General features: G+C 44.4%; 4 protein-coding genes and 3 long non-coding RNA genes across 26 annotated transcripts; 4 read left to right on the forward strand and 3 right to left on the reverse strand.

The window, feature by feature from the left end:
- Positions 1–47420: 47420 nt before the first annotated feature.
- MSH6 (mutS homolog 6) lies at positions 47421–70628 on the forward strand. The gene is made up of 10 exons (XM_081188411.1): positions 47421–47689; positions 56927–57126; positions 57860–58035; positions 60016–62545; positions 64961–65232; positions 66632–66749; positions 68089–68178; positions 69624–69778; positions 70023–70222; positions 70467–70628. The coding sequence occupies exons 1-10, from the start codon at positions 47523–47525 to the stop codon at positions 70540–70542; spliced, it is 3984 nt and encodes a 1327-aa protein (XP_081044537.1). The 5' UTR covers positions 47421–47522; the 3' UTR covers positions 70543–70628.
- FBXO11 (F-box protein 11) lies at positions 70596–146004 on the reverse strand. 2 transcript variants are annotated; one of them, XM_081188490.1, is made up of 23 exons: positions 145468–146004; positions 103630–103757; positions 103337–103418; positions 97956–98097; positions 95899–96028; positions 94589–94672; positions 94369–94501; positions 90151–90257; positions 89938–90049; positions 88850–88956; positions 88614–88751; positions 82188–82405; positions 81424–81509; positions 81241–81335; positions 80119–80241; positions 78228–78313; positions 76359–76435; positions 76122–76265; positions 75496–75606; positions 73034–73141; positions 72196–72304; positions 72003–72101; positions 70596–71924 (listed from the first exon to the last, which is right to left on the reverse strand). In XM_081188490.1, exons 1-23 carry the CDS (start codon positions 145691–145693, stop codon positions 71795–71797), a joined length of 2775 nt encoding a protein of 924 aa, XP_081044616.1. In that variant the 5' UTR covers positions 145694–146004; the 3' UTR covers positions 70596–71794. The 2 variants fall into 2 exon arrangements, with proteins under 2 accessions (XP_081044616.1, XP_081044615.1); XM_081188489.1 differs by having other exon boundaries at positions 97956–98100; positions 145468–146003.
- On the forward strand, positions 126963–129511 carry LOC308584276. Its single transcript, XR_014006732.1, has 3 exons — positions 126963–127386; positions 128833–129364; positions 129398–129511. It is a non-coding gene; the product is annotated as an uncharacterized lncRNA (long non-coding RNA).
- Positions 146005–146375: 371 nt separating the features above from the next.
- LOC308584134 (uncharacterized protein) lies at positions 146376–168735 on the forward strand. Of its 19 annotated transcripts, none has more exons than XR_014006519.1 (6): positions 146376–146505; positions 147798–147892; positions 148118–148214; positions 148412–149295; positions 151980–152620; positions 158774–159992. XR_014006519.1 is itself a non-coding variant. In XM_081188879.1 (4 exons), exons 1-4 carry the CDS (start codon positions 147301–147303, stop codon positions 163965–163967), a joined length of 507 nt encoding a protein of 168 aa, XP_081045005.1. In that variant the 5' UTR covers positions 147044–147300; the 3' UTR covers positions 163968–164287. The 19 variants fall into 19 exon arrangements, 1 of the variants encoding a protein (XP_081045005.1); XR_014006520.1 differs by lacking the exons at positions 146376–146505; positions 148118–148214; positions 148412–149295; positions 151980–152620 and adding exons at positions 147044–147422; positions 163793–164141; positions 165904–166003; positions 167343–168735 and having other exon boundaries at positions 158774–158888; XR_014006522.1 differs by lacking the exon at positions 146376–146505 and adding an exon at positions 147044–147426.
- A 9379-nt stretch (positions 168736–178114) lies between these two features.
- LOC308584270 lies at positions 178115–178836 on the reverse strand. Its single transcript, XR_014006725.1, has 2 exons — positions 178752–178836; positions 178115–178508 (listed from the first exon to the last, which is right to left on the reverse strand). It is a non-coding gene; the product is annotated as an uncharacterized lncRNA (long non-coding RNA).
- Positions 178837–190444: 11608 nt separating this feature from the next.
- Positions 190445–240892, reverse strand: LOC308584199. The gene is made up of 4 exons (XR_014006625.1): positions 240200–240892; positions 207688–207752; positions 191946–192072; positions 190445–190711 (listed from the first exon to the last, which is right to left on the reverse strand). It is a non-coding gene; the product is annotated as an uncharacterized lncRNA (long non-coding RNA).
- FOXN2 (forkhead box N2) lies at positions 200624–244437 on the forward strand. Its single transcript, XM_081188715.1, has 6 exons — positions 200624–200807; positions 221671–222221; positions 231955–232076; positions 236603–236667; positions 239531–239599; positions 241407–244437. Exons 2-6 carry the CDS (start codon positions 221685–221687, stop codon positions 241952–241954), a joined length of 1341 nt encoding a protein of 446 aa, XP_081044841.1. The 5' UTR covers positions 200624–200807; positions 221671–221684; the 3' UTR covers positions 241955–244437.
- The last annotated feature ends 15180 nt before the right edge of the window (positions 244438–259617 follow it).

Here is a 259617-nt window from a genome sequence, read left to right on the forward strand (position 1 = left end):
CTTTCTGTGCAAGGATCACATGAGTCTGCATTTTACAACCCTATGCTCTTTAGGCCATAAATAAGAAATCTGATCTAGCCCTGAGAACAGCACAGACAAATGGCCCTCCAGGATGTTATTCTAAGTCTATCATGAATTAGCTCCGGGGTGTTAATGAGAAATCCTTGAAGCTATCTGAGGCCCAGCAAGAGGAGATGGGAGAGGAATTTATGGTGCTCTCCCTTCTCCACTGAAGCCTTGGTTACCAGGGCAACGTGTGACATGCGAAACCTAAAATGGCCAAATGACTTCTGGTCACCACAAGGTGATTGCAGAGATGAAGATAGTGATATGGATCCATGCGTGTTTTACTTCTCATGACTTGTAACCTTTCCTGACATATGTTTAAGAATGTTTAGATGTTTTATGACCCTTTGTTTGCTGTGTTTCAACTACTATATAAGCTTTTGTTCTGAAGTGCCTTTGAGCAGACCTTCTTAACTGGCACTTTGAGATGAGCACTCTCCTATTACAATAGAAATAAATGCTGGGTCCCTTGTGGATGAGGGGCTTGAATTAGTTTCCTTGATTTCATGGTTTGTTTAAAAGGTGGTCCCTCACCTGGGTGACGAACAAGGTGGTGTAATGAATAATAATTTTATTATTTATACCCTGCCCATCTGGGTGGGTTTCCGGAGTGAGAAAACCAGCAAAAGACCTTCGGAGGTGGACCTCAGTGTCCAGGCTGAGCGATGGGGGTGGAGGTGCTCCTTCAGGTATATGGGGCCAAGGCTATTTAGGGCTTTAAAGGTCAGCACCAACACTTTGAATTGTGCTCGGAAACATACTGGGAGCCTGTGAAGATCCTTTAGGACCAGTGTTATATGAATCATAGAATCATAGAATCATAGAATCATAGAGTTGGAAGAGACCACAAGGGCCATCGAGTCCAACCCCCTGCCAAGCAGGAAACACCATCAGAGCACTCCTGACATATGGTTGTCAAGCCTCTGCTTAAAGACCTCCAAAGTAGGAGACTCCACCACACTCCTTGGCAGCAAATTCCACTGGCGAACAGCTCTTACTGTCAGGAAGTTCTTCCTAATGTTTAGGTGAAATCTTCTTTCTTGTAGTTTGGATCCATTGCTCCGTGTCCGCTTCTCTGGAGCAGCAGAAAACAACCTTTCTCCCTCCTCTATGTGACATCCTTTTATATATTTGAACATGGCTATCATATCACCCCTTAACCTCCTCTTCTCCAGGCTAAACATGCCCAGCTCCCTTAGCCGTTCCTCATAAGGCATCGTTTCCAGACCTTTGACCATTTTGGTTGCCCTCCTCTGGACACGTTCCAGTTTGTCAGTGTCCTTCTTGAATTGTGGTGCCCAGAACTGGACACAGTACTCCAGGTGTGGTCTGACCAGAGCAGAATACAGTGGCACTATTACTTCCCTTGATCTAGATGCTATACTCCTATTGATGCAGCCCAGAATTGCATTGGCTTTTTTAGCTGCCGCGTCACACTGTTGGCTCATGTCAAGTTTGTGGTCAACCAAGACTCCTAGATCCTTTTCACATGTACTGCTCTCAAGCCAGGTTCCAGCGGTTACTTCCAGTCACCAGTCTAGCTGCCATATTCTGGATTAGTTGTAGTTTCCAAGTCACCTTCAAGAGTAGTGTCATGTAAAGCATACTGCAGTAGTCCAAGCAGGAGATAACCAGAACATGTACCACTCTGGCGAGACAGTCTGTGGGCAGATGGAGCTGGTAGACAGCTGCTCTGGACACACAACTGACCTGTGCCTCCATGGACAACTGTGAGTCGAAAATGACTCCCAGGCTTGGCATTAATCAAGAGGTGCTCCTGGACCGACATATGCCACTGGGCTGCAATCAGTCAGCTGCTGAAAGGACTGGGCTTGGCTCTTTGAAGGTATCTGAATGTTTTACAGTCATACCTCAGTTTTCGAACAGGACTTTATTTAAAATTATTCCTGGACTGGACTGGGAGTGCTTCTGGAGTAATTCAGTGGAGGGAGGGGAAGAATGAAGTGATGCCAAACAGATGTGGTAAAAAGGCTGAATTTGAGAAAATATCTTGCTTTCAATTGTGTGCTGAGGAAGAACTCCAGAGTGGAATTTTAAAGGCCAAGTTTGGATATGCACCCTGTGAGTTAATTATGGCTGCAGCTTGTATGCTAGTTTGTAAACAGCAGAAGGAATGTTACAGATAGGTAGCCGTGTTGGTCTGCCATAGTCAAAATAAAAAAATTCCTTCCAGTAGCACCTTAAAGACCAACTAAGTTAGTTCTTGGTATGAGCTTTCGTGTGCATGCACACTTCTTCAGATACACTGAAACAGAAGTTGCCAGATCCTTCTATATAGTGAGAAGGTGGGGAGGGGTATTACTCAGAAGGGTGGTGGGAATGGGAGATTGGCAGATAGCTGAGATGAGCCTGTTGACGACTCTTAACGACTGCAATAGGTCTTACAGGAAAAGGCAAGGGGTGAGAAGGTGAAAAATGGCTTAGTCATGTATACTGAGATAAGAATCCAATGTCTTTGTTCAGACCAGGTCTCTCCATGGTTTTAAGTTTGGTAATGAGTTGCAATTCAGCAGCTTCTCTTCCCAGTCTATTTCTGAAATTCCTTTGTAGTAAAACAGCTACTTTGAGATCTTGTATAGAATGTCCTGGGACATTGAAGTGTTCTCCTACTGGTTTCTCTGTTTTGTGATTCTTGATGTCAGATTTATGTCCGTTTATTCTTTGGCGTAAGGTTTGGCCTGTTTGTCCAATATAGAGAGCTGAAGGACACTGTTGACATTTGATGGCATACACAATGTTAGACGATGAGCAATTAAATAGTCCCGAGATGGTATGTTTGATGTTGTTGGGGCCAGTAATGGTGTTGTCCGGATGTATGTGGCAGCAAAGTTGGCATCTGGGTTTATTGCAGGCTCTGGTGCCGTGTTAAGTCTGGTTGTAGTATTATTGTGGGTTAGGAGTTGTTTAAGATTGGGTGGCTGTCTAGGCAATGAAAGGTCTTCCTCCCTGTCTGTAGGCCAGTGTTTCCCAACCGGTGTTCCGTGGAGGCGGGCGAGTCGGGCGGTGAGAGGCGGGGCGGCGGCGGCAAGCACACACGGGGCGGCGAGCGAGCGAGCTTCCACATCCCATCGCCGCTCGCTACTGGGCCTGCGTATCTGCTCGCTACTGGGCCTGCCCCAGGAGGTGGGGTTGCGGGCATCACGCCCTTCCCCACGTGAGCGGGGAATCCCATCCGCCCCCACGTGAGCGGGGAATCCCATCTCAGCCCCCGCGAGAGCAGGGGAATCCCATCCGGCCACGCCTCCTGGCCAGCCAATCGGCTGGCTGGAGGGGGCGTGGCTTGCCCTTTTTAGGGCCGGAGCGGAGGGGGCTCGCCCTCTCTTCTCCAGCTAGCCCCATCGCCGCTCGCTACATCCTATCGCCGCTCGCTACTGGGCCTGCGCATGCTCGGCGAGCACACGCGGGGCGGCGAGCGAGCGAGCTCCCACATCCGACGGCACCAAGCAGGGGCCCTTGGCCGTGCCGGTGCCCACCGTGCCCGCCTCCGCCCAGGAGGGTGGCAAGCAGCCACCGCCACCACCACCCCCGCCGCTGCCCGGCAACCGCACCGCCGCCCCCGGCTCCCCGCGGCGGGTGATCGTGCAGGCTTCGACGGGCGAGCTGCGAGCTCGGCGGGCAGCGCCTCCGTCCGCAGCGCCCGCCTCGCGGCTCTCATTCCCTGCCCCTGCCAAAGCTCACTCAGCCAAGCCGTGCTCTCCTTCCTGCCTCGCTTTGCTGCCTCCTCCCCCCCCACCCCCAAAGCTTGGAGGTTCCCCGGCAAGGGGGAGGGAAAAAAATTGAAAACTTTCACTTTCGTGCGTCCCTCCCGGCGTGACGCTGCGCGCTGACGTCACGGGGCTGTAATGGTGGTGTGCCGCGAGATTTTTTTCATCAAACAAGTGTGCCTTTGCCCAAAAAAGGTTGGGAAACACTGCTGTAGGCAATGAAAGGTCTTCCTCCCAGAGCTTGAGAAAGAGAACTGTCATTGTCCAGGAGAGGTTGTAGATCTCTGATGATGCGTTGTACTGTTTTAACTTGGGAGCTGTATGTGATGACTAGAGGTGTTCTGTTATTTTCTTTTTTGGGTCTGTCTTGCAGCAAGTTCTGTATTCTGGGTGTGTATCTGAAGAAGTGTGCATGCACACGAAAGCTCATACCAAGAACTAACTTAGTTGGTCTTTAAGGTGCTACTGAAAGGAATTTTTTTATTTTGTCTTTGCCCACATAGTTCAATGTAAAGCGTTTAATGTCTCAAGACACCAGACAAGTTAAACACACTATAGACATAAACTTAAGAGATGTGGTGTATCCAAACTATTCTACTAAGTACATTTCTCTAGTCTTAGAGGTTAAACTGTAGAGATCCAAATATGCAGAGAGATTAATCCAAGACTATACACAATATCTGCAAGTTACAAGTAATGCAAGCTATGCAGCAATAAGTAAGCTGGCTAGATGCTGATGAATGCAGGCTTGGTTTTATATCCACCAATACATGTACACACTCTTGGTGGACGGCCAACTTCACCTTGAACAGGTCGTTTAATTCAGTGATAGCAGAGGATGGTTTGACAGACCAAAGAACTGAGACTCTCGGAAGTGATGCAGAGTCTCTCCGCCCCACAGTAGGCAGAACGCACACTCTGAGCTGTTTAACCCTGTAAGCTCAGGTTCTCCTCACACACACATTGCTTGGAGAAAGGTAGGGTGGGTGAGCAATACCAGAGCTAACAACCTACTGCAGCTGGTGTCCTAGCCTCCCAAGCCTTGCGGGCAGCAGCCTGCAGCCCGAAGCACGGGATGCGCTGTGGAGCACGCCCTATGCTTCGGGCAGATGTCCACAAGATGACAGACAATTTAAGTCTAATTGATAACAGGAGAGAAAAACACCCACTGGACAGACAATTCACATTTTATTTGAATGTGAATAACTGCAAGCAAAACTGACTCTGTATAGCTTTCTAGAGATTTATATATTAAGGTAAAGAAGATAGAAATTCTACCCCAGACATTATCAGATCACAACTCTATCATTGTGGATGTAAGAACAGGGCAAAATTTCCCGAGATGGAGATTAAATTAGAATTTATTAAATGATCAAGAAATATTAGAAAAGGAGGGGGATATTAAAGAATTATTTTCAAATTAATTTAAATCCGGAGACAAATTTAAAGGTAGTATGGGATGCGAGTAAGGCAGCTATGCTGGGGGGAGGGCGGTATTCAGCAAAGCGCATAAAAAAAGAGTTGAAAGGGCAAGAAATTTTAAAAGAAAGAAAAAGAAAAGAAAAAGAATCAATAAATTCCCCTTGAAAAGAGATAGCGAAACAGGATATTAAAATATTGCAAACACAGTTTTCAATTATAATAAATCAAGAAATAGAGTGGAAAATTAAATATTTAAAACAGAAACAATTCAAACTGGCTAAGAAACCAGGGAAATTATTAAGATGACATACAAAGACAAGACAAGTAAAACCCTGTATAAATGAAATGAATAAAGGAAGTAGAGTTGTGGAAAACCCTAAAGAAGTAAGAGGTCAATTTGTGAGTTTCTATACAGCAGGCACATCCAACTTCCAAGTGACTGCGATCTACTCCCAGTATAAAAAAACAGGCAGTGATCTACCCATTTTTGGGGGGAGGGATCGACCCGTGATCGACCAGCGGCACCCCGTGATCAACTGGTAGATCGTGATCGACCTGTTGGACATTCCTGCTATACAGAATTATATCAAGCTAAATGGAAAAATATAGATGAAATGCAAAAATATCTAGAGGATAGTGGATTATCTAAAATATCAAAAGATAAAATGTTAACCCTGACTGGACCAGTGACAATGATTGAATTACAGCAAGCAATCTCACAGGCAAAACTTGCGAAGGCTCCTGAACCTGACGGACTCTCAGCGATATATTATAATAAGATGCGAGATTACTAAATACAACCATTATGAATATGACTTTAAGCACAGGCGAGCTGCCAGAATCTTGGAAGAATGCTTATATAACTTTGATTCCTAAACAAGATAGAGATCCTGAGCTGCTAAAAAATTATCACTCTCTATCTGTTGAATAATAATTATAAGCTTTTTTGCAGATATATTAGCAAATAGGCTGAAAATGGTATTAAAAGAGGTCATCCATTATGGCCGGATTTTTGCCAAGAAGACAAATTAAGGACAATATTAGAAATATAATTGATATATTAGAATTTTTACAAGTGGGTAATGAAAAACAAACAGCTTTAATGATTTCAGATGCAGAGAAAGCATTTGATAATGTCTCCTGGGATTTTATGTTTAATGTTTTAGAATATATGAGTTGTGGAGACACTTTTATAAAAGGAGTCAGGGCAATATATACTGATTGTTTACTATCAATTTGTAAATCAATATATACTATGTCCTGACTGAGAATTATAAAGTAACTAAAGGAATGAGACAAGGCTGCCCGTTGTCACCCTTGTTGTTTATATTTGTTTTAGAAATATTGGCGCAAAGAATAAGATGTAACCAAGAAATTAAAGGTATAAGAGTGGAACAGAGACAATATTTGATTTGAATTAATTTTATAATGAATGATTTTAGAGTGTTGTTTGTGCTGTACTTTTGTACTGTTTTATTGTTGTTAGCCGCCCTGAGCCCGGCTTCGATTATCGAGCACTGCGAGCCGCTCTTCTAGACAGAGCTCATAGAAGCAGCCCATAATAAGATACGGCGGGAGAAATAACATCCCCCCTCCCACCCAACAGCATAGTAATTCAGTAGCAACTGACCATGCAGAATATACACTGTGGTTTTTGCCACTGGAGGGCACAATTTCTTTTATATTTAGGGTCAATCAAAACATCAGGAAGATGCTGTAAGATCTAGCTATTTATTTGCAAAAGCAAAACATAGAATAGAATCATAGAATCATAGAGTTGGAATAGACCACAAGGGCCATCGAGTCCAACCCCCTGCCAAGCAGGAAACATTTTATAGTGCTTTTCAGCCCTAATAAGGGCCTCCCCCCTACATAAAGGTAAAAGTAAAGGACCCCGACAGTTAAGTCCAGTCGCAGATGACTCTGGGGTTGCGGCACTCATCTCGCTTTATGGGCTGAGGGAGCCGGCGTTTGCCTGCAGACAGTTTTTCCGGGTCATGTGGCCAGCATGACTAAGCCGCTTCTGGCGCAACGGAACACCGACACCAAAGCAGCGCACGGAAACACCGTTTACCTTCCCGCCGGAGTGGTACCTATTTATCTGCTTGCACTTTTGGCATGCTTTCGAACTGCTAGGTTGGCAGGAGCTGGGACTGAGCAACGGGACCTCACTCCGTCGTGGGGATTCGAACCCACCAATCTTCTGATCGGCAAGCCCAAGAGGCTCAGTGGTTTAGACCACAGCGCCACCCGCGTCCCTTCCCCTCTACATACACACAACTAAATTAATAAAATGAACCAGCAAATTAATTTTTAAAAATCAGCAGAGTTAAAAGTGAGAGGAAGATGAACTGGATAGTGTAGGATAAAACTTGCTTTGACACATGGAAGCTGTGCACAAACCAATCAGCACGAATGCTCATTAAACACCTAACCTCATCTAACCTCTTCGGAAAGCAAATAAGAATGAATGCTAATTAAATAGCCAACCTTATCTAATCTCCCTGCAGACATATAAGCTCAATAAACAGGCTGTCTTGAAGCACCCTATAGGTAACAATTTTAAAATGGAATAAAGGAGATCTACAGATCCATTGTGCGCATGTTTATGCAGACATATGGACTACTAAATTCAGCGGCACTTACTTCCAGGGAAGTATGCATAGAGTTGCAACCTTAGTTTAAATATCCTGTTTGGAGGGAAAGCTTTTTGGTTGGAAGTATTTACAGTTGTTGGAAATGCTTTCAACTCAAAGTCATTTATCTCCCTCTGCTGGATGAGAGTCAAATCGCATCCAGCTCACAATCTGTTCCAAATTTGAGCCCCGTCTGCACTTACATTTAAAGCTGTATCATACCACTTTAAAGAGTCATAGCAGGCATAGGCAAACTCGGCCCTCCAGATGTTTTGGGAATCCAACTCCCATCATCCCTAGCTAACAGGACCAGTGGTCAGGGATAATGGAAATTGTAGTCTTAAAACATCTGGAGGGCCAAGTTAGCCTATGCCTGAGTCATAGCTTAGGGAAGAGGGACTGCTTGTTAAACCACACTGGGAACTGTATATCTGCTGAATAGGGGTCTCCTAACAATTATTAGCACTCTTAAACTGGAACAAACTGCAATTCCCATGATTCTTTGGGAAAAGCCATATAGTGATGGGACCACAGGTTTTAGAGCTGAACATAGCAGCCACTGCTTATATTTAGGACATAGCTGTCAACCTTCCCTTTTTTGCGGGAAATTCCCTTATTCCAGCGCAGTTTACCGCTGCTATCCCGGATTGTTAGATATCCCATAGACTGTCCCTGTCCCTGATCCCTTATTTTCGAGGCTGCTGATCCCTTATTTTCAAATCTGAAAGTTGACAGCTATGATTTAGGGGTGTGTTTGTGTGAACACATTACAGTACCAGTCTTAAAAGATCAGCATTTGTTCTCAGTACATTTCCAAGCACAAGTTAAAGTGTTGGTGCTGACATTTAAAGCTCGAAATGGCCTCAGCCCTGTATACCTGACAGAGCATCTTCACCCCCATCGTACAGCCCGGACACTGAGATCCAGCTCCAAAGGCCTTCTGGCAGTTCCCTCACTGTGAGAAGTAAGGTTACAGGGAACCAGGCAGAGGGCCTTCTCAGTGCTGGCACTCAACCTGAGGAATGTTGTCCCATCAGATGTTAAGGAGATAAATAACTATACAACTTTCCAAAGACATCTGAAGGTAGCCCTGTATTGAGAAGTTTTTAATGTTTGATGTTTTGTTGTGTTTTTGTTATGCTGAAAGTCACCCAGAGTGGCTAGAGAAACCCAGTCAGATAGGCTGGGTTCATGATAAGGAATGTATTATTATTATTATTATTATTATTATTATTATTATTATTATTATTATTGAATTCCTTTAAAGCATCCTATTGAAAGAAGAATTAGTGACCCAAGGTGTATATTTTTTATTTTAATAATGTTTCAATGTTTGCTTTTAATTGCATTTAACCACTTAGATAGAATAGATGGAGGGGAAAGTTTGCTTTCTGTGCAAGGATCACGTGAGTCTGCATTTTACAACCCTATGCTCTTTAGGCCATAAATAAGAAATCTGATCTAGCCCTGAGAACAGCACAGACAAATGGCCCTCCAGGATGTTATTCTAAGTCTATCATGAATTAGCTCCGGGGTGTTAATGAGAAATCCTTGAAGCTATCTGAGGCCCAGCAAGAGGAGATGGGAGAGGAATTTATGGTGCTCTCCCTTCTCCACTGAAGCCTTGGTTACCAGGGCAGCGTGTGACATGCGAAACCTAAAATGGCCAAATGACTTCTGGTCACCACAAGGTGATTGCAGAGGTGAAGATCGTGATATGGACCCATGCGTGTTTTACTTCTCATGACTTGTAACCTTTCCTGACATATGTTTAAGAATGTTTAGATGTTTTATGACCCTTTGTTTGCTGTGTTTCAACTACTATATAAGCTTTTGTTCTGAAGTGCCTTTGAGCAGACCTTCTTAACTGGCACTTTGAGATGAGCACTCTCCTATTACAATAGAAATAAATGCTGGGTCCCTTGTGGATGAGGGGCTTGAATTAGTTTCCTTGATTTCATGGTTTGTTTAAAAGGTGGTCCCTCACCTGGGTGACGAACAAGGTGATGTAATGAATAATAATTTTATTATTTATACCCTGCCCATCTGGGTGGGTTTCCGGAGTGAGAAAACCAGCAAAAGACCTTCGGAGGTGGACCTCAGTGTCCAGGCTGAGCGATGGGGGTGGAGGTGCTCCTTCAGGTATATGGGGCCAAGGCTATTTAGGGCTTTAAAGGTCAGCACCAACACTTTGAATTGTGCTCGGAAACATACTGGGAGCCTGTGAAGATCCTTTAGGACCAGTGTTATATGGTTCCAGCGGTTACTTCCAGTCACCAGTCTAGCTGCCATATTCTGGATTAGTTGTAGTTTCCAAGTCACCTTCAAGAGTAGTGTCATGTAAAGCATACTGCAGTAGTCCAAGCAGGAGATAACCAGAACATGTACCACTCTGGCGAGACAGTCTGTGGGCAGATGGAGCTGGTAGACAGCTGCTCTGGACACACAACTGACCTGTGCCTCCATGGACAACTGTGAGTCGAAAATGACTCCCAGGCTTGGCATTAATCAAGAGGTGCTCCTGGACCGACATATGCCACTGGGCTGCAATCAGTCAGCTGCTGAAAGGACTGGGCTTGGCTCTTTGAAGGTATCTGAATGTTTTACAGTCATACCTCAGTTTTCGAACAGGACTTTATTTAAAATTATTCCTGGACTGGACTGGGAGTGCTTCTGGAGTAATTCAGTGGAGGGAGGGGAAGAATGAAGTGATGCCAAACAGATGTGGTAAAAAGGCTGAATTTGAGAAAATATCTTGCTTTCAATTGTGTGCTTAGGAAGAACTCCAGAGTGGAATTTTAAAGGCCAAGTTTGGATATGCACCCTGTGAGTTAATTATGGCTGCAGCTTGTATGCTAGTTTGTAAACAGCAGAAGGAATGTTACAGATAGGTAGCCGTGTTGGTCTGCCATAGTCAAAATAAAAAAATTCCTTCCAGTAGCACCTTAAAGACCAACTAAGTTAGTTCTTGGTATGAGCTTTCGTGTGCATGCACACTTCTTCAGATACACTGAAACAGAAGTTGCCAGATCCTTCTATATAGTGAGAAGGTGGGGAGGGGTATTACTCAGAAGGGTGGTGGGAATGGGAGATTGGCAGATAGCTGAGATGAGCCTGTTGACGACTCTTAACGACTGCAATAGGTCTTACAGGAAAAGGCAAGGGGTGAGAAGGTGAAAAATGGCTTAGTCATGTATACTGAGATAAGAATCCAATGTCTTTGTTCAGACCAGGTCTCTCCATGGTTTTAAGTTTGGTAATGAGTTGCAATTCAGCAGCTTCTCTTCCCAGTCTATTTCTGAAATTCCTTTGTAGTAAAACAGCTACTTTGAGATCTTGTATAGAATGTCCTGGGACATTGAAGTGTTCTCCTACTGGTTTCTCTGTTTTGTGATTCTTGATGTCAGATTTATGTCCGTTTATTCTTTGGCGTAAGGTTTGGCCTGTTTGTCCAATATAGAGAGCTGAAGGACACTGTTGGCATTTGATGGCATACACAATGTTAGACGATGAGCAATTAAATAGTCCCGAGATGGTATGTTTGATGTTGTTGGGGCCAGTAATGGTGTTGTCCGGATGTATGTGGCAGCAAAGTTGGCATCTGGGTTTATTGCAGGCTCTGGTGCCGTGTTAAGTCTGGTTGTAGTATTATTGTGGGTTAGGAGTTGTTTAAGATTGGGTGGCTGTCTGTAGGCCAGTGTTTCCCAACCGGTGTTCCGTGGAGGCGGGCGAGTCGGGCGGTGAGAGGCGGGGCGGCGGCGGCAAGCACACACGGGGCGGCGAGCGAGCGAGCTTCCACATCCCATCGCCGCTCGCTACTGGGCCTGCGTATCTGCTCGCTACTGGGCCTGCCCCAGGAGGTGGGGTTGCGGGCATCACGCCCTTCCCCACGTGAGCGGGGAATCCCATCCGCCCCCACGTGAGCGGGGAATCCCATCTCAGCCCCCGCGAGAGCAGGGGAATCCCATCCGGCCACGCCTCCTGGCCAGCCAATCGGCTGGCTGGAGGGGGCGTGGCTTGCCCTTTTTAGGGCCGGAGCGGAGGGGGCTCGCCCTCTCTTCTCCAGCTAGCCCCATCGCCGCTCGCTACATCCTATCGCCGCTCGCTACTGGGCCTGCGCATGCTCGGCGAGCACACGCGGGGCGGCGAGCGAGCGAGCTCCCACATCCGACGGCACCAAGCAGGGGCCCTTGGCCGTGCCGGTGCCCACCGTGCCCGCCTCCGCCCAGGAGGGTGGCAAGCAGCCACCGCCACCACCACCCCCGCCGCTGCCCGGCAACCGCACCGCCGCCCCCGGCTCCCCGCGGCGGGTGATCGTGCAGGCTTCGACGGGCGAGCTGCGAGCTCGGCGGGCAGCGCCTCCGTCCGCAGCGCCCGCCTCGCGGCTCTCATTCCCTGCCCCTGCCAAAGCTCACTCAGCCAAGCCGTGCTCTCCTTCCTGCCTCGCTTTGCTGCCTCCTCCCCCCCCACCCCCAAAGCTTGGAGGTTCCCCGGCAAGGGGGAGGGAAAAAAATTGAAAACTTTCACTTTCGTGCGTCCCTCCCGGCGTGACGCTGCGCGCTGACGTCACGGGGCTGTAATGGTGGTGTGCCGCGAGATTTTTTTCATCAAACAAGTGTGCCTTTGCCCAAAAAAGGTTGGGAAACACTGCTGTAGGCAATGAAAGGTCTTCCTCCCAGAGCTTGAGAAAGAGAACTGTCATTGTCCAGGAGAGGTTGTAGATCTCTGATGATGCGTTGTACTGTTTTAACTTGGGAGCTGTATGTGATGACTAGAGGTGTTCTGTTATTTTCTTTTTTGGGTCTGTCTTGCAGCAAGTTCTGTATTCTGGGTGTGTATCTGAAGAAGTGTGCATGCACACGAAAGCTCATACCAAGAACTAACTTAGTTGGTCTTTAAGGTGCTACTGAAAGGAATTTTTTTATTTTGTCTTTGCCCACATAGTTCAATGTAAAGCGTTTAATGTCTCAAGACACCAGACAAGTTAAACACACTATAGACATAAACTTAAGAGATGTGGTGTATCCAAACTATTCTACTAAGTACATTTCTCTAGTCTTAGAGGTTAAACTGTAGAGATCCAAATATGCAGAGAGATTAATCCAAGACTATACACAATATCTGCAAGTTACAAGTAATGCAAGCTATGCAGCAATAAGTAAGCTGGCTAGATGCTGATGAATGCAGGCTTGGTTTTATATCCACCAATACATGTACACACTCTTGGTGGACGGCCAACTTCACCTTGAACAGGTCGTTTAATTCAGTGATAGCAGAGGATGGTTTGACAGACCAAAGAACTGAGACTCTCGGAAGTGATGCAGAGTCTCTCCGCCCCACAGTAGGCAGAACGCACACTCTGAGCTGTTTAACCCTGTAAGCTCAGGTTCTCCTCACACACACATTGCTTGGAGAAAGGTAGGGTGGGTGAGCAATACCAGAGCTAACAACCTACTGCAGCTGGTGTCCTAGCCTCCCAAGCCTTGCGGGCAGCAGCCTGCAGCCCGAAGCACGGGATGCGCTGTGGAGCACGCCCTATGCTTCGGGCAGATGTCCACAAGATGACAGACAATTTAAGTCTAATTGATAACAGGAGAGAAAAACACCCACTGGACAGACAATTCACATTTTATTTGAATGTGAATAACTGCAAGCAAAACTGACTCTGTATAGCTTTCTAGAGATTTATATATTAAGGTAAAGAAGATAGAAATTCTACCCCAGACATTATCAGATCACAACTCTATCATTGTGGATGTAAGAACAGGGCAAAATTTCCCGAGATGGAGATTAAATTAGAATTTATTAAATGATCAAGAAATATTAGAAAAGGAGGGGGATATTAAAGAATTATTTTCAAATTAATTTAAATCCGGAGACAAATTTAAAGGTAGTATGGGATGCGAGTAAGGCAGCTATGCTGGGGGGAGGGCGGTATTCAGCAAAGCGCATAAAAAAAGAGTTGAAAGGGCAAGAAATTTTAAAAGAAAGAAAAAGAAAAGAAAAAGAATCAATAAATTCCCCTTGAAAAGAGATAGCGAAACAGGATATTAAAATATTGCAAACACAGTTTTCAATTATAATAAATCAAGAAATAGAGTGGAAAATTAAATATTTAAAACAGAAACAATTCAAACTGGCTAAGAAACCAGGGAAATTATTAAGATGACATACAAAGACAAGACAAGTAAAACCCTGTATAAATGAAATGAATAAAGGAAGTAGAGTTGTGGAAAACCCTAAAGAAGTAAGAGGTCAATTTGTGAGTTTCTATACAGCAGGCACATCCAACTTCCAAGTGACTGCGATCTACTCCCAGTATAAAAAAACAGGCAGTGATCTACCCATTTTTGGGGGGAGGGATCGACCCGTGATCGACCAGCGGCACCCCGTGATCAACTGGTAGATCGTGATCGACCTGTTGGACATTCCTGCTATACAGAATTATATCAAGCTAAATGGAAAAATATAGATGAAATGCAAAAATATCTAGAGGATAGTGGATTATCTAAAATATCAAAAGATAAAATGTTAACCCTGACTGGACCAGTGACAATGATTGAATTACAGCAAGCAATCTCACAGGCAAAACTTGCGAAGGCTCCTGAACCTGACGGACTCTCAGCGATATATTATAATAAGATGCGAGATTACTAAATACAACCATTATGAATATGACTTTAAGCACAGGCGAGCTGCCAGAATCTTGGAAGAATGCTTATATAACTTTGATTCCTAAACAAGATAGAGATCCTGAGCTGCTAAAAAATTATCACTCTCTATCTGTTGAATAATAATTATAAGCTTTTTTGCAGATATATTAGCAAATAGGCTGAAAATGGTATTAAAAGAGGTCATCCATTATGGCCGGATTTTTGCCAAGAAGACAAATTAAGGACAATATTAGAAATATAATTGATATATTAGAATTTTTACAAGTGGGTAATGAAAAACAAACAGCTTTAATGATTTCAGATGCAGAGAAAGCATTTGATAATGTCTCCTGGGATTTTATGTTTAATGTTTTAGAATATATGAGTTGTGGAGACACTTTTATAAAAGGAGTCAGGGCAATATATACTGATTGTTTACTATCAATTTGTAAATCAATATATACTATGTCCTGACTGAGAATTATAAAGTAACTAAAGGAATGAGACAAGGCTGCCCGTTGTCACCCTTGTTGTTTATATTTGTTTTAGAAATATTGGCGCAAAGAATAAGATGTAACCAAGAAATTAAAGGTATAAGAGTGGAACAGAGACAATATTTGATTTGAATTAATTTTATAATGAATGATTTTAGAGTGTTGTTTGTGCTGTACTTTTGTACTGTTTTATTGTTGTTAGCCGCCCTGAGCCCGGCTTCGATTATCGAGCACTGCGAGCCGCTCTTCTAGACAGAGCTCATAGAAGCAGCCCATAATAAGATACGGCGGGAGAAATAACATCCCCCCTCCCACCCAACAGCATAGTAATTCAGTAGCAACTGACCATGCAGAATATACACTGTGGTTTTTGCCACTGGAGGGCACAATTTCTTTTATATTTAGGGTCAATCAAAACATCAGGAAGATGCTGTAAGATCTAGCTATTTATTTGCAAAAGCAAAACATAGAATAGAATCATAGAATCATAGAGTTGGAATAGACCACAAGGGCCATCGAGTCCAACCCCCTGCCAAGCAGGAAACATTTTATAGTGCTTTTCAGCCCTAATAAGGGCCTCCCCCCTACATAAAGGTAAAAGTAAAGGACCCCGACAGTTAAGTCCAGTCGCAGATGACTCTGGGGTTGCGGCACTCATCTCGCTTTATGGGCTGAGGGAGCCGGCGTTTGCCTGCAGACAGTTTTTCCGGGTCATGTGGCCAGCATGACTAAGCCGCTTCTGGCGCAACGGAACACCGACACCAAAGCAGCGCACGGAAACACCGTTTACCTTCCCGCCGGAGTGGTACCTATTTATCTGCTTGCACTTTTGGCATGCTTTCGAACTGCTAGGTTGGCAGGAGCTGGGACTGAGCAACGGGACCTCACTCCGTCGTGGGGATTCGAACCCACCAATCTTCTGATCGGCAAGCCCAAGAGGCTCAGTGGTTTAGACCACAGCGCCACCCGCGTCCCTTCCCCTCTACATACACACAACTAAATTAATAAAATGAACCAGCAAATTAATTTTTAAAAATCAGCAGAGTTAAAAGTGAGAGGAAGATGAACTGGATAGTGTAGGATAAAACTTGCTTTGACACATGGAAGCTGTGCACAAACCAATCAGCACGAATGCTCATTAAACACCTAACCTCATCTAACCTCTTCGGAAAGCAAATAAGAATGAATGCTAATTAAATAGCCAACCTTATCTAATCTCCCTGCAGACATATAAGCTCAATAAACAGGCTGTCTTGAAGCACCCTATAGGTAACAATTTTAAAATGGAATAAAGGAGATCTACAGATCCATTGTGCGCATGTTTATGCAGACATATGGACTACTAAATTCAGCGGCACTTACTTCCAGGGAAGTATGCATAGAGTTGCAACCTTAGTTTAAATATCCTGTTTGGAGGGAAAGCTTTTTGGTTGGAAGTATTTACAGTTGTTGGAAATGCTTTCAACTCAAAGTCATTTATCTCCCTCTGCTGGATGAGAGTCAAATCGCATCCAGCTCACAATCTGTTCCAAATTTGAGCCCCGTCTGCACTTACATTTAAAGCTGTATCATACCACTTTAAAGAGTCATAGCAAGCATAGGCAAACTCGGCCCTCCAGATGTTTTGGGAATCCAACTCCCATCATCCCTAGCTAACAGGACCAGTGGTCAGGGATAATGGAAATTGTAGTCTTAAAACATCTGGAGGGCCAAGTTAGCCTATGCCTGAGTCATAGCTTAGGGAAGAGGGACTGCTTGTTAAACCACACTGGGAACTGTATATCTGCTGAATAGGGGTCTCCTAACAATTATTAGCACTCTTAAACTGGAACAAACTGCAATTCCCATGATTCTTTGGGAAAAGCCATATAGTGATGGGACCACAGGTTTTAGAGCTGAACATAGCAGCCACTGCTTATATTTAGGACATAGCTGTCAACCTTCCCTTTTTTGCGGGAAATTCCCTTATTCCAGCGCAGTTTACCGCTGCTATCCCGGATTGTTAGATATCCCATAGACTGTCCCTGTCCCTGATCCCTTATTTTCGAGGCTGCTGATCCCTTATTTTCAAATCTGAAAGTTGACAGCTATGATTTAGGGGTGTGTTTGTGTGAACACATTACAGTACCAGTCTTAAAAGATCAGCATTTGTTCTCAGTACATTTCCAAGCACAAGTTAAAGTGTTGGTGCTGACATTTAAAGCTCGAAATGGCCTCAGCCCTGTATACCTGACAGAGCATCTTCACCCCCATCGTACAGCCCGGACACTGAGATCCAGCTCCAAAGGCCTTCTGGCAGTTCCCTCACTGTGAGAAGTAAGGTTACAGGGAACCAGGCAGAGGGCCTTCTCAGTGCTGGCACTCAACCTGAGGAATGTTGTCCCATCAGATGTTAAGGAGATAAATAACTATTGTTGTAAATAAAAATATGCCCTTTTCCCTTATGGGGTATCCAAGAGCCCATATAGAGTCCTTACATAGGTTCCCTATTGGTAGGAGAAAATAACAGAGGCCAACCAGAGAATATTGAGAAGCAAAGCAGCTAGTAAGCTTGATCTTTATTGATCTGTTGCAACAGGGTACCCCCCTCACACGCAGGAGAGGAAGAGGACCCAGAACAATGGCCTGCAAGGCCTTATAAAGACTTTTGAAATTCCCCTTCTCTAGATCAGGACCACCCCCAGAAACATTATGCATACATCACAGAAGGGGTGTAACCTAAGACCACCCCTCAGATACATCCCACCTACATCACAGAAATTTAAATGTTGTTTTTCTCTTCTCCTTGTTTATCTCCTGTCTAGCAGGTTACTTGATTGGATTTTCTAGGGAGCCTGGCCATTCTTTTGTAATGCTAAAATACTTATTTCCTGGGCCAGGTCACAGGCTCACACCTTATTCAAACACAGATTAAAGGAAGAGACAATGGGGAGGCTTTTCCATTTTTAACCTTGCAGAGAAAGGATTTGGTCAGTTTAGGAATCAAAATGGTTCCAGGTCTGCCTTCCTGTACTGATCCATGTATGTGGAGTTATGAACATTACTATATATCTAAAACCATAAAATTCCTATCACAATATTCCCCCCTTTGGGGCTAGAATTTTTCTTAAAAATTTTTGCCCCACAAATAATAACATCGTATGTTGTAAATGGATGTGTTTGTATCAATATACCATAAAAATAACACATGTTGCGTTTTGCTTCTAACACTTTGGGAGAGACCATTTACTCAATAGTGTTCTATGCTTTACACCTAGCAGGAAGGTAAGGTCCACTAATGACTGAAAAGTGCAGTTTGCTTCCCCCCCGCCATTTTTGTGTTCTCAGGTGTCAAGGTAGCTCTTCTGTGGTCTCACACTGACATAGTGCTACAGCAACACATCTTGTCTGTTGAATCCCCTCAGGGCTTTCATTTAACCATGTTGCCTAGCATTCACCATAGCTGGCACAGGTTTTGGGCATCTCGTGAGGGAGAGGTCTTCGCCTTGGCCTTTAGCTATGGGATTTTATTATAGGCTGTGGTCTTGGGCTCATGAGAAGTTGCTCACTTGCACTTAAAGGACCAAAAAGCTAATTGCAGCCTGGATACACTTGCCCAATTCAAACTGAGTCCAATTTGAATTTATCTTGCCGCATGGTTCTCAACTCTTCAAACCAATCTGTTAAAAGAAAACCATTCTTAACAAGGGCAGTTGTCCAAATAAGTCAATTTAAGTCTATAAGGAATCATTCCTGCTAAACCAAAGCATATCCACCTTCATGTACCTGGTGTTTTATGGATCCAGAAGTTTGTCATTGGCAAAAAGAGGTTTAACACATATTAAAATGGATAGGGAAAGTTGGCAGAGTGCCAGGTGGAACAATGTGGTTATAAATTGATCTAAACATTGGACTACACAATAGTGTGAGCTATTAGAAAGTATAAAATGCATGAGAATCCTCCATTGGTGTGTAAGCAATAAGACATTAAATATAAAAACAGTTACGCACAATAAATTGCCCCCCTTTGTGGAAATCACACTGTCAGACACATTTCAACATTCTTACATAATAACACATAATACAAAAAAATAATAATTAAATATCTGTTACATATCTTGACACAATTGTGATCTTTTACGTATGTATCTTTTGAATCCTGGAGCACAGTCTTAAGGTTCAAGTGAAAAAATGTCCTTGCAATTCAACTCCTCCCCCCTTTGTCAGGTCCACTCCCCCCCCCCCGGCAGTCTATATCCTTTGAAAGAGATAGCTGTGGGCACTTTGAAAACTCTGGCGTTGCAGGTCTTGTGATGGCGAAGGGGTTGTTGCTGCTTTTCATCATTGTACATCTGTAGAAGTGATATCCTGTAAGGGGGCAGGGTTTTGGGGAGACTTAAAAACACAGTTAGACAAGAAAGAGGCAAAAGGCAAAAAGGATGTCCTCCAGTTTCCATGGGAAGCTGCAAATAATAACAAATCTTAGCATATTAAGCATTTTATTTATTTCAATATTATTATCACATTTCCACATAATTACTGTTATTATCTGGTAAGTTTGTTTGCTTTCCTTCACTTAATTTTTGTTGTTGTTGTTCTTTTCATATTAAAAAATAAAAAATTACTCCACATGTATAGAAAGAGAACTGTAAAAATACAAAGGTAAAAAAATAAAAAGAAAGCAAAAAATTAGATTACCAGTTAGATGAAAATGGACTTGACACAAAGACATCAGATTCAGAAAATAACTATTATTAAATAGTACAAAGATATTATCAAAAGCACACAGATTACTACTGGACTGGGGGGGAAAAGGGAAAACAATGGGGAAAACTTAAAATTCACCATGTGCTATCCAATAAAAGAACTTCATGAAACTGACTTTCAACATGTGATGAACATGTCCCCAAAGTAAAACACACACACACAAATGACCTATGAGGAACCAAAAATAAATAAATGCTAAGACACACAATTAATAAGCAACCTGAAGTAACCTGAAGTAATCTGTTTTGGCATTCTAACATCACAAATGAAAATAAAAGTGTTTCTTGATGTGACATCAGCTGTAATGTTAATAGCGGAATATTGGGAAATGAGTTAATACCAATAAAAATGAATGGCAATTTAAAGTTGTGCAGGTACCTTGCACTAGCCAAAATGACAGAATTAGTAAGAAATGCTCAAACAATGTTTGGTTGTGCTTCGATTAACTTCATAGACATCATGGAGAAACTGATTAAATAAATGAAAACAGATTATTTGTAACTTAAAGTGTCAAAGCCACAAAGAGATGGATGGAAATCAACTAATATAGCAGGGATTCAGACTTGTTTTGCTGAACAGAAAGAAAGTGACTGTTTGGCTTTAAGGGAAGAAAGACAAAAGAAAAACAAATGCAATTACTTTTTATAGAGTATTTAAATCACTGTTTGCATCCCCTCATTATCATTTGTGCTGTGGGAGAAAAGAAAGGACACTCTGTTGAAAGGGAAAATTATTTCATGTGAGAGGTCTGTCAGGAAATGCTGTTCCTAAAATGCATAGGCATATACACACCTGTTGAAAGGGAAAATTATTTTATGTGAGAGGTCTGTCAGGAAATGCTGTTCGTAAAATGCATAGGCATACACACACACACACACACACACACACACACACACAAAAAAAAAAAAAACTGTTATAAAATTTAAATCCCATGGGGGGGGGGGAACTACTCAAGAGAGGAACTCACAGTGGGAGTGCTTTGATATTTACCTGTGAAAAGAATTTGGCATGTCCAGTACTTCACTCTTTTGTATTAAGTAGCCCTTGGAGCAAAACACATTAAGGTTTCTCCCTGCAGCACACTGCTCTCCAAACCTTCTCTCTCCCCCCTTCCTTTCTCTCTCTCTCTCTCTCTCTCTCTCTCTCTCTCTCTCTCTCTTTAAGCTGATCTAGCCTCTGTGCATGTGCAGAGTTCATGTCTCAGCAAACCTTTTATACCATTGAAAATGTTGCATCTTTTGGCTCAATTAGAATAAGGAAGGGAAAGGTAAGGAGTAGATTTTAAAAATAGGGTTAGATTTTAAAACAAAAAAGAGAAACTCAAAGCTAGCAATTTCAGCCCAAGCAAACTGAGACTGCTTCCTTTATGTACAGGAAAGGGCTAATATCCCTCTGGCCATTCGCGGAACAATCAACCGCTCTCTTATTTATGAGTAAAAATGGCCAGGTAAGGAGTGGTTTTTTAAAATAGGGTTAGATTTTAAAACAAAAAAGAGAAACTCAGCAATTCAAGTATTCACCATTCAGCCCAAGCTTCCTTTATGTACAGGAAAGGGCTAATATCCCTCTGGCCATTCGCGGAACAATCAACCGCTCTCTTATTTATGAGTAAAAATGGCCAGAGCGTTAGAATTCATAGGATTTTTTAACATTCTCAGTCATTTCAGCCTTACCATTTGCAGACAAATTTTACTGCCCCTTTATTTACAGGATTGGTCAAGGCGCATTCTACTTGACTATATGAATTTTTATGTGCTTAAACTTTTAATAGACTTTTAAGTTTGATTTTTTTTTTAATAGTAGACAAAATGATAAATACTGTAATCACTCAACTGCCTGATATCACCAGTTCTGCTTCAAACATCATGGCTTCACCTCACACCTTTTAAAAAAACAAAGAGCAAATCTGGGCTGAATTTCAACTCATCAGCTATAAATTGGGAAAGTTGAAAGGGACCTGGGGTCATCTAGTCCAACCCTAAAATACAGGGTTCATAGCAAGATTTGTACTACCAGAAACACACACATTCACCTCTCACCTTTAAAAACAAAGAGCAAATCTGGGCTGGATTTCAACTCGTCAGCCACAAATTGGGAAAGTTGAAAGGGACCTGGGGTCATCTAGTCCAACCCTAAAATACAGGGTTCATAGCAAGATTTGTACTACCAGAGAGACACACATACTTATGTACACAGACACAACTGGGGAAGAGATCACAAGCCATGCGCCTATCACAAACCATGCGCCTATCATGTACTAAGGAAAAAGAAAATAAAAGTACCCAACCCTTTTAGCAGATCTTGAAGCTAGTTTGAGTGAGAGTTTACTTCCTTAGACTAAAGAGTGCAAATTCCTATAGAAATTATCTTTAAAAGAAGATTGAAGTTAACATTTTTCCTAAGATAGGGAGAGGATCTTTTATAAAGCAAAGTTTAAACAGCCATAGATTTGATTTAAAAGGAATACAAGAGTGAACAATTTTTCCTGAACTTGCAGAGGAATAGTAAGCCTAATCTATGCCCCCCCCCTTTGCAGTTTCCTTTAAAGGAAGCTTACTCGGGAGTAAATTTACCTGGCACAGAATAAGAAGGAGAAGGGGAAAAAACCCTGAAAGAGACAGAATGAAACAAGGGGGGGCATTTTCTAAGAAAAGAGGCCAGGACGTCTTATAGAGACTGATACCAGGAGCCTTACAATAACTCTTCTGTCCAACCAGATCAAAGTTAAAACTGGACTCAGATATTTTTCTTAGAAGGAACACCATACTTTCATAGGCATATGCTTAATGAAATACATACACTGCATTTTAGCTTGAGAGAGCAGTTGGCTCAACTAGGCTTTTGCAGCAGAAACATTAGGTTAACTTAGACTGGAACACAGGTGTACTCACAAACTCAAAAGTTACAACACAACTTCATTTACCATTAGACTTAAAATCACCCACCCCACCCCCCACTGAAACTAGAGAAAGGAGGTGGGGTAATCCTCCTTTCAGAACACAAGTAGCACGCATACAGGATTTTACCACTTGGGAGAAAAACTCTCTTTTAGAGCCTCTCTCAAATAACAAACATTTGCACACTTCATTCTCCATTTTGTCTTGTTTTTAAGACTGATAAGGTTCAACATGGCTTCCTTAGATTTAGAATTTGGAGCAAGCTTGCATTTTTATTTTAGATGGCACATTTAAGATAAGCAGCTGCTGGATGTTGCCTAAGCACAATTTAAACACTGGAAAAACGTTTCTTAAACACAAATTGAAGGGGACTGTCAGAGTCCAGGCGGGAAGTAAGCACCAACTGGGCTTCTTTCCCATCAGGAGTCTGTGGGTTCATTTCTTTTGATTGAGGTGCACCCATTTTAAGAATTTTAATAGCGCTAGCTTTTACTTTTATACTGCAGTCGGGGTTTTATCCCCACTTTTCAGGAAACACAATAAATAACCCACAGTACACTCAATTTGGACAACTCCGAGAATTAGTACTGTGACACACCGCCGTTCGTCTGGCCTGACTTACTAGGCTGGTACAGCTGTTGGCCTTTCCTGGCTACTAAGCTAACAGTGCGGTCAGCGATCTCAACCCCCCCCCCTTTGGTCATTACTCAGCCAGGGAGCCCACAGCAACCTCCTGCCTCTTACAATCTTACCTGAGAGTTCCCTACTGGACGCTTGCGTAGCGCAGTGCCAGATTGGGACTCAGAAATGACAAAGAAGGAAAGGAATCAGGTGCCCTTGCTTTCTCTGCTCACAGGTCATCTCTAACAAAGATCGCCATGGCAGAGGTGCGGCTACACCTGGGAGTTATAGTTTTGGGAATTATAGTTTTCAGTGCAGAAGAAATTGCACAACCTTTCTGGGCAAAACTCCGAAGGAATAGGTTGGCATACAGAGTTAAGTGGAAGAAATCACACACAACCTTTGCCTGGGCATACTCCGAAGGGCTAGGGCTGGTGTTGAGATTGAGGGGACAGAAAGGAGAAGGCAATTTTTAGATGAGGAAAAAAGTAGAAATTTTAGATTTGAAGGGAAAAGGAAGAATTAAAGAATTTTGGTTGCTGTGGTTTAGAGACCCCAACCCACTACCCGTGTTTCCTACTTAATACTCACTTCCGCATGCACTGTTCCTGGTGATCCCACGATGTCTTGACTGGTTGTTTAAGGCCGGCCTGATCAAGATTTGCTTCCTCTGGTTAGCCCCGCTGAACTCCAAGTTATTGCCAGACCCTGGGACCGATGGAAGACTGGTTATTCCTCCTGGCAAACTGCCTGGTGCGCGCTGGATAACCAGTCCTTCCTCGTTTCCAGAATCCGGGTAACCAAAAGTCCCTTCGTGCGTGGTCGCCATCTGTTGTAAATAAAAATATGCCCTTTTCCCTTATGGGGTATCCAAGAGCCCATATAGAGTCCTTACATAGGTTCCCTATTGGTAGGAGAAAATAACAGAGGCCAACCAGAGAATATTGAGAAGCAAAGCAGCTAGTAAGCTTGATCTTTATTGATCTGTTGCAACAGGGTACCCCCCTCACACGCAGGAGAGGAAGAGGACCCAGAACAATGGCCTGCAAGGCCTTATAAAGACTTTTGAAATTCCCCTTCTCTAGATCAGGACCACCCCCAGAAACATTATGCATACATCACAGAAGGGGTGTAACCTAAGACCACCCCTCAGATACATCCCACCTACATCACAGAAATTTAAATGTTGTTTTTCTCTTCTCCTTGTTTATCTCCTGTCTAGCAGGTTACTTGATTGGATTTTCTAGGGAGCCTGGCCATTCTTTTGTAATGCTAAAATACTTATTTCCTGGGCCAGGTCACAGGCTCACACCTTATTCAAACACAGATTAAAGGAAGAGACAATGGGGAGGCTTTTCCATTTTTAACCTTGCAGAGAAAGGATTTGGTCAGTTTAGGAATCAAAATGGTTCCAGGTCTGCCTTCCTGTACTGATCCATGTATGTGGAGTTATGAACATTACTATATATCTAAAACCATAAAATTCCTATCACACTATACAACTTTCCAAAGACATCTGAAGGTAGCCCTGTATTGAGAAGTTTTTAATGTTTGATGTTTTGTTGTGTTTTTGTTATGCTGAAAGTCACCCAGAGTGGCTAGAGAAACCCAGTCAGATAGGCTGGGTTCATGATAAGGAATGTATTATTATTATTATTATTATTATTATTATTATTATTATTATTATTGAATTCCTTTAAAGCATCCTATTGAAAGAAGAATTAGTGACCCAAGGTGTATATTTTTTATTTTAATAATGTTTCAATGTTTGCTTTTAATTGCATTTAACCACTTAGATAGAATAGATGGAGGGGAAAGTTTGCTTTCTGTGCAAGGATCACGTGAGTCTGCATTTTACAACCCTATGCTCTTTAGGCCATAAATAAGAAATCTGATCTAGCCCTGAGAACAGCACAGACAAATGGCCCTCCAGGATGTTATTCTAAGTCTATCATGAATTAGCTCCGGGGTGTTAATGAGAAATCCTTGAAGCTATCTGAGGCCCAGCAAGAGGAGATGGGAGAGGAATTTATGGTGCTCTCCCTTCTCCACTGAAGCCTTGGTTACCAGGGCAGCGTGTGACATGCGAAACCTAAAATGGCCAAATGACTTCTGGTCACCACAAGGTGATTGCAGAGGTGAAGATCGTGATATGGACCCATGCGTGTTTTACTTCTCATGACTTGTAACCTTTCCTGACATATGTTTAAGAATGTTTAGATGTTTTATGACCCTTTGTTTGCTGTGTTTCAACTACTATATAAGCTTTTGTTCTGAAGTGCCTTTGAGCAGACCTTCTTAACTGGCACTTTGAGATGAGCACTCTCCTATTACAATAGAAATAAATGCTGGGTCCCTTGTGGATGAGGGGCTTGAATTAGTTTCCTTGATTTCATGGTTTGTTTAAAAGGTGGTCCCTCACCTGGGTGACGAACAAGGTGGTGTAATGAATAATAATTTTATTATTTATACCCTGCCCATCTGGGTGGGTTTCCGGAGTGAGAAAACCAGCAAAAGACCTTCGGAGGTGGACCTCAGTGTCCAGGCTGAGCGATGGGGGTGGAGGTGCTCCTTCAGGTATATGGGGCCAAGGCTATTTAGGGCTTTAAAGGTCAGCACCAACACTTTGAATTGTGCTCGGAAACATACTGGGAGCCTGTGAAGATCCTTTAGGACCAGTGTTATATGGTTCCAGCGGTTACTTCCAGTCACCAGTCTAGCTGCCATATTCTGGATTAGTTGTAGTTTCCAAGTCACCTTCAAGAGTAGTGTCATGTAAAGCATACTGCAGTAGTCCAAGCAGGAGATAACCAGAACATGTACCACTCTGGCGAGACAGTCTGTGGGCAGATGGAGCTGGTAGACAGCTGCTCTGGACACACAACTGACCTGTGCCTCCATGGACAACTGTGAGTCGAAAATGACTCCCAGGCTTGGCATTAATCAAGAGGTGCTCCTGGACCGACATATGCCACTGGGCTGCAATCAGTCAGCTGCTGAAAGGACTGGGCTTGGCTCTTTGAAGGTATCTGAATGTTTTACAGTCATACCTCAGTTTTCGAACAGGACTTTATTTAAAATTATTCCTGGACTGGACTGGGAGTGCTTCTGGAGTAATTCAGTGGAGGGAGGGGAAGAATGAAGTGATGCCAAACAGATGTGGTAAAAAGGCTGAATTTGAGAAAATATCTTGCTTTCAATTGTGTGCTTAGGAAGAACTCCAGAGTGGAATTTTAAAGGCCAAGTTTGGATATGCACCCTGTGAGTTAATTATGGCTGCAGCTTGTATGCTAGTTTGTAAACAGCAGAAGGAATGTTACAGATAGGTAGCCGTGTTGGTCTGCCATAGTCAAAATAAAAAAATTCCTTCCAGTAGCACCTTAAAGACCAACTAAGTTAGTTCTTGGTATGAGCTTTCGTGTGCATGCACACTTCTTCAGATACACTGAAACAGAAGTTGCCAGATCCTTCTATATAGTGAGAAGGTGGGGAGGGGTATTACTCAGAAGGGTGGTGGGAATGGGAGATTGGCAGATAGCTGAGATGAGCCTGTTGACGACTCTTAACGACTGCAATAGGTCTTACAGGAAAAGGCAAGGGGTGAGAAGGTGAAAAATGGCTTAGTCATGTATACTGAGATAAGAATCCAATGTCTTTGTTCAGACCAGGTCTCTCCATGGTTTTAAGTTTGGTAATGAGTTGCAATTCAGCAGCTTCTCTTCCCAGTCTATTTCTGAAATTCCTTTGTAGTAAAACAGCTACTTTGAGATCTTGTATAGAATGTCCTGGGACATTGAAGTGTTCTCCTACTGGTTTCTCTGTTTTGTGATTCTTGATGTCAGATTTATGTCCGTTTATTCTTTGGCGTAAGGTTTGGCCTGTTTGTCCAATATAGAGAGCTGAAGGACACTGTTGGCATTTGATGGCATACACAATGTTAGACGATGAGCAATTAAATAGTCCCGAGATGGTATGTTTGATGTTGTTGGGGCCAGTAATGGTGTTGTCCGGATGTATGTGGCAGCAAAGTTGGCATCTGGGTTTATTGCAGGCTCTGGTGCCGTGTTAAGTCTGGTTGTAGTATTATTGTGGGTTAGGAGTTGTTTAAGATTGGGTGGCTGTCTGTAGGCCAGTGTTTCCCAACCGGTGTTCCGTGGAGGCGGGCGAGTCGGGCGGTGAGAGGCGGGGCGGCGGCGGCAAGCACACACGGGGCGGCGAGCGAGCGAGCTTCCACATCCCATCGCCGCTCGCTACTGGGCCTGCGTATCTGCTCGCTACTGGGCCTGCCCCAGGAGGTGGGGTTGCGGGCATCACGCCCTTCCCCACGTGAGCGGGGAATCCCATCCGCCCCCACGTGAGCGGGGAATCCCATCTCAGCCCCCGCGAGAGCAGGGGAATCCCATCCGGCCACGCCTCCTGGCCAGCCAATCGGCTGGCTGGAGGGGGCGTGGCTTGCCCTTTTTAGGGCCGGAGCGGAGGGGGCTCGCCCTCTCTTCTCCAGCTAGCCCCATCGCCGCTCGCTACATCCTATCGCCGCTCGCTACTGGGCCTGCGCATGCTCGGCGAGCACACGCGGGGCGGCGAGCGAGCGAGCTCCCACATCCGACGGCACCAAGCAGGGGCCCTTGGCCGTGCCGGTGCCCACCGTGCCCGCCTCCGCCCAGGAGGGTGGCAAGCAGCCACCGCCACCACCACCCCCGCCGCTGCCCGGCAACCGCACCGCCGCCCCCGGCTCCCCGCGGCGGGTGATCGTGCAGGCTTCGACGGGCGAGCTGCGAGCTCGGCGGGCAGCGCCTCCGTCCGCAGCGCCCGCCTCGCGGCTCTCATTCCCTGCCCCTGCCAAAGCTCACTCAGCCAAGCCGTGCTCTCCTTCCTGCCTCGCTTTGCTGCCTCCTCCCCCCCCACCCCCAAAGCTTGGAGGTTCCCCGGCAAGGGGGAGGGAAAAAAATTGAAAACTTTCACTTTCGTGCGTCCCTCCCGGCGTGACGCTGCGCGCTGACGTCACGGGGCTGTAATGGTGGTGTGCCGCGAGATTTTTTTCATCAAACAAGTGTGCCTTTGCCCAAAAAAGGTTGGGAAACACTGCTGTAGGCAATGAAAGGTCTTCCTCCCAGAGCTTGAGAAAGAGAACTGTCATTGTCCAGGAGAGGTTGTAGATCTCTGATGATGCGTTGTACTGTTTTAACTTGGGAGCTGTATGTGATGACTAGAGGTGTTCTGTTATTTTCTTTTTTGGGTCTGTCTTGCAGCAAGTTCTGTATTCTGGGTGTGTATCTGAAGAAGTGTGCATGCACACGAAAGCTCATACCAAGAACTAACTTAGTTGGTCTTTAAGGTGCTACTGAAAGGAATTTTTTTATTTTGTCTTTGCCCACATAGTTCAATGTAAAGCGTTTAATGTCTCAAGACACCAGACAAGTTAAACACACTATAGACATAAACTTAAGAGATGTGGTGTATCCAAACTATTCTACTAAGTACATTTCTCTAGTCTTAGAGGTTAAACTGTAGAGATCCAAATATGCAGAGAGATTAATCCAAGACTATACACAATATCTGCAAGTTACAAGTAATGCAAGCTATGCAGCAATAAGTAAGCTGGCTAGATGCTGATGAATGCAGGCTTGGTTTTATATCCACCAATACATGTACACACTCTTGGTGGACGGCCAACTTCACCTTGAACAGGTCGTTTAATTCAGTGATAGCAGAGGATGGTTTGACAGACCAAAGAACTGAGACTCTCGGAAGTGATACAGAGTCTCTCCGCCCCACAGTAGGCAGAACGCACACTCTGAGCTGTTTAACCCTGTAAGCTCAGGTTCTCCTCACACACACATTGCTTGGAGAAAGGTAGGGTGGGTGAGCAATACCAGAGCTAACAACCTACTGCAGCTGGTGTCCTAGCCTCCCAAGCCTTGCGGGCAGCAGCCTGCAGCCCGAAGCACGGGATGCGCTGTGGAGCACGCCCTATGCTTCGGGCAGATGTCCACAAGATGACAGACAATTTAAGTCTAATTGATAACAGGAGAGAAAAACACCCACTGGACAGACAATTCACATTTTATTTGAATGTGAATAACTGCAAGCAAAACTGACTCTGTATAGCTTTCTAGAGATTTATATATTAAGGTAAAGAAGATAGAAATTCTACCCCAGACATTATCAGATCACAACTCTATCATTGTGGATGTAAGAACAGGGCAAAATTTCCCGAGATGGAGATTAAATTAGAATTTATTAAATGATCAAGAAATATTAGAAAAGGAGGGGGATATTAAAGAATTATTTTCAAATTAATTTAAATCCGGAGACAAATTTAAAGGTAGTATGGGATGCGAGTAAGGCAGCTATGCTGGGGGGAGGGCGGTATTCAGCAAAGCGCATAAAAAAAGAGTTGAAAGGGCAAGAAATTTTAAAAGAAAGAAAAAGAAAAGAAAAAGAATCAATAAATTCCCCTTGAAAAGAGATAGCGAAACAGGATATTAAAATATTGCAAACACAGTTTTCAATTATAATAAATCAAGAAATAGAGTGGAAAATTAAATATTTAAAACAGAAACAATTCAAACTGGCTAAGAAACCAGGGAAATTATTAAGATGACATACAAAGACAAGACAAGTAAAACCCTGTATAAATGAAATGAATAAAGGAAGTAGAGTTGTGGAAAACCCTAAAGAAGTAAGAGGTCAATTTGTGAGTTTCTATACAGCAGGCACATCCAACTTCCAAGTGACTGCGATCTACTCCCAGTATAAAAAAACAGGCAGTGATCTACCCATTTTTGGGGGGAGGGATCGACCCGTGATCGACCAGCGGCACCCCGTGATCAACTGGTAGATCGTGATCGACCTGTTGGACATTCCTGCTATACAGAATTATATCAAGCTAAATGGAAAAATATAGATGAAATGCAAAAATATCTAGAGGATAGTGGATTATCTAAAATATCAAAAGATAAAATGTTAACCCTGACTGGACCAGTGACAATGATTGAATTACAGCAAGCAATCTCACAGGCAAAACTTGCGAAGGCTCCTGAACCTGACGGACTCTCAGCGATATATTATAATAAGATGCGAGATTACTAAATACAACCATTATGAATATGACTTTAAGCACAGGTGAGCTGCCAGAATCTTGGAAGAATGCTTATATAACTTTGATTCCTAAACAAGATAGAGATCCTGAGCTGCTAAAAAATTATCACTCTCTATCTGTTGAATAATAATTATAAGCTTTTTTGCAGATATATTAGCAAATAGGCTGAAAATGGTATTAAAAGAGGTCATCCATTATGGCCGGATTTTTGCCAAGAAGACAAATTAAGGACAATATTAGAAATATAATTGATATATTAGAATTTTTACAAGTGGGTAATGAAAAACAAACAGCTTTAATGATTTCAGATGCAGAGAAAGCATTTGATAATGTCTCCTGGGATTTTATGTTTAATGTTTTAGAATATATGAGTTGTGGAGACACTTTTATAAAAGGAGTCAGGGCAATATATACTGATTGTTTACTATCAATTTGTAAATCAATATATACTATGTCCTGACTGAGAATTATAAAGTAACTAAAGGAATGAGACAAGGCTGCCCGTTGTCACCCTTGTTGTTTATATTTGTTTTAGAAATATTGGCGCAAAGAATAAGATGTAACCAAGAAATTAAAGGTATAAGAGTGGAACAGAGACAATATTTGATTTGAATTAATTTTATAATGAATGATTTTAGAGTGTTGTTTGTGCTGTACTTTTGTACTGTTTTATTGTTGTTAGCCGCCCTGAGCCCGGCTTTGGCTGGGGAGGGCAGGATATAAATAAAATTTACTATTATTATTATTATTATTATTATTATTATTATTATAAATTAAAAGCATTTGCAGACAACCTGGTGAACTTCAGTTGAGCTTTGCACCAACCGTAGAGCAACCTCTGCTATAGTTTAGCCAGGCACTAACTGGGTGCCTGATATTTATCATGGAACTTTGAAGTGTCAGGCATAGCCCTATTGGCTTTAGCCCAAACGTAGCAGAGTTTTCCTGCACAGCGAGGAAGCTAGTTGCGGCGGTAATGACTAGTCAGCTAGACTCAGAATAACTATTTACAGGATTTATTAAAAGGAGAAAATAAAACCAGCAGAGTTTCTGCATACAAATAAAAGCAAATAAATCCTCTCTTTCTCTCTCAAAACCATACACAGCACTTCTAACTCCTAACACACCTCACATCAAACTGTGCTAGCAATCCCTAGATAACAGAGTTGAGTGCTGCTCGTTAACCAATCAGAGTGAGTAGTTTCTAGGTCAAGCAGACCTGGGCTTTCTGCCAAGAGTAAATTGACACCAGCTTGAGTTAATTGGTGAAGCTAGAATCTGCAAGTTTCCCACGAGAACCAATTAACAGAAACTGAACACCCCCTCACAGATTCTGCTGAACAATTAACTCCAAATACACCTATGTAGGAGATCATTTTTCCAGCAAACCTAAACCCTTGCACATTCGCTTGTTCTTTATCTTTGCCAATGGTTTAGTTAACACATCTGCTACATTTTCTTCACTTGACACATAAGTACAGGTGATTACATTGTCTTGTACACAGCAACGTACATTTTGGTATTTTACAGAGATATGTTTGGAACGCGATTTGAAGCCCTCTGTTTTACTTAAGGTTATACAAGCCTGATTATCAATGTAAACTTGTACTGGTTCTCCACAATTCACATTTAAATCTGCTAACAAATGCTTGAAATAAATCACCTCGTTGCACAATTCACTCAATGCGGCATACTCTGATTCCGTTGATGACACACTTACTACGTCTTGCTTGCGTGACCGCCAGCTGATTAAAGCTCCACCGACCATTATGACTAGTCCTGTGACAGATTTTCTATCTGGCAAATTTCCCCAGTCACTATCACAGTAGCAACTCAACATTTCGTCCTCTGAAGAATTTAATTGTAACATATAGCCAATTGTCTGTTTGAGATACCTCAGAACTTGTTTTACCCCTTTCCAGGCATTTAGTGTGGGTTTTGAGACCAATCTACTTAATATGCCTACTGCATAGCTAATATCAGGTCTGGACCACTGTGCTATATACAATAAACTTCCAATTACAGAGTGATATACATCAGGATGTTCAAATTCAGGACTCTCATCTATGTGAAGTGTTTTTATGAAACCTGGATCCATAGGCACCGCTGCCCCTTTGCAATCCTGCATCCTGTATGTAGTCAGTAGTTGTTTAACTTTGTTCTGCTGACTAATTAGGCAGCTGCCATCTTGGGCCCAGCACACTTCCAACCCTAGATATGTCCTAACCAGGCCTAAGTCTTTTGTACACCCACCTGCAGCCTACAATCTTTGCCCCCTCAGGCGCTGCTACTGGTGTAAAGACCTTGTGCTCATTCAGAGAGGACATCTCTTCCTCCATTGCCTGTTTCCAGCGCTCTGCCTCCTCTTTTGGTAACTTTAACACCTCCTGAAAACTCTTGGGTTCTGCAATTACACTAAACACATTTGCAGTATCTGGAGAAAAACGCACCGGAGGCACTCCTTTGTTTTGTCTTTTAGATCTTCTGGGAGAAAATTTTTCTTCTGACCCACTTTCCTCCTCAGAACTACGACCTCTCTTTTGTTGCTTAGCAACTGGTCTTTGGCTAACTCCACTTCCTTGAGAGCTCTTATCTGAACTTTCCTCCCCCTCAGACTCTGATTCTCTGTGTCTACCTTCAGAGTCATGGAGCTCCTGGGAAGGTTCAAACCAAACCTCAGTATTGGCATGTAGTCTCTCCCAGCCACTATGTTCACAAAAACTGGCATTCCTGGAGATCACAATGCCATTTGTTCCTTCAGCAAAGCGGAAACCTTTTCCCAGCTCCTGGTAACCCACAAACACTAACTGTTTGGTCTTAGGATCTCCCTTCTTTCTCATTTGTTTCGGAATTAATACCCAGGCTTTTGATCCAAACACATGCAAATGGTCAATTTTAGGTTTTTTCTGAAACAATTTAAAGTACGGAGTTGTACCTATTGTTTGATGAAAGAGCCTATTTTGGAGATAACACGCGGTGAGCATGCTCTCCCCCCAATAAGACATGGGTAAATCAGCATCATCAAGCATGGCAAACATCATATCTTGTAAAGATCTGTTTTTTCGCTCTGCAACACCATTCTCCTCTGGGGAAAAAACGTTCGTTTTTCTATGCCCAATGCCACGCTTTTGTAACCAATCTTTAAAGGCATTTGACATAAATTCGCCACCTCTGTCCGTCTGAATCCTTCTGAGTTTAACAGACAGAAATCTTTCCACAGATGCCACCCAGCCTTTAAACTTAGTGAACACGTCACCCTTATTCTTCATGGGAAAAACCCAAGAATAACGCGTGGCGTCATCCACAATTGTTAGTGAAAAAACGCGATCCACCCCTGCTTACAGCAAATGGACCAATTACGTCCATGTGAACCAGCTGTAGCGGTGACTCACTAACTCTGTCACTTCTGGGGTAAGAGACTCTGTGGGTTTTAACCTTTTTACAGACATTACAATCAAGGTACTTGTTACAACTCTTTAAATTACCCCCATCAGCCAATTCAGACATTTTTAGTACACTTTTCCAGCAAGCATGCCCCATTTTCCTATGCAATAAGTGCACACAGTTGTCATGTATAGCTTTGTTATTCACTGCAGGCTGAGATTTACTGACTACTGCTGCAACTTGAGATCCTGCTTTAAGCCAAAACAAGCCTCCCTCTGACTTAGCAGTGCCTAAAATCTCACCAGCCTTCTTAATAATGCAACTGTCTCCTTCAAAATACACTTTAAACCCAGCTTTTAGCAAACAATCTACAGACATCAGATTGCTCCTTAATGAAGGCACACAAAGTACATTTTGCAGGCATTCACGAAGACAAGGAACAAAAACTGCACCCCCCGAAATCACTTCGGAAGTACTTCCGTCTGCTAGAGCCACCTGGCTGCGCTGTGCTGAGTTCTTGGAAACAAACAATTCATCTGAATTCACGATGTGGCGAGACGCTCCCGAATCGACCACCCAGACCGCTTGTTTCTCATCAGCAATCTTGACCTCGCCGGTCACCAGCTGAGCCGACTGTTTTCGTTTGAAGAAGTTCTTTTTCCGCTGCTGCTGCTGCTGATCTTGTCTCTGCTCCTGCACCGGCAACTGAGACTTGACCAACTCCGGACATTGTCGTTTTAGATGCGCTGAAGACCCACATCGGAAACAACGCCTAACAGCAAACGCTGACTCCTCACCAGTACGCTGCTTTTGCTTCACCTCTGGCACGGCATGAGAACTCCTTCCAAACCGCCCACCTGTAGAAGCCTCTGCAGCCAACGACCTTTCTTGCCTCTTCTGCCATTCTTCAATCAAACGCCCAGTAACGTAACTGACTGATAAATCACGCTCGTGTATGCCTTCTAGAGACAAAACTAAATTATCCCAGCTTTCCGGGAGAGAACTCAAAATAATAGCCACCTTCTCCTGCTGGTCTAGTGCACAGTCTCTTTCCTGTAGCGCAACAAACTTTAACTGTAAACTGTGTAGGTGTTCCTGCATTGTAACCCCAGGCTGTAACATTGCCTTGTACAATGCCTTGCGAATGAACAGCTTGGAAACCGCTGTCTCACGCACATGGAGTTCTTTAAGTGCTTGCCACACACCTCTAGCTGTCTTGATTCCCCTCACATACGGCAACTGGGAATCTTCCAGCCCCAAGACAATTGTGGCCCTTGCTCTTTGGTCATTATCGAGGTCTTCATCATCAGGCTTTGCAGGAAACTTACTCACCACTTGCCAGAGACGATCCCTCTGCAGCACTGCCTGCATGCGTTCCGACCACAGCAAGTAATTGGAGTCATTCAGACGCTCAAAAGCCATCTGAACTGGTTGTGAGGCCATCTTGAGAGCGATGTCCCTGGAACCCGGAACCAGCTACTCACGACCACCGAGAGAGAAAACAGGAACCACAGCACCCAGCACTCACACGCTGCAGCTGTTGTCCTTGTGTCCGCTGCGTCACCAGCTCACCACGGTCAGGAACCAGCCAGAGAACAACAACTTCTGGAACTACTGGAACCAACACCGTTGATGCTGACACCACCGCAACTCAGGCTGGCAGCACAATGCCCATAACCTCATGGAACTTTGAAGTGTCAGGCATAGCCCTATTGGCTTTAGCCCAAACGTAGCAGAGTTTTCCTGCACAGCGAGGAAGCTAGTTGCGGCGGTAATGACTAGTCAGCTAGACTCAGAATAACTATTTACAGGATTTATTAAAAGGAGAAAATAAAACCAGCAGAGTTTCTGCATACAAATAAAAGCAAATAAATCCTCTCTTTCTCTCTCAAAACCATACACAACACTTCTAACTCCTAACACACCTCACATCAAACTGTGCTAGCAATCCCTAGATAACAGAGTTGAGTGCTGCTCGTTAACCAATCAGAGTGAGTAGTTTCTAGGTCAAGCAGACCTGGGCTTTCTGCCAAGAGTAAATTGACACCAGCTTGAGTTAATTGGTGAAGCTAGAATCTGCAAGTTTCCCACGAGAACCAATTAACAGAAACTGAACAATTTACTAGGTTACTCCTAATGGAACATATTGGGAATGTCATGTCTTAAAATTAGTCGCCGTTTCTTTAATACAAAAGGAACTGAGTCAGCGGCCTACAATGAATCGGCAAAGCCTGCATAACTCATGCAATCTTTCACCTACATATGCCTGTATATATAGAGTGGTCATTAATTGTGTGTGGTGTGGGTTGGTCAGATGGTAGAAAGCTGGTTGTGTTTGATATGTACAGTGGTGCCTCGCAAGACGAAAAGAATCCGTTCTGTGATTCTCTTCGTCTAGCAGTTTTTTCGTCTTGCGAAGCAAGCCCATTGAAGGATTAGCGGATTAGCGCTATTAGCGCTATTAGCGGCTTCTCTGCTGATTGGATCAGCTGATAAGCGGCTTAGCGGCTTAGAAAAAGGGGGGAGGGGGAAAAACCAGCAGGAACTCGCAAGACATTGTCGTCTTGCGAAGCAAGCCCATAGGAAATTCGTTTTGCGAAGCACCTCCAAAACGGAAAGTCATCTAGCGAGTTTTCCGTCTTGCGAGGCATTCGTCTTGCGGGGCACCACTGTATAAAGCCGTCGGTCGTGGTTGGAGAAGACTTTTTTTACGAATAAAAGCAGCATTCGACAAAGTACTCTTCCTCAAGGACTCTTTGTGCCGACTAGGGTCTGGGGACCAGGCAAAGGAGGTCAGAACCTTTTTCCTTTTCAAACGCTGACAGGAAATGTGGTACCTATTCATGGTCCTGGTTGTCCCTGGGGTTGTGGAGTTGCTTCTACATGGGATTCCCTTGGGTAGCATATAGAAAATGGCAGACCTGGAAGGGGAGGAGGCATGCTCACAGCTACAGGGATTATTGCTTGCACATAACCCTGCATAGTAGCCACAATGGAAAATGTCAATAAATTTTCTGAAGTAATGCAAGAGGTATTGAATGCAACTGGTAGAGGCTTGGATATGTTCAATGCTGCTCAGGGTAGGGTTTGTGCCTTCGTAAAGCAAGAGTGTTGCATATACATACTTTGTACTTTTGACGTTAACAGGAAAGTCCCAACCACAAAGCCTGCCACAGGATACAGAACCAGCTTTTTTCCTAAGAATCAACAGCTTCTAGCTAAGTAAGTCAAGTAGCTAACTGGGTGATGCTATTTGCTACTAAGAACTACCGTAAATAAGCAGAAGCCAAGTCATCATGGCTGAACTCAAGTGGGTCTGTGGACTAGGTCCAGGTCACACAAAGAGAACTGATGTGCACATGTGCCTTGTTTTGATTTGTTACTTAGCTATAGAGATGTAGAAAAGCTGTGGGGACCTTTGCTTGGGGCAGTGCTCTCACTGCTTGTTCTGTGGGTGCTGTCCTACTGCGCAGTAGTGAAGGGAGAGTGAAGGGTTAATCTCAATAGAAGGTTTCTAGCTAACCGTTAGCTGCTTCCTGCGCCCGTGGTCAGGCTCCTAGCAGCTGCTGTGGTCAAACCGTAATTGCTTCAACTATCTAGGCCAGAAGCTGCTTCCTGCCTCATGCTTCCTGTTGCAGAAATGCAGAAATGCAAGGTAGAGAAAAACACATAGAAGGGAGGGGGGGGGAAGCTTAGCTTAGCTAGCCATGCCAAATAAGGTAATAAGCTGTAACTTTGCCAGCTGATTGGGGAGGCAAAGGTATGGGGGGAGGCATGGGGAGGGGCGAATGTATGCTCTCAGGTATAAGAATGCTTGCTGGACTCAGTAGAGGGGCTGCCAGACTTTGGAAGTTATTCCTCTGGCTGCCTCTGCGCAGAACTCAATAAACTCTTTTCTCCAAAGAAGCAGATTCTCTGGTGCTTTTGTCATCCCCTCGGTCTCTGGGCAAGCGGGCAAATGGATCCCATGGCTGAATAAGAAGAAGAAGAAGAAGAAGAAGAAGAAGAAGAAGAAGAAGAAGAAGAGGAGGAGGAGTTTGGATTTGATATCCCGCCTTTCACTCCCCTTCAGGAGTCTCAAAGCGGCTAACAATCTCCTTTCCCTTCCTCCCCCACAACAAACACTCTGTGAGGTGAGTGGGGCTGAGAGACTTCAAAGAAGTGTGACTGGCCCAAGGTCACCCAGCAGCTGCATGTGGAGGAGTGGAGACGCGAACCCGGTTACCCAGATTACGTGACTACCGCTCTTAACCACTACACCATGCTGGCTTCAGTAGTAGATCAACTAGGGTGCCTACTGGGCGCTTTATATTTCTTGGTCTTGTCTTTTATTCAGTATCCCTACCTGGGAAACGAACTGCTTGAATTGATTATCATAACAGAATGGAAGAGAGTTCCCAAGGGTACCGTAGTTCCCACTGCACTAAAGGCCCAGTTGTATGAGTTGAACATATCATGAGACAATATTTTTATTATTTTAGGCATCAGGCAAAAATGTTCCTCTTCAACCAGGCCTTTGGCCGATTGACATCATATATCCTTTTAAACATGTTTGTGGGAGGAGGCGGGGTGGGGTAGGGTTATTGTTCTGTTCTGTTCTTGTTTGTATTTTTGTGTTTTTATCTTGCATTTTTATGCTGTGAACCACCCTGAGAACTTTGGGCAGTATAAAAATATAATAAACTCTATCTATCTATCTATCTATCTATCTATCTATCTATCTATCTATCTATCATCTATCTATCTATCTATCTATCTATCTATCTCCTGGTCCCAAACTGCACAGGGCTGTGCACACCAGCTCCAGCAACTTGAATTTTCCTAATTTGCAGCCAGTTATAATTTTGTGTTAGTGCACTATGCAAGAAATTTTAATGATGTTTACTGTACATTGAAATGGGAGATATGTCTGCACTGTATACTGTAAATCATGATTGGAAGTTTCCATGGAGTTGGAATAAAGCCTACTTGGTTAATCATTAATGGAACTGAGCTGGGGCTATACCTCTGTAGGCTTAGTCGCAAGATAATCAGCTCCTTGGTCACATGAAAGGAATTATATTTCAGGTGTATGCATATGTCAATTTGCAGGCATCTATGTTTGGTGCAGTGTTCTTTTTGTTCTATACTACTGAAGAGAATGGATGTGTTTATCTCCAGCTACATGGCCTGAGGCTAAAGAAGTTGCAAAGGGAAAGAGATGGAGCTCTGCTTTTCACTAAAAATGCTAGTTATTTCTTGTTTTTGTTGGGACCCGTGTAAGAAATATGCAACTAAATGAATGCAACTTCCTTTTTTAAAGTTGTTTGAAGTTAAGTGCTGCAAGTAAAGCTTTTGGGCCATATTTTTGAACTGGAGAATTTTTATTTCAAGAGTTTTGTTCATTTAGTGAGTTGCACATGTGTAAAATTAATAACCTCAAGAACAAAGACCAGGAAGCCTCTCTCCGGGGTCTTCCTCATGCTCTGAAAGATGTTTAGAGGACAGGCTTTGCCTGGAATATAAATATTTTAAAATCACAGAACTGCAGGCCAGGAGGGAACCCCATGGGTCATGCAGTACAATGCTCCAATACAGTGGATGCTCAGGTTGCGAACGTGATACGTGTGGGATGCAAATTCGCAACCCACAGTGTCCGCAAGCCACAGCAGCACACCTGCGCATGCGTGGGTTGCAATTCAGCGCTTCTGTGCATGCGCAAAGCGTGATTTAGCGCTTCTGCGCATGTGCGCCCACCGAAACCCGGAAGTAACCCATTCCGGCTCTTCCGGGTTTCGGCAATCCACAATCCAAAAAAATGCAACCTGAAGCGGCTGTAACCCAAGGTATTTGTCAGGAAACTGACATCAGAGCAACAGGCGAAGGAGAGGCTCTGATTCTGCAGGGGAAGGAACAAGCACTAGGGGGAGACGCAGCTTGATGGAGGGGGAAGGAAATCAGCGTAACACCAAGGAGCCAGGAGAGCAAATGGAAGAAGGGGTGGAAGGGCTCCGGGATTCTTCCTTGGAAGTCAGTGAGGAGAGCCCTGGTCCTCCACTACCCACGCCCTCCTTGCGCAGGAGACTCCCACGCAATGAGAGGCGGAGACGATTGGGAGTCAAACAACTCTTATGCTGGCAACAGTTTAAGAAACGCCCACAGACAGACTCTGCGAGCGACTGAGGCAGCCACGCTGAGATGGGCTGTGCAGTCAGGACGGTTTAACCCAGGCAGCCAAGCTCTAAAAGGGGACAGTTTACACACAAGTAACTCCAAACCACTACAGCAGTCTGTCTGTCACCGAAAGTTGCTCGTGCGCAACAAGTAGGCAGCATCATGAGTAAGACTGGAGAGGTCAGAGCCACGGAGGGGGCTGCTGGAGGACAATCGCTGGAGGAGAGAAACCGCAACTTGAAACAGCACATAGCCCTCTTGACAGCGAGGCTGGACGAACGACAGTCTCAGGATGCCCAGGGGAGGCCCACCCCCATAGCAAGGAAGGTACCGGGACTGGTGCATAAGTTTGGGGGGAGACCTCAGGATTATGGGGCGTTTAGAACAGAAATAGAATACGCCTTGAAACTGCAACAGAGTGATTTTGATGAAGCGCGGGTTGCCTATATTGTGGGGCACCTGCAGGATGGGGCTAGAGAGTGGATCAGGCCCCTTATGGCGACGCAAAATGCTGCCATGCAGGACCTGGGGAAATTTTTCCAGGCGATGGACGCAATGTTTTCCAGTGATGTGCAACAAAGTGTGACAAAACGGGAACTGATGAACTGTTAGCAGGGAGACCAGTCAGTTAGAGACTACTGGTCACGTTTTGCAATGATAGTTCACCGTCTCGGGTGGCAGCTGGACTCTGAACCCATACAAATGTTGTTTGAGGAGGGGTTGTCACCAACGGTCAAGGATGAGCTTTCGCGCGCACCCCGCCCACAGTCCATGGATCAGCTGACCAAAGCAGCACTTGCGATTGGTGTACGGCAGGAAGCGCGGGCGCAGGAGAGGCGGGAAAGGAGAGAGCAGCGTTGCCATGACTACCGCATTCCTGAAATACCAAGGCAGCTTTCCCCGCCGGAGGAGCCAATGGAAATAGGTGGCGTGCGCGCCCAGGAGGTTTCAAACTCCAGCGAAGGTCGCAAGAGGGAGGGAAAGGACGTTAAAACGACCAAGAAATGTTTCCTCTGCCAGCAGCCAGGACATTTTGCCAGAGTCTGCCCGCAGAGAAAGGCCTGGCAAGGAATGGTGGGGGCTGTGGGAGGTGAGGAGGAAGAGCAACAGACACAGGAACAGGGAAACGGGAACGCTTGGCTGCCAATCAGCGGGCACAGCAGCCAGGCCAGCAACCAGTAAAAGTACCCAAACCAGATTCCCCAAGGGCAGCGATAGCCATTGAGGTGGTGCTAGAACTCCCGAATGGGCACCCAGTCAAGGTTCAGGGGATGCTGGACTCAGGGAGCTCCTGCAATTTCTTCAGCAGGGACTTTGCATTAGAGCACCAGCATCACTTGCTACCTTTGGATTTTCCCTTGCAAGTAACCACCATTGATGGGAGGGAGCTTATTGGAGGGGAAGTGACCCACCAGACCCCACCAATGAGAATGAGGGTGTCTAGGCACTCAGAGACGATCGCCTTTCACGTTGCCTCACTAGCGGGGCCCCCAATAATATTAGGAATGAGCTGGCTAGCACAACGTGATCCCGTGGTGGCGTGGTATCAGCGGACAGTCAGCTTTGGGTCAGCCTACTGCCTGGAGCACTGCCTAGGAGGGGAAACACCCAGGATGAGTGTCACCCGAGTGGCAGGAATGGCAGTAGGACGTAAGGGGGAGGTGCCGCCACAATATGCTGATCTGAAGGAGGTCTTCAGTGAGAAGGAGGTAGATAGGCTACCACCCCACAGGCCCTTTGACTGCCAAATCAATTTGCTCCCGGGTGCGCAGCTGCCGGTGGGTAAGCTGTATGCCATGTCGGACAGGGAGATGAAGGAGTTACGGGAGTTTATTGACAAGAACCTAAAGAGAGGATTCATAAGAGAGTCGAAAGCAGTGGGGGGCAGTCCGGTGTTTTTTGTGGACAAAAAGGACACGGACAAACCCAGGCTTGTAGTGGACTTTAGGGCCGTAAATTCGGTGTCGGAACCAGTGACTTTCCCAATGCCCAGAATTGACGACATTTTGACGAGGGTGAGGAAGGGAAAGATTTTTACCAAACTAGACCTCAGGGGGGCTTACAACCTGATCAGGATGAGGGAGGGGGATGAATGGAAGACCACCATGTTCACCCCCCTAGGGGCCTTTGAATATTTAGTTATGCCTTTTGGATTACAATCAGGCTCCGCCTGTTTTCAAGGTTTCATGCACCATGTGTTGGGGTTACTGCTTTACAAGAACTGTGTGGCCTTCCTGGACGACGTCTTGATTTATTCGGAAAGCGAGGAGCAACATGTACGAGATGTCAGGGAAGTGCTACAACGATTGCAGAAACACCAGTTGTGGGTCAAGCTAGAGAAATGTCAGTTTCATGCCAGAGAAGTGGAGTTTCTGGGGTACAAGTTGTCTGACAAGGGCTAGCGATGGACCCAAGCAAGGTGCAGGCAGTGTTGGAATGGAAGCCCCCAAGGACACGGAAGGACGTACAAAGGTTCCTAGGTTTCAGCAACTTCTATAGGAAGTTCATAAAGAACCTTGCTCACTTGACCGCACCCATCACGGACTGTCTCAGTAGCAAAAAGAAGTTTGTGTGGACGGAGGAAGCTCAGCAGTCCTTTGAAAGATTGAAGAAGGCGTTCGCGTCGGAAGAGCAACTATTACACGTAGACTTGGAGAAACCCCTGAGGCTAGAGACCGACGCGTCTGACAGAGCCATAGGGGCAGTCCTTTTGCAGCCCGGACGGAGCAAACAGGAATGGAAACCGTGTGCCTTTTTCTCGAGGAAGCTGAGCAAGTCGGAGCAAAACTATACCGTGTATGACCGAGAACTGCTCGCGATCTACGCTGCCTTTCGTCGTTGGCGTCATCTACTGATAGGGGCGCAGCACAAGATCCAGGTTTGTACAGATCACAAGAACTTGGAATACTGGAGGACTGCACAAGTACTCAACCAGAGACAGATTCGCTGGGCGCAGGAATTCTCTAAGTTTTCTTTTGAAATCCAGTATGTGCCCGGAGAGGAAAACGTGAGAGCGGATGCTCTCTCGCGGAAGCCCGAGTACTTCGAAGGAGAGGGGCCACCGGAGACACGACACATCATACCTGAGGACCGATGGGTGTGGGGGGGAACTCTAGTGGGCAAAAGAGAACTGGCAGGGCTTACTAGGAACGATGAATTCGCACGAACTAAAATCAGGGAGCTCCGAGATGGGAGAGAGGCACCAGAAGGGTTTGAGGAAAAGGAAGGGGTGTTGTATTATAGAGGGGCCATGTATGTACCGGGGGGAGCTCTAAGAGAAAGGGTACTCAAACAACTCCACGACAACCCCACAGCGGGGCACTTTGGACAGCACAAAACGATGATGTTGGTCACCAGACAGTTCTGGTGGCCACGGGTGAGGGAGGATGTACGGGAATATGTACGAGGGTGCGACCGCTGCCAAAGGGCTAAAGGGGAGCGAACGGTACCAGCAGGTTTACTGGAACCCTTACCCACACCGAGCAAACCCTGGGAGGTGGTGTCCATTGATTTTATGACTGATTTGCCCAAATCACGGGGGGAAACCGCGGTCATGGTAGTAGTCGACTTACTGACCAAAATGTGCCATTTTATAGCCTGCTCACATGCGGTGACGGCCGAAGAGACGGCACGATTGTTCGTAGAGCACATTTTCAGGTTGCATGGCGCCCCCTTGAGGGGTATCTCCGACCGCGGAAAACAATTTACCTCCCGGTTCTGGAGGAAGCTCATGAGCTTGCTGCAAGTAGAGATGGGGTTCTCGACAGCAAGGCACCCAGAGACCAATGGGCAAGCGGAAAGGGCAAACAGTATACTTCAACAATACTTACACTGCTACGTCAGCGAGAGGCAGAATGATTGGGTAGAGAAACTAGCACTGGCGGAATTTGCGTACAATAACGCTGAACACGTGTCGACAGGAATGAGTCCGTTTATGGCCAATTATGGGTGCCATCCCAGAGCCTTCCCGGGGAGTGAGGAGCAAAGCTGGAGTGTACCCGCGGCGGAGCAGTTCGTGGAAGAAATGGAGGCCCTACACCAGCAACTTAAGATGAACTTAGAGAGGGCCAAGGCGATTTACAAGAAGCAAGCAGACAAGCACCGCAGGGAAGGGGAAACCATACGGGTGGGGGACCGGGTGTGGCTGTCCACTCAAGGGTTACCTTTTAAGGGGGGTGTAAGAAGTTGCAGCCCCGACGGCTGGGGCCATTTGAGGTAACACAACAGTTAAACCCCGTAGCATTCAAGCTCCAGTTGCCCGACAGTATGAAGATACACCCTGTGTTCCACAGGTCCTTGCTCTCACCACACAGGGAGGGGCGGGAATTCCCGGGGCGGGAGGTAGGAGTCATCCCACAACCGCAGGTAGAAGAAAGGGAACACCAGAGCTCGGCCACGGAAATAATTGATTCGAGGTGGCGAGGTCGTCAGGTGGAGTACTTGGTGGCTTGGGAAGGGGAGCCCAGGTCAGAAAACACGTGGGTTCCCGCGGAAGCCGTCAATGACAGGTATATGGTGGAAGTATTCCATCGCCGGTTCCCAGACAAGCCCAAACCCTTAGAGAGATTCTGGAAGGAACAATTTGGAACCACAGATGACGAAGAGAGTTTCGAGCGGTTTTCAGAATCCGAGGAAGAATCGGACTGGGAAGGTCACCCCGTGGGTGGGAACCAAAGCAGGTGGACAGAGGTTTTCGAATCCACTGAGGAGGGTGACGGTTCCTTCAGGGGTTTCCCCGTCTCGTCGGCCGAGGAAGAGAGAGAAATCGATTCCACAGGTCGAGCGGGGGTTGGGGGGGTCCTGGAGGGGAGGTGGATGTCAGGAAACTGACATCAGAGCAACAGGCGAAGGAGAGGCTCTCTGATTCTGCAGGGGAAGGAACAAGCACTAGGGGGAGACGCAGCTTGATGGAGGGGGAAGGAAATCAGCGTAACACCAAGGAGCCAGGAGAGCAAATGGGAGAAGGGGTGGAAGGGCTCCGGGATTCTTCCTTGGAAGTCAGTGAGGAGAGCCCTGGTCCTCCACTACCCACGCCCTCCTTGCGCAGGAGACTCCTGCGCAATGAGAGGCGGAGACGATTGGGAGTCAAACAACTCTTATGCTGGCAACGGTTTAAGAAACGCCCACAGACAGACTCTGCGAGCGACTGAGGCAGCCACGCTGAGATGGGCTGTGCAGTCAGGACGGTTTAACCCAGGCAGCCAAGCTCCAAAAGGGGACAGTTTACGCACGAGTAACTCCAAACCACTACAGTATTGAAGGAGGTGAGGACAGGTGACCCCACCTAGGCCCGAAGTCACACACCCCCCCCCCACTCAATAATCACACCAGGCCTCAAAACTGTCCAAAATTCCTTTTCTGTCTTCTAAAAATCCACAGCTACAGCTTTTCTGTGGATTCTCACAAGATGCTGGTACATAGGCAAAATGTTATTCTTTTATCAGTACGAGAAGGCTTCAAAAGATTAATGAATAGACTCTGTTCAAAGCAAGCCTGAGAACTGACTTTTATCTCATTGGTTGTAACACATCTTGAACAAATCTTGGAACGCAAGGCTTCTCTACCCCTTTCCTGGGAAGAGTCCCAAGACAGGAGCTTTCTGTTCATGCTCAGAGAAACTCATGCGGCAGGACTCCTGAGGGAGGAGAAAGGGGAGGGAACTGGAAGGGGAATATATGCTCTGTGCAAATGACTGTGATCCCGTGCTTGTTTTGTGAGTTATCACACTTGCTCCTTCTACCAGTTCATGGATGGTAGAAATAAAGCTTTTTCTCCGAAACTATTCCTTGAGTGTCTGTTGACTCCCATCTCCCTTTCCCGGGTGCAATATTTTTCCCACCCGAGGGCAAAGCCTCATAAGGCTACAGTATGACTGAACTATTACAGTATTATTTTTCACTGGCATGTGACACAGAATCCAGATGAACACCATTTTCATTCATTTTGCCTTTTGAGATGTCCTGGTTTCAGAACATGGTACAAAATCCAGAGCTGTAGCTACGGGGGGGGGGGGCCTAGCCAGTTTGTGGGTTTTTTGCACCATTGAAGCTTGCAGCCTGTGTGTGTACGCAAATATGTGTGTTTTAAGTGCCAAACTGGCTCGGGTGAAATAAAGCCTAATTTCACCCCTGCAAAATAAAGAGGACATAATAAATTGTACACCCATCCCACTGATGGGAAGTTTTGCTTCTGCACATGAGTCTGGCAAACTGCTCTGAGCTGAAAACATTCCTTCCTAGAATGTTTAGTTCACATTGAGTTTATGGAACATTGTACCCTGACCTGTTCTTAATGCATGGTTGACCACATCTACGGAATGTGATAGTTATGTTCTTTTAAGTCTTGCTATATCAATCATTAGTAATTGTTTAATAACAAGGTTTTTACGCTTGTCCAACTCTGTGTTCCCTTTCCCAACCTTTAATCTATTGATGATTAATGCCTATATGCAACCCTTGCATTGTATTTGTGTTAACCAATCAGCAACAAGCACATATGTGGCAATGCTGTAATATTCAATAAAAGGGACTCCCCGACACATGCTCGGGAGATGCCTCCCATATGACACTTGTCATTTGTCTGTCGCTTATTTCAACCCAACATCCCACCCTCCCAAAAACCCATGAACGGAGATCTGGAAACTGAAATTTTCTTAGGTCACAAAGGAATGTTGTTTTTTTTAAAAAAGACCTTTCCTCCCAATGCAGACATCTTTGTTAAGGTTGACAAAACCCCGACAATTAAAGGCCCGACTTTAATCAGGCCGTAAATCGCTTCCGAGTTGAAACAAATAGCAACATGTGTGAGCTGAGCACATCACGAGGATCGATTTTCAGTGTTTTAGGCGCCAGACAAAAAACGTTCCTCTTCAACCAGGCCTTGGGCTGATTTGACATCCTTTAAAACGTGTTCGTGGGAGGAGGGGGGCAGGGACGCGGACTTATAAAAAATATTGGGGGGGGGCCGCCGGGAAAGCTCATGAATAATAAATAAGCTCATGAATATGCCGCCTCCTCGTGAGCGAATAGGGGAGAGCGTGCTGCGCCTATTAATCAGCTCCGAAGGAAATTGGGTGGAGCTTTTGCTCGGGAGGGAGGGCAGGAGGCATGCAGCCCGACCCTGTGCATTTTGGGCTGGGCGAGGGGCGGCGATGGCGCTCTGCTGGAGGGGCGCCCGAGATTATTGGGGGGCGGAGCCCCCCAAACGAATTTTTGAGGGGGCTCGGGCCCCCTCAAGTCCCATGGAGTCGGCGCCTATGGGGGGTGTCATTGCTTTGTTACTGTTGGGGTGTCGTGTTTTTATCTTGTATTTTTATGTATATTTTATATACACACACCCTGGTCCCAGATAAAGACATAGCAACCAGGCGCCACCACGGGGCGAGCGCTCCAGTGGCCTGGTCCCAGAGGCCATTTTTTTCACCGCCTTCCCCACCTCAGGCAGCAGGAGGCGGGCAGGCTCGGCGCTCATAGGCCGCGGGACCCTCGCTGGGCGGGGACGGGCGTTTGGCGCGCTGCTTCGCCGGCCGGAGGGACGAGCGAGCGAGAGCCGAGAGAAAAGGGGCGTCCCTTTCGCGTCGCCGCGCTCCTCTCTTGCTCCTCCTCCTCCGGCGCCGCCGCCGCCATGTCCCGCCAAAGCTCCCTCCTCAGCTTCTTCCCCATGTCGGAGGCCAAGCGCGATGGCGACGGCGGCTGCAGCCCCCACAGCGATGCCGAGCCCGAGGGCGGGCGCATGCTGTCGCCCAGAGGGTCGGGCATCCGAGGGAGGACCAGGGCGCCCCCCACGGACTGGTAAGCCCCCGCGCTGAGGAAACGAAAAGGCGGCGGCGGCGGCGGCTGGCGGGCCAAGAGCGTGGTGGAGCGCGCAGGCGCCGCTTCCATGAGGTGGTGGCGGCGGGCCTCTCTCTCGCGTACTAGGCCCGAAAGCGGCGGCTTCCCAGGCCGGGTAGACCCTGAGGGAGAGAAAGGGATGGCGCGCGCGATAGCGGAGGGTGGGTCGGCGAGGCGCGCAGGTGAGGTGGAGGGACGGGCCTCAGGTGAGGCGGGGAGAGGCAGCGCGGGAAAAGGGCAGGTTCGCGGGGAGGCCGCGCAGGCTGGTGGGGCATCCTCCGCGTGGCGGGAGGCGTCCCTCTCTTCCGAGCAGAAGCGGCGGGATGCGCCGTGATGCTGGATCGGTAGCTGATGGCATCTGGCATCCTCCTCCTCCTCCGCGAATTTGCCTCTCAGATCTTTCCGAATCGGTGGCCCTCCAGGTGGAGGAGAAACTGCTTAAAGCTCCCCGATTTGCAGCTTGGTATAAGTGGGTTGGTGGCCTTTTGTGTTCTCTCTCTCCCCCCCCCCCCATTGTGTTTCCTTCCCCTTTTTCATATGGCAGCACATGGTACAGCCCAGTACTTTGGCACACTTAAAGGAATGCGGGGTTGGGAATCTGCCCTGTGCAACGGTTTCACGGAATCGTAAATCACTGAATCCAGAACGGAAGGAACCGTGGATGGCAGCTGTTGAATAAGATTTGGCAGGGACCCCTGAGGATTATCTAGTCCAGGCACCCCCAACCTTCGGCCCTCCAGATGTTTTGGGCTACATTTCCCATCATCCCTGACCACTGGTCCTGTTAGCTAGGGATCCTGGGAGTTGTAGGCCAAAACATCTGGAGGGCCTCAGGTTGAGGACGCCTGATCTAGTCCAACCCCCTGCAATGAAGGAACCTCAACATGTGATCCCCTATGCACACTGGATCCTGCTTCGCTTTGCAAATGAACTAGGGAGTTTGGTTGCCGCACTATTCCCAAGTTAATGTGAAGGAGTGCTGAAAAATATCTATACTTAAGCATACATTAAGTTTGGGCTATACAAGAGGAGTTTAAAGATTCCTGGTTGGCTAGATTTACCACTTGCTGCAACGGGTTGTGATTGAGATAGAATGTACAAGAAAACTGTCCACTTATACCACATTGCAGTCCTTCACTGATTTTTCATGAAGGTAGTTCTTGCATACACTTTTTAACAGTAAAGACCGAACTTCACTCAAAGCCCATATCTATTTGGCCTTCTTTTGGTGTCCGCAAACCCCTTTTAAAAATTCTCTATCACTAGTGAGTGTTAAAATAATGTATTAAAATGTAGCTGGTTGTGTCTCAGGAAAAGGCCTCACTTGCAGACATGACTTTCTGTTTTCCACATAACGTGAAGACATCACTTAAATTGCTTGGTGGCGGTAGGGTGTGTGTGTTTTGTGGCATCTTACCAAGTAAAATGGAGTGAATGTGCATAGGATCTAGGTGCAGGATCATTGTCTGAATGGATGAATGAATGCATGCTTGCTTGAGGGCAAGTGCCCTTGAATTCAGTGCAGTTTGTTTTTTCAGGCCCAGCTGCATAGATAAGCATGCAGAACTGCAATTTATGTATGTTTTGTTGTTGTTTAGTCGTGTCCGACTCTTCGTGACCCCATGGACCAGAGCACGCCAGGCACTCCTGTCTCCCACTGCCTCCTGCAGTTTGGTCAAACCCATGTTGGTAGCTTCGAGAACTCTGTCCAACCATCTGATCCTCTTTCATCCCCTTCTACTTGTGCCCTCAATTTTTCCCAACATCAGGGTCGTTTCCAGGGAGTCTTCCCTTCTCATGAGGTGGCCAAAGTACCGGAGCCTCAGCTTCAGGATCTGTCCTTCCAGTGAGCATTCAGGGCTGATTTCCTTAAGAATTGATAGGATTGATCTTCTTGCAGTCCATGAGACTTTCAAGAGTCTCCCCCAGCAGCATAATTCGAAAGCATCAATTCTTCGGCAATCAGCCTTCTTTATGGTCCAGCTCTCACTTCCATACATCACTACTGGGAAAACCATAGCTTTAACTATACGGACCTTTGTCGGCAAGGTGATGTCTCTGCTTTTTCAGATGCTGTCTAGGTTTGTCATTGCTTTTCTCCCAAGAAGCAGGTGTCTTTTAATTTCGTGACTGCTGTATGTTTGCTCAAATGTAAATTCTGTCTAAGAACATAAGAGAAACCTACTGAATCAGGGTGATGGCCAATCTAATCCAGTATCCTGTTCTTACAGTGCCTGATCAGATGCCTGTGGGAAGCCTTCAAGGTGGGCACGAGTTAAAAAAAACCCATGAGCCCTTGGTCCAGTTGATGGCATACCCTGCAACATTTCTCCAGTGAAAATAGGGATGTCCTATTTAATAATAGTAACAATAATACCATTATTTATACACCATACATCTGACTGGGTTGCCCCAGCCACTCTGGGCAGCTTCCAACATATATTAAAAACATATTAAAATATTAAACATTAAAAAAGTTCCCTATACAGAGCTGCCTTCAGATGTCTTCTAAAGGTTGGCTTGGCTCCGGGGGTCACGTAACTCCATACCCTCCAACATTTCTCTGATGAAAATAGGGCTATCCTAAGGAAAAGCAAGACATTTTGGGATCAAATCAGAAACCGGGATGGCTTCTGTAAATCCAGGACTGTCCCTGGAAAATAGGGACACTTGGAGGGGGCAAGCTGACTTTAAAGGAAATGAAACTAAAAGTTCCCCAAACCCTTCTCTCTGCCCTGCATAATAGGGGTAGGGTACCTGAGCAAAGGATCATGACTGCTTCTTGTCATCTTGGCGGCATGATTTTCACATTGCAATTTGGTGTAGTGTGTGAACTGTTTCCAACAAGTTAGAAATACAAAAGGGAAGGTGCTTCAATCTCCTAGTGACAGTGATAATCAAAACTAGCACCATGCTATGAAAATCACAGGTCTATAATAAACTGCACCAGCAGAAAATTTAGTAAACTGCACCAGCAATGTATTATGAAAACCATGGGCCCTAGAGTAGGACTTAGTCTATTTCAGGCACGTCCAACTCCCAAGACACTGCAATCTACTCCCAGTATAAAAAAACGAACAGTGATCTACCCAGAGTTGTTGACTTTAAAGCATCCTGAGGGCAGAACAGGCCCTGCCTGACATTTTTCCTGTGGTTAACCTGTGACGAAGACTACCTTTTATGTACCAGGCTGCTGCTTTAGTGGTTAAAGGCGCTTTAGATTCCTATGGAATCAGTTGCCACATGCAGGCATGAGGGTCTATACTCCCCCTCTGTATTAGCCGACAGAGTATTTATTGATGATTTTTAACATCAAGGAGAGTGAGGTATTTGCTCAGTGTAAGATATTAGCGGTGAAGCTGCAGGTTCAGGATAGCATGGTGAAGTGCTAGTGGATCTTTCTGTATACTTGTATTTTTACAAGGTTTACTTCTAAGGCCAGAAAAAAAAACCTGTATTACAGTAGATTAGTTCATGATGTAGCAGCATCTATTAAGGGCTAAAATAGCTAATGTGTTAATGCTTGTCTTGTGCGATGAGACATTAAACTTTCTATTCTAAACAGAACTGAGCGGGCAAGGAGTTTTCTTAATGGGAACTCTGGAAAAGGCTTACTACTGTGAAGCAGGAAAACTGAATGTTCTGCTGGAAGATTACTGGAGCTCTGCATACTCTGCTGACCACAATGGCCGAAATGGGTCATATCAACAGATAGTGAGCCCAAATCTGAACAGGTTATGGGCCAACTGACTTCTACAAGTCTCACATCAGCAACTTTTTCTTTTTTCTCACTCAGCAATTTTTTAAAAAATAGATTTTATTGATACATCAGAACAACAAAACAGAAAAAACAAAAACAATATACAGCAATAAAAAGAAATTAAAAATTAGATAACGGCAATAAGTATACCTGTATACCTGAAGGAGTATACCTGAAGTATACCTGAAGGAGCGTCTCCACCCCCATCATTCTGCCCGGACGCTGAGGTCCAGCGCCGAGGGCCTTCTGGCGGTTCCCTCATTGCAAGAAGCAAAGCTACAGGGAACCAGGCAGAGGGCCTTCTCGGTAGTGGCGCCCGCCCTGTGGAACGCCCTTCCAGCAGATGTCAAAGCGATAAACAACTACCTGACATTCAGGAGACATCTTAAGGCAGCCCTGTTCAGGGAAGTTTTTAACGTGTGATATCTTATTGTATTTTTGGTTTTTATGGAAGCCGCCCAGAGTGGCTGGGGAGGCCCAGCCAGATGGGCGGGGTATAAATAATAAATTATTATTATTATTATTATTATTATTATTATTATTATTATTATTATTATTATTATTATTATTATTATAATAAATTTACAACCAACGAAACTTAAACATTCACACCACATAAATATATATAACATAAAGTTTTGACTTCAAGTTGAACCTATTTTTAATGCATCCAAGTACACGTCTCAACTATTCTGGAGACCGCGTAAAGGCTGTGGCCAGATTGGGATTTAGGTTTGGGGCTGCCTGGCGGTCAAAAGGCAACATCACAAGCTTGCAAAAAATAAAATAATTGAAACAGGAGGCTACCGTCTTAGCTCTTCCCTGCTCCTTCCTTCAGTTTTTTACTTTGCCTTGCAGAAAGCAATCGTTTCTTCCTGAGACTCTTGGTGTTCTCCTTTCAGATTTCTTTGTCTCTTCTACCTCTAGTTGAATTTCTCTCTGTGTTTAGCCTCATCATTAGTTTTTCTCCTTCCCGGCTCTGGTGTTTCTCCACTCATTTTTCAAAGTCTCTTCAGTTGTTGGCTGCCTTCCTTATCTACAGCCTCTTTAGAGACTGCATTGTCCTTGACTCTGCTGATTTCAGCCATAGTAGCCTCCAGATTTCCCCTCCCCCTCCGACTTCTTCCTCAGTGAAGCTAAAGCCTTTCAAAACCAGTCTAGGGGTGGGTGGGTGGGTGTTAGAGAGCTGCCCTGCATTTTTTGTTAGTGATTAACGACCTGCTATAACTCAGAGAGCTGCATTGTCTACACCTAAGTAGAAAGGCACAGGAGAAATCTACACCCGCCTGCAGCGAGTTGCAGCAGCAAAATCACAGCCTGTAAAGACAATAGAAAATTTTACAGCAAACTGCTTCTATTCAAGATTTAGTTCCAGTCCTCTCAGGGGCAGCACTTGTCACTTTCAACTGATATGGTAGATCTTCCCAGCTTTCCAGACTCTCTTGCCTGGTTGCTATTCAGAACATCTCAGAGCCAGATTTTTTTATGGGGGTGGGGGGTGGACCCCCCTTCTTCTTGCATTCTTCTAACTATGGAGGATGGTTCAATGGAAGGTCAGCAGGGGTCTCTGCTTTGGCTAAGTAAGGAAGCGCAGAGAGGAGGACAATGGAATCTCTCCCTGGTGAAGCGGATGGCAAGATCTTCCTCAGCTGAACTCAAGAGGAATCTCTGCATCCCTTTGAAACCTGTCAGAGCCAAGATATTCATGCAGCTCACCCTAGCATGGATGAAATGTTTTGACCTCATTACTCAACAGCAGAACCAGTCTCTGCTTCAGAATACAGCATTAATCCTGAATTTCATCCATATACTGCACCTCCTAAAGGAAGCTCTACTAGTAGATCTGGCTGAGGAAGTCATTTGGCCCTCAACTACCTCTCAATCGCCAAATGTTCTTCATCAACAGTATCTGCTTTCCCTGCTTTTCCCTCCATCTCCAGGAGGTAATCTAGAGCAGTGTTCCCCAACCTTGGGCCTCCAGCTGTTTTTGGACTACAATTCCCATCATCCTTGACCACTGGTCTTGCTAGCGAGGGATGATGGGAGTTGTAGTCCAAAAACAGCTGGAGGCCCAAGGTTGGGGAACACTGATCTAGAGCACAAGCTTCATGCAGGGGTTCTCAGTCCTTACCCAGGCACTTCTGTTTCTTCTGAAGACCTTGACGCAGCCTTAAGTGCTAGCGATCAGAGCCTCTGTCACAGCCCAGTCATTTGCAAAAGTGGCCCTTTCATGGGCAGTACTCCTCAAGACCTGAACCGGTCTCACATGTCCTTGTCAAAGATTTCCAGCGCACCGGGAGGCTGGTGTGCTGTCTTGCAACAACTTGGCCTCTGAACCTTTTGTAGGGGGTAAGCTTTTTGGCGAAGAGGCTTTAAAGGACATCCTAGATGAGTCTATTGACAAGAAAAAACAGATGACACATCTTTCGCCACACTTATCAAAGCTCAAGGTCCTCCAGAGGCAGGGATTTTCAGTCCTCCCAGCCTCCTGGAACAGGCAGTGCGGAGGGTTGAAAGAAAATCAACAGTCCTATTCCTGCAACACTCAACAGAACAAACCCCATCTCTCTTGGTGTTGTTACTATTCCAGTGGGAGGAAAAGTTGCCGCGATACACCCATAGTTGGCAGCAGACCATATCCGACAGATGGGTGCTGGACACTATCCGCAAATACTTACCGCCGCCAGACTCATCAGACCCCTCCAAGAAAAATGTCTGTTATTCTTACCGTTTTTCCAATAGTCACTCCATCATATTTTTTCTACCAGAGAGTATCTTTGAATTTTTAAGGGGAACCTTTCCCATTGGAAGCCATCTCCCATGTGATACTTGTACTGAATCTTCCTTTTTGGCTTGTTATTTAAAAACTGAAGGAGTGGGGAGGAGCTAAGATGGCAGCTTCTTGTTTCAATTTTTTATTTTTATATTTCAAACTTGTAATGTTGCTTATTAACCACCAGGTGGCACCAAACTTAAATCCCAATCTGGCAGCAGCTTTTACGGGATCTAGAAATACCTTCCATAGTAGGTATGACAGACTTTTCTGTTACATTTCCTTAGACCACCTGAATGGAGCCTGTAGCTCACAGATAGCCTGGGTGTTCTCAAACATATAAAGGGCTCTTTACCACTGAATTATTTCATCTTTCCAGATAACGTCCCTGTAGAAAAGCACATACATGTATTAGTTTTAGTATTAGCGTTATTTATTAAATTTGTATACCACCTTTCATCTGAAGATCTCAGGCTGCTTCATAACTGAAAACATAAAATGAGAATACAAAATACATACAACCCCCCCCCCAATAATTCCCTCCCCCAACCGCATTTAAAAAGCTGAAGAATGTTAAATCAGTCTGGTTGAAGAGACGTTTTTGCCTGGCACATAAAGATTTGTAATGAAGGTGCCAGGCAAGCCTTCCTCAGCAGAGCCATGGGGTGGCAGTGAGAGAAGCGAGGCTTTGCTTCCCCACCCAGTCATGCTGCCCCAGTGTTGACAGAAATGGGTAAGGGGGGAGGGAGAACAGGAGGAGGGAAATGTGGCAGCAGCTGGAGTGCTCCTGCTGCCGCCTTGTGGGGCGAGATGGTTGTGGAGTTGTGCTAACACCGGGGTGCAGAACCCACAGGAGTTGTTTAAGAAACAGAACGAGTAGCTCTGCATTTGCAGTACAGTGGAACCTCAGTTTTCGAACATAACCCATTTCGGAAGACCATTCAACTTCCGAAACGTTCTAAAAGCGGAAGCCTCAGTTCAATGGGAAAACTCGAAACAGAAGTTGCGTCGGACATTCAGGTTCCGAAAAACGTTTGGAAACCAGAGCATTTACTTCTGGGTTTTCGGCGTTCAGGAGCCGAAATGTTTGAAAACGGAGCCATTCAAGAACCAAGGTTTCACTGTAATGGTGGGGCTCCTTGGCAGCATCCACAGCAGCAGAGGGTCGGGCATTTGCACACCACTGGCTATCCCTCTTGCCATGGCCATTGGTACTCCATTGTTGCCTTTGCTGCTTTTTCCCGCCGCTGCCACGAACAGCCCTCTGCTGCTGGGGCTTGAGAGTTGCTGCCTCGACCCCAACAAAGCTGGGCCCAAGTGGCCTCCGCTGAGAAAAAAAAGGAAAGAAGCTGCTGAAGCCCAATGAGCTGGAGCGGCCGGCCGGCTGCTGGGAATCGCCATTAAAGGGTTGGGAGGGAGCCATGGGCTGTCTTTGGAGAGTATGATAGTGGCTAAGGACGAAATATAGCAGAAGGCATTACTACTTCAGTGCCTCTGCAAGAAGTGTTTGGTCGGATAGGAAACAAGAGTAGACATAGAGTAGATCCATTTAAGTTAAGGTGATGTTCACAATGGGTCTAGTGTGAGTAGGACCCAACATTGGATACAACCCATTGTGTGCTGCTGTACAGAATATTGCCAAAGAATGTGAGAGTTGTGCTTTTTCACAGTTTTTGGATTACTTTGGAGGAGGACAGGCGCTTTGCAGAATGAACATTGCAATATCTATATGCCAATTGCCATTTACATATGTTTCTGGGCACTTCAACTGCCCACTGACTAACCTGTTGCTATTTAGAACTCTTGGCGAACTCAATATTTTTTTTATTGTCACTGTTTGAGAGCCATGCTGTTCGCTCTGGAATCCTCCCCTCAGTGATCAGAAACTGATCAGAAACGTTATCTCATATGCTGCATATGCTTCAAGATAAGATAAATGGGCCTGCTAACTGGGAACTTGTTTCATCTCGTTCTAACTATGAGAAAACCAAGAATGCACCATAGGCCCAGTTACTAGGACATTCTAGATTAGGAGCCTCCTGATTGGCTCTGGATGTGGAAGAAAATTGAGCCTTTGCACTGATTTAGGTTCAAGACTCTGTTTATTAAGGCAAAGCTATTGTGTTGGGGGAAACTCCCTCATCCTCTTCCTCCCAATCAGTAGGGCTTCTCCTTACATCCAGAGCCAACAAGCTTTACTGGGGGGGAAACACGGGCAAAACGTCAGACGTACAGTATCACACATCATTCTTTTACCATCCATTCCATCTTCATATCTTTTAAGATCATACCAGCTGTGCTGCGAACTGGATCTATCCTAACAGTGTTAGGATTAGTAGCTTTGTTATTCTTTATCCTCTTTTATAATTCCAAGCTATGTTTCTTAATTGTCCCAGGTTTGGGGAACAGGCCTTGACAGTCAGCGAAAAACATAATGCTTTACATTTGGAGGTGGGGATTCTACTTAAAAAAATTAAATGAAAGCTTGAGTATCCTTGGGTAAAGTATGAGCTAAATTCTAAGAGAATTGTGTCTGTAACCAATGTAGTCTTTTGACTTCATAGATTATCAGTAAAAAATCTGTTATAAAGGCTATCCTTTTCTTCTTTCTTTCTTTCTTTCTTTCTTTCTTTCTTTCTTTCTTTCTTTCTTTCTGGTCTTGCAGTGACTGTGAATTTTCACCCGGTGATCTGGTTTGGGCCAAACTCGAAGGCTACCCTTGGTGGCCATGCCTTGTGTACAAGCATCCAACAGAAGGATCACTTTTCAGAGGCAGAGGAAGATCCTCTCGCATCCATGTGCAGTTCTTTGACGACGACCCATCAAGGGGTTGGGTTAGCATTAGATATATCCGACCATATACAGGTAAGAGTTGATAACTGAATGTAATAGGTGATAACAGAATATACTATATATATATAAATAAATGGGGGGGGGATGAAATTAAATGCAGGTCACATAGATATTACAAGCAATGCTGCATCCCTCTGTAAATTGACCACATACTGAGAGGCTTGGAAGCGCTGTTCGGCTAAGATGCCCTTTCACCTTCATTTGAGTAGGATGCAGATCTTCACTTTGACTTGACTTGGCAGTACAAGGGATTAAGGCTGTTCTATTTCACCTAACACACACCTGTCCTGTTATTGTAGGCAACTTGCAGCCCTATGCCACTCTTGGCAAAAGCCCCACCCGTATTTGAGTGAGCAGCACTCGTTGCAGAGGGAACTATAGAGTGCCAAAGATGGTTCTGTATTCAGCACCAACATTTGATATGCTATTTTGCATGAAAATAATCATTCTGACTGTGCGACTTACACCAAAATTTCCCCTTCCTGCTGCCCCCTGTATTCTAACAGCAGATTAGTAGTAGTTTATGTGGAATGATTAAAAAAGTCATGCAATTTAATATACGTAGTAATCTGAGTAGTGGCAGTTCTAAATAATAGTTCTGAAGAGATATGGGAATAAATGCAGAATCTTTAATTTGGGATTGTTACTGTAAGGTTTCTGCATGTTAGATAATCAAAAACTAGAGAGAACATGAGCGTGTTTTTGCCAAAATCTATTCTCTGACTGATTCCTTTTTATATTACAGGTTCTTCTGGGAGAGATACCAGTAGGGGAGGCATGTTCTACAGTTCAAGACCTGAAATTAGAAGAGCAATGGAATTGGCAGATGCTGCTTTGAAAAAAGAGAAGAGTGAGAGACTTGAGCTGGCAGTGTGTGACAAACCTTCAGAAAGCGAGGAAGAAGACGATGAGGAGATGGAGGTCACTCTTTATAATTCTTGTTTCCAGAAGCAGTTAGAAAAACGGGAAGAGAGGATGCTCACAATTTGTAGGACAGTTCTGTATATGTAGATAGTTGCCTTTCTCTTTATTGTTTTGGAACTGTAACAAGTATGTGTCTGAACTCACATGCATGTCCACACTCACATGTACACACACTAACTAGAGGTTTGGGATCTTTTGGTAGAATTATAACATGTCCATTTTTGAATATGTGTTTGCTTCTGTTCCTGCCTAAATAAAACTCCTAACACCCAATACTTCTTGTTCTGGGCTGGCGATCATTGCTGCTACTGCTACTACTACTACTACTACTATTGTTAGTAGTGGTAGTAATCTGCCCTATACTCATAGATCTCAGGGTGCTTCACAGCATAACAATCTCTTAATTGCCAGACGGGCGGCCCAGTAATTTTTAGAGGCAAACAAATAGCTTTACATTCAGATTCTTGAGGAACACATTAAAAAAAAACAAAGCTTGGTTTATCATATGAAATGAAAATGACAGAATACATAAATGCTGTTTCAGACAGTAAAATTACAGTTCAGGCAGGTAGCAAATCCTACCATACACACACCTTGATCTAAAGTGTGTAAGAATCCCTGCCTGTTCTCAAAAGCCTGCGGAAGTGAGCGTGACCATTATGCTAGCAAGACTCACACTAATAGTAAGTTAAGAAACGGAGGAGGTGGGGAGAATACCTGTCCTTGGGCGCGTGTGTGTTCGTTCCTTGTGAGCGCAGAATGAAGGTCCTTGGAGCTAGGAGAGCCACTGCCTACAGATTTTGGGGTTCCTTTATACCCTTTTCTTTGTGGAGAAGGGAGGGGACTTTTCAGCTGGACAATTCCTATTGTTTCAGTTGCCTTTCATTGAGAGTTCCTACCCATCTCTCACTTCCCCCATGTTGCAGATTAAGAGTTTGAAAGACTCATCTTAGTGGGCTGTGACTGAACTAGTTATCTTGGTGCGTTCTCTGTGTTTAAGTTATAATAACATTATAGTAATTGTCTCCACCCAGGGCGTCAGTAGAGGCTGTACTTGGGAAATTTGCATGTGTTAACCTTCATGCAAAGTGTGAGGAGTTCAGGATGTTGTCTGAATGCCTTTCAGGGCATGCTTTTGATAGGGCTGGTACCTGGGTCAAGCAAGGCTCAATGTGGGAAATCTCATGTTAAATTTTAAGTTATGTCACCCTTCTTACTGATGCTATAATGTACAGTAATAAACCACAGAATAAGTTCAGAATGACGCACAGCTATTCACAGCAGCACTTTCTTCTGTGGTTATGAGCCAACTTTCCCGGGGTAGAGCATGGTACTCTGTAAGGAAAGCTTGGAGGAGAACACACCCCATCCTTTATGCTTGTCACTTAATTCAGGGCTATGCAAGTGCGTGTTTAATTTGCTGAAATGGATGGCTTTCAGGTTGCCTCAGAGCAGAACATAAATTGGGAGTTGCCTGTAGGGGCTTTCCTTCACAATTGAAAAAGAAACCTCTTGGTTGTCCTCCTCTTTCAGGGTCTTTAGAACTGATATCTGACTGCTGAAGAACTGTGTGTAGGCTTGAACAAAACGGAAGTATTGGAGACAACTTATTCCAGCTTTTGATGCAATTGAGCCTAGCTACTGCTCTGCCATAGAACTCCTAATTGCATACCCATCGTTGCACTAGTCCAAGAGGAGAGGTTGAAACCTCTCACTCACCTATCACAAATCCGATGAGCAGAGGGAGATCACATCCCCATTGTTCACTGGTCATGATGGAGAAGTTGAAATCTCATATCTGCACGATAACGTGGCCCGACAACCTCACCTGCTGCTTAATTTAAAACAACAACGAGAAGAAGACAGCAGCCAAATTGTTGGGTCCCCCATCAGAAAGCTTGCCTTGTCAAAGTTGTAGCATTAGCCTGTCTTTAAAGCATCCGATTTTTAATACTACTTCTTTTTTGTCTTTGGCAGGTGAGCGATGAGGGTGATGATTTTGGCACATCTGAGGAAGTGAAACGTAGAAAAAGGCAAATTGCAAGAAAGCAACATGCTGAGAAATCCAAAAAGAGAAAGATCATGGATTCCGACAGTGAACGCGAGTATTCGGACATGGAGTTTAAACCTGATGAAGCTAGCAGTGATGAAAATAGCGTTGGGGTTGGTGACAGTGATGCTTCTGAATCGGAGGCTGACCCAGGAAAGAAAGTAAAGCGTCCCATTAAAGTTGCCCCTAAACCAGTGCTGGAAAAGGCATCTAAACCTCCCCAGAATAATGTGTCTGTAACGCCCAGCAGAGAAACAAATCTTTCTGCTGAGATAAAGTATAAGTTATCATCTTTTGCAGCTCCTGAATGCTTTGATTTTCAGCCAAGCATTAACGGAGGAGGAGGAGGAGGAGGAGCAGATGGCAATCCGACTTCATGGGAACATGATAAAATTGACTGGCTCCAGGATGGTAAAAGGAAAGATGCTCGTAGGAGACGGCAAAATGATCCAGATTATGATCCAAATACTCTGTTTGTGCCAGAGGACTACCTTAGAAACTGCACTCCGTTAATGCGGAAGTGGTGGGAGATGAAGAGCCAGAATTTTGATAGCGTGCTTTTCTATAAAGTTGGGAAGTTCTATGAGCTCTTCCACATGGATGCTGTTATTGGTGTTAACAAGATGGGCCTGTCGTTCATGAAAGGCACTTTTGCGCACTCTGGTTTCCCAGAGATAGCATTTGACAGATACTGCACTATATTAGTCCAGAAAGGTTACAAAGTGGTTCGTGTCGAGCAGATTGAGACTCCTGAGATGATGGAAGCACGCTGTAGAGCCTTGGCCCACCCGACAAAATACGACAGAGTTGTGCGCCGAGAAATATGCAGGGTTATTTCCAAGGGGACACAGACCTATGGTATTCTAGATAGTGACGATTTGGACAGCCACAACAAATACCTCCTCTGCGTGAAAGAAAAAGTTGATGATTCTGCTGGCCTTCAGCGCACCTATGGAGTATGCTTTGTGGACACGACAGTGGGGAAGTTCTACCTGGGTCAGTTCTCGGATGACCGCCATTGCTCAAGGTTTAGAACTCTCTTGGCTCATCATATTCCTGTGCAGATACTTTTTGAGCGAGGGAACCCCTCTGCAGAAACACAGAAGATATTCAAAGGCTTACTCCCCTCTACTGCGCAAGAAGGTTTGATTGCTGGGTCGCAGTTCTGGGATGCATCCAAAACACTTAAAACATTGATTGAAAAAGGCTACTTCCAGGACAAAGAAAATCTAAGCAGTGAGCCCACCCTGCCGCCAGTAATCAAATCTATGACTGCGGAAACTGACTCACTGGGACTTACCCCTGGGGAAAACGCTGAGCTTGCGCTCTCTGCTCTTGGCTGCTGTGTCTTCTACCTTAAAAAATGCATTATTGACGAGGAACTCTTATCAATGGGGAAATTTGAAGAATACATTCCTGTGGATGTTGATATTGCCAAAGAACAAAACTCAAGCAGTCTGTTTGCGAAAACAAGCCAGAGGATGGTGTTGGATGAGGTCACCCTGACAAACCTAGAAATTCTGCAGAATGCAAGCACTGGGTCAGAAGAAGGCACATTGCTGGAAAATATTGACACTTGTTGTACGCCCTTTGGAAGGAGACTCCTGAAACAATGGCTCTGTGCACCGTTGTGTAATCCTTCCACCATCAATAACCGCCTGGATGCAGTTGAAGACCTTCTAGCTGAAGCTGCCAAAATGTCAGAAATCCGTGACCTTTTAAGGAAACTCCCAGACCTTGAAAGGCTTTTAAGCAAAATTCACAGTATTGGGTCATCCCTTAAGAATCAGGACCACCCTGGCAACAGGGCTGTTTTATATGAGGAGGCCAGATACAGCAAGAAAAAAATTGTAGACTTTTTGTCCGCACTGGAAGGTTTTAAAATAATTATGGAAATTATCTCAATTTTGGAAGATATTGCTGATGGTTTTACATCCAAAACACTAAGGCAGATAGCGATGGTCAAATCAAAGAATCCAGAAGGCCGCTTCCCAGACATTAAAGCAGAACTTGAAAGGTGGGATGCAGCTTTCGATCATAACGTTGCACGAAAGACTGGTGTGGTTAACCCAAAAACTGGGTTTGACGCTCAATATGATAAAGCGCTAGAGGATATAAGCAGCATTGAGGAAGGCCTTCGTCAGTATCTGGAAAAGCAGCGCAAACGGCTTGGCATTAAAGCTGTGATGTATTGGGGAGCAGGCAAGAACCGCTACCAGATGGAGATTGCGGAGGGTTCGGTGCCTGCGAACCTGCCTGACGATTATGTGTTGAAATCTACCAGAAAGGGCTTTAAGCGCTACTGGACTAAAGACCTGGAGAAAATGCTGAACGAGATCATCAACGCTGAAGAACGGAGGGATACGGCACAGAAAGACTGTATGAAGAGGTTATTCTACAACTTTGATAAAAGCAGTGAAGACTGGCACACGGCAGTGGAATGCATTGCAGTTCTAGGTACGAAGACTTCTACCATAGTATATTCAAGTTGAAAATGTACTATTAATTCGTTAGCGTGTGGGCAGCTTGAAAGAGCTGGGGTTCCGTAATACGGAATATTGCCAGCTAATCCCTTGCAAAGAAACCAGTGTGGAGTGCCACTGTGTATATTAGGAATATTAGCCGAGGGTGGGGGCTAAATGTTAGTATACAGAAAAGGATTGTTTCCCTGCTTCTTGCGCAAGGAGTGACTCTTAGCAAAGGCAGTTGATAGCGCCGTGCAGTGATGAGCATAATGATGCATAATCTTGTAACCTCTGTGATTATTATTACAGTTGCAACAGCCGTGGCTGCACTTGCTCGGGGAGAAACTCTATGCACCTCATATCTCTTCAGACTGATGAGAAGGGTGTGTGTCCTGTCCTGGCATCCAATGAAATGTGTGCATGTCTAAGGAGGCATTTTCAGTAAAGGAGAGACTGAGCCAGGGCAGACAGGAACAGAGCAGGAAAAGCAAATAGCCTCTTGTGCATTTGGGGGGGAATATATACTGAGAGCTTCAGTGAGTGCCAGAGGAGGAGATGCTAGTTGGGTACGCTGGTACCTGTGGGTGCCACACTGGCGTCCTCTGTCGTATCTTATGAGGAGGGCTGTGTCCCACAAAAGATGATGTGGTATAGTTTTTCAGAGCAAGCCTGCTTTAAGCAAGAGTACTCACAATCTAAATCTATAGGTAAGGAGTCAGCCTGAGTTCTAGAGAAGCTGAGAGCTCAGCAAAGAGATATATTCAAAACTGTGAAAGTACCATATTTTTCCTTGTACAAGATGACCCCTACTTTTTTTGAACCCAGAATTAAGAAAACAAAACCCTAAAATAGATGGGTGGCAATGGAAGCCAAGCCAAGAAAGGTGGCGGTTTGAGGAGGAGGGGGGAAGGAAAGGGTGCTCTTACTTCAGTGGTCGTGCTGGCGGGGCTTCAGGACGCAAGCCAGTCACCAGCGTGCAGCCTGCAGTGGGAGGAAAGGGACAACAGCAGGAGGGACTGCCACAATCCTGGAAAAAACCTTGTCTTAAACATGGAAAAATAGGGTATTCCCAGGCTTTCTGTTTAAGATTGCCATCACCTTCTGCTCTTTTTTGTATAGTTTCAGTCTAATCTAATTAATGGAAACTCTATCCCTCAATTATTTTAAAATTAAACAAATTTCAGACTTCCATATTATTTATACTTTCCTAATAATTGCGCGTTAATTGAAATTTCTGTGTTGGATGTTAGGAGAACGTAGTGCATAAAAGCTTCTTGTTTGGTGGAGAAGATAGTGAAAGTTTTGTGACTGAAGTACAGTGGTACCCCGCAAGACGAATGCCTCGCAAGACGGAAAACCTGCAAGACGAAAGGGTTTTCTGTTTTGGAGGCGCTTCGCAAGACGAATTTCCCTATGGGCTTGCTTCGCAAGAAGAAAGCCCATAGGGAAATCTCCGGGGACCTCTTTTAAATGCTGGTGGTGGGGAGCAAAGCCTTTCCCCCCCTCCGGCCTTCAGAAGAGGTCCAGGAAGGCCGGCGGGGGCCGAAAGGCTTTGCTCCCCACCGCCAGCATTTTAAAAGCAGTCCGGGATAGCAGGGAAGCGCTTCCCGCTGTCCCGGACGGCTTTGGAAGGCAGGCGGTGGGGAGCAAAGACTTTTGCTCCCCGCCCGCCTTCAGAAGAGGCGGGCGGGGAGCAAAAGTCTTTGTCCCCCCCTGCCTGCCTTCCCAGGGGCTTTTACATCGCCCCGGACAGCGGAGAAGTCCTCCGCTGTCCCGGGCGATTTTAAAATGCCGCCCGCCAGCATTTTAAGATCGCCCCGGACAGCGGAGAAGTCCTCCGCTGTTTCGGGGTTTTTTAAAATGCTGGGGGTGGGAAGAAAAGCCCTTGTCCCCCCCCCCCCAGCCTTCAGAAGAGGTCGGGGGACAGACTGTCCCCGGACCTGGTCTGAAGGCGGTTTCCATAGGAACGCATTAATTGATTTTCAATGCATTCCTATGGGAAACCGTGCATCGCAAGACGAAAAACTCGCAAGAAGAAAAAACTTGCGGAACGAATTAATTTCGTCTTGCGAGGCACCACTGTACTTGGAAGTAACTGATACAGTGGTACCTCGGGTTACAGACGCTTCAGGTTACAGAAATAGTACCTTGGGTTAAGAACTTTGCTTCAGGATGAGAACAGAAATCGCGCAGCGGCGGTGCAGCAGCAGCAGGAGGCCTCATTAGCTAAAGTGGTGCTTGAGGTTAAGAACAGTTTCAGGTTAAGAACGGACCTCCGGAACGAATTAAGTACATAACCAGAGGTACCACTGTACTTTAGTCACCTGTGATATAGCCCAGAGCTCTGAAGAAGGAATACAGGAAACGGGAAAACTGACTGGGATTTTCTCTTCCCCCACCCCAATAGATGTCCTAATGTGCTTTGCACACTATAGCCAGGGATGTGATGGACCGTTGTGCCGACCTGTAATTGTGCTTCCGGAGAGCAACACGCTGCCCTTTTTGGAGCTGAAGCATTCCCGCCACCCCTGCGTTACAAAAACCTCATCGGACGATGACTTCATCCCTAACGATATCCTCATAGGTGTACAGGATGAAAAGGAAAATCCGGAGAGCAGGACTTGCTGTGTTCTAGTGACTGGTCCAAACATGGGAGGAAAGTCCACACTCCTGAGACAGGTGATCATAGAACAAGACACTTGGAAGCTTGGTTTATCTGTGTAATTCCCCTCTTTTTTACAGGCTAACTACCCCATTGGGATTGGTTAAGGGGTTCCTTCCCCCAATCGGTGCATGTTCTGTTCTTTCATTTGCAACATGCAGGCTAGGTATAGGGCGGTTTACAAATACATAGAGAGAGAGAGAGAGAGAGTTCCCATTGCAATCTGGATTGTGTGAGAAGACTGGAGAGGGGCTGAAAGTTGGGTCAGGTAGGAAGTTGGGTTAGCTGGACTTTGGGACTCTGACATGTACTGTATAAATACATTGACATGTATAAATACATATGAATTCCTGTAGGAAAATAACATGCGCAGGACAAATCGTCCAAATGCTTTTAGCAAAGTAGCATTCATTTAAAACGAGGCTAAACCCAATGTTAGTAACATTCCTGCTTACCTAGATCCTACTATTCAAATAATTAGGCAATTGTACTTTGTTCAGTTTTCTTTCATCACCTGTTTGAGGTGGAAGTGGATAGTATGTAGAACAGCAGGGTTCTGTTGGGGAGGGGGGAAAGATGTGCACTTTCCATACGTTCAGTGTTTTTAATACTCTAGATTGCCCAGTCACAAGAGCTGTTGGCTGGAAGGCTACTCCTTGCCTAAATGTTTGCTCTTACAGAATGAGGATCGGATCATAACGGAGCATTGTGAGAGCACAAGTAGGAAGCATTTGTAACCAAGATGGCAAAACAGCACAAATGTTTCCTGTCTTTCTAAAACCAAGGGAACCAGTCGAACACACAGTGGTACCTCTGAAGTCGAACGGAATCCTTTCTGGGAGTCGGTTCGACTTCCAAATCGTTCGGAAACCAAAGCTTGGCTTCCGACTGGAGGCTGCGGAAGCTCCGTCAGACGTTTGGGTTCCAAAGAACGTTTGCAAACCGGAACACTCACTTCCGGGATTGCGGTGTTTGGGAGCCAAAACGTCCGAGTACCAAGGCACTTGGGATCCAAGGTACAATTGTATTTCCAAAATTTAGTTTTTCCAGAATTCCATTATCTGTTCAACTGATTTCCATTTCCACAGCAGCATTGGGGTGCTTAAGTATGTTTAAATCCCTGCTGACTGATATCCATTAGGGCTCTGTCGAGCTGTATAGAAACTCTAAAATAAGATGGAATAATTCAGCATTAAACATCGGGTTGGTGTGGCATTCTCTACTGCCAACTCTTATTTGTGGGAATAGATGGGGGTTTGAAGGTGTCAATTTGTACTGGGCAGTCCAAAGGTAGACAACTTTATTTTGGTGGAAATAGCATTGGAGGAGGTATTGAACTAAAGAATATCTTCCTTAGCATCAGGACAAGCAGGTGAAGCGAGTTGTCTAATGCCTATTGGTTTTATTGCTTTGCAGACTGGCCTCGTGGTGATCATGGCCCAGTTGGGATGCTTTGTACCTGCCGAGTCTTGCAGGCTTACTCCTGTCGACAGAATATTCACCAGACTAGGGGCTTCAGACAGAATTATGTCAGGTGAGTTCTGTCCGTTTTGGGGTTTCCTAGAAAAAATTGCTAAAGCAAAACAGGCGACACGGAACTTTTTGTAAAGGAGAAGGGTGTGCCCACATCAAAATACGTGTACAGTGGTACCTCGGGTTACAGATGCTTCAGGTTACAGACTCCACTAACCCAGAAATTGTACCTCGGGTCAAGAACTTTGCTTCAGGATGAGAACAGAAATTGTGTGGCGGCGGCACAGCGGCAGCGGGAGGCCCCATTAGCTAAAGTGGTACCTCAGGTTAAGAACAGTTTCAGATTAAGAATGAACCTCCAGGTTGAATTAAGTTCTTAACCTGAGGTATATGAAAATGGTTATACGGTGACAAGCGCTAGAAATACTTATGGGGAGGGTGGGAATGGTCTGGCCCCTAGACCCTCCTCTCTCCTGCCTATCCATACTTACTTAAGACAGATGTACCCTGAGGAAGTGAGGAAGCCCAGACCAAGGAGCCCATGACCGTCAGTAGTCTAAGAAACCTGGCAGCTCTGACCCCTCCCTCCCCTGTAGCCCCTTAAGACCCATGTGCCCTGAGGGAAAGCAGCAGAGAAGCCCGGGACAGGGGTTTGTGCCAGCAGGTCCTGAAGCTGGCCTGAGAAAGAACAGCTTGGTTCCTACCTGAAATGCTAGTTCTGGGTTACGGCAGCAGGGGCATCAGTGAGGGAAATGCCAAAGGTTCCTTAACTGAGGTGGGAAAGGAACTGCTCCTTACAGATGAAGGAACATTTGAAGGGCTCAACTACCAAAAGCGGCTTCCACTGAGGCAAAAGCATCGTTTTCATATTGCGGAGCTCAAGTGGGCCACTTCACAGACTTCCTCTCAGAGTTAAAGTTAGGTTTTTAAGGCTGCAATCCTGTGCAGTTATTTAGGAGTAAACCCAGATTAAATTCAGCGCGGCTTGCTCCTGAGTAGACATTGCACAAGATGGTGCAATGGCTTGAAAGCTTAGTTTAGATATGGGAAGCCCGGGTTCAAGTCTCCACCCTGTTGAAAGCTCCCCGAGTCATCTTGGGCCTGGTCTGAAGGCATGAGTCCACCACCTCACTGGAAGTTAAGCAGACCTGGTCAGTATCTGAAACGGATCCTTCCTGGGAATCACATGCATGCACCTCGGTTTCACGACGAAAAGGTGGGGTATAAATGCAAGAATATACAATTTGACAGACTGTGAGGCCGCACGTTTAGCTGCTGCCAAAATGCATGTAGTTCTTCCTGCCTCTGCTCTCATCACCACTCCTGCTCCACACTTCCGTGGCGGCCCCTTGCGTGATTTAGAAACCTGCAGTGACCAGGATGTTTTCTTCCTCCACCAGGGGAAAGTACATTCTTTGTTGAGCTGAGTGAGACTTCCAGCATACTACGACATGCAACAGAGCACTCTCTCGTTCTTATGGATGAACTAGGTATGTAATAACTTTTGCAATATCTGTCTCTTTTTTGAAAGACTTGTTTTTTGCCCACTTACAGGTATGTCAAGTTAACAGCCCGATTGGCAGGCTACAGCTGCCTGTACTCAGTCTGTGGCACTGCACAAATTCCCGACTTAAGTACTGTGTTGCAGAGCAAGAGCTTGGTTGCGTGACCTTGTATGTACCACTGCCATTTAAAGCAAGCTCTCAGCAACTATGCCTGCAGCTATCGTGCCAGCACAGCCCTCCTGGGCTATAGATGCTAGGTGTGCTAACAGGGCATATGAAACAGCCGAGAGCCCAATTTAAACAAGGCACTGGATGCTGGCAACACCATATGGGAAGTTCTTGCCCACACAAATCTTGTTTTTAATTGGACCCAAGATTCTCGTTCTGGTTTCCAAGACGGCTGGATGTGCCTGGGTTGGTCACAGTGGCTTTGCTTAAGCAAACTAAAGTGCGCAAATACAGACATCCTGCTTCCACCCCAGGATCTTGACAATCCCATTTAGCATCATGCGAGAGAGAGCGGTCAACTATTACTCAAACCAGTTTGCCCGATAATCTCATTTGATGTGTGGATGGCTGGGAACAGTGTGTGTTGTGCCACCCTTCATTTGGAATCGAAAGGATCTTTTTCAGTAGCAGGCAAAGACCATTTTATTCAAGGCCTTCTAGTTTGCTTGAGATTCTCTGGCTGTCATAGTGGTTTTATTTTGAAGAAACTTGCCTAGTTGTTGTTTTTTACCCATGCTACTCATGTGCACTAGAAAGGGTATTATTTGAATGTTGCCACTTCCTCCCATACACTTATCTTAAGCCATCTGTGACTGCAGCTGATGAGAGTCTTAACATACTTGTACAAATTTTCCTGGCCATTCCATTTTTTTAAAAACCTGATCAAAAGTTTTGGAGAACTCAAAAGCTTGCTTTTGTAACAATCTGGTTTGCCTAAGAAGGATACCGTCCTGATACAGATTTTGGAATAAATATTTTTATTAGACTAAATCATTGCTTGCTAAACAACGTATCTCACAGCAAGCTCGTTTGAATTTCCCGAATAACTTTGCCCAATTCTAGTTCAGAATGTTGAGCCAAGGCTGCAGTTTATATACATATAATGGAATGATCACACAAGAAACCTCCCATTATGGGAGAGGTCCTGATTATTCAAGTTTTGGAAGTTCTGTTCTTTTTATGAAAGGGGTCTTGTTTAGGGTCTCACCTGCATGTGATGGTGAAGACAGGATGGCTGAGCTACTTAGTCATCCTGCTTTAAAAGTGGTTCAAATTCTCAGTATGCTGTTGGTTGTTTCTTAGTTGTTTGGAGTTTTTTGGGAAAGAAGGGGAAAGATCCAGCCTAGTGCAAGGTTCAAAATGTATTTCAGCCGCTTTGGCAATGCCTTGGAGTTTTAAACTCAGCTTTCTTTACTTTCCAGGTCGAGGTACAGCTACCTTTGATGGAACTGCTATTGCTAGTGCAGTTGTCAAAGAACTTTCAGAGAACATCAAATGCCGCACCATGTTTTCAACGCATTACCATTCTTTAGTAGAGGATTATTCTCACACCCCTTCTGTGCGGTTGGGACACATGGTATGTAACACTTCCTTTCCCTTCAAAAGTGGTCTCGCCTGCAGAGGGCTTATGGGCTGGAACTCCCTTTCTTCAACACAGCCATTCTCCTAAATGAAATGAACCCCGCTGTTCCATTACTTTGAGAGTGGCCAGTTGAAACTTGCTAGTAAACAAAGTAGACCATTAAAGGCCTAGATGAGCTGGTAGGATTTGAACCAAGGGCCATTGATCCACTTTTCTTTCTGCTGTTTTTTCTTTTCAGGCATGTATGGTAGAAAATGAGACTGATGATCCTAGCCAAGAAACAATTACATTTCTCTACAAATTCATCAAAGGTGCTTGCCCTAAAAGCTATGGCTTTAATGCAGCAAGGCTTGCTAACATTCCCGAAGAAGTTATTCAGAAAGCTCAAGAAAAGGCAAAAGAGTTTGAGGCAACTACCCTCTCACTACGATTGTTCAGGTAAGATTTTTCACCATGTGCTTTCCTTGCAGGGCGGGGCAATGCTAGTGTCCTTAAACCTTGCTTGCTTGCTGCAGGAGATGGTTTAAACTAGCTTGCTGTGATTGCACAGCACTGTTATACATTGTATTGAGCCTAGCCGGAAGCGCAAGCAGTGTCTGAACAATACATTAAGCTTGGTATTATTGTAAAAAGTCTTTCCCCTAGTTTTAAACATGCATATGTTGATTGTGTGTTTTCCCAGGAAACAGTGCCAGATAGCTGAAGGAGCTCCACTAGCCAGAGATGAGCTTGACAAGCTAGCCGTGCTTCCTGTGTGAGACAACCTGTAATAAGTTTCTACAGCAGTTTTTGAAGGCATTATGCAAACAACAGTGATCTAATAAACTTTATTTTTTAAAAATGACCATTTTCCATTGTATTTCCTAGGAAATTAAACCCTTTTAATTCTTAGCTACCCCTCTACATAATGGTTATTGAATACTCCACAATATATTAAGTCTAGATGTTATGGTACATGCATACACTTTCAGGCTGTTGATTACCCACTGTCACCAATACACATAAATGAAAAAAAAAGCTATGAAACTGTATAGGGCTGTCTATATACTTTTGTCTCATCTTCATTAGAGGAGGAAATTGCAATTTTCAGCAGTTCATAAGAGTTAATGTCCAAGACTGTTCAATAAAACTGTGAACAGAGTAAATACAGGATTGTTTTGAGGAGATGTTCTTACAACAGTGTACTTTAAAACATAGTAAAACCTCTTAACTGCAAACTGTCGCCTGCATACTTTGTTTTAATAGTGCATTATCTCCCAGGAAGCCTCATTAAAACATTGTTTCTCAAAGTGATGTGAAGACCATGGGGGGGCGGGGAAGGGGGAAAGGAGGGATATTCTAACTGCAAAGGATACCAGAAAAATTGCTGGATATAATTTAAGATTAGTGTTCTCTTTCATAGAAAGAACGTACATACTGGGACATGAGTACAGTTACAGCAAGTCTAGATGTGCTAACAAAACAGGACACATTCAAGTACAATAAGATTTGCTTGAAATTAAAAACTACATGAGATTAAAGCATTAAAATCATCTCAATCTGAATAAATGTTTTTTTAAAAAATCAAAATAAATGCAGAAGTGCTAGCTCACATTTTTTACCATATTACAAAAAGCAATTGGTACCCATGTCCATAAAGGCAGCAACAAAGACTGCTGCTAGTCTACAGAATAGTACTACTGCAAATGGGACTGTGTTTCAATGCTACTTGTAGAAACACCAGCCTTTTGGAAGTTGGTATCTGTACAATGATGCAGCTTATTTTCTTCACATCTGTCCCTTAGTCTTTGTTTTACACAGTAATGCTGAAACGCCCAGTTCTGTTATCCTGAGTCAACATATTGCCACTTTCTTTTTGGTAGGTTGAGCTCCATAGTGTCACCACTTTTACACATCCTTTTTTAAGTCTCCCTCTGCAGAAATGGGCAAGTATAACTTCCTCAAAAAACAAAATTAACAGTTACGATAGAATGGCAGGACTTTTTTCTTCCTTTCTTTCTCAAAAGTAATTCAGTTGTGCTGCAGCGTATTAGATTCTATAGGAGGAGCAGAGTCATATAGTGTATCTGTATCATGGGTCGGTTCTCCGGCTAATGTACATGGATTGGAGAGTGTTCCAGCACCACAGTCGCAGAAAAACCTGGAAGAGAGAAGTCTTTGAAATACCGGCAGGGGGAAAAGTGGCACTACGTTTTCAATCGAGGGGTAGTCAACATACCTATCATGCCTAATAAATTCCACATCATGTCCTTGATGGCACTTCTTAATACAGTTTACGCATATGGCGTTGCGGTCTGTGGTGTTGCAAGTGTGACATCTAAAATGCAATGTTAACAATTTAAAACAGATCCATTTTTTAAACATGCAAACAACATTAAGCTGTGGGTAAAGTAGATCTCATACTTGCTTACCTATAGAAATCATGCATGGGGTAGCTGGTGTAACTTGATATTTTATATAAACATTGGCCTCTACTGACAGCTTTTTCTATGGCATCTTGATTGTTCATTATTTTGTTATCTGCAATAAAACAGTGATCAGATTTAACAGTTTACTGCGGCATAGTGAGCCATTCTATAGTGCATGAGCCATAGCTTGACTCTGAAAACCTCCGATCCAACAGCTGGATTTGATCTGAAATAAGATCCCTTTAGGATTTAAGCTTACGCACGATGAAGAGTTTTGCAGTACAGTCATACCGTACCTCAGAAGTCAAACGGAATCCCATTCGGGAAGTCCATTTGACTTCCAAAATGTTTGAAAACCAAATCGCGGCTTCTGATTGGCAGCAGGAAGCTCCTGTGGCCAATCAGAAGCTGCGGAAGCCCCATCGGATGTTCGGGTTCCAAAAGAACGTTTGCAAACTGGAACAATCACTTCTGGGTTTGCGACGTTTGGGAGCCAAAACATTCGAGTTCCAGGGTGTTCGGGATCCAGGGCACAACTGTACAAGTTTTAACACACTACTTACTCTTCACCAATATCGCTGCACCTGCTGTTCACACAAAACAAATACTAAGAAAACACATTGCCACTGCTAGGAAGTGTGTATGTCAGACACATTAATAGTTTTGCACGGAAGAGGCTTGTTTAAACTGAGCTACCAAAACGATCACAAATGGCTAATTTAGAAGCTGTCAAAGCAAGTTTCTAAACGTGAGGGTGCTTTGGGGGTTTCATTTTCACTGAGTATCCCTTATAAAGAGTTTCAGTAACTTACAAATTACAAATGAGCATAATTCAACATACCTTTCATTGTCACATTGACTCCAGAGGCTAGAAATAAACCTCCAAACCGGTTATTGAAAATCTGATTGCCTTCTAAAGTTGCAGTTGCATGATTTGTTATTTCAATACCTTAAATTAGAGGGGGAAAGGTTAGTTTAGCAGAAAATTTGACGTATTTAGCTGTCGCAACAATTTTTTGACTCTTCTGGTACTATCCAAAGAGAAATAGTATACTAGTTAATTAACAGAAACTGCACTCTTAAAAAAGTATTAAAATGCTATTTGCCTCAGTTACTTGCTTATAAAAACAATAATCCATAACAGCGCTTTAGAGTTTTCATCTAGAGCTGGCTGCATACTATTCAGCTAGACGGGAAAACCACCACCTAGGAACATCTAAGTCTTAGATGAAGCTTCAGTTTATTGGCCCTCAAGTCAATTACCACAGACCCTATATGACCCCACACTCTGCAGTTTCATGCAGATGTTTAATAGCATGGGAAACAGAATCAGTTCCCATACTGGAGAATCAGGGGGCTGAACAATCTCCTCCACATTCTGGAACTGGCTGTCCAAGTAGAATCAGAATCACTGCAATACTTTTCCCCAATCCGCAACTCATTTGGAATCCAGGAGGATTCCAAATCTGATGGTATTGAAAGATGCCAAGATCATTGCATTCTCTGTCTCTCCCAACACAAGTCATCATCCAGGGTGGCGACCAAGGCAGTTTCTGAGCCAAAAGCAGGCCTGAATCTTGATTTAACTGGACTTAGAAAAATGAGTCTCCTTTGAAAGTACCTGATCTGGTTGACAACCACCCTCTCAAGGAGGCATCTGCCGCTGGCCTAAAACGTAAGTCAGGTTTCTTCAAGAATGGTCTTACCGCCACTTCTCAAAGCAAAGCATGAATTATTAGCCTGGCCCTACCCACTGTCTCCTCCTTGCGTGATTTTATGGGCTAACAATAGCTGCACAAACTGACAAAGCACCCTGTACACGTTCTTGGGCCAAATCAACTGAAACCTACCCAACAACAGCCGACAAGAAAAGTGTTCCTTACACCTCTGTAGCACTTGCTCCAAAGGGGGAGTCCAGATCACAGCAGATCCAAGCAATTTTATGTTCGTAACACCTCGCTAGAGCTAGTAAGTATAGGCCTATAGCTATTTGGATCAACTCCACTGAATGACAAACAGAGGAAGCAATGGAGGTGAAGTACGCTTTCTTCACTCAGATCCGGGAATGTACCAGTGTTTAACTGCATTTGTTGGGAGTTTTTCTCCCCCTGTGCTCATCATCTCCCAAGCTTGCCTCATTGTTACAACTCCAGGATATATCATGGAGCTGTTTGTATCGTGGCATGTTACTCCATGTTGTCTCTGCCTAGCAAATACACTTTTTTCTTCAAGATTTGACATGAGTGGGGAAGCAAAGATGCATCGCCACCATGCTTGCTGTGGCCAGTTATTCCTTGAATGGTTAAAATAATAATAAAATTATTACATCTGAAGGCAGCCCTGTATCAGGAAGTTTTTAACGTTTGATGTTTTACTGTGTTTTTATATATGCTGTAAACTTCCCAGAGTGCCTGTGGAAACCCAGCCAGATTGGTGGGGTATAAAATTATTATTATTATTGTTGTTGTTGTTGTTGTTGTTGTTGTTGTTGTTGTTGTTGTATTATTATTATTATTATTATTATTATTATTATTATTATTATTATTATTATTATTATTATTATGCTGCCACAGAGGGCTGTGCAAAGTGATGACTGGAAATGCATCAAACAATAATTAATGAGAGTGCTTTGTAGAATAACACCTTGGGCAGATACTATAGTCCTATGAGAAATTACAGGCTGCATTGAAGTGATCACCAAAGTAAATCCTTCCTTAAAACTCTGCTTTTCTATGGCCCTTAACCACTGGTAAAAAACAAATGATAATGCACAGTGAAAAAATGAAATGTAACTAACAAGGCCTATGCATTATTTACAAATGCTTGACATCACCTATGGTTTAAGGTGGGAGGAGGAAGAAATACGCTGAATGTATGAAAAGTTATAACTTTAAAAGAAAAATAGGCACAAAGCTTTACATTTTTATGAAAGTTTTGAAATATAAAGGAGGTTTCAAAATGATTTAAATAAAGTCTAAATCTCCAACAGTGAAAGAAAGAGTTGCCTATTAAATTACTAATTCAGCAATTCACTTCTGGCAAAATGTGGTCTCTCTTCCTCCTGTCCAAAATGTTGGCCATTTAAAACATGGGTGGCCTGGCTAACCAGTAGTTTTTAAGGGAGAAAAAAGAAAACCACCACTGATATTTTGGACAATATTCACTGGTGAATATCTGGACAAAGTTCACTGGTGATTTTAAGACATTATGAAATATCAGAATATTTGCAAATGACTGAAACACTCCTAGATCTGATGTCTTAACGCTATTCTGAGATAAAGACAATATAAATCAAATACAAACCAGCAGCAAATCCATCAAATATTCTATTTTTTCTTAACACAGGATGACTATTTGTGCTGATAAGGACCCCAGCTTGTGCATTCCTAAAGATATCATTCTCTTCAAGGAGACCTAAGACAGAACAAAAATAATCAGTTTGAAATTTGTTTTGTTTACAAGCACAGAAAATAAATAAATACTGAGTACAGTAATTGTTCGGGGTGATGGTAGATATATTGCTTTTTAACACGTGGAATATAGACATATTCAAATATTAACATAAATGTTTTCTGCAGAAAGTGGGAATTAGCTGAACTCCAACAGCTATTTGAATTACAAAAATGTAGCTTGGTTATCTGAACAGGAAGAAAGGGTTTTACATATTCTTTCTTCAACCACCGTTTGGAACTCTCAGAAAAGACCACAGTTTAGCTAGTGAAATTTTGATCCTGCAATGCAGACATATTCTTGGTGGCTAAATAGAGAATCGCAGCTCCTTTTTATATTATATATGACTAAACAGCTTCCCAAAGGATCAAAATATGGTCACAGTGACAGTTGATTAAAGAGAACAGAGACTTCATTTTATTTTTAAAAGGCATCACTCTGGCTAAAAGTAAACATGATAAAAGTGAGTGGACTAGTACCTCTGCCCCCATTAAATATACAGATGCCTCCATCTCTTCCATCATGGATTTTGTTTCTTCTTAATGTGGGATTGCTGTCTGTCTTAATCCAAACTCCAGCCATTGCGTTATCAAAAATTTCATTGTCTTCTATAAAGCCGAGCCCTTTCAAACATAAAATAAAACATCAAGATTTTGCATTAGGGTGAAACAGCCTCATATTTTAAATTATAAGAATGAAGTAGAGGGGAAGCTTACCAGAATTATAAACAAGAATCCCACCATTCTGGCCTCCCCAAATTTTGTTGCGCCTAATTTTGGGGTTGCTTCCAGTTCTGTACATAAGCAAACAAAGAGGTTACTCAGAAATAGCTTATTATTTTGTACAAGTGACATGAACTACATTTGATGATTTAAAAAGCATTATCAGCCTTGTACTATCAAGAAAGATTTAAGTACAGTGGTGCCCCGCAAGATGGAAAACTCGCTAGACGCGTTTTCCATTTTGGAGGTGCTTCGCAAAACGAATTTCCTATGGGCTTGCTTCGCAAGACAACAGTGTCTTGCGAGTTCCTGCTGGTTCCCCCCCCCCTTTTTTCTAAGCCGCTAAGCCGCTTATCAGCTGATCCGATCAGCAGATAAGCCGCTAAAAGCCGCTAATAGCGCTAATCCGTCAATGGGCTTGCTTCGCAAGATGAAAAAACCGCTAGACGAAGAGAATCACAGAACGGATTCTTTTTGTCTTGCGAGGCACCACTGTACCTGCATGATAAGCCTAGAGTACGCCAGGCACTCATACATTTCTTCCTATACCTGACCCTCTCACCATGTATAGAAAACAATCCCTGAGACCACGAGATCCCTGTTTAGCTGAATGCAGAATCTCTCCTATGCTATGAACCAAATCCAGACTCACAAAGTAATGTTATAGCAGATAAAAGGTTCTGAAAGTATGTACATGGCTGCACCAGATGTTCTCTTCTTTTTATTTTATTTTATAAATACTGAAGGGGGAGCTTAAATTCTTAATTAAGGTGCAATTCTTTTGGCTAGCATTCCCACACCCTTATAATATTACCCACTCCTTTTCAATATTACTGGAAATAATTGTGAACACTCTCACCCCCACCCTTTTAGTCTCAGCCCTCGTGTACCTATCATCTGAAAACATCTAGTATATCTTTATACTGTAGTATAAAGAACAATGGATATAATGGGGCTTATATGTCTACAATTAATTTTTTATGGCACCTCTCGTGTTCTAAAGTGACTCTACACCACACCCTGAAAAGCTGAGAAACTGAAGAGTATTTTTAGCTATGGAAAAAAATCTTTCAAGTATGCTCTATGATGAAAGTTAAGAAACTGCTTGTGTGCATGGAAGGACTTTGCCATTCTTTTTCATCAGCCTGCAGCTCTTCACTGTGTTTAAAAGGGAAGGGAAAATAAAATTCATATGGCACACTTGGTGAACTAAGTGTGTTTTAATTTTTTGATGAAAACCAAGAACTCTGTAAAATGAACTCCTATTTTGCAGATAAAAAAATGAGGATAAAAGACAGGGACTTACTCTGAGGTCATCCAATAAAGCCTTGACAAATGTTAGATCAGAACAGGGTTTGCTAACCTCCTTGGCTTGGGGTTGCACTCACTCATGGCCAGCTCTCTAGGTGTGACCACCCAACATTCATTCTCTTATATGCCCACAGAGGTAGCTTAATTATCACACCATCCCTTCTCATCAAATGATTATTCTGATGATCAGGAACGGGGTGATTTGTATCCTTGCCAGGGCACTGGACTCTCTCCACTCCAGTGCTGGCATCTTAGGAGTTCAGAGGAAATTGCTTTTCCACTCCTGGAACAGAATCGGTCTCCCAGGCCAAGTACAAAACTAGTCATTGAAAGACATGGGTCTGACACTTCCAACAATTTCAAGCCCAAGATAAGAGATGCTACCACATAATAATCCTGCCAGTGGACAGAAAAGAAAAACAGCCAAATCTAAAGTAACATATGAAGTGCAATTGTTAAGATGGTGAGAAAAGTTGACAATTCACTGACTTAAGACAACTGGTTTATATATTAAAAACATTTTGAAGCAAAACAAATGAAGATATACTTTACCTGATTTGAACCCCTGAGTACATATGGTTATAGATATCATTGTCCTCCAGCACTCCATGTCCATTGTCATAGAAATAAACACCAACCTGGAGCATTAAAGAGACATTGGGAAATGGTAAATTAATTTTTTTATCATGGCAATTTAAAGCCATGATTTAAACCGGGAAGAAAAGAGGTTGATTAAATCAAGTATCTCACTAATACTACTTCGTGTATTTCCTGGACAATAGTGTAAATTTGACTACTAGTAAAACAGGTAAAATAGTTTTATTTACACTTTTATTTTTATAACCAGGCCTCACTCTGTATTATTACTCTGTATACATTTTGCATGCTTTCCCTTTTTTTAACCTGTAGAGAGATTGTACTTAAAATATTCTTATACAGGGTCTTTCATAATTATGACCAGCATCCCATACATGAGACTTGGTAAAGTTAAATATGGGAATATAGGAACCATCGCACTGGGATTTTTCTTTTCTTTTCTTGTTCCCAGCGTTGCTCCTTTCTGCTTATTGAGCAAACAAGAACAGTTTATTTTCATCAGGTAAAAATGAAATGCCTGTGTTTGGGAGGCATAGTGTAAATATTCATATCTGAGAAATGATCAAACTGGTTTTTCAATTAGAAAGAAAAGCCTCATTCAACATGAATCTAATACAGACACCAATTCAGTTTAGATTGTGAATAACTGCAGAGCTAACATGCTTACATCCACATTACTTAACAGTGGCTTAAGAGAATACTGGGTTGTATTGTTATAACTATTCATATACCGCTGGATGCCAAAATAGTTTCTAAACTGTTCACAAAACAAAAATAACCTACTGCACAACACTGTTAAAATACAGAATTGAAAATACACCACATTTAAAATACACAAACAATGCCATTAAGCAAAATAAATGTCCATGATTGAAATATGCAATGAAACAATCCCAAACAGCTGCATCTTCCGGAGCCAGAATGCCAACACAGATGGGGCCAGCCACATTTCAGCAGAGTGTGCACTCCATAACACTGCGGCCACCTATGAAATAGCTCCCTCTGCGTCACCACAAGCCAATCACCAGGGTGCGTCAAGAATAGGAGGATTCCACACCTGTTGAATTTAATGTCCTTTCTGGGCAATGGAGGGGAAGCCAGTCTTTCTGGGTGACCTGGTTCAGAGTCTTTAAAGGTTTTATATCTAAGTAACAAGAGCTTAAAAGTTGCTCAGTGGCTAATAGGCAGACAGGGCAAAGTCCCTTAGCACTGGCATGATATGTGCCTGGTAAGCAGCCCCACTCACCAGGTGGGCTGCAGCATCCTGCATCAGCTGCAGCCTCCACACCAGTTGTAAGAGAAGCTCCACACAGGGCATGACAGGAGTATAAATGTTAGGCTACCAGTTCATGAGTCACAGAGGCCAAGATATCTATGTCTAGGAAAGGGCACAGTTGACATACCAACCAAGGCTGGTGATAGGTGTTCTTCACAATGGAGGCTGATGCAGAAGGTTCCAAGAGGCCTTCTAAACAGTGTGCCTGTTCTTTCAGAGGGAGTGCAAATATATCTAGAGCAGGTTAAGTCCCAATACTTGGACCTGGGAATCACTCACTCACAGTGTCCTTGTCTAATATCCAATTAAGTAAAACTCAAGACAAAAGTCCACCGAAACGAATGGACTTGACTAACTCAAGAACATTTATTTCAATGGGTCTGCTCTAAGTAGGACTTAAGTGGATGCAACTAATAGTATTTTCCCCTTTTATGAAACCATGCAATTTGGAATGCAAAAAATCCAAATGTTATTTCTTTAAATTTCACATTTTTTTAAAAAAAATCCAGCCATCTGGTAAAGAGTTTGAAATCAGTATTACTGCCAACCACATAGTAAGGTGGGACGTACCTGTTTACCACTATGTATTCTATTTCTTCTCAGCACTGGCGTGCTTCCTGTTGTCACCCAGACTCCAGCCAAGGTATTACTGTAAACTTCGTTTTCTTCAATCACACCTTGGCCTTTTTCATGCTGAAAGCAAAACAAAAACTGGTAAACAATAGCAGGACCTGCAAAAAAGGTTTATTTTTAAATGTTCCTACCTCCTTTGTCAGCTGCAGCCCTGTTCCTTCAACTCTCTTTGTAGCCAGTTAATTTTTCTTTTCCAACTGTAACTCACCATTCGGTGGTTACTAAGCATGCTTACTTACTCCTCACTGGGGTGTTTGGGGATCACCCCTTAATTTTTTAAAAAAGTTTTGTTTGTTTTTTTTACTTTTGCAACCCTCAAAGTTATACCAAGCATGCAGATATTTCCCACTAGTTCCTTAACGACATGTTTTTGCCTACAATCTCTCCATCTTAGTTTACTATTAGAAGAGTGAATCTGCTTCAATGCTTTAATTTATCAAGATCACAGTTAGCCAATGTTGGGAAATATGAATGTAAGAGCAACCCTGCTGGATCAGACCGAAAGCCCATCTGGTTCAGGATCCTGTTCTCATAGAAGCCAGAGCCAGATGCTAGGTGAAGCCTGCAAGCAGGTCCCAAGTGCAACACTCTCTCCTCATCAGCACCTCCCAGCAACTGATACAGAGGCATATTGCCTCTGACAGTGGAGATAGAATATAGCCTTACCCTCCATGAATTTTTAAAACCCTCTTTTAAATGCTTTCATGTATAGCATAAGAAAGAAAAGTGTAATATCAGCAATCTAAATTATGCAGGTTGACAATCAGGCTCCAACATCAATTTGTGGCCTAATCATGACTTCTTCATTTTGGGGAGACTTAAAGTGTCCTAGTAACACAAGACAAGTTTTCAAACGTCTAGGAGTTATAGATGCCAAACTGCCAACACTTTCAAGCAAACATTTTTTTAAAAAACCCTTCCAGATTAATATGTTTAACAAGCTTTCCCTTCCAGGTTCTTTCCCCAACCACACGTTTACATTCCACATTTTGAATGCCTGAAAAGGGCTCCAGCGAAAATATTTCTGAGTTCACATCAAAACCACACAGAGATGCTCACCACATAAATACCGCCATGTTGGCCATCATGAATCTTGTTGTGTCGAACAATGGGACAGCTGTTAGTCCGAATCTGTATCCCTGCTAATGCATTTCCTGTTAAAAGAGGTTAAGTATGAAGAAAAATGCGGCCCAAGGACACAAGGAGTATCAAATGCAGCAAAGCAAATATTCATTTTTTTACCATATATGTCATTTCCTTCAATAAGGCCTCTTCCATCACCAAATATGTAGACTCCACCTTGATTCCCATTGAAAATTGCATTACCCCTAAGGTGCAAAAGCCAGAGAAAACAGAAGTTGTCAAGCACCACATAATCTAAATGTACATAGGCTGTACAGTATACACAGAACTGTGGCTTCTAAATGGAAGACTAATTCATTTTTATTACACATAACACTGTTCTTCACTCTAACAGCTTAGAATGGTTTCTATGACGTTCCCAGGTAGTCCCCATCTAGAAAGCTTACGGGGCTGGATTTGCATGATAGCTTAGAAATCAGATGATCCTCAAATATCAGTGGCAACACACACTACAATGCCATCCATGTTTCCTTTGATGAGCCTCTGATATTTCCTCTGACTGCAGGACTTGCGTTTGGTGCCTTCTAAATTTGATTCCAAATGCAGGACCTGCTGAATAGGGTCAGATCTCTCAAGTGGAGCCAATCCCTAGCAAAAAATAAGGCTTGAATTCTTCTTTTGGCTGGAATCTTTGGTAGCCACAGCTTGAATTCAAGCTGGGGCTACAGAAGAAGAATCCAGAGCGCACTTAAAGAGTGCACTGCTGATTCTTCAACTGAAGTTGAATTACCTGATGTCATATGATACCAGGTGACTGACAGGTGGTGACGCTACCCATTTGTCAAAAATGGCCCACAAAGGGTGGGCCAGTCCCCACTTCTGTCCAAGGGCTTGAGAATCTAGGCCAAAATAAAGACAGGTACCTTATTGTTGGGTCACTGTTTGAAGTAATCCATACACCTGCAAAATTGTTTGCATAGATCTTATTTTCTATAAATTGTCCTCTTCCTTTTTCATGAACATAGATTCCTCCAGTTTGACCATGGTGGATTTCACAACGAACTACTGTAGGGTTGGCATAAGCTTTCACTTCAAAACCTGCTATTCTATTTCTATGTATGTTGCAGCTTTCAAAATAACCCTGAAAACAAGGAAGAAAATGGGGAGTGGTAAGGAAATATAATCGGTTGGGTGTCTTTCCCCCCGCTCCCAGCTACCTGACATTATAATAAAGATGGTACTGCGCAAAAATACATTTAGACTGTTCTATTATTTCTTTAAAACTGCAAGTGCTCATGTTGGCTTACAGAGTAATTTTTAAGAGTCAGGACTACATGCTCCATCTGAACAACTGTAAAAGCACTTCAAGTATTGCACTAGAAAACAGACCTATTTCTTCGGATGCAGAGTTGGACATAATACTAGCACATTGTTTAAGTGTAACATAACCACAAACTATGATTTAGCACAGACTTTTCCAACCTCATGTCCCCAGTTGTTGTTTTTTGTACTACCCACCATGCCTGATCATTGGCCATGTTAGCTGCGAACAGTGTGAGTTATATGGCTCACATGCTACCCTGTCTGTAACAACTAGGGGATAAGAAGGTTTTAGACTGAAGTTGTGTGCTTTTCAAACCCTACACTGTGGTTAATCTTCCCTATAGTTAATAAAAGCGAGCCAGTTAAGAATAAGAATAAGAATAAGAATAAGAATAAGAATAAGAATATCTTTATTGTCATTGGCCCCTTCGGGGACAACGAAATTACTTGACTGCTCCATAAAAACACTAATTAAACAAAATGGCTGGGGTATGTTCCACAGAGGGGGATGCGCTGGGACAACCGATCTCAGTGATCACGGGTAGGAGGAGGAGTTACGCTAAGACCAGACCATGTCATTACAGAGGAGGCAGGTTTAGTCGTCTGAGGACTATCCCTGCCTCCGGGTCTGGTCCTGTCCGGACGGATACTAGAATCAGCAAGGGATACCCACATAGCCTGAAGGTGCTGCTGTGCAATGCCACGTCAATGATTCATAAGACCACTGCCATCCATGACTTGATCATGGATGGAGGATTTGACCTGGCTTGTGTAACAGAGACTTGGTTGGATGAAGCAGATGGGCCTGTTCTTGCCGCTGCTTGTCCACCAGGTTTCTCTTACGCACAGCAACCCAGGCCTTGTGGGCGGGGAGGGGGGGTTGCAGTGATTTTTAGGAAGTCATTAGTTTGCACCAGGCGTCCTATTGGGAAGACCCAGTTCTCTGAGTGCATGTTCTGGAAGTTGGGCAATAGGGGCAGTACAGGATTCCTTTTGGTGTACCGACCTCCCCGCTGCACCAAGGATTCCCTGCCCGAGCTGCTTCAGGTCGTGGCGGATGTTCTCCCGGAGACACCTAGCTTGGTTGTCCTAGGGGATTTTAATATCCATGCCGACACGACCTTACAAGGGGCCGCTCGGGACTTCGTGGAAAGCATGGCCTCCATGGGGCTGTCCCTGAATAAGTTTGGCCCAACCCATAGCCGCGGACATGCCTTGGACCTGGTGTTTACCTCCATGGATGTTGGTGTTCTGACACTAAGTAAAAGCGAAACAAAAGAAGTGCCATGGTCAGACCACTTCCTGGTGCAACTTGACTTCTCCGCGACCCTTCCCCTCTGCAGGGAGGTGGGACCGATTCGGATGGTCCGCCCCCGCCACTTAATGGATCCAAATGGTTTCCAGAGAGTGGTAGGGGATGCTTTATCCCATGTTGATGGCCTTTCAGCTGATTCCCTGGTGGCCCACTGGAATGTGGAGTTAACCAGGGCTATTGACTGTTTGGCTCCGAAGCGCCCTCTCCGATTGCATGGAGCCCGGACAGCCCCGTGGTTTTCCACGGATCTGAGGGCAATGAAACAATCGTTGAGACGGCTAAAGCGCCGGTGGCGGATGACCCATTCTGAAGCTGACCGGACACAGGTTAGAGCTCAGTGTCGAGCCTACCAAGTGGCGGTAGCGACGGCGAAGAAGGCTTTCTTCGCCGCCTCTATTGCATCTGCAGAAAACAGCAGCAGGAGACTTTTTCAGGTGGTCCGCAATTTAGCGGAACCACCTGCTACATCGGGGCCCAGTACGGGCCACATGATCTCCTGCAATGATTTTGCAAAGTTTTTTGCAGATAAAGTCGCTCAGATTCGGGAAGAGGTAGACGCCACCGTGGGAGCAGGGCCGGGGCAGGAGAGTGCTAGAGTCCTGTCTAGTCAAATTGCGTGGGATCAATTCCAATCTGTTACCTCCGAGGATGTGGACAGGCTGCTTGGACGAGTGAAACCAACCACCTGTCTCCTTGATCCTTGCCCATCCTGGCTTATAAAAGCTAGCCGGGAAGGGCTGGGCGATGGGCTTCGTGGGGTGGTGAATGCTTCCCTCCGTGAGGGAGCCTTCCCAGACCCACTGAAAGAAGCGGTTATTAAACCGCTTCTTAAAAAACCATCTTTAGATGCGGCCACGATGGCCAACTACCGCCCAGTCTCAAATCTTCCATTCCTGGGCAAGGTGATTGAGCGAGTGGTTGCTGAACAACTCCAGGCACGCCTGGAAGAAGCGGACCATTTGGATCCCTTCCAATCGGGATTCAGGCCTAATCACGGGACTGAAACTGCCTTGGTCGCACTGGTTGATGATCTCCGGCGGGCTAGGGACAAAGGTGAGAGCTGTTTCCTAGTTCTGCTGGATCTCTCAGCGGCGTTTGATACCATCGACCATAACATCCTTCTGGACCGTCTTGAGGGGCTGGGAGCTGGGGGCACTGTCATACAGTGGTTCCGCTCCTTCCTCCTGGGCCGTGTTCAGAAAGTGGTGGTGGGGGATGAGTGTTCAGACCCCTGGGCTCTCACTTGTGGGGTGCCTCAGGGTTCTGTCCTCTCCCCCATGCTTTTCAACATCTATATGCAGCCGCTGGGAGAGATCATCAGGGGGTTTGGGCTGGGTGTTCATCAGTATGCAGATGATACCCAGCTCTACCTTTCTTTCAAATCAGAACCAGTGAAGGCGGTGACAGTCCTGTGTGAGTGTCTGGAGGCGGTTGGAGGATGGATGGCGGCAAACAGATTGAGATTGAATTCTGACAAGACAGAAGTACTGTTTCTGGGGGACAGGAGGCGGGCAGGTGTGGGGGATTCCCTGGTCCTGAATGGGGTAACCGTGCCCCTGAAGGACCAGGTGCGCAGCCTGGGAGTCATTTTGGACTCACAGCTGTCCATGGAGGCACAGGTTAAATCCGTGTCCAGGGCAGCTGTGTACCAGCTCCATCTGGTACGTAGGCTGAGACCCTATCTGCCCGCGGACTGCCTCGCCAGAGTGGTGCATGCTCTGGTCACCTCCCGCTTGGACTACTGCAATGCGCTCTACGTGGGGCTACCTTTGAAGGTGACCCGGAAACTACAACTAATCCAGAATGCAGCAGCCAGACTGGTGACTGGGAACGGCCGCCGAGACCATATAACACCGGTCTTGAAAGACCTACATTGGCTCCCAGTACGTTTCCGAGCACAATTCAAAGTGTTGGTGCTGACCTTTAAAGCCCTAAACGGCCTCGGTCCAGTATACCTGAAGGAGTGTCTCCACCTCCATCGTTCTACCCGGACACTGAGGTCCAGCACCGAGGGCCTTCTGGCGGTTCCCTCACTGCGAGAAGCCAAGTTACAGGGAACCAGGCAGAGGGCCTTCTCGGTAGTGGCGCCCTCCCTGTGGAACGCCCTCCTACCAGATGTCAAAGAGAACAACAACTACCAGACCTTTAGAAGACATCTGAAGGCAGCCCTGTTTAGGGAAGCTTTTAATGTTTGATGTATCATAGTATTTTAATATTCTTTTGGAAGCCGCCCAGAGTGGCTGGGGAAACCCAGCCAGATGGGCGGGGTATAAATAATAAATTTTTTATTATTATTATTATTATTATTATTATTATTATTATTATTATTATTATTATTATACAATATAATACAGCAAGGGAGATTAGATGACTTTCAAAGTCCGGGCTTCCCATTCAGGGCCGAGATCGCTCTGGAGAAGAAGCTGTTCTTAAGACGGCTCATTCTTGTCTTCATCAACCTGTATCTCCATTCCGACGGCAAGAGCTCGAAGAGACAGTGACCAGGATGCGATGGATCTTTTACTATGTCCAGTGCCTTCCTATGGCACCTTGTGGCATAAATCTGCTCTAAGGTGGAGAGTGGGCAGCCAACAATGCTCTCTGCTGCCTTAACAACCCTGCACAACCCCATCCTGTCCTGGGCAGTACAGCTTCCGTACCACACACATAAGCCATAAGTGAGCACGCTCTCAATGGCACAGTGATAGAAGGCAAGCAGCAGTTTCTGCGGAAGATGGTTTTTCCTTAGTATTCTCAAAAAGTACAGTCTCTGCTGCGCCTTCTTCACAAGCTGTGGCTTTAGATGGCCTTATTTCTACTAGCCATAGATTAACCAGAGAATCATAGAATTGTAGTTGGAAGGAGGATCATCTGAAGATCATCTAGTCCAACCCCCTGCAATTGAGGAATATGCAGCTGCCCCATATGAGGACCAAACCTGCAGCCTTGGTGTTCTCAGAATCACGCTCTAACCAGCTGAGCTACCCAGGTGTCTCTGGTCTTAGACCACACAGCAATAGGAGGTTAATCTAAAATGGAAGTGAAAGCTTTTGAATTATTGTGGTTGGTTTGAAGCAGGAGGGGACGGAAGACTCACCAAGGCTCATCCTCATAATCCGAAACTATGGCTGAGTGTTAAATCTGAACCAACCTAGAGTCTTGTTGAATTGTCAATGCCAAGGCCACATTCTCACATTAAAGTTCAATGTTACAAAGTCAACACCTGGTGATTTTGCCACATTGATGCCTCATGGCAAACATCTTCTTTCAAATAGGGCAATTGCCATTGTACACAGATCCGAGGCGGAGCTTTCTAAAACCCGTTTGTACAGGAAAGTGGCTGCTGAGTAACAACAATGCTGTAGTGACACATAAGAGGTCTTTTTGGCTCTGGTGGCAAAAAAAAAAAAGCTGTAAATTGTAAGGTGAATTCAGAGGACTAAATTGAAACTCAGTTAGTGTAGCCATGGTGGTTCCTCTGTTATCGCCTCTGTGTTATATTTTATACTGTTTGTGATTGCATGGATTTGTCATGGCCTTTGGCTAGTAAAATAAAGTTTAACAAAACTAAAAATAAATAAATATGTCAAGTATATCCTGCAAATGTAAATCAGCCCTAACAAGTACTAACGCAAACACCGGAAAACAATAATTTCAGAACAAAGCAGCAGGTGAAGGGCAAGCTGAAAATAAAACATCAAGAATCTCCGCGTAATTGGAATTCTGTTCCCAGTTTTTGAAATATGTTGTGGAAAGGAGCTGAATGTAATGCACCAACCAAAGATTGAGGGAGGTCTCCAAAGAAAAATGATCTTGGGATTATCATTGTTGAAGATGTATGAAGAGACAAGTGATGGATAGAAGACACTTTCCCATATCAATCCTACACCTAACCTCCAAATCCAATTATAAAACCTAGCCTGTGGGGCAGGAATGTCAGAATTTCAGTGGCCTGCTTTTGAGGAGGTATTGTCCTTCTGCTTTAATACAGTGGTACCTCGCAAGACGAATGCCTCGCAAGACGGAAAACTCGCAAAACGAAAGGGTTTTTGGTTTTTTGAGCTGCTTCGCAAGACGATTTTCCCTATGGGCTTGCTTCGCAAGACAGAAACGTCTTGCAAGTTTGTTTCCTTTTTCTTAAAACTGTTAATACAGTTGCGACTTGACTTCGAGGAACAACTCATAGCACGCGGTGTGGTAGCCTTTTTTGAGGTTTTTGAAGACTTTGGTGATTTTTGAAGCTTTTCCAAAACTTTTCCGACACCGTGCTTCGCAAGACGAAAAAACTCGCGGAACGAATTAATTTCGTCTTGCGAGGCACCACTGTACCAATTTTTTGGTACCTATTGAAGCAGCTGAAACACCCATTCTAAACCCTGGTTTAAAAAGGAACGGTAGCCAGCACTTGTGAAGATGTAGCACTTCGCCAAAGATTATGCTAATAAGGCAATGGAGGCAGGCATTCACATGGGTGAGGGAACCTGCTGCACATTCCCAGTCTTCTAACCAGGCATTACTTCTGCTCTGGGTCTCAATACTCTCCAATGTACATTATTTACTTGAGGGCCAGGCAAAAGAGAAACCATCAACACTGGAAACAGGTGGACAAAAACAAGCTGCTTTAACACTCACAAAAACTCACTTTCCCCACAGAAATATGCACACCCCACCCACCCCATAAGCTCCCCTCAAAAGGAAAAGTATACATTACCATGCCGTGGTCAAATGTGAAAACACCAACATCACGCCCATGGTGAATATGATTCCTTCTAATAATAGGGTTTCCGTGGTTTTTGACCCAAATCCCAGCTAATGCATTATTGGAGATCTCATTGTCCTCATATATTCCCTAAAATATCAGAAAATAGTGTAAATTGAAGATGAATCAGGCAATTTTATTTTTGCAAGGTGGAAAAAATGGGAGGGGGGATGGGAAATGGTGTTCACCTGTGCGTGATCTGTAATGTAGAGACCAACATTTTCACAATCACTGATGTTGCAATGCTTGATAGTGGGACAAGCTCCTTGACCACTAACACAGACTGCAGAACCAACTGAAGAGGAAACAACATTTACATTTTAAAATTGAAATTAGATTTGCCTTCATAAGAGACCTACAACTTGCATCATCCACTAAAAATAATAAAAGAAAATGCAGTAACTTGGAAACACTGAATGAACTTGGCTAGAAAGCTTCTTGCCAATTATCTTGGCTTAACCTTTCAGGATAAACTAGACAGTAGGGGCATGAAATGGCTTCAGATGAATCCTGAGCCAAAGCAGAGGGCTTAGGATGGGTTGTGTGGCCAGTGCATGCCCTTGCCCCAAGCCAGCTAATTCATTACCTCGCTTGCTCACAGATACACCATGTGAGCAGACCCGCAAAGAAACAGGGGGTGGGGGGGGGCTGAGTTTGCACCATCCTGGTCCTTGCCTGGTTTGCTCTTCAAGTTAGCGAGTGTGTGTGTGTGTGTGTGTGTGTGAGAGTGAGAGAGAGAGAGAGAGAGAGAGAGAGAGAGAGAGAGAGAGACAGAGAGACAGAGAGACAGAGAGAGAGCGCGCACATTACAACAGCTGTTTGACCTGTGTATCATCTAGCTGCAGGTATGAGTGTCTGTGCAGATGCAGTTGTGGTCTAGGGACTGTGGAGTTCTTCCTTAATGGAAGAACAGGGGGAGAGGCAGGGGGAGGAGAGTAGCTAGGAGATTTAACGTCTACTTCTGATGGTGTGGGACACGTGTAGTACTGGGTCTTAGTTTACTATTCTGTGGTCCAATCCCCTAGCTGCATATTGGGTGAATGGTGGTGGGTTAATGATTCTGGGAGGGCAGGTAGAAGGGTAATTTCAACTTAAGTGCTTGCAGGTAGAAGGGAGTGGTCAAGATGCCTCCCAATTCCAGCAGTGATGGGCAGGAGAAGGCATGGCTGGATTGCTGATCACCATCTGGGACAGATGCCTAGTTGTTTGGTCTCCAGCCCTTGTGCATCTTGTACACCTGTTACTTCGTGACAGTTTTAACAGAGGAATTACTAACCTGTACAAGTACTTCGAATAATACAATGGTCTATTATTGGGCTGCAGTTAACTGTAATCTCTAAGCAGTGGTGAGCATTGTGATGTTGTGCAGATTTATCATCAGGGTTAAACTGAAAGTAAATACAATAAATACAATAAAACTCGTTACAAGCCATCCATTTCTTTCAACTCAAGTAATTTCAACTTAAGTGCTTGCTCCCATGTTTCTTACCCTGATTGTCATATAACCAACGTAAGCATCCTCAGATCCCTCCATGAAGACAAAGGTTGAATCTCTTGTGTTTTCTATAATGACCTTATCTGCCACTTTCCCGGGTGCTGGCGGGGGAAACAATAATAAAGCTGAAGGTTGAAAATGCACAGCATATTTCCAATACAACCTACAATTACGTTGTTCCAGCAATAAGCTTTATACTTCCATTGTGACTCAGGATAACAGCTCTGGCTCTTTAAATACAGACATTCAGTCTCAGATTCATTCAGTAAGTTCATTTTACAAGAAATAGAAGGATCTTTCTGTTAAGTTTTATCGAAGTCCAATTCTCAACAGACCAACTCCCAGGTTTTAGACGGAAACATTTCTTCAGTTAAAAGCTAATAGAATTAATAAAGTGTCAACTGCAATTTCTACAACAATCATTATGTATTTGCTGAAGAATCTGCTTTAATGTTATACTTTAAATTAGACTCATAGAATTATGGAGTGGGAAGGGACCTTGGTGAGAGCGCCAAATCCTGACCACTAAACCAGGGGTCAGCAACCTAAGGCCCATGGGCCACAAGCAGCCCACGGGGGTTGTTTAACTGGCCCACGAATTGAGCCACTCACTTGGCGAGTCCCTGTGTGCTGCACTTGCTTCCGCGGTGCCGGAAATCGCATCTGTGCATGCGCAGACACCGGAAATCGTGGGAACACGTGCTTACAATCCAGCCCTCAGAGGGATCTCCGCTGGAGTGAACCGGCCCAGGCGAGGTAAACCATGCCAACCCCTGCACTAGACCATCAGGGATGGGCAGGGAAGGGATCTTGGTGGTCATCTAGTCCAATCCCTGCTCAATGCAGAATACTACTAAAGCATCCCTCACAGACAACAGATCCCTGTTTCTATTTTTAACTATGAAGCTAAAATATTAGCTTTATTGAATAAATTGCAAGACATTTAATGCTAGTTAATGGCTCTTTATTTCTCCAAAACCTTTTTACACACTTCTTCACTACTTTTTTAAAAGGCAGTTTACAACAAATGAACACCAACATTTACTAGTATCCAAATTAGTATAAACCAATATACAGTCGTACCGAGGTTGCTGAACGCCTCGGAACTCGTACATTTTGTCTCCCAAATGATCAAAAACCAGAAGTGAGTATTCCAGATTTCAAATGATTTTCGGATGCCGAATGTCTGGCGTGGCTTCCGATTGGCTGCAGTCAAATGGACTTCCGGAATGCATTCTGTTCTAGAACCAAGGTACGACTGTATTGAGTTGGTTGAAGAAGTCAGATGTTTTTTCAAGAACACGTGTGCTATTCTTAAGAAGCCAGCAGGGGGAGCAGAAAGCCACAATCCAACATTCTCATTTTGATGGCGGAAGTGCAAGTTTGCAACTTAGGTATCAGTCAGAATGAAAGGACCTACAAGCTAGATTCAGTATAGAAAATATTTATTTCACGCAGCTTTAGAATTTCTCCTCTTAATACTTGTAAGCAAAGTGGTAATAGTCAATCCAAACAAGATGTAAATACTGTTGATTGCCCCAGATGAATGGTATCCAATTTGTTTTGGAGGGGGCTGAACTTCCCCCAAGGGATCAGATTCGTAGACCAATTGTGCTCTTGCAGCCGGTATTGTTGCTGAAAGGGTATGTGGTCTCAAAGCACCTCGCATCATCTTAGGCTGACCTACCAACTGCATCTCATAACAACTTGCCTGGCTTACTATGACTGCACTGCTTCTGAACATGGTCCAGAAAGTTCAGATTATCAGACACAGAGCAGCAAAGCTGGTCAATGCGCTCATCTTACACAACTACTTCATCGTTTGCACTGGCTTCCAGTTCATTTCTGGGCCAAATACAAAGTTATGGGGTTACCTCTGCTCACAAATACCTGCATAGACCCTAAGAACATCTTCAGAGGCCCTTGTTGAAGTGTCCCTGCTGATCAAGACAAGGCACATGGCTAGCAAAGAGAACTTTTCAGTGGAAGCTCACCCGACACCTAACAGTGTAGTCTTTTTGGTGTGCGGTGAAGACATTTTTATTTTGCTAGGCACTGTCTGAATGATTTTAGACCTTGAGCCCTACTAGCTTTATTCTGACATTGTTTTAATCAGTGATCGATTTTCTATTCATGTTACGATTATTTTTATTTTATGCATAGCTGTCAACTTTTCCCTTTTCTTGCAAGGAATCCTATTCAGAATAAGGGAATTTCCCTTTAAAAAAGGGGAACGTTGACAGCTGTTTTATGGTTTAAAAATATTGTGCACACTTTCTAGAAAAATGCTGCAAATAAATAAAGCAGAACAAGCAAACTACTTTAAATAGCTGGTTAAAAGGGAATAGGCAAACACACCACACAGACACCAAAAAAATAGGAAAAAAGAAATCAAATACCATAGTTCTCTCTCAAGGAAGGAGCTCTTTAACTGACAAGCTGAGAGAGAAGTGAGCAAAGATACCTGCCATTCTCCACCTACCCCTTATTTCTGGGCAGCATGGTTGGGCTCCAGATTCGTGGAAAATCCCAGCCTTGCTGCCACAGTAGTTGGTTCCTGTACGCCTGCTGTCATCTAACTGAAAGAGTATTTTCTTTTGATTAACTTTGTTTGTCTGCAAGTAATCACTCTAGTAATTATATATCTTTCTACAGCATTAGATACACACCTTATGTATCATCACCACAGACAGAAGAACAAACACATTCATTAGCTGTAGATTGGCATTCACTTCTGTTTGGGCAATTGTTCTGTAGTTTGTGACCTTTACCTAAGCAGAAACTGTCCAGCTGCACGATTCAGGGCTGATAGCGAGTTTTCGCCATGATCTTTGGGGCTAAACAAGTTGGGGCTAACCTGCTGGGAGCCAGAAGGGCCCTGCTCTGCCTCTTTCCACCTGGCTTGGGGCGGGGCCTGACTGGCTCCATAAAGGACTGTTGCTGCTGCTGCTTGATGGAGAGGGCTCCTTTTTAAAAGAAGTTTTATTTTTTATGTCCTTTTAAATTGAATTTTTCCCCCCATTTGGTTGTGTACCTTTTGATGTGTTTTATTTATTGTTTATGACTTTTGTTATGTTGGTAATTATGTAAATCTTGTCATGTTGTAAGCCGCCTTAAGCATTGTTCTAACTATGGAAAGGCAGCATACAAATAAAATGATGATGATGATGAAGAACTACAGCAGTTGATACGCAAAGTGATAGGCTGTATAATAACAACAACAACAACAACAACAACAACAATTTATTATTTATACCCTGCCCATCTGGCTGGGTTTCCCCAGCCACTCTGGGGGGCTTCCAAGAAAATATTAAAATACCATAGTCTATTAAACATTAATAGCGTCCCTAAACAGGGCTGCCTTCAGATGTCTTCTAAAAGTCTGGTAGTTGTTTTTCTCTTCGACATCTGGTGGGAGGGCGTTCCACAGGGTGGATGCCACTACCGAGAAGGCCCTCTGCCTGGTTCCCTGTAACTTGCCTTCTCACAGCGAGGGAACCGCCAGAAGGCCCTCGGCACTGGACCTCAAGTGTCCTGGCAGAATGATGGGGGTGGAGACGCTCCTTCAGGTATACTGGGCCAAGGCCGTTTAGGGCTTTAAAGGTCAGCACCAACACTTTGAATTGTGCTCGGAAACGTACTGGGAGCCAATGTAGGTCTTTCAAGACCGGTGTTATGTGGTCTCGGTGGCCGCTCCCAGTCCACCAGTCTAGGTGCCGCATTCTGGATTAATTGTAGTTTCCAGGTCACCTTCAAAGGTGCACATTGCAGTAGTCCAAGCGGGAGATAACTAGAGCATGCACCACTCTGGTGAGACAGTCCGCAGGCAGGTAGGGTCTCAGCCTGCGTACCAGATGGAGCTGATACAGATGCCCTGGGCATAGAATTTAGCTGTGCCTCCATGGACAGCTTTGAGTCCAAAATGACTCCTGGGCTGCGCACCTGGTCCTTCAGGGCCACAGTTATCCCATTCAGGACCAGGGAGATCTAATACAGATCTTGGGAGATTATATCTTTTTATTCGGGCAGTAGGTAATTTGAAGATGCTCTTCCCTTCCCTCCAAAAAATCCAATAAAAAGTGCTCTGTGAAACAATGGAGTACAATGGAGTCACATCAGCCATGCTTCCTTTTCTTTCCCTGCTATCCAGAAACATTCAAGAGAGAGCAGAACTTTATCTACTGATACTGGGATGCCTTTCAAATTAAATACCTGCACCAATCATGGTGATTGGAGATTCAATGTATATCCACTCGTCCGTGTATATGCCAGAATGAACAAAGATAAGTCCATCAAAGTGAGCTTCTTGAACCCCACCTAATGCATCTTCAATTGTGTCATAATACTAGAAGAAAACAAGAAGTAGTTGTAAGACAAATAGCCACAGGAAAGGCATGTCAATATTCACTTGAAGTGATTCAGAGAAACTTACCAACATGTTTTCTCTTCCTTTATATCTTGCTGGGTTACTGTAGAAATGTTCAGCAAATCCTGGCTTTACATGAGCTCCTTTATACTGAAAATGGAGGGGGAAAGCATTTTGAGGTAAGCCTACAATGAAGCACGACCAATGGGTTACATTTTAAAAGAGAGAGACAGACAGCACACACAAGTGTAGCATTGCAAAGCTCCTCAAAAGAGTTCAGAGCACTGATATTAACCATGCTCAGTAGGTGGATCTGGAGTCCAAGATCTGTCGCTTGCTTCAGGTACAACTGAAAAAGCTGTACTTTTGGCAACAGAAGGGAAACTGAATCTTATTGAGGACTTTGCCTTCCAATCAAAACTGTAACCCTGAGCTAAGTTATTTTCCTCAGTTTCTACCCCTCATTCCAGAAGATGACAAACGTCCAAGAACTACATTGCTAAAAAGCAGGATGGGGCATACACAACACAGTGAAAATGTAGATCCACCATGTTTTGTAGTTTACAAGATTGCAGCAATCTTGGCACATCCTCATTTTCCTTCAGATACTTTGTTGTACTTGATTCAACACTCATCTCCTCATTCAGTGATTTAAATGACTTCTGTCCCTGAAATTATGCTTTCTGGTCTTGATTGTAATTATAGACAAACTTAGTTACAGTCTGTATTCTGTCTCACCTTCCCACAATGACTCTGGACAGTGGTGACAGTGTTCTACACAAAGTCTGAATCACTCATGGTACTAACTCAGACTTCACAACAAGTCAACCTTTTGCTTGTTTCATCCACAGTACAGTTGCACCACGAGTGCCCCAGAAACTTTTGACCAGCATGCAATTCATTTACATAAAACCATAGTTTGTTTTTAAACTATGTTTACTATGACATGAGAATCAGGCCAATGCCTCCTTCATGAAGAGAAATCTTGCTAAAGACAGTTGCACTGCTGAAGCATGAGGAGTCTTATGGCAGAAGAATAAAAAAGGGGAAGAACAAGGGAAGATGAATTTGTATGGGAGAATTAAGGTCGGATTAGAATGAGGAAGTATAGTTGGCACCGAGAGCTGGGGAACCTTAAATGTAAATCATTTGAGGTGCTGATTTTTAAGCTGAGACTGAACTGAGATCTCAGTGAAGACACTCTAACTGAAGTGGGAAAAGATTCCGAAAAAAAGGAGAAGTCCAAATGCTCACCAGGCCATAAGGAGGAAAAGGGGGAATTACCACATACCTCCCCCCTCCACCCCCTTCAGCATTTGAAACATTCTAAAACAACATGAAATACAATGAGGAAGCTTTTAAAAAGGCATTCATACCAGTTGCTGAAAGCTTTCCTTCCAGGGATTTGGGTGTTCGTACTCTTCTGGATTTATCTGATAAAATTTACCAGGTTCAGGGTGCATCATTGGACGTGTATACTCAAATACTTCCATGTAGAGTCGTTTCCTAAACAAATACACCCAGAATACAGAAGTGTGAATAGACTTTAACAGAACAAAGGTATAAACTGGATGGATCAAAAATTACGTTAAAAAAATTGGAAACTTGAAAGTGGCACTTCCAGCAATGTTCAAGCTGTCTATTTCCCATTGAACACAGCAAAGAGAGCTGCCTATTTTAAACAAGTTTGGGAATTATCACTTAAGATAAAAACATAGTAATTAAGAGTAACAATGTTTCCAGATGTGCACTGTTATTTGGGTAAGTGTCTAGGTGTGAGCAAAGTTTTAAACATGCGCTTAACAGCATAGAAGGATTTTGCTGAACAGCGTCAAATTTAGCACCATTTCTCACTCTTTGCGACTTTTTAACAGGAATAACAACATCCTTATATAAAAACAAACGATGTGCTCCATCTGGCATTCTTAAATGTATCCAGAGATACTTGACCAAGCCATGTACTAGGGATGGGGCATCAGTGGCCCTCCAGATATAGTTTGACTCCAACTCCCATCAGCTTCAGCCAACATGGTCCATGGTTAAGGAAGATGGGAGCTGTAGTCCAGCAACATCTGGAGTGCCATAAGTTCCCCATCGCTACCATATATTAAGCACACATATAATGGTCTATGAAGGAGTGCGTTCTGCAAGAATAAATGCCTAGGCATGCTCCTTAGCTGCTATTTGGACACTACCCGCCTCCCACAATCAAGGTCTGAACAGCAGCCCCAACCGCACACCTTGGCATTCTATCCCACATGTGGCCTGGCTTGCTATGTGCTGGAATTCCTTAAGCTTGTAAGACTGGTACCTTTCTTACCATTTTAGGTACAAGGTGAAATCTGTCTTATTTCCCCAGGCTTTTAGAGGCCTCTGATCTATGTTTTAATCTGCTCACCATTTTTGTGTTTTGTTTTAATGGCCCCTGGTTTGTTAAATTTATCTTTATCTTGCCTGTTGCTGTTTTTATTATGCTGCTTTATTCAATTCTTAGTTACCTCGAACCATTCATAAATTGGAGGGTGTAAATCCTAAGACAAGTGTTTCTTTGATGAGATAAGCAGGCTTTGACTGTTGGGTGGGAGGTGTCCCATTTTTAGACTTTTCTATTCATCAACCCGTCTCCATCAGTAAAATCCAAGTGTTAAAGAGATTGATGTATTTTAAATTTACTTGAACAAGCATGCCTGATTCTAGAGCTTTTAGAGGGAAGAAGTTGGCAAGGAGTTGCATGGTAGCAGTAAGAAACGTAAAGCATTTTATATGGCTGGTATTATTTACAAGGCTTGGAGCATAATTGGGGGTACTGAAAAACCTGAGCCAAGCAAAACAAACAAGCAAAAATCCACTTTGTGAATGGGAACATATGGCAAACAACATCTGCATATTTTTAAGTGTATTTCAACAATTATGCAGGCACAAATCAATTGTGCCACCTGCAAGCAAGAGAAGACTTGCCTCCATTATGGGCCAAGTGAATTTCACCTGCTCTTCTTCAACTGGTGAAGGGCAAGACCAAGGCAGATCAAGGACAGGGGGCAGGGACTATCACCTTTATAATCCTGGCACCAGAGGGACACAATGCTATTTCTGTTCCTGATGCCAGGCTTGAACTGTAACTTTTATTACATCTTTTGTAAGATGCTTTGAGAGCCTCTTCAGACTTTAATGTAGGATGTAAAGTATTCTAAATAAACAAATTTTTTTGTAAGATGGCAGATTGCAAGAAGAACCCTATATAACCAGAATGCAAACAGGAGGCACGAGCTACAGAAAAATAATAGTGCAACTTCAGGTGAGCGCAATAGAAATGTAATTCAAGTACCTGCTTTCGTTCAAAATAATTAGAAAACATATTCATGAATTCAATTTTTCTATTGTGTATGGCATATATAACATACTTCAGGATAATCAAAAATACCTTTTCACTTACCACAAAATTGGATCATTAGCCAGCTCACTGAAGCGCTTACATACACAAGCTGCTCTACAAAGATCTTGCTCCAGCAAGTATGAGAAGATTTTCAGAACCACTTCATCGGGCAACTTCTCTTGAAGATACTGTTCTGCAGGTGCTGCTATTAAATATAAAACATGAATAACATGACTGATGTTCACAACCTGTCTGGGGGATTTCCACCAAAATAGATCATGGACTTTCTGTCTCTCAAAAATCAAGTGAATTACCTGAAACAGATTTACTTAGGCAGAAGTTTGACAAAAATCAATGTTATTCAAGTTTTCCATTTAAATATACACATTTTCTAAAGTTAGATTTGCAAGCTTTAATCAGCAATAAAAGTCTAACAGCACATTTCTATCCTCTCATTACTGCAACTGGATAAAGATGTGCCAGAACATATCACTGCTGTAGTAAGATTAACACTTGTATGGAGAGATACTGCAGAACACTATACTAACATATACAGGCAATGAATGATAAGCGTCTGACACATGACCGCTACATCACGTATCACAACGACCTGTAAGTGGCTGGCAAAGGGGGCAGAACAGGGCAGAACGGGGTGGAGCGGGCTTGTGTGCACTCAACCAACGCATGTGGGGATCAGAAACATAACTCCCATGCAAACTGGTCATTGTCTGTACTTATGTCAGTGGAACACTACTGCCGCAAGAGGCAAAAATAAGAAGCAGGATGAACATGAAAATTTAAGAAGAGTCTGCTGGATCAGGTCAGTGGTCCAGCATCCTGTTCTCACAGTGGTCAATCATATGGCTATGGGAAACCTGCCTAGCAGGACCTGAGCTAGGAGCCACTGATAGCCCTCTCCTCCACAAATGTTGAATCCTCTTTTAAAGCCATCCTAGTTAGCTGCCATCAATGTTTCCTGTGTTAAGTGAATTCCACAGTTTAACTATGGGCTGTGCGGAAAAGTTTTTTGTCTGTCCTAAACCCTCCAATACTCAGCTTCATTGGATGCCCCTGTTTGGCATCCGTCCGTCTTGGGAAGCAATGGGAGAGTGTACCTTTGGGGGTGAAGTTCACACTTTATTTTAAGGATAGCTTCATTTCCTGACTTTGGATTAACATTTCCCCAGTAAAACAATAAAACTGATTTAACTTTATGTACACTGTGCGGAGTACAATTACAGGTGCAAATTAGAATTCACGTTATGTTTTCTACCCCTCAGTTCACTCCCTCTCAACATCTGCAAAAAGGTCAAGAGACTGGGCTAAAAAGCAATGAGGGTATGCTGTGATGTCTAGGCTGATATTTAGTGAGCCTAGATGAATGTAAAAAACTTAGCATGGGCCAAATCTGTTCATTTTGCCTATTCAATTTTAAATATGTATGTGCAAAAGATTCAGAAACTACAAAGATGCAGAATGGAAGTGAAAGAGCAGTAGTGTGTATTTTGGCCTTACAATCTAGCTCAGGTTTCCTCAACCTCGGCCCTCCAGATGTTTTTGACCTACAACTCCCATGATCCCTAGCTAGCAGGACCAGTGGTCAGGGATGATGGGAATTGTCGTCTCAAAACATCTGGATGGCCAAGTTTGAGGAAGCCTGTTCTAGCTACTCCCTGAAGTCTAGCATGAAGTCTCTCGTGATCTCTCCCATATTTTTTAAAAAAAGAATACATGTTAGACTTCACAGTGGGATGTTTCCTGTCTCCATAGCAACTGAAGGTAGACAGGTTCTACAGCTTGAAGGATAGACTAAAGAACTGTTCCTTATGAAGAACGTCACTTTTTTCTAACTACATATATTTACACGTAAACTCAAGGAAACTGAGTTTAAAAGAACTTATATAGATACAAGTAGGACCTATTGTTCCTATTATTTAATGAAAAGAATATGCTTTGCAGGAGGACTGCAAATTCTAATCATCACCATCCTAGTTAGCAATATGCTTTCAGGGAGTTCTTGGCATGGCTGTCAGGAATACACAATATTAAGTACTGTACTTCTGAGGGTGGGAAAGAAAATCACAAATATGGCAAGAATTTGGTTATTCATAGAAGTACTCATTACAGGAGTGTGATTGAGATATAACTTTCAATAATTTACCTCCACTGTAGAATTCCAGTTAATTTTTCAAATGCCATTTATTTTAGCTGAACACTAACTAATTCACACGTGTAGGAAAAGAATATCACTGTGTCCCTCTGCTATACTTGCAGCAGCAACCATCAGATCAGTGTTAGAAACTGAGATATGAAAGCTAGAAGCTAAATGGCACCTTAGACCCACCCCCCTAATCTTCTTAAGAGAGTCTCTTCTCCAGTCTTCAGAGAGTGGCTGGAAGTGGGGAAACAGAAAAAGATCCTCCTTTCCTTCCACTCTGCAGACAAGCCCTGGATTCTCCCCATACACCTTCCCTTCATATAAATATATCTTTTTGGCACCACAATTAACATGTATTACAGGCCTATACAACTGATGGCAGAGACACCTTGAGTGTCCAGTTCACAAACAAATTTTGGAGTGGGATCATTGAAGGCCACTGAAGCCTTCAGTGATCCCAATCCAAAATTTGTTTCGCTTTTAAGCATTACTGTGAGAGTCTGAGGTAGTTAACACTTTAACAAGCACTACTTAAACCATCGTAACTAACTGGCTAGTATATTTCAAATTAAAAGCACATCATACATTAAACAAGATAACTAAAACCTAAATAAAACATGTAGAGTTTAAAAGAATACAAAGAAAGTTTTCAGGTCCCCAATCCATGCAGAAACCCCATTGAACTCGGTTGGGATTTAATTCCAAGTAACAGGCAGATCCAGATCAGGGTTGAAAGCAACCATTTTTTCCTAAATGATGCCCAAATAGCTTCTTTTGTGCTTATATATTGCATTTTATATAACAGATTGAATTTCTTAACATTGTAAAGCACAGTGCATTACAGTTGCTAAACAGACAGAAAAATCACTAAGTGGTCCACCAAGATGCTCAGCGGTTTTCAAATGGACTCTGGATGGGAAGCTCTCCTTCCATATCCCACATTTGTGAAATTCCACCAAAGGTTTAAACTCTCCTTACCCAGCCCCGTATTGGAGCCTCCCCTTCTGCACTGAAGATGAGAGAGAAATGCAAAAACAAACAGGCTATCACACTGCATGCTCTCTCTCTGTGTGCAAGCAGTCACCGGATTTCTCCTCTTTTTCTTCTCCTCTCCTCTCCTCTCCTCTCCTGATACCCCCCTCCTTTGCAGTGTCCCTGACATTTTCAGAATTTGCTCCAGGAGCACACAAGCCCATTCCTCCAGCAGTTTCAAGGAGGACTGACAGGGATGGGAGGGAGTGTTTCACAACTCACTTGAGGAAAGAGCCAGGCAAGGCAGTGTGAACTTTGCTCTCTGTCCGTTTTCAGTGGATGAGATGATGATGGGAACGGGATGGAGGGAAAAGATAGCTGTATTCCTAGCCTAAGGGCAGCCAATCTGAGGGAAACGCTGCCTTTCTGCAAGGCCAGCTGAGAGGCAGCACCTAATAGCTTGCCGGATGCTGCAGCGATCTCTTGGAACTCTAGTGGGAAGGAATTTCTCCTCCCACACCCTCAGTGCCCGTTTTAATCTTAAATCTTAGGCACAGTACTGCGCTCAGAAACTGCTAGCACTAATGAAATTTCCTGTCACAAAACGTGCCTAGAACAAAGGGAGTTTCAAACGTTGCTTTAGATGTTCTGCAAGACTTATCCTTTCCCCAGGCTTTCTCTGACCAGCAAGGCCAGGTCCTGTTTTATATGCCAAAATCCCCTGAATCCCTGTTTTATTTGTTTTTATATGCCTTTATGCTGCTGTTTTATTGGATTTAGGTTGTGTTTTATTTATTTTTTAAAAAAAATATTGTACACAGCTTACAGATTTTTAAATATTAAGCGGTTTATAAATGCTTTCAAATAAATAAAGATTATTACCACCTCAGATTGCAGAGGGAGTATCATGTTTGGTCACTCTGCTACATAAATGAACTCACTCACTACAAGTCAAAAGTAAGTATGTCAAGGCAGTGGCCGGACTAAAACATTTCACCTCAACACACTAGTTTTCCATGTGTAAGGATTTTCCTCACAAAGGAGTTCCCTGACAACCTGCAGTGTCAAACAGCACAGTTCACATTTATTTTAGTGTGACAGCCGCCTGAACTCAGGCCTCTTTCCTAACCCTGAGTTACATACGGAGTCAAGCTATGTAGTTTCACTTCCAAAACTAAGGCCAGCTGTGGGCAGATGGACATGGCTCGGGGAAAAACTGTCTTGCAGGTCAAATGAGGACCCCTGCCAGATCAAATAAGGCTAGTGAGCCTGATATCCTATAGTTTATAAAGGTTTGCTGTTACACTCCCTGTTAGAGACAACTAAAGCAATTAAATATCATCAAACCTCTTAGCATAATCCAAAAGGTTTCTGATCATCCAAACAGGGACAAAGTTATTTGTGAAGGTGCAGTTGAATACAGTAACTGATCAAAGGACCATAGGTAAAATCACACATGCCAGCAACACTTGCAGAGGGACACCATGTAAAATAATGACAGAATGTCTGAGCAAAGATAGAGGAGCTGGAAAGCTCAGTCAGATGGGTGGGGTATAAATAATAAAATAATTAATTATCATCATCATCATCATCATCATCATCATTGTCTTTAAGGAACAAGATATAATGGTCATAACACAAATCTTGTATAATTCATTCATTCATTGCATTTACAGTCCACCTTTTTCTCTGAGGCACTCAAGGTGGCATACACGGTTCTCCCAATCCTTATCTATTCCCCCATAACAACCCTGTGAGAAATACAGCTCATATTGGAAGCGGTAATCTCTGAGTCACACAGTACAGGCTGTGGAAGGTTTTACAAGTCACCAGCCCCTTGAACCGGGTCCACCTACCCAGAAGTGTGCAGGCAGGAAAAGTAGCTACACAAAGACACCACTTTTAATGGTATGTAGAAATGGGACTACCATTTTCCTATCTAGTTCAAAGTCATTGTTAGGTTTCTCCTGCCTACAGCTGGTGCCTCCCCTGATCTAGCCTCAGGTGTCAATTAAAAACCCCTCTCCTCTTCTGCAAGGTGAAATGGAAATAAGCCTGTACATACATCCGTACACCCACTGCCTACTCAAGTAGCACAACAACATAACGTATTCTTCATGGAAACAATTTCTGAGAAAAATCTTTTTGAGACCATAAAAATTCACTTATGAAAGTCAAATGACAGTAGACAAGGAAATAAGATTACCATTACCATCCCAATTACTTTCTTAAGTTAAAAACTGTTCAATTAAAATTAAAATTAAAATAGAAAGTTGGGAGACTTTCTCCCTCAAACAAAAAAAGACATTACCTGACAAATCCTGTGATTTTCCAGATACTCTAGCACGTTTTGCTCGATGACCAAAGTTCTCTGTAGCTGAAGTAGAGGCACCCTGAAAAGTTTTAGAAAAGTAAAATTAGATTACACAAAGTTCCTCTAATGCATATTGCACATGGTCAATCCTTACTCCTTTCCGCTTGTGCTAACCCCACATAAAGAATCCTCCACGGCCACCACTGGCCTTCTCCCCATGAACTGTATTGTGCCTGTTGTGCTAGGCAATTACTTCAGAAGGGAAAGCATGATTATTAATTTTTAAATACCTCCATACTGCTCTTTGTAGGGCAAGCTGTTCTTTTAGGTAAAAGAGTTTTTCTGCGAAGTTGGTATGGACTATTTTGTGCACCAGGACCAGATTCTTCTGCAACCATATCTGCAGGTACATCATCATCTATCAAGAAACAAAAAAAGAAAAAACTGTTACAAGATTGCAACTGACACACACACAATTTCATTCAAGTCACATCAAGCCAAAAAGGCACAGTAAAAACTTTATATACATCTTGGTGAAATGTGCTATATAATTACATTGCTATATATTATTTTGTTGTCAGGATCATTTTTAATTTTCCCAAATTCTTATGTAAGTATGCTTTACACATTAACTGTGAAATGGTTCTCATAAATACAATGAAGATCATTTAGTAAAAAAAAAATCTTCAGAATTTATAAGTACTACATACTAGACTTGCCTTTTCCATCAAACTCAAGGTAATTGTGCAACATAAAAACACAAACCTTCCCCCCATACTGTCTTTAACATACTGACAGCAATATTTTGCAGCAAGTGCAGCAAAAGTCAAGAATAGCGACAAGATAGAGCCACTCTAATATATTGTACACCGTATGTGTTGCCAACATGGCACCTGCAGCTGCCATGGCACCCATGAGGACTTCCCCTGGTGTCTAAGCTCCCACCGTCTCATTTTTCCCTTCTCTGTGAAGATAGTTACCGTTCCCCCCTTGAAAAGAACATAATACTGAAGGAGTAAGCTGGAGCACTGATACTCTCCTGCGCTTCGTCCAGATCTATGTCATTTTCAGAATTCAGATCAGCAGCTAAAAAGAAAGAGCAACTAAGAAGGTAGAAGGAAAAGGGGGGTGATATGGAAGGAGGAAAACAGATTGGCTAAGAGGGAGAAATTAGGGTGGGACAGGATCAGTGAAATGGAGAGGGATAATGGAATGTGATAGAGAAGGTAGGTGCACACACAGTTGGAATCAGTTCCAAGTGGATTGTCTTGAAACTGAATCATTTATTCACAGAATCCCCACCCTATAAACACCATCAATTCACAGTTCCCACCTAAGTCCACTGAATTGACCATAAAATCATGATCTGGTACATTCCACAGTTGCTATGGAACAAAAGCATGGATGAAGGAAGGATATTTATGGACCTTTCTAGTTTTTATCACCATAAAATTATGGGTAATCTTGGTGTCCATGATGTGTTCTGTGAATTGTCAGTGGTTTTGTTGTCATTCTGTGTAGAAATTATGAAAATCCATGAAGATGTGTGTGCCAGGACAACATTTTTGTATTACTGGCAAGAACTGAAATCTAGGGTTGTGGTTTTTTTACTGTGCAATCCACCACTGTAAATTTTAAATTGATGGGGTTTTTTGGGAACCCCATGTAAAGTAATGCTAATTCAAATAATCCATTTTAATTCTACTGGATCAGAACTTTACCTAGACTTCTTAGAAAAGTGAAGCATGCATGTGTGAGAGAGAGGGCTCTCTGTTGCCTGGGAGAGAGATTGATGAGGCGGGGGGGGGGAGCAAACAGAGGACAATGCCCACAGACCTCCCCCCCAAATTTCAAGTGTTCCTACGGGCCCAAAAAAGTTGCTGACCCCTCCACTACTGAGCTGGCAAGCACGCAGGAGAACAAATCTTTATTGCTCACATCCACATGTGCTACAAGTCCCTGGTGTCTTTTGACATTTGTGGGGAACATACTACAATTTACTGCTTCTTCCTTAAAATTAAATAAGATTAATTTAAAGATAATAGGCCTTCTAGCTATTTGCACGACATACTTTCTCCCAAGAAAAGAATGAAAATGAGGGAAACAATTAATTTTTCTTGACGGTGAAATAAAGGTATCTACAGTTAGTTGCTATACTAAAGATCAATAGCTCTAGAATAGGTACAAATCTCTGAAAAAACCAACATAGCATTTGACTTAAAATTAGCAAGCTTCCTAACTGAAATGCTTTATTTAACAATCTTTCTATATTGAATTTCAGTACCTATTCTTTCGAGTACAAGTTTCATATGTGTACTCTTTTCTTAAAATCATAAAAACTACGAATCTATTTGTGCAGCAAGCTAATCATAATAAAATTAATACCTAATGAAGCTTTAACAGTCATTTATGCATCTTAAATGACTGAACAATATATTACTTTTCAGTAGTTATACCTGTTCTTCATGGCCTATTAAATCATCTAGGTTATCAATTATCAAGCTCTACACCCTTGTTCAATCTCCCACATACATTTACTTAGCAGCAAATGCATGTGTGTCACTAAATGCATGGCAGAACAACAGCCAATCTCAATGCCCAAGTAGTGATTTAATTTTCCAGACATATGTTATCTGCATTCATATTTTGCTTTAGATATATTATGTAAATATAATGCATTTCATAAGTACATATAAGAACTCCAGTATATTATGACTAAGTCCTTTGAGAAGGGGCCTGAACATTACACTAATGTACAGACGGTAACAGAAGACTCACAGTCCAGGAAAGCACACAATCAACATTTCCAGCACTCTCCACTCCAGGACTGGGATGTGTGTAGGTGGGAAAATATCTCTGCTATCCTGAACTCATGTTTATCTATTTCTCTTAACAAGAACCAGTGCTGAAAAGAGCCAAGCTTCTAATTCTGAACTTTGAAGCTCAAAATCATGGACTTCATAAAACAGAAGGTTTAAGTAAACTATAAAAAGCTTCTTAATTGTATGTATTTTCAAGCATTCATCAAATTTATTTTATTTAGCAAAGACAACCGAGGAATCCAGGGCAAATGAGAAGCAAGGATTTGGTGGGCTTGTCACCGCACTGGAGGATAAATATGCTTGGCATACTCTCCAAAAAACCCATGAAGATGTTCTGAAATCTGCAACATTTGGAAATACTTTTCTACCATCTTCTTTAGCAGTAACTAGCTAAATGTAGTAGCAATGCTATCATCACTAAAATTACTACCTTTGAATCTTTGTGAATTGGCATTAAGAATATTATTTTAAAACACTGTTTATTTTTAAAATGAAGCATTTCACATCATTTGAAAGAGAATATACCGTATTTTTCGCTCTATAACACGCACCCGACCATAACACGCACGTAGTTTTTAGAGGAGGAAAATCCGTAGGCATGCCACCCGTAGGCATTCCCTCCATAACACGCACAGACATTTCCCCTTACTTTTTAGGAGGAAAAAAGTGAGTGTTATGGTGCAAAAATACAGTATTTATTAAGAGGTCTGTCACTTTCCCTCATAATTGCCCATTTTCCCTGCTATTTTTAAAGTTCTTTCTCACAAGTTAGCCTGGGGGAGAAATAGGGCATTCACATATCTGTGTATGCTATAATAAACTTCCATTACATCATCCAGAACTGGCCATTGTACAAAGCCAGAAAATACTTTGGTGGAATGGGAAGGGTGGAGCAAGAGAGGATTCTTCTCTGTTAAGTTTTTCCAGATTCAGCAGAGGCATAACATGAAACACAGGCTAGCCAGAGTTCGCATTTAAAATCTGCTGTAAACCAGAGAGGCAAGGATTTGGGAGAAGACAGGCACTATGTCTAGACTAGAACTAGGGGACCAGCTGAACACAGGATTCCCAATCCTGCGGGGTTGCCTGTAACATGAAAAGCAGAGGCTGGAATACATTTGCAAGGATGTATCTCTCATTGGTATTTTCCCTTTGAAATCTCTCGTTTGGCTCCTTTCACCTATTAGCTGCAGAGAAAGGATTGCAGAAGAAAACCAAAAGGCAGGAGAAGCAGCTAATACTACCTCCACAGTTCCCTACAGAAAATGTTCTGCTACACTGGAGGTTACCAGGTGACGGGGAATCCCAAGTTGTCTGCCAAACGTATCCTTCTGCCTTCATATCCCTCGCCCAGAGTCAAATAATTTTGTACTGATAAGCCTTTTGATTAACCAGGTGCCTTAATGATTATGGGTGTTTTTAAAAATTACCGTATTTTTTGCACCATAACACTCACTTTTTTCCTCCTAAAAAGTAAGGGGAAATGTCTGTGCGTGTTATGGAGGGAATGCCTACGGGTGGCATGCCTACGGATTTTCCTCCTCTAAAAACTACGTGCGTGTTATGGTCGAGTGCGTGTTATAGAGCGAAAAATACGGTAGTATTTTCATATTATAGGCACACATGACCTAACAGATTTGTGATTTTTAACCCTGCAGATAGCACAAAGTTGCCAGGTTAGAAGCTTTCAACGGTGCTTCAATGGTGTATTGGATTCAGTTTTAAGAGTGTTTAAGTATGTTGGTTCAAATCTTTTTTTTTAAAAAAAAAGTATGTTCACTATCATTCATTTTCTTTTAAACAGAATTAAAATTTTGATATATATAAATATATATATATATTTGCTGCATATATATATATATATATATGCGCACACTTTGTGTTTAGAACAGTTATCATTACCTGGTTATCAGCACTCCTTATAAGCATGCATTGAGGGATGGGGGGATATCAATCTTTATTATTTTCATTTGAATACCACAGAGGTCTTAGCATGTTATCTAATATGCATACTAATATTCGTCCAGTTACCATGAGATGACTAGCTATCTTTTACATGTTCTGTGTTACATGTGGGTTACATGTGGGTGTGCTGCAGGTTGTGTTCTGGGTTTGTGACTTTAAACCATGACCCAGTGTTGCTGCTATTTTATATTGGAGGGGATGTCTTCTATGTAAGCAAGGCCCATAAGAAGGAATTGTCATTGTACACGATGGGCTGTAGATGATTGAGAATACGTATGAGTGGTTTTCGCTAGGAGCTATAGGCAACATCAAGTAATGTTCTATCACTGCAACTCTGGTCTGTTCCATAACAGATTGCTTCTGAGCACCAGTCTGTCTTTGATAACATGCTGCTACACTTACACTGGGTAGATATTTTAGTGTAAGAAATGGCTTGTACAAACCCTTAAGTTGTAAGTATGTCTGAAGCATTTGAACAGATGTGGTTGTATGGCTTGATCAAAGACTGGGAATGACGAACCTGTTGCCTTCCAGATATTGTTTGACTACATTCCCATCATTCCTGCCCACTGGCCATCTAGGCTGGAACTGATGGGAGTTGGGAGCCCAATAACCTCTGAAGGACTGCAGGTTCCCTATTCCTGTTATACGACAATGGATTTTGTGGCGTGTTCTCTATGAGAGCTGGAAACATGCAAGCTGTCTGCAGGTGGTGCTTACATATCCATTTTGCAGCTGCATAGTCATCTCAAGAAAATGAACCTGCAGCATGGCCTGGTCTAGGCTCAGACTGATGGTGTGGTGAAAGTTACTGAAGTCCTGGTGGTAGTTTTAAGGAAACTCCATCCATGAATCCAGAGGATATGGGTATCATAAATGTATCTCAGGTAGAAGAGATTTAAGGGACAGACCCAGCAGAGCAACTCAGAATTGCAGAGGATTGTTTCTAATCTTCAAATTGAAGTTTAGGATAATATTCTAGTCACAATCTTGTTTCACTCCCTCCGTCTCCCTTAAGGACAGCAACTAGAAGACACCTTGCAATAAATTAAGAGTATTGCCTGCTGGAATACAGAAGTTTTGGAAGCACTCGGTACACGAGGTTCTCTTTCAAAAGAAGAGAAACATATATTTGAAGAGGAGAAAACAAGGTTTCCATGTTGTAAAATTTACTATGTGTTACCTATAGCAATATGTGATATAGTGTATCAAAATGGAAGAAGCAAGCAATGTAGTAGGCCCCTAGGCCTCCTGTCTAAGTTTTAATTTTAACTAAAAGGAAGCTTCTCAGCGGCATTCTTAGAATAGGACAGAAAGAGGACAAGGCAGCTAGAACTACGACTCTACTTTCCAGGGTGCTAAGCTAAGCTGCCTATTGTGAGTGTGAATATGGCTTGTTATTTTTAACAGATAAGCAGAAGGAGAAATAGGGGGCCACTGTTGTCTTACAAGGTTTTGTGGTGTTTTGTTTTGTTTTGAAGGGGGGAATGTTGCCTAGGCTAGTTATGTTTTTTTTTTTTGAGAAGAGGAAGGAATGTCCATGACAGTTTCTTCAAGTTCAAAATGTGCCTATATAGGGCCAAAAATGTTAGTGACACCTGAACTGGATATATGAAATTGGCTTTTAGCAACTTAGACCACTGGTTATTTAGCACTACCCATCCCAACTGTCAGCAGCTCCCAAGGTACACCCCAGAGCTCAAAATAATTTAAAAAACCCTTCCCTTCTCTTTTAGGCATTAAATATTTTTTCCTATTTTCCTTTAGAGGTTTGATGCCTTTAAAAGCTGCATGATAGGTATAGATGACTTCCAATTAATTTGCATGGGGATTCCCACTTATATATTTAACTCTTTTATTACATTTTGTACATCTCCTTGATGTGTGGAAGGCAATTAAATAATAATAATGTTATTAATATTATTATGCTCCTAAAGGCTTATAAGATCTATGTTTCTTGCCTTGCAGTAGACACAGTGGACTTTGAAAGATTCAAGGATATGGTATCAAGCAGCGCAGAAATATACTTGATAGAGGAGGTAAAAGTATACACGTTTGCTAGAGTAGAAAGACCCAACTAACCCTATGAGTGGTATATCCACTCAAATTAATGAGAGGGTATCTGCCCATCTAAGGGACGCGGGCGACGCTGTGGGTTAAACCACAGAGCCTAGGACTTGCAGATCAGAAGGTCGGTGGTTCGAATCCCTGCAACAGGGTGAGCTCCCGTTGCTCGGTCCCTGTTCCTGCCAACCTAGCAGTTCGAAAGCACGTCAAAGTGCAAGTAGATAAATAGGTACCGCTCCAGCGGGAAGGTAAACGGTGTTTCCATGCACTGCTCTGGTTCGCCAGAAGCGGCTTAGTCATGCTGGCCACATGACCTGGAAGCTGTCTGTGGAGAAACGCTGGCTCCCTCGGCCAGTAAAGCAAGATGAGCGCCGCAACCCCAGAGTCAGTCACGACTGGACCTAATGGTCAGGGGTCCCTTTACATTTACCTATCTGCCCATCATACAGCTTTTAAAGGCATCAAGGTTCTGTAAAGGTCAAAAGTGATAAAATGGAGGCAAAGAGGGACCAAAAAAAATATGTAGCATAGAAATTTAAAAACAGATTTTGCATGCACAACGTTACAGAAATCAAGGATGGAATTTTTACTCAGATTTATGGTAACCAGCAAATAGAAGTCAACGCTATAGAATCAATAAGTGCTTTGATTCCCCACAACTTATCTCAGTCTTCCCCTGCCTGGCTTTATATTATTTTAAACAATATTTTATATTTAGAATGACTGTTAAATGTGCTGGTACAGGTAAAAAATATTTTAATTATTGTCTGAGGTGGAATGTGTATTGTATTATATAGTAATATGTAGACCATGAATATACTTATTATTAGCTCTGCTAACCTTATAGTTTAATTAGTCACAGAATTCAGGACTGATAAATAATAATAAAGTATAGGCTAATGAATGAACAGTCTTAAAGTTATGAGTATGTAGGTGCTAAAGTTGAAAATAATATTTTACCTTTGAAAGCCCGTTTTCAAAGCCTAGATCTAACACTCCAGCCTTAAGGTCATTTAAACCCTAATGCTATGCATATTTCTTCAGATATTAAGTCCTACAAGGCAACAGGGTTTATTTCTAGGCACAAAATTGCTGCCATACCTGGGCATAAGTAAGTATCATGAAAATAAATAATAAACTTATTATCATCAATTTACGATGGGGTGGAAGGTTCGCAGGCTGGCAAGGACTTGCTCACAAATTTATTGACTACTGCACAAATTATTACAGCTAGGAAGTGGAAGGGACAAGGTGAATGTAAAATGGAAGAATGGTGCAAAGAGGTGTGGGATATAGCTGTTAACGATAAATTAACACGTGCAATTAAGGTAGGACAGGGAATATGCAGGAGAAACGCTTTTGAGGAGATACAGAAGTATTTGTAGAATTTGTACTGTTAAAAAATGGAAAGGGGTCAAACCATTGCAAGAGGTGTTGAAATTTTGGGATTTTTTTCAAAAAATTATTTATTATTACTACTTTTTAAAATAAAAATAAAAATTGGAAGAAAAAGCTTTTAGTAGTAAGATACCAAGCCAGCTCTTCTGTTGCCAAGAACACAGAGTAAGACCAGAACTGCTGCAAAGCAGTGCTCCAGAATCAAAATCTGTGCTCAATGGCATCAAAAGTTGCTGAGAGGTCAAGGAGAATTAACAAGGATGCACTTCTCCTGTCTCTCTCCTGACAAAGGTAATCATACACAGCAGCCAAAGCAGTTTCTGTGCCAAAACCAGTCCTAAGCCACAACTGAAATGGATCTAAAAAAATCAGTTTCCTCCAAGAGCACCTGAATCTGGTACTTTAAGGATGTCATCTGAACTGATGCGTTATCCCAGTACAAAAAAAAAAAAAAAATGCTTAGTGTACAGGTGTTTTTATTCCACTGAATCCTGTTTTAGAACTAGGCTTTCTGAGTTCAGAAATGAACAATTAACATTCTATGATCAATTCAAGAGCGAAAGAAAACCATAAGAGAATTACAGCCACTCTCACATTGGATTATTATTTATGAGATACCAATAACAAGCAGATAATAGAAACCACAATACAGTAAATACTTCTTTACATTTTATCCCATGCATAACCCAGCTTTCCTATTTCTGTTTTCCTATATCTGCCATACATCAGGAGTACAAACTATCTGGGATGAGTATCAACCACCCTGGGCAACTACCCTAGCATGTGAAAAGCTCACAAGCAAGGTATGAGTTTACCTTCATCTACTATCAGAGGTCTACTGCCCCATTCCATTTTCAGCTACCTCTCCCCTCTCCCCGCAAGTTCTTCATTAAGCAGTCCTTCCAATCATGAACTTTGATATGAATCACATAGATATATTTAATATTAAATAAAAATGGCTACAGAAAAACTCATTTCATTTACCATTGCGAACCTTTGTGTCTCTTTGACTGTGGTTTCATGCTCCTAGCTGCAGTGGCTTCCCAACTCTAGCCCAGAGCTTTCCAAACTTTTCATGTTGGTGACATGCTTTTCAGACATGCATCATTTCATGACACAATAATTTTTACTAGCAAACCAAAGGTTAAATTAACCCCTTCCCAGTCCCAGGAGGAGCGCGGGGAGCATTCATGTGACACACTTACACACTGCAGCTGACACACCAGCATGTCACGACACAGTTTAGAAAGCTCTACTCTAGCCCCTTCTTCTTCAACTACACCCTGCAAGGATTATCAATGATCTTCAGCACATGCAGTCAAGCACAGAACATACAACAATCACTTGAAACTCATTTATATCCTGAGAGGACTTCCAGTTTTTATATCTGGATCATATTTTCAAAAGATAAACTCATTGTTTAGGAAATGCCTTTGAGGCTCAGCAACACCAGGGATATCCTTGCAGAGAATGCAGCTACAAATTAAAGAAGGCAGTTTCAGAATCCCAAATTTGGAATTATATTACTATTCCTACCTACTGTCAAGTACTAAATATTGGAATCCCACTGCTGGCCCCAATTTTCCAGTGTGGACAACCCTAGAATATATGTACATAGCATATTTGGTTGGTTGGACCATAATAGGATCGAAGTATTTGAAATCTCAGGCGACTCTGGAAACAATTAAATCATTTAGAAGAAAATGGAATATATTGGGTAACAGAAACAAATTTGATCCATTTTCACATATTAAACTTACTCTGTGGGGAAACCCCATACTAAGAATTGCAAAAAAGATGATGATATGGAAAAATTTGATAGAAGCAGGTGTATTGACATTAGACCAATTGATAGATGGGGAAGATGAATTTTATACTTTTGCTGTTTTAAGACAAAAATACCATCTATCAGATGCAGCCCAATGGCAGTAACTTCAATTACAACATCTCCTAAGAAGTGTGTTTGGGCCATCAGCCCTTTCAGCTTGCGAGATAATCAAGATATTTGAGCAATTGGACAACTCATTCAAAAATAAAAAGCCAGCAATTATTTTTTATAGATATCTATTAACAATACACAAGTTCAATATGCAGACAGTAAGAGATGATTGGAATAAAGAACTGGAACTTTCAATATTCCCCAGACAGTGGGAAAATGTATTAGCTTCAACAGCTAAGGTGTCACTAGATTTAAAATTAAGACTAATACAACAGAAAATAATATTTAGAGTTTACTGGACTCATTTATGGTTGAATAAGAAAGGATTAGCTAAGATAGCTCAGTGTTGGAGATGTGGCAAGGACAACGCCCCTCTGAAACATATGTTTGTACAGTGTTCTTTACTTAACAAGTTTTGGGAGAAAGTGTTCGACAGTGTAACCATGACTCTGCAGAAAAGTTAAATCTTTCAGCGGAGAATATTTTATTGAACTTTAAACCTGCAGTATGGAAATTATCAACGGGATAACGGAAATGGATTTTCCAGGCCCTAATGGTGGCCAAGAGATTGATATTGGGCAACAGGAAAAATAAAGATACGATACTCTTCAATCAATGGACTGATATGACAACAATCACAATTTAGGAACAGACATAGATTCTGCATGGATAAAAACATTAACACTTGGAATGAGTTTATACAAAATGTAGCAGGATATTAATATTTACATAAGCACTAGGACAATAACACCATACCAATTTATACAAGAATGTATGGGAATATTGTATATTGCTCTCTTTTTTTGCATACTTTCGCTTTTATATGTATCTTTGTTGCTGTTGTTTTTCTCCCTCTCATTTTTCCTTCTTTTTTCCGGTATTACTTTATTTCTTTTATCTAAAATCACCTTAATAAAATATAATTATTATTTTTTAAGTATCTCATCGGTTGCCCACTTACTCCCCAACTCTTTCCTTCTGGCAGCTTCAGGCAATTCAGAAACAGAAAAATGCTACTGCACTCATGCCCAGGTTGTGGTTTTCCCAGAGGCATCTGGTTAGTGCCTGTGAAAACAGAATACTGAACTACATGAATCTTTGGTTTGCTCCAGCAGAGCTCTTCCTATGTTCTTAATGGCAATTAACTGTTCGTAGCTGCTGACCACTTGTGGTTTAGGCATCAGTGGCTCCCCCATATTGTGTTTCTGGCCCTTTCATTCAAAGAGAAAGAAAATTGAGATTCTGAGCAAGGCTGCCCTCAGATAAATAGGTGAGGAGTGCCCCCCTCCCCGGTTAGTTTTGTAATGCTGACAAGTTTTGTGGCTTGTGCGGGTTAGAAAAACCAAACAATGATAGTGGCCAACCGCATCTAGACTTTCCAAGCAATGTTCATAAAAGGAGCCCTAGTGCTACCTCTCTAATTCAGGGTGAACAGACTTCAGGCTTGTGGGGTCAACTTTGGTGTTTACTAGAACCCCAATACCCAACACCCAGAGTAAAAGTTCTGCTGGATCTCTCAGCAGCGTTTGATACCATCGGCCATAACATCCTTCTGGACCGTCTTGAGGGGCTGGGAGCTGGGGGCACTGTCATACAATGGTTCCGCTCCTTCCTCCTGGGCCGTGTTCAGAAAGTGGTGGGGGATGAGTGTTCAGACCCCTGGGCTCTCACTTGTGGGGTGCCTCAGGGTTCTGTCCTCTCCCCCATGCTTTTCAACATCTACATGAAGCCGCTGGGAGAGATCATCAGGGGATTTGGGCTGGATGTTCATCAGTATGCGGATGATACCCAGCTCTACCTCTCTTTCAAATCAGAACCAGTGAAGGCGATGAAGGTCCTGTGTGAGTGCCTGGAGGTTGGAGGTTGGATGGCGGCAGATTGAGGTTGAATCCTGACAAGACAGAAGTACTGTTTTGGGGGGACAGGAGGCGGGCAGGTGTGGAGGATTCCCTGGTTCTGAATGGGGTAACTGTGCCCCTGAAAGACCAGGTGCGCAGCCTGGGAATCATTTTGGACTCACAGCTGTCCATGGAGGCACAGGTCAAATCTGTGTCCAGGGCAGCTGTTTACCAGCTCCATCTGGTACGCAGGCTGAGACCCTATCTGCCTGCGGACTGCCTTGCCGAGTGGTGCATGCTCTGGTTATCTCCCGCTTAGACTACTGCAATGTGCTCTACGTGGGGCTACCTTTGAAAGTGACCCGGAAACTACAACTAATCCAGAACGCGGCAGCTAGACTGGTGACTGGGAGCGGCCGCAGAGACCACATAACACCGGTCTTGAAAGACCTACATTGGCTCCCAGTACGTTTCCGAGCACAATTCAAAGTGTTGGTGCTGACCTTTAAAGCCCTAAATGGCCTTGGTCCAGTATATCTGAAGGAGCGTCTCCACCCCCATCGTTCTACCCGGACACTGAGGTCCAGCACCGAGGGCCTTCTGGCGGTTCCCTCACTGCGAGAAGCCAAGTTACAGGGAACCAGGCAGAGGGCCTTCTCGGTAGTGGCGCCTTCCCTGTAGAACACCCTCCCACCAGATGTCAAAGAGAATAACAACTACCAGACTTTCAGAAGACATCTGAAGGCAGCCCTGTTTAGGGAAGTTTTTAATGTTTGATGTATTATAGTATTTTAATATTTCTTTTGGAAGCCACCCAGAGTGGCTGGGGAAGCCCAGCCAGATGGACGGGGTATAAATAAATTATTATTATTATTATTATTACTACTACTACTATTACTACTACTACAGTTAGAATTAAAGAATTCTGAACAAAGTAATTTGTTCAAAGTACCAGAACTGAACTGAGCACACCGTCCTTCCACACAAAAATCCACTCCTTTTCCTTCTAGGTTTCATTAGTTTTGGCTGGTGAATCTTGCACAGTGGCGGTGGCAGGTGTGTGTGTGTGTGTGTGTGTGTACTGCTATTATTAAACAATGGAGAGCAAATAAACTACGCTGATCTACTGGAAGTCACACTAGAGCAGGGGTTTGATGAAGGTATATCAGCATCAATGGGTAGATTTGCTACTTTGCTACCACAGAATGCTTTGCTACATGGTTCTGGACAAATTATTTGTATTTTTGTTTTTCAAAATATAAATACAACATTATCCAGTTTTGAAACTTGACCTTTCATTGCCTCGGTATCAAGCTGTGTTGGGGTGATTTTTATCTAGAACAAATGACAAAGTAAAAACTGAGAAAGAAAAGTTAACGGCATGCTACTGCATTTTTGTTTATTTTGTCCTGGCTCACTTTAGATGGTACACGCAATACCAAGCGTAACTCAGGGTCCCCTTCATTTCAACATGTGAGACAGGTGCCTACTATACCAGCCTTAAGGCCAGCCTTCATTCTGAGTGTATGAACAAATCTCTTAGCAGCACAAATATACATTAAATGATTTGGAGAAGACATACCATTATGAAATTAAGATTTAAAATCCCATCTTATATTTTAGAAAACCAGCATAACAGTACAATCCTAACTAGGCAAATCAATGTAAAACCCCTATATAAGAACTTTAAATATGATTTTTCAGCTTTAATATTTAACCAAAATCAAGGGTCAGTCCCTAAAAACCACAGTTAAGGAAGCAGGCCATTGAACTATGCGCTTCCTGGCCACCACCCTAAACCATAGTTAATAGTTATGTCTAGCATACAGTGGTACCTTGGGTTACAGACGCTTCAGGTTACAGACTCCACTAACCCAGAAATAGTATCTCGGGTTAAGAACTTTGCTTCAGGATGAGAACAGAAATCATGCTCCAGTGGCGCAGCAGCAGTGGGAGGTCCCATTAGCTACAGTGGCACCTCAGGTTAAGAACAGTTTCAGGTTAAGAACAGACCTCCAGAATGAATTAAGTTCTTAACCCGAGGTACCACTGTATTGACAAACTGTCAATATTTTCATTGTCAAAAAATGGTCACACATTTTAAAGCATCAGCATTATGTAAACAAAGTTGATCAAATTGGTTTGCTATTATAAAACAACACTGACCCGAATGTGTGAGCAGGGTTCATATGTACCCCACCGATATTTGATCAGTCAATTAACAAGAATGATAATTCAAGTTATTTCTGCACCAATGTCAAGCACATTCACTTCTAAACTGGATTTGCAATTAGCTTGGGTGGCATTAAGGAAGCTGGTGTAATCCTTGATCAGGCACGCTTTTGCTACCCTTGTCATATTTCAGAAATAATGCTAAGTTCCCCCCCTTTAACTTGTTATTTTATCTTACAATGGGTTTTGTTATGGTTTCTTTGGGAAGTGTAGAAAGCGTTACATGGAACTCCCAAATACAGTGGTACCTCTGGTTACGTACTTAATTCGTTCCAGAGGTTCGTTCTTAACCTGAAACTGTTCTTAACCTGAAGCACCACTTTAGCTAATGTGGCCTCCTGCAGAGTCTGTAACCTGAAGCGTCTGTAACCTGAAGCGTATGTAACCTGTAGTCTCCAATATAGGCATGATTAGGCAAAGACATTGTTGGCTTTAACAGTACTGTATAATAATATCACTTGCCCCCAGATGATTCTCTTTCCAGATCAACTGGGACAATTTCTACAATAAAAAGTTTCTCCATTGAGAAGAGAAGATAATCTGTACTATACCAACTGTACAGTTTGCTGTAGCAGACTGCACAAACAACAACCAGCCTAGATGGATCCATTGTCGGCTATAAAGAAGCAATGTGGGAACAAGGATAGTTTCATTAAAGTCAGCTAGCAAGTAAATATTAGGAAGGGATTATCAGTTTAATGCATAGTAATTACTTAGAGGTGCTATGTCATTCTTAGTCAGTTTGGATACCTAGGCATCGGCAAAGGTCTACAGCACACCCTCAGAGGTAATACCAAGACAAAAAGAAAGGTTTCTAGTGTTTTCTACCTATACCTGCGCACAGTGCTTTTTCTTCCTAAAAAAATGTTTAGGGGTACTCTCATTTTCCTACTCATATTGAAATACTGCCCCTCAATGAGGCCAAACTTAGATTCACAAAATGTTTAGGGGTATGCATACCTCTGCATCGTTGTCCCCCAAGAAATAAAACACTGCCTGTGCACATGAATGACAAAAGGTGCTTGAGTGGGAGGGAGGATTCCATTCCTTTAGGCCTCTAAAGCATATAATATGTGAATGATGCTACAATTTAGCAAATTTGGAAAGTTAGTGTTCATAAATTCAAACCTTAGGTATTATAAAACAGAAGTGACACGTTCCAATATTCAGAATTTCACAGCTGTACTTTAACTTTTTATTGTTCAGTTTAGAAGTTTGATATAAAAATACCAATGCTTTATAACCATAAAACTGTAGCCAGACAGCCAAAAGGGGGAAGGCAATAATACAGAAATGAGGCAAAAATTTAATTGATTCAACCCAATGTGATTCAACCCAATACACTCTTTGTTAGGGGCACTAGGAAAACTAAGTAACACTTTATTTTCTATGTGCTGTAGTACACAGTGATTCAAAGTGACAGTGATACAGTGGTACCTTAGGTTAAGAACTTAATTCGTTCTGGAGGTCCGTTCTTAACCTGAAACTGTTCTTGAGGTACCACTTTAGCTAATGGGGCCTCCCGCTGCCGCCACCACGCAATTTCTGTTCTCATCCTGCAGCAAAGTTCTTAACCTGAGGTACTATTTCTGGGTTAGCGGAGTCTGTAACCTGAAGCGTCTGTAACCTGAAGCATCTGTAACCCGAGGTACCACTGTACTGCACATGAAGGTTGGGTTGAATAAATTTTATTTTGGTGTATCTACAAGGTTCTCTCATCTCATTTCAGGTATTAGTCTAGACATGTATCTGATTAAGTTTCCACTAATACCACCATGCTCTTTATTTAAAATTATACTTTTACATGGGAACATATTTAACACTCTGCTCTTATTTCTCTAATTGGCCAACCAGGCTCCTCTCCCCAGCACCACACCAGTAAAAATGCCTAACTCTGCTCAGACAGCAAGTGTTCCTTCTCCAGTCCTCAAGCAGAATAGCTGAAAACCAAGTCTCCATCTACATTCCACATACAATTCGGTCTGTATGCTAATTCTTGTACAGTACATGGGCAAGTCCAAAAGCTGTAGGTAGGTAAATTAAAGGCTTTATGGCACAGCAGCATATAGGTCATACTGAATCAACACCAGAGTAAGATTTAAACCACAAACTGTCTTTGTACAGAACATTAAAATATCATGTGTAAAAGTACACGCATGGGCTGGAATGAGACGATTGAAGTTGACCCTCCCCTCATCTAGGGGGACTTCCTCTAAACTTAAGTTTCCTTTTTACAGAATAATGGCTTGTAATGAATGAACCAGAGATCACGTTTTTAAAAACCTTTAGTAAATTTGTTAAAACAAACTCTGGTTAGTTTAACAAACCTAGTTTTAAGCAGCTTGTTTTGAAACTGTCCAGAGACTCTTAAAAACCAAGGTCTCTGCATTCATAAGCCACGATTCTGTAAAAGTGAATCTTAACCCTAGTAAAATAATTTTCCTAGCCATGCTGAAAAGAGAATGAACCAGTGGTGACCATCTGAGTGCCACACTTCACTCAGGATCATTCCAGTTCATGTATTTAGCACTAAACCATGGTACTTTAGCATTACTGTACATGCTAAGTGGACCAACTTGTCTTTAAGGGCCAAACAAGACACAAAAGTGTTTATTAAAAACAACACGCTCACTGGTTCAGCAATAAGAGGGGGTAGACACTTTTAGGATTATAAATCAATCTTTGCACACCTACTTTATAGCTGAACCATCAAACACATGTTTTGACACCACACAAATGCACACCTTGTTTGGCCCTAACTTTTAATTCTAAGAGAGACTGCAGGAGCCTCCTCTAAAGCAGTAGAAGCATGAACAAAAACATGCTTTGAAGGGATCTGTTAGCACATTCCAATATCCTCCATGGACAAAGCCAGACCACACTCACTGGATTAATACTAGATCAAACCTTTTTCACAGGAGTCAGGTGACATGATTCATTCAATGTCCCATGTATAGCAATGCAAACACCCAACTGTGGAGGTGGGGGGGGAGGCATAGTAACAGGGAAATCCATGACTAAAGCAGCACATGTAAGAGAAGGATGCAGTAAGAAGACACTGGATTATCTACAAAGTTTTTTGTTGCAAATTAATTTTAAAAACAATTGCACTTCAATAATTTTTATGTTTTTATAAGCCATCCTAGGCACTTTTTAGTGGAATGTAAGGAATGTTCTGAAAGCACTTAATTTAAGGCAAACTGAGGACTCTGCTATACAGCTGCAAATAAAACATTTTAAGTGTATGTAAAGTGCAATACAAATGTGACACTAGATGGCAATGGTGAACTATGGCAAATTCAATGTATATATATTTATACGTGTGTAGATTCCACCTAGGTCTGGTCCAGCCTGGATGGAAAATCACTTAGGATGCTTCTACAGTATACGCATGTGTGTGTGTTGTGCATGTGCATGCATGTATACTATACACACACTATATTTGTATACGTTGCATATAAGAATTTCTTATTCCAGCCTCTGTCATTCTTTACCCCAGATCAGGTAACAAATGCATAATGTAAATCTAATACTAGATCAAACCTCATCGTAATAAGCAAAAGGAGAGGATCAGTTAATTAATTTAAATGCTTCAGAACAACAAATACTGTTTATCGTACATCATACAATCTCAATAGGATACCAGGAAAATAAAATTCACAGAATCAAAGTTGGAAGGAGTCATGAGGATCATCTAGTCCATGCCCCCTGAAATGCAGGAATATGCAGCTGTCCAATACGGGAATCATACCTGCAATCTTGGTGTTATCAGCACCATGCTTTAACCACCTGAGCTATCCATGTTTTACCCTCAAAGGTTAACACTGTAGATGCCAGCCAAACCTCTGAGAGGAAGATACTCCACATTCAGGGCCCACCACTGAGAAAGCCAGTTCTCAAGTCGTCACATAATGTGCTAGCCCTTAATGTAGGACACAGAATGACCTCTCCTTCAGATCTTAACACCCGTAACAACCTGACAGGACAATACTGGGAGAAAAGCTCCTGAACTGTGCAGCGTTTTATAAGTCAACAGTAGCACATTGACTCTGGAGCCACTGAAAATCCCATACAATTGCAGTAATATGATTCCAGGTGTCTGACTCACTTATCAAGATTGCCACTGTGTTGTTCACTAAAGCTTTCAAACCAAACTGTGGCCAGGTCTGACCTCAAGAACTGGAAGCTGGGCAACTTGGTTTACAGCAGTGGTTCTCAATTAGCTAATTACTGAGGACCCCCTATTTTTCAAAAGCCAAGTCACAGACCCCCAGCTTTTGAAAATTTTGATAACTCTATGGTAGTTACCTGTGCAAAGCAATTCTTTGGAGAAAACGTGGGGTGGCCCCTAATAAGCAAAGGATTTTAGGTATACTGTACTAAAAAACAAACCATAAAATTTGTGATATTATCACAAAGTGCCTATCTCCAGACAGTAGGAAAAACTTGTCTCCATTGCTCCACTACAACTGAATTTTAAAAAAAGAAATTGTGCCCCTAACTTGCAAGTGTTCTATACGCAGAAGGCTTTTTATATGAGAGAGTATTCAAACATGCTATTCCTTACTTGTAATCTGTTATGGTACATCTTAGCAAAGCTTTACAGCATATGGTTCTGCTGAGGGATCTTGCACCTTCAAGACAAAGGTGAAGTCTTGGTCAGGGCTTGTATTGGTGAAGACTGAATAGAAAACAGCTGGGATTTTGTAATGTTGATAGTAGTAGTAGTAGTAGTAGTAGTAGTAGTAGATTATTATTATTATTTAGTCCTCCTGTGCCCAAGTTTCATCTTTGGCTTAAAGAGATTAGTTAAATACAAACCTCAAATACAGTGAGGTTTTTATTTTTGCAGATTGTCCAATAGGAACCAACTTCTGAATTTGTTAGGATTCTGCCTTACATCTGTTTCCTCCCACCCCAAAATGTATCCACATAGCTTCCCACAGAAAACAAGGGGGCGGGGGGACAACACAGGCTGCCTTTTGCACTAAAAAGGCCTGGGCGACCCTTGTCTCTCTACAGCTGGTGCTGGTAGGAGAGGACAGGGTGGATAAAAATCAATGATTTTTATAAATAAATATAATCAGATTTTTTTAAAATTTAAATTGGATTTTTAAAATAAAGTGCTTTTGAAGAAAAAATCTTTCTAAGGATAGTTTTCTGTTTAAGTTACATTATAGTCCAAAGGCTATTCATCAGCAAATAATTATTTGTTTTAAGTTTTCCATGTGTGCTAAAACTCAAGTCTAAGTTTTTTTTAAAATTGTTCCACCACATCAGTTAACAAACATGGATAAAGGTAAAGGGACCCCTGACCATTAGGTCCAGTCGTGACCGACTCTGGGGTTGCGGCGCTCATCTCACTTTATTGGCCGAGGGAGCCGGCGTATAGCTTCCAGGTCATGTGGCCAGCATGACTAAGCCGCTTCTGGCGAACCAGAGCAGCACACGGAAACGGCGTTTACCTTCCCGCCGGAGCGGTACCTATTTACCGTATCTACTTGCACTTTGACGTGCTTTCGAACGGCTAGGTTGGCAGGAGCAGGGACCAAACAACGGGAGCTCACCCCGTTGCAGGGATTCAAACCGCTGACCTTCTGATCAGCAAGTCCTAGGCTCTGTGCTTTAACCCACAGCGCCACCCGCGTCCCTAACAAACATGGAGACACAGAGGGAATTCAGCTCGCAGGAGCAAACTATATACAGTGTAATATAACAATATATGTATTTGAAGTATGAAGTATAGAAAACTAATAGATTATATTTAAAAACAAACAAACAAACATGGATACATATGCTATGTTATTGTTTTAGTTAAATAAATTGTTTAAATTGTTATTAAGGAAATAATTATTTTTCTCTTTCCAATAAAGTACAGCAGAAAAGTTGTCCAAATATGAACAGCTAACTTATTAAACCTCACAATAATTTCATAATTATCGGTCTAATAGTACAACCAAATCAGTAATTTTTGATATAACTGTAAAAACCAGTCTGAACATTTATTATTTCAAAAATGAAACCTTCCTCTGGTTGTCAATATTAAGTTTATACCAACAAGAATGAGTCTTTCTGTTAAAAAATGATTTAAATCAAGTCTTACTGACTAGTGATTTAAATCGTGAATTAAATTGATTTGATTTAATCAAATCCACCCTGGCAGAGGGACTCAGGAGCAGCAGCAGTTTCGCCAGCGATATAGCGCTGAGTGAACCCGCCATCCCACTCTGCCCTCATACCAGCAGAGGGAGAAACAAGCTGTATTGGTGAGGCGCTGATACAGCTTGTTATTCCCTCCGCTTCTTTAAACTCCTTGGCTGAGGAGCACATGGCTGCCCTTGCCTCAGCCAACCAGTTTTATGGAGCCCCCGCCAAGCCAGTGGTGGGGTGGAGGCTCTGCTAAAGTGCTCTTGCCTGCCCACCCCAGCTATAGGGAGCCCTGATGTTTCTCCTGCTCATGTGCCCCCTCTAATCATAAGAGCCCTAAGAAACTGTGTCAGAGGTTTTTGCCCAATCCCAGTTCACTTGCAATCCAGCAACTCTTTCACAAGTTTTGCCCCTGCCAGCAAGCAGGCCTTGGTCACAAGCAGAGGATCATCTTTGTGGCTTTCACTGTGCAAGTAACAAGATAAGTGAGTCTCTGGCAGGGGATGGTGCCACGGACCCCCTGGGTGTGTTCCATGGACCCCCAGGGGTCCCCGGACCCCTAATTGGTAACCGATTGTTTACAGGTTTTACAAAGGATTTTGCATTCAAGCAGCATGATGTCTGAATTAAATGATAAACTGTTTAATCATATCTGTCAAACTTATCTGTTTTTCATCTTATCCCATATAAGATGCATCTCAATCCTTGTATTAAGAAGAAAAAGTAGAGAAGTAAACCTCAAAGCAGCACATGAAGGAATGTTAACTGGTGCAACTACCTTGCCCAGTACATTTTTACAAGTCACCTTTAGGGATATTTACCAGTTCTTATTTCAGATGGTGCTTCCTCACAGTTCTAACCTCACACGACCCTCCTAATTTCAGCAACAGATTTCAAAAAACTGAAGTACCAAAAGGAGGATATAATGCTAAACTTCAATACAGCCCATTTATCTATTTAGGAGCAGAGTTTACAAGTCCCATTATCACTAATACTAGTTCCAACTTGGTAACAGACACCCTCTTCAAAGTAAATACCAAGCCAAAAGAGGCAGAATCCTACCTGCTCCATTCCAGACTTGTGAACCACTAGCCAGAAACAGCAGCACCACTGGGAAGAACAAGATAAATTGTTGGATAATTCATAGACAACAATTCCCTTAAACCCACTGAAGATCACTATGAAAAGAAGGGTTTATTTTGTCGGTTGCAAGGAAAAAAATAGGTATATAAAAGAAGAATTCCTGAAAGCCAAGATCCAAGTTTGGGGCAAGCACTTTTTGGTGAGAGGAACCTAGCAGATTTAAAATAACAAAACATGCAGCAAAGTAAAGCATGGAAATATAGGCTGTTAGACCTTTAAAATATGCCATTGTGAGTTCCAAAACTCGCTTGTTCCCTTAGCATGGAAGAAGACCGCATTTCTGATAAAAGGATAAAAAGACCACGTTTGAAAAGTTTAAAATGGTTTACTTACAAAGGTCAGATTCAGACCAGAACTCACAACACATTAAGGTGGCAGTGTTCAGTGTACAGAACAATTGTTGCCTCTCCCCAGAGAAGAGACATGTGGTGATCGCGGAAGGTGATTCCCTATGGAGGGGGACAGAGGCAGCTGTGTATGGAGGAGTGACTTGTGGTTTCAGTTGTACAGTGGTGCCTCCCAAGACGAAATTAATTCGTTCCGCAAGTCTCTTCGTCTTGCGAGTTTTTCGTCTTGCGATGCACGGTTTCCCATAGGAATGCATTGAAAATCAATTAATGCGTTCCTAGGGAAACCGCCTTCAGACCAGGTCCGGGGACACTCTGTCCCCGGACCTCTTCTGAAGGCTGGGGGGGGGGGGACAAGGGCTTTTCTTCCCACCCCCAGCATTTTAAAAAACCCCGGGACAGCGGAGGACTTCTCCCCTGTCCGGGTGATCTTAAAATGCTGGCGGGCGGCATTTTAAAATCGCCCCGGGACAGCGGAGGACTTCTCCGCTGTCCGGGGCGATTTAAAAGCCCCTGGGAAGGCAGGCAGGGGGGACAAAGACTTTTGCCCCCCGCCAGCCTTCAGAAGAGGTCCTGGACCTCTTCTGAAGGCGGGCGGGGGGCGAAAGTCTTTGCTCCCCCCGCCTGCCTTCAAAAGCCCTCCGGGACAGGCAGGCAGGGGGGAGCAAAGACTTTCGCCCCCCGCCCGCCTTCAGAAGGTGTTCCCGCCCCGCCGCCCGGCTTCGGAGCAGTGTTCCGAAGCCGGGCGGCGGGGGCGGGTGTTCCCTCCCCCCCCGCCCGGCTTCGGAGCACCGTTCCGAAGCCCGGTGGGGCGGGAACACCTCCTCCCGCCGCCGCCGGGCTTCGGAGGGGGTCCGAGGACAGTGGGGGAGACGCGCTGCGCTTCCCCGCTGTCCCGGATATTTCCCTATGGGCTGTCGTCTTGCGAAGCAAGCCCATAGGGAAATTCGTCTTGCGAAGCGCCTCCAAAACGGAAAACCCTTTCATCTAGCGGGTTTTCCGTCTTGCGAGGCGTTCGTCTTGCGAGGTACCACTGTACCTCCACAAATGCACAGAGCATGAGAAACAAGCAAGAAGAAATTGAGCTCTTAATACATTATGGGAGATATGATCTGACAGGCATTACTGAAACCTGGTGAGATGAGACTCATGACCGGAATGTAGAAATTGAGGGGCACAATCTATTCAAAAGGAATACATCAAACACGACGGGAGGAGGCACAGCACTGTATACGAAAGATGTGTACACTTGTGAAGAGATCCACGACTAGGAGCATGGAAGGCAGATTCAGAGTTTATGGGTAAAAATTGTAGGAGAGGGACACAACAGTGACCTTGTGGGTGTTTGCTATAGACCTCCAATACAGATTGAGGACTTGGATAACATTTCTATGGCAGATTACCAAACATTCAAAAAGGAGAGATATAGTAGTCATGGGAGACTAACTTTTCCAATATCAATTGGAACTCAAACTCTGCCAAGAAGGTGGAAGAAGCAAAAAGAGGGTCAATCTCACTTGGATCTGGTTCTCACCAACAGGGAGGAACTGATTAAGAAAGTGAAAGTACAGAAAAATTGGGAAGAAAAGATCATGTCCTCTTCAGTTTCACTATACAGAGGCAAGGGAAAGCGGAGTGTATATGGACATGCTCTCTGGACTTTAAGAAGGCTTATTTAAAAACAGCTTAAGGAACTACTGGGTAGTTTTAACCCCTTCAGGCTTCTACATTATATACAATGTGGATCAAGTGCAATGTGGTTCACACTGCTGAATAAGTCTGCTGAGGCAAAAGTGGGGGGAAATGTTCCGTCAAAGGTTAAGCTATTGGATAATTTGCAGTAAGATAACTGTCAACTTGAAACATTCCAGATTATGATCAGTGAAGTTTTCTGTCCAGGAAACTTCAGTATTACTGTTATGAGTATGATTTCTATTATGAACAAATATTGGCTCCAAAGGTTCTAATATTGTTTACTTGCTCTCCTCTCCTATTGCTTTAACCTCATCTACTGAAAATAATTCAAATAAAAATATTCTTAGAGAAATTCTGAAAAATGCTTAGGTTCAGCCTTTGGTGACCATCAAAAACTCTGTTAACTACAAAGCAGCCACAGAAGACACCTCTCTACAGAATTATAAGTACAGTGGTACCCCGCAAGACGAATGCCTCGCAAGACGGAAAACCCGCAAGACGAAAGGGTTTTCTGTTTTGGAGGCGCTTCGCAAGACGAATTTCCCTATGGGCTTGCATCGCAAGACGAAAGCCCATAGGGAAATGCTGGCGGTCGGGAGCAAAGACTTTCGCCCACAGCCGGCCTTCAGAAGAGGACCTCTTCTGAAGGCCGGCGGGGGGCAAAAGTCTTTGCTCCCCCCGCCTGCCTTCCCCCCGCCTGCCCCGGGCAATCTTAAAATGCTGGCGGGCGGGAGCAAAGCGTTCGCTGCCGACCCCCAGCATTTTAAAATCTCCAAGGGACAGCAGAGAAGTCTCTGTCCCGGGGAGATTTTAAAATGCTGGGGGTCGGGAGTGTTCGCTGCCGACCCCCAGCATTTTAAAACGCTGTTCCGAAGCGGGGGGCGGGAACATCTGCCCCAGCCGCCCCACTTCGGAACGATGTTCCGAAGGGGGGAGGTGGGGCGGGAACAGCTGCCCCAGCCGCCCCACTTCGGAACGATGTTCCGAAGGGGGGGGGGCGGGAACAGCTGCCCCATCCGCCCCACTTCGGAACGATGTTCCGAAGGGGGGAGGGGGGCGGGAACAGCTGCCCCAGCCGCCCCACTTCGGAACGATGTTCCGAAGGGGGGAGGTGGGGCGGGAACAGCTGCCCCAGCCGCCCCACTTCGGAACGATGTTCCGAAGGGGGGAGGGGGGGCGGGAACATCTGCCCCATCCGCCCCACTTCGGAACGATGTTCCGAAGGGGGGAGGGGGGGCGGGAACAGCTGCCCCATCCGCCCCACTTCGGAACGATGTTCCGAAGAGGGGAGGTGGGGCGGGAACAGCTGCCCCATCCGCCCCACTTCGGAACGCTGTTCCGAAGTGGGGAGGTGGGGCGGGAACAGCTGCCCCAGCCGCCCCACTTCGGAACGATGTTCCGAAGGGGGGAGGGGGGCGGGAACAGCTGCCCCAGCTGCCGGGCTTCGTAGCGCTGCTGCGAAGCCGGGCGGGGGGGTGGGAACACCTTCTGAAGGCGGGCAGGGGGCAAAAGTCTTTGCTCCCCCCTGCCTGCCTTCCCAGGGGCTTTTAAATCGCCCCGGACAGCGGAGAAGTCCTCCGCTGTCCGGGGCGATTTTAAAATGCCGCCCGCCAGCATTTTAAGATCGCCCGGACAGCGGAGAAGTCCTCCGCTGTCCCAAGGTTTTTTAAAATGCTGGGGGTGGTAAGAAAAGCCCTTGTCCCCCCCCCCCCAGCCTTCAGAAGAGGTCCGGGGACAGACTGTCCCCGGACCTGGTCTGAAGGTGGTTTCCCTAGGAACGCATTAATTGATTTTCAATGCATTCCTATGGGAAACCGTGCATCGCAAGACGAAAAACCCGCAAGACGAAGAGAATTGCGGAACGAATTAATTTCGTCTTGCGAGGCACCACTGTACTTAGGGTATGGTATTGTCAACACTGTTGACTCAACAGGATGCTCCTAATTTATCTTTTGAGGTCACAATGGAACATAGAGAGGTAGCAATTACTGTGATAAATGGGGCAAAAGGACTGAGCACACAAGACCAGTACACTGAACTCCACAAAAAGAACTTCACATGGCTGAACATTTCAAAATTGTAGGAACTGTGTAGCTTTGTAGCCTCTCTCATGCAAATGCATTGCTTGAACTGTCAATACTGTATTGCATTGCTTTGCTTGGATTTAAGGAAGCAAATAGCCTTAATATCGTTCTCTATCCCAAACTCCTACTAAGCTACCAAACTAGCCCTTTCCCCCAAAATAAAATAAAAATCCCTTAGGTACTAGTTATGGTTTCTTCAATTTTAGCTCTATCTTATAAAAATCAAGAATAATCAGAAATAGCTCTGACCAATCTTTTCACCGAAGGCTACAAAAGGCATATTATGTGGTCTTTCCTACAGGACAATCTAACAGATATATTCATTTTTTGCTAAATGCTGTGCATTAAGTTCTACAATAAACATTTAAGTACAGTATGGAGAAAAACATGGAACTTCATATACATTAGAAACTGCTTGTTGAAGAATTATCTAGAGCAGTGATTATCAACCAGTGTGCCGTGGCACCCTGGGGTGCTTTGAATGATAGAGGTGCCGCAGGTGAGTAAGAGACTGGCTTCATGTTCACCTTTAACCAGTCTCTGCTGGGCCGATAAGAATCGGGGCATCCTCTTCCCAGGCCCCTGGGGGGCAGTGTGAGCAGACACCTCTCTTTGGGGCAGGGGGGTGGCTCAGAGATTGAGGTGGCGGCTGCGGCTGCCCTGAGGGCTCCCAAGAAGACAGGAGAGGAGAAGACGCTGAAGGAACACTCCACAAGGGAGGGCATTTGAAAACGGGTGAGAGGCTGCTGGCTCTGCAGGCAACGGGTGACATAACCGGGCTTCTGAGGCTTGGGAGCCACAGAAAGAACGTAGTTGGTCAAGGGAGCTGTGGACTCAAAAAGGTTGAAAACTTCTCATCTAAAGATTCTAATTTAGACAGTGAATATATGCCACCTTCCTAATAATTATTATTATCATTTAATTATTTATTTATTTTTACCCGCCCATCTCGCTGGGTTCCCTAACCACTCTGGGCAGCTCCCAACAGAGGACTAAAAACATTAAAAGCTTTCCTGAACAGGGCTGCCTTCAGATGTCTCCATCTGTTATTATCCCAATTCTACATAGAAACTCCTACTTTCATCTTAGGCACCAGGCAATTTTTTACATAGTGCACACACACATTGTGATTCGCGATATATTGCCACGTCGATTATGAAACAGTTACCATGATGCTGACATCAAACCAGTTTTGGACAATGTATTGATACATCGCCCAGCCCAATTATAAAGATGAAGTTCCACACAAAACAGAACAAAAATCCAAAATAATAATAATCAGCAAGTACTAAATTGCAGTTCAAGATTGAAAGGAAATTCTTCACTCTGAGTAAAGACTGGTCACACTGCTACTTATTCTTTTGCTATGCCACCTTAAGATGGTAACTGTAAAGGTAGAGTTAAATGCATTGATTAGAAAGGTTGGCTCACTACTGCCATATACTCCCCTGCTTCACAGATTTGTAATGCAATGATTTCTGCGCATACACTGAGTTCTATGAAGCTTACTCCCATATAAGCAAGCATAAGACTGCAGTCTAAAATGGAAATTTAAAACTTGCAGTTAAGTGGCCATTTCTCAGCAACACAAAAAACACAGAAAAGTGACACCAAACAGCAAATCCTAAGTAGTACTAGTGTTAGAAACTGGGATAGAAAAGCCAGGAGCCAAATGGCTTCTGGGACCTGGGTTGTGGGCGCCAAAACAGAATGTCTAGTCACCATGGGAGGTGAGGGGTCGGCAATACTTTTTATTTATTATTTTGATAAGCATTAATTAATACACAATTCACTCATGTGACACATTGTTAATATCACATTTTTAGCAGAAATTGATAATATGTTTAATTAGGTGTTTGTTTACAATAAAAATGTTGGTACTATACTTCAGTTTTCAAAACACTTTATTGTTAAACTCCTTAACATATTGTCTATCCTTAACATATACTTCGAGGCATCAAAGCACATACATTTCAGGAATCCTAGAGGGTCAACCAGGCACAAAAAATGGCACCCAGACTTTTTGAGGCGCTCATGAATGAAGAATCTTTAGGCGAAAAATGTGCCTGGCGCCCTGCTAATTTTGAACTCTGAGTAGTATCATTCCTTCTCATGTTTCTGATGAATGCCCAAACACCAAAATGGATAATATACTACTGTCATCAGCCATGGACTCACTCATCCATTTTGCAACATTTGTTCAAGTTAGCAAACCACAACTTCAAGTCTAAAAATGTTGTGCCCAACAAGTAATGCCCATGGTTACAAAACAGCACTGCAAGTACTTCCAGAGTTGCTAAATGTAAGATGGTGCACATAAGCTATATTTTTACTTCAGAAAAGGGACACTTTCAAAATAAATCAAATAAAGGTTCTAACAGGTTTATAAGAGATTTGAAGTAAGAAGAGATTGCTTAATTTTCTTTGTAAATTTGAAGCAGCCCAGGGAACTGCAGAGGCCACAACACACTCAATTGAGCTGGTTTCATGGGTTCTGATTTAAATAATGTTATTTTAAGCATTGTTTTTAACCTGCTGTGCATACCATGTTAATTTTCTTAATCCTGTACAACCTACCAATCCCTGCAGCCAGGCACTGCCACAATTCCAACTGCATGTTCAGAGATACAAATATATTAACTAGATAAACATTTGAGACCAAAAAGATATGCTATGCAGAAGGCATCTCCCTCTTTGGTTAATACACTGAGGCTTTAGTCTGAAACATGCTTACTGTTGTGTATTCCCCAGGAACAGCCAACATGGTGCCCTCTAGATGTGTTGGACTCCAACCCCATCAGTCCCAGCCAGCACTGCCAATGGTAGAAGATTATGGGAGAAGTAGTTCAAAACATCTGGAGGGATGCAAGTTCCCCAGTATGCCCCACTGAACACAGCAGCCCTAACTCTGAAAAGTCAAGCATTGTTATTCTGCAAAACATTTTAACTAAGCATAATCTCTAGAATCTTCCTTCATAACTAAGCACACTAGAATTATTTAAGGAAGTATATTGACAACCTTCTCTGTTTTTTGTTGCTCATACCTTCGTAAGTCATCCATCAACGCCCATTCACAAATGCTGAAACTTAACTGCATAGAAGTTTGTGTTTTTCCATGAACTGGAGAGTACATTTCCATGGACGTAATGAAACCAAATGCCCATTATTAGAGATCTAGACGAATCAGTTCTCCAGGAAAAGAACTATGCAAAAATCATTACTTCTTTTACAATCTGAGCTTTAGGGAAACACACATTTGCCTCAGTAGGCAGTGAAAAGACAGTTTCCAGCAACATCTCCCATAATCAGTCCTTCTGAGACGGAACCCTACCATCACAGGAGTATTACTAAAGTCATTTGCGATGCAATCATTTTTTGCCTGCCACAGAAAAACTACAAGTTTCTAAAAAGCATATGAAGAACAGACTTCCAAGTTCAGAATATAATATACAAAAACAATCCAATTAGACCCCTCCCCCCAAAATAAAGACAGTTCAGTGATGCGATACATTGCCATAAAAAATGTGCTTTCATAGAAATCAGAGTCTGAGGGGGCTTTCTGAGAGGATCCCAGATGCTGTTGCGTTACAAGAACCATTGGCTAGGACTGACTGGGACACTGCAACCCAATACCATCAGTGCCCAAGACTAGTCCTATTCCTGATGGAAACAGGAAAACCAGAATTTCAAACGGACTTTTAAAAACCACGATGTCCAATTTATTCAGTAATTTACATGTCAATACTGAAAATAATGAAACTTTTCCAACTCTAAAATATGAATTCTACTTTAGCATAAATCTGTTCACGTTTAACACATTTATATCCAATACAAAATTTGGGCAACAAAACTGTTCAAAGCTGCTCTATAAAACATTGCTCAAAGGCATAAGTCTAGAACAGAATGAAAGACTATGAGAACATGCACTCCTGGATGCTGCTGCCCAATGGACCTTCACTGTGCAACTGCTAAACAATCCCCATCCTTTCTCCAAACTTTGGAGTTGAAAGGCTTTTTATGTGCTTCCCACAGGCACCTGGTTGTCTACTGTGAGAACAGAATGCTGGATTAGATGGGCCACTGGCCTGATCCAGCAGGGCTCTTCTTAAATTAATATGGCTGAATGACAGATTCAAAATATGCACTGAGTTTTTCCAGTCTCTGTTGACAAAAAAGTCTGTGCTCCTGGAAAGTAGCTCTTGAAGGGTAACCTCTCCCTGCAAGAACATCATTTAGGGCAACGTGAGAGGTTACAGGTAGAAAAGGAAACCTAGAAACTCACCCTCCTCTGGTATAAGCACTTCCCACTTGTAAACAGAGTGGGAGAATACTTTGCCAACCCTATTCTTTGAGTTGAAAATGCTCAGTTAGAAGACAAGCCTGTTAAATTTTAAATTTCTTGATAAAAATCAAAGCACTTTAAACAAGTTTCCATATTGATGCAGTCTGGTAAACTTAAACATGCAAAGGTTTCTAAACAGCTGAAATTAGCTGAAACTTGTGCGACAGTCTATACTCAAAAGGAACAAGCAACTCAACTACTATTAATGACTAGAGTATCTAATTGCTATGATTATATTGGCCACAGTCAGTCTTGCCCCATCTGAGCTACTAATTATGACAGATTTAATTCAACCAGTCATCACCACTCTCTTAATATTCATCTGTATGCTAAAATTCTATTGGTTACAATAAATCAGTGGCAAAAGGAGACTAAGTGAAGGGGATATTGATCTCAAGAATTGTCATTGTTAGATTACCTTGCTTGTCTCTGTTGCAGTAACTAAAGTTTCCAAGGCCACATTTTGGCTTGGATAACAGCATGTTCACAGTTCCTCATGTTATGCTGCCTTGGAAGCAATACATGTTGAATCAACATAGCTAAGAACAATTAACAGTAATACAAGAAATCTCAAGCCATACATTTACTAACTCCTCCCAAGCCTCTCTTGGCATAGCACCAGTAGTTTCATGGTTACATTCCTATAACCCAGTATTGATTTGTTAAGTACAATTTGGCTGCTTTACTCAGACCAACAAAGTCATGATTCCACTCACTATAATCATGAGCTATAACAAAGCGTCACAGGCAGCAGAAGAGCAAGTATTTTCAATACCAAAAGCATGCATTTTTAAATTTGAAAATATATCAACTGCATTATTACATTTATATAGCTATAAGCCTCAATTACTACTTTCTTCTATCTCTATATTTTTAGCAGCTGCAAGTAACATCTATAACAGCTTTAAAAGATAATGTAAAATCAACCAAATCTATGAAAAGAAACATACAGCACTGCTCTGACACAATACACAGCACTGAAGGTTGCTGGCTTCTTTAATTTATGCGCTGCTTCACATTATCATTCCAGCATTCAAGTCTGTACATGTGATATTGCACCCATGGCTCATGCACACTCCCCCACTGCACTTACAAACTTCTTAAATTGGAGTCTATGCATGTAACTCCCTATGTGAGTAGGCATTACAGTGGTACTTTGGTTTACGAAATTAATCCATTCCGGAAGTCCGTTCTTAAACCAAAGCATTCTGAAACCAAGGCGTGCTTTCCCATAGCAGTGGCAGACTCAATTTACAAATGGAACACACTCAACAGGAAGCAAAACATATTCTTATTCCAAGGCAAAGTTCACAAACCTATACACCTACTTCGGGTTTGCAGCGTTCTTAATCCAAGTTGTTCATAAACTAAGCTGTTCTTAAACCAAGGTACCACAATACTCATATGGTCCTCCAAGTTTTCCCCACAATGGACAGAAAGGTCAAATAGGCTAGAGATTCTTAAGGAATTTGATCTTTGTGAATTCCAGCATGAATTGACCTAATCTGTACCTCTGAAGACTACTATGTAGTCCAGAACTTTGTAGTACATTGGCGTTCACACTTCCCAAATGTTCTGACTCAGTTTTCAACGCAAGGCATATATCTTCAGAGAAAATAAGTGTAGAAATGCCTATTGAAGTAGAATTTTTCCTGCACACACAACTGCTGAAACAAGATGCAACAGACTTATGGGTGAACACTTATAAATGTGACACAGATCAGAAACAAGACTGCTTCATTCATTATTAAGTAGGGCTTATGTATAAAGTAATTTATGCATATAACTTCCAATTCAAACTAACGTTCCCATGCCTAGTGTGGAAGACACACCTGAGGCTTGTTGTAACTGTGCAAAAAAATAAAAAATTGGTCCTCTACCAGCAAGGTAGGTGTGCCTACCTTCTCAACTGGAAGTAAATCACTCTATATTAATGACTGGTCCAAGATATTTTAGTGTTTAAAGTAGGGAATCCAAATGACACCAGCCACATCCTGCTCAGTAACGTGAGAGGCAAGCCACCAAGAAATTACCTTGAGCAACTACAATTTGAATGGGGCTTAAGATAATTTCCTATTAAATTATGCCCCAAGGTTGGATCTGCTGACCTTTGCAGCACCAAAATCTGCTGCTTGATGAGGTGATTTTCACCATTCCTTTATGATAACCTAGTTCTGAATATCATAAAGATCCAAGATCTTCATTGTTAATTACTGTAGGGATGGATCATTGGAAGACAATGAGCATCACATCAGAGGATGGGAAGGACTTTCCATCCCAACCCCAAAAACACAACAACCCTGTATCACCAATCTGCTCTAGATTCCTCTAACCATTTGAAGCAGATTGTTTGTTGCAAGCAGGGCATTTGCACTAGTGGAAGTATGTTACGAAGGCAGAACATTACAACAGGATATCACTATTGTATTTGAATGAGCTAAAATCATTTGTTATACCAGCATGATTAAAATACGCTTTAATAATACAAAATGCATCTACCATTTCATTTTATACTATGTTTTTATAGTACTATTATAATGAAGTGCTGTATGTGACCAGTTTATGTTTATTCTACTGTATATCAATATTATAACCTGTTGATTCCCCTCCCCCCGGATATTCTCCTGTGGAGAAAGAATGCATTCATTTTTAAATATGGTACCTCCTATGCCTGGAAAAAGAACACATCAGTTCTTCCCTATTACAGCAAATTATCTACTTTTCCAGCACAATCCTACTCAACCTGTCTGTCATCCTGAGTACAGTACCTTTATACTGATGCTGGGCTAGTATTCTATTTGTTCATTTGTTCCCTCTGTGGCTCCCAGTGAATTCTGTTGCTGCTTGGTTGCCATGTTTGTAGACCTGCTCTGACATCTTGCCATGGAAACAGTTCATAGGATGCAGACTCAGGCAGAGAGTTGCATCAGGGGATGGGGGTACTTTCTTCATAAGCATACAAAGGGATGTATTGAGGGGGGGCAACTGTCTGTCTCTCACACAAATTTTCTCATTCTCATTGTGTGTGTGTGTGTGTGTGTGTGTGTGTGTGTGTGTATACACACGTGTGTGTACAGGCAGAGAAATGCAGTATGAGAAATTATTGTGAATTCAAGTTGACGTCCAAGTCTTGACCATAACTGCTAACATTGCCTCTACCAATGTCCCTCCCAAACCATGTTCTATTTCAGCCTCTGCAAGCTCTTTGTAGGTAGAACCTTACACAGGTGGTACAATCAGGGCTCAATAAAACACAGCCAAAAATGTTGCATAATATAGAAATTCCACTGTGTTCAAAGCACATTTAGTATTGCAGCCAAAGTCTAACATATACAGAACTAGCAAAAAGTATATGATGGTGAAACATCAAGCCTACTTCCGAAGGTAATTCTAAAAATGGTTCTTTCCTATTAAGCCTACATGCACTTGTTTTCCATATGGAAATCTCTAATCCTAGACTAATAATAATAATTATAATTATACTCTGCAGATCTGGCTGGGTTTCCCCAGCCACTCTGGGCAGCTTACAGCATATATAAAAATGTATTGTACTTTCTATACAAGACTGAATTCTCAAAACATCTGATAAGCTGCTGGTAAAAATAAATAAAGAACTACTACACAAATGAAACCTGCATAATTACTTTCAAAGCATTGCACAAGAGCTAATCTTAACTGGCCACAAATTTGAAGTACTGGATTCATTCATGAGTGAGAGTCAAGAACCCTGTTTTCTTTTAAAACCCACACCTCATCTTGTTCACTGAGACACAAATAGACAAAAAACTTGTTTCTTAAAAACAAAACTTTTCAAAAAGATCTGCTTCCTAAGTGAGGGCACCTTTAAAAACAAATTGGAAACCTTTCAATCAATCAAGCTGGTCAATAAACTAAACACTGCGGCTCTAACTTTATCATCTTCTTTCTCTTTTTAATAAAGGTACAAACGTGCCCAGAATTTCAACTAAACAGAACAGTAGTTTTCAAATTATGTTCCAGGAAACCTTGGAGTTCCTTAGAAACTTTTCAGAGACCCTACCTACAAGATAGTGGTATAAAAGCTTCCCCGAAAGACTGCCTAATACTGCTGCTATCTTTCTCTACAATGTGTAAATGCATGAGTGTGTTTCTGAGCACACACTCAAGAGCAGTGGCGTAGCGTGGGCGGTGCCAAGGGTGCCGGCCGCACCGGGCACAACATCTGGGGGGGCGCGAGTCCAGAGGGAAGGGACAAGTTCCTTCCTCCGCCGGGCTCCCCGCAGCCACCGCCAGCCTTGCGCCCTAGCGCGCGCGCGCCCCCCGCCGCCGCTGCGGCTGCGCTCCACTCACTGCTCGCAGGAGGAGCAGCCGCTGCAGCAGCGCCGACGCTGCCACCGACGCCTGGCCGGCACGGGCAGCCTTCGCACCCCGACGCGCCGCCGGGCCTCGCCGCGCCCTGCGCTCCCCAAAAACCTCCGAGAGGAAGCCGGTGGGCGGGCGAGGCCCGGCTAAGCCTCTCGCCAGCGGGTTAAGGGGCTTTCGGTTTTAAAAGGATTAGCTTGGGAAGGGGCGGGGGGGCCTGCTCGCTGGCAAGCGCCTGCTCCGCGTTTCCAAAGGCGCTCGCCATCCGAGGGACACGGAGCGCTTGCAAGGAACGGGCTCCGTGGAGCAGGTTAGGAAGAGATCCCTTCCCTGGCAGGCCGCCGGCTTCGCCAGCTGTTTCCCATTCACGATCAGGAGGAACTTCAGGCTGCTTTCAGCTTTGGTAGAGGGAATCTAAGCAAGGGGATGGAGCCGGTGCCCTGAGGAAAGGCGGCAGCATTGGGTTTATTTTTAGTTTAGAGAAAAGGCAAGCAAGAGGCGACAGGAGAGAAGCCTGCAAAACTAAGGCATGGCAAGGAGAGAGTGGACAGAGAGGAAAGTTTTTATCCCTCTCTCTGTACAATATAACTCGTGGGCATCCAGTGAAGCTGAACGTTGGAACAGTGGCGTAGCGTGGGGGGTGCCAAGGGTGCCGGCCGCACCGGGTGCAACATGGGGGGGCGCGCTCGCACTCGGGTGCTAAAATCCACGGGTTAGGGGGCGCAAATTACTTGCCTTGCCCCGGGTGCTGACAACCCACGCTACGCCACTGCTCAAGAGCAGTTTGTACACAGACCTAACCAGTAACCTAACTGAACTAAATGTACACCCAAGAATATGATAATAGTCAACAGGTGAGAACTCCCAAGAGGCAAAGTGTCTGGAATCTACTGGAGTAGAAGACTGCATCCCAACACTAACAGAAGCTAGTTCAAGTGCTACAAGTGCACATTACCATGTACTAGGAAAAACTGACCACATCAATAAATCCCAAAACCTGTCATCATAGTATCTTCCTGCAACTCCAATATACCATGATTTTAACATTGTATAAGCGCAATATAATATTCCACATCCTAAACTAAGTTAGCTTAGACCAACCACTATTTCCTAGTTCAGCAAATATTGGAAACAGGCTGAAAGGCTATAAAATATTAAAGATACATTTAAAAATATCTACCTAATGGAATCCAACACCCTTATATTGACAGCTTTACCTTTCAAAAGTAATATACAAAATCCTGGTTCTGCTGATGATAAGGACATTTCAGCAGAAACAGCATCCCCAACCTGTAACTGTTCTGAATTAAAGTTTATCCTCTCAGTTCACATTTTTGCTCTATGTCACTGTATTTATTCATTGTTCCACCTGGCATGTTGGAAGTGCTCTTTAAAACATAACTACCGTATATTTAAAATTAAATGTGTAGTGAAAAAATATATTTTTAAATACATAAATGCAGATTGGCTACATATCTTTGAGAATGATATGTGAGTACAAGCAGTATCACCGGGTTATATATTAAAGACATACCTCATAAAATCAAACAGAAAATGTCAATATTTGTTTCGAAAATAAGCAAGTAGTCTCTCACCATCAAGGACACAGGCAGCAAACTTCACCACTTTCCAGCTTTTCTGTAGCTAAAACTAAGCAGATATGACCACAGCTACTTTACAGAGGTCATCCCAGTTTATGAGATGCCATGATGTCACACAGCACAGTGTCAATCTATCAAACAAAATGGTCAGTGCTAGGAGACAAAAATATCTACAAACCAGCACGTGCCACACATTGTATAGGCACACAAAAAAACAAGCAGTGAGCAGCAAAGCAGCCTCAAATTTCCAACTCAGGATCAGGTATATAAAATTATCAGGATAGATATGGGATCTAGACCCTTGACAAATGCTTTAATTAGAACTAAGTCCATGGAGTTTCTTGAATGTGTGGAAGACATTTCCCTATGTGCAAATGTGGACCTCCTATATCTGCCAGTTCTCTCATACATCATTCTGGAGTGTCTCCGTAGGCTCAACTCTTTGGCAGGATTGAGCAGATGAAGTAGGAAGGGTGTAGGAATTTACAATACTTTGAATACAAACTTTCATTAATGAAGCTTTCTTAATTTAAAAATGTTCCCAAAGAAACATGAAAATCAGTATTATATTATGAGCAATAGAATGACATACCTTACATCTTGCTTTCCCAAGAACTAATTCATACATCTTACAAGTAACACATATATGCATGTTAGTAGTCTATACACACACACTACTGTATATTCATTAGGAAGTTGAATGAAATACACCTTAGTTTTAAGTCACATGTTGATTAGTTCTGCACAAGGCCTGCTGCCTATAATAATTTTAAAAGTGCCAGTATTGTGTTTTTCACCTTTTTAAAAATGAAACATGTAGTCAATAAATCTGGTGGGATGAAGAGAGATTATCCAATTTAGCATGGGCAATACAGATATAGAAGCAGATTTCAATGCTTAGTTCTTGGAAACACTGTTTGCAGGAGATTGTGAGGTTTTCTGGTAAAGTTTGGAAACCAAACAGAATTTGCCTTTACCTCCCCTGCAGTGACTGGAACAGAAGACACAAGCTTTACATGCCAGTGGCTACTGGGAATCTGGATTCTTGCACACTTGCATACAAACGAGTGCTGTGTGTGGTCTCCTGTAGCTGGATCATAATAGCAGGACTCAACACACATCTGGTTCTAGCCACTGGATCAAGTCCACATGTATAGCACAAGATGGTCACCTTTTTTACAGTATGTGGAAGCATGTCTTCACCTAAACAGATTATTGCTGTTGGGATAGCTTGGTTGGTACAGCATGAAACAAAGTCTCAAGGTTGTGGGTTCAAGTCCCACGCTGGGCAAAAGATTCCTGCATTGCAGGGGGTTGGACAAGATGACCCTCGCGGTCCCTTCCAACTCTACAGTTCTATGATTCTATTATAAAGGAGACAGCACTAACTAATGATTAGTAAACTACCCTGCCATAAACAAGCAGCATTAACCATGCATAGTGGAGAAGGTGTATCTAGCAATCTGGCACACAGTCTTAAGTAGACTTCAACTTCAAATACATTGTTGATGCCAGTCTTCAGCACATGCCTTCTCATTAATTAACTCTGGATTCACGTCTGATGTGTGGTAAATGTAACACATATGAAAGGCAAGGATGAATATTTCTGACCTTCAGGAAAGTCCACCACATATCTGCACTATTTACAAACTAGTCCACATGAACTCAACTATATAGTAGAAGCAACAGTGAACAAGGTGCATCAGGCCAGACTAACCCACATATCCTTACAAAACTAAAGACAATTAGCAAGTTACTGTTATATTGAGACATACTATTCATACAAATAGTTTGTGTTTTTTACTAGATAATTTGCTTAGTCATCCAAAAGCAATTCTTGAAGTCTATACTCATTGTAAATAACATGCTTGATGGTATAATTACATAAGAATCAATTTTAAGAAATTAACCAGAGAAGTCAGATCACACAACTGTTTTTAAATCAATGTTAAAAGGACTAATTTAAAAATCAATCCATATTCTATTCCCAATATCACCCTAATTCAGCTGAACGGATCCATGTGTGGAAGCAAGATCCTGAATGTATATTGCTTGCTGGATCAGGAACTATGAACACAAAAGTCCCCAACAGAATGTGCATCCATCTATCCCCACTGCATTGCTTGCAATGTTATTACATTCTTTTGCAACAAGTTATATATAAAAACTGCTGAAGTCACAACTAGGTCTGAATTAGGTAAAATACATAGACTGGGGTTCAGCAGGTATCATTTGCAAATTTAAATTATTGTCATGGTAATGCTTTTACTATAAATCCCTAAAATGGAATTCTACAATATACTACAGGAGACAAAACTATGTACAGTGGTATCTCAGGTTAAGTACTTAATTCGTTCCGGAGGTCCGTACTTAACCTGAAACTGTTCTTAACCTGAAGCACCACTTTAGCTAATGGGGCCTCCTGCTGCCGCTGTGCGCGCCTGCACAATTTCTGTTCTCATCCTGAAGCAAAGTTCTTAACCTGAAGTACTATTTCTGGGTTAGCAGAGTATGTAACCCGAGGTATCTCTGTATATTAACTTGAACATATTTCCAAGAGATAAAACATTTAGCATTAAGTCTAAGAGCCATATTTCTATGATAGCACTAGAAAGCACCATAGTCAGGATACAAATATACAGACAATACTGATGCCTAAATAACTGGGTCTGGTGACTAACACCTGGGTTACTGCACTAAGCAGTGAGTTTCTCTTCCAAATTGGCTCCTAAATTTCGCCCTCCCTCAAAAAAGAAGTTCATCTTGTAGTAAAACATTGTAGCACTCCAACTGGAAAGCCAGAACCTTTTTAGAAATATCATAAAACTAATTTGAAAATAACTCAGCTGAAGTGAATAGCACAGATAGATATAAATTCAGTACTGCACGATTCACTTCCTGTTTTGTACAGTACTGAGGATTGATTCACACAACTGCATTTTTCCCAATACTTGTAGACTTTTCTTGTCTGCTCTGATTGCATGCTTACACGAATTTGTTCACCATGTGCAGAAACCACTGGCATTTCTACAATGAACAGTGCATGTATAAGCACATCTCATGACAGAGATGCTTGGAAGTAGTGCTCTTGTTGAAGAAATACACATTACAATTTGAACATTCAAATCAAGCATGCAAAAAGTATACAGATCTTAAACAAGTCTAAATTTGTTACCATATGACTTATCCCTAGAATTCACATTTTTAAGCCTAGAGTGCTATTATACTCATTGCCTCATCTAATAGGTCTCTACTGTACTTCTGTTTATCTTTCTAAAGTAATTCCTAGTATCTTACATATGAAGGGACTTATTTTCTCAATTGTTTTATAAGGTTTCTTCTAAATACAAAATAGATACATATTGCAAAGAGCAGATATACCCTTGGTACCTTAAAGTCTTGTTTGCTTGATTGACCTGCCTTTGTGACCATGGAAGGCCAATGACTTTGGGTCTTCAGTCTTAAACACTTAGAATTAATACTCTTCTCTTAGTGCCATTTATTTCTGAATAATCAGGCTTATTATCCCAATTTAAAAGATACTTGAATCTTAGAACACCCAGAAGAGATCCAAAATTAAGGAAGAACAGGTGAATATATATTTTTTAAATGGTCAATTTATTAAGATCACATTGAGGAAAGATATTACCACTGACCTTTAAAAATCTGAGTAAAAAAACTCAAGCACACCTTCATAAATATACTTTCCTTGGTGTTGCACATGAGTAAAGAACTGGAGGAAATTTTCAGGCCCAAAATCTGTCAGCCACCCTAATAATTCTTATATTTAGTATGTAAACACGAAAGGGCTTATCATTTATTTGGCTGCAGAACATCTCCTGCTGAGATTAACTATATGTCTTCCTAGTTGTCAAGTGAATATTTATATTATGCACAAACATCTCAATCGTAAAATTTTGTATTAAAATGAATGATATCCAGAGGTAAGAAATTAGTACTAGCAGAATAATTAAGCCTGGTCTGGTGGTTAACACTGAGAACATTTATGTTATTTTCTTTTCATGTTTTACATTTATAAGCCACTTCTGATGGACATTGCCCCCAAAGCTGCCTAGAAATATTTTTAAATAAATAAAATAGTTAAAATAAAAACTTCCAGTTCAGTAATTAATAGAAGTATTCAACAGCAATCTTCCCTTTACATTTTCCTCATCTGTCACAAAACCTTGCTCAACTATGTAGAAATTGTCAACACATAAGCTCGTAATTAAAAAACCTCCATGCACATGTAACACAAGAGGGCAAAAATGTACAATACAGTACATACAAAAGGAGGAAGTGAACTCCTTAAAAAAAAAGCATGATCAGTAATTATGTAAGTGATGTGAGAAAGATTTTTAATGGTTTACACAAAAGCCATAATTGGGCATAGGACATCACATCCTCTGAAAATACACAGCTATGTGGTTTGGGCAACATTCTTGTGTTGACCAATTGGGTGGGGGGAGGAAAGCCATGGAGGAAAGAAAGAATTAAAAGCGTTTCAGCAGGTTACTGTCCCTTTGTTTAATGAGTTAATGGAAGCCCGTTTTATCTTTTTAAAAAACCAAAAATTCTTGAGTTACAATGCAGTTCTTAAGACTACAACATTTCCCCCTCTAACGTATTATCCCCACACTCTCAAACAAAAGACAACAACGGCTATGGGTGTTTTTGTTAAACGTCTTAACCACCGTACCACAGGTCATTCTCCTTTTATCATGCGATAGGTGCGACACCGGCGCATAAAAATAAAAAAATCCAACCCACCAGATAATAAATGCAAAATGTCTCCTTCGATCCCACCCCTGTTCTTCTCCTTTAGAAAATAACCCTGCGACGACAGCACACCAACACAGGGAGAGAACCCCAGCCAATTAATATGGCAACAGTTATGCAGCTGAGCGAGCGATCACCCTCCCCGCCGCGGGCCGCCCAGTAATAGAAACCCCCAAGACCCTGTTTTTATTTATTTGCACGATGAACGTTTAAAGCCTCCATTACGGAAAAGGGAAGGAAAGAAAACAGGGGGGAGGGGGGAGAGGAATAAGAAGAAGAAGAAGAAGAGGAGGATTCCCTACCACGATTACATTCCCAGTTCTTTCAGACAATGGTGCTTCCCTGACTACCTCCAATCTGACAACATTTTTACACTAGGCCCAGGACCAGCACGCACAGGCAGGGAAGCGAAACCTTCGCACGCGCGAGAAAAGGAGAAGGCTCCTCGGCTGCCAGCCGCAGCAGCCTGACACCAGGAGCAAATATTTGTGGGTTTTTATTGAGGGCGGTGGGTGAACTGGGTGGCGGTGGTGGAGGGGAGAGAACGACGGGCTGAAACAGGCGGAGGGGGGCGGGTGGAGGAGACAGGAGGCAGATAAATAAATGGCCGATGATCTACCCGGACAGAAAACGGTCTGCGATTCCTCTCCTCGGTGCTGTACTACCCCACCGAAGAACACCCCCTCCGCACACACACAAACCCTCCCGATCTCGCTCGCTCTCTCTCTTTTTTCCTCCGGGCTACGGGTAACCAAAGCCACACTGAATGCAAACTGCGCAGCAAAAACACTGGGGCAGGGCGAGGGAGGGAGGGAGGGAGAGGAAGAGGAGGGGGGGAGAAAGAGCAGTTCTTGTCTCCATGAGACACCATTACAAAAAGAGGGAGAGAAAAGAGGGGGAAAGAGGGAGGGAGGCAAGCAGGGGGTGGGGGCTGAGAGGAAGAGTTGGGAGGGGACGGAGAGAATAAAAGGAAAGGTGTCAACACAAGTTACTGGGATACACGCCGTGTCCCGGACACGGGGGGGGGGTGGAAGGGAAGTGGTCTCCCCACCCTGTGGCCAAAAAAGAGAGAGATCCTGGGCCTCTCTTCTCTCCCCCCCTCCCTCAGAGGGGAACCGAAAGGGGGCGCTATGCTCTCGGACCCCCCCTTCCCTACCTGAGAGGAACCCACAACGAGCTTATTTTTTTTAAAAGGCACCCAGCCCACCCACAAACCCCCAATAGGGCCCGAGCCAAACAAAGCGCGGCCTGTACGCCTTGAAAGGAGAGGGAAGGGTGGGGGAAACAGCGTTGCCTCGCAGTTATGTGAGGGGAGACCCCCCCCACCCGGTTCCCCTCCCCACACACACCCGCTGCCCCCCCCACCGTACCCACCCCCGGCCTCTTACCCCTTTCCCCAGCGGCGACGGCGGCAGCTGCGGCAGCAGCGGCGGCGGCGTTGTTGTTCCTCTCCGGCGGTGGCGGCGGCGGCGGCGGCAGTTGCAGTGGCTGCTGCTGCTGCTGAGGCGGCTGAGCGGGAGGAGGCGGCGGCGGAGGCGGCGGCGGCGGCTGCTGCACCGGGCGCGGCCTGGACACTCGCCTGGGTCTCCTGTTGGCGGCTCGGACCGAGTTCATTTGCCGGCTCGGGCGGGGGGAGGAGAGGGGGTCGCTCCTCCGGGCTCCGGTACTCGGGGTGGGTAGGGGGGGAGGAGAGGGGGGAGGAGGGGGGAGAGGAAAGGAAGGGACGAGGGAGCCCCCCCGCCGGCTGAGGGGAACCGGCCCGACTGAGAGCTCGCTCTTTCTCGGTGGAAAAGAAGGAGCCTCCTCCTTGCTTCTCCTCAGTCGCCGCTCAGGTCGCTCCTCCGCCGGCGGCGGTTAACGAGGTTGCGGGGGGGGGGAGATGCTCGTGCCGCTGGTGACCCCCCCTTCTCCTCCTCCTCCTCGTTCCCCTCACGAGCGCGCGCTTTCCCCTCCCTCCCCCTTCCCCCAGCCTCAAATATCGCCGCTTTCGTGCCCCCCCGTCTCTCTCTCTCTCGAGGGAGTCGCCCACAGCTCCCCCTGGCCCGGCTTCGGCTTAAGCCCGTCGCCGCTCCGTGGCAGGAGGAGCCATTGACACTGCCAGGGAGAGAGAGAGAGAGATGGAGGGAGGGGGAAAAAAGGCAGGCAGGCAAGCAAGGCAAGGCAAACTCCCCCCCACCCTCAACCCCGGCGCGCGCGCGCCTTCCTCCTCTCTCTGCTCCCCCTCCCTTATTCCCTTCTCTCCTCACTCACCACACATTATACACACACACATACAACTCGCTCTCGCTACGGGCAAGGCGGGCCTCGTCGTCCTCCTCCTCCCACCCTCACCCAATCCTCGCCTCCCGCACGGTAGGAGCGACGCGGCTCGGCCAATGGCGCCCTAGCTTGCATGCCGCGTCCGAGGGGCGGCGGGTCCTGAGGAGGTGGAGAAAGAGGGGGGGGACGGCTGCCGCTTGGTGGGAGGGGAGATGGCGGGGCGGGGTGGCTGGAGGAGGAGGCCGCATAAAGGGACGTATATATAGAGGGCCGAGGCTAGAAGGAGGGAGGATCAGCCGAGGGACAGGGAAGCGTTGGGAAGAAGAAAGGGGGGGGGGGCGATTGGCTTCAGTTTACCTCAGAGATTAAAGATTTGAAACGCGCCTGCCTTTGGGTTGTCAGTTGGCGGCGGTTTGACGCGGGGAGGGGGGTCCATAAAGGATTTTCGAAAGTTATTAAACGCTCCTGTAAGGATTCGAGTTGCCTCACGTCGGAAGTGCCCAGCGTCTCTGAGGGAACAGGGGACTTGCTGGCCTGATGGGCAGCTGGCCTGATCCAGCCGGGCCCGCGTTCCTATGCAATGCGATAAAGGGCCTTTATCCCAGAGAAGGATTGGGGAGGGGGGTTAAAAAGAAAGAGAGAAAGGTTTCTTCTCTTCTCTCCCCCGCCCCCGCCCCCGCCCCCCCCGTCCCCGCTTAGGTAGGAGGGAAATTTAAGGAGAAGGGGTGAGAAACGGGGCGGGAATAATATTAGCATAAATTATTACCACCGGTGATCTCATGGAGAGAAAATGATTAATCTGTTCCTGGGGCGCGCGGGGGAGGGGGCTGGCAGAAAGACACGGATCGAGGCCGGCACGCACGTGCGCACCGCGGGTCAGTTCTGCAAAGGGAAGAGCAGACCTGACAGCTCGGCCCTTCTAAGGAGAGCCCGATTTTTGCTCCTCGTGCTGGCTGTGTGGCATGTGGGAGCGGAAACCTCTGGCTCGTGTGGGCACCAACCAACTGTGGAAGCAGCTGCAGAGTAGAAAGAAAACCTTGGTGGGAACCAGGCTGAAGAGCGCGCACGCAGGGCGCGCGGAAGGGTAGGTAGGTGTGGAGCCATTTTTGGAAGCGCATTGTTGCATTGCTCCAGATCCCTACATGTTGTGGTCGCCCCTGCTGCTCCTTACCCTTCGGTGCAGTTTCTTGGTTCTGTGGAGGGAAATGCTATGCTTTCCTCTTTTGATGCTACACTCCATAGGGTTGTGGTGGTTTCTGTGATCAGCAGTGGTTCCTATGGTCTTAACAGCAGATACTGTTATCTCATAGAGTAATATATGGTGGCTGAATAGAGTAATATATTTTCAGGTGGCTGAAATCGAATCAAAACTTAAAACCTAGAGTCTAATTGGAGGGGGGTATTACTAAAACGTTCCCTAAATGACTCAAACTTACTCTGAAGCCTTGTCCTGAAACAGGATTCAGTGGACTAAAAGCACCTGTACATTCCAAGAATTTGTTCGTACTACGATGACACATCAGATGACATCCATGAAATTGCCTCATGTTTCTTGTGAGTATATAATATTTGTTGCTAAAACCCACTGTGGTTCCAAAGATCTGCTCTGGGGAATGAAATTATTTTGCATACCACTTGAACTAGCATACCACTTGAACTAGCAAAATTAGGATGTGGCTCTTGAAAAAGTGGCAGATTGTTGTTGTTGTTGTTGTTGTTATATGTTGCCTATCTGACTGGGTTGCCCCAACAAGTTACTATAATTTTATTGTTTCATAGTGATGTGGCCAGATACTTTGAAGTAACCTTTATTATGAGGACTAGAAACATTTCTGTAGTGAGAACTCAGATTTTTGGGCAAGAGCTGGAAACTAAAGTAAGTTTTCCATTGTCAATTAATATGCTTCCGCAACAAATCTGTATAGTCTTTGGCTTCAAGTATCCAAAATTTTCCAGAAGCAAAGGGTAATGTTTACTGTGTTTTCTATACGAGATGGAAAGCAAATGTCCATGTTGCTTGGTTGCTTGCAATCTTTCTGGGAAAGACTGAAAAAGACATTTTTGTTCTGACAGGCTTTCCCAGCTGGATAAATGGGTATTTACCCTGACTGTCCACTTGTTAAGAGATTTAGTCTTATTTTAATTGTACTTGTTTTGTGTTTTTTTAACTGTTTTTAATTATGTATAAATTGAAACGGTGGTTTACAAGGTGATTATACTGATAATACTAATAATCCTCTGTACGCTATTTTGCTTGGTGTTTGTTTTTATTTCTGCTGACTACTTATATGCTGCTCTGCTGTATCATGATGTAGGAATGTTTTTGTTTTAATAGTCTTACAGTACTGTAATTATTTAATCTTTCTGTAAGTTGCCCAGGTAAGCTGTTAAAGGATGGGGTGTAAATCAAATAAATACAATACAATACAATGTGTTTGTTTATTTTATTTTCTTCCTCCAGGGAGCTGATAGTTGTATACACAACCCCACATTTTTTTCCCCTTAAAAAAACCCTTATGTGATGGATTTGGCTGAATGGTACTGATTTTCCCAAGGACATAGCCCATGCAACCCTATACTTAACCTACTACACCAGATCTGGAGATGTGGAAAGGGCACCAAATTGTAAACATGCTCAGCCTGGGAGGGGAGCAGTTTTTAAAGTCTTTCCCTTCCAGTAAAAGTCAACAGGAGGGAAATCCCTTACAGTGGGTCTGGGGGCTGGGGTAATGTTGCACCATCGCTGAAGGTTGGCCATAGCTTGAAGGGTATCAGATTTGTTATGTGTATGCTCTTCCCCTGTGCAGCCCACACCTCCACTCCATGTCATCTGCTGGTGTATGGGAGGATTTTACCAGCTATCTGTCATACTGGCGGCATATCTCAAGTTCTGCCACTGTAACAGCTTCCTCCGATTCCTGTGGGCCATTCAGCAGATCTCAATAACATTGCTTATGGTGAGTTTCATGGCAGAGGTGATTGCTGAGCTCTCTAGTCAAAACCCTATACACTCTCCACCATAACATGGAGTGGTCTTGCACTGGTTATTTGTTTCAGCACAGTGGCAGTGCCATTAGCATTGTTCTCTGTCCTCAAGGTTAACCCTACTGCAAGGGGTACACCTGTTCAGAGCTATTACAACATAAATAAAAATAAGAGAGAAACCTTCAAAGTAAATAGGGGAAAAAATGTCAGCACAATGTCAGAATACTGAGTGTTAAGGTCAGAAGAAGGAACCCTCTTGGTAGTTCCACCACCCTCAGAGGTTTGGGGAATGGTAACGCAGGAGAGGTCATTCTCTGTGGCAGATCAAACATTGTCAAATTCCCTCCCCACAGAAGTAGTGTCCTGTACTTTCATTCTATGGCTTAGGCTGTAGCCCACCCTGGAACTTTCTGATGAAGAGTGGGTAACAAACAAACAAACGCCTTCAGAAAGGTGCACAGTCCCATCCAAGACTAGCAATTGGCCTGTTTTTTTGACACAAGAGCCAGTCACCCACTCCACTGGGATTTAAGCTCAGTTTAGTTGTCCTCATCTAGAAATGGTTAAAAAAAATCTAGAACAACCATGGTGTCCAGGCACTGGTACATAGCCTACGGAGTCAGTGTTGGAGAATGCCATGGTCATTGCCATCAAAAGCTGAAGTGACACTGAAGGAGCAAGACTTCACTGTCTTTTTTCTGCTCTTGATAGAGGTCATCCATAGGGTAACCAAGGCCAATTTGGTCCCATAGCAAGGCCTGAACCCAGATGGGTTCTAGAAGGAATTTGTCTAGAATGATAACAAGTATCAGCAAAGCAAGTGGAATTTGTAACTGATTGGTAGGTGGTCCAAGCCAATGGGTGTAGGGCTGGTGTTTTTAGGACTGGCCACACCATTGCCTCTTTCAAGGTGGCAGAGACCGACAGGCATCAAGAGGGTATGTAATCAATCAGAGAATAATGCATTTTATTTGTGTCACGAGAGTGCATAAACTGAAAGGGATCCTGCAGGGCATTGCAAGAAATGGCATTAGGCACTTCAATCGGAACTGCAACAACTGCGAAGTCAAGGTCTCTCTCCAAAGCCGAGCAATTTTATCCTAAAAATATGCAGTTAGTTGCTTACAGCAGATTCTTGAAGGCTCCAGGGTCCCTCCTCCACAGCAACCTCTGAATACTCAAAAGAGCTTGGCTTGCTGGCTGCTAGAGGATGCAGCACAGGTTACAAAGTATGCTTCTTTTGCTGCCTATATTTTCACATGGCACACACAGTTATGTGCTCTAACCAGTGTTCAGCTGACCTTAGAACAGGCCTTGAGCTTTTCCTTGCAATTAATGAATATTGATCACTGGTATAATACTGTCTGGCAAACAGCCTTAATGGAAAAGTTGTTGTACAAACTGAAGAGGGCAAGGGGGAGAAAAAACAAGGTAATTTTACACAATTTAGTATGGTTTTATTAAATATACAAATGGAGCAACACATGGATGAGAAATACCTACAGCATATATTGCAATATGGCATACATAAGCAGGCACTACTCTTTCCTATTCCTGTGTGTTTTCCAAATTGATTTATTGAAGAGTTCATTGGACTGGTATACTGTAATCACCTCAGTAATATGTACTGTAAAATAATACGTTTAGTATTTTACACACCCCGTGACTCACTTTTTGTCAGTCGTGTCATGTCTTGTTATTTATGTGTGTACAATTTTGTAACAGAAATAAATATATTAGAACTATAGAACAAGACTTGATCTCTAGTCTACATCCATATTACTTCATAGTCCGTAATTCCTCAAAATACCAGGGAGTTGGTTGAGCTCTGCAACACTGAAGAGGAAGCCCAGGAGCAATTGTGTCAACTACCTGCCTTATCTGAGCAATAATAATAATAATAATAATAATAATAATTTTAATACCCCGCCCATCTGGCTGGGTTGCCCCTTCCACTTTGGTTGGCTATGAAGCAGGGTGTCAAATTGGCTGGAAAAAGACCATGGCCTGTCTCAGTATAAGGCATCTTGTTACATGATTGCACATTAGATTATAATTTGGATTGTGTTGTTTTTCCACTGTTCCTTCAATGAGGTGAGGGTGATATATGTGGTTCTTCATGTGGTACTTTATCCCAACATTCCTGTGAGGTAAATTAAGCTGAGATGTAGTTATAGCTCAAGATAATCCAATGAGCTTTATGACTGCCTGAGTAGAGATTTGAAACCAGCTCTCCCAAATCCAGCACTCCCAACTGCCATGCAATACTGACTCTCTGGCTCATATATTTAGCTGTTTGCTGGTATCCGCCTGTGTCTCCATGTTATGGGAGTGTGAACTAGTTACAAGCCAGTATTAACTGGATACACATATACATAGGTAGTAAAACATTAATTTCTCTGACTGTCATAGTCTTGCCATTCTCCGAATTCAGCAGATGTATACCTCTAACCAGCAGATACTGGGGATAAACGGGAACGGCTGTTGCACTTTTTTCCTGCGGTATTTGATTGGCCTCTATTGGAATAGCAGATGGAGAAAGACAGTTCCCCCCTAACCATATCACATTGGTGTGAGGATGAATGGGGAACATTGCTTGTGCATTGAACGTTGACGAAAGCACATTGATTCTTGACACAAACTATTGCTTTTGTAGCTCAAGAACTAAAAGAAGCAAAGGAATTCCTGTCCCCCTATGATATAAGAATGTTGTGGCTCGCATTCAACAAGAAAAAAAATTAGGACTTGTGAGTATTACTTCGTCAAGATGATTATCCTAGCCTGCATGGTCCAGCAAGTGGTGTGAAGGCGCTCCATGATACAATTCAGCAACTAAATCTAAGAAAATGTAGCCCTGAGCAATGCCTGGAAGGGGAAACCACCTTGAATATATAAGCTGCTCTGTGCTCCTGAGAGGAAATGTGTGTAAGTGTAAGTGTAAATGTAATCAATGCACTATTTGTTGGGTTGATAGCCAATCATGTATTGATAGCAACGCTTTTGAAATGTGGCCTCATCGTCTGAAGAAATCGGATTGGGCTCACCCATGATATAGTTGCTTCTCTCATTGCCACTAACAAAACGCCAAATTGTGGGATCCACTTTTTCTCTTTGGAATCAGTGTAATAGCTCGGAATGCTGGAAGAAGTTGACCAAATCCAAGTCTCTTGTCTGCCCCTTGAAATCGAGTTACCTCAAGGAGCTTAATCTGCTTTCCAGGGTGAATTTGGATTCTGTGTACTGGCACTTGTTTGTCCGGGGATCACTTGGTCCAAGTATAAAGCCATATTTTTAGCGGTATGTGTTCGGTTTTATGGGACACAGGTGGTGCTGTGGGTTAAACCACAGAGCCTAGGACTTGCCGATCAGAAGGTCGGCGGTTCAAATCCCCATGATGGGGTGAGCTCCCGTTGCTCTGTCCCAGCTCCTGCCAACCTAGCAGTTCGAAAGCATGTCAAAGTGCAAGTAGATAAATAGGTACCGCTCCAGCGGGAAGGTAAATGGTGTTTCCGTGCGCTGCTCTGGTTCGTCTGAAGCGGCTTAGTCATGCTGGCCACATGACTGTACGCCGGCTCCCTCGGCCAGTAAAGCGAGATGAGCACCACAACCCCACAGTCGGTCACGACTGGACCTAATGGTCAGGGGTCCTTTTGCCTTTACCTTTATTTGGTTTTATGTTTATGTTACAGTGTTTTCTTATCTAGACACACATGACTTGCACACAAAAACAGACTCCCTTTTATTTGTTTCTACCTGCCTCATTTGTATTTTCTGTGGGTAGCTTGCAGAAATAATACTCTGTCACCAGTAGTAAGCAGCAGGGTGGGATGCAGGCACTGACCTTACCTCCTAGCAGGTGAGTCGATACTGCTTCCTGGGAGGGAGGGCGGTGTGATGCAAATATGAGGCACTGGATTGGTTCCACTGGAGCATTTTCATTGTAAAAGAATGTGAAACTTTAAAACTGAATACCAGTAGTCTAAAAGACTTGGAGTTATTTAATTTATCTGTGTTAACATGTCCTGTGCCTCTGCAGATTTTTAAGGGGAAATCCTTTAAACCCTATGCAGAAGCATCAAGGTAAAAAATAAACAATAAACTACCTTTGAGGCAGTGCTGCTTCTGTTCTTGTAAAAGCTACCTATTGCCTTTTAAAAAGTCCAAATATAGATCGTCCAGCTGCCCACAGCCTGGTGTGGCTACTGCACGAGACTCCTTGCTGCCACACAATTTGACTGCAAGATGGCATGGCCCTCTGGTTGTGACAGGACTTGATGGGTATTCCATCACTTGCAGGGAGAATTTTATGGAAAAAACACAGCTGCCTCCATGTAAAAACTCGGGGCAACCTCATGAAGGGATCATCGGAGTGCAGATTCTGAAATGGACGCATGATCTGATCTGATCCACTCAGATCAAATCAGGCAAGTTTGCTTTTGAATCCAAGTTTGACAGGTCCTTTTCTTATCCCTGCACAACATTTATCCCAGTCAGTGCCTTTGCTCTCATTGGCTAAAATACTGAAACGAGAACATTTGGGCAGAGATACCTTTAACATCCATAAGTAAAATGGGTCACAGCCTTTTAACATTTGTGATAATTGAGAATCCAGGGAGGAGTCTTATAGTATCTTTCAAAAGCATGATCCATTGTGAAACCCTCTTCACAATCTATCAATTAATTATAGCTAGATGATTGTTAGCCTTTATGAATCAGAAATATACTTTGGTTGGGAAATTGGACTAATCACTAAGATGATGCATCTGTACGAGAGTGAATTGATTTAAATCATGTTTTTCATTGATTCTTATATTTCCTAAACAATGGTGCAAATCTGACCACTAATCCATGCTAATTCACAACTACATAGAGTATTAGTTACATTGTCACAGTCTTATAATGAAGCATTGCATCTGTCAGACCATACAGTTTGCATGAGCTTCGCCCACCTTTTTCCCTGCTATAGAGGAAAAGTGTTTAAAATATTTCCAAATAGGTTAATTCTTATGACCAGCAACTATGACGGTATTACCACATTTGGGCACCATACTAACCACAGTTTAGTGTTGCATGAGCAAGCCGAAATGGACAGCAATGAGCCTCTTGCTTGTGCAAGCCTTCCCTTGGGAGGAGGAAGTCAGAAGATTTCACTTCTAATTTCAGAAATAGACTGGAAAGAGAAGCTGCTGAATTGCAACTCATTACCAAACTTAAAACCATGGAGAGACCTGGTTTGAACAAAGACATTGGATTCTTATCCCATTATACATGACTAAGCCATTTCTCACCTTCTCACCCCTTGCCTTTTCCTGTAAGACCTATTACAGTCGTTAAGAGTCGTCAACAGGCTCATCTCAGCTATCTGCCAATCTCCCATTCCCACCACCCTTCTGAGTAATACCCCTCCCCACCTTCTCACTATATAGAAGGATCTGGCAACTTCTGTTTCAGTGTATCTGAAGAAGTGTGCATGCACACGAAAGCTCATACCAAGAACTCTTAGTTGGTCTTTAAGGTGCTACTGGAAGGAATTTTTTTATTTTGACTATGGCAGACCAACACGGCTACCTATCTGTAACTTCGCCTTTTGTTTAACTGTGGTTTGTGATTTTGTCCCCACCAACCAACTATAGCTAGCATTAACTCATTTATTTCTAAGAAGCTAGCTTTAAAGCTGTAGTCTCTTTCCCTGGACAAGTCATATATCTGAGAATTAAGATTTTCCTTCCTTTCATGCGATCGTGAAATGCCAAGAGCACAGAACCAGCAAAGGAGTGTTATATAGTTCCTGTGGGTCTTCCCACTCCTACAGAAGATGTTTTATGACCTATTAGTCCCGTGACTCAATCTGGAAATCAGATCCTTTGCCTCCTCACTAAATTATTTCTACTTAGCTTTTTGGAGACCATGTGTGTTATTTTTGGGAGAAGCCTTTCACATACATATATCTTATTACTTCTGTGTATAAAACAAATGATGATTTATGCCTTAGCTTCTCCAAAGTTAGGAATTTTATCTAGAATTTTACAGTCTGCTAAATTTGTATTTAGATTTCTTCCATTTTGAAAAAAAATCTGAATAAATTGCAAAACAATTAGCACATAAACCACCAGATTTTTTCCGTGTATAAGACTGTAAAGGTAAAGGGACCCCTGACCATTAGGTCCAGTCGTGACCGACTCTGGGGTTGCGGCGCCCATCTCGCTTTATTGGCCGAGGGAGCCGGCGTACAGCTTCCGGGTCATGTGGCCAGCATGACTAAGCCGCTTCTGGCGAACCAGAGCAGCACATGGAAACCGTTTACCTTACCACTGGAGCGGTACCTATTTATCCTCTTGCACTTTAACGTGCTTTCAAACTGCTAGGTTGGCAGGAGCAGGTACTGAGCAACGGGAGCTCACTCCGTCGCAGGGATTTGAACTGCCGACCTTCTGATCGGCAAGTCCTAGGCTCTGTGGTTTAACTCCCACCGCCACCCGCGTCCCGTATAAGACTATATTTCCCCAAAAGAAATTTAAGTTTAAAATTGGACGTCGTCTTATACATGGAATGTTGCAATTATTTATTTCTTAATTTGGGGCTCAAAAAATAAGGGTTGTCTTATACATGGGGGTGTCTTATACACGAAAAATACGGTAATTTTTATAAAGCAGGTGAAAATACTTAATGTTAAAATACCATCTTGTCACTAAATGCCAGTCAAAGTAAAAGAGACTTGCAATGTTTCCAGATTTCCAGTTAGAAAATGAGCATGTCTCTTGGGCAACAGAACTGTCACCTAGCAGTAAAAACATCCCAGGCAAGTTATGTTGACTGTGCACACACCATACATGTGTCTTAATGTACCTTATTTGATTGTATCCTTACCAGTTCCTGGTAGAAATTGCTATATATAAGAATGTGAAGTACTGTGTGTGTGTGTGTGTGTGTGTGTGTGTGTGCTTTTTTAATATTTTAAAATTTTATTTCTTAATAAATGATACAGAAAATGAAAATAAAATAAACAAATGCTGATAAAAAAAATCCATATACCCCCAGCACTGTAAACATAGACCCTACATACCGGGGTGGGGTGTGCGCTTTGAAATCAAATACAGAAAACAACTTCTTTACTAAATTTGTCAACTTCTAAAATAAATTTCCAAGCTGAAATTAATGTGGTTTCCTCCTAATCTTTAATTCCCCATTCTGCCACATTAGATCAAAGGTGTCTTAGAAGACACGAAAAAAATACAATCCTATAAATTTAATAACAACAACAAAAATAGCCATTGTACATTGATGGTCCTATATAAATAGTCCATCTTCTTTTGCCATTCTAGCCTAAAACAATTAACGGTTTAGTGGACCCACAAGAATCTCAGTGAGACACTTAAACACAATTGCGACAGATCTGTGCAAACGTTACAACTTCTTAGCAACGGTATCTGGAGAGAAGGACCTCAGACATATACTCATATCCTAGAACTTCCTGAAATTGGGATTTGTTTGAGCTGGAGCTTAAAAGTCCCTTCCTTGGAAATATTAATTGGGAAGAATAATTAAGGGAACTAGACTACCTTAATTAACATGAATTCCCAAGCCAACATTTACCCAGGTAACACCAATACAGGAGTTGAAGGAATATCTATAGATAAGCAGGTAGTGTACAAATGCCAGGCCAGACCTTTTGTCCCTTAGCCAAAGTTGCCTCCAGTTTTTGAGCCTAGGCAAAATATTGCAATTGACTTGGGCAGAGGGCATTTGCAGGTAAGAACTGGTGGTTCGGACAGGCTTGAGCACTCCACTCCTGTCTGTTGACTGTCCCCTGCAAGTATCCTTGCATTTGTGTACTTCTGTCCTAAGAGAGCAACTCTGAAACAATCAAATGGGAAGTTTCGGAACAGTTTAATTTCACTGATGGGTCAGTCATCTGATCCATAGTGGACAGTCATGCCTCTCAACTTCTACAGAATCCCCAAAGTTGTACGCCATGTGGTAGCTCAACAGCGCAAAATATTGAGATGCATCTCTAAGTAATAATAATAATAAAACAAATAATAAAAGTATTCTTGCAACCTAACAGCAGAGGAAGGGAGGGAAACATTCTATCTCTATGCGGATGTATAATCTAGAACAGGGGTAGGCAACCTAAGGCCTGTGGGCTGGATGCGGCCCAATCGCCTTCTCAATCCGTCCTGCGGATGGTCCAGGAATCGGCGTGTTTTTACATGACTAGAATGTGTGCTTTTATTTAAAATGCATCTCTGGGTTATTTGTGGGGCCTGCCTGGTGTTTTTACATGAGTAGAATGTGTGTTTTTATTTAAAATTCAAATTTTGGTTATTTGTGGGGCATAGGAATTCGTTCATTTCCCCCCCCCCCAATATAATCCGGCCCACCACAAGGTCTGAGGGATGGTGGACCGGCCCACGGCTGAAAAAGGTTGCTGACCCCTGATCTAGAACACAGCCTATAGGGAGAGTTAACCCTTTCTTCACCTGCCAGTATTCCTATTAATTCCCCCCTCCAGCAGTTGCTATTAGTTCTTGGAGCGAAGCGATATTAACTGGCAGCAGGGAAAAGCAATAATAATTGAGGCCATGACATTGGGGGGGGGGGGCGTGTTTAATCCCTCAACCACCACAGTCCTTATTCTAATCTCTCCCCCTGTTACTTAAGATGTTAAAACTAGACAAAATGCAATCACACCCTTAACGTTTCGTCTAGTTTGGCCCTTGCTCTGCTTTAAAAGAAAACAGCGGGGATGCCCTTATGTTCTTCTAAGAGACAAGGAGATGTGCCTAGCTGTTACGTATGAACAGGAACAGTATTTTATTTGCCCCTGGTTTTTGCTTATAACATAATGGTAAAGGTAAAGGGACCCCTGACAGTTAAGTCTAGTCGCAAAGAACTCTGGGGTTGTGGCTCTCATCTCGCTTTACTGGCCAAGGGAGCTGGCGTACAGCTTCCAGGTCATGTGGCCAGCATGACTGAGCCACTTCTGGCGAACCAGAGCAGCGCACGGAAACGTCGTTTACCTTCCTGGCAGAGCGGTACCTATTTATCTACTTGCACTTTGACGTGCTTTCAAACTGCTAGGTTGGCAGGAGCAGGGGCCGAGCGGCAAGTCCTAGGCTCTGTGGTTTAACCCACAGCGCCACCCGCGTCCCTGCTTGTAACATACCACTGTCTGAATATCATGCGGTGATTTAAAATTGGCAGTGGGGGGGGGGTCTTGTCTCAGGACGGAGGACTAAATTACATGAGCCATGCAGTCCAATCTTGTGTTTGTTTACATGGAAGAAAGTCCCACTGTATTCCCACCATATTACTCTCATCTTTGCAGTGATGTGCCTTAGGAGCCAGACATCCCAGCTCTGTGCTCTCATGTTACGCAGAGCTTCATAAGTAATTTCCTGAGACACCCTCTGAATACCTCCTCTTTTTATTCCCTGCTTCCTTTTTCAGATGCAGACTGCAACATGGCTGCATTTAACTCTCCTGTTCCATTTTTGGCTGTGCAGAAGAAGCCGCTCTGCTCCTTGTCATCATTTTTTAATTCATCAGGAAAGCGTGGGGAGCAGTGAGTAACTTCAAGATCATTCTGCACCTTTGATCTTAATTTCCAAATCCTGTAATTTCTTTAAAGTACACACACTTTTCTCCCTCTCGCCACCAAACACACAGACTTATTTGAGTGTTAAACAGGATTTTAATGAGTCCCGCAAGAGAGTGGGAAAGCAGCTGTTCAAGTTAGTTTCTATAAATAATTCTATATGATCGTTGCTAAACTTTTAAGAGCCACTGCTGGAGCTCGCCTGTTTCCCCTCATATCCTTTGGAAAGCAGGAGTGTGCGACTTTTCGCCCAAGATCTTGCACATATATTCATCACAAGGAAAACGCTGTACTGTGTATCACATGATGCTCTCAATTTAATTATGTTAGACACAAAGTATTCCTGAGTGTGAATATCAAGTAGGCATATCTGCACAGAGCTTAAAATATATATACGTATTTTAGTGAAAAATGAGTATACAACAAAACACATCAATGCTGTATTCAAGACTAGACATTCCTACGCCCAGTTCACTCTTTCAATAGATGATCGAGCCACAGTTATCCATTTTATTTTAGTTTATTCATTAGATAATTTAGTAACACCCAAGATAGACTGAAATGTCTTGTATATAAACCTGCCTCTGAAATGCAACCATAACTTCTATTGGTGCAGAATGGGATGGCCAGTTCATTAAATGTCAACACATTGAATGCAACTACAACACTACTCTGTGTTTAAAGCATTAATTATGCAGCAAAATGGGCACCCCTCCCATTTAACTCACAATTAGGGAGTTTGAGAGGCATGGACGTAGCCTGGGGGGGTGCAGGGGTGCAGCTGCTCCCCCCACCATCAAGTAAATAAAAATACTTAACTAACTGACCAATTGTGTTGCAGAAAACTCAGTTCTGCCCCCCCCCCAGTCTGGCTATGCCCATGTTCAGAGGTGGCTTTAGGGCAGCTGCACTGGTCAATTGAACTCAACAGCAGGCGGCGGAGGCAGATTTTTGCCTCGCACAGGGCACCACTGAAAATTGAAAGGCCAAAATCTGCCCTGGCAAGTTCCATAGTTGATCAAAGGCACAAAAACCTGAGGAGTTTTCCTGCACAAGACCTTTTGAAATTAACTGGAGATGTTTTGATGGGGCTTGTGCAATAGACGTCTCATAGAGAGAACACTATAAAAATGAAGAGGCCATATGGGTGCTTTGTACGATGCATATTTGTTCATTTAGGCCTGCGTTCTCCAACCGAACGCATCTCCTCCAGATGTTCAGCACAGACTGGTGGAGGGTACCAGGTTGTGGGAAACTGATTACAGCATCTTAAAAAAAAGAAGGTAAAGGACCCCTGACAATTAAGTCCAGTCGAGAAAGACTCTGGGGTTGCGGCGCTCATCTCGCTTTACTAGCCAAGGGAGCCAATGTTTGTCCATAGACAGTTTTTTCGGGTCATGTGACCAGCATGACTAAGCTGCTTTTGGCGAAACCAGAGAAGCGCATGGAAACGCCATTTACCTTCTCGCCGGAGTGGTACCTATTTATCTACTTGCACTTTGATGTGCTTTCGAACTGCTAGGTTGGCAGGAGCAGGGACCGAGCAACGGGAGCTCACCCCGTCACGCTGATTTGAACTGCCGACCTTTCGATCGGCAAGCCCAAGCCGCACAGTGGTTTACACCACAGCGCCACCCGCGTCCCCTTGATTACAGGATCTACTACAGTACTAAAAATGTTGTGAGCCAGAATATCAAGGGTCCATTCACCTGCCTGTCTTCCATTGTGATCATGATATACAGGGGAATCCCTACTGATATGTTCCGCCCCCGGCCTGTTACGTTCCTGCTCTGTCCCCTTTCGGCACCAAAAAAGCACATACCTTCGCAATAATATCATGGGGGTCTTTGTTAAAAGCTTTCTTGTTAAAAGACAAAAACAAGAACCATTGTTCTAAAAGGTGATGCATGCCAGTTCTTCCTACTGTGCCCTTGGGTAATGATAAAATTTTGTCCATAATTATTACACATGCCTGATCATTTTCATATCGTTTATTTTTCAAGTGTGCATATCACTCAGGATGTTACGGTCTTCTGAATTATCCTCACAATGCGGGACCAGACATTCTTAGAAGACTGGAGTAAATATACGAACTATTTGAAAAGTAATTGTAATGAACAGATTACGCTAGTAGGATTGCAGGTTTTGTAAGGATGATTATTTGAAATATTGCAAGAAAGACTATGAGGAGAATTATTGGTTAATGATAACTAAGAGTAATAGAGAAATTAAGAAATGCATAATTAGTGATAAAGAATGGAAAATCATCAGAGGTGTTGATGGAAGTCTAAAATATTGTATAAGATAAGAAGTTATGTTATATGATTGTTGCAAATGATATGTTAAAAAAACCAATAAAATGTATAATAGTAAAAAAAGAATTATCCTCACAATGACTGCGTGGGAGGTTAGGCTGGGATGGCAGTCTGCTCACCCAAGTCTCTCCAGTGCTAGTCTAGCACTTTGTCCATTAAAACTGCACACTTTCCTTTACATATTTAATTGAACTTTTTTTTAAAAAAAGTCGCAGGGGCTCAGGCAACTGGCTCTGATAAATGGATCTCAAGGTCAGGTCTGGCCCCAAGGGTCAGCAAGGTTGGGCAATGACTGCGGGTCCCAAGGCCTTGATTACACTGATTATAGCGTTGGTAGGGATCGCGAGGGTCATCTAGTCCAGTCTCCTGCACTGCAGGAATCTCAACAAAGGCATCCATGACAGGTGGCCATTCAATCTGTGCTTAAAAACCTCCAAGGAAGGAGAGTCCACCACCTCCCAAGGCAGTCCGTTCCACTGACAAACAGCTCATACTGTCAGAAAGTTCCTCCTGGTGTTTAGTCGGAATGGGGTCTAGCCTCCAGAGCAGGAGAAAACAAGCTTGCTCCATCTCCCATGGGACAACCCTTGAAATATTTGAAGATGGCGATTGTATCTCCTCTCAATCTTCTCTTTTCTAGGCTAAGCATACCAAGCTCTCTCAATTCTTCCTCATAAGCCTTGGTTTCCAGATCCTTGATAACCCTGAATGCCCTCCTCTGTGCACTTTCTATCTTGTCAATATCCTTCTTAAATTGTGATGCCCGGAACCTGACATAGTACTCCAGGTGTGGTCTGACCAAGGCAAAATAAAGTGGTACTATTTTACTTCCCTTGACCTGGACATTATCCTTCTGTTGATGCATCTTCAGCATTCTGTGAGGTAGGTCAGTTATTATAATACCCATACTGCACTGGGTCATTGCTGGGAACATACTGTGCTAGCTGTGATGGCCTGGGACTTGGGTTCGGGCTCGGAACCAGAGGAGTCTCAGTCTGCACCGGATCCTTTGCCTCAGGCATCATCTGAACCAAGTCTGGGGCCTGATCCTGAAGAATCCCAGTCTGCACAGGTTCCCCTGCAACAAACACCAGCTGGGCCGAGTCAGGGGCCTGAGACTGCCCTGGCTCCAGATGCAGGTATTACCTTGTTGCCTTCAGCTGGGTCATCACTTACAGCTGCTCCACTACCGGTTGGGTCAGGGGAGGCTGAGGCCACCCCTGGGTCTAGTAACCCACCGACGTCTCCCGAGATGCAGAGACTAAGGTCTGAGAGAAGAAGAGACCTGAGTACTCGCAGGAGGAGTGCTCGCCTTCGGGTGAAACAGGGAGGTGAGTCGCCGGGGGATCAGGACTGGCCGTTACCCCGACAAAGATAAAAGGCTGTTGGACCCCGCCCCAGGTTGCGAGAGCAACATTGCTGTATGCCAGATCCTGTACCTGTCCTTTCCTGGTTTCCTGCCTCGTGTCCTGCCTTGGCCCTGTCGGACTGACTCCTAGCAGAACCTTCGGATTCTGAACCGGTCCTGGACCGCGTTTCACGGGTTACCCCCGGGCCCAGCACACTAGCTAAGCATATATATATCATCTTCTTTGGCAATCACTCGTAGCCGAGTAAGATGAACACAGTCTTAACAGTGAGTCCGTAAGTGACTGTGGAGGCCAATTCTGGATCCACATGTCCCTCCACAGTGGGGACATAGGTTTCCGGGAGGGAGTTGATCACGGTGAGGGTTTGCCAAATATGCCTTCCTCTTAGCTCGTGTTTCTCCTTTTCACCCTGAGTTTGTTCTTCTTCAAAGTCCACGACACTTTTGATAAAGGCTGTTCTCCAGTTGGAGCACTTGCAGGTCAGTGTTTCCCAGTTATCAGTGCTTATGTTACATTTTTAAAATTTGCCTTCTGAGCATCTTTAAACCTCTTTTGCTGTCCACTGGTATTTCACTTTCCATTCTTGAGTTGGGAATAGAGTAGTTGCTTTGGAAGATGATAATCGGGCATCCGAACAACACATCCAGTCCAACAAAGTTGGTGTTGAAGAATCCTTGCTTCAACACTGGTGATCTTTGCTTGTTCCAGTATACTGACATATCTAGATCTAGATCATCATCTATCTATACGTTGGTAGGTATAATGTGACTTGTTGCAGGAGCTTCTCTGCTCAGACTCTGAAACAATACATCCCATCAGCTCTCTCCTACAGTAGATGGTTTAAATTTCCAAGGAGAGAGCAAAAACATTGTGGGAAGGAAGTCCTCTGCTGGAAGATGTTCTGTATTCAAAGGAGGCCTCTATTGGAAGGGCCCTCTGGTAAAAGTCTAGTTTCAGACAATAAACATCTTGAAGGCAGGCAGAGCAGGCACACAAGCCTCCCTAATGAAGGTGATGTGCATTACCTTTCTGTTTAAATTATAATAATCATTTCCAAATCATTATAATGAATAATGATGATGAACAAGAGTTCCTAAGTTTGCATCTGTACATGGAAAATTAACACATGCGCATTTCATGCAGATCTTGAGCCCTTCTTTGAAGTGATGCACTTTCTCTCTTTCAGCAATGTGCTAAACGACCTCCCCAGCACCTGTGCAGATGAACAGGGTGCAGCTTCCAAGACTGGGCTTGGCAACTGGAGCCTCGACTTGCGTTTACGAGCCTCTGTAAAGCAACTGCACAGAGACATCCAGTGGACAATTGAGAGCAGTGCTTGGCGAAAGGCAGGGAAAAGTTAACACAGGCCTGTCCTACAAAAAGAAAAAAGCTTGTGTTCCTCGCTTATCTAATGTCCTCTAAACCAGCTTTTGCCAACCTAGAGCCCTCTGCCAAGAGACCAAGGCCTCCTACCTGAGCTTTTGTTCCCTAGAAAGTGGGAGCCATCAACTTCACTAGCTTGCCAGTTCCCAAGGGTAATTAAAGCTAATACTTCGAGCACGATGGCTCTATAAATAAAAAGCACTGCTCAGGTCGCTAAAAGCAGGGTACATCCTCCTTATTTTAGCCTTTTACTGTAAACATATTTTTCTTGTATATCAATAAAACAGGATGGATCAAACGCCAATAGTCCATACAAATATAATATTTTCTCTTCTCTCCTAACGTCCCAATATCGTAATATTAAAGCAGGCAGGCGGATAGCCATAGCACTGGGACATGTTCTCTGTCTTCGTCCAGTCTGATATCTTAAACCATTCTGTCTCTCTCCCCCACCCCACTTCATAGCTATGGACCTTGGTTACTTGGCTACTATCTCACTCAGGAACTCAAGCATTCCAGCAAGGCAAGGCTAAGCTGGTGGTTCTCACAACAGGTGCCAGGATATCACTTGAGCTTGGCAGCCTCCCCAACTTTCCCATAAGATCCGCATTGTTCACAGAGGGCACCAAAATTGCTTTTCCTCTGGACCGTCCTTGGAGACCTTAGTGCTCTGTTAAATGACAGGATGGAAAGGTGGACAGTAATCTGGGCCACCTGGGATTTGTTAGCCCTCCAGCTGTTTTGGACCACAGATCCCAACAGCTGGTGGGCACCAGGTTGGCAGAGAGGCTGATCCACACCAGGAGCATCTGATGACATGTTTGTGCGTCAAAGAGCCTCATGTCTCTGGTTTTAGGGCCTACTGTTTAGATGTGGATACTTAATTATTTAATATTAATTTTTTAATGCAAATATATTGAAGAAAATAGGGGGAAGGGAGAAAAGGGGGGAACAAGGGAGAAAAGACCAATAGCCAGCTTGTTAGCAGATGCCGTAACTCTCCAACAGTTTGACTTCCTCCCTGAAGGGTGCAATCTTCAATTTCCTCCCAAGACGGATGCCAGCCTAATAAAGGTAAAGGGACCCCTGACCATTAGGTCCAGTCGTGACCTACTCTGGGGTTGCGGCGCTCATCTCACTTTATTGCCCAAGGGAGACGGCGTACAGCTTCCGGGTTATGTGGCCAGCATGACTAAGCTGCTTCTGGCGAACCAGAGCAGCGCACGGAAACGCCGTTTACCTTCCCGTTGGAGCAGTACCTATTTATCTACTTGCACTTTGACGTGCTTTCGAACTGCTAACATAAATCCATCTCATTATACACATACAGATCAACATATGCTGTCCTAATAGGTACCCAGGCAAAGTTTTAAAAGTACATACAAATACAACAAGGGCATTAAGGTCCTCTTCTAAATTACGTTCCAGGCTCCTTGGTGACATCAAGAGTGCTGATTTTTGCTTCCTCCTCTCCCAGACCCTGAGAGCAGTATGGCAAATGGGTTTTTGATTCTCCTCAAAGCCAAAGGTGTCAGTCTGCAGAATGGCAAAGCCCTCAACTGCAAGGGACTTTGCCCTAGTTCCATAGATGTTCCAAATGACTTCTAAACTACAGTACCTCTTAGGCTCTGCGTCAACTGCTTGATCTGGCAAGAGTTGTCAGACAACTGAATATTTGGAGCCTCCAAACCCTCCTCCGCCGCCTTATTCCCGGACAGCATGTCTCTGTGAATTTCCCTCCTTATATAAAACTATTTAAGAACTTTTGCCAGCTGGCAGCAGGCTCTTTTCCCACCCAAATCGGTAGTGCTTGATGCTTTTATGACTACTGCTCCAACAAGCAGTTAGATGTGCCTTGCAGGGAGATTTTAATTCCCATAGATTTTTAATTTCCAGTTTCCTTTTTTCCATCAGAACTGTTGCATAAGAAGAAGAAGAAGAGGATTTTGCCTCCCCCAAGCGGACTTTCAAGTCAATTGCATCTAGGAGCTGAATTGTAGTGTTTTGATTCATTGTAAGCTGTTTTATCTTCTTTGTTTGAAATAATGAAAAAACTTTAAAGGGGGAGAAAAACCCAATCTCCATTTTTTAAAAATCGACATGTTTCCCCCACAGACCGTTTTTATAATTAATTTTTTTAGTTAAGCACTAGTGTTTGGAAAAAGATAATGGAAAAGCTTATTATGTCAAAGAAGATAAAGGAAAAGCTTATTAAATATATATATTCAATGTTTTATTAGGAAGTTAAAATAACAATCCAGTAAGGAATATGAAGTAAAATAAATTTAAAAAGAAAGAAAGGAAAATGGGGGAGGAGCAAACAAACCAGGTTTCAAATTAACTCATAAAATGTTTGTTTGATAAATATGTATGCCACTTGATAGGGGGGAAACCCTCAAAGGGATTTACATAAAGGTAAACCAGAAAATCAGAAACAAACAAAGCAATACATAAAATAAAGTACATTCTCAACAGGCCCACAATGAATTAGACGTTACAACAGGAAACGTGACTCGATGCAGAAAGAGCACAAAACCAATTTTATTAATACCAAATAAAGCCAAATTTCATCAGGATTGCCTTCCCTGTGATTGGCCTGTCATACAAGCAACAAATGGCTGCCAGATGGGAAGGCGATGCTCCTTCAAAGACTTGTATCCCATGACTTGCTCAAGTGGTATATTATCATATCATAACATATATTTATTTTTATATATGAATCGCTTTACACAAGGCATCCCAAAGCGGTTTACAATACAACAAAAACCATACAAGTAACAACTGCACATAGACATAGGAAAGATTTCTCAACACCACCTACATAAAATCAATTCAGATTCAGTACTAATACCAACTGGGATAAAGGTCTCCACTTGGAAGGTTGTGCAAATAAATATATTATGAAAGGCACACAAAAACCTCTGATATTTTCTCACAAGAGAACTGGTCTAGCAAAGCTTGCTACTGGAACTCTGTTACTGGAAAAAATGGGCAGCTTGAAACCCTGATATTTGTTTTCTTTTATTGTTGTTTTCTATCATCTATCTATTAGGTGTGCCAACTTGAATAAAATAGGGGGGGCAGGTAAGCCCCACCCCACATAATCATAAGACACAGTACATACAAACCATTTGAATGGCAACGTCCATTAACTTTGGGGGGCTGCCCCCCATATTTTATTGGGATAGCCGAAGGGACCTTGTCCCCTAGGAATTGGCTCCTATGCTATCTATCTACATCTGCCCCATATGAGGCGATCTCTAGGCAGCTCACAAATACATTGTTTAATTTATATTTAGTTTATTGTAGTTTTGATATTTACAAATGAGAAACTGTTGGAAAATCTACTGCAGAAGATCCGAGGACTGACCATAGAAACGTAAAAGCAAACTAGGCAATTGTGGCCTTTCCTCTCCAGACATCCAAAAGGAAAATAGACGCACCAAGGAGCTGCTCCGTAGATGGCTCTAGATGAGGCACATTCGTGGACAATAACATGGCGGTTAGGAACAGGAGCTACATTCGTTCTCCCCTATCAGAGGCAGTGTGCCTCCAAACACCAGTTCGCTTGGAACCAGTAGGGAAAGTTCTGCCGCACCTGGTTCCTGCTCGAGGGGTTTGCAGTGGCATCTATTTGGTGACCATGAGAACATGATTCTGGACTAGATGAGTCTTTGGGGTGGTCCAGCAGAGCTTGACTTCTTGTTCTTCTTTTTCCAGACCAAGTGTCCTTTGTTCATCTTTCCGCTAGATGGCAACCTCTTATTTAAGATGATTCGGAGTGTGTGGTTCTCTTTTTTTACTCCAGCCTTACGTCAGGGATAAGTGAATGTCCTCAGCCATTGTGCAGTGCATCGTACTGTCCGGCCTGCCAGCCACCAAGTACATACTTTTGCCCCTGCTCAACCAGGCTGGTAGTCAACCCAGGGAGTGGACAGTCAGTTGAGTAATTTTGGAAGAAGTCCATGAGTGACAAGTTGCTGAGATGTGAAAGACAAAGCCCAGGGGCAGGTGCTTTGCAGGGGCAGGTAGCAGGTACCCCTGTGGCCGCATGAGGTCATTTGAGCCCTACTGAGCTGGTAGCTGCAATACCACCTTCTGTTGAGTCTGAGGAATGGTTCATCTAGTTCAGCCTTGTCTACACTGGCAACAACTCCTCATGATTTCAGCTGTAGGACATTCCCAGCCCTACCTAAGACTCCTTCCACATTACACAGGTCTCTCTTCAAAGGCAGAAGTGTGATTATTCAGTCCTAAGTAACATTGACTGGTTGAACGCAGAGGAATAGAGGGAGGAACCAGCTGGGAACCACCAAGGGAAGAAGGCTTGGAGCCAGGGAGTGGTGGTGGGAGAACAATGAGTGTTCAGAGGGAGAAGACTGGGAGGAGAAGGTATCAGAAGCTGAAGAAGCAACAGGACTTAGAGAGCTGGGAGAGTCTGTGGCAGAAAGAAGTCCAGAATCAGAGGCAGAAGCTGAAGCAGGTGAGTGAGGGGAGGGAGGTCAAGAGGCAGAGATAAGACAGGCTGGTGAAAACTCGTGGGTTTCTCCCCCTCCTGCTGCGGCAGGATCCCCTCCCCCTCGGGCTCCCAGAACCAGGAGAGGAGCAAAGACAGGTTGCATGCAGGCTCCGGCTCCCCTTCTTTGGGGAAAGCCCTAGAGAGGAGAAGACACAGATGGCTGCGGGGAGGCAGGGGCCTTTAGTCTCAGTAACTGCTTTCATGGTGTAAGACCTATGGGGAATGAGCTGCTGTCCTCATTAGGCCTGACCCTTAGCCAAGTCTGTGTAGATAGTGTTTTTGATAATAAATAGTTAACTCCAATTTTGAACTGTGTGTGGTTTACTGGCTGGCTTGCTCTGACACTAAAGGCCTTTGCTCACCCAACGCTTCAAGCAGCTCATTTGTTGAATGGTTGTATTTGTTTCTCAGTTAAGACAAGAGGGGGGAACTTTTTCCAGGCCAACGGCTGCATTCCCTCCTACAGGGTCTGCATGCCAGTGGTGGGTGGGAACAGAAGCAAAAGTGGATGGAGTCATTTCCAGCACCCCCCACACCGCTATATCTTTGTCTCTTAGCATCTGCCTTGGTCATCTCACCTCCCACCTGCCGCCCCAAAGCAGGCAGTGCCACCCACTTTGGGAGCCACTAAAGCAATGATGGTGAACTTGCACCTCCTGGCAAATAGAAGGGGAAGAAATGGAGGCAGTGAGAGATTTTACTTTCTTGGGCTTCATGATCACTGCAGATTGTGACAGCAGCCACAAAATTAAAAGACGCCTGCTTCTTGGGAGAAAAGCAATGGCAAACCTAGACAGCATCTTAAAAAGAAGAGACATCACCTTGCCAACAAAGGTCCATATAGTTAAAGCTATGGTTTTCCCAGTAGTGATGTATGGAAGTGAGAGCTGGACCATAAAGAAGGCTGATTGCCAAAGAATTGATGCTTTTGAATTATGGTGCTGGAGGAGACTCTTGAGAGTCCCATTGGCTGCAAGAAGATCAAACCTATCCATTCTTAAGGAAATCAGCCCTGAGTGCTCACTTGAAGGACAGGTCCTGAAGCTGAGACTCCAATACTTTGGCCACCCCATGAGAAGAGAAGACTCCCTGGAAAAGACCCTGATGTTGGGAAAGAGTGAGGGCACAAGGAGAAGGGGACGACAGAGGACGAGATGGTTGGATGGTGTTCTTGAAGCTACCAGCATGAGTTTGACCAAACTGCGGGAGGCAGTAGAAGACAAGAGTGCCTGGTGTACTCTGGTCCATGGGGCCATGAAGAGTCGGACACGACTAAACAACTAAACAACAACAACATGTTGCTGGACTTCCATCAACCCCAGCCTGCATGTCTGATGGTGAGGGATGATGGGAGTTTGAGTCCAACAGTTGGAGAGCCACTGGTTCCCCATCTCTGATCTAAAGCTCCCTTAGAAGGTTGCTGAGTTGTGTCAAAGCAGCGTCAGCGTCACAGCAATTTAAAAGGTTCTGTCACTTAGTACCGTATTCCTAAAGCTCATGTCAACACCGAAATATATTTTTTCCAGCTAATGTTCAGAAGGGAGTTGTATAATTTCCTTTTCCCCGCCCCACTTTTTTTTTGAGTAAGGCAGCAATTCTCATTCATAAAAAGAGCAATTTGCCTTTGATGATACTCTTCCAGTGTTCTTTACAGGTTAATTACATGCTGATCAGGGGAAAATGTTTTGCTTACATCCTGCGTCTTCCATGCTCTTCATTCCCGGCTACAAATCACAGTGCCACGATTACAGTCTGAATCAGAATCCACAGCACACACCTCTGCATCGCCTCCATGCACACAGTATGAACAGCCAGTGGAGTAGTGTGAGGAGGGCCACAGGGGCAGTTGCCCCAGGCACAAAATCCATCGCTCCTATTGCTGTGCGCCATTAAAACAGCTTTGCCATGTGAACCAGGAACTGACCTCTTCAGACAACAGATCAACTCCTCTTCTTTTCTTATCTCGGTGGCTGCAATCTCCTGGGTGACGCGGAATCCGTTAGGCAGTTGAATGCGCATGCATCCTCCATCCATTTCCCTCCCTCCCACACAAGTGGCTCTGGACGCTGGCAACCCACGCTACGCCACTGTTCACAGTGACGCCAGGCAAGGCGTAAGTGTTCATGAACGTTGGGTCAGAGGACATTGCCTGCATGTGGCCATGTGGGATGAGTGTCTCCCCTGAGCGTGGTATAGACAACGATGGCTCTGCTCTGCCTCCACGGTCGAAGGCAACTATGCTTCTGAATACCTGTTGCTGGCAACCACAGCTGGGGGGAAAGCTGTTGTGCTTGGGTCCTGCTTATGGGTCCTGCTTATTTACTACAGGCATCTGGTTGGCCACTGTGAGAAGAGGATGCTGGACTAGATGGGCCATTAGACTAATCCAGGCGGCTCTTCTTATGTTCTTAGATAGATTAGATTCTGGAGGTGTAATGTTGGAATTGCCTAGCTGATACATACGGTGTGGGCATATTTGGCCTGATCCAGCAGGTTCGTCTTACATTGCTATGCTCTTAGCAGCTGCTTCTTGCTGCTGTTACTGGGAGACCCAGAGTGTTAGAGCAACACAGGGCAGACAAAAGCGCAATGGGGCCAGTGGCATCCCACATAATGTTGGACTTCAACCCCAGCATGGCCAGTGATCAGAGAGGATGGGCATTGTCATTCAGTGTGTTGTCCAGAGGGCACCAGGTCATAGAATCATAGAATCATAGAGTTGGAAGAGACCACAAGGGCCATCGAGTCCAACCCCCTGCCAAGCAGGAAACACCATCAGAGCACTCCTGACATATGGTTGTCAAGCCTCTGCTTAAAGACCTCCAAAGTAGGAGACTCCACCACACTCCTTGGCAGCAAATTCCACTGTCGAACAGCTCTTACTGTCAGGAAGTTCTTCCTAATGTTTAGGTGGAATCTTCTTTCTTGTAGTTTGGATCCATTGCTCCGTGTCCGCTTCTCTGGAGCAGCAGAAAACAACCTTTCTCCCTCCTCTATGTGACATCCTTTTATATATTTGAACATGGCTATCATATCACCCCTTAACCTCCTCTTCTCCAGGCTAAACATGCCCAGCTCCCTTAGCTGTTCCTCATAAGGCATCGTTTCCAGGCCTTTTCCAGGTCTCCCCTCCCTGACATAGGGGAAGGCTGAAGACATGGAAGACAACTGCAGTTATTTCCCCTTACTGCATGCTTCCTCCAGGTGTTTTAGACTAGCACTGTCACCAGCCCCAGACAGCATGGGTGGCCAATGGTCAGGGATGATGGGAGAGAGAATCCAAAACTCTGGAGGGCACCACGTTGCGGGGGAGGGGGCGTATTAAAGCACATGTCGCCCCCCCCTTCTTCATGGAGTGTTCTGTCCTGACATCCCCAATGTCAGGAGTGCGTGCAGGAGCCAAGCCCTGTGACCAGTCGGGCTTTGCAGGACTGGGGCCTTCCTAAATTTGTTCTGGAGAGGCAAGGCTTGGTAACTCACTGCACCTGGTGGCAAGAGCCGGGAAGGGATATAAGGTCAGCATTTCCCTTTGGCTCTTTGCCACAGCAACACGTTTCCTGCCTTGCTGTGTTTGACTCCTTGCGTCCTGATCCTTGGCTCCTTGACTCCTTGCTTCTCAACCCTTGGACCCTTGACTTTGTGACTCCCTGCTTCCTGACCCTCGGACCCCTGGCTTCTGGACTCTCATTCCTCCTTCCACCCTGCCATCTTGCCCCCTGTCCTGACGTCCTCAGCCAGGACTTCGATTGCCCATAGACCGGACCGTGACACCCAACTAGAATTGGAGAATGCAGAACTGGTGCAAAAACAACTTGAAAACGACTCTGCAGACTGCCCATTGTCTTTTCTCCTTCACCAGAGCTGCCCTTGGCGAGCTTGGCAACCTGAGACCAGAGAGATATAGCCCTATGCTCTGTGCTTCCCCATCTACTGTCTCCCTGTCCAGGGATTCTATACTGCCAGCGGTTTGCAACTCAGCCAGGATGAGACGCCCTCCCAGCCAGCCACCATAATAATTTGATCAGGCAAAGTAAGAAAGGTACTCGAAGGAAGAGCAAAAAATGTTTTTGGTTTTTGTTTTTAAAGGCAGGGAGGGTGGGAGAACTGGCAAAAAAACCCCACAGCACAAAAGACCTGGATTTCGGACCACCCCCTGAAGTCCATGTCTTTGTCATCATTTCCTCTGGTGTCATAAATTCCTCTGCCCAGATTACTTGAGGCTCTACACGGTGTGAGCCATTTTTCACCTTCAGAAAAGTCCACCTTGTAATTCCCTATTCGCATTGACAATGCAACAAAAGGCCAAGAAGTCTAGTCGAAGGATTCCTGGTAACCTAGGAACCTACACCAAAAAAACCCACAATGATATCCTAGCACATCTAGGCATAAATCTAGAACCTAGACCTTTTCGTTTCTGTGCCATTAGCTTGAATCGCAGCTCATTAGCTATCTTGGTGGCAATGTTTGCAAACTTCCGCAAGCTTATTTAAGCATCTATGCATCCATATGTTTTTTTAATATATTTTTAAAAATGCATTGAGGGGGGTTGGTTGAGGGATGGGGGGGGGGGAGAACGTGTTCCTAACAATATGTTTCTAAATCTATTTGTATCAAGGTTCAGCAGCAAAACAAAACCCATACATAAATAGTAGCAAACCTTCAGCATCTTGTTGTCATGACAATGTCCTACTTATAGTGCATTAAGCTGATTCAGGTCTTTTACCACCTCGCTGTTCACAAATTATGGTCGCTGATGTGAACGAAACCAGCTGGAAGACTTTGCAACAACAAGTCACAAATTATTTTGCCACCTGACATGGGCCCCCTCGCTGGAGACAGCACCCCCTGTAGAAAATACTGCAATGCACTTTGTTTCTTGTTGATGTTGTGGTTTTAAATCGGCAGCGGTGGCATAAAGTACAAAGCAGTAATAGACAAGAGTCCTCAATCTGCTGCTCCTTGAGAAGCCAACTTGGATGGAGGACAGAACTGGCCACTGGGGGGGATATATATATATATATATATATATATATATATATATATATATCTGAATGGAATACAGGTTACTGCAGCTCTGGGAATTTTTCAGAGCAGGGGTGATCCATGTCATCTGCTGAAGCACCAGATTAGTTGATGGACCCTCCTGGCTCTGGCAAGTGAATGAGGTGATAACAAGGCTTTCAAGTTTTACTATTGCGCATGATGTATATTCTGGGGCTGTCAGCTGATCCTAATAACTGGAGTTGTTGTGCTAAGTACTTCTGATTTTTGATGCACGCCTTGCAATGTTGGAGAAGCAAAGCTCATCAGCAAGGACAGAACAGGAAATGGAGGTCGTACTCTTGGGGTGGGGGCAAAGGGACTAGAGCAGGAGCAGTCAACATGGCTCCTGTTTATGTATGTATGTATGTATGTATGTATGTATGTATGTATGTAGTGCCCTTCAGATGTTGGACTACAACTCCCATCAGCCCCAGTCAGCAAAAAGCGCTACGGGCTCTTGCTAGTGATGACACTAAAGTCCATATTTAATTGACTAGAAATATAAATTTGTTCAGCTCGTAGTGCTTGGCTGCATTGTGAATTGAGCACCAATACAAAACGCCTCCCAATTTTGGAGTTTCCAGCTTTCTCTCATTCAGCACTCCCCCCCCCAGCCGGAACTTGCCGGAACTCAGTTCCGGCACCTGTCAGGTGGGCACCATTGCCATTCCAAGAGAATGAGGGAGGTGTTCATGGTGAGTTTCTTTTTTCTAGAAAAATAGCCGCTCCGGTTCGCCAGAAGCAGATTAGTCATGCTGGCCACATGACCCGGACGCTGTACGCCGGCTCCCTCGGCCAGTAAAGCGAGATGAGCGCCGCAACCCCAGAGTTGGCCACGACTGGACCTAACGGTCAGGGGTCCCTTTACCTTTACCATCAACAACAGATTTCTTACTGAAGGCCTCTCTGTGAGAGGCCCCCTGTTCCTCTTTGAAAGGCACCATAAAAACTGCAATGGCTGCACTCTGGGTACCAATGACTGTGGGAAATACTGTTAGCTATTTGTGATAAAATAGATGCCTTGCACAAGACTTGAAGAGAAATCTTTACTTGGCAGGTTGCAAGAGTTGAAGAACACTCTCTCTCTCTCTCTCTCTCTCTCTCTCTCTCTCTCTCACACACACACACACACACACACACACTTTCTTTCTCTCCCTTGAGCCCAAGAGAGGGTTTAGTCCTTTTTTGTTTTCAAAACTCCTTCATAGCAGTGCCTAAGTTATTAATCTGTCTGCTTGAAGTCACCACACTCTCACATTCTCAGTCAAACAATCAACTAACAGAATAGCCTGCCAACAGCCACCTCCTTTCCTCAGTACCGTTTATTCTTTGTGAAATGCATTTACAATGTAAATACAATACAAATACTAACTAATCTAGTTTCTCAGGAACCCTGAATGTGGCTGTCGGGCACCTCAGACACTTCACATTGCAGGACCACTGGTGGACCCCATTGTGTTGTGGGAGCGCAACAGAATTTCAGAAGTGTACTTTAAAAGAGACAGGTTGAGAATGATGTTTTGATCTGATCTTTTTAATCAGCTGCAGTGCCTCTTCCTAGCTTGGCCTAGCAGAATGGTGAAGGCATGAAGGAAGGAGGCAGAGGTGTTTGGAATCAGGCGGAGGAAGTTGATGCATCCGGAGAAGCCGTATTAGATTGCTGGCTGCTTCCCGGAATGCAGTTTTCCCCTCCCACCCCTTAGAGACCCCTTCCTTGGGCTTTCCTGTGCCTGATCATCTCTGCTATACTCTCTGCTTTCTTTCAGTAAATAGTAAATGGAAGCCATTAAAGGCAAGGCAAGGAGAGAGGAGGGAGGGGGGGGGGGAGAAATCAATGCACTCAGCTGAATGGCACTTAACTCAATGATTTCGGACTTACCAGTAAAAGCTCATTTTATGGAAAGCATTTTGAAGTTCTTGTCTCCGATTGCAGGAATATTGAATTACTGTAGTTTCTGTATTATCTCAGTAATGCCATAGTATGTTGTTGCTTTGGGTTGCTCATATTGATTTTCAATTGTAGTTTTGTCTTGTTTTTTTAAAAAATAAGAATGTAAAAAGAGTCTCCTGGATCAGGCCAGTGGCCCATCTAGCCCAGGTTCCTCTTCCCATAGATGACATTCAGATGCCTATGAGAAACCTTCAAGGAGGACCAGGCACAAAATCCCTCTCCCCTCTTGTGGTTCTGTGTTGTGTTCTGAGATCTACCAGTGTAGGGAGGTATACAAATTTTAACAACAATGAAATATACTCTGAGTCGAGAGTGGATTTCATGCTCTTTATTCAGCTCATAGTGGTGAGGAGGAATGGCAGTTCCCCCAGAATGTCTGCTTTATATACATTATTTACACAATGGGCCCCACGTGATTGGCTAATTCAGTGTAAGCCAATTCACCTGTAAGCCAATCTGGTTGCAGATTCACTTCCACCTGGAGCTGGATTGGGTGGCTCCTGTGGACCAATCAGACTGCTGCATTCTGGATCCTATTCAATTCAGTACATAACAAACAACAACAATTTATTATTTATACCCCGCCCATCTGGCTGGGCTTCCCCAGCCACTCTGGGTGGCTGCCAACAAAATATTAAAATACAATAGTCGGTCAAACATTAAAAGCTTCCCTAAACAGGGCTGCCTTCAGATGTCTTCTAAAAGTCTGGTAGTTGTTTTTCTCTTTGACATCTGGTGGGAGGGCGTTCCACAGGGAGGGCGCCACTACCGAGAAGGCCCTCTGCCTGGTTCCCTGTAACTTAGCTTCTCGCAGCGAGGGAACCGCCAGAAGGCCCTCGGTGCTGGACCTCAGTGTCCGGGCAGAATGATGGGGGTGGAGACGCTCCTTCAGGTATACTGGATCGAGGCCGTTTAGGGCTTTAAAGGTCAGCACCAACACTTTGAATTGTGCTCGGAAACGTACTGGGAGCCAATGTAGGTCTTTCAAGACCGGTGTTATGTGGTCTTGGCTGCTCCCAGTCACCAGTCTAGCTACCGCATTCTGGTAGTTTCCGGGTCACCTTCAAAGGTAGCCCCACATAGAGCACATTGCAGTAGTCCAAGCAAGAGATAACTAGAGCATGCACCACTCTGGTGAGACAGTCCACGGGCAGGTAGGGTCTCAGCCTGCGTACCAGATGGAGCTGGTAAACAGCTGCCCTGGACACAGAATTGACCTGTGCCTCCACGGACAGCTGCAAATTCAAAATGACTCCCAGGCTGCGCACCTGGTCCTTCAGGGGTACAGTTATCCCATTCAGGACCAGAGTCCTCCACACCTGCCCGCCTCCTGTCCCCCAAAAATAGCACTTCTGTCTTGTCAGGATTCAACCCCAATCTGTTAACTGCCACCCATCCAACAACAACAACAACAACAACAACGACAACAACAACAACAATTGGTATTCAGTAGCACTACTGCCTCCAACCACTGCAGTTGGTCACAAAAAGAGGAAACTTCTGTGTCATTCAAATTCTGTGGCAGAGCTTCCCAAACTTTTCACGTTGGTGACACGCTTTTCAGACCTGCATCGTTTTGCAACACAGTAATACAGTTTTACTAACAAACTGGAAGTTAAACGAACCCCTTTCCAGCCCCAGGGGGGAGTGGGGTGGGGGAGTGTCACGACACACAAGTCTGGAAAACTCTGTTCTATGGAATTTGAATTGTAGCACCAGAAAATACAATAAGAAATAAAAGAAGCAATAAAGCAATGAAAAACTACACATAATCTAGCACTGTGCATCACGATGGCTGCAACAGGATAAATGTGAATGAATGAATGCATGCATGAATGAAATGTTCCGTCAAGACCCTCCACAATTTTCAAGGGGTCCATGGAAGGGGAGAAGAAAGTTTGGGTACCCATGCTATAATTTATTTCATGAAATGTATACACCACTTGACTGTAAAAAAGAGAGAAAAGAAAAAAAGAGAAAACCCTCTTCAAGCAGTTCCGAATAAGTCCCACTGAGTTCAAGTAATTGTAGCGATTTCATAGTTCCTCTGCCACAGATCTTCTTTAGCAGTTTTGAACTGCCGGGTGTCGTCCCCCCCCCCCCCGGTCTCCAGTGAATGGGGTTGCTTCTCACTTGCCAGAGTCGAGTTCTGGGTCCTATGGTGGTCACCCTCCCCGTAGATTTTGCCAGGCTGGCAGATGGCAAATTACCATAAATGGGATAGGGGCTGCGGGGAAGGCTGAGAGCATCGCCAGGCATAACTAAGCAGCAGCAGCATCTGCAACTGAGCAAGCAGGGCCTTTTATCGCCTCGCCCGATTCTGACACTTTTGACCGTGCTGTTGCTTGGAGCAGATGGTCAGCGTGGCGTCGTTACAAGGGACTGTGTTTGGCCCTTATGCCCTCGGTCTAGGTGGAATTTCCTAGTCCCGTGACTTTCAATGGCTCTCCTAAGCAAACTTGCTGAGCACCGCTTGCTGCCTTGAACCAGGATTACCAACTGATCACAGCGGGGGAAGGAAACAAGCAATGTCTCTGGCCACTGGACAAAAAGCAAGAGGCAAACCTATTCCCCCCTTCTCTGCTGCTGTTGTTGTGGTGTTTTTTTTAAAAAAGCAGGACACTTTAGCTCAACCTTCCCCACTCTGGTCTCCCTTCAGATGTTGTTGGATTCCTCAGTCCCAGCCACAATGGCCGATGGGGAATGGATGATGGGAGTTGTAGACCACAATACCTGGTTGCCACCAGATGGTGGAAGGCTGCTTTAGATTAATAGGCAGCTTTTACTCCTGGCTCTGTGCCCCGGACCACAAACCAAACAATTCCAGACCTTCCAGGTATCCCTATTTTCCAGGGACAGTCCCAGATTTACAGAAGCCATCCTGGTTTCTGATCTGATCCTGGAATGTCCTGCTTTCCCTTAGGACGTTCCTATTTTCATCAGAGAAATGTTGAAGGCTATGGAGTTATGTGACCCTCGTGCCAAGGTGATAAGTAACTCTACAACCTTTTACAGATAGGTAGCCGTGTTGGTCTGCCATAGTCAAAATTAAAAAATTCCTTCCAGTAGCACCTTAAAGACCAACTAAGTTAGTTCTTGGTATGAGCTTTCGTGTGCATGCACACTTCTTCAGATACACTGAAGAAGAGTGTATCTGAAGAAGTGTGCATGCACACGAAAGCTCATACCAAGAACTAACTTAGTTGGTCTTTAAGGTGCTACTGGAAGGAATTTTTTTATTTCTACAACCTTTAGAAGACATCTGAAGGCAGCCCTGTAGAGGGAATTTTTTAAAAAAATGTTTAAGGTTTTATTATGTTTTTATATATGTTGGAAGCTGCCCAGAGTGGCTGGGGCAACCTAGTCAGATGGGTGGGGTATAAATAAAATAAAATAAAATAAAAATAATATAGGACATTCCTATTTTTATTGGTGAAATGTTGGAGGGTATGCAATTCCATTCCAGGCCTGTTTGCTGACAGTCCTTCATAAGACCACTGTCTTCTGCAAGTAGGACAGACTATCACACTAACTGAATATATGGACAAGTTAAGAAGTCACTAAAGACTCCTACAGAATCTCAGCAGTCATGGAATAATAAGGGAACAGGATAGTTCTCATGGTGGGTAGGTGGGTGGAAGATCCACAGTGATCTGTACTGGGATTGGTGCCTTTTAATGTATTCATATTTGACCTGGAGGTAGGTGTAAGCAGGCAGGTGGCCAAATTCACCAAATTATTGTGAGGCACTCCAGAAGGATCTCTCTAAACTGGGTGAAAGGGCATAGAAAGTTTAAAGTCATTAACACTGGGGCAAAGAATATATACACCAATAAAATATTTGAGGGGGTTAAAGGTAAAGGACCCCTGACAGTAAGTCCAGTCACAAACAACTCTGGGATTGCAGCGCTCATCTCGCTTTACTGGCTGAGGGAGCCGACGTCCGTCCACAGTTTTTCGGGTCATGTGGCCAGCATGACTAAGCCACTTCGGGCAAAACCAAGCAGCGCATGGAAACGCTGTTTACCTTCCCGCTGAAGCGGTACCTATTTATCTACTTTGATGTGCTTTCAAACTGCTAGGTTGGCAGGAGCAGGGACCGAGCAATGGGAGCTCACCCTGTCACGGGGATTTGAACCGCCAACCTTCCGATTGGCAGGCCCAAGAGGCTCAGTGGTTTAGACCACAGCGCCACCCACGTTAGGCCCCTGCAAAGTTGATGGGAATTGCCATTCAAATTGTGTCCATGCCCTGCATCATGTGATCGATTGTGCAGGGTGGGGCTTACTTGGGTCCCCATCCCCAATATTTTATTTAAATTGGCACCCCTGGTGCTGGCTGAGTGGGCGACAGCTGTAAATAAGGCAAAATCGACCGATAAAGACGCTTGATCTCAGAGTCGCGGGTTCGAGCTCCACGTTGGGCAAAAGATTGGACTAGATGGTCCTCGTGGTACAGTTCTATGATTCTACGTACGAGGAAACTGACTTTACTGCAGTGCCCCAGTTAGACCTGCGGCAATCCCTTGTCACAGGAATCAGGATGGGCTTACCATACCCCTCAACGTGGACGCAAACATTCTCTGCATCATTGCAGTGGTGCACATCTTGCAGAATTACGCAGTGTTTCATCTCCATTTGGCCCTTGCTGAGATGCTTACACTAAGCAGTAAAGAAAGCCAAGGCTGGATCTGATGAAACTGCCAGTAAAGCTGTGCGTGCTCAAAACTTCATAATAATAGGCCAAAAAATTTGTATCGCACACACACAAAGAGAGACAGACAGACAGACAGACAAACAGACAGACAGACAGACAGACATATACAGTACAGTGGTACCTCGGGTTACATACGCTTCAGGTTACATATGCTTCAGGTTACAGACTCCGCTAACCCAGAAATATTACCTTGTACATACATTTATACACACACTTCCAGCTCATTACAATTCCGTGTCACTTTTGTGCTTTAAATTCAAATCCCGCTGTGCTGCTCCTTCCTTTCTGCCTCCCTCTCCACCCAAACTTGCTGTGATTTTTTATTTATTTAAAGCAAACAATGGGAAGGGACGAGGCCAAATGGCTGTCCTGGGCACAAAAAGCGAATTGTCTCAAAACAACGGATCTTTCAGTCCCCCCTGGGAGGCGAAGCACCATGACAGCAGCATGAATGTACAAAAGAGCTTCCTGTTAAGGCCGTGCGGCTGAAGTGCTCAAATTCGAACGACTTTCGCTGGTTGGGGGTGCGTGTTTGCAGAGAGAACATCCACAAAAGACTTCCAGTGTCTTTATGTAAATTTGCACAGGCTCTTGACTTCTGCAAAGTTGTTGGGGCTGCACCACAGAACTTGACGGAGTGTGCAACAACAAGAACAAAGTTTTCCTCTTGTGTGTGCGTTGAATTTTGGACCTTGGAAAGTAGCTGCCATGCATTGTCTTCCACTTTCTGATTGTGGGCTCGGCCTTCGACTGGGGACTTCTGTTATTTTTGGATTTTTGCCTTGGCTTAGAGAGGCTGCAACCATGGGGGAAGGAGCATGGCCGGCGAGCTAAAAATAAATGCGGGACGGAATACTGCTGAATTGCAATAGCAGCTGTAAGTTGCTGGGAACAATTGTGCCCTTGGACAATGCAGGCGAAAGGAGAAGAGACACTTTCCACCTGTGCTGTGTGATCCTGGCGTTCTGCAGAGAAACTGGTACAAGGTGTGGAATGCAGAACAACTCAGGATGTCAGATTGCACAGAGAGAGGGGGGGGGAGAGGGAGGCCTTATCTCTTAAAGATCTGAGATGGGAGGATGGGTGGCAATAGCCTTGCCACTTCCATCCCCTCCAAAAGGACATCTGTCTCTCCCAGAGCAAACGTGCTCAAGGAGCAAACAGGGCACAGGATTGTGCCTAAATCTGACACACTACCCCAGAGATGTCTTGGACTAGAAAACAGCCTGGGGTGGGGGGAAGAGCCCCATTCCCTTACTCCCAAATCCCCATTATCTCCCATCCTGTATCACTTCCTGCTAATTTGGTTTGGGTCCCTGTGTAGACAGTATAAGAAATCAATTTCCCTTATACCTTTGCTCTTTCTCTTTGCTGGGCCTTCCTTGTTTTGTGTTATACAATGGCAGGGATGGGATTTTCCCTGCATGCAATAAGACCAATAGTGGGTCCAACATGTGCTGTAGAGGGAAGTGAGGAGCTGATGGGGCTCATCAACCGGGGAAGACAGCCCATCTAGGAGAAGGAAAACTCTGATCCTAAACCTCTGCTGCCTTGGGGGGCATTTTCAGGAGACAGAAAAGGCTAAGGAGTAAACCCTAAACAAATCTTGAGCAGAGTCTCTATGACAGATGGACGGTGCCTTGCAACTCCTAAAGCCAAGCTGGTGCCAAATGTATTACTCTGCTTTCCCTTCATCCACATTAGTGAGGCCGAGAGAGGGGCCCAGTGCCGGATTTACGTACAATGGTACCTCGGGTTAAGAACTTAATTCGTTCTGGAGATCCGTTCTTAACCTGAAACTGTTCTTAACCTGAAGTACCACTTTAGCTAATGGGGCCTCCCACTGCTGCTGCGCCGCCAGAACACGATTTCTGTTCTCATCCTGAAGCAAAGTTCTTAACCCAAGGTACTGGGTTAAGAACTCTGGGTTAGCGGAGTCTGTAACCTGAAGCATCTGTAACCCGAGGTACCACTGTATAAGCTATAGCTTAGGGCCCCGCTCTCTTGGGGGCCCCCCCAAAAACTTTAAAGGAAAAAAAATGGATGTACATTTCCAAAATATAGGATAAAAAACAAATAAAATAAAACCTACATACGGCAACAGTGTTTTGTATTGTGTAGACTCCTATGATGTAAGTAATGGGCCCCACCTGCTAGCCTGCTCCCTAAAATATCACTGGTGAGATACCTCTTCGTTCCATAAAGTACCATATAGCATATGTTCAACACAAAAACCAGCGACAATTTGTTGTTGACAAAGGACAGTTGGACATATAAAGGGCCCCATTACCTTCAGTAGCATAGCGCCTCATCAAACCTAAATCCGGCCCTGGGGGGGGGGGGTCTTGTCATCTGGGCAGCCCAGACCTCCATATGCACCGCACTGCCCAGGCTTGCACCCCGGGGAGGTCTCTTGGGTGCTGCTAATACAGCGGTTTGATTTCACCCCCAGAGGCATCCTTGAGACAGAAGGTTGCCAACAACTGTGCATTTCAAGGTTCATTCATGTACTTACACAGCACATTTCACTTGGGACCAGGGCCTTGGCTAGGGGGTGGCGAAGTAGGCCCCCGCCAAGGGTGCAGGCAAAGCCCTCCCCCCTTACAAAATTGTCTTAAAAATATGTTCATAAATAAAAATATTGATTACTGACTCATAAGAAAAGGTTTTTTAATAGAGGGTGAATTGAATGGGTGGAGGGGGGGTTGGTTGGAGGAGAGGCGAAAAGAAGAGCTAATTTGTCTGTGGCTAAGGGGCAAAATCGGGACGGTTCTGTCAGGGGCACAAGATCACCCAGCTACGGCTCTGCATGGCACTGCTAGTGTAATAAGTGGGACTGGCAGCTCAATGTTGTAGTGTGGAGTGACCCCATCAGCCAGCCCCGTTTTCTTCCCATTCCATTCTGTCACTCTTGGCTTCTTCGCTATGGTTAAGTCCAGTGAAAGGCAACTATGGGGTTGCAGCGCTCATCTCACTTTCAGGCCGAGGGAGCCGGCGTTTGTCCACAGACAGCTTTCTGGGTCATGTGGCCAGCATGACTAATCCGCTTCTGGCACAATGGAACACAGTGATGAGTGCCAGAGCGCACAGAAGTGCCGTTTACCTTCCCGCCGCAGTGGTACGTATTTATCTACTTGTATTGGTGTGCTTTTGAACTGCTAGGTTGGCAGAAGCTGGGACAGAGCAATGGGAGCTCACCCCATCATGGGGATTTGAACTGCCAACCTTCCAATTGGCAAGCCCAAGAGGCTTAGTGATTTAGACCACAGTGCCACCTGTGTCCCTTTCCATTTACAACCATCCCTGAGAGACATTTAGCATTCTGTGTCCACAGAAATTCTCAGTTTGCATTGCACTGCTGCTGGTGGTGGAGTGTCCCTCTTTGGCTTTACAAGCTGCAAACTTTAGGGTTCCTCTGATCACGCTGATATCTCCTCCTTGTTTCTCAGTAGTCCATTTGGGCTCCATGGTCAACATATCCCAGCACCTGTTTTCACAGTTAGTATTTATGTTGCTGATGAAGAATTTGTACTATTAGTTACAGCAATCATTTTTACTTTACTGATTTAAAGCCGCAAGGACTCATATAATATAAGTTCACTGGTGCTTCTTAATTAAAAACAAAACAGCTAATTAGCCAATGTTTAGTCATTGCTGAAAAGTGAAATATTTGGAAACTGAAAAAAAGAACTTATTTATATTGTGAAACACACACATTCTGCACTGGTGCTGAAATATTTTTCAGATACTTGTAAGACACTACTTCAGAGATGAAAATTTGGAATGCTTGTATTAACTGGATGCCAAAGAACTTACTTTGCATGTGAAAATAATCAATATAATTCAGAATTATGGCTAGGCTGTCTAATATATTTTCCAAGAAGCACCCTTGTTATGCAACAAACTTTATTAATAGCAAAGGCACACACATTTTATTCTAGAATCAGTAGAGACTGAGTACAGTGGTACCTCAGTTTTCAAACAGCTTAGTTCCTGAACAACTTGGAATTCGAACACTGCAAACCCGGAAGTCAGTGTTCCAGTTTGCGAACTTTGCTTCAGAAGCCAAACGTGCTCCTGAGCTTCCGTTTTCACTGTTGCGCTGCTAATTTGTGTCCCCCTCCCCCATTGTAATCAAAGCCTTCCATTTCCAATTTCAGTGTTCTGAGGTGATATTTTGAGCTTATATTTGGTGCTTTTGTTTTTGCTGGTTTTTTGCGTTTTTGTTTGTGTGGCTTTTCCGTTTTTTGTGACTGTGGCTTGTTATTCATTTTATGATTGATTGATTGATTGATTGATTGATTGAGTGACTGTGGAAATGGAAATAAGTCCCCCTTCCAAACAATGACTATCATCAGTGCAGGTAAGAAAAAAATAATTTTAATCTTTATCATCTATAATACTGTCTTATTTATTTTATATTACAGTACATTGATTATTGCTTTCATTTTATGGATCAATGGTCTTGTTAGATAGCAAAATTCATGTTCAATTGCTGTTTTAGGGGTTGTTTCTAAAAGTCTGGAAAGGATTAATCCATTTTCCATTACTTTCTATGGGAAAGTGCACCTTGGTTTTGGAACGCTTTGGTTTTGGAACGGACTTCTGGAACGGATTAAGTTTGAGAACCAAGATACCAGTGTACTGGGGGGGGGGTTATATGTAGTCCGCAAACGATCTAGATGTACTGCATATTTTTTGCCACTGAAAAAGCACTTATGGAGAAACTGGTTTCATCCCCAAAATAAAAGCTCATCGCAGATCGATTTTGCATTAACCCCTCGTGTGTCCGTTTGAAAATGGGTGGAGGAGGTCCCAGTAATGGGGGATGGGGTGTAGCCACACCTGCCCCATGATGTTGTGTGCGATGTATTGCAAGGTCACAATAATCCCTTCCTTCTTCCTTCACCTGTGCAGGGTTCCACAGTTACTGTACACTGTGTCAACATCTTCACTGAGCTATCCACTACAACCCCAAGGTCTTGGTCACTCGCCACTAGTTCTGGTCTGGTTAGCATATATGTGAAATCAACTTTATTTTTTATTTTTGCCCCAACGCATATAATTTTGCTTACATTTCAAGGCATTTGCCATTTTGCTGCCCATGCACACAGTTTGCAGAGATGCTTTCGGAGATCTGTGCCGTTCCTTTCTTCTTTAAACTCCCTACAACAATTTGGAATCGTCACTGAACCTGGCTACCTTACAGCTCACCTCTAACACTAGGTAAAGGGACCCCTGACCATTAGGTCCAGTCGTGGCTGACTCTGGGGTTGCGGCACTCATCTTGCTTTATTGGCCGAGGGAGCCGGCGTACAGCTTCTAGGTCATGTGGCCAGCATGACTAAGCCGCTTCTGGCAAACCAGAACAGCGCACGGAAACGCCGTTTACCACCTCACTGGAGTGGCACCTATTTATCTACTTGCACTTTGATGTGCTTTCAAACTGCTAGGTTGGCAGGAGCTGGGACCGAGCAATGGGAGCTCACCGCGTCGCGGGGATTCAAACCAGCGACCTTCTGATCAGCAAGTCCTAGGCTCTGTGGTTAAACCCACAGTGCCACCCGCCTCCCCTCTAACACTAGGTAAAGGGACCCCTTACCATTAGATCCAGTAATGGCCGACTCTGGTGTTGCGGCGCTCATCTCGCTTTATTGGCCGAGGGAGCCAGCGTACAGCTTCCGGGTCAGGTGACCAGCATGACTAAGCCACTTCTGGCGAACCAGAGCAGCGCACTAGCTAGCAGAATGCTAAACAGTGACAGTTCATAAAAAGGAAGCCTGCCGTGTGTGTCAACTCCTTACCTGAATTTCAAGAACACGTTGCGCAAGAAGCTCATTGACTGGATGCACCAAAGAGATCTGAGAATCGAAACCCACAACTCTCAGAGGTAACGCAGCTCTGTTCCCCAGCAGCAACAGTTATGAGTTATTAGAGACCCTCCCTTTGTGACTCACAGCACCAGCATGTAACCCCCTGGTGTTTCATCCTCCACTGTCTTCCAACGGTTTGATGTGCTAATGGATTGTTACAAGCTACCTTAATTATCTGAAATGACTAGATGATACCCATTGCCAATCAAGCAGTGCTTGCCTGAATGCTTGCTCAGGCTATGGCAAGTTCCTGCCTTTTCATTTTCTGCCTGAAGAACAGATTTTTGAGACATGGCTGTTTCTGCAAGTGGCTCCAATGCTAGAGCAGCTACGTTAGCAATGATAACTGCAACCTCTGACAGCAGATGAGACCACTGCTGACAGAATGGTACTGGATAAAATTTATGTTGTCAATGCTAATACATAAATCCCTGAAAGGGAGCGGGTGGCACTGTGGACTAAACCACGGAGCCGCTTGGGCTTGCCAACTGGAAGGTACCACGATGGGGTGAGCTCCCGTTGCTCTGTCCCAGCTCCTGCCAACCTAGCAGTTTGAAAGCACACCAGTGCAAGTAAATAAATAGGCACCACTGCGGTGGGAATAAATAGGTACCACTGCGGCATTTCTGTGTGCTCTGGTTTTCGTCACGGTGTCCTGCTGCACGAAAAGGGGTTTAGTCATGCTGGCCACATGTCCCGGAAAGCTGTCTGTGGACAAATGCCAGCTCCTTTGGCCTGAAAGTGAGATGAGCACTGCAACCCCATAGTCCCCTTTCGCTGGACTTAACCATTCAGGGGTCCTTTACCTTTGCCATAAATCCTTGAAAAACTTAGGACCAGGAGCTTTTGGGACATTTGGGACATTTGGACTTAAAAGGAATAAGAAATATGATTTGGGCTCCACTTTTGAATATGGAGGTCTGGTTGGAAGAAACGTAGATCCCATTGGGACAGAGCTTCTCCGAGATTCGATGTTCATTATAATGTGGCATCTGAATATAGACTGCATTTTTAATCAAGGCATATATTGGCTTATATCTTGATCAGGTTCCTAAATTAAATGGGCTTAGATTTTCAAAAGTTTCATGCCAGGCAGGCCAGCTGTTTTTAGAGAACCTTGACAGTGTTTTCCTCCTAGACAATGAGACGCCATCCAGATATATTAGTTGTCAGACATTTGTTTAGAAACCTTCAAATGAAGGAGATCTTTCAATGTTGATGTGAACCCAAGGTCTCTGACATATGTTTAAGATAAAAATTTAAGATTAACCATTTGTTTTAGAAGGCAATAGGGCAAGGAAGGCAAGAGGTGAGCTGGTAATTAAGATTCCTTGTTGAGACACATGTAAGATATATTACTACTTATTTGTCATTTATAGATGTAACAATATATAGCTCTTTGTCTGCCATATAAGGACAGAAGGATATGGGTGTATCTTAAAAATTGGTTATAGCAATCAGCCAATAGGAAATTCAAGCAGGCTGATTGAACAGGAGGAGCAAAGGGGGGTGGATTAAGGAAATATAAGGGCTGGCCATAATGGCAGGAGGCAGGCCAGAGCTTGGTAACCATATACCACTGTGCCTCTCATTTATTTGTCTGACAAATAAATTATTATTTTAATTTCTCTGTTGCTGCGTTGAATATTTCATTCCAGCTAAGCGTTAACCACAAGCAGGGTGCTACAATAAAGGACTACCAACAAAACCGGCAGAGAGGGACTGAAAGAGATTTAAGGGCCTCGGACGTGAGGGATCCGGGCTGAGAGCTGATGGACTGATGGACATTCTTTGGGGATCAAAACCGGGAAAGGGGGGGGCGAGAGTTTTGGAATCCAAAGGGTTTATAATTATATGTTGTTTTTTGGTTATTTTATTTTGTAATTATTATAAAAATTGGGAAATTCGTGGAAGGGAAACTGGGTCGACCTTAGAAAAGTATGTAAAGGGTGTGTATTTTGGTTTAATTGAGGTGTATAAGTTAAATTTGGTTAATTAAGAAGAAGTAAGTAAAATATTAATAAGGTGAAAGTTGGAGATAAGAACTTGCTGAGTTAATCATTGGAGTTGGGATGCAGGAAGGGGAGGTGTGGGGAAGCCAGGGAAAGTGGTTAAGAAATTAGGGATTTGAAAGTACATGTGTTTGTTTCTGTGTTTGTATGTCTGTGTTCTGTATTGTTTGTGTTTGTGTAAATTGTGAAAATCTAATATTTTTTTTTTTAAAAAAAGAAAAAGAAAAACTTAGGACCAGCCCACCTGAAGGATCACCTTTCTCCACACCTTCCTGCCAATTCTTACACATCTGCTGCAGAAGCATTCCTAAGTGTCCCAAATCCATTTGGCATCCACAATAAATGTGACATTTAACGTAGAAGCACCTATATGGTGGGATTCATTGCATCTGCCCATTAGTCTGGCATTTTCTGTCTGGTTTTAGACTCCATCTTAAAATGTTTTCATTTACACAAGCTTGCCCTGCCATGTGACGCAGTTTTACATTTTTGTGATGTTTGCCTGGTTTATGCTTTTATCTTTGATTTTATTGCCTTATGTTGGTTTCATTACTGACACAGCTTTGAGAACATTTCCCCCTTGATTTAGCAGGATAGAAATTGATGTATAAAATAAATAAACAGAACCTTGAGGAGCATTCCCCAGTCTGGTGGCCTTCAGATGTTCTGAACACCAACTCCCACAAGCTGATAGCCAGAGATGAATGATGGTGTAGTCCAAAAAATCTGAAAGGCACCGGGGATGGGGAAGCCTGATCCTGAGTATTCAGATACATTTGAGTTTATTCATTCCTGTGACCCAACAATTTTCTGTGCTATCACAAAATGTAACCCTGGAAAGGCTGATCATCTCAGGGTGAAGACAGATGAAACTTCTTCCTCTTTTCCTTCTTCCTCTCCTCCATCTTCAAATCTAAGAGTGCTAGATGTTATTTTGATAATGCTTCTCTCTGCCATTAAACACAGTCCCTTTTATAGTATTCCGCAAGCTCTGATAAACCAGGATTTTTGTTTGTTTGTTTCTTAGTTTTGTATACCACCCTTCATCCGAAGTTCTCAGCATACTGTGAACTGTGTTGAAAACTCTATAGTCCTGGCAAGGGCGTATTGGTTAGCACCCATGTCATCTTCCTCAGAACACTTTCCCACTAGGAAAGCGGGTTTATGTTGCTGGTTTTTTTAAAGTGAGGTGTAGGATAAAGGAGCCCCTTACTATTATATAGTTTAAGTCACACACCTCACCTGACACACAAGGGTGGGAGCGAGACTCCTTCATTGATCCTGTGCTTGACTTGCCAACAAGTACTTTTGTGCCACCAGCTGCTCTGGTTGAAGACCCTGCTGAGACTGCTAAATTATGCTATATGTCTGTCTCCAGCCCTTACTCTTTGGGGAAGAGGGAGAAAACACAAACAAGTAAACTGATGGAGTGGTTAACACCCCACCCCACCCCCAATTTGATCCATGAATCCCTTGTCTCGGTTCCCTTTGCCGGGCAAAATGCAAAGAATTAGACCAGCTCAGATTAGTGCAGACATGTTCATTATAGAAAGAAAGTATTAATTCTATTCACACCAATTACTGTGTTGCAGAGAGCAGCTGTGAGCAATGAATAGTTTGTGTTTATACAACATATACAAAGGGAGATTATCTAAATGGGAGCTCTGCCCACATTTTGCTCCCCCTTTACAGTGGTAAAAAGATTTACAGGAGGACATGCCCCCCTCTGTCTTCCTTTAGCTGAGGGCCAGTAGACCTCCCGCTGCCTGGGAAGGATATAACTGGAGGACTGGCAGCCCCCGGAATCTCACAATTAAAAGTGCGTCTAAATGTTTTGTGTTGTTTTTAGGAGATTCAGCGGGTGCAAGCCTTGCATTCACAGCCTATGTTTGTCCCCTGGCTGTTTTCGTGGCAGACTGTTCTGTTCCCAATCTTCCAGGCAAAGCAAGGGAGTGGTCTAGCCAAGCCAGAGACCTGACAACTAGAGCACTGATGAGCAAAGCTGTCCAAGGAATGTTACCACAGGCTAAGCAGGAGCTGTTATACCAGCAGCTGGCATGCAAGAACTGTTTCTTTTTGTAGACAACCTGGGGCCCTTCCAGGCTGCTGTTTTATGGCATATAAATAGCACATTTGAAGCAGATTTGCAGTGGACCAAGTATACATAATCTTACTTTATCTAGGGTTGCCATTCGTCCAGAATTTCCTGGACATAGCCGGGATTCGGGCGCCAGGAACAACACCTAGGCGGCAAACACTTGTCCAGGAAAATCTGGAAATACGGCAAGCCATGTCAGAAGTATAGATTTTGTTGAATTTCCTTGAAAATAGCTCAAAAACTTGAGATTTTGAAAAAAAAGTCAACAACTAAGAAAAACTCAACAACTCGTGTCCGCATTTTCACTTTTTGAAATATGGCAAGCCTAACTTTTTCATTTTATCACATCTGCAATGAATTCCTAATATTCCCATGTTCTTGGCTTCACACTTCAACTGTGTCCATTCCATTATTCCATCTCCAATTCCCCCTGCCTGAGCGCAAGTTAGTTGTGCTGTGTCGTCACGTCGCCGTTCTTTCATTTGTACACTTCTCAAGTTTTTGTGTTTCCTGTGCCAAAGAAACGCCCCATGCTATTTTGCGAAGAAACTGCAGGAGGGCCAGCTTATGACATCAATCGGAAGCACATGGGAGTTGCGCAATGCTGCAAGCATCTCCGCCCCCCCCCCCCGCACAGGTAAGTTAGTTGCACTATGATGGCACAGCGCCATCATGGTACTGCTTGATGCACCAGTGGCTTCCACAGATACATAGTCTCCAGGACATTGCGCAGGGATGTGGGTTAATGCATATATGACTAGGCCTCCCAGCCACTCTGACCTCCATTTTCAAAGGATTCGAGAACTGGACCAGGAAGTTCTACAGTTTGAGAAACCTGATTCTGGATTCTGCAAGAAAGATCCACAAACAATTAAAGGCCAATATCTGTTTTTCTCGCTTTGGGTACCTTCCTGAAAAATGCACGCCTTCAGCTTCAGCTTATTCCTTCAGCTTCAGCCGCTAACATGATAGTTCGTATCCTGCTGTGTATTTATTGAGTTGCATAATTTATATCCCACACCTTGACTATAAATGCATGCTCCTAGAGTGGCTAACAGAATAGGAAGGAACAGAAAAGTACAATATGGTAATAAGAGGAATATAATATAATGCACATTAATACAAAAAATAAAACAACTAAAGGAGAAATCAGATGTTGTTAGACTCCAAATCCCATCAGCCACAGCCATTATAGACAATGGTCAGGGATGATGGGACCTGTTGTCTATCGTATGGATGGTCACAAACTCCACATCCCTGGCTTAAATGAAGTCTCCAAGTGCTGGGGGTGGGGGTGGCATTCCAACCCATGGGTGCCTGGAGACTCTGCCGAGGAACAAATTATACATTTAAATCACAGTTGAAGCACATTTTTCTCCCCAAAGAATTCTGGGCGCTGTAGTTTGTTAAGGGTTGCTGTGAATGGTCACTCTGACTGTGTGTGGTAAATTACAGTGCCCAGAATTCTTTGAAAGAATGTGCTTTAAAGTTACAGTGTATAACAGGCACTGTCAAACTCAGCCCTGCAGATGTTTTGGGACTACAACTTCCATCATCCCTAGCTAACAGGACCAGTGGTCAGAGATTATGGGAATTGTAGTCCCAAAACATCTGGAGGGCCGAGTTTGGGGATGCCTGGTGTATAAGCAGCCTCTGATGAGCTGAAGAAGGCAGCCTGGCTGAAGGCTGGAGCGGGGGGGGAGTTAGTGATGTCATAGCGTGTGGAGATCATGATTGCACCTACTTGTCTGATGAATTCTTCCATGTTGCTCTGCCAGAATCTGTCAGGTTTGGGCCCCCAGTGGTTTCCACCAAGTAGCAGGATTTTTGCAATGCAGTTAGCAACTCTGATGCAATCATAAATCGGGAGGCTGCCCTTAAGATATACAAAACATGTGGGCTCTAAATTATCTAGGACCAGCCCATCTGAAGGACCACCTCCTCACACCTCTGTATATCTGTGTGCTCGTGTCTACACCTGAGGCCTCGCCCTCATTTGGCACCTGGCTCAGCTGTTGCTTAGCAATGAAATGCATGTTTTTGCAGGCCTTTGTGGCAAGTTAATAGCCTACTGCTATATATAAAAAAATATTTCTCATGTGCCAGGGTGCTTTTTTTCTTTTTCACGCTGCCGTTTCGTTTTGCACATTTTTATAATTGATTTAAGTCAGTTTGTTATTTATTGAGTATGTTTGTATGCTTCCTTCGGAGTGCTTTGGGGTGACTTTGGGGTGTGCAATATGTTAAATTAATAACTAAGCAGATCCTGCTCCTGATGGTTTTGTGATTTTAGACCACCTTGCATTGTATCCTTTGAACCAGTCATTGCAACCCTAAATAATGAGAGTCTTGCAGAGGAGAAGATGCTCATTACCTGTCCATTATACACTATTTTCAGACACAGGAGGAACTGCAGGGAGTCTGCGATCTTACAATAGCGGCATGACCCCCCAAAATGAGAGAGAAAACTGGTTTCTATTCTCCATCACCTGCTGTAGCTAGAACTCTCTCATATAATCTCACCATACTACTGCCGTGTTAAAAAAACCCACAATAATTTTTGTGCATTTTTCCTCTGGCAGAAAATGACTTACACACCCATCAGCTTTGAAACGGGACGCCCTTTTTCTCTCTTTAGAAGACAGGTATCTTGAAAGCGCAATCAAATAATTTATCAACAACTGATAAAATACCAAGTCATCAGACTCGGAGCACGATTGTTTAAAACGCAGCAGAGGCACACAGTAATACAATATGAACATAACCAGAAAACAAATAGGACATGCTTTTAATGGAGTCCTTCATTATCTAGCGGTCGCCTTTAATGGAGCAAACAGCGTGTGCCATTTCTGTTATCTTACCGTAGACAGTTTGCACACACTGTAAAAATTGCTCTCCATTCTCCGGCTGAAAAGATCAGTGTTTCTAAAAGGTGGCGGGGAGGGGAGGTCATGCTGATTTATTGGCAATTAAACCTGAAGGATCTCTATACCCTCTTCAAAACAAAGCCTATCTGGGTAATTCAGCCGGGGAGACCGCAGAGCAGGCTGCCTCTCCTGTCACGAGCCCACCTTTTCTGTTTGGGCTCAGCAAAAACAACTGCCTTGGCCTTGCTGAAAATGTCCTGGCCTGTGCAGGTTCTAGCTGCAGTTGCTATAGAAACCAGCTTCCAGGGAACCCTTTCCACAGCAACTAGAGGAAGCCCTGCGGGTTTGCAGTGGAACCAGAGCACTGAGTTCTGGGAAAGTGTTTCCGTTCATGAGGGCTGCTGGCCAAGTCTACTGGTCCCCAACCTTTGCTCCACATAAGTAGAGAGCAGATCCTAGAGAGTGTGTCGTAGTGGTTAGAGAGTCGGACCTGGGAGATCTGGGTTCAAATCCTCACTCAGCCACAAAGCTCACTGCATTTGACCATGTTGGGCCAGTCAATGGTCTCTTAGGGTGGTGTTCAAAAGCAGACCCATGGAAATGAATGAAAATGACCACAGGCAGTCCATTAACTTCAATGGATCTGTTCTGAGTAAAGATTAGTCAAATACCACCCCTTGCCTACACACTGCTGTTGTGAGGGAAAGTTCGAGAGTTCTATCCAAATGTGATTTTGGTTTTAAACGCAGTGTAAGGTAGTCTCTATGGGAGTATACAGTGGTGCCCCGCAAGACGAACGCCTCGCAAGACGAAAAACTCGCAAGACGAAAGGTTTTTTCGTTTTCGAGTTGCTTCGCAAGACGAATTTTCCTATGGGCTTGCTTCGCAAAACGAAGCTTGCCCCCGCACCCCGGACCTCTTTTGAAGCAAGGGGCGGTGGGGAGAAGATCGCTTCTCCCCATTGCCAGCCCCGCAAGTTCCAGGGACAGAGGGGAAGGCGCGCGCGCGCCTTCCCCTCTGTCCCCGGACCCCTTTTGAACCAAGGGGCAGCAACGGGGAGAAGCGATTCTCCCCGCTGCCCCTTCCCTTGCTTTAAAACAGGTCCCCTCTGTCCCCGGATGGTCTCCATAGGAACGCATTGATTGATTTTCAATGCATTCCTATGGGAAACCGTGCTTCGCAAGACGAAAAACTCGCAAGAAGAAAAAACTTGCGGAACGAATTAATTTCGTCTTGCGAGGCACCACTGTATTGTATTTAATTATGGGGTATCAGAGTTTTTACGGGGTTAACCAAGCTGGGATAGCAGGCTTGTTGGTTTTTGTATGTCTGATGTAGACTTTTTCAATTTCGTTCGCACTTTCCCCTGATTTTTTTTTTTTAAAGTTCGTTCTGTATGGGACAATGACAATAAAGATTATCGTATCATATCGAGGTGGAGAGCCTTTTGTGGCACTTTGAGCAACTTGAGAGATACAGAATAATAAGCAAGTCAAATCTTGAGGTGCTCTCTTTATTTTTTATTTTTTAAAATTTTATTTATTAAATTTGTATACCACTCTATACTCACAGGTCTCTGGGCAGTTACAGCATAAAAAATCCCCACAATATAAAAACACAACATACATAATAAAAATAATTTGCTGGGGCCTTGACTACAGGTTTACCTGGCAGAGGTGACGGCCATTTCAGCACAATTTCAGGTCCAGGGAAATCAAAATGGCTTCCGGTCACTTGGTTAGTCCACGGCTGAGGCCAAGGAAAGGTATCAGCAAAGTGAGCCTTGCCAAAGAGCTGTGACAACTTGTAGCTGCCTATGAGGTGTTGGGTGCTGATACTAGGCCTGTCTGCCCTTCCCAGTCTTCTAACAGATGTGACCCCCTGATCAACATCTGGGAACATCTGTGGTGTGTGCATGTGGAGGTGACCTCTCCCTACGCACCATGGTCCCAATCCAAGGCTGCTAGTTAAATTTTAAAAACTAGGCTTGTTAGTGGCAATCACACAATTCATGTCACATCTAATTGGACCTAGGACCATAAGGTTTCCAGCTCAGCCCTCCGAATCTCTGACAGGTCTTCTCTCCCCTAATAATAATAATAATAATATTTTTTTATTTATACCCCGCCCATCTGGCTGGGTTTCCCCAGCCACTGTGGGTGGCTCCCAATCGAGTACAGCGGTACCTTGGGTTACAGATGCTTCAGGTTACAGACTCCGCTAACCCAGAAATAGTATTTCAGGTTAAGAACTTTGCTTCAGGATGAGAACAGAAATTGTGTGGCGGCGACATGGAACAGCAGGAGGCCCCATTAGCTAAAGTGGTACCTCAGGTTAAGAATAGTTTCAGGTCAAGAACGGACCTCCAGAACAAATTAAGTTCTTAACCTGAGGTACCACTGTACAGTGGTTGCGAATGGGATCCGTTCCGGAGGCCCATTCGCAACATGAGCAGAACGCAACCTGCATCTGCACGTGCCGCGATTCACCGTCTCTGCGCACGATGTCATTTTGCGCGTCTGCACATGCGTGAGTGGCGAAACCCAGAAGTAACACTTTCTGGTACTTCTGGGTCACCATGGGATGCAACCTGAAAACGCGCAACCTGAAGCAAACATAACATGAGGTATGACTGTATTAAAAACACAATACAGCATTAAACATTAAAAACTTCCCTAAATCAGTTGCCTGTGTAGTATCTCATTAAGGGACAGGGAATGTGTTGCCCTCTGGATAATGGATCATAGAATCGCAGAATAGTAAGTTGGAAGGGACCCCAGGGGTCATCTAGTCCAACCCCCTGCAAACGCATGGAATCTCAACAGAAGCATCCGTGACAGATGGCCAGCCAACCTCTGCTTAAAAACCTCCAAGGAAGGAGACTCCACAACCTCCCAAAGGAGTCCGTTCCACTGTCAAACAACTCTTACCATCAGAAAGTTCTTTTGACTCGGAATCTCCTTTCCTGTAACTTGAATCCATTGGTCCTAGCCTCTGGAGCAGGAGAAAACAAGCTTGCTCCCTCTTCCATGGGACAGCCCTTGAGATATTTGAAGATGGCTATCGTCTCTCCTCTCAGTCTCCTCTTTTCCAAGCTAAACATACCCAATTCCAGTGCTATTTCCCCGGGGTGTGTGTGTGTGTGTACTCAAGGTTATGTCGTACCATCACTTTCCCCCCAAATCTTAAATATGTGGCACTTACTATAACAACTTCATGGTGAGTACCAGCACCTTTTTTCCTAAAAAAGAGGGGGGGGGATGCACTGCCCAACTTCCTCAACCATTCCTCATAAGGCCTGGTTTCCAGACCCTTGATCATCTTGGTCGCCCTCCTCTGCCACAATGCAGCCTGTCAATATGCTCCTTAAACTGTGGTGCCCAGAACTGGATGCAATATTCCAGGTGTGGTCTGATCAGAGACATCACCTTGCCAACAAAAGTCTGTATAGTTAAAGCTATGGTTTTCCCAGTAGTGATGTATGGAAGTGAGAGCTGGACCATAAAGACGGCTGATCGCCGAAGAATTGATGCTTTTGAATTCTGGTGCTGGAGGAGACTCTTGAGAGTCCCATGGACTGCAAGAAGATCAAACCTATCCATTCTTAGGGAAATCAGCCCTGAGTGCTCACTGGAAGGACAGATCCTGAAGCTCCAATACTTTGGCCACCACATGAGAAGAGAAGACTCCCTGGAAAAGACCCTGATGTTGGGAAAGATTGAGGGCACAAGGAGAAGGGGACGGCAGAGGACGAGATGGTTGGACAGTGTTCTCGAAGCTACCAGCATGAGTTTGACTAAACTGCGGGAGGCAATGGAGGACAGGAGTGCCTGGCGTGCTCTGGTCCAGGGGGTCACGAAGAGTTGGACATGACTAAACAACAACAACAACAACAACCTCCTTTGATCTGGACTAGGGGTTGGCAAAGTTCCTGTGGCTTGGGCCGGTTCACGGTCCCGCAGATGCCATGGTGGGCTGGAGTGCGTGTGCACACATACTATTTTCGGCGCGGAGGAGACGTGTGCAGCTTCCCATTGGCTGCAGGAGCTTCCTGCAGCCAATGGGAAGCCGGCCAGCGTCGCGGAAGGCGGTCGCTGCTCTGCTCCACGCTGGTTTAGCGCGGTGCACAAGAGCCGACAAAGCGGGCGGTGGGGGTCCATGGGCTGGTTAAACAGCCCCTATGGGCCGCAGGTTGCTGACCCCAGATCTGGCCTGTATACTTCTGTTGATACAGCATTAACCTTTTTTGCTGCTGCATCACACTGTTGATTCACATAATCCAACAATGTCTGAAGAGCCACTGGTTCCCAAGCCTTGTGATAAAGTTAAAAATACAGTTCAGGCACAATTTGATTGATTGGGAAGAGCCTCCCCCCCTATCTTTTACACTCTAGACCAGTGTTCCCCAACCTTGGGCCTCCAGCTATTTTTGGACTACAACTCCCATCATCCCTCGCTAGCAAGACCAGTGGTCAAGGATGATGGGAATTGTAGTCCAAAAACAGCTGGAGGCTCAAGGTTGGGGAACACTGCTCTAGACAACATATTGGGCAAGATTACTTATCAGAGCTGTTTCTTCCTGACTAGACTGACTGTACCAAATTGCTGCCATGTTTAGATGTGAATCCTATCCCCCAAATCCTGTATCATGCAGCAGAACTCTTCAGTGTAAACACAGCACACAGAACACTGAGCTGAACAAATACCAAAGTTCTTGGCCAGAGGAGCTTATAAAGCTAAAACTATCAGGATACAAGATGTGGGACAACGCAAAACAAACAGCTGAGCAGTCGGGCTTTACAAACAGAAACCTTATGGGGTTTTTGTCACTGTCCTTGATCCATAAAATCATGGTTAATTTACTTAAAATTCAGGAAATAAAATCTAAGCAACACCAACACTGCAGATAAGTCACCTGTGTTCCTGCAGATGAAGTCTACAGATCTGTTATTCCAATTTAAAAATTATGACCCAGTTTAAACATTCTTAAGGCATTCTTAAGTACATTTCAAAAGTCTATAAAAGACATCCATTATTTCATGACTTTCCCAGCCCCATATAATCGGGGGTAGACGTTATGGTTTACAGCTTTTTAAACATAAAGGGTTATATCAAATATTAGATGTACTTAGGAGTAGATCCTTTGAAATAAAAATGATTTACCATATTTTTCGCTCTATAGGATGCAGTTTCCCCCCTCCAAAAATTAAGGGGAAATGTGTGTGCATCCTATGGAGCGAATGCAGGCTCCCTGGCTTCAGCGATAGCAACGCGAAGCCTCCGAAGTGCAGAGGGAGCGCTCCCTCCGCGCTCCGAAGGCTACCCATTGCTTTCGCTGAAGCCTGGAGAGCGAGAGGGGTTGGTGCGCAGCGACCCCTCTCGCTCCCCAGGCTTCAGGGATAGCTGCCTGAAGCCTTTGGAGCACAGCGGGACCTCCTTTTCCCATCTGTGTAAGAAATGCGTATGCCGTATATTTGGGCACATGGTACCAGTGATATATCACTGCAGGTTACCTGAGGGTTCATCTGATAAAATTCTTCTTGTGAGATGTCTAAGAGAAACAAAAACAACATACCTTTGAATTAAAGAAGCAACCGTGGTTATCAAGTCTTGCAGGGATGTAGCTAATTTTAGACCTAGCAATTAATGGACTTACAGGGCTCACCCCATTCAACAGTTTATAGCGGCTTATACGTTCCTGCTTTGTTAGATGTTATTATTATTATTAAACAAGGTTGGCAACCCAGAGTTTCTACATACATATAAAAAGGAAATAATGTGAGTACTCCCGATTTCACGTTTTAAACTCTCTTAAATCATAGCACCACCACGACTCCAGGAATAAAATGGAGCTTGCTTCTGCTGCCCTTATAATAGCTCAGTTGGCACAGCATGAGATCTTGGGGTTGTGTGTTTTGAATCCCATGCTGGGCAAAATATTCCTGCATTGCAGAGGGTTGGACTACATGACCCATGTGGCCCCTTCCAACTTTAAAATTCTATTATCAAAATAAGCATGAATTTATTGTGAAAAAGGCTGGCATCCGTCTGTCTCGGGAGATGATGAGAGTGCACCTTTGTGGGTGAGGTAAAGCTGCGCCTGCTGCGGCAATTACGTAATTTTAAAAGTAAAAATAATACAGTAACACAAGCATCATAACCATGTGCAGTGGTACCTCGGGTTAAGTACTTAATTCGTTCCAGAGGTCCATTCTTAACCTGAAACTGTTCTTAACCTGAAGCACCACTTTAGCTAATGGGGCCTCCTGCTGCCGCCGGAGCACGATTTCTGTTCTCATCCTGAAGCAAAGTTCTTAACCCGAGGTACTATTTCTGGGTTAGCGGAGTCTGTAACCTGAAGCGTATGTAACCCGAGGTACCACTGTATATGCTATGCTAGCCTGGTCTGCAAAACTATAATTTGTTTATTTTTAAAAGTAGAAATAAATGATGCTTTGTCACCCTGGGTGGGTTCCAGCCAGCCATCTGTCTATCACCCGTTTCATGAACAGAACTTTGGGGGAAATTACACGGCATGTCCTATGTCTGCAACCCTATGCACCCTCACCTAAGCTATGGGCGGAATGCAATCTGCTTCTAAGCAAGCACGCAGGCCGTCTGGATGCAGAGCACCTAGAAACCATTCAGAAAGTGTCGTCGTAAATTTAAATGGTCAGTACAGTCAGTCAGTACAGGATGAGATTCTTCATCTCAAGGGTCGTGAGTTCGAGCCCCAAGTAGGGCAAAAGATCCCTGCATTGCAGGGGGTTGGACTAGATGACCCGTCCAACTCTACGGTTCTGCAACCATCTCCGCATTTGAACCTGGCACCGTATCCATCCTTTGTGCCACCCAGCCCGCCAGCCACACGCTCCTCCGATGCCCGGGCAGACTCCATGGGCGACCGCCATCCCTTTAACCTATTTGGCTGCCAACTTCCGACCTGCGGGGAAGAGTTCTGCCCGGACACTGAGGTCCAGCGCCGCCAAATTACAGGGAACCAGGCAAAGGGCCTTCTCGGTGGTGGCACCTGCCCTGTGGAAAGCCCTTCCACCAGATGTCAAAGAGAAAAATAACTACCAAACTTTTAGAAGACATCTGAAGGCAGCCCTGTTTAGGAAGCTTTTAATGTTTAGTAGGTTATTGTATTTTAGTGTTTTGTTGGAAGCCGCCCAGAGTGGCTGGGGAAACCCAGCCAGATGGGCGGGGTATAAATAATAAATTATTATTATTACTATTATTATGAGTCAAGCCAGCGCGCGTGGGAACTTCTAAGGCTAAAAAAACCAAACCCTTCCTCCCCACCCCCTTTTCTGCAGCCAGCTCCCGCGTGCCATGTGCCCCGCGCGCACCAGCGACGACCCCTGCCCTCCGAACACCCCACCCCCCTAACTTCGCGCCGGCCCACCCCTTCCGCTTGCAATGGACTCGGCCGCTTTGCCGAGGGGGCGGCGCCACCGCCGCGAGGGGAGGGGAAAAAGGGGGCCGGTTGCGCGCCCGGAGGCTGTGCAGGCGGGCGGGCGGAGCGAGAGGAGGAGCCGTCGGCGGCCGGGGCGCCTTGTTGCTATGGGGAGACGGCGAGGGAGGGGGCGGCGTCGCCGCTGCTGCTGCTGCGCAGGGCAAGGGAAGCCAGAGGCAGCGGCGGCGGCGGCAGCAGCAGCTGCTGATTCCTGACACATTTCCTCCCCTCGCTGCCATATTGCTGCCCCCTCCCCCTTTGCGCGAGCTTCATGCGTACAGTGAGTCGAAACCTCTCCTTTATTAACTATCTGGGATCGAGGGATGCGGGTGGGGTGGGGAGCTGGGGGGTGGCTAAGAGATACATACTCCTCTCTTAAATTTATTCTTTCCAACCCCTGGGTTTTTCCTCCCCCCCCCTTCCGATTTCTTTTTCTACTTCTGGCTTTTTAATTCTCACTTGTCTTCCCCTCCCGATTTCAGCAGCGTCTACTTCCAGTTGTGTTTTGCTGGTGAATTTCTATTTTCATTCTCTCCCTCCCTTGACGTCTGGTGTGTGTCTGTACAGCGCGGAGGCTTAAATTGTGCTCTGTGTGTATTGTGTGTACACACACACACACAAATATATTGTGGGTATATGTGCGCGCGCGCGCCTCCAGCTGAGTTCCCTTTGGCTTCAAGATATATGGCGAGGTTGGGATCTAGGGCGGCTGGAGATCAGAGGAAAGGTGAGGAGGTTTGAGTTGGTGTCAGAACTGGGGTACGCGTGTCTTTCTTGAGGGTTGTGCCTGCAAGTTGGTGTGTGTGTGTGTGAATAGACATTCGTGTTCCGGAGTCAGGGGTGTGTGACTTGGAGAAGGGAAGATAAATGCTCGAAACTGGAGAAGACATTGGAGAGGAGAACGAGAGATTTTCTTGTGGGTGGTGAGAAAGGGTTTCTGCCCAAGCCAGTCGTGTGTGTGAATGTATAAAAGGCTTGACTGCCAGATCTGTGTCTGACCTGTTTATGTGGATGCAGCCAAAGCTCTCTCTCTGTCGGACCTGAGTCTCTAAATACGCCCCTCGAGAGATAGGTGGACTTAATAGGACCCAAATCTGATTTATTTATTTATTTTTTAACCTACCTACTGACCACTTTAGAGCTGTGTGTTCAATGAAGTGGTCCGGGCTCCCTTGGGCGGTGGAGAGACGAAGGTGGCATCTGGGGCAGGCAGGCGAGGGTGGCGTTTCACTGGAGTGGCTCCGATCTCCTCCCCCACCAGTCCCCCCTTTCCTCTGACCCTTCTCCCTCTTCCTGCCCTAGACTCTTGCCTAGACACCCCCCCCCCCTTAACCAGGTAGCTTTGCCGTTGTGCACGCGCCTTTTCGCCCCCTTTTGGACTTCGCTTCATCCTCAAGCGCTGCTTGTGCGGTTCCAACCAGCCCCCCCCCCCCCCCAAATACGATGCGTGCGCGCTTGGGCTTTTGCTAAGACGTTTGTGTGCCCATTTGCTGTCCGTATTCTTTTAATAAATCTTCCCCGCTTCCGGGTGAGAGTGACTGGCTCGATCTTTCTTTCCGTCGTCACGAAGTTGGAAGGGAACAAGACATCCCGCGTGCGCACAAAAAAAGTTCACCTGCTTTGGAAGTTTTTCAAAATGCAACTAAGTGAATTCTTTCCTTCTCCCCCATAACCCCTTAGAAAAGAGAGAGAAAGAGACTTTTCTCCCGGCTTGCTCCGTCCCTCCCTCCTCCAGCCTCCCCCATTTTGGTTCAGGATTGTGACAGCCACGTGGCTGGCAAAGCCTCTCGCCGGGGAAAGGCGGCCACGGGGTCACCCGGGCGGCTCCGCGAGCGTGTGGGTGGCTGCGCGTTAGCAGCCCGGCACAAAGCCCGGCGCAAAGTCTGCAACGCCACCCCCTCCTCCTCCTCCTCCATGCGAGCGTAAGAAAAGGTGCCCCCCTCTGCGCTTTAGTCCTGCCTCCCATCTCTCTCCCCCCCCCCTCCTGCTTAGAAAATGCAAACTCTCCGGACGCTGAATGCAAGCGCAAGAGATTCAAGCCAACGGAGAAAAGAAGGGGGAAAAACCCCCCACCATCCACTGACAAAAACTTGGACCCTTTTGTATGGGATCGATCAAGCCGCACTAAATAACATTAACCTCCCCTCCTCCTCCCGTTCTGTAACTGGCACAATTGGGAGTACACTCCCCGCCCCCCCCAACGCCTAAATATATGCAGGCATAGAGAGAATAGGGGGACAGCGCGCAGAGAATTTTAAACACACTTCAGTTTGTGTCAAACCCCCGCCCCAATATGCACGCTCTGTGAAAGGGTTAGGGAGGCAACAATCAGCACTCTTCTCTTTTTTTCTTTCCCTTAGTTAACAGCCCTAAATGTGCACTTGGGAACTCCTGGTTTGCAGAAATCCTGTGCGATGCTTCCTGCAAATGAGAATAAGTTGCATTGCTTTGAGGGGGAGGGTGCAGGTTCTGTTGCTCCCCCCACTGGGTTTTTAACTTCGGTGGACATGTGTGGTTGGTTTTTTTAAAAGGTATTTGTTAACGTTACAAATTATATCTTGGTGGTGTTTGTTGTTTTTTGGCTGTGGCTAATTGCACCTTTTGGTTGGATGGTTGTAAGCTGCTTTGAGGGTCATACACCCACGGGAAAGTGGCTGAGATATTTTAATAAATGGGAGGGTAGTGAGCAAACCCTGTAAAAAACATGAAATGCATTTGTGGTGGTGCTTTGTTGTGTTCTAATGTATTACAAGGGCAACAAGTGGCCTTTTTAAATATTTCCTATCTCTGTTTATTTTCTGCAGAGTCATGCTCAGGTAAAAAATTACTTTTTTGCCCTTTGCCAATAAGGGAATTTGTTCTTAGGGGTAGTGTTTCGATAGGTCAGCCTTTCTCCACCTGGTCTCTTCCAGTTGTTTTGAACAACCAGGAGGACAACCCAGATGATCGAGGGGCTGGCTTGGCCTTGGGGTCTCTTCCAACTCTACAGTTCTACAGTGGTACCTCGGGTTAAGTACTTAATTCGTTCTGGAGGTCCGTTCTTAACCTGAAACTGTTCTTAACCTGAAGCACCACTTTAGCTAATGGGGCCTCCTGCTGCTGCCACGCCGCCGGAGCACGATTTCTGTTCTCACCCTGAAGCAAAGTTCTTAACCTGAAGCACTATTTCTGGGTTAGCGGAGTCTGTAACCTGAAGCGTATGTAACCCGAGGTACCACTGTATTATTCTGTGGGACCTGACTCCCAGGTAAATGTGTGTTTAGGGTTGCAACTGAAATGAAGCTCCTTCAGTTCCCACTGATTTCAGTAGAAAGAGTTTGGATTCAGTAGGGGAGAGTTCAAGACGCTAAACCTCTCCAATGAAATCGCTAGGATGCAAAATCCGTTCTGAACTTCCTCATGCCCATGGTGCATGATGCTGATTCCCCCCCCCCTTAATTTAAATTTCTTAACAACATAAGAAGTACCTGCTGGATCAGGCCAACGTCCCACCTAGTCCAGCATCCTGTTCTCACAGTGGCCAGCCAGATGCCTGGAGGAAACCCACAAGCAGGACATCTGGAATTCAGAAACATGCTGCCTGTGACCACAGAAGCAGAGCATAGACACTGTGGCTGGTAGACACTGATAGCCCTTTCCACCCAGATCCTCTTTTAAAGCCATCCAATTCTATTACAGTGGTGCCTCGCAAGACGAAAAGAATCCGTTCTGTGATTCTCTTCGTCTAGCGGTTTTTTCGTCTTGCGAAGCAAGCCCATTGACGGATTAGCGCTATTAGCGGCTTTTAGCGGCTTATCGGCTTATCGGATCAGCTGATAAGCGGCTTAGAGGCTTAGAAAAAGGGGGGGGGAACCCGCAGGAACTCACAAGACATTTTCGTCTTACGAAGCAAGCCCATAGGAGATTCGTTTTGCGAAGCACCTCCAAAACGGAAAACTCTTTCGTCTAGCGAGTTTTCCGTCTTGCGAGGCATTCGTCTTGCGGGGCACCACTGTACCTGTCCTGAATCTCCCAGCTTCTTTGGATGTCCATGACTTCCTAGTGTTATGAAAGTGGGAGAAGATATTTTCTCTATCCAGAGTTTGGAAGAAGAGAAGAAGAGTTTGGATTTGATATCCCGCCTTTCACTCCCTTTAAGGAGTCTCAAAGCGGCTAACATTCTCCTTTCCCTTCCTCCCCCACAACAAGCACTCTGTGAGGTGAGTGAGGCTGAGAGACTTCAAAGAAGTGTGACTAGCCCAAGGTCACCCAGCAGCTGCATGTGGAAGAGCGGAGACGCGAACCCGGTTCCCCAGATTACGAGACTAACGCTCTTAACCACTACACCACTTTCTTAGTGCCACACAATTTTCTACGCTTCTATCCTGGCTCCTCTTACTCGTCTTTCCCTTGAACTCGAGAGGCTGCTGCCCCTTGACTCTTTTGCTTGCCCTTTTCTCAGCCTTTCCAACTCCTTTTTGAGGTGAGGCGACCAGAACTGTACACTGTACTCCAAATGCGGTTCTGCCATAGATTTGTGTAATAATAGCATTATGGTGACAGTGGTTTTATTTTCCTTTCCTAATGATCCCTAGTACACTGGGCCAACATTTTCATCAAGCTGTCCTCTATGAACCCAAGGCCCCATTTTTTTATCAGCCGCTGCCAGTTCATAACCCCATGAGCATATATGTGAAATTAAGATTCCCCCCCCCCCCCGGACACGCATCACTTTACACTTCTTTACATTGAATTGCATTCACCATTTTGTTGCTCGTTCACTCAGTTTGGGGAGATGCCTTTTGAGCTCTTCCCAATCTCTTTTTGTTCTCTATCAACTCATATCAACGAACTTGGCCACCTCATTGCTCGCGCCTAACTCTAGATGGTTTATGAACAAGTTTCCAAGCATAGGTCCCAATACTGATTATTGGAGGACTTTCTTAGGGCTGCCATATATCTGGGAATTGGGCAGGAAAATGGCGTCTGGGTGGATTTTTGGCAAATTGGCAAAATGTCTGGGGAAACCCAGGCGTATTTCGAGGGTGTGTGTTAATATATATTTTTTAAATCGTTCAAAAAAAGGGCGACAACTTTCAACAAAACCAAAACAAATAATAATAATCAACTCAACTTTGACCGGATTTTCGCTTTTGGGAATATGGCAACCCTAACTTTCTACATCCTTCCATCAGGAGAGCTGTCCGTTTATTCCTACTCTCTTGCTATATAACCAGTTCTTGATCCACTAGGACCTCTCTTCTTATCCCGTGACTCTTCCTCGGTTGTTTCTGGTGAGGTACTCTGTTCTGGGATGTGGGTGGCGCTGTGGGTTAAACCACAGAGCCTAGGGCTTGCTGATCAGAAGGTCGGCAGTTCGAATCCCCGCAATGGGGTGAGCTCCCATTGTTCGGACCCAGCTCCTGCCCACCTAGCAGTTCGAAAGCAAGTCAAAGTGCAAGTAGATAAATAGGTACCACTCTGGCGGGAAGGTAAACGGCGTTTCCGTGTGTTGCTCTGGTTCGCCAGAAGCAGCTTAGTCATGCTGGCCACTTGCCCCAAAAGCTGTATGCCGGCTCCCTCAGCCAATAAAGTGAGATGAGCGCCGCAACCCCAGAATCGGCCACGACTGGACCTAATGGTCAGGGGTCCCTTTACCTTTACCTTACTCCGTTGAAAGCTTTTCGAGCATCCAAGTGGACTTTGTCAGCCAGATCACATCTGTCTATATGCTACGGGTTAGCTTATTTAAATGGGTGGGTAGAAACTGGGGAGGGGGGGGAATTAATAGCCGATATCTCTCGCCCCCACCTCTTCCCAGCGGAGAAGCCGGTACTGTATTCACAAAAGTTTAAAGGCACCTTGTTAAGCTTCTGACACCTTCTTGACTTCCAGTCCTGCCCACCACAAGAGAGAAGATGTGCTTTTAACGAGCTCTCGATTTCATTCCCACCCGCAAATAGAAGATGTGAGTCTCCACCAGGTGGTCTCCAAGTGAGGATTCCCCCTTTGTAAAAGTGGCCATGATCCCTGCCAGCAAGTGCAAGAGGGAATATTTCCCTTTTCCTTCCTGGTCAAGAAAGTGTCCATCTTGGTTGTGATCTTGCGGAGTGGGTTGGGAACCAATAGGGAGCAAAGATAATGTCCGCGCATGCAGGTTGAGATTGTAGCCATCAATTAGTTTATGGTACAGAATAGGCAGCAAACAGCACAAATGGCAGAAATGATTTCGTGGCTCAGATAGGCGCATGCAGACCTGGTTCTAGCAAAGCGTTGTGCCTCCTGTTCTCTGTTCCACAGGGTCCCAAACTGTGATCCGTGAGCTTCAGTCAGGTTCCATGTAGTTGATGCAAAACCCATGAGGGGCAAGCAAGGGTCACAGTGCTGGGTTTTCGCCTATTTACCATGCAGTTCTAGACATGTCTTCTCAGAAGTAGACCCCTTTGAATTAAATGAGACTTGCTCCCAGATAAATGGGAGCAGGCTTGTCATCTCTCTCTTCCCCAAAGGCAAATCGATATTTGGGCCTTCAGGACTTTGGGCAAGTGTGGGTCGCAAATTGTGACTGATAGCTGTGCCCGCGAAATATGTGTTGCCTGGCAAAAGCCATTATGGCGAACCACCTTCAGGCATCTTTTTTCCATTGTTCCATAACTTTACAAACTCTTTCTCTTGTTATATCTTAAGTACCGTATATACTTGAATATAAGCCGAGGCACCTGATTTTACCACAAAAAACGGGGGAAACTTATTGACTCAAGTATAAGCCAGTTCACCACACCACAAACCTCCTGGTGGGCCGCAGTGCCCACGGCAGAGGGGGCTTCTCTCTCCCCCTATTAAAAATGTGCTGAAAAGGTCGGCTTATACACGAGTATATACGGTATATAAAATGTCTGAAATGAGGAGCAGGAATAGCTGTATTGTCGCAATGCAAAACTAGCTGTGTGCATCTTGTGGCAAAAATGACTTGTACAGGATATCCTTTTTTTAAAGCAGCTAGAATTCAGAGCATGGGAAGTGCTATACCAGAAGTCTTACCATGTGACCTTGCGTCAGAATTCCTTTTCTCTCAGCTTCATGTTGTCTGATCTTGCCGCTCAGTCTAGACAGAAAAGGTAAACTCGCAGGCAGCTTCCTCAGTGCATTGGATGCATGTGAATTATATTATTCTGGTCTACTTACATTGTTGTGTTGAGCACCTTGATAGGATCTTCTGCCTTTCCACAGCCAACCTTATCTTTCCCTGCAGGGGTAATAGTATTTTACTGGCAAAATGATGGTGTTTTCATTCTAGGCCGCAGGCAGAACTGTTACATGAGGTTATAAAGGGTCAATATATTGGTTGGACTGGGATAAAAAAGTGCTTCCGAGTCTCCAGATGATAGCATCCGTTGTTTTTTTTAGTATTTGGGGGAGGCTGTCCAGTTTTCTCAAGACAGCACTTCAACCAATTTTGCGGTGTTAGAAACTCAGATATACAGTGGTACCTCAGGTTACATACGCTTCAGGTTACAGACTCTGCTAACCCAGAAATAGTGCTTCAGGTTAAGAACTTTGCTTCAGGATGAGAACAGAAATCGTGCTATGGCGGCGCAGCGGCAGCAGGAGGCCCCATTAGCTAAAGTGGTGCTTCAGGTTAAGAACAGTTTCAGGTTAAGAACGGACCTCCAGAACGAATTAAGTACTTAACCCGAGGTACCACTGTATAAGCTAAACAGCAAATGGCTCATTAAATCAGGATTGCAGTCGCCAAAACGAAAAGTCTAGTTCGAAAGTCGTCTTTTTCAATACGACTTTGTGGTTCCTGAAATTCATTCTGATTGTGCAGATGAAATATAATTGATATAATTCTACAGGATGTGGTATTCTTGTGTGAAAACAATTAAGATCCAAGGATCCCCAGGTATGCACCACCATATGGTGGAGATGTCAGGTGTCATCCTGGCTCCTGAGTATCTTCACTTGGCCACAAAAGGCCGATAGCCAGGGGCAAAATGCGCCTGGCTAATTTCGAACGCTGCTCTTTTGCATCATGGGGCTTGTGTTGAACAGGGGCTGGGGAAACTTGTGTCCCTCTAGCGGGTTTTGGAGTCCAATTTCCAGCTGCCACAACCAGCTTGGCTAACAGAGTGGAAGTGAGTTGAAGTTCAGCAGCACCGGAAGGCCCCACAGATTCCTCATCCCTGTAATAGTAGCTTTTGTCTCATTAAGGGATTATTCAATAATACTTCAGTTTCATGCTCTTCATACACCCAGGAATGCCCTTGTCACTGAATATGAAAAGTAGGAAGAATTAGAAAAAAATGTAGGCTCTTACAACCAGGCATAGGCAAACTTGGCCTTCCAGATGTTTTGGGACTACAACTCCCATCATCCCTAGCTAACAGGACCAGTGGTCAGGGATGATGGGGATTGTAGTCCCAAAACATCTGGAGGGCCAAGTTTGCCTATGCCTGCTTAAAACACTTTGTGGGGGCGACAATATATTTTGAGAGCAACAAAATTTGCAGTGTATGGGACTTCCTAGTTTAGGGGGAAAGCAAGGAAGAGGGGACTTGCTAAAGGTGTATAAAATTATGCAAGAAGGCCAATAGAGCGGTTCCCCCCCTTTCATTATTATACTAGAACTCATTGTCATGAGCCCCGTGGAGACGGACTTGGTGAGAGTGGTCAGATGTGGAAAGAGAAACAACTGGAGGAGTTTGACCCAGGAGAGGGGTCCAAGGGAGCGGGAAGTGGCCATTGTCAGAAGACGCCAACCCTACAGTGGGGCCTGGTGGATTGGGAAGCAACCAGGACTCGTGGAAAGGGCCAAGTGCCTTGCCCAGGCATCATGTCTCAGCTGGTCAATGTGGTACCGGCCCCTGCTACTACAGGGTCACCCTCCCCAAGAGGTACAGTACAATGAATCTGACAATGAGCTGGTTTGAACTATCTTCACAGGCTCAGCCCACTTGGAAGAGGGCTTGCTTGCTCAGTCCTGAGCCTTGAGATGACAATGTCACGTGATGGTGCTCTTCAAAAGGAGAGTCCAGGGGGTGTGCCGAATGTTGGGTCAGCATCATAACTTCTTCCGAGCCATGTGCTCTACAGCTCTGCCATGTTTCCTGACTTGGTGACCTGTAACCTGTTTGGGCTCTGGAGCGAATTTTGGAATTTTGGATGGGGTTTGTTCAGATTCATGGGAGATACAGCTGTCAGTGGCTACTAGCAACAGTGGCTGTGTTCTAACTCTGTTATTGGAGTTGGTATGCTGAGTGGACTAAAATGGTTTTGAGAATTCTTTTAAAAAAACGATACGGTAAATATTCCCTTTTAGGAATTACGAATTTGATAAAATTGATGCAGGAACAGGAGTTAAGGAGGAATAAAAGTTGTTACACATGTTGTGGCTGTCAAAGGACACTGGTGTGCTGTGAATTTGCCTTTTCTTTTGATGGTATTTGCAAATTTATTTAATAAATCAATGCATTTTTTTTAAAACAACAGTATAATAAAAAGGGTGTGGGGGAGAATTGACCAGATTGGAACTTTGACTTCCTACTGATTCATAAAATTTATTTACTCCACTTATTTTATTTTTTAAAACCTCTCAAAGCATCTTACAAAAAAAGGCTTGAATGACAAAACTATCCGTAAAAAAACAGTTTAAAGCAGCTATTTGAAACGGTTTAAAATCTGCTGTTGCCTTATTGTTGTTTTAATTATTTTTTTAAATAAGGTAAAAAACAGATTAAAGCAGATGTTTTTAAATTCCAGATTCCTCTGGGGTCTCCTCAATGGGATACAACCACACCAAGCCTCTCTGGGGCTGGATAGATACGAGTTGTAGGAAGCTACTGCTGTAGCTGTTTAAATAGCGCTTAAAGCCCTAAAACGACTTAGGTCCCAAATATGAAATGCCACCTCCTTTCCTCAGGCCTTCTTGGATGTTAAACTCATCAGAGTGGTTCCTTTTGGTAGATCTGTTGCCTTCAGAAATTTGGGAGGTAGCAGGCAGAAAGCAGGCCTCTGTGGCATCGTTTGGCATATTCTTTGTATTGCATATTCTTTGTATTCATCGTACGGCGGAAGGTACCCCTCTTCTTCCTCTGACCTTGGGCACCTGAGATAGATACATCTTAAGACCCACCCTATTCTCTTGATCACAACCTGTTTTAACATTTTAAAACATGTGTTCCAAATGGTTGTCACCTGTCTGAGAAATCCATGGTGGGAGGAGAGGCAGGTAAGAAATCTCAATTATGGTTATGAAAAATATATCTCCAGAAATAATGTCGGAATGCTCTGCGCCATGGTTTGCTTTCTCCCCAGCCCTCATTCCAGCGTGTTAAATATAGTGGACTTCGGCTCTTCAAGTAGCCATTTCCTGCAGCAGTAAATTAAGAAAACAAACACGCCCATGCAGAGCCATTTCAGCTATGGTGACAGTGGTGCCCTTCATTGTAATCCTAACCTGGCTTCTCAGGGAAGGCGTGAAGCCTCTGCTTCTTTACTTACGCAAATCCACCTGAGTAAAATGTTAAAGGAGCCCATGTAAACGGGAATAGCCTGGCTAAAATAAGCCTGGCTTCTGCTGCTTTTTTTTATTTGCATTTGGAGCTCACCCAGTTATGGGTGGCCTGGAGGGCGCAGTAGTAACAGATTAACAAGCACAAATATATATTTACAGTTCTATTAACATCTAGATTAAAAACATAAATATCAAAAACCGCAGCCTTCTGTCAGCTGAACCTTTCTCCATATAGAAAAGCCTTGCAGTCTTCCAAAAGGTGTAGATGTATCTATGCTTTCAGAGAAATAAGTAGGAAATTTGGGGGCTGCACTTCCATATAGAAATTTCCCTGCCCCTGGAAAGGCAGAGAGGGTTCTTGTTTCTGGGACTAGGCTTCTCTCTGCCAAACTTGTTGTTGTTGTTTTTTAACAGAGCATTTAAGAAAATGATACCCAAGTTATCCCCAGTGTTCAAAATTCCCTGGGCGCCGGGCACGTTTTGCTACTGGCGTGGTTCCGATTGCGACTGGAGATTTCTGGGCACCAGGTTGACGACTTTGTAGGGATGTATGTTCCACAGTGTGTGGGAAGCTGCTGTGACTATCCGAGTGTCCATCTACATGCGCCCTTGCAGTTTGAACATGAAAGTGTGGTTGGAATTAGAGATAAGGCGCAGGGACAGAAAGGATCTCTTTGTACAGCTCCGAGCTTGAAGCATGCACAGACAATGAATGGCAATTCTATATGGAGTTTGCCCAGGTGGCTAAATTAAAAAGTTGATCCCTGCTACAGGCATTGCCAATTCCCAAGTCCTCCACCCCCTTTGCGGCTTTCCAACCGGTGAGCAGGTTTGCAAATGTACGGGTTGCAACACAGATGATTTCCTATTAGATATTGAGCTGCATAAGCCAGACTCGCCCACCATCCCTCCCTCCCAAAAAAGCCCCCCTCTCCCGAAAACCATGGCAATCCAGGGTGGCTTCACTCGTTCAACCACCCTGCCGGAGGTAGTAGCAGACAGATGGTTCTCAACAATGGGAAAATCCAGTTGGTTTCCCTTAGGAAAATGCTTGAGAACAATAATGCTTAAGGGGATAAAGGCAGATTAATTAATAGAAGCATTGTTGGTGCCTGTGTTCGGTTGCTCCTATTTGTGCTCTAATTATGCGATAGATGTGCTCTTTTATGGAGAGGTCTAGCACACAGCGTGGATAAAGCACCCCTTCCATCGTAACAGTATCTATCAAAAGAAAGGAATTAGGCTTAAGTCTTGCTTCCATTTTTAGACCAACAGTAAGCTGAACGTGCAATCTGCAGAGCAACCCTATGCATATCTGTTCATAATATAAACTCCCTGATTGCCATAGTAGTGTTTGTTTTACTTTGGCATAATCTGCCCTTTAATTTGGTGTGAGTACTGTCTTCAATATCCAGTGTGTATTGTAGGACAGTGTCCTCAGTAGCCTGATTTATACTGGCATTAAACCATGGTTTAGTGTTGCAAGAGCAAGCCAAAGTGAACCCCAGACTTGAACTCTCCCTCCTCTCCTTCTGGCACAGACATGAGGACAATATAGAAAAATTCTGCTTCTGTTTCGGATGAACCACAGTTTGACGTCCAACCCTAAACCGATTAAGTTTAAGTACAGTTAGTTGAAACAAAGGCAACTTCCTAAACTATAGTTTGGCTTGTTTCAACAAACCATATTTAAGATTAATCACAGGTTGTCAGGTTCAGGTGGCATGGCAAGCTGTGGTTAATCTAAAAAGGAACCAAAAGTTTCCAACCTCCTCTTCATGGATACATTGGAGGCGGAAGTGTGCCAGTCTGAAGCTAACTTGGAGGTATCCTCACAATCCAAGCAAACACACTGTGTTGGGTAAAAGTGTACCTTCCCCCCCCCTTCCTCGGAGGGAGTTGTGAAGAAAAACAGGTTTGCATGTTTCCATTGTGGCTGATTGGAACTAGAGAAAAACCAGATGTGAAGGATGTCAGTTTGCTAATTCTCTTAACAGCATCCTCACACTTCCACTCTGGAATCCCCAGAGTAGTTTTGCAATTGTGTTTTAATTCTGGGGGAAGTACTGGTGGAATACAATGAAGCATGGACGTATATAAACATACACGTTCTACATATATATACAGTCATACCTCGTGTTGCGTTCCGCTCTTCTTACAGACTTTCAGCTTACAAAACGTGGCAAACCCGGAAGTTCGCTGCCCACGCATGCACAGAAGCGATCTGCGCGCTTCACACATGTGCAGAAACGCTCGATCGTACCCGCACATGTGTGGAAGAGGTGCTCTAGTTGCAGACTTTTTGGGGTGCAGACGGCACCCCAAAACGGATTAAGTCCGCAACTAGAGGTACCTCTCTCTCTCTCTCTCTCTCTCTCTCTCTCTCTCTCTCTCTGTGTGTGTGTGTTTGCGTATGTGTGCGTGTATTGTTATTAATAATAATAATAATAATAATAATAATAATAATAATAATAATAATAATTTATTTGTACCCTGCCCATCAGGCTGGGTTTCACCAGCCACTCCGGGTAGCTTGCAACGAAGATTAAAAATACATTACAATGTCACACATTAAAAACTTCCCTGAACAGGGCTGCCTTCAGATGTCTTCTAAATGTCAGGTAGTTGTTTATCTCTTTGACATCTGATGGGAGGGCGTTCCACAGGGTGGGTGCCACTACCGAGAAGGCCCTCTGCCTGGTTCCCTGTAGCTTTGTTTCTTGCAGTGAGGGAACCGCTAGAAGGCGCTGGACCTCAGTGTCCGGGCAGAACGATGGGGGTGAAGATGCTCCTTCAGGTATACTGGGCCGAGGTCGAGGCCATATATATATATATATCCACTACCTGATGCTGAAATACAAGTTGCAAATCTGGGCATACACAGTTGATTGATTTATAAAATGATTTCTAGATGCTGCTATTCTGGTGGAGTACCTAAGCGCAGTGCACCACATGATTAAAACAATATTACATTAAAAACCAAATTAAAATATACAGGGGGAAAGTCGCAAAATTCACCCAGTAAACAGAGAGTAAATGCAATCCACAATCTACAGCTGTCTGGATGAGTAGAAACTTTTTATATTACCGGTGGATCCGCCATGCTCAGGGTGCCTGCCAGATCTCTGTGGGAGGACTTTATAAGTCAACAGCAGAACCTTAAACTTGGCTCAGTAGCAAATTGGCAACCGGGGAAGCTCCTTCAGGAGGGGCGATAGGGTGGACCAGTAAGCAGCACGCTGCACCAGTTGCGACTCCCAAACAGCCTAGGTGAAGCCCAACACACAGTGCATCACAGCAGTCTTATCTTGACACTGTGGACATGTGATATCGATCCAGGAATGGCCATCATTGATGTACCAGCCACAGTTGGTAAAAGATGCTTCTAGGTGCTGCAGCTACCTGGACCATGATGTCTTCAAGAGCATCCCCAAGCAACTCACCTATTATTTGGGCGATGGACTGGCTCTTAAAATCTTAAAATCAGCGCAGCCAGAGAGAAGGCAGGTGGTTTGTGCTATGAACACTACAGCTGTATGCGCTTTCTCATCTAGCGGGGATGAGACTGCTAAGGGATGTGCCAGCTTGCCTTAACTATGACCAAGAGGCAGGTTTCTTCCCCCCTCCTCCTTTTTTATCCCTGAGGAGAACATAATGCTCCAGTTGTCTTGGATACACGGCGGTGTATGTAGCATTGTAATCAAATATAGGCCGTCTGTAGTTGCATTTTGGGATTTAAATCTGACCTCTGATCTCAACAGCAGCTCTGGTGAGATGGGCAGCGTAATGTAGCACATGTGTGGAAGTTGCTGAGAACAAAGGGAAAGGGAGAGAAGGAACAAAGGTAACTCTTTTTTGCTCCTCGCCTCTTGGATTTTCCTTGAACATATGCTTTAAATGGTGAGTGTTTCAGAGGCCTGATGGCAGAGCCAAACGAATCTCTCTCTCTCCTATTTGTTGGTCTGCCTCGATTGGAGCGTTTAGACGTTGGAATGAAATTCGGCGCGTTGCGTTCAGGTGGGGAGTCTGCGTTTGAGTTCGGGAGCCGTTCCTACAGGCTACACCCATTGTAGCGGAAATTATGTCTTTGGTTGGGATGGGCAAATCTGGCCATTTTGGTTTCTTCCAGTCTCTCTCCCCCCCCCCCCCCTGAATCTTAACTTCAGTTCTTCACATTTCCCCATCTATTTGCATTAAAAAATATTTTTATCAGCATTATAATACAGATTTCTTCTGATACACGTGTGTATGCAACTTTGCCTAATATACAAATTTTGTGGAGCAATTTCCCCTAAATTTCAGGTGTTGCTTTCACTAATATGTGCCTTTTATTGGACACTTTACTCCAGCGCATGCATTTTTGTACACATTACTTCTCCAGAGAACTGCCTTGCAAAATTCAAAGAATTGTGAGTTTTGAAGGATGGATGTGCTTCAGTTTTTCTTGTGTTGTTTCAGAAGCATGAATAGGCACATTTCTCTTTAAATGAGAACTGAAACATCTTTCTCTCCTCACCCCAAGCACACAGGTGTTGTAATGCGATCTGTGTCAAATGTCAGCCTGAGATTCTGTGTTCCAGGTTGGGACACCAGCTGAATCTCCACACCTGGTTTAGAGGTTGTGACGATTGGGGAAGAAAATAAAGATTCAGAATGCCTTGTTGTGAAATACCAGAAGGCCTTTGGATGATGATTGTGATTTAGTAGCGTAAGAATGTTGTGATACTAAAGCCTTTTTTAAAAAAATACTGCGATTCTGTTTGCCCAACTACCGTACTTTAAAGGAAATTTAGAGAAGTTCATGGAAAGAAAAGTCTGTTACGAAAGTGTTGTATTCCACTGAGTTATACTTTTGAGTCGACTCATTGAAAAGAATAGAGCAAACTCAATCATATTCATGAATTGAGTGGGTCTACTCTTGAGTAAGTCTGTTGGTAAGGAAAGATTGTCTCACATACCGAACAGTGTTAGACAGTTGCCAGGCGTGTTTTTCACGGGTCCAATTGCAACCATGTGGAGATCTCTGGGTGCAAAATGCCCCTTAGAGAAGGATCTGAAATATTTTCCCTGGAAGCTTGAATTTGTTTTATTCTGGATTGTTCTGTTTGATGTTTTAATGTGTTGAGATTTGTTCTATAAAATATAAAGCGGCATAGAAATGAGATGAATAATAATACTAACAACAAACTTCATTGTGGAGGAAAAAGGCGCCTAGACATCCCACTGTGGCGACCGTAACCTAGGTTTAACGTGCCATTTGGCGATTAGATTAGATCTCTTGTGTTTCTGACACTGATACCCAATCCATCACTGTGCTCTGCAGGTGAGGGTTTCCTGCAGATACCACCTAACGTGAACATAGGAAGAGCCTGCAGGATCCGACCAATGGCCCATCTAGTCCAGCATCCCGCTCTCACAGTGGCCAGCAAGATACCTGTGGAAAACGCATAAGCAGGATTTGAGCACGAGAGCTCTCTCTGCTCCTGTGATTTTGAGCCACTGGTACTCAGAAGCAGGGGACAAGGGGGATGCACGTGTCCAATTATGACACGGAGGTTGAATGCTATTCAGCAGTGTAAAATAGTCGTGTCTGTTTTTACGCAGCCGCCTTCTCTCTTTTGCCCAGGAGGCAAAACAGGTTTTATGGGATGTCAGATCATAATGACAAGTCTAGGAATAACCCTCCTCCGCCTCCTGATTCCCTGCCCCCACCTACACGCTCATGCAGGTACACACCCTAAAGAGCATTGCAACACAATGCACTCTGGTATTAAATGCCAAAGGTTTAAGTTCTGGCGTAATGAGGCCACAGTCCAGCCGTTCAGAGGCCGATTGGAACGTGCAGTGCTGAACAAGCAGGAAGCCAGAACACAACTCTATTTAGGAATGCTGCGAGTTCTCTTGCTTCAGTTATCCCTCTTTATCCAACACACTTGCTGGCTGATTTGACTCCCATACAGAAAAGGATGTGTGAGAGTCCCGTACTCAGAGCCGTCTTGTACAGTGGGGATTTTTTCCCCCCCACTAGGGAGAAATTCCACAGTGAGATTTTATCCATAAAATAAATTTGCAGCTCAGTACAGCGGTACCTCGGGTTACAGACGATTCAAGTTACAGACTCCGCTAACCCAGAAATAGTACCTCAGGTTAAGAACTTTGCTTCAGGATGAGAACAGAAATTGTGTGGCGGCGGCGTGGAGCAGCGGGAGGCCCCATTAGCTAAAGTGGTACCTCAGGTTAAGAACAGACTTCCAGAACGAATTAAGCTTTTAACCTGAGGTACCACTGTAAACGGGTTTGATATCTGTCCGCCTGGGCAGTTCCAAACACCTGACTTCATGTGACTTCCCCTCAAAAGCATGTGCAAATATATGATAAATCTCTTTGAGTGTGCTAAAAATTAGTATGTTAACAGTTTTTCTTTTCATAATAATAATAGCAGCAACTATTATTATTAATTTATTATTTAAACCCTGCCCATCTGGCTGGATTTCCCCTGCCACTCTCTCTATATAAGGAAAGGACTTGATCGACTTCTCTCAACCTGATATCTCAGAGGGGTCCTGCTGGTTGGGGCTGACAAGAGTTTTAGTCCGACAGCATCTGGAGGGCACTGGCTTGGGGAAGGCAGGGCTAGGTAGGCACGTCATCTTGCCCATTCTAAATTAGCTTCATATGATCCTATGGTTTAGCTTGGGAATATGGCACAGAAGCTCACACCCTTTCCCAAGTGCTCTAGCCACAGTTTGCCATGTTGTCCTACCAGGAAAGCTATTGTCAGTACCAACTCATGTCATGGTTTGAGGCACGTTTGCAAACCATAGTATGGAGGTTAGTGCCAACTAAGTTAGCCAGTCTCCAAACTAGGGTTCATCAACCCTCTTCAGACCATGGTCTAGCGTTTAATGGCCTTGCATCATGGCAAACCATGGGTAGGGCAACCTGGGAATGAGTTGGGAACCCACACTTGTGAGGCAGAATGAACAAAGGCTGTTGAGAAAATCGGAATAAGATGTTTTAACTGGGCTGCTGTTTCTTAATCTCAGTGTATCTGCCTCCCCCCACCGCTGCCCAAATCTGCAGTATGTGTTTCTGAAGTGTGTGTGAAATACTCTTAATGTTTAACAAGATTCTATGCAAGTCCTTAACAATATATGGGGGTGATGATGTTGTGCCATGTGTTATTTCTGGATGTTTGGGACAATGGGTTGTGCCCAAAGTGTCCCTTTTATGAATGGAAGGGCTCCTCCTGCTCATGGAGGAACTGAGTTCTAATGCAAGCTCCTGCTCGAGAAAGTAGGGGAATGCTATTTCCACCCATTCATCCTGCAGCCCACCCCCCCTATGCTTTTCGGGCAGTTCTCTCAATCCTATGGAGAAGCGATTGCGAGTTGCACAGCCTCCATTCTGCATGGCAAAGAGTTGTGGGTTATGGGTGGTTTTGGGAAAGTTGCCTGTACCCTCAGCTCGGTTCCCCGTCTTTTAAAAAAAGCGAAATAAAAGCAAACATCAATGTACCTCTCAGGTTTTCAGTTTTGTTTTGTGGATGCCCAATATATAAGGCATGTAAAGGCATTGCGTGCTCTGTTTGCGTATCAGCTGCCTGTTAGCCAGGTCTGAAGAAATCGCTTTGCCATTGCTATAGAAACCTTGCCTTGATTAGATGTCATAACTCTGTTTGATTCACACTGATATGGCTGTGGGTTCCCACTGTGAAATGAAGACAGGTTTCTTTTTATATATGCACAGAGAATATAAATTCTGCTGCTTTATAGCTTACCAAATGCTTAAGTGGTTTTTGATGCAGAATTTAATTAAAGTAGTTGCAGGAAATAGTAAAAAAAAAGAAGTATCTTTTTTTTCTATGTGTATATGTGTTTGGACCATAATCTGCAAGTTTAACACATTGGTGGTAAACCTTTTTATGAAATATTTTAATTTAGAGAGTGCTTGTATATCGGGGAGCTTATATCTCTCCAGGGAGCAGCAATCTGTCCTCCTGCCTGCAGAATAATTCGGTGTAGGCAAGCCAAGTCATCCTTGATGGGTCTGAACAATATTGAAGGTTCAGCTTTGGGCCTTGCTAGTTGACATTTTTAATGCAGTAATTGCCTGGTTGTTACTTTGTGGTTGCTAGCGATCCAACCATCTTTCTTGGAGGCGTCTTCCGACTTCAGGACATGAAGAATACTGGAAGTGGAGAGAATTTCTCTTGCAACAGAGAAACTTCATTTTCATGGCAGCGTGTGTCCAAATGTTACCCATTCCCAAATCCTCAGCATTGGTGGATGCTGCACATAATTGTGGTTCCACAAGCACCATTGGTGACTGATGACCTCCCACCTCAAACTACAAAGCTTCTTGGCCTGTTGAGTTTTAAATTTGTGTGTGTGTGTGTGTGTTGATGTTTTCAATTGTTAATCATATTTTTATCTGTTTTAATACTTAAGTGGTTAATTTGAAGCAGAAGTCGTTATAGTGGATTATTCACCTGCAAGCACAAAACGGCTCTGGATATTTGTGTGTCTGTGACGTCATGGATGCTGACGGCATGGATGCTATCCAGTCAGTGCCTTCCACAGCTAGGTGAACGCTTCTTCCTCCTCCATTTCATTTCCAACCCTACTGCAGATTTTCAGGAGTTTTTCTTTCCCAGAGCTTGAATACATAGCAAAGAAAGCGAGAGCTCTTGGAATTTTGCCCTCCTGTTTCTTTTATTAAAATAAAGCGCAACCCATGATCTCCATCTTTACCTGCCAGTGCTGTAGTAGTGAGTGTATTGCCACTGAGCCCGCCAAAATTGCATTTCCTTCAGAAATGGCAAGCCAGCCAATACCACACTTTCTGTATATTCCTGCCTTCCAATGAGCTCAAAAGAGCTCACATTGAGCTTTTGCCATGAAAATGCCCCCCCCCCCGTGGGAAATGGCGTCTCTGATTCAGCCACACCGCCAAAGGGGGGTGGTTAAGAGCAACCCACGGTTTTAATACTGTTTATGAGAGGAACAGTTTATGGCGCAACGTATCAAATATTAATACGAGGGACAGAAAGGATGGCAAAGGACTTGTTCCTCTTAATGGCGCCTGCAGGCAAATGAATACACAGTTGCCAATAAGTGAGCCGAGTGGTGGGTGGGTGGAAAGGAGCTGAGAAAAGATGGCCCAAACAGTATCGCCTTCTATGCACCCACCGCGATAATAAAAAATATTAAATTTCAGGTTGGCAGTTTATTATGCACTTTAATTCTCCAAAAAACATGGGGCCGTCCACTCAGGAAAAGGGCCTTAGCTCAGTTCTCTCTGCACACAGGAGGTTCTGGGTTCAAGACTCCTCCCTGAAACCTTGGTGTCAGGGCCGGAATCAGGTGTAGGTCAGCAACAAAGAATGCATCACTCCAGGCCAGTGGAGTTATTTCTTTGTTTAAGGGAACAACCCACAGCTCTGGCCTAGTGGTCTCAGCAACTCTTTCCAGGAGGTCTTGTCCCGATTAAGCAGTTGCGAGGACTGAAGGTCCCTGCCTTCCCGGTAGCCTCTAGGCCTCCACCTCTCCAGGGCCTTTCCCACGCAGTCTCAGGCCGTGTCTGCACACAGTCATCCTCTGTTCTGCCTGCTTAATTTCTCTCCATGTTATGGGAAACCAGGGGGAGGAGAGCTGCTCAAAGAAGGAGACTCCCTGGATTCTTCAGCAGCCGGTCTCCACTCTGCCTCTTGGCCAGCCTCCTCTCCAGCCTCCGAGTCGGAGTCTGAACTGCTCTCTGCCACGGCCTCTTCCTGCTCACTAAAGCCTGTTGCCTCTTCAGCTTCCGACACCACCTCCTCCCAGCCTGCTCTCTCTTCTCCCTCTGACCATTCATGGTCATCCAATCCCCTGGCTCTCCTTCCCATGAAAGTTCCCTGACTGGTGCCTTCATCCAGCCAGTCCATGGCACTTGGGAGACCTGTTGCCAACTAGGGTTAAGGAACCCGACTCAGCCTGAGGACTGCATTCCCTTCTGGGCATCCTTCTGGGGACCTCATAGCAGTGGTCAGGCGAATTAGACGCAAAAATGCAGAGGATGGGATGTAATTTCCTGCCTTGTACAGTGGGCTAGTTTCTATGCACCCTATCAGATCCTTCTCTGTCCTCCAAGCAAGAGGCCTCATAAGAGATCAAGGACATGTTCCAGCCCAGGTAGAAAGGAGGCTACAAAACAGGGTTAGTGTGACCATGGGAGAGTCCTGAGGGCCAGATGGAGAGGCCAAGAGGGCCGCAATCCACCCCTGGGCCCGAGGTTCTCTCTCAGACCCCTGGTGCTGCTGTAAATAATACGCAGCTAGGCAGACCAATAGTTTCGTTCATCTATAAGACAGTTTTCTACTTCAAACCATGATGGCTATACTCTGTCTCCACTGTATGTTTCTGAATGCCAGTTGCTGGAAACGACAGGAGAGCAGAGATAACGCCAAGGTTGCAGGTTCGATCCTCGTATGGGGACAGGGCATTGCGGGTGGTTGTACTATATGATCCTCGGGGTCGCCTCCAATTCTCTGATTCTATTCATTCCTGTGCTTGGATCCTGCGTTCAGAATGCTGGACCAGGTGGGCCCCTGGCCTGATCCAGCAGACTCTCCTTACGCTTCTATAAAAGCTTTCCCCCCTGTTTCTAGGCCAACAAGATTAAATGGGTCCAGTAACTGGAATGACTCCGGACAAGAAAGCTGAAACGCCGGGGGCAGAGAAATCCGCGGGGCTGCGGCACATCCAAAGAATGGGGAGCTTGCCGGAGGCGGTGGACGCGGCTCGGCCGAAGGCCACGGCTGTGGATAGCGAACTGGCCGACGACGAGCTCACAAACTTGAACTGGCTTCACGAAAGCACGAACCTCCTAACAAACTTCAGCCTCGGAAGTGAGGGTCTTCCGGTGGTTAGCCCCCTGTACGACATCGAGGGCGACAGTGTGCCATCCTACCCTTCTTCCTGCTACTCCAACCCCGAGAAGAAATCTGCCACATCGAAGCCCCCCTATTCCTTTAGTCTCCTCATCTATATGGCGATAGAGCATTCGCCCAATAAGAGCTTGCCGGTGAAAGAAATCTACAGCTGGATCCTGGAGCGCTTCCCGTATTTTGCCACGGCCCCCACTGGCTGGAAGAACTCAGTCCGGCATAATCTTTCCCTGAACAAGTGTTTCCGGAAGGTGGAGAGAAGCCACGGCAAGGTGAGAAACGGGCGCTTATCGCTCTTCCTTTTGTTCTTTTTTTTAAAAAAACAAAAAACTAAAACCGTAACCAGTTTGCTTTGCTTGTTGGTTTAAGGGAAAAGATGGTGGAACTTCCTTTGATTCAGGTGTTTTGTTGGAACACACAAACACAAACCATGTCTTTGCTGCCCTACAATTTTGAGAGGGGGTAGCCCTGTTCAGTTCCCTGCAGTGAAACCAACAAAGAGTATTTTGACGCTGTCCAAAAAGACTGACACTTTCCTTCCAGGGGAGTGCAGCCCCATCCTGACCAGGCCTTCTTCCCACCTCCTGGGCTGGAGAACTTAGAGCATGTAACACCTCTGTCTTTTCAGAATACGGTTTCAGTTTGTTGGTCCACATCTGGCCCACCCATCACTTCCTCTGGGCACCCATCTAGCACCCTAGCCACTTAGGACTAGGCTGATGTCAGCAGGTTCCAGGAATCCTCGCTTGGGAGCCTGGATGAGAGCTAGGAGGCTGAGAGGCATTGGGTAGGGAGATGCTTCAGAATCTCAGTATTTATTAGCAGTGGAACAATAGTTTTATGTGGACTGTTTTTGCAACTGTTTTTGGTTTTTTTTTAGTTTGCCATGGTAAAATTGAAAACAAATTGGTAGAATAGAAATCAAATTGGGCTTCCACCTAACTTTGCCTGCCTCCCCAGAGCTTGTAGCTGCAGTATTGGGAGCAAAGCTCAGGCTCGTCTTGCTCCCCAGAAGCAGATGGAGTCTTTATATGACAGTCTTCCTCAGTATGGGGTCCTCTCGATGTCTCTGGGCTACAACTCCCATCAGTTCTGATTATTGGTTGTGCTGGCTGGGGGTTGGTCGGAGCTGGAGCACGATAGCATCAAGTAGGAGAAGAGTGTTGTCGTAGATAGGGCATGAGGAGGGCCTTTTCCTGCTAGGTGTCCTTGTTTCAAGGAAGGATCGTGCAGTTCAGGGGAAGAAAAAGAAACTCCACTTTGGAAGAGTTTGTTGGCCTACAGAGACCCTCATAGGTATGTCCATGAATGGCCAAGAGCATTGTGCAAGGAAGATAACTTACACGCAGCCAGTGTTCGAAGCTCCCATTGTTCTAGGCACATTTTGCGACATGGAATTTCATTAGCGCGAACCGTTTCTGAGCTCTGCGCCTAAGATTTCAGATTAAAGCTTCAGAGTGGAAGGAAAGGAGGACCTTTTTCTTCCTCTAGCTACTCTCTGAAGACTGGAGAAGAGACCCTCTTAAGAATATTAGCGGGGTGGGCAGGGGAAGGACTAGACCCCGTGAAAAATGAACATAATTTTTTAGATGCAGTTCATTCATTTTCAGCTTTGCATTCTTATTATTAAAGAAAGTGTGCCTAAACATTCCATTGTTGCGCCCATGACTAGGATGAAGGTGCCATTTATCTCCTAGCTTTCATATCTGGTGGCCCCGATCTGGTGGAATGCTCTGTCACAAGAGACTAGGGCCCTGCAGGACTTGACATCTTTCCGCAGGGCCTGCAAGACAGAGCTGTTCCACCAGGCCTTTGGCCAAGGCACAGTCTGACCCCCTCCTTTAGTAATCCTCACAGAATTCTAGCCCAATGGTTGCCATGAATTTGATTTTGAATTGATTTTAAAATGAATTGATTTCAGAATGTTGTGTTAGTTTTATTGTTGTTAGCCACTCTGAGCTCGGCTTCGGCTGGGGAGGGCGGGATATAAATAAAATTATTATTATTATTATTAGTATTATTAGTATCTCAGTGTCTAACACTGCCTGCGGCAGGTAGCAGGATACAAGGGACTGTCTCCAGTAAATTGAGATCATTGGAACGGGTGCCGTCAATGTCTGCGTCTGTGTACAGTATTAGTAACCAAAGGAGTGGACAGGCACCCTCTTACTCCCTTTCTGAACACTGATGACTCAGTAATAATTACACGCGAGCGTAAGACATGCCGCAGAAGTTAATATCGGTGCCCCGCTTGCCCACTCTTGTTTCTTTCCTTGCTTTGGTACCTGCCCAGGTGACTCAGGCTTTTGCCAGCTCTTTTGGGTGTACCTTTCAGAGCCTGCGCGCCCTGGGGAAGGATGTGGTTGTTTCAGAACAGCTGGAAATTGCATGTTGCGTCAGCCCCGCTTCCTAAAGTGGAAGAGATTAGTTATTTGAAAGTTGTGCTGTTTGCGGGGGGTGGGTAGAGACAGCTTAGCGTGTGAAGTATGGGCTCAAATAGCAGCCTGGTTTGTGTTGCCATGGCAGCATTTCCTCTTGCTTGGCTGGCTTGCGAGAGGCTGCCGCCGCCACGATGCCGAGGTTGTGTTCCTGCTGATCCGGTGGTGTGCCATTTGCTGGGGGTGGGGGCGGGCAGGAGGGGGGAGGGAGGAACCTCTCTTTCCTCCGTCTTTTCTCTTTTTTTAAGCTCAGGCACGAAGGCACGTACAAGGCACACGTGTGTGCGTGTTGATGCAACCCGAACTCAGGAGTATCAAAGGGGAAGAACACTGCCGCTTTCTAAGTTGCTCTGCAAAACCGGTTTTGGAGTTCCTCACAGAGGATCTGCTTATGCAATGGAAACAGGATATGTGCGCAGATCAGATCTGCTGAAATAACACAACTCGGCTTTGTTACATAGCCAGGGTAGCTGTCTGGAGCAGGGCGTGTTTCTCACCTGAGGGCCGTGCTTCTGCTAAATTGGACCCAGTTTTCAGGTCAAACGTAACTGCAGATAGAAAGCTGCCTTCTACGAGCCAGGCCATTGGTCTGCCTAGCTCAGTATTGTCTACCTCTTTAGTATTTAAGGCAGGAGTTCCCTCTCTATGCTGTAGATTGAGCATGTGCCCTACTAGTGTGGCTGGGGCAACCCAGTCAGATAGCAGGGTATTATTATTATTATTATTATTATTATTATTATTATTATTATTATTATTATTATTATTACCACCACTGGCCCATTGCTCTCTCATGCAGAAAGAAGTGTGGACATAGGGGTGCAAAAGTGGCCAAGATCTGAACTTAAAAGCAAACCTATTTATTGCTCCCTCTCCTTCCCCTGCTACTCTTGGAGCTGGTGAGAACTGCTATTAGCTTCCAGGTTAAAACTTTCCAAGCCTGTCTTTGCATGTTTGGAACTATGATTTGTAAAAGACCAGTAGTAAATAGTGCAAGTGATGCAAAACCTGCTTATTGTGCTTTCCCACGGAGTGGAGGCAGGGTATGACAGATGTTCAAGAAATGCTCACTTTAAGAAAAAAAAGTTGGTTTTATTTTCTGTTTTTGGCAATGTGAAGATGCTAGGGGTGAGTCAGGAACTTCCCAATGCAGTGTGTTTCTGCAGTTCGTCTTATTTAGCTAGCTGATGTGTGCAGCCTGCCTGCCTTGTTCAAAATCATAGACTTTTTAGAAGCTGAAGGGTCCTTGGAGTTCATCTTGTCAATGTGAAGGTTTTCTCTCCCTGTTTATATTCTCATCACCGCTACAAAAATGTCTGCTTGGACAAAGCATCACATTTTGGGATTGGGATCGCAGCTTCTGCAATGTCAGCTTCCCTTGTAACACACAGGTGTTACCTTCAAGACAAAGGCTTCTATTTCCAAGTGTATTTAGAAATAATGGCCACTGAAAGTAGACTGGCTTATTTCTGATACCCTAGGCAATGAGCTGACCTGTGAGATCCTTTATAGCAGGGGTAGGGAGCCTACGGCCCTCCAGAGGTTGTTGGATTCCAACTCCCAGAAGCCCCCATCAGCATGGCCAACAGTTAGCAATTGTGGGAGCTGCGGTCCAGCAACAAATAGCTGAGTTCTAAAAAGTACATTCAGGGGAGTCATTTCAGCTTCACCTCTGGTGATGATGAACTCAAATGACTGGCCAGGACGATCGGATAAAGCTATAATACTTTCAGGAGATGAAGTTGCCTTCCATACCAAGTAGGATGGGGTCTTAGGTGGTAGCCTTTCATAGCCAGCCCGATACCCCAGGGTCTGAACCTGGGATCTTCCACAAACAAGCCATATTATCTGCCACTGATCCCAAGGTAGGCAACCTGGTGCTCACCAGGTGCTGAAACTCCCATTGCACAGTACGGATGCTGGCTGGTGTTGGGTAGCGGTTACAGGGTCAGACTAGGACCTTGTAGACCAGGGTTCAAATCCATGGAGCTCACTAGATGGCCCTAGGCCCCAGTCACCGCCTCCCAGCCTAACTGAGCACATGGGGTTGTTGCAGGGATTATTTTTTTAAAAAAACAGCATTTTAAAATTAGCTTTTCAAACTTTATAAATTCTTTTAAACAACCATCAGAACATGTATCTCATATTAGTTGACTTCCCACCCACCCTTCCGTTGTGTTCTTTTCGTACCTTAGAAAGCTGCTGTATTACTTATATTTTAGCCATTACATATGTTAATCATAAATGATTAAACTACCACTATCCGCTGCTATACTTTAAATCCTGCATAACCATGATATTTTTTGAAAATATTTCCATTCTTCAAGAAATTTTTCTTCATTCTGTTCTTTATTTATCACAGTTAAGTCTAGCCATCTCAGTGTATTCAATCATCTTTGTTCACCATTCTTCTTTCGTTGGGACTTCATCTTTTCCCGTTTTTAAGGGTTGTTTCAGGGTTTAAAGGAGGTGTGGAAGCACCATGGACACCACTTTGAGCTCCTTGGAGAAGAAATTTGGGGTGCAGATGCAGTTAATTAAATAAATAAGAGCTGCCTCAAGCACCCAGAAGAAAGATCGAGATGCAAATGGAACGAATGGTTGTTATTTTGAAACAGGCTCTGTTAATTCGTTGCCTGAAGAGAAAGAAGCCCATAGCACCCTTTTCCACACGGCCTTTCCAAATGAGATACCATTAGAAATGCAAGCAAACCTGCTATTAAGAAATTACGCTATTAATTGTATCCATTACTGCTTTCAACACTTCTTAGTTTTTCAGCGGTGGTTTGCTTCCAGCAGGCGCTTTGAAGCAGAATGGTTGAGTTACGCACGTAAACCCCTCTCCTTCTCCTTCTTCTTCGATCACTCATAGCTGAGTAAAACTGTCTTCCATTAACAGTGAGTCCGTAAGTGATTGTGGAGGCCAATTCTGGATCCACACGTCCTTCCACAGTGGGGACATAAGTTTCCGGGCAAGATTTGATCACGGTGTGGATTTGCCAAGCGTGCCTTCCACTTAGCACGTTTCTCCCTTGCGTCCTGAGTTCGAGCGCCTTCAAAGCCCATGACACCTTTGGCAAAGGCTGTTCTCCAACTGGAGCGCTCACAGGCCAGGGTTTCCCAATTGTCGGTGTTTATACAACATTTTTAAAGATTTGCCTTGAGAGAGTCTTTAAACCTCTTTTGTTGACCACCAGCATTACGCTTTCCATTTTTAAGTTTGGAATAGAGTAGTTGCTCTACCCCTGTGTAAAAAGGAGGAGGAGGCTGCCTCAGGCAAGCCAAAAATGTCTATCTTGCAGCCTTGAACATCATCACGGGGATTAAAGCTTGGTTCAGATATTTATTTGGTTCCTGAATCGTCATACGGAAAGCCCCGCTCAGTCAGGCCAAAGGCCCATCTCATCCAACATCCTGTTCTCACAGTGGCCAACCAGATGCCTATGGGAAACTCACAAGCAAGACCTGGGGCAACAGCCATCTCCCCACTTCTGATGCCCAGCAATTGTGTTCAGGGGCACAATCCCCCAGCAGTGGTGGGAGGAACACAACTATCGTGGCTAAAGGCCATTGATAGCCTTAGCTTCCATGAGTTTGTCTGATCATCTTTAAAGTCACCCATAACTACCACTGTTTTAGAATCATAGAATCATAGAATCATAGAGTTGGAAGAGACCACAAGGGCCATCGAGTCCAACCCCCTGCCAAGCAGGAAACACCATCAGAGCACTCCTGACATATGGTTGTCAAGCCTCTGCTTAAAGACCTCCAAAGAAGGAGACTCCACCACACTCCTTGGCAGCAAATTCCACTGTCGAACAGCTCTTACTGTCAGGAAGTTCTTCCTAATGTTTAGGTGGAATCTTCTTTCTTGTAGTTTGGATCCATTGCTCCGTGTCCACTTCTCTGGAGCAGCAGAAAACAACCTTTCTCCCTCCTCTATGTGACATCCTTTTATATATTTGAACATGGCTATCATATGACCCCTTAACCTCCTCTTCTCCAGGCTTTTACATAGGGGGGAAAATAACCCCAGGTATTTTTCTGGTGCACACAGAATGAGGCATGTCTCTTGGGGAAAGGGCTGGATTTGAAAGTGGAGGGCGTGGAATGGAATGGAGTATCCCTGCTGGAACCCTGAACAGGAGCACTGCATGCTGCAACACATCGTTGCAGACCCCACCTATAAGCAGCAAACCAGCCAGAACAACTTCCTGCAAAACCAGCATTTCGGCCACTGTCTCCCTGTGGAGTTGCCATATTTTTGCCTGATTTTAGGATGTCTGGGAACAAGGGCAGGGCACGGCTTTCTCTGTGTACTGAAGACCACCCATGGAAAAGTTCGGCAGGCCTGCTGCTTTCTATTTTCTGTGTTTAGGATGTCTGTTAAGAACATGGGTTTGCGGGAGAGTGTGTGTAAGAGAAGGCAAATTCTATGCCAAACCTATCAGATAATTTCTTTTAGAGCCTGCTTTTACAGAAGTTAGAATTGTCGTTTATCCTGGGGCAGCTGAGTTCGTGCCCATGGTGGGCAGGACCAGGTGCAAAAGCGGGTGCAGCAATGGATGTCCGTTTTCTCATCGTGACGCAGGATAGTTTCTACACCTTCTCTATTCTCAATCCTGGAGAGCAAGAGGCTTTCATAGAATTGTAGAATTGGAAGGGAGCCCAGGGGTCATCTACTCCAACGCCTTGCAATGCAGGAGCATCCATGAGAGATGGCTGTTCAACCTCTGTTCAAGGCCACATTCCAGCCAGTCAAAAGCTTTTGAAAAGGGTGCAAAGCAGCTCTGGCGAGGGCGGTGCTTGGAAGAGGTATGTGATTTGGGGAGCGTGCTGAGGGCCTGGTGGAGAGATCTGGTGAGCTTCAGGTTCTCCACACTAGGTTCTCCACACTGATGTAGAGGGACCAGCTGCCTAGCTTGGCGTGAGGCAGCGTCGTGGTTCCTCTGTTGCTGTAAAATCAAACTGTATTCAAAACAGCCGTGTTTCTTAGGGTTTGAATCAGGATTGCTGATGGTTTCATGCCTTGACACTGTGGCAGGTGTTGAGTAGGATGTTTGGGATGTCATGAAACATACAAGGTTTTCCGTCAATCTGTCGAGAGAGATGTTCTCTCAGCTGGCAGCTTGACCCTTCTCCTCCCGCTTTTTCAACTTGCTTCCTGGATCTGATGGGAAAGTGTTTGCGGTAGGGGGCTGGGGATGGAGTTTGCAAACAATCACTTATTTTCCAACATCTGGTGCTGTGCAGATGTTGTTGGGACTGCAGCTTTCCTCAGACTCCGCCAGCATAGCTAGAAAAACACCTGGAGGGCAACACCTGTCCCTGTGCCTTTCTGAAGGACTGTCCCTGTCCCAAGGAACTGCGTAAGGTTGATAATTCCCACCCCTCCAGTATGGTGGGTACCAGGCAGAAGCTGTTGAAAAACCCATCTTAAGTGCTTGGAAGTGAGTGGCCGCCATGTTTTAAAAGGTTAACCTGCCCATTTGCCCATTAAGTGCATAGGATGGCTGTGATGTTGCAGTAGATTTGGTAGAATCTTGGTGTGTGAATAAATGGCAGCCTTGCTCAACCTGGTACCCTCCATACATTGCTGGACTATGACCCCCTAGCAATGTTAGAAATTAGACAGGTGACCAGGCGCATTTTGCTACTGGTGCAGGTCCAGTTGCTACCATGTTGAGATCTCTGAATGCCAGGTTGGTGACTGGCATCTCCATCTGGCTGGAGCAGGTAAGAAGAAGAGCTTTTAATTGCTTTTATTGTTGTTATTTAGTCGTTTAGTCATGTCCGACTCTTCGTGACCCCATGGACCAGAGCACGCCAGGCACTCCTGTCTTCCACTGCCTCCCGCAGTTTGGTCAAACTCATGCTGGTGGCTTCGACAACACTGTCCAACCATCTCGTCCTCTGTTGTCCCCTTCTCCTTGTGCCCTCCATCTTTCCCAACATCAGGGTCTTTTCCAGGGAGTCTTCTCTTCTCACGAGGTGGCCAAAGTATTGGAGCCTCAGCTTCAGAATGGATAGGTTTGATCTTCTTGCATTCCATGGGACTCTCAAGAGTCTCCGCCAGCACCATAATTCAAAAGCATCAATTCTTCGGCGATCAATTGCATTTACAGTCCACCTTTTTTCCAAGGAGTACGAATCTCACACACCCCTCAGTTAATCTCTACAACAACCCTGTGAGGCAGGTTAAGAGGCTGCGACTGGCCCAAGGTTACCTAATGAGCTTCATGACTGAGTGGGGATTTGAACCCTGATCTCCCAGGTCCTAGTCCAGGCATAGGCAAACTCCGGCCCTCCAGATGTTTGGGACTCCAATTCCCATCATCCCTGACCACTGGTCCTGTTAGCTAGGGATGATGGGAATTGCAGTCCCAAACATCTGGAGGGCCGGAGTTTGCCCATGCCTGTCCTAGTCCGACATTCCAACCGCTACACCACACTGGCTTCCTAGAGTCCTTCTGCTATGGGGCAGCTCTATAAATTAAGTAGGTAAGTAAATATGGGGAAAGCAAAACGTCACCTAGAGAAGGATCTGAAATGTTTTCCTTGAAGCTTGTATTTGTTTTATTCTGCATTGTGTTATTTGATGTTTTAATGTGTTGTAAACTGCTTTGAGATTTTTTTCTTTAAAATATAAAGCGGCATAGAAATGATATACCCGTATATACTCCAGTATAACCCAACCCAAATATAAGCTGAGGCACCTAATTTTACCACAAAAAACTGGGAAAACTTATTGACTCGAGTATAAGCCGGTTCACCATACCACAAACCTCCTGGTGGGCTGGAGTGCGGCATGGGGGGCTTCTGTCTCCCCCCCCAGCCCCTCCCAGCCCCCTGCCTACCTAGGGTGCTGCCGAGAGGCAGAGGCTGGTGGCGGCAGTGATGGAGGAAGAACAAGCAGCCCGAAATTGCGGCAAAGGCAGTAGAGGAGGAAGGAACAGCCCAAAAGGGACCCTCACTCGAGTATAAGCCGAGGGGGGCTTTTTCAGCATAAAAAATGTGCTGGAAAAGTCGGCTTACACACGAGTATATATGGTGTATTATACGTATATATATAATTGCAAATTCCACAGGAAAAAAAGATGCCTAGACATTCCATTGTGGCAACCGTAACCCACGTTCAAGGTGCCATTTGTTGATGACCTGAGATACCTGAGTTTCTTACACTGCCTCCTAGCTGGGGCTGATGGGAGTTGTGGTCCTGAACATTGGGACGCCCCCTTAGTTGAGGAAGCTTGATGTACGGAATGGTGCACAGACTTTGAAGTGCAATTTGTCAGCCTTGGGGTGCGAGTCTGTCTCAGCAGCCTCCAGCCTGCCGTGAGCATATTTCATCTACGACCCAGAGTCTCTCAAGTACCAAAATTGGCAGTTCATCATCACAAGTTTGCAAACTGGATATGCTGCTGCCTTAGGACTGTTTCCCCGCAGGAGGTATCCTGGAATGAGTCGGTTGTGGAAGTGGTGGTCCTGTCCTCTGAAGCGGCTTACGCGGGCACGCACAAAATGGGAGAAGTCCTTCGTAATAAGCACGGGTGCTTTTGTTGTTTCCTAGGTGAATGGAAAAGGTTCTTTGTGGTGTGTGGACCCAGAATATAAACCGAACCTAATACAAGCCCTGAAGAAGCAGCCTTTTCCCTCTGCCTTTTTTTATACCCCACCAGCATCACCACTGAGGTAGGACTCTTGTTGCTCTAAACACAGGGCAATCTGGGACGGGTGGTTGGTGGAATGCAGATTTCCGTCTAGATCAGTGTTGTCCGCAGGTGGTGATACATTTTTTTTGGGAAAAAAAATAGAACATTAGTTTTGGTTTTGGTAAGTCTAGAAGAAAGAATCAGCCATAGCTTAGTGTGGAGAAGGTCCTAGGTTCATCTCCAGACTCCCACACCCTTCTCCAAACATTGTAGCCTTGCAAAGCCATTACCAGCCAAGATCAGGCAACACAGAGGAGCAATTCGATTCTCATTGAATGGTGAACTTGCGCAGTCTGCCCTTTGTGAAACAAGGCATGAAGCGAAACACAGCCACCCTTCAAAATTTGCAGTTCTGTGAATTTTGTGGTGCATTTCTTCAGGCAAGTAGAGCCATAGAATTGTAGAGTGGGAAGGGACCCTGAGGGTCATTTAGTCCAGCCCCCTGCGAGGCAGGAATCTCAGCTAAGACAGATGACTATCCAACCTCTGTAATGTGTACAAAAATGCTTGTACTGGGGTAAAGCATGTTAGCAGGAATATGAACGTATTGATGGGAAGAGCGTCCAAGCACACATATTAGAGGAAATAGTAAAAAAAGAAGAGGTGTATATCAGGCAAAAATTATATATATATAAAATAGGAGAAACGTTGCACTGAAACACTGCTGAATTTTCACGAGGACTCTTCTCTTTTTAAAAAAAGTGCAAACTGATTTGAACATATGAAGAACTGAGCTTAGGACTAGAAAAAATAAGAGAACACAGAGAAAATAAGACTTAGCCATCGCTCAGTCTAAGACAGCTTCACATGTTGACTACCTTCTTTCGATTATCCTTGCTATTCTGCTTGAATATAGGAAGCATCTTTTTAAAAAAACAATGGCAACAGCTGAATGTTTGTGTTAGCTGAGAGAGACTTACTGGAATCTATATCCCAGTGGAACGTCTTGATTAAATGTTATGGGCAGATTGCATTTGATATCCCTTCTCTGATAGAAAGCATACAGGAGCAGAATGGGTGGGAAGCCATTTTTGGCAATTCCTTCTCCCCCCACCTCATCCCCTCCCAGTCAGCTCTGAAGGCTCACCACAAAACCTAAAACTAAGGAACTGAGAACAAATTATAAAGATCAAGAGTAGCCAACATGGTGGTCTTCAGATGTTGCTGAATTGCACCTTCCATCATCCCTGACCAATAGGGCACATTGGCCGGAGTTGATGGGAGCTGGAGACTATCAGCACCTGAAGACCACCATGTTGGCTGCCTCTGATAAAGAGATCATGTAGATTTCAACTAGGCTTGCTTCCAAGTAAGTGTTTTGAAGATTGTAGTTGCAAGCTAAAATTAATTTTCTGGTCGCATTTGGGTCATGCAGAACTTGTTTTTTTGTGTGGGGGAGATTGGGTATTTATGCTCCCAGTTTAGAAGTTGAGCCAACTGCCTGATAGAAAGCAAATGAACTTGTGGTGGGAGAAAATGGAGCTCATAGCTGGCTCTTAGCCCAGGTCACCACCGCCAGCCTACGGTAGAAACAGTTTGCCCGTTGCAAACACAGGAATGCCTTTCAGCCAAGGCTGCCCCTCAGTGACGTGCAGTGAGGAGAAATCCATTCCAGCAACGAATCCAACGGAGAAAATATCAATTGGTGTTTTACGCAAAACTGACGCTCTACCCAATTAACGAAAGAGTTAGATGCGCTCTGAAAATCGACACAACTAATCAACTTTAGGAGAAATCTTTAACCTGACCAAGATGGAAAGGCCTTATTGGCAAAGCGCCAAGGCTGAAATGAAATTTTGGGAGTCCCTTAACAACAAAAAGTCGAGCCTGTATCCATGTCTGGCATGAACTGAAAAACAGCTGACGTGCTTTGCTTTTGTTTTTCTTTCTGCCAGAAGCATTGCATATGTAGGAGCACAGAGATCGGAGCTTGGTAGCTCCCAAGGGTGGCTGGACCCTTTGGGATTGGTAGAGTGGAAGGCGGACAACAGTCGCTTGAGCAGAGCCTCCCGTTGACTGGTTGCAAGTAGACTGAAGTTGGTGGGCCACAGGTGTTAAACGCTGACAAGGTCTCACTCCTCTTTGCAGTTGTGCTGCAGTTTTCTGCGCTAACTGCAGATTCCGGATCAGGCACAAGGGAAGGCCCGCATGGAGCGCATTTCATTAATCCAGCCTTGAAGTAACCTATGCATGAGTGACTATGGCCAGCCTTTCCACTCAAACATGATTGCAGGACTGCAGCCCGTGTTTTGAATGTGAACGGTAGTGTCATAACTAGAAGATGTCTTGCCAGTTTTTGTTTGGATATTCCGGGGCCCAAGACAGACTTCCTGTTACAGACAGAATGTCAGATAGGGATGGAGGAGCAACTCGATTCAGTTTGCATGTGAAGGCAAACCTATGTAACTTGTAGCTTTTTAAACAAGACAACAATCCGGAACACGGCCATCCTTCAAAACTGGCACTTCTCTGAATTTTGCAGGGCCAAACTGTGTTTACAAAAATGCATAGGCTGGGCTAAAAATGAAAACGACATGCAAAAGATGCATTACCTGAAGGAAAATTGCTTTGCAAAAATGTGTATGTTAGTGGTAAAATTGCATATGAAAATGTTTGTGGTAGGAGAAATTTGCCCTAAAAATGTGGATGAATTTTCACAAGGACTTTAAAAAGAAAATTCTACACTGCTGTAGAAACATGGGGAACTGAAATTGGCAGATTTGCTGTTCTGTCGTGTCAAACTGGCTGCCCTTCATTAGGTTAACAAATACTGGTGCTGAGGAGACGAGGTCCTTTTAAAATCATCAGGGCAGCTAAAAGTTCTGCAGTGTTGTCCCTGAGGTAGATTATGTGCACCACTGCAGGAAGGACGCATGACTTCCAGTCCCCTTTTCCCAAAATAGACTAGAGCGCAGTAGAAATTCTCGCCAGGAGGGCTCCTGTTAACAGATGCTTGTTTCAGACTTTATTCTCCAACTCACTTAGGGAAAATCATCTTTAAAGGAACACACACACACACAGAGAGAGAGAGAGAGAGAGAGAGAGAGAGAGAGAGAGAGAGAAAGCATTCTTTACAAAGACGGCTTTAAAAATATGTGGTGGTGTTTGGCTTGAGAACACTTCCCACACACTTTAGAACAGGATTTGCAAGGCCTGTGCTGGAGCTCAGTGCTTGCGGCCCTGGAGTAAAGCCAGATCTAGAGACGGGGGTTTAAAACAAGACAGGAAGAAATGCCAAGGGAAACTCTGTTTCTGAGAAAGAAATGGCAGGGCAAGAGGACGCAGGATCAGGATAAAAAGCACAAAACGGTTGCTCATTAACAGAGGTTCTAGTCCTCAGGAGTATGGAAACCTGAAGGTGGAATCCAGAAACGTAGTAAGTTGCCTTAGACCAGTTCAAACTATTTGCCCAAGTAGCCCAGTATTATCTCACTGGAAGTGGCACTTCATTATCTTAGGCAGAAGTTTTTTCACATCACCAGAGTTGGAACCCAAGACATTCTGCAGCCAGAGTATTGCCCATCACTGAACTCTGTCCCCTACAGGTGCAGAAATGTTTTGATCTGGTAGGCTAGATCTTTATATCCCAGCACCCCACCAGCTAACTCTGACAGGTGGGCAGGACAACTCACTTGTCAATCATCTGATATCATCATGATATCAGGTGCTGAACAGGTCTCACCAAGTGGGATTGAAGTCCCTGTGCACTAGTTGATGGGGAGAAGGTTTGATCCTGTTTTCTGCACCAACTGTGCCTTTGCCTGCCCCACACATATAGGGCATCAGGTGTGCTACAGCTGGGTGTGGTTTGGGGGAAATGGTCTGACGGGCCAAATGGGGACTGTTTCACACATTCCGCAGCAGCCAGCCAGGGTTTTTAATCAAGTGTCTTCTCAAAGGGATTTGCAGTCAATCTCCTGATGAGCAAGCAATTATGATAGTGTGTTTTCAGACACCTCTGTCTTGTTCACACTGTCAGTGTTTAGATATAAGCTCCCTTCCGCAACTCATTAGTTTCACGTCTTTGAAAAGTAAGTCTGAATAGGCTCTCAGTCTGTGGCAAGCTGTCAAATGTGGCAGTGGGTTTAGATGCAGTCCTTTTATTTCTGTTTTCTTGAGATCAGTAGCAAAAATGCCAGTTGCGGATATAATATAATAGGCAAGCTTAGCAGTTTTTGACTTTGTTAACTAAATGCCCGCAAAAGAAACCTGTTAGATCAGGTTTCCGGGACATCAGAAAATGTTCAGCGGCAAGGCGCCCTAGGGATTTGCATAGGGAAACCTCCCAACTCAAATCTTCTCCAGAAAACCCACATCACAGATTAGGTCAGCTCTGTAATACACCAGGTTTAAGACTCACACCAGGCCAGCAGTCCTTGTTGACATCACTTCTGGTACAGGAGAGATCCTGCCATTTTGAAATCCTTGAAGGTGCAAATATGGCTAGACTAAGTGAATTCTGTCTTGGTTCAGCAGTCTCTAAACCTTCCTTCTCCTCTCTTCCAGTGGTTCACCTTCTCCTCACTACTTAACCTCAGTTTTGAAACAGAATCAAGGTCGATCTATCAAAGGTAAGTTGTGCTATCCATTGTCCATGTTTTAGCTCTTCTTTGGGTGGCTTTATAGACTCAGTCTGTGGCCTGGTACAGATGTTGTGGCCAAATTATGGTTTGGTGATCATGAACAACAGATTCCTTCCTGCACTTCCTGGCTTGGGGATTTGAGCACATGGGGAGAGGCAGGAACGCACAAACACCAAAAGCTGTCCACAATGGCCAAACTATAATTTGGCCGCAACATTTGTACTAGATCACAAATCACGCAACCTGTGGCCACCACAAATGTATCAGTTTGCATCCCAAACCATGGTTTAAACCTGTAGACGTGGTTTAGTTGCAGCATCTGAACTCGGCTTGGTTGTTTCCAGAAGTTCTGTTAAAGGTCTTCTCTCTTGACATTTTCCATTCTAGTTTCTCGGACCAATCTAAGGCCTCCTCATCTGCACTATCCATTTTAAAGCGGCTCTTTACAACTTTCAACAGTCATCTCTTCCCCCAAAGCATCCTGGGAAGTGTAGTTTGTGGAGGATGTCTATTCCTGTGAGAGCCCCATTCCTATCGCAGAGCTACAATTCTCAGAGTGGTTTAACAATCAATTCCTCTTCCCTGGGAAATCTGGGAAATGTAGTTCTGTGAGGAGAATAAGGATCTCCTAACAACTCCCAATCCCCACAACAAAGTAGAGTACCTGGAATTCTTTGGGGGAAGCCATGACTGTTTAGAGTGGTTCGATACTGTTTTGAATACATAGTGCCGATGGGGCCTTAAAGCACCAATTTAATCTGAACTTTAGTCTCGATTCCATCTTCTTTTTTAACAGCTGCATTTGCAATCAGGACTCCTCTAAATCTTAAATTGTTTTTTTCCATTTATCATTTAGATGTTTTTCAGCATCTCAACTTGTCTTCCCTTTTCGCCTTCTCGATTCTCACCCCCCCCCCCGCCAGCCCCAGAACCTTGTTTTGCTTCAGTGATTGTCTGGCTATTCCTTCCAACTTTGTAATTGATTAAGCACTTGGAGGAGATTGGGGCGCTGAACAAGATCTCTGTCCACCCATTTTTAAATTGGTTGTTGCAACGATGTGATCTAGAGGACCAGTGTGGTTGGCACCTATCAGCATGAATGTGGGGGAATCCAGTGTGTGTCAGCTGTGGAAAAGGCAAATTCCACACTAGGGATCTTTAGGAATGGGACTGAAAATTAAAGTGCTGATACCACAGTAGCATCAAAGAAATCTATGGTGCAACCACATTTGGAATAATGTGTGAAGTTCTGGTTGCCTCACCTCAAAAAGGACATTGCAGAGCTTGAGAAGTTTCAGGAAAAGGCACCTAAAATGATCCAAGGGGATCGAGCAACTACCCTATCAGGGAAGGCCACAACTTTTAGACCCTTAGCTTAGAGGTGTGTTAAGAAGGGACATGGTGCTGGTATATAAAATGATTCATGCTCTGGAGAAAAAAGTTTTTCTCATAACACTAGAACACATGGGCGTCCAATGACGTTGAATGTTGGAAGATTGGGAGATTCAGAACAGACAAAAGAAAGTAGTTTTTCTTGCAGTGTGTAGTTAAAGGAGAGAATTTGCTGCTACAGGATGCAGTGATAGCTTTAAATGAGGATTACACAAATGCATGGAGGATAAATCTAATAATAATAATAATAATAATAATATAATAATAATAATAATTTTACCCTGCCCATCTGACTGGGTTGCCTCAGGCACTCTGGGTGGCTTCCCATATCTATAAAAAAGAGAAACATTAAACATTAAAAAGCTTCCCTATACAGTGGTACCTCGGGTTACATACGCTTCAGGTTACAGACTCCGCTAACCCAGAAATAGTGCTTCAGGTTAAGAACTTTGCTTCAGGGTAAGAACAGAAATCGTACTCCGGCGGCACAGCAGCAGCAGGAGGCCCCATTAGCTAAAGTGGTGCTTCAGGTTAAGAACAGTTTCAGGTTAAGAACGGACCTCCGGAACGAATTAAGTACTTAACCCGAGGTACCACTGTATAGGGGAAGAATAGAATCATAGAATTGTAGAGTTGGAAGGGACTCCAAGGGTCATCTAGTCCAACCCCCTGTAATGCAGGAATGTCAGCTGAAGCATCCATGACAGATGGCCACCCAGCCTCTGATTAAAAACCTCCAAGGAAGGAGAGTCCACCACCTCCCAAGAGAGTCCGTTCCACTGTCAAACAGCTCTTACTGTCAGAAAGCTCTTCCTGATGTTTAGTCAGAATCTCCTTTCCTGCAACTTGAAGCCACTAGTTCGAGTCCTGCCCTCCAGAGCAGGAGAAGACATAGCCGGCCGGTATGGCTATGTTTCACTGCCTCCCCTGTCAGAGGCAGTATGCTGGGAATCACAAGCAGGAGTTGGAGGCTTCCCATGGGCATGTGGTTGGCCAATACAAGGACAAGATGCTGCACTGGGTGGGCAGGCAGGGCTTGGCAATTGCTTGACTCTGAAGCTTGCTAGGTATCCTTGGTCAAGACACTTACCTCACTTCTTATCCTAAGCCATGGGTATGCAGACTAAGGCCTGGGGGCCGGATCTGGCCAAATCACCTTCTAAATCTGGCCAGCGGACGGTCCGGGAATCAGTGTATTTTTACATGAGTAGAATGTATGCTTTTATTTAAAATGCATCTCTGAGTTATTTGTGGGGCATAGGAATTCGTTCATTCCCCCCCCCCAAAAAAAAATATAGTTCGCCCCCCCCCACAAGGTCTGAGGGACAGTGGACCGGCCCCCTGCTGAAAAAGTTTGCTGACCCCTGTCCTAAAAACGAAGTGTGTTTTTAAAAGCATGGTCATGTTTCACTCCTCTAGATGAAACCTAATGGGAGGCAATTTCCTTTTCCTTTTCCAGACTCTGATATTGATGCTGCTACTGCCATGATGCTCCTGAATACTTCCATTGAAGAAGGCATTTTAGATTGTAAGTAAAAATAGGTTTTTGCTGCCTTTCTGTTTCTCAGTGCTGCTGCTGTATTAAATCCCTTTTCAAATGCAAAATTTTAGTTAGAGCGGCTGATGGTTTCACAGAAAACCCTTGAGGCCATTTATTTGTTTGTTTGTTTTAAAAAGCCCTCCTTTAGAATATTGATTTGCGACATGAAATGAAATGAAATAATGTATACCCTGTTTGCTTGGTAGAAAGTCCCGTTGTGTCCAGCTGGACTTACTTGCAGGTAAATGTCCTTAGGATTACAGCACAAGCTAAATCTCGTTACTTTGAAACGGTACCGCATCTTGGAATGCATATATGGCTTATTTATTTGTAACTGTAATTTTAAATACTGACAGCTCATATTAAACCATTAATGTGAAACTAAGACAGTTTTAACGAAGCAGTTGGTTACTCTATTCAAAGCCTTTACCCAAATTACACTTTTATTCCCTCCAACCCCCCCCCCCCCAATTCAGCCTCATCTGCACTATAACTGGGGATTCTGCTAGAAGCCTCTTTTCCAACCCTTTGCTGAGCTTTTGTCCTGCAGCAATGCCCTGGAAATATTCCCTGTAATAATCCTCCTACCTGTCACGGTTCAAAGATGTTTCTTACTTCTCCTCTTGGAGCTGCAGACAGGCCTTTCCCCCCCCCTGCCTTTTCAGCCTAGGTTGGCTAGTTCAAGTAGGCCCAGTAAGTCTTTGGTCACTGTGCCTCTCCTCCTGCCTCTCAGGTCTTCCTCCTCCTTCAGCTTCTTTCTTCTTCTGGCTCTCTGCTGACCAGCGCCGGGCTATTTATACACTCCTCTGGCCCAACCCCGGCCAATCATCCGGTGTAACTGAAAATTCTAAACCTGCACCCACCAATCAAAAGACGCACGCCTTCTATCCTTCATTTGCATTCCGAGAATTCGAACGCCAACCCTTCCTCACAGCTGTCAGTTAAGGCCCTGTTCCGCCACAGTTAAACCAACTGTCGCCGGACCACACAGAAAACTTCCCTCATAAATGTACGTTCCGAATCAAATGTTGGGAATGCCTTACACAATGCATGGGATTTCTCAACAACAGGGTCCAATAAATTCTGAAGGGCAGCGTGGTGACTATTATTAATCTATTGATTAAATTTGCTTACTTCCCTTCATCTGTAGATATCGGAGAGGTTCGTGACATAAAAATACATAACCACAAATCAATAAGCCACCCCCCACTCTTGCCTTAGACTGTTCCAAGTGCACCAGTATTTATTATTTTTAATGATTTTATTGATACATCACGACAGCAACAACAAAACAGAAGAGAAAACAATACACACGCACACACACGCACACACGCACACACACACACACACACACACACACACACAGAGTAATAAAAAGATATTAGAAATTAGATAATGACAACAAAAGTTACAAAAGTAACTAAATTTATTTATTATATCAGTTTGTTATGGGAGAGCCCACCACCTCTCGTGGGAGTCCGTTCCACTGCTGAACAGCTCTTACTGTCAGACAGTTTTTCCTGATATTTAGTCGGAATCTCATTTCTTGTAGCTTGAAGCTGTTGGTTCGAGTTCTACCCCCCCCCCCCAGAGCAGGAGAAAACAAGCTTGCTCCCTCTTCCATGGGACAGCCCTTAAGATATTTGAAGGTGGCTTTCGTTGTCTCCTCTTTTCCAGGCTAAACATAGCCAGCTGCCGAAAAGCCCGCCCAAAACATCTGGAGGGCATCAGGGTGGGGTGGGGAGGCGAGGCACCGATCCCTCCCGCTTCTGACAAGACTCTTTATTTTCCTCAGGTAAGAAGCCGCAGCCTCTCAAGCTGTCCAAGAAAAGGAATTACGTCAGCACGTTCCAAAGCCACGGCAAGGCAAGTGCCGGGGGGAGCGATTTCCCCGTCCCCAACATTGACCCCAACGAGGACCACAACTACAGCGCCAGCAGCGTGGCCTCTCAGCGCTGCGTGTCGCCCTCGAGTGTGTCTTCCCTGTCGTCCGTCGACGAGGTCTACGAGTTTGTCTCCGAGGCCAGCCGGGTGGGGAGCGAGGGCAGCGAAGGGTTCCACAGCGAGGTGGACACGGACGGAGACGACCGCGAAGAGGACGACGACGATGACCCCCTGGCCGACAGCGGCTACACCTCGCAGCCGTGCCTCGCCGCCTCGGACAAGGCCCAGCCGCGCAAGAAAGCCCTGGAGGAGCTCTGCCTCGAAATCGACGAGGAACTGAAAGAGGCGGCCGGGTCTCTGCTTCATCTAGCCGGGATTAGCCCCTGTCTAGGCTCCCTCATAAGTACTGCAAAGACCCATAGCCAGAAACGAAGGAGAAGGAATGACGTCACAGCCTGAGAAGTGTGTTTGGGGACCGGGGGGGGGGGGGAGAGAAGATACGTCTATCAATAGAGATAAATGCATATTTTATTTTTTAGCGTGGCAATACTCCTCTACTTTTTACCCTTCACAAGGGAGATCAAAGCCATAAAAGGACTTTTTGTTCATGTATTTTTATTTTCACAGATTCTAGTTTTGCAATTTGTTTCTTTTTCTAATTGCAAAAGCGGTGGTTTTGAAGCATTGAAGAGCGGATTACAATTGTGCAAAACAGGTGGGGCGGGGGCAAAACAAACCAACCAACACAGCAGTTCCTTCCCCCTGATAATTTTAGCAAAGTTGAATATTTGAGTTTATTGGAGGAGTGGGTGCCATTATCTCTGTCATCTCATACCTTGTACATCTCTTTGGGTTTGGAACCTGGGGGCTTCATTTGACCTGTCTGAGTTCATAGGGCTCTGCGCAGAGAACAGGGCAGCCAACCAAATGTTGGGAGCTAGACTGCAGCTCTCTTCTGCCCTCCCCATTGGCTGTGCTGGCAGGGGTTGATGGGAGTTGTAGTCCAACAGCATCTAGAGGGCCACACATGCCCCATTTCCTCCAATGGGAGTGTAGAATTGTGCCTTGCTTCCTGGCGCACCTGTTCCGCAGCGAGACCTGGTGTTTGTATGTTATGGCGCATAAAGTCCAATGTGTAGCCGGTCTTTCTCTAATTTCTAGGGGAGAGGGTGGAGTGGATGCAGTGCCTGCATTGAACTCTACACATGTAGTTCTCAGCCTACATAATTTTTGGCCCTCAAAGATCAGTCGGTGGAGATCAAGCGGGAAAAAGCTACATGGACTGTCTCCTGTTCCAGATTGACATGCAATTCACAAATCCCAGGTGGGACTGAAAGTGGAGGGAGGTGCATTGGGAGCAGGAGAATAAGCAGGCGCAATCCTGCCCCCTCTCTCTGTGCCCACGGGCTCCTACCTCTCTCGGTTCTAGACCAGGGGTAGTCAACATGGTGCTCTTCCAGTTTTGGACTACATCTTCTACCCTTCTTGATCAAAGTCCATGCTGGTTGGGGCTGATGGGACTTGGGAGTCCAGCAAGAATGGAAGGGCATGGAGTTGACTATCCCTGAGCTGGTTCTGACACCTTCACGTGTTCTGATTTAAGTATTTGAAACGCAGGATAAGGTCTACCAGCTTTCAGCTTGGCTTCCGTTGTTGTGTAATTGTCTCATGTGCAAGCCGAGGGTCTGGAATAACCTGAATACTAGACAACTGCCATCGTGGGCCAGTTACCGATTGACTGATGTCTGCAATAACACAGGGAGGGTGTTGGGAATGCAACATGTAAACGTGGATGTTTTTGAGACTCTTGAAGGGTTTATCTCCACTCTTATCCTCACCTTCCTTGGAACAGCACAAAGTAAGGAGCTGGTTCCTTTTCTTTTCTTTCTTTCTTTCTTTCTTTCTTTCTTTCTTTCTTTCTTTCTTTCTTTCTTTCTTATAGTTATTATATTTTAGATCTTCAGCGCACACTTTATTAGCAAACCCAATGTTCTTTTGGTCTCGATATCCAGATTCAGTGAAAAATGTTGGCTGCTAAAATTATAAATGGCTGTTGCACAGAGAACTTGTAGTTACATGTTCAGGTGAAGCATAATGAAATGGGTTTCTTTCTTTTCTTTTTAAGGTTACGGTGGTTGATACTGGCCTACTTCTCACTGAGGAGGAAAGCTTGTTCTGGACTGTACCATTTTAGGCTACAGGTGAGGGCACACACAATTGGTTACTGTTCTGCGTGAAGCAGAAAACCTCAAATAGAAAACTAGGTGTCCAGGGGAAGGACTCTAGCCTGGCTTTCTTCCTGACATCGAGTTCTTTTAAATGTAAAAATCATTCAAATCGCGGTGCAGCTTTACACTGTGTGATCCCCCACCTGCAGTCAGAAGCAGAACCGTACAAACAGAGCTGGCAGCCTCAATGAGGACTAGGTTCTTGAATGCATTCTTACTCCACTTGGAAAACCGGCCTTTTTTCCTTCTCTTCTACTGTGTGCTTCAGTTTTGCACTGTATTAACCTAGCATCCCTCAAGAAGACAGTATATAATGCGCAGCCTTAAAGGGCACCATTTTCTAAATGTGTGTGCGCGCAGGGTCATGCTCCCTCCTTAAGACTCCGAGAGGAGCTTAGGGAACGCCTGTGGTTGATGGTTAGCCGTCCGTCCCATCTTCCTTGGGGAGCAGTGACCGTTGGAGCGAAATCCTGACTCCTGTTAAAATCAGCGGGAATTTTGCCATGGTTCGTGCAGCCAGAACGGCACCTTTCTTTTTATCCGTTATCGCAGCAATAATATCCCCTCCCTTGCCAAGTGTCAAGGAAGCCCAAAAGCTCTGTGCTTGCTCTTCCGCCAACACAGTATTCTAGCGCGTGCTTAAAATGTAACGTGGGAATGGTAAAGATGCGCCTCTGAAGCCCTGAGCGTGGGCTAACTCCAGGTAATGATCCAGACACCCTTTGTGTATTTTACCATTCCCACGAACCATAACACAGGATGTTTGTGTCCTCCTGGGTCTTCTGTGGTGGCTGCTGTGTTGTTTGGCTGCTGTTAGGCAGCTGGAGGCATCGCTGCCTGAATGGTGCGGCCAGTCTGCCATCCAGGTGTGTAGTCCAGTCTAGACCTTTTGCTGTTCCTGGCACTTGTAATGATGAGTTTTGGAGATGGAGGGAAGGACCCACATGTATCACCGAGGGGGGCGGGGTGGATCCTGCACCCATGTCCTGTTGGGAAATGGCCCTGACTGGAGTGAAATGGTAGCCTGGGAAGTGGATTGTCACGGTGCCACTGGAAAGATCTCCCATGTCAGTCCCATCTGAGTCTCTCCAGGGAGCCACAGCCAAGCTCTTACCCCACTCCTGTTCCTTTCGGTGGATGCTTGTGCAGGAAACATTTCCGCAAAGTTCGCCCTGTGGTTCCGAGAACCCCTTGAGCGTTCCTTTGCAACGATCAAAGCATTAGCGTAGCTCATTCTGCCTGGCATGGAAGGTCAGCTTGAAGTGCCATTTTTTAATTTGTTTCCCGTGTTTCCAAGTGTTGAGCAGTCACAAGCGGCTGGTTAAGCAAACCTCGCCTCCCCATTAGCAAAATGCTTCCAGGTTGGCAGAGAATGAAGACGGGAAGCTAAACTTCTATTAATGGCGCAGAGCTTCTCTGGCTCCTTGGTGACTAAGCCAGAGGTGCTCAAAAGTTCTGATTTCACTGCCTCTTCATGAACGCAAACCGCCTTATACACCCGGTATAAACTCTGCCAGCTTAATAATTTTTGAAACCATTCTGCAGACACCCCCCCCCCCAGTATCCCTCACGCCTTCCGTATGTCTTGGGCTACCAGTTCCATTGCTCCTGACCACTGGCCATATTGGGTGTGACTGATGGGAACTGGAGCTCAGCAAGATCCAGAAAGCATCCCATTGGCTACCCTCGCTGTGGACTTTCAATGCCTTGGGCTGGGATCCAGTGAATCCAAACCAGTGCTCCTGACCACTGGCCATATTGGGTGTGACTGATGGGAACTGGAGCTCAGCAAGATCCAGAAAGCATCCCATTGGCTACCCTCGCTGTGGACTTTCAATGCCTTGGGCTGGGATCCAGTGAATTTCTCCCAGCTCTGGACCTTGACGTGGTTTGCTGGATCCCAACTACTCTCAACTGCATAATCTGGTCAAGAGATTCTCCCAGTGTAGGCCTTACGTTTGCGAGGATTTATGTAGCATTCCACCCCCTCCCGGAATTTCAGAGGAAATCTTTCGTTCAAATGGTAGTAAACTGTAAATGGCTCTGCTCTGTAATCATGTTGCTAGTTTCTAGACAAAAAAAAAGTCTCTAATGCATGGGTGTTTGCACGCTCTCACCTGTTTGTACACCACTTTCTCTGATGTAAAAGTCTATAAACGCCAATGGTGCCCATCGTGTGTGTTGCCTGCTGCTTCTCTTCTCCCCAGAGGTTCTGATGGATTGGCCAAAACAATCTTCTTGCTGAAAAGCCCCTCTTAAGCCGTTTCCTGTGTCACTGTTTTGCTTCCCAGAACTTCACAGCAACAAGTCAAACATGGGAAGGGTTTACAAGTGAGTCTACCTGCAAGTCAGACATGATGCTTTGTGGTTTATTTCTAAAAAAGTTTATAGGTTTTAAAAAGAAATTGAATGCTCTCAAAGGACATCTTTAAGAAGTCCACTAGAACAAAAGAAAACAGAAGCTTGGCTTGGTAAGCCTCTGGTGGGGTAGTCAACATGGTGATCTCTAGGTGTTTAAAACCACAGCTCACATCATCCCTGGCTATTGGCCAGACATTTAGAGGGTACCACATTGACTGCGCACAGCCCATGGGTTAAAATCCTTTAAATTTAAAAGTTCTTATTTGCTGTACAAAGAGGGTGTTCAGTGGACCTCTTTGTGCAAACTGTTCTTAAGGTTGTGGTGCCACGACTGAAAAGGCTCTGCTCTAAGTTTCGCTAGATCTCACCTCCATAAAACAACACCCAGAGTGGAATCCTGCCTGCTGGTCTTGGGGTGGTTTATATGGGGGGAGGTCTTCTAGCAGATACGTTGAGCCAAGGCTGCTTGAAGACTCTGACTGCCATGCTTTAAGGGTGCCCACAGGTCGTTTTGAATAATGGCTGTTGGAGATTTTAACAGAATGGAAACTAAAACAATTGGGAGCAGTTGAACAATACCCACAAAACTACTATTGTAGCAGCTTGGTGATCAGTTTGTGTGCCATTAGGTGGGATTAATTTGCAAAATATTTTTCACTCGATAGAAACTACCAAAAGCTGTGGATTTGGCAGAAATGCAGAGAAAGAAAGGGGCCAATAGATGCTTATGTCTGAAGTTGCGAATGGCTCTAGATGGACACCCTTCCCATGTCATGGCTTTTGCCACAGGTGTGACTTGTGAGCCCACCACCTTAAGTGAAAAAAGATGTCCTACTAAGTGGTCTTGAGCACCTGCCGCATGGGGGTTGAATGTGAACTCATTGCAAATGGACAAGCTTGTAAATTAAGTGCAAATGCACATCTTTAAATTCCTGTATGTCGTATGTGCTGAAAAGAGGTGTCCCTCCCATTAACATTCGTCCAAAATAAGTGTTCAATAACTTACGTGGTGTGGAATTTGTTTTTGTACTAATACAGATAACGATAGGGCTGGATTTTATTTATTTTTAAAATAATAAAAAGGACGTGTTTCTTTCATTCTTGTGTATCTTTTGAAAGCCGGCAAGAACTAAACTCAGTTCCGGCTAAAATTGACCAGATTTCCAAATGAGGCTCCTTTACCCCTAGAACTTGTTGGATCAGTCTTGTTGTCTTACACCTGACCTGTTCTGTCTGCCGCCTTGCTCTTCTTCCCTTAACCCCTGCCTCCCTGCCTGCCAGAAATTGGTGTGTGCAGAATTGTCCCCCTGCGTCCTCCCTCTTTATTAGTGCAGTATCTAGTGTCACTTTTGTGCCGGGAAATGTGCTGTACTTGTTAGTCGTTTCATTAATTAGCTTTTCTTGATTTTCCATGGACAAAGGTGGAGCAATAACACGGGAACATGTCCCCGTGGCATGGGAACAAAAGTAGGAGGAACAAAACCTCCGCTGTGAGTTCAAATTAAAGGGCTGAAACTAGTGGCAGTGTATTGACGTCGTCTTCTGGTGCTTGGGATCTGATGGGATGCATTTGGGTGACCCTGTATGCCATAAACTCATGTTTTACCGCAGTCAAGCAGTGGACTAGTGCAGGCTCCCCTATTTTGTTCCGGCGTCTTGCTTACTGTGTGGTGTCTGAACTGGTGCTTCGGGTTTGTTTCTCTCCAAACAAACCATTGCTTGAAGCCAAGGTCTGCCCTTGTCTTCCTGATAGCGTTTTGTTTGGGAGTATGAGACCATGGGCGCTGGTGCAGACGCCATGGGATGCCAAGGCCCAGGGTTGCCTGAGCCTAGTGGAAGAATGTAGCAGCAAGGAACTGGGTCTGTCCCAGCACTCTGCTCACTCACGGTCCACCTGAATGCTGCCCCTGGAAGGATGGAATTCTGCATTCCATCACTTCAACCAGTGTCATCCAACCTGCAGATGGGACGTAGTGGGGTTTTTTTGTTTTGTTCGTGTTAAAACCATCACCGCTCCCTGCATGTAGAAAGTCAGCACCTTAGAGAGAGGTTTCGTACAACCCTCTTTCTGATAATGCTATGCGCACAAATCTTTTTTCACTTGGTGGGTGGAGTTGAAAAAAATAATCACACACACAGAGACACACAACTCCTGAATTTTGAATGGCTCTGCCTGGAGTTTTACATACTTATTAGGACAATTTGGAGACTGCCTGGTAACAGATGAAGAGTTCATCCCTTTCCCTAATGCATTGTGGGAAAAGTTCAGGGAAGGGAATTGCCATACTTGCATTCCCAGGGTGGTCAGAATGCAACCCTCCGATTCCCACAGCAGCTTGTACACAACAGCTCTGCCATCCTGGGGCAAACATGTGGTGTGAGCAAGTATTTGCTCCCCAATTTTTCAGCATTGGAGGGTCCGTGAATCCTGTCGGTCTGCTACCGTAGTTTGGATTATGTTCTTTTCCTTCATGGGCTTTCAACCTGTGTGTCTTCCTATGGCAAGACTCCACGCAGACTTCTGTTCCAGCAAACGGAGAAAAGTTTCCAGGATTTCTCTATCTCAGCCCTTCCCCATCTCACTTTTCTGTGGCGAAGTCCTTGATTTCTTTGCATCTGGTTAGCTCTGGCATAGCGGGGAAATACTCAATGATGTCTGGCGTTTCTGTACATACTTCTCTTCCTTGAAAATTTGCTCCTGTCCTGCAGGTCTGGGAGTTTGACCCTCTGCTGTTCCCAACAACACAAGTTAGGATAGCCACAAGGCAGAAGCAAACGTTGGTAGAGAAGTATTAACGCACGTCCCTCACTCATAGTGGCAGGTTGCATACCTGTGCATTTGCAAGTGCTGCTGACTTTGCTAGCCAGGGCATGAAACAAAGGGCAGTTGTTCTCTAAATGCACCTTGAAAGGATGTTAATGCCTTTTTAATTGTTCAGTGGTGCTTCTCCTTCCTCTTCATTATTTTGGCCTTTCTTGCCTATTAAAAGGCGCTGGTTTGCATACTGCCAACGGCAGAGTGCCTCTGCACCTACTTTTTCTCTTCCAAGAATAGCTGAGTCCCAGGTTGCACCTGGATTTACAAGCCTTCGTTTTGCCAACACGACATGCCCTTTTAATATAAGTGTTTTGAATGAGAATTAATTGGTGACTTCAGAAGAAGTAACGTGGAACAGTCCTCCTTAGACTATACCGCTTTAGAGTGCAGATGTGTGCGTGTGTATGAATCTGGCACATAGAAAACCAGCTCGTCTGTGAGAAGGCTCGGCTAGAACCTTTATCCTTGACATGTGAGCCTTCTGCCTGCAGGGAGTTTGTGCAGAGGTCATTAATAAATCGTGCCGCCCCCACCCCTTACGTTCTGCAGTGCAATTCCTGGATGACTGTGCCATATACTATATTCTGTCCATGTAGCTAAACTTTGAATTACCCTTGATTATTTTTTATTGTTGTTGTTGTTGCTCAGTTCTTAAGACAGGCTAATCTAGACCTATCAAGTCAAAAGGATGAACGAAACCTTTTGGTTGTTGCTGTTGCCACTATAAGGGTAGGAGCAGGTAGATCTCGTGGTTCAGCAATTGCAGGATCTCTTTGGAGAAAAGAGCTGCTACCCATTGGAGACGCGAAAGCCTTGACAGTGACGGTGGCAGTATTCATGAAGATATACGTTGATGGTGTGTTAGGCTGAAAGGAGCCTCCCAATTTCAGTTTCTCCCGTGCAATGTGTGGGACCACCCACCCTTCTGTTGAACTCCACTGCCTTGTTGCCACTGGTCAGGAAATTTGAGTGGCATAATGATTTGGGGGTGAGGAGGAGCTGCCCTATGCATTGTAGGGAGAGAAACTGAGGACACAGGCAATGCCATTGGCCGTAGCAATTCCGTGCCAAGTGTTCAAGTATAGTTGTGAGGTTTTGAGGATTCGGGTTGGGGTTTTTTTTGCTCTTTCCTTCATGCTTTTTAAACTTTGTAAATGAGTTGAAATCAGCAGCAGCAGGGGGGAGATGTTAAACGCAGCTTCCTCAAGCGCTAAAGATTGCCCTGGAGAGGTTTCTGGAAGAGGGTCGCCCCCTACTTGAGATAACAACTGCCGGCTGTGCTGTGCAAATCTTTAGCTCTTTCATATTCCAGTGCTTAAATTATAGCTTCCAGGAGAATTGCAGGCAATCCTTTCTAGAGGGGGAAAAAGCCCAACTTTTTGAACTTGTATGGTTTTTGCAGCTTCTTTGTTTGGCTAAATCAAGCGCTTTGGTTAAAGCAAAGGATGCCCCGCCATGCTAATAATGGTGTAGTCAAAATATTTATTGAAAAAGAAGAGTAGAGTATTTTTTAAAATATTGTACCTGCCATTTATTGGGGGGGAAATCGCATTCTCCACAGCTTAACTGCCAGTGCCAATAAAAGGTCTGTTTTTAGAAATGTACATTTCCCCCCAGACTTAAAGTGCATAATTTAAAAAGTATTATGTTGCCATCTTACAGTGATATATGAAACCATTTACAATTGCCAATTCATTGTAACTATTATTTATTGAAGAGGTGGAAATTGTACGAATGCTTTCGGATCAAAGTAACTGGAGTTCTTTCTAATGATCCCCGTTTGCCTGTTTTCTTAGAATTTATTTAGAATAAAACTCTGCCAGTAGATAAAAACACCGTTCTAACCCCTTTATACCTTGAGCCCAGTTGAGTAGCTTGCCTGGTTTAAAGACAATTTTACAGATATTTTAGTTTTTGTATGCTAACCTCTATTAATTGAAATGTTTATGGAGTTTATTTTTACCAAAGAGATGCAATTCATTATGATAAAAGTATTTCAAAATAAACTTTGTTTTATAACATTCTTGAGTGATGTATTTTGTGGGTGACATTACAAGAGAACAAGGGAGGTCTTCATGATGAGTTCCGGCACCTCTTTTTCTAGTTAAAATAGCACTGTGGATAGACAAGATTGCAGAGCTTTATACTTTTGAAGACTCGTTCCTGTAAATTCAAGTTACAGTTATTCTGCATATTTGACACTTTGCTGCTCGTTTTGATTTGCAGTCGTACCCTGGTTGACGAACGCCTTGCGACTCAAACATTTTGGCTCCTGAACGCCACAAACCCGGAAGTGATTGTTCCAGTTTGCAAACGTTCTTTGGAACCTGAACGTCCTCTGCGGCTTCCGATTGGCTGCAGGAGCTTCCCGCAGCCAATTGGAAGCTGTCCCTTGTTTCCGAATGTTTTGGAAGTCGAATGGACTTCTGGAACGGATTCCGTTTGACTTCCGAGGTACCACTGTATTAGGCCATGGTGGGGGAGAGGAGGATAGAGGATTCCTTCACACATGAAAAGTTTTGCTGTGGGTGGGTGGAGCAAGGGGGATCATGGCCGCCACTTTGCTGAAGCTAAGCGAGCTTAGATCTGGTCAGTGCCAGCACTGGGAGTCCTGGGAACCACAGAATCAAATGATCATCTAGTCCAATCCCCTGCAATGCAGGAGGTTTCTGCTTTGGGTTCCAGGATGGATGGAAGGAAGGCAGGATAGAAATTTAAACGAGGGAGCAATGAACTAAGGGGAACCCTTTGCCTGTCCACTGTTTATCAGGCAGAGGCTCAGAGAAAATTCTGTTTCCCATGCACCTCTACTTAATTCTCCTTTTCGTTGGAACCCTTCGCTCTCAGTTCTTGAAACCTCTCAGGAAAGGGGCAGCCATTTCTTAACTTCAAGGAAGTACATGGGCTGGTATGCTTGCTGATGCCATTGGGATGGAGGCTGAAACCACTGCTGATGATGGTATCTCCACTTAGTCAAGGAACCTGCAGCTCCCTGCCCTTCAATGGTCTTGCAATTTGCTTGCTGTAGAACGGTACAAAGCCTCGGTCACACCTGGAGGTATGCCAAGGCAGGATTCTCTCCCTTCTGCACCTCTCTGCCCCTCTATAATGTTTCTGAGGGGCTGAGGGCTGCCCAAGAGGAGTTGTAGAGTTGGGAATGATCACAAGGGTAATCCAGTCCAATCCCCTGCAATGCAGGAATCTCAATGCGTGGTTCCCCCTCCAATTTGAAACCCTACCGGACCCTGCTTACCTTTGCAAACGTGCCGGCAGTTTTATTGCTGCATCACTAGGTAGTTGTTCCCCCTTAGAGCGGAGGGGTGTGTGTCATTTTTTTCAGCCAGAGCACCACATTCCATCGTAAGTATACTTCCAAGGTCTGTATGTTGGGAGTCAGAGGCAAACATGGGAGAAGGAAGTGAATAAGAAGAGATGTGACTGTTAACATCTGTACAGCGGGCTACCTTTTAGCCATGCAAAAGTCAAGAGGTGTCTAGTAAGAACACCAGAGCTTTCTGGATCAGGCCAATGATTCATCTGGTTCAGGATCCTGCTCTCAGAGTGGCCAACTAGATACCTATGGAAAGCCTGCAAGCAAAACCCAAGCACACTAACGCTCCTCCTATGGTTTGTTTCTGAGTACGTTTCCGAGCACAATTCAAAGTGTTGGTGCTGACCTTTAAAGCCCTAAACGGCCTCGGCCCAGTATATCTGAAGGAACGTCTCCACCCCCAACGTTCTACCCAGACACTGAGGTCCAGCCTTCTGGTGGTTCCCTCACTGAGAGAAGCCAAGTTAAAGGGAACCAGGCAGAGGGCCGTCTTGGTAGTGGCGCACGCCCTGTGGAACTCCCTCCCACCAGATGTCCAAGAGAACAACAACTACCAGACTTTTAGAAGACATCTGAAGGCAGCCCTGTTTAGGGAAGCTTTTAATGTTTGATAATAATAATAATAATAAAAAATTTTATTTATATCCCGCCCTCCCCAGCCGAAGCCGGGCTCAGGGCGGCTAACAACAATAAAACAGTACAAAAGTACAACATAAACAACATTCTTTTAAAAAGCAACATTTCCATTGATCTATGCAAACAGATGCAAGGTAGCTAAAATTGCTTTGTCAGGTGGCAGATATACTCCTTTAACTGTTAAATGAAACTTTTTTTCAAAATAATCAAAGTACTCACAGCGCTTTCAAAAGAGGCTTTTGATGTATTACTGTATTTTAATATTTTGTTGGAAGCCGCCCAGAGTGGCTGGGGAAGCCTAGCCAGATGGGCGGGGTATAATAAATTATTATTATTATTATTATTATTATTATTATTATTATTATTATTATTATTATTTGCAGCAGCTGAATTTCAGGAAGAGACTGCCTCACATAGGCATCCTGGCTAGTGGCCACTGAAAGCCGTATCCTCCATTAGTTTCTCCGATATGTGTGTGCTGAAACCAGGGCCGGCCCGTCTATGAGGTGGTCTGGGGCATTTGCCTCAGGCAGAGGAATCCTCAGGGAAAGTGCCCCTGTGAGCACCCCACCGACCTGTCAGAGAAGCAAGGAGAAGCCCAGGGGGTGGCCATTTCCAGCGAGATCTCGCTGAGCTATTGTAAGCTTTTTCTGCTGCTTCTGCTTCTCACATCTCTGGAGTCAATCCAGGTAAATAAGGCTTGGGATGGAGAGAAGCAGCGCCATTTTGCCTGGTGGGGTCTATGGCTTGCAGAAGCCCTTTGTACTTCCGGCCAGAGAGAGAGAAGCTTGGAGGACTATCTGTGGGTCCCAGGCCTGAGCCTTTCCTCCTTTGCCCTGGAGAAACTGCCTTAGGAATCCGCAAGGTCCTTCCTTGGGAATTTCCCCCGGAACCGGTTTTAAAAGTAGTTGCCTTTCTTTGCAAAAGAAAAATTTTGGAGCTCTTGTCAAGCGATATGATGTCATCTCCACCCAATCATAACCTACTTTGTGTGAGCAGAAGGTTGACTCTCTGGGGGAAGTACCCCGTAAATGACAGTAGCATCCCATGCTGCAGTTGCTAGGCAACTGAGCCAGCTTTCGGCAAGACCTAATTTTAAAGGGTTTAACTCTAGAAGAGCCAGGATTCATCGTACCTAGAGTGGTTTCTGGGCTGTTTGTGGATATGTTGTTGTTGTTGTTGTTTAAGAAATGGTTTCAGGGAGGGTTAGAACATTTGCTCTGTATTTAAATAACATACACTAGAGAAATATTTACCCTTACATTGGGAGGGCTGGGAAGTCAGGCTGCAATCACTGTTGCATACATGCCCTGGCAATTCAGTATGGAGACACATTTCCGCCTTCTACAATGTCCTTGTCAGTGAAGACTTGGCAGAGGCCAGATCTGCTCCCAAAAGGGGAGTGATATACCTTTCTGCATAAGAGATAAAGGCAGCCATTTACAGACCCTCCGAGTGCCTCTATTTTCCAGGGACAGTTCTGGATTTATAGAAGCCTGATTTGATCCTGAAATGTCCGGCTTTTCCTTAGGATGTCCTTGTTTTCATCGGAGAAGTGGTGGAGGGCATGGAGTTATCCGACCCCTGAGCCATCTGAAGGCAGCACTGTATAGGGAAGTTTTTAAAAAATGTTTAATGATTTGTTATGTTTTTATATATACTGGAAGCTGCCCAGGCTAGCTGGAGTGAGGCAGTTAGATGGGTAGGGTATAAATAGTACAACAACAACAACAACAACAACAACAACAACAACAACAACAACAACAACTATTATTATTATTAAGTATAATAATAATTTTATTTATAAATTTAAAATTTTATTTATATCCCGCCCTCCCCAGCCAAAGCCGGGCTCAGAGCGGCTAACAACAATAAAAGTCACACAGTTTACATAAAATCACAATCAATTAATTGAAATGCATTCTAAAATTAATTCATTCTAAAATCAATTCAAAATCAAATCAATGGCATTATTATTAGTAGTAGTATTAGTTGTTGTTGTTTGTTGTTGAATAGGACGTCCCTGTTTTCACTGGAGAAATGTTGGAGCGTATGCTTTGCTAATATGCAACAAGCCAATGGTTGCGCTTGCAGATCCCATTAGAATAGTGGCTACAAAAAGTCCTGCTGGTGGAGACCAGAGTACGTCAAGCAACAGGCAGCTTTGGCTAGGCCTGATGTTAATATGTGGCACCAGGGAACAGCAAATGGGGCACCAGCCCTCTGGCAGAGCCTATCCCTGATGCCAACTAAGGTGCCCATAAAGTTTTCAGGTTATCCAATCAGTGCCAGGCCCAGGTACTGACTGCCACTTTTAAGTGTCCCACAATGCCCTGGACTGAACCTACTTCAGGGCATAGTGAGAAATGAAACGCAGACTCCCAGCCACTTGGCCCGTATCAGGAATAAAGGGAGATGCCTTAAACCAAGTTATTACAGATCTGAAAACCATACACATGTACAATAAACTAGAGTCGTTGTCAAATGCATCTCCCTCTCTATTTTAAAATGATGTAATGTGGTTTATTTGACCCCAATATCATATTAGTAAAGTGTTTTTTGCAAGTATGGAGGATTAAAATAAGCTTAGGAGAGAGGTGCAGAACAGAGGTTTGTACTTGCCTTACATGGGATCTTGCTGTGGCAACATCAGTAGCCCATAATGCTTCCCTAGCATCACAATATTTTATGGATTTTATGTGTAACCAAGCACACACCTGTCTGTACATTCTGCTCTCCCCCTCATGCCTGGTTTTCTAAGTACAGTACAGAATAACTGGGTTTGGAGAGATTTAAAAGGCACTGCCCGTACAAGAGAGATTTGTCAAGACTGTCATGGGAAAGCATGTACATTTTGCTGCTCAGCCTTACTGTTGCTATGATAACAGAAACAAAACAGCCGTTTAGAGCATTGCAGCATCAGTTTCTGTGGGGCTGGGTTCAGCTGGAGCTGCTGGCTTTGGATGACTCACAAAGGCCGTTTCCCAACAATTTCTGGTTCTCTCCCCACACCCTCCCCGGTTCACAGAAAACTGTAGTGAAATTCTCAGAACCCGTAAAAGAACATGACTGGGCAGAAGGAAGAACTTTATTACATGGTGCATTAACTTGTGATGTTTGCGGTCATAAAATTTGGTGACAGACCCAAACTAGGATGGGTTAAAAAAAAAAAAAGGATAGGTCATAATAAACTTTGAACCTTCACTTTACAGAATCAAGGTAGCACTGAGTACTAGATGCCAGATACAACCTACAGTCGTACCTTGGTTTTCGAACAGCCTAGTTCTCAAACGTTTTGGCTCCCGAACACCGCAAAGCTGGAAGTGACTGTTCCGGTTTGGGAACTATTTTTGGAAGCTGAACATTCCTGCAGCCAATCAGAAGCCGCTCTTTGGTGTTCAAACATTTTGGAAGTTGAACGGACTTCCGGAATCGATTCCATTTGACTTCCAAAGTACAACTGTACAGTCTATGACCATAAGCTTCGACCCCTTCTTGTGAGTTTCCAGAGATATTTGGGAATTTTTGTTTTGGTTATTGTTTCATTTATGAATCGCTTCCTGCCAATTCAATACATTGCTCAGCCCTGGGTGATACATAATGTATGGGGAACTGACCTTGCTCTGATGCAGCAAGAACTCTGTAAGCTGCTCTGTGAACCTTTTTCAGATGACGAGGGGTGTTTAGAAATACTTCAAGTAAATAGGTAATAAAAGGTTTTCTTCCTTGCAAAGTGGGTCCTGGGTCCAAACTGAGACCACGCTGGGGAACCACCCTCCCTTTCCCTATTTGGGGCCCATCCAGACACAGACCACTCAACACACCTGATATTTACTTTTTAAAAGCCATTCACACAATTGCTAATTGTATGAGTGGTGACTTGTCTAGTTTCGGCCTTAGTCACATAACCAACTTTAGTTGAATTGGGAGCTTCTGTTTTATTTCTAAAAGTACTGTACAGAAAAGCGGAGCTTACGTTCCAATCACGGACAAAAAGCTCCCCCTAGTGAACTTCAAGATAAAGAGCAAATTGGGTTAGGGAATGTATAAAACGTTAATTGGGTTTCAGTATCCAGAGAAGTGACTTCAATCTTCAAAAACTTTTGTAGGCACAGCTCAAAATTAAACAGGCACCTCTGGAATCTCTGTCAAAGTTTAAGCCCTTTCTACCTGTAACAACAGCGACAAATTCCCATCATGACCTGGACTTAGTTGATGCAGGCATTTTCTCATGATATTTTTCTGTGCTATCTGGGTTTTTAAAACTCTTATACTTTGGTTTACACCACTGTTGCTTCTACCACATACTCTGTCTCCATACCATTGTTGGCATTCTGCTGGAGTAGTGAGGCTTCTAAGTTAGGCAATAAAATAGTAGTGCAGCACAGATGTGAGCACTGAAATTATATTCAGATGAAACAACCACTACCAAACAGGATTAAAAGATCTAAAGTCCCGAGCAACTGAAAAGATTTTCACCGGGTGCGAAAAAGGCATCAAGTGCAATACCAGGCAAGCCTTCCTGAGGGAATTATTAGGAACTTGGGGTGCCACATCTGAAAATGACTGTCCTAGGGTACCACCCACCTCACTTCCAATGACAGGTAACTGCACGGCAGGTATTAGCACCTGGTACCCTTGGGCAGGTCATTGGGCCTTGGCAGTCCCCACTAATCCTGGGCCTGTTTGCCACAGCCTTCGTTGTCTGCCAATTGCAGGGTGGTCAGTGGGAGACCACCCATATCAGAAGAGCCTTCCTGGTCCTGGATGCAGCCAAAGGACTACCTGGTCCAGCATCCTGGTTTTCTCACAGTGGCCAAGCAGATAACCACTGTGGGAAGCCTGAAAGCAAAGCCAGTGTGGTGTAATGGTTAGAGCAGTGGTGCACCACACTTGTTGTGCAAAGAGGGTGGCTAGTGTGGCAGGAAGATTCAAGGACAATCAAAGAAATATTTAAACATTTAAGTGTAGTGTAATATAGTATTTTATTATTATTTGCAGAATATATTTTCTGAAAAAATTAAAGGTCAGAAGAGAAAGGCTTATTTGCATAGGTCTGAGTGTTTTGATTAGACCTACTATAAATAAGATTACCCATTGAAAGCAAGCTTACACCACTCATTGAGTTTGTACACATACTTAAGGTACATATGTAACAAGGCTCATTTATATCTTGGGAATGATTCATTTTCTTATGTAGCTGCATTGTTTTATACTTTCTGGTTGCCCCATGATCATATTAAAAAGTAGTTATGTGCGTTATAAATCAACCACTGCTAATTTTCTTTTTGTTTTCCAATGTATTTCTTATCAATTAAAAATTCAGTGTGGAGTGAGCAAATTCTTACTCTGAAAGTGTGGTCCAGAGCAAAAAGCTTGAAAACCACTGAGTTAGCATTGGGACTATGAACTGGGAGACCAGGATTCAAATCCCCACTTGGCCATGAAACTCACTGGGTATGCCCTGCGGAGGACCTTAAGGTCCATAAATAACAACACTTTGGAGGTCCCGAGCCTCAAGGTTAGATTGGTTTCAACTAGGGCCAGGGCCTTTTCAGCACTGGTCCCGATTTGGTGGAATGCTCTGTCACAAGACACCAGGGCCCTGTGGGATTTGACATCTTTCTGCAGGGCCTGCAAGACAGAGCTGTTCCGCCTGGCCTTCGGCTTCGACTCACTCTGATCCCTTATGTGGGATTTGGTATATAAATTTTCCCTTGGCTTTTTTGCTGGCCCATGCAGGATCAGCATGGATAGCTGGCTAAAATGAGGCTGCATTTTAAGCCGTATTTTAATTAACTGTTTTCCCCCCTATTACATTTTATTGTAATTTATATTTGGGGTTAGCTGCCTTGAGCCCAGCCCTGGCTGGGGAGGGCAGGGAATGAATGAATGAATGAATGAATGAATAAATAAATAATAGTTATCTTAGGCCAGCCACCAACGCAACCTACCTCACAAGGTTGTTGGAAGGGACCCCAAGGGTCATCACCTTGTACACCACCTTGAGCTTTTTTTGGAAGAAATGGTAGTATGTAAATGTTTTAAATAAGAATAGCAGCCCTGCCGTTCTCAGCTACTGGCATTCAGAGGTACGCTGCTGCCTCAAACATAGCAGGGAGAATAGCGGGTAGGCACTGGCAACCTTCAACTCACTGCATTTGCCTCATCCACCCAAAATGTTATCCATCACTTTGGCGAGGGCCACCCAAACCACATTGTCCTCAATAATGCTGTGCTCAGGAGCGAAGACTCCTAAAGTGCCTGGATAGCTCAGTTAGTAAGAGCCTGGTGCTGATAATGCCAAGGATGCAGGTTCGATACCCGCATGGGACAGCTGCCTATGCTGGCATTGCAGGGGGTTCGGCTAGATGACCCTCAGGGGTCCCTTCCAACTCTAGGATTCTATGATAGATTCTATGACAGACTGATAGGATTCTATGGTTTGTGTCCTCTCAAGATGCCCACAGTGCAAGCCTATGGAGAGGCTACTTCGTGCGACAGGTTTTCCTTCCCAAGTCAGCTCAGTAGTGCGATTCTGACCCTCCCTGCTGGGAAGCAAGGCCCGCCAAATTCAAGGTTCGCTCGCAGCCTAAGCCCGTGGAGAAAAGGGCCTCCCCTCCAGGCATTAGCCCAGCCAACGAAGCCCCAGCTCCGGCCTTTTGTGTTCCCAGCCCTGGGGAAAAAAATCTACGGCTGTCATGGCAACGCAGCCCCGCTGCATTCTGGGAGGCGTCGTCCATCGCCG

Source organism: Podarcis bocagei (genome assembly GCF_964188305.1).
Source record: "Podarcis bocagei genome assembly, chromosome: 3".
Classification (NCBI taxonomy): Eukaryota; Metazoa; Chordata; class Lepidosauria; order Squamata; family Lacertidae; genus Podarcis; species Podarcis bocagei.

What these genes read in the sequence shown, in the direction of transcription:
- MSH6 (XM_081188411.1), top strand. Translation starts at nt 47,523, where the DNA reads ATGTCCCGCCAAAGCTCCCTCCTCAGCTTCTTCCCCATGTCGGAGGCC. An exon ending in AGGGCGCCCCCCACGGACTG is followed by an intron (nt 47,690 to 56,926) that starts GTAAGCCCCCGC and finishes CTGGTCTTGCAG; the next exon opens with TGACTGTGAATTTTCACCCG. An exon ending in TTCAGACAGAATTATGTCAG is followed by an intron (nt 66,750 to 68,088) that starts GTGAGTTCTGTC and finishes TTCCTCCACCAG; the next exon opens with GGGAAAGTACATTCTTTGTT.
- FBXO11 (XM_081188489.1), bottom strand. Translation starts at nt 145,693, where the DNA reads ATGAACTCGGTCCGAGCCGCCAACAGGAGACCCAGGCGAGTGTCCAGG. An exon ending in TTGGTTATATGACAATCAGG is followed by an intron (nt 90,050 to 90,150) that starts GTAAGAAACATG and finishes ATTTACTTTCAG; the next exon opens with TTTAACCCTGATGATAAATC. An exon ending in TACTCAGGGGTTCAAATCAG is followed by an intron (nt 76,436 to 78,227) that starts GTAAAGTATATC and finishes GCTTATGTACAG; the next exon opens with AACTGGAAGCAACCCCAAAA.
- LOC308584134 (XM_081188879.1), top strand. Translation starts at nt 147,301, where the DNA reads ATGTGGGAGCGGAAACCTCTGGCTCGTGTGGGCACCAACCAACTGTGG. An exon ending in CACGCAGGGCGCGCGGAAGG is followed by an intron (nt 147,423 to 147,797) that starts GTAGGTAGGTGT and finishes GTCCTGAAACAG; the next exon opens with GATTCAGTGGACTAAAAGCA. An exon ending in TCAGGAAAGCGTGGGGAGCA is followed by an intron (nt 158,889 to 163,792) that starts GTGAGTAACTTC and finishes TCTCTCTTTCAG; the next exon opens with CAATGTGCTAAACGACCTCC.
- FOXN2 (XM_081188715.1), top strand. Translation starts at nt 221,685, where the DNA reads ATGGGTCCAGTAACTGGAATGACTCCGGACAAGAAAGCTGAAACGCCG. An exon ending in TCAAGGTCGATCTATCAAAG is followed by an intron (nt 236,668 to 239,530) that starts GTAAGTTGTGCT and finishes TTCCTTTTCCAG; the next exon opens with ACTCTGATATTGATGCTGCT. An exon ending in TGAAGAAGGCATTTTAGATT is followed by an intron (nt 239,600 to 241,406) that starts GTAAGTAAAAAT and finishes TATTTTCCTCAG; the next exon opens with GTAAGAAGCCGCAGCCTCTC.